Here is a 288,358-nt window from a genome sequence, read left to right as displayed (position 1 = left end):
ATTGTGGAGTTCTGTCAGCTTTGACTGTGCAGCAAATCAAGTCATGTTCCTTAAGATAGTTTTTTAGATTGGCCAAACCACACCCAGGAACAGTGATTGGGTTGTATGAATATAAGTGACAGTACCCACATGTATACAAGTGTTCTGTAATTTACTCTGAATAAAGTCTAGTATGTGGGTGTCATGTAATGTAATCATAGAAACACCCATGCATGAAACGAACTGTTTTCTATACAAAGGCAAACAGTATTAGCCAAATAAATTATCTGTCTAAGAAAGAATGAAATCCTAGTGTTGATCTGTAGTTATGGATAATTGGTTATTCAGTTTCACACAGGAATGGTAGCTGGCATATAGTAAAAGTGGAAATAACGATTGGTAGCAGTATTGCTAGCATTGTATCCATCATGCTGCATCTGAAAGCAAATACACAGTAACCATCACACCTAATAATGCTAACTGAGAATTGTGCAAACAATCTAAACTCAATGATTTGCTGGCTGAATATACAGATATATTTATTGGATCACTTAGCAAATTGGTTTTAACAATAACTACATCGCATTGCATAGATGCAGGTGTTACAAATTCAATTAAATAAATATTGTGCATGTTTTCCTGGAGTACTAGGGATATAATCAGTGCTGAGGCATAGCAGTTGTTGGATCGTACAGCCTTCAGAGCATGATAAGTAATCTTCATTAGTGATTGTCAGGAACAAAGGAAGGTACACTCTGGTTCTAAACTTATTTTATATGAATGGCTGTACTAACTTGTGTTAATGGAATTTCACTACTGTGAACAGATGAATGTCTCGATGCACTGGAAGGGGCCTAATGATTCAATACGTTAAAATTAGCATCAATATAATGAGATGTTCAACTGGCTTAGGAGAGTAGCCTAACGTGCCTTTTACTTTCGAGAAGTAAAAATACTTACACTGAAGGGCTGAAAGGAGAACTTCCCGGTATGTATCAGTGATGTCTTAGTATTCAGTAACACATTTGTATTTGTGACAAGAAGCTGAAGATGGTATCCTTGCAGGTAATAAAGGTAGGCTTTGAACCAAACTCGGGAAGATGTATAATCATACAAATGAAAATGGAGTGTCACTGTCTTGTTGTAGTTAAGATATAATTTTCATAGACATTGCTAAAATAACATTGACATAAGATTGGCCTTAACCTGCAATCAAACAAGATGTTCCTAGTTTCATAGGTTTTGCACCATATTATCAAAGGTTTGTGGTCAACCTTTCCGATATCACCACACATTCTCAGCTCTTACTAAAGTTGAGCTGCACTTTTGCTAGAGTGAGGAACGTGAGCAAGCATTCAAGTGACTGTAATATGCTTTAGAAGAAGCCAGAGTGTTGGGTTATACATGATAGAACTGCGAGTTCTTCTTGAATACTGACACTGATGGTGGAATTAGAATAATGTTATCACAGCTGCAGAATAGAGTAGCACATGTAATTTCTTATGTTAGTTAAGGAAGAACTATTTGTAGTTATGTTCTTTGTGAAACACTAATGACACCACGTTTCTTTTTTGGTATAAGTTCACTATTTGAGCAGATCACGCATCATTGAAATGATTTTTTAACCCTAAAAACCCAGAAGGTAAGACAGTATCTTTGTTGGATATAGAAGACTGTTTAGTTTTAAAAGTTATATTTAATTTATTTAGTGATCTGGTATTTCATGATAATTTAGTTTTCATAACAAGAATGTTAAAAGTTAATTGTTTTAAAACTGAGAGTTATTACAAGATTTGTTATGTAACTCTATACAAGTTGCACATTGTGTGTGGAATTTAATTGTTGTGCTAGTCATTTGAAATATTTTCGACATAATTTTACTAAAAAATTCTTAGTTTTTCTTCTATTTAATATTGTTGTTACTAGAGGGCTAGATATTTCTAAAAAAGTTAGACTGGGCGATCGCGACTTTAGTAAAGAATAACAATTCTCCTTGTCATTTGGGTTTTAAAGTAACTGAACCAGCCTAGGTCCAAGAGTACATCCAACTCGAGGTGAAGTACAAGAACGAATAAACTCCATACAAAATTGTATATTTAGACCAAAGACAGGACCATCTTGTGAAGTAGCAACTGGAAGACAATCTGGGTGTAAATTATTTCTAGCAACACCACATCACTTGATTCTGTGACCCTGAAACCCTGAAATAAGATTTTCAGTGGGATGTCATGAAAATTATTTCACGAGCAGGTCCTAAAAAAGAAGTTATATCTGCTGGACTTGGTTTATGCACAAATAGATACAGAGCGATAACAGTCAAAATTAAGTAATTTTGATTGTTCTCAATTATGAAATATTTTCACACAGAAACAATTTCTTAACGTTTATTAACAAATATAGTTTATGAACGTTGTTGCTCGAAATGTTATTGATGTTCAATAATCTATTTTCTAATGTCTTCATCCATACTCAAATAAAAAAAAGACAGTGTGAGGTTTGTTATATATTCGTTTCTTACCAGCAGTGTGTGCAATATCGTGAAAAATTAGTTCTCCAAAGACAGCTATCACTGTTGTTAAATACGAATGAGATCGCTCAATATCCTTATGGACAGTCGAACTGACCTCACGCGCGCTTGGAAGGAATTCAGCGGTGACAAACTCACGAGGATTGTTTTGTTTGTTTTTTTAGAATTTCGCACAAAGCTACTCGAGGGCTATCTGTGCTAGCCGTCCCTAATTTAGCAGTGTAAGACTAGAGGGAAGGCAGCTAGTCATCACCACTCACCGCCAACTCTTGGGTTACTCTTTTACCAACGAATAGTGGGATTGACCGTCACATTATATTGGGAGGGCGAGCATGTTTAGCGCGACGCGGGCGCGAACCCGCGACCCTCGGATTACGAGTCACACGCCTTACGCGCTTGGCCATGCCAGGCCCGACTTACGAGGAATGCTGATGCCTGATCACAAGGAAACAAAAAGAAAAATATGAAACAATATTTCAGTTAAAGCCTTAATACAACATTTTTAAACGCTCGAGCAGAATTCTAAAAGAATATAATTCTTTAGACAGTCTTCTGTATTTAATTATTAAGAATCACTTTTGTTAAACAGCTAATGTTTATTGTAATTAATAAGTTTTATCACGTCTGTGTGTGTGTTTTTCTTATAACAAAACCACATCTGACTATTTGCTGAGCCCACCGAGGGAATCGAACGCCTGATTTTAGCGTTTTAAATCCGTAGACTTACTGCTGTACTAACGGAGGTATTAAATCTGAACTGAAGTAGTTTTACCTTCCTTGTCGTCATGTTTGTCGTTAGGTAACTTAACACAAAACAAAATGGAATTATATTATTATTTTCATGTTTTACTTATTTTTTATTATTATTTCAGTTTCTATCACGAATTTAAACTTTCATAATATTTTTAACATGCTAAAAAGAACTTCTAATTCTTCGCCTCCCCCAGTGGTATAGTGGTATGTCTGTGGTCTCCCACCACTAGAAACTGGGTTTCGATACCCGTGATGGACAAAGCTCCAGTGTAGCTTTGTGCTTCATTCCAAACAAACAATCTAAATCTTTTCGACAAATAAAAAAATGGTTGCTTTTGTTTGTTTATAGTTAAGCACAAGTGACTCTCTGTGCTCTGTCCACCACGGGTATCAAAACCCGATTTCTAGCAATAAAACTTCACAGACATATGTTGTTTTTCTCTGGATAATTCTGCCCTATATCAATGTATGTATACTAAAGAACTATTGTAAGACAACTTATAAATGAACACATATATGTGGTTCCGTATAAATACTTAAAATAATTTCAGGCTGAAACTAATAGCTGAGAAAAATTGGTACACCATTCTCAAACTCTATATTAAGCATGTGGTTTTGTATGTGTTTTTTTCTTTATTGTTATTTTACCAAATTACCTAGACTTATCTTGAAATTATGCATTTCCTTAAACACACTTGGATTTTGTTCTAAAATTTATTTTAAGAAAGGGATCATTTAGGTTGTTGCCACTTTGCAACAGTAATAAAGGTGTAAGTTGATTTTGTGGTATCACTCTGGATTTCGGAGCTGGTGGTCCGGGTTTATATTCATACGACAGAATAAAATATTACCCACATCTTGTAGGTGTGTTATAAAAGTGATGTTCATTCCGTTGGAATCAAAGGTGGGTGAAAAGAGCTGTTAACTGCTTGACTTCCCTCTGGTAAGTTTAAAATTGGGGACAGAGGCCATAGTAAATCATGTGGACTGAGACGTTTATACCCTCTGTAGCAGCTAGTTAGAGAACTTTGTGGTGTTGAATACAGTTTGGTCATTATAACGATTCCTGTGTTAGCATTGGTCAATCAGTCAAGGGTTTCTTTCTGATGATGCGAATTTGTTTAATAGAGTGGAAAATATAATGATGTTTTCCTGTCATAGGGAAAGTGCTATGATATTGTACTAACTTACCATCCATATAGTCAGGGAGAAGAAAGCGTACGTAATGAGTGTTGGCATTTCCCCACAGAGGATGCACTACATTGTTACAATAACCACTCAGAGCACGATATTTAGTCGGTTGGCAAATGGAGTCCGCCTGTAAAGGGCATGTTCGACCTAGCTCAATGTCTCGGATGACAACTGTTGGTAGAACGAAAATAATTTGATCACGGCTTAAATTATACATGTTAAAAAGACAGCAGCATACAATTTAACCCGCAACTAATAGACGATGTCTACGTGATTTGAAGAGATTTTCTTTTGTTAATAATTTGTTTTGTATTTGCAATAACATTTGATTTTATTGTAATTTAATCGGTTAGTCGCTATTTTAAATAAAACGAAATACGTTTTAAACATTGATATTGGTATTTTGAATCTGAACAAAGTTTTATATGTAGCGAGGTTAAACAACTAGGCTAGAGACTCCTGGGTTTCAGATAAAGGCTTCTTGATTTTGAACTACTTTCTAGAGGAAAAGCAGCAGCACGTCAGGAAACTGTGGTTGCAAAAACTTTTGACATTAAACCGACTGACTAGCATTCTTATAATGCTTCCGCAGGTAAATGTTCATGGCATGTTCAGCAGCAGCGTCAACCATAGACATGTAGATATGCAGCCTAACTAACTCGTCAACGATTTGTCCCTTGATCTCTTTTTTTTAATTATTTTAATTTTTTCAAAATATGGTTTGAGGCATGTGTGACGCTACTTAAAATTATTATAGTAGTCATCAGGTTGTTTATTTGTGTAATTGTTTATGGCAAAGCTACTGCCACTAATTTTGAACTGCAAACCAGATATAAAAGGTAACTAGCTGTTAACACCCATTATTAACTCTTGAGCTAATCTATGCCATAGAAAAAAGGGTATTAGCCGTTACATTATCACGTCCCATGACTGAAAGGACGAACATTTAGCTCTGAATTCCGACCTTATGGTGTACAAATTGGAAATCTAGCGTTCCTAAACCATGGAACACTGCCTGAAATTGTTCCTGCATGCTCCTGACGAATATCAGAATGTTGATCTGTATCAGATGCTCTCATTCCTCTATATAAGAGCCATTCTAAAACATGGGGAGGCTATTTGTTACTAAAGTTGATATATCACTTTATTAATATCACTCTAGAATGTGATAAACACATTACCTTCACGACTATATTCTAATATATTGGTTATGTGGTAGCATTCCCAAATCAATACAAAACTTGAACTTACCTATGAAGAGAACTGGTGAATATTTTGGATAGTTCAAGTCAGATGACAATGAACCCAATTCTGACAGTTTTGCAGATGCACAGAGGCAAGGCAATCCTAATGCAGACTGCCTGCCCATTACTATCAACCAACCTCCTTGACAATTTTATGGGGTTCTAATTCTTTACAGTAGGTATCTGTGACTTATTGGTAATAAACTTCTACAGTAAACAAACAGCACAAAGTCCACCTATTTAAGATTAATCTACTCAAAACAAACTTTAACGTATGTACAAAAACTTGTTTCCATTATGGGTAATCACAGTTAAATCCAGATCTTTAAATTATTCACATTTTTGTCAAAAGTCCACTCAGTCTAGTCCAATTACTTCAGAACTCAAATGTCATGATGAATTATTCTTCTCTATCTGTGTTTTTACAATACAAACTGTAAAGCTTTCACTTTAGAAATCGTCCGCTGGAGCTAAACTGATAATCACGAAGTCTAACCTCACTTTTACTTTTGCCAACATAACTTTTTCTCTGTATTTGCATGTATTTGTAACATGTGGCAATAAAACCTAGAAATATCTAGCACTCTAGTAGCAACAATATTACACATAACAAGAAAAACTTAGAAGCTTCAAGTAAGACGACATCAACAACGTTGCAAAAGCGTAGTACAGTAATTAAACTGCACACACAACGTACGACTTGTACAGAGTTAGATATCAAAATTTGTCATAAGTATCGCTTTTAAAATAACTGACTTTTAACACTTATGATGAAGACTAAATAATCATCAAATATTAAATTACTAAATAAACCATATAATACACTTAAACTAACACTCTAAATAAGAACTAGTCAAGGTGACGACTTTTGAATAGCAAATCAGGTTGTCAAGCGGTGCCAAAAAAGACTCTCCAAGTAGTCGCTAAAATCGATGACTACCTAATATGACCATGAAACATTAGTCATTTTTACTATTGTGTAGTCGGAAAATAGTCAGGTGATGGTGGCATGAATACCTGGCAGGTACTAAATTTGACAGCTCTATGATAGTCGTTATGACTTTCGTTAGGTGGTTATTCTGACCAATGCTGACTACCTGACAATATTCTCATTGCCTACCTGCAAACCACTACAGAGTAGTCATGACATAGTCAGTGTGACCCTATTCGTCCAAGGAGCGGTTGTCATTATGACCATCCATTAACAATGGACTTTGTCATTATGACTATCCAACGACCATGGAAAATATCTCATGTTGACCCGGTCAGGACCACCTCTGCAATATCACTGTTAGCCAAAGAGATCATCTTCAGTTAGTTGTGGTCAGCAGAACCATCACTGAGCAGTCAACCCCGCTGCCATCTGATGATTCAACCTAAGTCCCAGTAACCTGCCACCATCATGAAAAAATATAAAATGCATTTTAGCAGCACCATTTTTATTCCAAACTGAACACAAGTGTACATCAATATACATGTACTAAAATAAAATTCAAAATGCAGCAACAATTTGAAAATAACCAACTAAACTTTACACTTGGTTTTTGAAAATTCACCCTGGATCAAATACACATGACAAGTTACTATTACCAAATCTAATATAACCTTATGGCTTTGAACACTTTTCTCTTCCTTTACCTTTGGACGTTTTGACAGATTTCCCGCTGCTTTGTTTTTGACATTCAAGAGATCAAGCAACTGAAGAACACATCTGTCTGCATCTTTTTCAGATTTGGTAATTGTTCTGGACTCATCATAGAGCTTCAGAACAACTCTTTCAACAAAGTTGAAAGTTTACTTGAATTTTGTTGGAAATGCAAGGTTGAAGATAAAAACTCCCTACATACATAGCGAATGCTTCCACAAAATATTCAGTGGCACAAATATCAAAACCATCAACATATAGTTTGAATTCCTGATTACAAAACTGAGAAATTGAACCACATTGCATGTATATACCACTATCAACAGGTTCCCTAACTTCAGTACCCACCATGATACTTTCACTTTCTTTTAGAAGAAAAGGGATACTAAGAATGGCAATACTAGATGTAACATCAGGCATGTGTGAGGACTGTTTCATAAGAAATGCTAGCAATGGATTATTTTCTGGCGATGTTTCTGTCCTGCAGGTGAGAATTTACGGAGTCCTTATATTGAGAGAGAAAGTTGGACACCCCTTTTTCTGCATCATTTCCTAGCTGCTTAAATTTATTCAATAGCTGTGCTGGTGATGCCACAAGGAAAGGATAATGCTTTATAAGTTCATTGACGATCATGCAAAGTTTTGTCCATAAGCAAGTCCAGTTTACAAAGATCACCCTTTTTTCTGCAATGCAGACGAGTTTACATCCATTCCTTGTGTTTTTCGGCGGAAGTTTCATCCTCCCCAACCGGCTTTTCACACAAGTATTGCTTTAATCCATATAGCCTCTGTTCTGAGATGTGGTTTGGCGATGGGGTTTCATCTGTTGCAGTTTTCGTCTTTTTCTTTCTTTCTTGGACTATAAACAATGTTGAATCCTTCCGCTTTCTGTTATTCTGGAATTTCTGACGAAGCCTCATCCTTCACAGCTCCTGCACTTAGAATTGACAGAATTAGTTATTATTGAGAATGAATAACAAAACTGCCCTGGAATAAGTATAATTATTTTAAACAGTATTACTTTTAAACCACTTTTGGCATTTTTCAGATTTAATCTGAGAAACTGAAAGTCATACACATACTGGTTAATAAATCAGTTGTATCAGTTCATCTTGACAATGATGATTTTCAACAATTGTCTCTTTAGCGTCAAATTAGTTGAGTTTCATTAGTTGAGCCATGTTACATCGTATACAAACAAAACAAGTATTTCAAAGTATCAAAATAGTATTTTCCACATCCCCTCCTCGGTAGATATATGTTCTTGTGTGTATTTTAAAAAATATAACTTCCCACAAAATTTTCACTTGTTTCTTCACTAATATTATGCAACACAAAAATATTCCATTTAATTTACTTTGTAACTTATGAACATATTTCTTGCAGAATACATTTACACCCTTACAAGTGGTGATATGGTCATTCCTGTTATGCACCTCAGGACGAATTTTATTGGGCTCATTGGCTTTTGGGCTCATAAAGTCAAATATATAGATAAAAGAATATATACTTTTCAAAAAAAGAAACGCAAAAGGCAAAATATGAGACAAATTGTTAACAAGTTTATGCCGGGTATTTCTGTATGACATGTGTGAAACTTTGCACATTCACTGCTGAACATCCAAAGTCTGCAAAGGCGAAGTCCACGCTCACTAGGTGAAGTTTAACGTCACTTAACATCAATAACGAGTATGCTCCCCGTGAGCATCAATAACTGCTTGGCATCTCCTGCCCATGGAAGCGATGAGATGACGAATCACATCCTGTGGAATGGCTGTCCACTCAGCCTGCAAAGCTGCTGCAAGCTGAGGTAGAGTCTGCAGTTGAGGTTGTCGCCGTCGCAGACGTCGGTCCAACTCGACCCAAAGATGTTCGATGGGGTTTAAATCTGGTGATCTGGAGGGCCATGGAAAAATGTTGATGTTGTGGTGTCGCAAGAAGACAATGGTGAGTCGGGCTGTGTGAAGACGGGCGTTGTCATGTTGAAAAACGTCGTTGACGTTCACCATGATGGGTTGCACATCTCGTCGACGTATCGTTGAGCCGTAAGATTCCCTTGAATGTGCAAAAGGTCTGTTCTAGCATTGTAGGGGATGGCAGCCCACATCATGACGCTGCCACCACCAGTGGTTTGCTGCAAAACGTTCACCTCGGCGACGGTAAACACGGGTCCTTCCATCCTGCCTACGAAGCATAAAACGTGATTCATCGTTGAACCAAACATGCCTCCATCGTCGATGAGGCCATACCCGATGTGCCCGAGTCCACTGCAGCCGTGCTTGACGATGTTGCTGGGTGAAGATGACGCCTCTGACTAGACTTCGAGATCGGATTCCTGCATCTCGTAGACGGTTGCGTACAGTCTGCTCGGAAATCCTACGCAGCCCTGGTATGGTTGAGGCAGTAGACGTTGCAGTGGTGGTCCTATCCCGAAGGTGACGTAATCGGATGTTGCGATCTTGTGCGGGCGTGGTCACACGAGGTCTGCCAGATCGTGGACAGTCACGAGTTGATCCATGTTGTTGGTGACGATTCCATAGCCTTGTGATGGTGCTTGGGTGGACATTCACAGCTCTGGCAACATCTGATCGAGATTCGCATGCTTCGAAGCGACCAATGGCGTTGTTGCGTTGTGCTTCAGTCAGTCTTGGCGTAATTGTATTGCGTGTCGGTGGCTTAACACTGAGCTATGGAAACCGAAAACCCGTCACTTTTATAGGGATTTTGCACACGTTGCACTTGCAGAACATGCAAATTTATTTATCAAACAAATTTATTGGACACGCATGCGTTTTGGCGAAAAATCCGATGTTTTCCTCCGTTTTCAAAGTGCACAACTTTTATTGTCATTTTGGTCTGACAATCAGTGCCTTAACACGTGTAACATCACATACTCTGAGCTTGTAACGTTATTACATATATTTCTCTTTAAAATAACAAAAATATCCCTTTTGCGTTTCTTGTTTTGAAGAGTATATTTGTGATGAAAATATATTTCACAACAAACATAACATAATGCACATGTGAATAGTACTTACACGAACACCTTGGGGTGTTAGATTTGGGGCATCTGACAGCTGAAGGTAGCGCTTAAATATTTCATCCACTACTTAGTCATACTGCCTTGAAGTGGGATATCTGGAAAATAGGAGTTGGGCAGGCTATCAAATACAGATGAAGACATCTGAAGAGATATAATTATACGCTTGTAATCAGAAATAGTACACTGCACAGCACTTACAAGGTATAGTTCGAAAGGGCACTGGCCAAGATGCTGACCAAAGAAAATATCAAATAGTTCAAAACACTAACAAATTGGGGTTGACTAATTAGAATGAAATACTAACTAAGCCCAACTTGTCTCAAGTGAAAGATGAAACTATTTCTCCAACAAACTGAAAGATCTGTTTGACATTCATTAGGACATATCCTACCATGATGATATGGGCTGAATTTGTTCAGCACTGGAACCGGGTGAAGATGTACTCTGCTTGCTTGAAGACACTTCAGGATTCGGTGGATTCTGGTCAAATATAAATTTTTAACGGGTCTAAATTTGTAATAAAAAGTAACAACAGTAATTGTGCTATGTTTATTAATGTATATTGAACAATTTTACATCTTTTCTTCGGAACAAAGTTTCCACAGAGTGATTTCCAATGACTACATAAGTTATTATAATCACTCAAATTTAAATGGGTTGCGTATTCTTAGAAACGACTTACCACAACAGCTATCTCTCCATCAAAGGTCCCAGCATTAAAAACCAGAGAAACGCGCAACTTTGCTCGTGGTTTTGGAATGTCAAACCATTGAACATCCACCCAGTTCTGCCAGTCTTCCATGAACACTTGAGCTGACAAGTTGGTAGCATCTACATCCAGATTTAGGTTGTCAGAAATCTTACTGGGCAACAATCCCAGATCATCCACTGACACCACAATTTTTTTTTTATTGTAGGTAATGTGGTAGGATAAAGCTATCTCTCTGGAATCTAAAAGTATGGTACTGATCAAAAATGAGTTGTATGTATACACATGCAGAAAAGTTGTCATTGAAGAACAACTACAAAACACCAAAAAGATACATTAAATTTCCATAAATTTAACATCAGCAGGACTGGTATAAATCAGCTAAATAAATAATTTGGTTTTTCCCTAACAAATAGTAGCCTTTAAAAAGTGAAAGCAAATATAAGTAGTCTGACCTCAACAGATGGTGATGATAGTGGTGATCTTGGTGAGCATGCTACATATTAATGTGACACAAGTTCTCTCTGTTTGAAAAGTTTGACGAAATTTGTCACAAAAAGGCAGAAACAAATATACATAAAATATGTCAAATCTTTTGATGAATGTTTTCACTGGAAGGTACACACCAAGTTACATAAAATAGGTTAAAATATACCACTGATTACCGAGTTCTGTTTAGAATTTGTCATCATTCAGTCGCCACGAATGTAGTAATGTAGGATGATCATATTTTCACCTTTGTTCACATAATGATCATAAAGATCTGGAATGCTCAGGAGTTCATAACTTCTCATTGGCTCTACAATGTAAACATGAAGATAATCAATGTGATAATCAACAGTTTGGTATCTTTAACAATACAAAAAAGGTTTTCCCCAAAAAACAAAGCAACAGATCACTGAAGAAAATTAAAGACTTTTGAATTCATAGTTACTAACAACCATTGTCCCTGTGTTGTATGTGAGGCAGTGACAAAATCGCCTTCCCCAACAAATGCACTGAGAAGGTTTCGCTCTTCTCCAAGTGAATTCACAGACAATCTGACAGGATTAGTCAAGCCAAAGGCATCTATTCCAAGAAATCCATTGCTTTCCAAATGTGAACAGAGTTTATACTGGTGTCTCATTGCCATTGTTTTGGCTTGATTCCTCATGTTTTTGGTACGTCTTGCAACATTAACAAAAAAACATGTTTGGCCTCAAATCTCATGGTCCACACATTCCTCAGTGGACCAAATCTGTGGGTCATCTCTGGGTAATGCAAAGTAAAATGTCCCTTTGGCTTGAGAGTTCCATTTCAAAATTCTTTTTCATAAAGAGAATGGAACTGTTGTATCACATCATTTAAGAATTAAATGCTTGCATATTACATTGATGGACACATTATCAATTCTACCATATCCAGCAGAGCCAACAGAACTTCCCATTTGTTGTTGCCTTCTAGCACTGCATCACCCACCAGTAATGGAAATAACCTTAAGAGACACCAAACTTACACAGCTTTTTTGCTTAATGTATACAGACCCTCTCAAAATAACAAGCTCAGGCTTATTGATTTTATCAGTTCATTTGCAGTGGAACCCCTTCACTCTGCCTGCAAGCTACTGAAGGCTGAAGTATCAAGACAAGACACACTGATCTATGAGTAAAACTAAAATTTCTGACACGAAACCAGATTCAAAAAGGTCATGTAATATATCAGTTGGTAGAGCATTTGCCACATGAAATTGCTGCAGAACGTCCAGGGGCGATCTTTTTAACCCCACATGTACTTGACAAAGTCGGTTCAGTTGCATGACCATTGCAACTTGGTAATTATAGGATGCAATAGATCTCTCTGGACATTTTGAAATGTCAGTCAACTTTCTTAAATCATACTGAGTTACCATGCAGAATCTGCATGATCTGAGAACAGAAAATGATTCAAGAAACCCTTCAATAACATGACTTCCCAAATTATGTGCAACAACAAGAGATGCACCTCTCAATTTGAATGTTCCCTCTGGTTTGACAATGTCAATACCAATGTTTTCAAGAACAGATAGTTCTTCAATCAAAGGTCTCATCACTGTATTTAGCCCATGTTTTTTTACATTTTGGTTCTTCACCAAGATTGCTAAGAATATACAATGAAGCTTAGATCTCAAAGCAGATTCAATATTGCATAACTGATAGTAGAAAGCAGCATATTTGTAAGCAGGAGCTCGTATTCCAGCCTGGTTCACAGCTGTAAACTCATTAAAATAGAGAATGATTTGAAGAGCAAGGGAAGTTTCTTGCCAGAATGGGTGGTTTTTGAAATGTTCACCATCAACGACATCTCTAAGACAATCATCAGCTGACTGGCGAGGATAAACAACTTAGTTAAAAATATCATCAAGTTTAAGCAAACACTTCAGAGTATCTAATGAAGAAACTTACTGCGTTGTGTCATGTTTCCCATCACCAGCAATTCCAAGGTCAAACTCAATAGGTTTTACAAATGACAAATTATCTTCAATGTAAGACTGGAAATTATTGTGGTCAGTGAAATTTTCAATCATGGAATGAAAGTCAAGACTTTCTTTCTTGCAAGCTTCCATCACTGCAACTATACTATTTCTAGGAACCCCCTCACTGATGAATGTTCTTTTTATGGTTTGGAATAAATGTTCATCTTTGGCAGCCATAATAGAACAGGACAAATTTAAAAAAAAATACTTGCAGTTTTGTAAGTAATTTTTTTCATTTTCACGCAGCTGCAGATTTGTTTTAGCTAAGGTTCTTCGCTTGTCTGTGACAACCATCTCCTTATTACCATCAACTGCCTCATCAATGTCAGGGGTTTTATCCCTCTGTTCTATAAAGTACTCTCACCATTTCTCTCACCGGTATGGATGTGGTATGGATTATGGGAGGGACCCAAAGTCTGAGAAAGTTCCCCGGAGCAAAGAAGGGAGAGGGGTTAGGGGAATATTTTGCAGGATCACAGGCCTTCTATTCATAGTGTACGGTCTAGCACTGGCTCCTATCTCGCACCATTCAATTTCAAAGTATAGAGTTTAAATTTGAAATACATTTTGTACCTAAAGAGCTTTTTAGATAGTTTGTAATATTAAATTAAAGAAACACACATTAAATACAATATATGTTTCACTTTTTCGCTGTTTTCAAATGATTTGTCTTGCTGCCCCCATTTGTAACTCCATTGTTGGCTGTGTCAATGGATCCCACCATAATACACACGTCACATAAAGTGTGTACGCTTTAGCATTTGTAGCTCTGCTGATTTATTAAAACTAAGGATTTATTATTTAAGTATTATCGTATCTCATCTTTCATTATCAAAGGTCTATAAAATAACAACAGACGAGGTCCCTTTTAATGAGTATACAACTTTTATCTGTGAAGCGGTAGCCGTAACAAATCTTTTTAGCAGCGGTGTAGTTGGCGCTAAATTTAACAGAGCAGCAACATGGATCATTGCGGGCTTTCTACCACAGGATATGCATTCAAGATATCAAATATGTGCATTTGTGATGTCAAGACTGAGGAATGTTTTTGATTTCATACTTGCTTCATAGCATTACCTAAATATAAATATTCCTACTCTACTACTACCACTAGACAACAGTAGTACGTACCTACACAATGTAACGGGCACCATCCTTGTCTACACATAACGAGTTGTACAAAAAAATACGGATGGATTCACTTCAGCTAATCTAGAAAGTTAAACATTCGTATTCTTACATTGTTTTATTGAAAGATAGTATAGGAAAATAAGACATAAACGATTAATATTTACCTGGATTTCTTCTTTCCGTCATCTGCGCGGTTGCATGGCAATTGTGCAATGTCAGTACAAGTTTCGGTCATTATAAATTCTATAAACGTCATATGTAATTCTCCAATGTGCGACAATATATTGCTGTATGTGATTTCTCCCCCCACCCGCCCTTTCGGGTTTATAGTGTCATCCATACCTTCGGCTGCGGCTAAGGAGTGGACCGTGCCGTCTTCACTCCCCCCTTGTGTATGTATTGTTGTATGTGAGCCCCTAAATCCCCCCTCGACCACCTTGAGGAATGATCAACCTCTCTCCAAAAATAATACCTACAGCCCTTCTTGCACAAGGAGCTTCCGCCTTCATCAGATAAACTCGACCTGGTACACCCCTCTGAATAAGCGATAATCTGGCTCGCGCCTAATATAGGTGCTTTCCATTTGTACTCGATTTGCGCTACGGTTCACTAGACGAATCGAATACATTTCCCGTACGTGTAGTGTCAGCGCGAGTGTTAACTACGTGGGGAAAGCTTATTTCAGTTATAACTTAAATCGTTGTAGATTGTAATAATAAATGTATTGATTATTGGATTTCATATTCGAATATTCCAACACACGCACACAACAATATAAAAACACAATTGTCAAATAAAACAGTGAAGAAATAGTAGTGCTCGATTAATAAGATTTATTTAGGTAGGATTTATTTTGTGTGAAAGAAATGTATTCCCCCCACCCAAATAAAAGTAAAAAAATAAATTCTTGCAAGGTTTAGCCCTGGTCACGTTTCAATTGTTGCATTTATGGAACAAAATAGATGTATACAGTCATTTGTTTGAACTGCACTTTAATGCTATAAGAAACATCAAGGGTGTCAATTCATGAGTTAATGCTGACTATGGTGTTGGTTTTCCTGACCACAAAGTAGTCCTTAAGACTAGCATAACAGTGCTGCTATGAAGTAGTCAAGGTAACTGGGAAGTGGTCAAACAGACTGGGACATGGTGATTCTGACTGGGAAGTAGTCAAACTGACTAATTGCTTAAATTGACTAAGAGTCAGTCAAACTGACTAATTGCTTGAATTGACTAAGAGTCAGTCAAATTGACTAGTAATAGATCATCGTTACTACTTAATAGTCAATTTCATATCCACAAATACAAAATGATAGTCATCTTGCTTATTGATACATTTTAGATAGTCAATTTGACAGCGACCACGATATCTCTAAAGCAGAAAATAGACGTGACTATGCCCTGGTAGTCGAAATCAACAACTTTTATTTAGAGTGAAGTAGTCTTAATATCCAACGTTTCTTGAACCAAATATGGTATGTTTTGATCCATATAAGATCTTCAGATGCATTTTGAAGAACACAACAGATATCTTATGTTATATATAAAGTGTCTTAGTGAGTTAGGATGAGCAGCCTTCATTTTGACGCACTTACCTTCTTTTTACTCTTCACATTTCTATTGATTCTCTTTCGAATTTAAGTTTCAGAAATAACAATACAACTCACAATTAATAAAACACTAATACTATCACAAACTACTCTAGCTTTTACTTGAAATCAAGAAAGTAGTTTCAACATTAAGTGATATAGTGGTTCCTAGTTTTAAAACACACAGTTTGAAAACATCAAATAAGTTGTATCCTTAACTAATATAGAAGTTTCTGACTTTAACATGCGGTAGCATAAAATCATCAAATACTTACATGCTTAGCTGAGACAGAGGTTCCTACTTTTATCAAGCACAACATAAAGCTATCAAATTAATTGCATCTTTAAGTGATGCAGAAGTCTTTGTTTTCTAGGTATGCAAATATTCTAGATATTTGGAGATAAGTCTCCAAAATAGTTTCAGAACTTTCTTAAAGCCTTCAAATTAATTGAGTCGTTAATCCATGAAGAAGTTTCTGGCTTTCACATACATAGCTTAAACATACAGTTGCATTATGAATTGATATAGAAGTTTCTTTTTTTTTAAAGTGTACAGATATACAGTTTTCAGTGCAAAACTACACAACCAGCAATCTGTACTCTGTCCGTCACAAGGAATCGAAATCTGGATCTTAACTTAGTAAGTTCGTAAATTAAGATGTGCAGAGGGTTGAATGTTTTATGTTAAAACTATTTTCGAACCTCGCCACGCCGTTATAGTCAAAGTCTTCAAGTCCAGTTATGCATTATCTGATGACCATGAATAGACAATAGACTTGCAGCGTAGTTAGTTTCCTTTACAAAATACTTAGTCGTAAAGCTGTCATGTCAAAGCACACTACTCACTCCTTTCTGCATACTTTCTATAATCTATCTCGTACATAAAGACGACGGCTTCCTAACACTTGTTTCAACAGTCTCATCATTCAGAAATATTTGTAAATGCTGCATCTGGTGACTTGACTGGTATGTCTTCACATGTGAGAACATGAATATCTACTTCATTCTTCAGTTTATTGTGGTCTACGACAGTTGAACAAATATGTCGTGGAAGCAGCTTGCGCATATGTAACTTGTAACAGTTTTTCAGATGAAAATCCTTCTTTATTATGTTATATACCGTTTCCTAGGGCACCTAGAAGGCTTTTGCTACTGACTTTATATCTTCAAAGTTTCTCACTTGTTCAAAATGCCGTATTTTAACTACTGTAACTGAGTAGAGATTTCTTATTAAATATAAGGGATATCCCCGTCTTAAAAATTCTAAATCCCTGATATGAACACATTTTGACGATTTGAGTGTATAAATATATCTTGTCAGAAACAGCTGTTACACATCGTTTTCTAAAACGATGGTACAATACCTACAAAACATTAAAAAATGTGAAAATGTAGTTCCGATACATTATGTTCTACTATGACTATATCAGCCGCGGTTGTCAAGTGCCTTGATTCTTTAGATATTTCAAACCGTTTTAACACAGCTTGCAGCCATCAAATAATTACATTGTTAAGCGATACAAAAGTTCTTTATTTAAGATACACAATCTGAAGCCAAGAGATTATTTACTTTGTTAAGAGACAGAGACCATCTTATTTTTAAAAAGCACACCTAGCCATCACTTAGTTGCATCAGTAAGTAAAGTAATAATTCCTGTTTTTGTGACAGTCGACTTGAAACCATAAAAACCTCTTGCATCTTAAAATTATTTTTATAATTACTAATTTTAAAATTCATATCTTAAAGGCATCAAATTAAATGCCACTTCAAGTGTTAGAGAAGTTCCTATTTTTAAGATACATATTAAATCAGATGCATTGTCATAATTTGAAACTTTTAAAATTGCATTAAGTGATGTAGAAATTTCTGTTTATAAGATAAAAGATATCTAGTTTACAAACATACAATAACTGCATAATTCAGTAATGTGGGAAGTCATCAGGTGAACCGCACATAGCTTAAATTACAAGTTGATTTCATCATTCAATGACGGAGATCTTTTTTTTAAGATAAACAGTTTAAAGTCATCTAATGAAATAAAAGTTAAGCAATATCATACAAACAATGTAGTACGTAATGGTTTGCGCATTTTAAAGATTAAAATTATTAATTTTATGAATAGAAGAGGAGCAAGTAGAGGTATCTTGTTTTATAGAGTATGCCAACAAATACTGAGTAAAACGGAAAAACATTCATATGCTAACCAGTAAACCAGACTGTGAATCAGATGGTCCGTGAGTTGAGTACCTTTAGGGGTAACGGTCAAATTTTACTAGTTCATAAAAATAGCGCTACTGGGCACTATTTATTATTTATCTTCCTTCTAGTCTATTAATTAAAAGTTAGAAACTGTTAACGCAGAGACGTCGTGTAGCTGTGCGCGAATATCTGAAACAAATAAACAGATCTAAATATAATACAAACTATCAGTGACTTTACAGTGAGGATACCCTTTTAATAATAAAACTTAATCTTAATAAAGGAGGAATATGGTACACGGATACTTGAGTACTAAGTCAACCGAACAATAATTGAATCGTTACAAATCACATGTTTATTAATAAAAATATCTAGCTCACATATACAATATCGTGATGTTAAATTGATAGATTAAATATACCTAGAAATGTTGTTTTTTTTATAAGAAATTCGTTTGACATATACAAATTAAAGTAACTTCCTGCGAATAATGAAAACCATACTTATTAATTCTATTTTGATAGAAAAGATTAATAGACACGCATGGTACTAGGAAACCTAAGGAATAACCAACACCTTGCAAATTATAATAAAAAAAAAGAAAAACTACAAACTGACAACCATTAATTTACTTTCTGGTAAAATATAACATCATAACTCATAAAACCCTGATGCTTGTTTGCTTGAAGTTAAGTATTAAACAAACTACAGACAGCCCATTGTGTGCTCAGCCCACGACTCAGTTTCTAGTGTTGTAAGTCCGCAGACATACCACTGTTTCACTGGAGGATAACCCAGGTGCTTCGAGGGATTTCGCTTCCCTTGACTCCTTTGTGTATGATTTTAAAATGTTAGCATCTCTCCTGAATCACATCTTTCTTAATGGGCTAGTTCAGTAAACAAGTAGATTACAGAAAACAAATATTAGAGTGAAGAAGTATTAAGCAGTCAGGTTTTAAGTCTTTCTTTCCAAATATTCTCAATAATACATCGAAAACACATAATCGACAACAACAGAATTCTAAAGATAACATGAGCATGCACATTTTCTATATAGTTATGTTATAAATGTCTATAAGATCTTATATATATATATTTATATATTTATAAGATAATTATATAGAACTTTTCACTATGCTTCAAAATGCTAATGTCTGTTTAAGAACTTCTTCACTTTCACAAGTAATAATTTCTTATGTTATTAAATATTTTGTAAAAAATACGATCTCGTTTCAAATTAATGCTGAAATAAAAGAGGTTATATTAGATCACAAGTCTCCACTATGTATGCTGCTCCGCGTTCACTTAAAAATTCACACAAAATACGACTATTCGAATCCAATTTAAAAATTCAAAGCTCCCTGTCTGCAAGTAGCTTTGTGTTCACGAAAACAAACAAATAAAAAAAACATTTTTCCTGGTAATTTTGACTTGCTTTAAAGATGAAAGTCTGAAAATATGTGCATAAAGAAACAATAATGTGATATACATTGTGAAACAATGATGTAGTGTACAATGTGTAACAATAATGTGATATACATTGTGAAACAATAATGTAGTATACATTGTATATCAATAATGTGATATACATTGTGAAACAGTTATGTTGTATATATTGTGAAAAAATAATGTAGTATATATTGTTTAGGCCTGGCATGGTCAAGCGCGTAAGGCGTGCGACTCGTAATCCGAGGGTCGCGGGTTCGCGCCCGCGTCGCACCAAACATGCTCGCCCTCCCAGCCGTGGGGGCGTTATAATGTGACGGTCAATCCTACTATTCGTTGGTAAAAGAGTTGCCCAAGAGTTGGCGGTAGGTGGTGATAACTAGCTGCCTTCCCTCTAGTATATTAGGGACGGCTCGGTGTAGTGGGCTACCAACCTACTGACTTAAATACTTGTTGAAGAATCCGCAAGCGATTGCGGCCCTATGTTCCTAGATGGAATCTAATGGTGATAACTAAACTAACTAACTATATATTGTTTAACAATAATAAAGTATACATTGTGTAACAATAATGTTGTATATATTCTATGACTAGAGTATCCTTTCAGATGAACATGATAGGATCAAGTGTAGCCCAATGACTAGCATGCTGGACTGTGGTTCTATGGGTCAACTGTTCCTGTCCTGTTACCATAGAGAAAAAAAAATCGTTCGCTGCACTTCTGAGCTTTGGGTTCGTTATAAGAGTAACAATCAAATTCCGCCTGGAGATATGTACTGTTAATTAGTCTCTCAATTCAAAATTAAGAACGGCTATAACGCAGATAACTCAAGCTCTCAAACAGCTTTCCGCAAATCATCGAAATTAAGAAACAAAAGTTATAATGATTATTTGACGTTTTTAACTAGAAAACAAACTACGTATCTTACCTATTTATATTCATTTTGCGGTTTATGATTTTACAACTATTCTGTTGAGGATTCTTTCAGAAGTTCATATCATTCAGCAGTCTAATATCACACATCTAGCTATGACAAAAAGGACTAAGCTACAGTTTATTTGTTCAGGTAACAATACAGTTTAAATAATTATATATATAGTTGTCCGTGGATCTTTAGATTCGGAGTAACTACATTCGTTTACCCGTGTTACCTTCCAAAGAGATATGACTGTTTCAACGGTGGTTATGAACTTTAAGTACCTCACGAAAATGACCCTTGTCTGTTACTCTTTTCCAACACAAATCAATTACAGTGTGCTCATCAATTACGCTGGGCCTCAGGATATTAGCCGATAAATCGTTGTATGTGAATTTCTGTAAGTATTCTTACCGTAGAGTAGATTTAGAGTTGGATCTCATACTTGTATATTCACTTCTATATGGCCTACATACACATTTACCAAAGATTAGCCCAGATGAAGAAGAAAAGGAAAGTGAGTGTGATTACCGTATAAACTGGATTTTTCGCTAAACCAATGAATGATCTACATATGACCAATAAAACCAACGACCTACATATAGACAAAAGTATGAAAGTGGCCAGTGTTAAATTTTATCTTGCAGATTGCAGAATAATTAGTGCCAGCGTACTTACTGGTTTATTACTTTTAACTAGAACATATTTTATGAAATATGTGGCACTTAAGACACATATAAATTTACCCGCTGTAATTTTAATATCTTAAAAACAAAGAGCCAGATTACATCCTACAAGCATCGTAAAACGTGATTCATAGATACACATAAAAGCGTACTCTAGTTATGGTATTTTAGACAATATAGAGTCGGTTTCAGTTATGGAAATTCTGTATCTTCAACAAAATGCCTCAAGTTTTCAGTAATTATCGATAGAAATTTTTAACAGCATCTTATGTATTGAATTTCACCTAACAAAGCGAAGGTTTTATATGCTTAAATCACTTAGTGACGGAAACGTGTAGTGAAGTTATTACATAACTTTCTCAAGAAACAGACCTGGCATGGCATGGTAGTTAGAAAACCCCACTCACAATCTAAAGGTCGCATGTTCGAGCCCCTATCCCACTTAACATGTTCACCCTTTGAGCCATGTGGGCGATATATGTGACGGTCATTTCCCACTCTTTGTTGGTGAGAGGATAACCAAAGAAATTGGCGGTGGGTGATGATGACTAACTGTTTTCCCTCTAGTTTTTCACTGCTAAATTAAGGACTGCTAGCGCAGATAGCCCTTGTGTAGCTTTGCACGAAATTCAAACCAAAATAAAAATGAATTATTTTGCAAACAGGCAGACTTGGTCAATTTATGGAACTTATATTTTATAAGTTTGAAAGAATGAAATAGAAAATAGCTTTATATAATATTAATGCCATGAACGAACTTCGTGAAATGCTTGCATGAACTTAAACACATAAAACAGCTTCGCGAAATTACTACATTACTTGAACGTTTCAAAAAGTTTAATATATTATAACATAATCTTAGTGGCAGAAATCACGTTATATTAATGCCAGAAATTAGCTTTGTGAAATGTTGACGTAACCTTAACGCCACAAAAGGCTTAAGACATTATTAAATAAACTTAATATTACAAAATAACTTCGTGAAATTATTACATGACCTTATCCAAAAAATAGCTTTGCGAAGGCATTTAGAAAAGAGCTAATTTAATTACTACATAACATTAACGACATGAAACAGCTTCATTAAATTGCAATTTATGTCACAAAAACATCCTGTTGAAATTACATAACTAATGTCGTTATGAAACAAAGGAATTCATAAAATTAAATAACTTTATGCCAGAAAAAGTTTGATAAAATAAGGCAGTCGCTAGAAGTCCAAGAACTCTTCTCTTTGAATATGGTGCAATATAATGTAATACATAGATTGTTTGTTTGTTTTAATTTCGCGCAAAGCTACACGAGGGCTATCTACGCTAGCCATCCCTAATTTAGCAGTGTAAGACTAGATGGAAGGCAGCTAGTCATCACCACCCACCGTCAAATCTTGGGCTATGCAACCGTTCTTACAATAATTAGAAACCGCTGGTACGATGTTTTAAAGCTGTTAGAGTTGGCACAACGTTATTTTACACACATTTTTAGCACTACTAAACAAAGACTGCACAACCTTATTATGCATTTTTAGAACTACTAAATAACGCTGGTACGACATTATTATACAGCGTTCTTGTAAGAAGTAGAAAAAGTTGACATCACGTTATAGTATACAGCCATTTTTATAGCTATTAAATGAAGGTGGCACGATGTTGTTATCAGCCATTATTGCTAGAGTTACCCAAAGTTGTTATGACATTATTATACACCCGTTTACAGAAGTGTTAAATGAAGTTGGCACAGCATTACAATAAACGTTTTCGAAGACTTAGAGAAAGTTATCACGCTGTTATTCCTTTTAGTGATTCCTTCGAGGCACACAACTTAGAAACTGAAGGAATTGAAAAATTGTTTGTTCCATAGTACTTTAAAAATGACAATGGTTAGGTTCTGTACCAAATTTTTAAAAATTGAGAGATTATATTTTTATTCGTGTTCAATCGTAATTTTAGGAGAAAAAATGCATGTTACGCCTTTCCTAATCTGAATCATAACCGATAATGGACAAGTTGCGGTCAACTTATTCCAGGCATGCAAAAGATCTATGAATAAACAAATAATACAAATGTTTAACTATTGGAAGGGCTCTTTAACGATATAATCGCGACAGCGTGTCTTAGCAGGAAAGAACATCAGAGTAAACAGTTTTTAACTCTTCACAAAAACAGTTAATAAAATATAGTAAACTATACATGGCTATTGGTTAAAATGGATTTTTTTTTATATTATTGGGTTATGCTTTGTAAACCGCATGTAGGAAGGTTGTATGCCTGCGTTAATCCTCTAACTTAGACAAATGTTACATACAGTTGTTCAATAGGACTTATACAAGCTTGGTTTCTTTCCGCATCATTGATATTGACCCTGTCTTTGCCCTATGTCGATGTCTCTGGTTATCCTGCAGCCCACAATAGAACAGAAAAGCCAGTCAGTAGCCTGCCGTTTATCCTATACATGAATAAAATTATTGTTTATGTTTTCACTTGTATCTGTTTGTATTTTCTTTACAGACTGGGTTAAAAATCACTTTCCATACAATATTTTCGATACCTGCATTTTGCAACACATATACAGAGATATAGATGTAGCTCAGTAATCACGGATAATAAGGTTTTTAGACTCCAGTTAAATCTATGCCTCTTAAATGAAATTCCAAGAATGTAGACGACACTTGCTAGTTTTATTGTTAATTATTATCGGATGGTTGATTCAAAATAATTTGTTTATATAGCTAGAAAGAAGGCTCTGTCTTGAGCACGATTCTTTCATTCTTATTATTCGCTAAGGGCTCAAAACATTGAACAAAAGTGTAGTTTTCAATAATAAACAAAACCGAACTAAATCAAATTGTGAGGTAGTGTTAGTGGTATCCATATGACTCGTACATCTTGAAGTCAATGTTGTAGTATTTTCCTATGTTAACTGCATGTTTTGGCTTAAGCTTATATCATATTCAACCCAAGTTTTGTACGGTTACGCTTTTATTCAGAAATGAAAACAAATGTGTCATAAGCAAGCTCAGAACGACCTATTTATGTCAATGTACTATGTTAGCCTTAGTGTCAGAAATAAAAAGGATGATTTCAACTCACGAGTGGTCCAGAAATCTTTAATTGATGGAACGTTTTACTACAAAGTACAATATAATGTGTTATCCACACGAGAAGAATACGTTGTGCTTCCACTGATAATGAGAACAGATAATTTATTCATGACAACTGGATCATTACTTAAATGGTTCACCTTCATTGCAGCAGTGCCTTCGAAGAACGATTCTAGCTTTCTCATTTTTGGGCTTTCGACTTTCTAGAGTCTACCTAACATTTTTGTAATTATTCTGAATTAGGCCAAACTAGGCACAGCATCAGTTTTTATTCATTTAAAAATTATTCCTACACGCGGGCTTTTCTTTCTTTTATGTGTGATAAAAATAAAATTTGAGTATGCTAATCTTCATCTATCGTTCCTTTAGCCATAATCTATCTTTTTTATGTAAAGAAAAAAGTTAGAACAATAAAAGAAATATATGTCATATTTTTCTAATTTAAACATTTTCTCTTATAGTCAAAATTTCAACTTTTTAAACATACCTGGGATTGACAGTGACATAACCAATATTTTTAGTGAAAGTGGAGGTCCAAACATATTTGGAACTTTTAACATTTCTTCCACACAGAGAATACCGGCGATTTAGATGAGAGTCGAGCGTTTATTAAAATTGAATTTATTTGTTTATTCAAAATTAAATAAATAAAATAAGAAACTGTAGAACTTCTAAACTTTTTCGAATATCGAGGTGATCAAATGACACTCTCCCTCTACTATGACCATGAGAGTATAATGTGTTGCTTCTAGTACCATAATCTTAAAGTAAAGGTTTCAAGTTTTTAAATGTAATTGGAAGTATGACTGCTTGTTTGTTTGTTTGTTTGAAGTTAAGCACAAAGCTACACAATGGGCTATCTGTGCTCTGCCCACCACGTGTATCGAAACCTGGAGTTTAACGTTGTTAGTAATATTACTGCAAGCCTTCGCTAAATTATAAGGAAATTATCTTTGGAACAATTTGATTTTAAATTAAAGTTAAGGTATTCTGTTCATTACACAAGAACGAAATGCGTTATGTTTTACCTACATATCATGAAATTTAGAATTTCTTACTATACAATTGGACAATTTTTGAAAAATACAGTCTAGGAAAGTTTCGTTTGCTAGTAACTTGAAAGTATAATAGTTGGTACAATAAACATTCTAAGGCATTGTTGGTCAAAAGTCATATGATAAATTAGCATTATTGATTATGTGTAATTATAGTAAATGTAGTAATGGACAAACAAACAATATTAATAACCAAATGATTATTGTAATATAAGGCACTCGTAATAAAATGCAAGTAATACTCGTCTCTTATGCGTATACAGATTTAGATCGGAGATTATGAAACTATTATCTAACTTAAAATTTTATTAACAATACCTTTAAGTGAGGATTTAAAAATTAATAAATGTGCAAAACATGATTCTCGTGTGAAAACTCATTTTTGAAACAGGTATTTAATCCTAATTTATGCATTTATACTATAAGTTACATAAATAATTTAATCTCCACCAACAACGTGAATTTTATTCCAAACTTAATATACCCAAAGGATATTATAATAAAAAGAAGCAATAATGGTGATATTCATGTACACTACTTAGACTTGGAATTGATTTTGTAGAAGGCAGAATACACTTGGCTATTTATGATAATAGAAGAGGATTTTACTTTCCAATTTTTGGTATACACACTCCTAATAAGATTGTTCTGCTTATACTGTTAAAAAAGAATAGCTATATCTGAATTGCAACTGCAGTACTTCTTTTATAGATGACACTCTATTGTTCACAAATAAATTGCAAGTTAATTGTTATAAGGGTTTGTTCCTTTGTTTTTTAATTTCGTTCAAAGCTACACGAGGGCTATCTGCGTTAGACATCCCTAATTTTGAAGTGTAAGACTACAAAGAAGGCAGCTACTCATCACTACACACCGCCAACTCTTGGGCTACTCTTTTACCAACGAATAGTGGGATTGACCGTCACATTATAACGCCCCACGGCTGAAAGGGCGAACATGTTTGGTGTGACAGGGATTCGAACCCTCGACCCTAGGACTACGAGTCGAGTGCCTTAAGCATCTGGCCATGACGGGCCTACTATTATAAGGACTGGCAAATAAAAACTTTTCATACTTTTTAAAAAAATAATAAGCATGAATTTATTTTAAAAAGTAAATTCTCGATTACGTTATTCAAGGCTATCTATGGCTTATAAGTAACTAATTTAAAAAGTAATTTTTGTTCAGTATACTTGAATAGAAAGATTAAGGTAAGCAATTGGGATTTTCTTTTCAAGAGAAAGAGAGGAAGTTGGGAGTTTAAGAACGTAAAGTAAGGTATTTAGTTCTGTTTAATATCATTTTGTAAGTAAAAGGATGGAGGTTGGTAGTTTTACCTTATAGAATTTTTAGGGTGGTTTTTGATTATACTTTAATATTGTAGCTAAGTATTATGAGTGACTGGTTGCATACTGGACTATAAATTCCTTGGGACTCATATTAAGTTAATTATCACTTTATAGTGCACGTTTATTTACCTAATGACAATTAACATAACTGATAGTATTATAATTGCATATAAATATATATATGTGTGTAATTTAGAACAAATGAAATCTCTAAGAAATGGCAATAATTGGTAAAAAAATTATGTGAGCAATGATTTGACCTTTGTTCATTACCACTACTTAAGAAACAATCAGTTCTCTGTCATTTAGAGAAAACAAGAACTAATATATTTCGTCTGATATATAACAACGCTGACTGTACCTGCAACAAATTGACTATTCTCACGTACGTATTGACAGCCTGTCAGAAAGTGTGTTAAATACCGTAATGTTGCATCACTCTATCATTGGAACACTGGCGTTTACGGTATGGTGATATGCTTTTAAGTTCTGTGGTTTCACAATAAAGATATGTGATCTACAAGAAAAGACATCACTATCCTTTTACATAAAATCAGTTTATGAAGAGGATTTATAGAAATTCACATAAAAAGCATGTAAAACATTTACCAACATGATTAGATTTATTCCAGTGACCACTATTCAAAGACTATGCTTTCAAAATTCAGATAGTATTATTCCTCTTATAGAACATGATAATAGAGTATTTGGTGTTATAAGATTCACAAAAAATTAGTAAAGCTCATTGTAATAATAGAAATAAGTTAAAGCCATAAATCTTTATCATACAGTTTTCTTCAAGTTACAGTCATTAAAAACCTATATTCATATGTTAAGAATCCAACAGCGTCCAGTAGAAATAACTGAATATTATAAACTTTATAATCGATAAAAACTCTTTTTTTTACGGCAAATAAGTGTACAACATGGAGCCTCTTCATATTCTGTTTATTTTGGCTAGTGAAAAGAAATATTTCAGTGACTTGTATTGGACAGCAGCTTCGAGCCACGGATTTGCAAAATGCAGACAAGCACCGTAATAAATCGAAAGTTTCTTTGAACACACTTGCAAATACTTCATGTTTAATTTATACTAAATGTATAATAGCTTTTTTGAGTTAATGGATTGTCCAAATGCATGGTAATAAAACTGATCGTATTTCTTTACAATCCTTTCTTTGCCAACTATTTACAAGTTGGAGAAACGTAAAAATATCTCGACTGTACACACCTTGCGAAGTATGACGTTGCTTATGAGACCTTTTGCCCAATATCAGATCTAGTTCTGTTGACTGGGAATGTAACAAAACAGGGTGCATACGCAACTAAAGCAATGATATTTTTAGACAGTTTTACACAACTGTTTTAGAATTAAAAGAGAACTAAAAGAAATCTAGTTTTTTTAAAAGTAGTACACAAACGAGAAAAAATGGCGTAAGATGCCACCTATATCACAAAATTAGATTAAGCAAGAGGCAAAGCACAGTTACATAACTAATTAGTTAATCGCGAGTTATGGAGATTAAAAAAAACAAAACCTCCTAGCATCTCGGAGGGGACGCTGAAAGAAAAGACGCTAGTCACAAACTGACACTGATAAGTTACTGACGCCAATTTGGTAGTACGAAGCAAATATCTTTCAAAAACGTGTGTGTGGAACTGGAAAAATCAGAATTTTTAAAATTCCCTAAGGAATTTTCCCAGTTATGTGAGACAACTTGAAGTTCCAGGGAAAACTCCATTTTTCCAGTTTCACTCTTGAATTTCAGAATTATAAAGGTATCCAACTTCTAATGATACATTTCTTCTACCTTGATATAAGTGGAATTGCGATTTTTCTGGTTCATTCAATGTATTTAAGAGTAGCATAGTAAAATAAGTGTATAAAATAAGTCGAAAACTATATTCTGGATAAATGTCGTGAATGTGAAGATTACTATCAGTAGCATTTTATTTAAAGTTAGAATGTTGAAGATTTAACTGAGTGTGATTGAAAATGTGTGTTTTTATAAGAAGTTAAATAAAATTGATGTATTTTGTTAAATATCTTCCTCATAATCAGTTTCTTTCGACTAACAGTAAATTTCCTCGAGCTAGTGATCTGTGAGCTCTACTCGCCACTGCGTTCCTTAATTAAATAAATTAGGCGTAATTTGTAATAAAGTTAAAGCTCCAATGACTAGCTCGTTACTTATCCTTGAAAGTCCTTGAAATTTCATTCCAAATTTCAAGGGTTGAAAATGTTATAAAAGGGGACTTATATTTCAAAAGTGCTTAGAAAAATTATAATAGAATAATATATCGACGTATCTAACTTTAATACATGTTATGCAGTTGAGTGCAATAAATAAACTCTTCCTTTATTTTTAGCTTACATTCATATGTTAAACAATTAACTAGGAATTTTATAAATTTTCAGTGGAATCCGATTGATTTTAATGTAGATTTTAGCTTCCAAAATGTGCTAGAAAAGTATTCCCAGAACACTTAGAAAGTCTTCAAAATTGATCTGAGCAATTCCATGTGAATCATGACGAAGTCTCGGTCAAAATCATATTATGTAATTTATTATGGTATTTTACTTTGTTTTATTTGGATTACTAGTTCAAACTTTAAAACAAAATCTCAATGAACTGTGACTCAAGATTCTTCCAACTAAAATTGTTTAATATATTTTACCACAAAAAATCAAAGGAGAAAAAAGTTTTTAATGGAGAAACAATATGTTACACAAAACCCCTCTTGTTGAAGCAGATAACAGCAATAAACACAAGTACTTCAGGTCGATCCAACAAAATCACTACCAGCTGATGAAATATGCTGCTTCGTTTTCAATATCGAAAGTAAAATAATTGGCTATCGCTGTGGTGGTATTTAACTGGTCTGTCGAAGTATAAGTAAACTTTCACTGAAATTGTTAAACATGATTAGATAAAACCATGAGAAAGTAGTTGTAAAAACTTTAGGAGACATTCTTACTAAGTTAGATCATATAAATTTATTTGGAGGCTCTGTATTTGTATACTGACTTGATTTTAATAGTGGTTTTATGTCACACCTTCATAGTAACAGTTTGTTTCTTTGTTTGTTTTTGAATTTCGCACAAAGCTATTCGAGGGCTATCTGTGCTAGACGTCCCTAATTTAGCAGTGTAAGACTAGAGGGAAGGCAGCTAGTCATCACCACCCACCGCCAACTCTTGGGCTACTCTTTTGCCAACGAATAGTGGGATTGACCGTCACATTATAACACCCACGGCTGAAAGGGCGAGCATGTTTGGCGCGATGGGGATGCGAACCCGCGACCCTCAGATTACGAGTCGCACGCCTTAACATGCTTGGCCATGCCAGGCCCCATGGTAACAGACAAACATATTTGAAAATGCCATGTATATGCACTCAACCATAACAACCATAAAAAGGGTGTGTGTGTCTGGGTTTAATAGCAAAGCCACATCAGGTTATCTGCTGTGTCCACGAAGGGTAATTGAAATCTTGATTTTAGCGTTGTAAATCCTTATACTTACCATTGTCCCACAAGAGGGATAAAAAGAAAGAAGAACAAAAAGAAAAATATAAAAAACTTGTTCCACAGCCAACTGCACAAGGTTGCATTAAAATAAAATAGCCACAAGTAAGAAATCACATTGAACTAAAGAAACAAATAGAAGAATTTAACATGATTACAATAGTGTCCCTGCAAGCTATAAAGAGAGAAGTTCAATAAGAAACTGCTTATGTTGTTATATTACTTTGTCTAATTTTAACATTATTTTTGGCACTGACGAATTAATTACAGAAGTTTTATTACATAAGTGAAATGATATATTGATTTTTAGTATGTTGTGGCATAATACTCTGTTTAAGATATTTTTATTTATGATTTTTGCTCTTTAAGAATATTAGATTTAAAGAAAATCTATTACTTCTGCTGCATTATTACTTTATGAAAAGAAACTAAACAGGCATATTTTTTTACATTTTTATTGATTTGTGGCCAACTTTGAAAATAATATATCCTCTCCTTGTCACAGACAATTAACAATGCTATAGCATTCTACAAATAGTAAAATTTTGGCTTTCTAAATACATAATCACAACTTTTGGATTCTGAAAATAAAAATGTGTATAGCTCTCTGTTTTCTAAGTTTAAAGTTAAGTGGAGCCCTACTTTTGTTGATTAATTTGATGTACAACTACAAAGATTCTCACAGCACAACACGTTTGCTTGACGACACGTTTAGAACATGGACTGCACTCTTTTACAACAAGAATTAGAAAAACTGTGCAGAAACTTCCATCAGTGTTTTGAAATGAGTGAAACGTAGAAGAAATTAAGATTGAAGGATCTAGTATTTACTGTTTATCTCCTGTCAGTGTATTACTATTCTGAAATTTGCGAATAATGTGTGTTACCAGTAGTTTACGCCTAAAAAAGGCTGAACATCAGTTGAATGTAGATGAAGTTGTGTTTCCTGGTGATATTGTTAATTCTGATAATACTGTTGCTGTTATTCAAATAGCTTTTTTATTTTAACGCAAAAGAAAAAATAACACATGTACCATAAAAGTCCGTAAAAAACCAGCCAAATGGATTGTAAAAAAATGGACTTATTGCTTCCCAGATATAAATGAATTCAGGAAATTTGCAATAAGATTCATACTGTAAAATTATTCTGTGAAAAAGTGGACATGTCCATTAACAAGATGATGTTATGACATACTAGTAATTTAAATGTCTTTAGGAAAATATGAAACAACTTCACTTGAATATTGTGATTTAAGTTAACTCAAAAGTGCATAAGAGAAACAATGCTGGAAGAAAGACGCCATGTAAGAAGGACAATATACATATGAGTGTGGCACCAGGTTCAATGTTAGCTAATCTCATAACTCAATCCTCAGGTCATAAATAAAACGTAGACGATCCTAAGTCACATACATCCATACAAGTAAAATACAAAAAAAAATCACACTCAGTATTCCATGCCCTTGAATTTGATGCGCTTTTCGGTAATTCCGGGAAGAACATTAAGGAAGTTTGCTAAGGAATAATCCAACCATGGTTAGCTTCTACCCACAAAACTCTTGAAGCTCCAAGAGATCTTGAATTCTCAATCATAAATTGTAGCCGTTGTCAGTCAATTACATGAATCCATCAAACTTGCGTTTTAATTAAAGATTTAGGTTCATTGTGACCATAAAGGGGGCAAATGATGTGGCGATTCATGCATGTAATTAATCTTTTGTAAATATTTTACCTGTTTCGTGACAATATTTTGTTTGTGGTGGTTAAAAAATGAAAACAATATTTTGCTTAAATTCAATGCAGTGGGAGCACATGCACCCTTTTACAACATTATTACATTTTTCGCGTCCTTTCACCAGTCCCATTAAACTTTTTGATTGTGTAAGATTGGTAGTTTTTGCTTCAATTGACGTTTCTCATCAAAATATTTCTTTTGACTGTGGAACTTTTGTTTGTGTCTATATATGAATGCTAGGTTTATGCAGGTACTCTTCTTTTGATATATAACAGTTACAATCCATTTAAGGCTGTATAGCTTACAAAATACTTTATCATCCGGAACTTTACTCTGAAGTTAAACTAGCAAACTTGTTTGAAATGACTTTAACCAGAGAGATAAAGTCTATGAGAATTCTATCAAGGAAATTAAGAATCTCAAGGAGTTTTCTAGGTAAAATTGAATAAACATTTTCCTTTGTTGCATGTATTTTTGAAAAACTTCTTAAATAAACTTTCAAACAATGAAATCAATCTCTGAAAATGTAAGAAAGACAGAAATGTTTTTTTTTTTTATGTGTGTGAAAGAAACAGTCTGGAATGGCTTCAAACAGTATATCCCAGAGTGTGCCTAAAAGCCACATTTTCCCAATGTGTACAAGTATCTAATTTTGTTCTTCTCTCATTAAAACATTAATATTCTAAGATATATAACTTCAAAAGGGAGGTTCTAACCTGGAGATATCATTATATTTATCATAATTCATGTTTGATGTCTAATAAGGTTTATACAAAATTCAGAGTTGAATTTTAACATGACAGTGTTCACTTCAAGTTTGATTTTTTTATATTAACAGTATAAATTTTCATTGTATTTGAGATTATTATATGTAATACTCTAAAAAGAGTATGAAATTAAATGTCCTCTGTAGGCTGTGTGAGATTACGTATGAGCCCTTACTATTTTATTGTCATTTTATATCTACTGTTTAATTCTTTTTTGTATACCAAGTTTCATTCTGTGATAATTTTCACAGAGGTAGTAGTAGTGCATTTAAAGGTATCGTACATAGAAGATGGAAGGCGTGGCATCTTGTATTGCAATAAAAGTAACTCTACTCATTATCAGTAACATTTTGAAGCTTTCTTGACTATAATATAATTATTTTAAAATCTTTTTAAGTGAAATTTGGATTATATCCTTTGAGAAATCTGATTTTTTTCGCGTCTTACCTTAGTTAATCTTGAAAGGTTACGCCATCGTAAATGTAGCTCAAAGAATCTTAAGATAAATAAGAATATTTTAAAATATTAATGAGAAAAACATTTTTATATAGTATCCTAGATTTTCAGTTAGTAAAGTATTATATGATGTTCTTAACTTCATGGTAAATACTATTTTTAGCAGATAAATATTCCATTTTTTTTACTTATTTTACGGAACGTAAGTAAGCGCATTTAACCTGGTTCTTAACGCCTTTCTACCAGTTAGTAAAATTAAGATTTTTAAGTTTGCTTTAAGTTTGTATCAATAAATTACTTCTACAACATACCCACGACATGTGGGTTTTGTATCTCAAGTGGAAAGTGCATAAGCATTTCTGCTTATCATATCATAGAGTGCGCAAAATAAGTCAATATCAATGACAAAACGAAAATAGGTGCAACAGAAGTAATAAATACAACAACTGATACAACACCATTTTGTATTGGAATAATCTTTAATTAATTATCATTCAATTTATGTTGAAACCAAACTGAATTTTTTTTTTTTAAATTAATGTAAGCGAATGTAATGTTAACTTAAATATTGCTATAGTTGTACAAAGTAATAACTGAGGGCCTATTTGGTAACGACGGATGCATATAACAAGGACAAAAAGGAATTTTGTGTTTTCTTTACAGATTTTCTGTGTCAAAAGCTAAACATGCTTCACATGAAGAGAAATTTTAAAAATCGTACCTGTTAATTAAGTGGATGGGAAATACATGATTTGTCTGTTTATTACACCAGCTCAAATACTAGTGTTGATGGCTGCTTAAGACAGTGAATCTATTCTACTGCGGAATATTGTACTTAGCTTACGATTGTCAGTGTGTATCAATATATATTAAGATGACAGCACAAATATTAATTCTTGTCATAAGATTTTTTGGTTATAAGTCTTTTTTTTTTTTAAATTATGCTACGATTTTGTGATGTTGGAAGAACGTTGAATGTAAAGGCTCAGACATGGTAGCGTATTATAGCACTGCTGCTAGAGGGCGTAAGATATATGTTGCTGTGGTAACAAGAGCGAGCCAGATGCAGTCTGCTTAGTTATTAGTATGTACGAGACCGTGTAATGTTGAAATATGTGTATATGGTAATATAAATGTATGAATAAATATATAATATTACACAAGTACCTGGACATCACAAAAAGCCATTGTTGATGGTTATATAACGCAAATTAATTAATTACACTGAGAACATAACCGTCAAGTAATGTGAATGAAAATAGCAGATTTGATAAACTGTGATAACTGGCCTGTAGAACAATTATCAAACGTACAGCGCATCTAAAGAAAGTTTTATTATTAATTTAGCAAAAGAATATTAAAATTTCAACACTGAACTATCCAGCAAGTATTAATTTCTTGTAAGAAGAGATAAGAATAATGGCAAGGCTAACACTATGTTTAAAACAACAACAAAAACGTTAAATATACCAAAGAGTAGCTTATATCAAGCCAAATTTAAATTTAGTGTACCAAGTGTTTCATTTGGTTGTTATAGAATATTTTCAGCTGTACAAGTTGAGATATTCGAATGTTTTCTTAACATTGCTGTGGTACTGAGTACAGCTGAAATGTATGAAAATGTAGACTTTATACAATGCCCTTTGACTTTGTCTCATCTTAAACTTGTATCTGAAAGCAAACTTATAAGAACCGTAATGTCAGTGTTAATAGATTCCCATTATCATAAAGGTTGATATTTGTACAACAACTAGCCTGTTTTAGTTGTCATGTATAAGTATCCAGTGTCTGTAGTGTCTCTTTCCTACTGTTTTGTTTGTTTTTGATTTTCGCACAAAGGTACACGAGGACTATCTGCGCTAACCGTCCCTAATTTAGCAGTGTAAGACTAGAGAGAAAGCAGCTAGTCATCACCATCCACCGCCAACTCCTGGACTACTCTTTTACCAACGAATAGTGGGATTGAACATCACATTATAACGCCCCCCAACCGAAATGTTGAGCATGTTTGGGGTGGCGGGAATTTGAACCCGTGACACTTAGATTACGAGTCCAGCGTCCTAACCACCTGGCCATGCCGGGTCGTTCTGAGAATAATATTCGAGTTTTTTCTGTGTATATTGCTTCTCTTTTTTCGGTTTGTACAAAAGATTATGACAATATACTCGAGATATATATAAGTTTACCTCACTTAGAACTCTTTCCAGTAAAGACATCTTAAAACACTCTCGTAATAAGTGATTATTTTAATGGATATGGCTTCAAGACTCATTTCTTTGAACTCAATCCAACTCGGACAATTCACATTTAATCCATGACACATTTACTGTAAATCCTCTTGTAATTTTGTGGAGCTTCTGGGTAATGAACACACCCGTGAATACCATAAACATATTTGTAATTCTAGTTGTTTTCCCAAATTACTATATTGTTTTGTAATTTAGCTAATACATCTCTCAGTGTATTAGGAAACGATTATCAAAATTCAGCGTTACTTACAATACACCATCACTTAAAACATAATACTGTCATTTGTCAATCACTTCTGCAGCTACTGTGGCGTTAATGGATAAGTTTACGTTTCTTGATGGTTCTGCAGCCAATTCTTGTCAATCTCTAATGCTAGCATGGCTTGAAGCTTAGGAGATCAATAAGGTATTGTAATAAAAGTAACAGGTACTTCTGATCTGGTCCTTCCTTATGGATCATTTACCGGTCAAAATTTGCAGTTCCCGAAACCAATGCAATATGTCCCTCACAGACCACTGATGAACAGTAATTAACAGTTTTATCCTTTGTTCGTTGTGCTGACATAATATTTCATTCCAAAGATCTTCAAATAGTAACAATATATGTTGCATTTACTTTGGACGTGTTTCTCTGATATATATATTATAATCAGATGTGTTTATCTCATCATAGTAGTCCATATCATCCGTGTATAGACACAAAAGTGTTATCAGCACATAGTCTAATATCTCGAAAGAAGCACGAGCATTATGAAACTTGATTGGTGCTACATTTGCTTCATGTTACTGTGTAACTCGAAAATTTTTATGGGGTGAAAGTTTAAAAACGTAGTTCCAAAGGCAATAAAACAATAAAATTCAACTAAAAATACATGTATAATATTAAGAGCTACAGTTTGAAATAATTCTAGAAATTAAAAAAGGTATTTTTTATTTATTTTATATTTCTTATGATTATTATGAGGCTGGTCAAAATGACTTGACATACAAACATAAAATTATGGTACCGAATGTAACAGACAAAATACTAAGGTTGATCTGGAAAACAGTTGAAAATGTATCTCGAAAATTTTATAGATAAAAAATGTGTTAATTTTTAAATGGAGACAAGTATTTTTAATCTTATCATAATCTCTTTACGCTCTAAGCAGTGACTATTTTGATTACATATATTAAAACATTATTTTTACTAAATATACTTTATTACAATTTCTAATTCATTTTGTTCGAAAGGCTTATAATGTTTACTAAAAGCTAGCCATATTTTATGCTGATACAACGGTAAGTCTACGGATTTACAATACTAAAATCAGGGGTTCGATTCCTCTCGATGGACTCAGCAGGTAGCCCGGTGGGGCTTTGCTATAAGAAAACATAAACACACACACACAAGATACATAAACCATATCAATACGATCATATCATGACCCCACGATATGATACGAGTATCGTATCGCTTTATCGTACACAACTGATAATAGTACACATATTCTGTGTTAATTATAACATTAAATATATATGGATAGAAAGATTTGCACATTTTAAACTGAAATTTGTATATATTTTTCTTATAAGTGTAAATAAATATTAAAATATCAACCTCAACCAACCCTTACTGAAAGATAAAGACTGATTCCACTGTTTTTTGCTTTGAAGGAGCAAGATATTTTAATTATTGTAAGGATTAATAATGAATTGTTATGAGTATAATACACAAATAACAGCTGAATGGCAAATTCCAGCTGAACTGAAGTCAGTAATTCTACTTTTATAATTGTTGAAAATAAAAACAAACACACCAAAAAACAAATATATCAACTAAACAAGGAAACTGGTCTAGGTCTAAGAATAATAGAGTATTGTTTTGCCACTCTGTGCACCTTAGATGGTGGGTGGCCTGGTATGGCTAGTGGGTAGGGTGCTCGACTCGTAATCTGAGGGTCGCAGGTTTGAATCCCTATCACACCAAACACGCTCGCCTTTTCAGCTGTGAGGGCTTTATAAAGTGACAGTCAATTCAACTATTCTTTGGCAAAAGAGTAGCCCAAGAGCTGGCGGTAGATGGTGATTACTAGATGCCTTCCTCCTAGTCTTACACTGCTAAGTTAGGGACGGCTAGCGCAAATAGCCTTCGAGCACCTTTGCGCAAAATTAAAAAAACAAACAAACCTGAAGATAGCATCATAAAACACGTAAATGTGCGTAATATTTTTCAGAGTATGTCTTTTTTTAACAACTATTTATTATTTAATGATTTTAAAGTTGTATTCCTTTTAATTGCAAATATTAATTGGATATTAATCATTTAATTAATTAATATATGATTAATACATTAATTATATACTTATTTAATTCGCATAGTGCATAATGACTTGTAATTACAGGACGTTACATAATTTGTTGACAATAATTGTAGAAAATTATAGTTTAAAATGCCAGATATTTATATAATAACTATAGGTCCACAGGGAACAATCATATCTAATTATAGCATGTAATGACAGTTTCTTATGGATTGATGCCATTTATTAACAATAACTGAAAGTTAATAATAGTTCTAAAAGGCTGTGGTAATAAAGCATCATAATAGTGTAATAACCAACAGTTCTGTATTTACGGATATCAGTGGATGATAGTTATAGAGGTGGTTGTATGACGCACCATATCTAAGTATATAGTAAAGAAACAACAGATACGCTGAGACTGTCAATAAGTCCTTCACTTTATGTAAGTACAAGCTAAATAAAAATTTTATGTTTTTAAAGTATATCTTTAGGTAATTAAACACTATAAAAAAACTTTAAAATTAGCTTACATTTATTCTGTTTACCGAGGAACAGAGAATAAACACACAATGTGGAAAACAACAAGAGTTCTTGAGGAATAAAACGTTTATCTAATGAAGAGAAACTGGTTTGAGTTTTTCTAATAGTGCTACACAATTATATTAATTTTGATGTGTTTTTAATAGTGCTACACAATTATATTAATTTTGATGTGTTTGATTCAGTAATTCTGTTGTTTTCTTTTTCTTAATAGACATCTAGAAAACATTCCTAAGGAGACGTATTTAATATCACTAAGGGCATGTCAAAAAGTACAATGAAATATCTACAATCTTGAACATAGCTTTCAAAGAAGCCTCTCACGAATATTCTATGTTCATTTAATGAGAACATACAGAATATATTGGACGAGACCACACGTCATTTAAAATCCAAACCTAAAGTCACGGTCAGTATATTCTTTACAAGGTTATATAAACATATTAGCACATCTTTAAATACAAGGTCGTATTTTCACCAAATCATGATCCTGACAAATGTTGAAAAAGTTGATAAGAGTAAAAATGTTTAACATCAGAATTGTTTAAAATTGAGATCATAACTTAACAAACGCCTATAGATAGAAGTCAGTGCAAGATCACTAATGTGGATTTCGATTTTTGGAAAAAAAACACAACAAAAAGTCAGTGCAAACAATAAACAATAATGTCTGCTGTACCAAGGACATTATTCTTGGTTTGATATATCTCTGAAAACCATCTAATTATAAATATGTTAATGATAAGCAATTATTATCACTTACATGTGTAAATAATGATCCACGTAATATTTCCATTTCTCTTTGTGGAACAGAAAAGATTACATTTGAGTAGCACTTCTGTCTTTTGATAACTTGAATAGTTAGCTACAAAGAATTCTCTTATCCCGAAAAATATTTTCTTCTGATTTCGTTATTACTTTTGACGTTATTGCATATATGAAGGGTTTCCTTGGTGTTTTATTTTAATATTCTAATTGTGATATTTGATTTTATAATTTAAATATGCATTACTATGTGAGTTATTGTAATGGCTGCATAAATGATCAACTTCTTGTTTATGCCAATTGTAACAAATTTTGTATAACAATAATGTAATACAAGAAACAAAACTAAAATCAGTAAACAGTTACACCATGTGACAAATTTTTCAATGTAAAACGCGCTTTGTTATTATCCATATGATAAAACATTGTCAGGATTTTCACAGAAGTACGTTGCGTAGATTGTAAAAATGTTTTCATGCCTCCTATCAACTATGATTCTTTCAGAATAAAAAGTATTTATATTTTAAGGCTGAATACGAAACAGGAACTCTCAGAGTTAATTACTGTGTGTGTGCCACGACTTTTTAAGGAAAGGAAACTGTTTTTAAAGGCTTCAATTCATGTAATGGGTTCTTATTTGCCAAGTAACACAAGAATTACACGTGAAGAGATTGAACAGACATTTTGTTTTAAATTATCTGTCAAGCAGTAATACCTAATATTATTGTTAATGGCTATAATTTTAAAAAACCTTAACATTAGAGTTATCAGCAGATTTAATTTCATTCCTGAGATGTTATCATCACTCCCTAAAGCTTTTGGTTTGGTTTATTTTGAAGGTCGTAATTTGAGGATCATAGGTTCGAATCCCAATCACATCAAACATGCTTGCCCTTTCAACCATGGATGCATTATAATTTTACAGTCAATTCCACTACTCATTGTTAAAAGAGTAGTCCAGAGCCTTACACTGCTAAATAGGGATCACCAGTGCAGATAATCCTCATGTAGCTTTGCACAAAATTAAAAAATCAAGCAAAGAAACAGTGAGAAAATTATTTAGTTTACAATGCAAAGAAAATGTTACATTCTAAATATTTTTGGATAATGTTGCCTCTTCTTGTTGATAAACCTTGAATATATGATAAACAAATCTTTATGTTATTAACTTTATCCTTTCCCTTTAACTTTGTAGATGACAGTATTTTAAATTTATTGCTATGTTTTTCATATAATTTATCAATAATTTTGAGATTATTCTTTCTATCTCAAACTACAAGTTTCAGGAAAATTAACTCTGGTCTTCAAGCACAATTATAAGAGCAGATTGTTAAAACTAAATACAATTGTAGAAATGGTAGGTAACTTTTGTGTCCGTGAGTGACACTATCAGTTGTGTGGTGACAGCACACCTAGACATTTCAGAGCAAGTTACACAATATATAACGTAAACAAATTGCTAATACACATGAAATGCTCATTTCTGTTAACCAAATGGTCATTCAGGAAGCAGCTTGCATTTACGTGAAAAGACCATATAATGTCAATTAACAATATAAAGGGTGTCCCAGGAGTCTGGACCAAAAGGAAAAACAAACATTAATTCTTAATGTCAAACATACAATTTCACTAAAGAAAATACTCTGATGGCACAATAAACCAAGAACTAATTTGTCTATGACTGTTAATGGCATGCAATTTGAATAAAGAAATAAAAAAATACATTGCAGAGTATAATGTAAACTTTTCCCTAGGGATACAGACTTCTTTGATATCCTGTATATAAATTCCTCTTCTCAAGCAAATCTTTATATATTTCATGTGTAGAACTAAATATACATTTATTATGGGCCTTATTTGTATTAAAACTTTAATTCGTTAAACAGTGAACTGTTCAAATACTATTCTAAACACCATGCTACTCATGTTTATATATAATTTTATATAACAAGCTATTAGGCAATTTATAATAGTATCAGTAGTTATTATTTACAGAGTTTAAAGTATCTATTAAACAGTTAAGAACTAAGCCAAATAAGCTGTTTGCTACATCAGTATTTTATGCTGTGGGTCTGGAAGAAACACCAATAAGAAATAGAGAAGATTTAATCATCACAAAAGCCTTGTTGAATTCAGAAAGGTTATTTGGTGATGCATCAATAAACATAAGAAATTTTTACTCATATAGTGTAACAACAACAATACAAGTCAGATACTCTAAGTCATAAATTAGGTAACTTGGAAATTACAGGTAAGAGTAATGAGTACTTCCCAGACAAAAATTATAAGAAGACTGTACCAGTAACTGAAGCTTTTTAAAATTACTAATTATAGTGACGGTGGTACTGGTACAAAAAATGAAAAAATGTGCTTTTACAGTTATGGATACAAATAACAATATTAAACTTTTGCTAAAGATGTCCTCTTTCTTCTATCTTGTTGAAGGGATTGTTCCATCTGCAGCTTATGTTGATGTAAACTTTCCCAGATTGCAATTTGTTCCTCTGAAGAAATAGTGGATCGATATTCTTTCATCAGATCATACTTTTCCCATGGCTTTGCTAGCTCTTTAGCTCGCTTGTAAAATCTCTCTGGGAGACCTACATTTTCTACTCCTTTCAGGTTAAACCTTTCCCATCGAGCATACCATGGACGAGGTTTCAATTTCACCTACAAAAAATTTAATCTTATAACAGGTTTCTGCACCCCCATTTTTTTCTTGGAAGTTAAAATAATGAATATTTTAACTAATAAGATTGTTAAATAAATACTGAAAGAAAATTCATACTTTACATTTTAAAAGACAATAAATTCTCTGGATATATATTATGTTACAGTTCCTTGTACCATGTAACAACAAGCAAAACTGAGTTTATATGTTGATACATGCCATCTCAAGAAGAAAATAATGAAAACTATTATTACTTTGATGGGGTTAACAGGTACAGGACTACCCTCCAAGTGGACCTGGGGTTCCATGTCAAATGGAAAAGTTGAATATTCAGGTAGAGCATCACGCAAGTAGATAAGGTGATCATCTAATCTTTTTTCCAGCTGTAGGACTTCAATCTTTTGAATAGTTGGGTTGTACAGGTCATATATGATTTCAGTTCCTACACAAACATTTCTCATTGTATATAAAAATATTTTTGTTGCATACTTTTGGATTTTATTAATAATAATTAAGTTATTTTTGATTTAGTGGCATAACACACCACAAACATAAAAATGAGTTTTCTTTGAAGTGTATTCAGTAAAATCACCTATACAAATATGACTGAAGATGGTTCATACTAACACTTAGTTTTATACACCAATAGTAAAGGACATGTAATTTGTTTGAAGTTTGTGTAACAAAAATAATACTACAAACATGATTTTAAAAGTTCTCAGCAATACCATCTTATTAACAGCACAGAATGTAGACATGGTTTGAAAAACTGAAGACAGATTACAGTAACTCAGTTTTATTATTATTAATCATGAGAATGAATGTGTATTGTTTCTAGTATGTGTGGTAAGAATTTGATTTTATATAATGACTGAAAAAAACAATTTTTATCTGCATACAAAAATATTTTGATTGGCCTTAAGAACAAGTTTTTAAAATAGCCATAATGACAGTAATTAAAAAAAAGCACAAAATCTCTTGCTTCATAAAAATATTCTCTTCTATAACACATTGTTTGTACATCTATGGATTGTTATTGTTGAGTAGCCAGATTGTAACTATTACAAAGAGGGAAGATAAATGATGAATGAAACACCCAAAGGTGTTTGGAAGCTGATACATAGTTAAAACAGTATGGAAACGTACCAAATTTAAAACATACTGTTTCAAATAAAGATTTTTCTTTTGCCTTGTAAAATAAAATAATCTATCATTCTTGTTTATTTCAATTTCTAAATTAAAACACAAAATAAACTAAAATACTGAAAAGAAAAGTCTCACCTTGATTATTAACAACATTGCGAATTGTAAAGAAAGAACGAAGACCATGTCCTTCCCTTATGATGCAGATTCCAACAAATCTGTTTTGTTTCCTTGGTGCACAAGGATCTGAGACTGTCACTGCCATAATACTTCCTGAGTGATCAAAATATATTTCTTAAATCCATATTTTTAAAACACTAAAAATAGAACACTTTTTTTTTTAATCAGATATAATGTAATGTCTAAACAGGAAAACTTATTTTCATGGTAAAACAGCATTGATTTAACTGAAAGGAAAATATCCAACTGTTTAGAAAAAGGTCCTCCTACTCTGAATTGGTGGCTATGCTATTGCAAACACTTATAAAAAGTACAATTTAATGAATAGAGATGCCACATTTATAAAAAAGTGGCATTCCACAAACAAAAAAGTAAATAAATACAACAATCATATATGACTGTACAAAGTTACATTTTTTTCAGTTTAAACATATGGAAAAATACTTTTTCTTTAGTATTTGTACAAGAGCTCCTTCTAACCATTTGAACATCTGTAACATGCTCTAGAAATTTAATTATAAATTAAATGTTAGTCTCCTCAAGTTCTTATAAAAATGACTAGTGGTAACTTATGTTCTTTCAACTCTGAGTTACTGCTAAATATTGTCAGAAAGTGTCACATACACATTTTATGTTTTATAATGGTTAAAACATCAAATCTCAAAAATGTTATACAGTACAAATATTGATGTCATAATCAAACTTCAAGAGCATATTTCATGACTTCTATTTTCTTGGAATACGTACTTGTTGGCAATGTAATGGTGTAGCTTTTAATGAAAAGTGAGTCCAGTTGTGAATGTTTTATAGTTTAAACTAATTGTCATCCTACCAAATCCTACGAATGCTTTATCTTTTACCTTCAAAGTATTATTTCTAAACAGAAAAAAAATTACTGTATGTTAATTAGATGTTTTACATATATGCTTAGGATATTTATAATGTATGCATATAAAGAGAAACACATACTATGCTAAAGTATTTAATGTTCCATCCACATTCCATTTCATATACTGTTTTTGAGTACATTAAAATACCTAAAATACCATGGTTCAAAGGCTCCCATCCTATGATTTACAAGAACCTAACATATTGATCAAGCTCCTCAATCATCCTCAAAACAATCAAACATTCCCCTTTGGTACCTAAGTATATGTGCAATATTTGGTCCCACCACTTTGTTAGTGAGGGTATGAACACAGTTTCAAACTTGGCTCTCCTAGGGTTTCAGGAAGGACTAGGAAATCAAAATCTGATGTTGCATTCAGGTTCAGTAACCCTATAAACCTACTTCTAGATCTGCCTTTCATACCTGGGTAATCGTTTGGGCATATTTTATATCCAAATAATAGGTGAGGCTATGCCATATAGATAAGGAACACCCCAAGTCTATCTCTCAAGTTCAGTCCTACTAGCTCCAAAGCAGTGGTAGAAAATTGTAGAAAAATGTACAAAATGTGAATTATTATATGATTTTGGTTACTTCTGAGCACACAGCAACACAAAGTGCACTTTTACTGTACACACCACAGATATATAATACAGATATAATTTAGAAAAATAACTAAGAGCCCTATTTTCGATTAGTCCAATGATAAAATAATTGAAAAAAGATTATAGCTGGAACAACTAACTTCTATTAATTGATTATTTTTCACAACAATCAATAAAACTGTAACTTCTCTTTTCTTTTTATTAAAGCTTCAGATTGTTCAACTAGATAGAAACACATAGTGGAATGTTATAAATTGAAACACATTTGTAACAAACTGATTTGACTATACAGATTTCCAAAGCATCTGGGTAGTCAAATCATTCACTTTAAGTACAATGGATATTATCAGTAAACATCAGGGGTTACTAACTAACAAATTTATATGCAACTGGTTAAGAAAAAGCAAGAGTATGTAAAATATATTTATCAAATTGTTATTCAGTACATATTGACAGTAATTATACAAAATGCATCAGAGGCATTTCATTATTTTAATTTTTCTTTTTAAACAAATGAATTACTTTATAAAATAAATAGCATACAGTATTTGTCAAATAAACAGCAAATAATTTTTCAAAGAACTTAATCAGTTTGATTACAAACTTTTTTTTTAATTTGGAATATTTGAAGTGGCTTTAAACAAAACACATTAAGTCATTATCCTCACATGTATCACAGGTTTGTCAAAACCATATGGTCATGTTTTTAAGACTAGATCACATTTTTTTTAGCAATAGTATTATAGAAACTCACACATGTAAGTACAATGAGCCTGAAGACTCACTCATGAAATCCAAAGGTCTTCAAACAGATGTAACTCTGGGTAAGATAAAGAAAGGCATCCAGGGTCGTGTGGTGTTAAATCACCCACCTCGAGAAGGGAAATGAAGACAGTGGATCTCTGGATATACCAACACTGTCAGGCTAGAAATAATTGATAAAAGACATGTAAAGGCACATCCAAGATTAACAAGAGACTCAAGAGAAGAGAATCCCCAAAAGTGACAAATCCACCTATGCAGAAAATGAAGGTAATGCAAGAGTCTGGATGTTAAAAGCTCTGTATCTCAGACAGAAAGGAGGTCAAGCCAGCTCCAAATGTATAGTAAAACAGGACATTAAGTGACTTAGATACAGGAGGGGAGTGAAGACTGAACTGTAAAGTTAAATGAGTCACCTCAAAGAAGAAAGAAAGTCACAACAGAAGTTACACTGGACTGTCTCGCACACACCACAACTATATGGCACCCCAAAACTTATTCTTGTGGCACGTCAACATACTACTCTATATAATAACACAAGCGCTAAATGATTTTATTCATGACTTCTTTTTATCAAAGCAGCATGTGAAACTTAGCTCTTGTTTACAGCAGTGGAATATATTAGTTTCAGGAAAAAAAAAAGGGGGTTCCAATTTACAAAAATTGTCAATAAAGTCTTGCTTCTCACTATAGCATGCAGGATACTTCGTGTTTCTGTAAAAATGTTGATGCACTAATGGAAGAATTAGGTACTGAACATCATGTTCAGGAATGGAAACTTTTTACTGTCTCATTTAAGGTTCATTTAAAAGCTGCAGTCTTCCACTGTAGGAACATTTAGCTATTGATTCCTGTTGCATATAGACTATACTTGAGGCCATCAAATATAATCCTGTGATAAACTAAATGTTACTGCACTCCTGCCAGACCTGCAGAGTGGATATATCAAACATTCTATTGCTGGGGCAGCCAAGATGATAAAAAATCACTTTAAAATGACATAAAGTCCAGTGAGAGAGAATTAAATAACAGAGAAATAGAATATTGTTTATCAACCTTCAGTGATTTCAAAATTTATTTTTCCTTTGAAGTTTTGTAGTAGCTTTAAGCAAATAACACATCATCTTCACATAAATGACTGTCTTGTTTGACCCATGCAATGATGTCTTTTAAGGCTACATTGTATTATGCTCAATCTACCTGGCTCAACTGGTTGATCACTTCTGATGTCAAATGCACTGTCGCCACATGCTTGAAGAGACACGATGGAAATGATGTCTGCAGCAGACAACACTTGAACACTTACTTCAATCTGCTGAGACAACAAAGAGCCACTAATCAACTAATATAGCATCATTATTACTTTTAGTATGCTTCACCTCCCAACTTTATCTCTTTGTTCTAAAGCAAGGATGAAATGTGTCAGTCATCCTAAAGAATATACATACTCTGTTGTTGAAGTTGATTATTAACACATACATTTCTTGAAAATAACATCGCACATCCAAAAATACAGATTGCTCCATGTTTGTAAGTTTTGAATATTTTGTCATTGTTTATTTAAATGATGTATGATGTTTTTACCCACTTCTTTACTGTACATAATTTTAGATATTAGCAGTGTTACTTGAGTTGACTGTGCTTTAGAAAAAAAAACTGTTTCACAGTTCTATATTTCAATAAGTGAAAAATATGTTACATATTTACAAAAAAACAAAACCACCTTAAGTTAAATTTTTTGAAAATAAGCTATGGACCTATTTTAGATTAGGGCTTTTAAATGAAAGTGACTTTTTTTTTTTTTCACTGGCAAGGAAAAATAAGATCTTACAAAGAATATTTAGATTATCTTATACATATATCAATACCCGTTAGGATAAACTTAGCCCTAATTCCCCTCATTCCACCTTAAATATTAAAATTTCAAATGTAAATTGAATATTTATATAACATTATGTTGAATTTTCTTCAATGTAAACTGAATATATTTTTATTAATATGATATGTATTCACATTATAACATTGATGTATGAAATACACTGCAAACAAAGTGCAATATTGTACTTTATAATGTATCAAAAGAAAAAACCTCTTCCAGTTATTGAACTATTAGAAAGAAGATAAGCAGAATAAAATACATTCAATGAGTTGAGTTTAATCTCATTTTACACAATAAATACTATAATAATATTATAATGTGAGCCTCACTCTTTTCATGTAGTCTATCTTATGGCAGATGGCACAATTTTATTTTATAGGCTAGGCCTTTGTTTACTTTTTCACACAATATTCTAATTCTGCTTCCATTTCTTTTGTGTGTGAGGTTAAATATATGAAGCATAGTGAATGATCTACAAATAAATAGGCTTATAATGCTATATACAAAATTAAATGTTAAATCAAACATACCAAAAAATGTCAAGTAGAATTTATTCATGTAATGTATACATGTTAACAATAAAATTACCAATATGGATAGCAGATGATAATGCATATATCATTGAAAAATTGTCATTTTCACACCTTCACCTCAAGGAAGTGTGACCTGTACAGTGAATGCAGTAGACATGCACACAAGCAAAGAAAAAAAAGAGATTCTGAGTTTTTTATATATAAATAACCAACTTATCCATAAGAACATTTCTTTCCGCAGTGAAATGCCAACTCAGTAGCAAAGGTTGCACTTTAATTTACATTCCTGTACAAATAAATATCACATTTTAATTATGTTGACATTTCTATAAATTTCTGTTTTTGGAACATTGTAATATAACGTAACTGTAGAATAAATCACTCTAACGACCTCCAGATATATATTATTGTTAAAAATACATCTCTACTGCAAAGATCATCTTCAGAATAACTATTATAAACTGGTACTCCCTAGTTAGTTCAAGTTTTTATGATTGAACCTTAATCAATTCTTGTTGAATCATGTAGGCTAGCATTTGAATTTATATAATAGTTATAGGTCACTGTTTCTTTTTTGCATTTTATTATTCTGTGTTCTTAGGTGCAGTACTTAATTAAATAAAAACTATTTAGTGGGGTAAAAATAATAGTACAATACATAGCAGACTTGTGTATTGACAGTTGAGAGAGAAAAAAAAAAGACCCAATTAAGTACTATATTTCTTATTTTTCACACTTATTCTTTATTTATTATTATAAAAGTAGCTTAAGTTTTAAAATTAGAAACTTATCAGGTTAATACAGCTAGATTAGGTAAGATAACTAAAAATAATAATTTTTCATGAGGTATGCTCACTAGTAGCTCATATGATACATTTTTCAATGCAGCAACATGAGCTGCATGATCAGAGTGATTATTAGTTACACAGTTCAGAAGACAATAAAACAACAACATTAAGTACAAATATATGTATAATGTTACAAGTTTTAATCTACTCACAATAAATAATAGCTGTTTCATATGATAATCTGTTGTAAATATAGGAAGAGAAAAGGATAATTCAGATTCATTTCATGCTTTTTTATGGTGGTTACAAGTTCAGTCAAATTGACTGAATGAGTACAGAGTTAGGGTTCAGAAAATAACACAATGTTTTACTGATAAAACAAAAGCAAAGAAAAGCTGTTTATTTATTTAGGAAGTTGTTGAGATAATGCAAGTGATGTTTGACAATTTTAAATATAGAATTGTATTTTTTAATCTTACATGAAATTCAATTTGCACTTGATTCCATATATTCCTGGAAATGTTTCAGAAAATGCTTCAATAAAAAATCAAAGTTTTTATCTAAGAAAGACTTGCAATGTTTACTAAAGGCTTGAAAAATTTTTGAAGCTACACCAAACATCAATGTCATACTATAAAAACTCTGATGATTGTTTTGAGACCACACAATCAGTGTAATCCACCTAATTGGCACTGAAAGAGTTAAGAGCCTGAAACTGTTTAAGATAGATAATTAGAATTGTTTGTTGCAATATGCAGTCATTCTAGAAATACAAGTATATTTTGTATTTCATATTTTTCAACTTTTGCTGTAGACTGTTTCATTCGTCAGCATTAAGATAAAGGAAATAATATACAGAAAAAAGTTTTGCTCAATAAAACTCTGTTAATCATTCAGAAGTATCTAAAGGTTATCCAAATGGCATATAAAAACTGTAAGATGAACAGAAATGTTTTTATTTTTAGTGTCTTTCACTTGGACTGAATCAGTAAAAGTTTCATGAATTCACAACCAAACCTTCATTAAAAAAATATTAAAAAATCTAGTTAACTGTGTATAACAACATTATTATATTTATTAAAGTTTGACAAACTTTATGAAAATACATTCAGTATATTCACAGTTAAATTTTAGTTTCATGGCTGCTTAGTGGTAATATGATCAATCAAACTGACTCCACCTGTATGCAAAGGGTTAATTGATTAAATCACTCAACTCTATTAGTAACACTTTGGAAACAATACTCTCAATTTTTACACAATTAATAATAACTCTGCTGAATAAAGTTATGTAAGTATTTTTCTGAAATAGAGTTTACACAGTAGCTATGGTGGTAGTTTATATCTTCAAAATGTTTAGTAATGTTACGGTACTGTCATTAATTTGCATAATTATCAAAACTTTAATTTTTCATTCTATGTTGTCTAGCATCAGTTTGAATTTTCCAACTAAATAAAAAATTTTCAAAAATACATATACTTAACAGCACTAACTTACTTTCTGTTTTTTTGTATAATTCTGTATTACATAACCAACTAAACTCCATTTCTTAATTTCACTGAAAAATGTAATATCTCTGTTTCTCTATCTATCAAATCATTCCATGCTTTTCCTTTTCATTAATTTTGTTGACTAGAACATTTAAATTTTCCATCGCAATCTTCAATCACTAATAATAAAAGGTTTATTCCCTTTATCACTGTTGAGAATGCTTTCAAATTCCTTTTTAGCAATGCTCAACAATATACATTGTTGCTTAGCAATACACTATCATCTGATTATTCTTAAGTCAACTGTGGTATTATGCTAAAAGCTCAATATTCACACTGACTTGTTGAAAATGTCTGTTTTCCATTTTTTATAACTTCAGTGACATAGCAGCAAAGTAACTGAATTTATAAGACTGATGATAGTGAGTTGTAGCCAAAAGCAAAATGAAATTTATACAGAGTAAAACCTATCTAAGCCAGAAAGCGAATACAAGCCGGAAAAATTTTGCAACATTATCTTAAGATTTCTCTTATAAAAGGCCCTCTATATGGCAGAACCTGCATAACATGGACAGAAAAATATCTTTTACCTACCTCATCTATCAACAAGTAGGATTAGAACCTGAATAAGATCCTTACAGAATCACTGTTTTTTCATTGTTGAAACATCTGACTGTGTTCCCCATCCTGATCATTTCAGGAAAATTCACCCATCCAACATTAGACAATTTCAATAACAAAGTTAATAGGATCAGGAACAGACACAAGTCATGATAAAATGAGTGTAATTTTTTTAAAAATATAATCTCTAGAAAAAACAAGCCAAAAGTGTCAGAAACAGTGGTTGAATATAGTTTGAAGATATTTCTTGTAGAATTTTGCTACCAGGAATTGTGGAAATGTTTTATCTCTTTCACCCCTTTAGGTTAAAGTGCATGTATCACAACATTTGGACCATTATCTTCATAATTTTTATTAAATAACATTTTTACTACTTGTCAATGGTACTGGCATCAAAACGTAGTTGAAAATTTAAATTTTAAAATTATATTTGTTTTAATTTCTTAATTTTAAAAGGAGATGAAAAAGATGTCAAGTATCAGTTTTTGTATATCTCATAACACGTCCAGTTGTATTATTACTCAGTTTCTATTTTATTACACCCACCATACGACATGTAAAAATATCTAATGAACTAGAAACTCAAATTTGAGATATAAACAAGTTAAAAAAATTAAGAAACTCCCACCTCTAAAATTTGCAGAGATATCAATAAATTTAGGGAACCTACTAAAGTGGTTCTGCCCTTTAAATCAATCATTTGAAAATTCTTAACTAGCACCACTACTACTAAGTAGCTCAAGTTTATAACCAATAGAAAGAGAATTTTATCTCCTTCTATGTAATTCTGACAGTTTTTTATAAGTAACTTGAAGACAAAAGAAAGACTTTTACCGAAAATGTAGATGTGTGATCAATAAGTCATTGCTCTGAATAGGAATAGAATTTTGTTCAACCTACATGTACTTGATAAAACTTTGTGGAATGGATGGCAACTGCCTGTTGTGGAGAGACAAGTGTAAAAGATGGCATTTCAAAAGTCTTCCGTCTTTTGTCTTCAGGTCAGGCGAAAGACTTTCGAAATGCCATCCTCTACACTTCTGACTCCACAACAGGCAGTTGCTGTCCATTCTACAAAGTTTCATCATGAATACTCTGCCTAAACAATCTATCAAAGAATACCACATATACTTTACTTAGAGATCCTACTAAATTACAGGGATTTTGAAGATACTAATACTTTAATTTGATATTTTTCTATTTTTCAAAAGTTAATGTTTGAAGCCTATAAAAATTATTATTTCTACACACCCCACCTACAAGTCTAAACAAGGCTTGGGAGAGTACATATGCACAAGTGCAGAATTTTGTTACACAAATACATACCCAAAATCAGTGTTTTTCAATGTATTTCTCATTTACTTTATATGTTTTAAGAAATATAACTAAAATTTAAACATTTATATGTAAATTGTAATAGGTATACATATATTTATACACATTTAATGTACAGCAGTCAAAAAAAAGGATACTTTTGTAGGCCAATACATAATTATGCCTACTGCACTTGTGTTATTTTAAGTCTAACCTGAGGTAAATTTAAAATCACATTTTAACACATTCGAAACTTGACAACTGTAAAACAAGATGGTGGTAAATTTTATAAGTACGTGCCCAAATAACATCATACACATAATAAGCTGCGAAATTTGACAGACATCAAATACACCTGTAACGTAAATGGATCAGTGAGGCTCAGAACCTATAATGTTTATTCGACCAGTGCAACTTTGAGCCATATAATAAATGTTTTCACACATTCTAATTGCAATTTCATTACTCTTGGAAATTCCTTTTGTAAGTGTTGTAGGAAACATAAGCTGCTTAGTCCAATACTGTGTTTTCTTGGAGCAAGGGCACGTATTAATGACATTTTCTGTTTTGCGCATGCATTCTTGCTTTTGAGGGTGTCATATTACAGCATGTGCAAAAACAGGATAAAGTGTGTGCCTGAGACAGTTAGTGATTTCAGCTTTACTTACAATAGGTTTAACTCTAGATGTTGAAAGTAAAATAAACATAGGAAATGTATGGCATATGTTTAGTAGCTAAAACTCTCAGGATACATACTTTGAAACTTCATGATTAATAATGAAGAGAAATTGACACAGCTGCTCATTTTATTTCTGATTTTACAATTCTGCTTTTCATTATATTTGATGAGTTTTCTGCAGGCTGAAGAATCAAGTGATAAACATAATAACATATACAATATAAAGTTTTATTGAAAAAAAGTAATATATTCATTTAACAGGTTCTAGGGGTTATACAAGTGGAATATGAAATTTTTGAGATGAATAAAAGTATTTTTAATATCAAAATGAAAATTACTTTGCTCTCATACTAGTTAAAAAAGAATCAACTTAAAATCTGATTTTTGTGTGCAAAAGCCTTGTAATGTTTACTAAAAGTCTACAAAATTTTGTGAAGATACACTTACTATATAAGAAGTTACTAGTATGTAAACTATAACAAGTACAAATGGTTAGAGTCTGGTCTGATGGGCCTAGGCAATGTTGGTATATTTAATACAGCACAAAAGCTTAGCTTACCAAATGAGTACAGAATAATGGAAAATGCTCATGTAAACCAGCATTTGCTGTATGATATGAAGTAAAAGAATGTTATTTGGTCTTTTTCCATGTTTAGAAGATTGTACTCACAAGGGTAGTTTTCACCAGTGAAAACCATTCCTGTCATTGAGTGCACAAATATGTGCATTGCCATGAATAGCCTAAATCAATCACATGTGAGGAAGGTGTATACAAAAATCATTAATTAAATACATCTCATTCAACCTCAGGTATTCAAAATAATCATATTATACATGACAAAGTAGTAGTGTCAGGTTGTCTTGGTAAATATTTTAGAGACAGTTAATGCTTAGAGCATACTTGTGGAGATTTCTTTTTTGAATTCAATACTGCAAAATCTTTCTTGATTGGCGAAAAGTATATAAGGGCTTTGAAAAAGATGCAGATGTTCAAGAAAGTCTTATGCAGGTTGCAATTTGTAGAATTATTTTTTTCAAAATGCAGTGGAAAATATGAAAAAGTCAATATTCTTATAAACTGCAAATTAGTGTTAAAAGCAAGAATGAATTGGAAAGCCGACAACTAGTCAAAACTTTTTAAAAGAGTAACAACAGTCTTACTAGAGACCTGTATAACTTTATTCTCAATTGAATGAAGTGTTGTATGAGACTTGCAGGTATTGGGGCACATTCATGCAACTGGTACTCATTTCTAAAAATTTTCATCCAGAGTGATTACAAAGGAAACTGATAGCTCTACATACACTATTTGAGCACAGCTGCAACTCTTTGGTGCCTCAGACTCTATGAACTACTTCTGTTTACTGTACTTGAAGGATAGGAGAAAGCTATATGACATTGTATTAGAAATCTATCAAAGCTTTATATAAGGGCATTTTGTCATAAAACACATGCCAGGACACTTTAAAGCTGTAGATATGGCCTTAGAATAAACTCTTAACAAGACACAGAAAGACTGCAGGATAGAAAATTATATATTTTTCATGACTATGGTTGAGTTTATTGTTCATTTATTACTTCCTTCTATCATTTAGTCTATCTGTAAATTTTTTTATCATGTGAAAATGCTAACTCACCTTCTACAAAAATCACTTGTATTTTGAGTAAATATTAATATATATGTGTGTTTCATAAAACTGATACCCCTATTGATGATATACAGATGCTATTAATGTGGCAGAAGGGTATGTACATTTATGATCAGGAGGTTGCACTCTCATGACAAATTACTCTTTGAATAAATACCCCACCAGAAGTTTTACTAAGAGAAACAGAGAGCCACAAGATAGTTATTGAAGGGTATAGTTATTGCTGTTTATCACTCAGTGTTGTTATTGATACTGAATGGTATTGTTTAAATATTATATTTTGTCTATTTTGTTTTTGAAATTAGGTTTCTATTTTAGGTTCTATTTTGTGATTCTATTATTATTGATTTATTAACATTTATGATAAATTATATATAAATATTTGTGTGGAGTCTTTCTGGCTAGGCATTTGTTTATTAACTGTGTTGAATTTATTTCTAAATTATGTTATTGTAAATAAATTGTTTTTGTTGTTAAAACCCAGATTGCAGTGTTGTGTTTGTTTTAGATTATTATAAAGTAGCTAAAGGATAATGTAAAGCACAAAAAAAAGTAATATATAGCTAAATAGGAACTGATATATCACAAGATGTTGGCAATTGGTAAACTATATATAGTTGGTTGACTGGTCGATTTAGTGTTTTATGGCACAAAGCAGCTAGGCTATCTGCGCCAAACGTCTGGTAAAAAGGTAAGAATAAAGTAAATGTAGTAAAATTCATAAAAGGAAATGAAGGTAAAACAAAACAGCATTGTAAAACATAAATAGCATAAAACCAATGTTGACATCTAGTCCACAATGTTAAGAGAGAAACCAGAGTAAAAGAAGTTGTAAAAGACTTTCTGTAGCATAATGGTAATTATCATAACCCACCAGGAAGACTAACAGGTGAGTACAAGAACCACTGTCAATCACCTGAAGTTGGCCTTTCCAGTCTTGGTTCCGGGTTATGTGTCATTACAGCCATTATCAAAAGGTAAAGTAATAAAAGTTTTAAAAGACATGTAGCAAAATTGTAATAAGAACTTGCCAAACGTCTGGTAAAAAGGTAAAAGTAAAATAAATGTAGTAAACTTCATAAAAGGAAATTAAGGTACAACAAAACAGTATTTAAAAACATAAATAGCATAAAACCAATGTTGACATCCAGTCTACAATGTTAAGAGAGAAACTAAAGTAAGAGAAATTGTAAATTACTTTCTATAGCATACCCACCTAGCATGAGCACGGGCCTGCTAGAAAGCGATGCAGTTTGAAAGTGTGGGATATCTGTGGAAAGTATTCCAGGCCCATTTTTGAGCCTGCCATGTCATGTACGAGGCAGGATACCACCACGGACAAGGATAGAGTGGAAAATGTGTCAAGGTTTCAGGAACACATTGAGCAGCTGCTTGTATAGTACAGTCAGTTACTGCTGCCATACAGTTGTCTACTGATGACTGACAGACAATGGCAGGATCAAGTTCTGCGAGAGCAGTGAAAGTGGACCAGTCTGCCTGATCCAGTTTCCACCAGAACACGCGGGTAGGGTGGCATTGTCCACGGCCAGTATCTCTCAAAAGTATTGGAAAATGATCACTGCTTCGTGATCATTATTGTCAACCCTCCATGAAAAATGGGAGAATAATGAAGGGGAGCAAACCAAGACATCAATAGCAGTAAAGGACTGACTAGGTGTGTGAAAATAAGTGGAAGAAACAGTATTGAAAAGAGAAAGGTTCTGATCAAAGCGACCCCTCCTATCAATAACAGCATTTCCCCAGAGTGGATGATGTCCATTAAAGTCCCCCAGGATTAGAAAGGGAGACGGCAACTGTTCAACGAGAGCATCAAGGTCTGATTGATCATATGTCTCTCCAGGTGACAGGTAGAGAGAATAAACAGTGATGGTATGACCCAAGGAAACACGGATGGCTACGGCCTCCGAGGGTGTGTTGAGTGACAAAGACAGGGTGGGCACATGCTGATCAACCAACAGTGCCATCCCTCCATGTACTCATCCATCACACAGCCTGTCATTTCTGTGCAGAGAAAACTGCCAAAAGGTAGCTGTATCAGCAGGTTTCAGAAATTTTTCTTGTAAGGAAAGACATAAAATGGAAGCAATCAGTGTTTTGATGTCATCCAGATTATAATGTAAACCTCAACAGTTCCATTGTATCAAGGTGGTTATTTTTAATGACATCCAGGTGAAGTGGCTGGAGAACCCTTCTGTTTACAACCAATGTCTTTTTTCCTTACTGTCCTTATTCGGGGGACGTCTATCGACCTCCATGGATCCTGCCTTGGGTCGATTGGGCAGGTCTTTGTTGTTGGAAGAGGATTCCAGTGACTGAGGATACGAATGAATGATTATTTTGCATCTTGGGGTGGGAGAAAAAAATGTATCTGAAGAAATGCCTGTACCTGGAACCAAAGGATGTGGATCTTGGGGTTTGTTGGAATGTATGGGAGGAACAGAGATGGGTGTAGAAGTTGATTCATCAACTTTTTTAACCATGGAGATCAAAAGGCTTTTCATTTGTTTTGAGAACAATTCTCTTGGAGGCACAGAGAGATATGTCTGCACTCCCACTGTAGTTGTGAAAAGAAATGCAGCAGAATATGTCCGAGATGAAGTGGTGGACAGAAATTTTCGAGCCTCAGAATAAGTAATGTTATGAAACGTTTTCAAATGCTGCACCTCTTTTTCTTCCAACAATTTAGGGCAAGAATAAAAGTAGGAAGGGTGAGAACCATTGCAGTTGAAACAATGTGGGTCCGTTTCACACCCATAGGTATCGTGGTCCTTGCCACCACAACGAGCACATGTCTTTGAGTGACCGAACCTCTGACATCGGAAACATCAGAGAGGGTTTGGAATGTACGGCCATACCCTGCAATTTAGATAACCTGCCTTGATAGTGGCAGGTGCACGTGGTGATGTAAATGTCAAAACAAGGATATCTGTTGGCAGTGTTACTCCATCCTTGCGAGTGGAGATGCTCCTCACTGCAGAAACTCGAGTGGAGAAACCAGTGTGAATCTCTGACTCGGGGACGTTCTTCAAGTACCTCTCAACAATAACTCCTCGTGATGAATTCAAGGTAGCATAATGGGTAACCTCAATAGGTACATCCCCAATTGTCTTTGAATGTAAGAGGAGTTCAATGGATTGAGATGTGGATGTTTCCACCAGTATGTCACCAGAGTGAAGCTTCTTTACTGACTTTGGAGAGCCAGGAAGTCCCTCCAGCCCCTTCTGAATAAAAAAGGGGGACATTTGCCCGAAAGGTTTTTCTGAAAGAGAACGTAGGATGAGAAAATGAGGTACAACTGGTGGTACAGATGTTTAAAATTGTTGATCAGAGTCTTCAAGATGTGGTCGTTTACCTATTGACTGTTTTTTCACTATTTTATTTAAATTTTTATTAGGAGGACCCATTGGAAAAAAAGAAAATTTCGGTGCCCACTGACCCCACCCACCATGGAGCCCTACGAGGGGACACACTACAATGTCAAGCAAGGACACCGCAGCAACGCCAGGATTTCGTGAGCACTATACCCAAACACCAGCATCAGACACAATGTCCACAACACCCGTTGAAAACTTCCAACACTGGTACTTGGTTGACTCTAGCTCACGTAAACCAGCCGACTGACCCAAGGGGGGGCCACCCAAAGGCCACCCATCTACAGGAATTCAAGGCCAAAGTGGTGTGTTAGGGTTGGACCCCTCAACCACCAGGATTCTCTTCTCCCATTCATGGGTCGCCATGCATGGCAAACACGTGGGTAGATGTTTAGATCCTAGAGGAGGTAACTTGAAAGAACAGAACCCCTCACCACGTACAGGAATCCACACTGAAGGGAAACTATATATAGAGCTATAGTTGAGTAGAGAAAATGTTTATGTTCTTACTATCCACCATGGCTTCAACAAAGCTGAAACATCTTCAGGCAAAAGAAATACGTAAGCTGTAACAGATTTTATAGTAAAATATGACAAATCATCTCAAGTTACTGTTACAGAAGCAAAGCTTTACAATGTTTTTACAAAAGAGGTTATGAGCAAGGATATTTGCAAATAGCTACTATACGAGTAGCATACAAAATGTTAGAATAAATACCCCTCACAACAAAATAGCAAAGTTTTCAGATATGAACCACAAGGTCAACCTCAAGATGGTGTCATGTATATGTGACAAAAATACTGCCAGGAGACAAGTATAAAAAAGAAGAATACAGAATCTCATTACCCAACATCTGATAGATATCAATTATTCAAGAGGAATGCTAATGGAAAATATTTTATACTATAATATGACAATAAGTCCCATGGCCATTTGATGATGAAGGATGTATGAAAAAAGCCAAGAGTGTACTTGTACAAGATGTGTATATTCAAGCCATGTTTATATGCATCTCATTCAGTTGTGATGCAAACCTTATAATACTTCCATTAAGCTTTTCATCAATAAGAAGGTGACAGAACCTCCATGTATATGATGTGAAAAGAAAAGGTAAGTGGTGGTGTATCTGAAATACACTTTCAAGTAAGATAAATACCAACTTACATAATGTTAATTACCTCACAATACTAAAATGAGCTAGAATCCCACATTGAAAATGATAGAGGCCAGTGTAAATCAATTACAAAATTGAGGTTATTTCTGAAATAATGACAAAAAAAGATAATAGGACGTGATTTTCACAAGATCAGTGGGCACCTAAGCAGTACCAGTTAGAAGAGCACATCTATCTCTAGCAGAATTATTTAAGGACATATTTTACCTTCTTGCTATGGGTAAGTCAAAGTGCACACATTACAACTTTTTTAGTATTACACTAAAAACAAAATTCATTCAATTACTTTACTATGGTTGTATACGAGCAAACTTGGTATCAGAACAGTTAATTAATCAACTTGCAATAGGTAATACCTCTTAATGCTTTGAATTTATTTTTTCACAGAGTGATCAGCTCCATGGAATCAGTTACAATTAGCAGTAGTACAGACTAGCACCTTATAAGATTTAAAAGAGGAATAATGATTAGCCTAAAATTAAAGGGGGAATTACAACTTTTAATTCATTTGAGTAGTAAATGTACAGGAACAAAATTGTTCCTTGTTGATATTAAGTGCCTAAAAGCTAATAAAACATAAAAGTAATCAAGAACCTAAGTTTCCCAACTGAAGTCACTGTGTCTCACTTTCATCAATAATTAACCAAGTCAACCCAATGGTGCTAAATTGACATTTTGTAATGTACTGTGAGCTATGACAGAGCTGCTATGATAAAATAAAAAAAAAACACCAAGTAAGTACATGTATGCACAAGTCCCTGCTGCTCCAAAGTTTAGCTTATTAACTACACCTTGAAAATGTATCAAAGCTGATTCATAGTGGAAATTAAAAATTAAATGTTTTTTTCACATTTTAAGAGACTAAACCACTTTCCCAAACCAATGTTTTTTTTTAAAAAAAAAGCCTACAACTTACCGACATAAAACTCTGGTATGGCAATTATGCTTCTCCTAGCAAGCATATCATTTCTTTCCAATATTTCTCGAACTTTGTGACGTTTATTCATTTGAGCCATTGGTAAAAACTCTGGAAAAAGAAACCTGAAAAAGAATCCAATGTGAAACTTACATCATAAAATACTTTTATATGCTTAAAAGCCCAGGTTTGTTAGTTATTTCTTTTCTTATGGTAAAACACAGCATCTCAGAACAAACCTTTAACTAATAGAGATATGCCTAATCACATAAAGATACAAGTATGCAGTGTTACTTGGTGTTTTATGGCACAAAGCAACAAGGCTGTGTACCAAACATCCAGTAAAAATTTAAAATTAAAGTAAAATTGGTAAAATTCATGAAACAAAATTAAGGTAAAGCAAAACAAAGTTTAAAAAATATATAAATAGCATTAAAACAAATTTTTACATCTAGTCTACAGCAATACAAGACAAACTACAGTAATAAAAGTTTTAAAAGACTTGTAGCAAAATTTTAATTATAACTTGCCAGGATGACTAACAGGTAGCTCAAACAGCAGCGTTAGTCACCTGAAGTTTCCAGTCGACGTTACACCCATTTTTTAATTTAAAATTGAACTAGATGTACTTTGATTCTTAAAAGGGAATCACATTGAAAAAGGTCTAATGTATAAATTAAATAGCATTAAAAAAATAAATGGTCTTTAAAAAACTAAAAACATTTCCAAGGTGGACAGTGTCACCATCACCAATAACACTGTCTAACGTTACAGATAAACCTTGGGACAGAACATGTTTAAAATGGTGCTGTTGTTGAGAGTCATACCAACAGCAAGACAGTAAAATGTGACTTATTGTGACCTGAGTGTTACACATACAAAACATTGGTGCATCAGTCCCAGATAAAAGAAAACGATGAGTTAAAAAACTTTAACCAATGCATTGTCCAGTTAGAACAACTTCCTCTTTCCGATTTTTATGGTAGCAAGACGGCCAAAATCCAATAGAGAGTTTTATTTAGAAAAGCTTGTTTTCACACTGCTCACTCCAAGTCGACTGCCAACTGCCACAGAGTCAAGCCTTGAATACAGGACCATAGTCCATGTATGGAACAGGCACTGTAGTGATAGTGCCAGAACAGATAGATTTAGCTGCAGTGTTGGCGAGCTCATTCCCACCAATACCAACATGGCTCGGCATCCAGAAAAACTGGATAGAAGTAGATGTTACACAGAACTGGGCCAGTCGGTTTTGAATATTGGTGAGAACAGGCTGTGAACTAAAGTGAAGCAATTCCAGGACCAGCAGAGAACTAAGCAAGTCAGTATAAATAATGCAGTTTGAGTACTGCTTAGCTTCTATGTGATCCACGGCAAGAGAAATAATGTACATTTTAGCAGTGAACACAAACGTTTTAGAGAGGACTCTGCACACAACCACCAAACCACAACAAACTACGGCAGAGCCCACACAGTCATCTGATTTTGAACCATCTGTATAAATGGGAATGGAAGGTTGGTTCAAAAGATGTAAAGACAGTTACAAAGAAGGTTCATGAGACAATGTGTATAAGCTCTGAACTGGGGAAGTGCAGAATGCCCCAGTGCAGAGTCGAAGTCCTTGGTGATGAACGGGATCCAGCATCTTTAAATCCAAGGTCTATAGCTCCACCAGACCCATAGTCGAGTTTTGATCAAATAAGAGCATGATATATCTTTATCACAGAACATCGATCCACTCCCCAAGTGGTGGAAGAACGGACATGGAGGATGTTCAGTGCTCTTGCACATTTCATCCATAGCTGCTTGATGTGTGGTATAAAGGTCAGCTCACGGTCAAAGATAAGCCCCAAGAACTTTGTCTCAGGAACCACAGGCAGCACAACTTCACAGATACAGAGGTCAGGATCAGGGTGAATTCCCTGTTGGCAGCAAAAGTGCATGCAAACTGTTTTGTTTGAGAGAGAGAGAGTAGTCTGTAGCTACCACTCAATATACCTCATGTTCGACAACTGACATGAAATGTGAATGTCGTCGACATAGAGCCCGTTTGCAACAGTAAGAGGGTTGTGAGTGTTTTCTTATAGAAACGCCACATCACGCTATCTGCTAAGTCCACCAAGGAGAATTCAAACCCCTTATTTTATCATTGTAAATATGTAGACTTACTGCTGTACCAGCAGGGCACCAGTAAGAGGGAGTTGTTCAGTGATGGCATTAATCTTTATACTGAAAAGTGTGCACACACAACCCAGCCCTGAGGGACTCCAAGTTCCTGTAGAAAAGAATGGGAAGGTGTCAAACCCACATGAACTTGGAATCACCTATCCATTAAAAAATTTTCAATAAAAATGGGCAAATGGCCACATAACCCATATATACGGAGATCTTGCAAAATTCCATACCTCCAAGTTGTATCATAAGCCTTCTCAATGTCAAAGAACATTGATACAAGATGTTGTCATTTGAGAAAGGCTTATCTGATTGATGTTTCAAGGCAAATCAGGTGGTCCATGGTAAAATGTTGTCATAGGAACCCACACTGGGTGGGGGAGAGGAGGTTGTTTGATTTGAGGAAACAAACAAGACAAGCATTAACCATCCTCTCTAAGGTCTTACAGAGACAGCTCTTCAAAGTAATTGGACAGTAGTTTGTAGGAATCTTGAAATCCTTCCCAAGTTTAGAGAAAGGAAGGAAAATAGCCTGGCACCAGGTATCAGGGAAACCCTTCTGCAAGATCCAGTTAAAAACAATCAGAAAAACAGCAAGAGAAACAGGAGATAGATGGTGTAGCATTTCAAAGTATACATCCTCAGATCTGTCCACTGTACTACCAGACCGATGAAGGGCCAGTTTGAGTTCCACCAGTGTAAAGGGACAATCATAGTCACATAAACAATCACCTCAAAAGGAAAGAGGTGACTGCTTTGCCCGAGTCTTGATGGCTAAGAAGGCAGAGGAAGAAGCAGAAGTGCTAGATAATTGGCAAAAGCTTTCACCTAAAGTCAGTGATGATGAGAAAACCCACTTGTAGAGAAAAATATATATGTAAAAACGGCTGGTTTGGGTTGAGAAGAAGGTCGAAACGTTGTTTGCTCCTCTACGTAAAAAAAAGTTTCTCAACCCAAACCAGCCGTTTTTACACGTATATTTTTCACCAAGAGTATCAGTGATGCTCCATGTGTCATCTACTTCCTGGCCATCAGAGAGCAAGATTGAGAGGGTGACAGAATAATATTGCCAAATGACCTTTCTAATCTTGTCCCATATGACTTTGGAACTGGTGGTAGAAGATATGCTGATTATGAACTTAATCCAAGATTCCTTCCGACTTTGACATCTTACCCACCAAGAACGTGCATGGGCCTGCTGGAAAGAGATGCGATGCAAGAGTGTGGGATACCTACGAAGATACCCAAGCCTATTTTTGAGCCCTCAGTGCCATGTTGCAAGCACTATTCCACCATGAACGAGAATATCGTGGAAAACGTGTCAAGGTTTTAGGAAGATATTGAGCAGCTGCCTGTATAATACAGTCAGTTATTGCTACCACACAGTCATCTGTTGATGGCTTACAAACAATGGCAGGATCAAGTTCTGAGAAAGCAGTGAAAAAGGGCAAGTTTGCTTGATCCAGCTTCCACCAGGGCACATGGATCGGATGGCATCGACCATGACCAGTTTCTCAAAATTGCAGGAAAATGATCACTGCCTCGTGGATTATTGTTAACCCTCCATGAAAAGTGGGAGAATAGTAAAGGGGAGCAAATTGAAAGATTAATGGCAGTACAGGACTGACTAGGTGCATGAAAATAAGTGGAAGAACCAGTATTGAAAAGAGAAAGGTTGTGATCAGAAAGCATATGTTCTATGGAGCAACCCCTCCCATCAATATCAGCACTTCCCCTGAGGGGATTAAAAAGGATTAAAAGGGAGATGGCAATTATTTAATGAGAGCATCAAGGTCTGATTGATCACAGGTCTCTCCAGGCAACAGGTAGAGAGAACAAACAGTGATGGTACGACTAAAGGAAACACAGATGTCGGCCTCTAAGGGCGTGTCAAGTGGCAAAGACAATGTGAGCATATGCTGATCAATCAACAGTGCTACCCCTCCATCACACAGCCTGTCATTTCTGTACAAAGAAAACTGACTGTATTGGTAGGTGACTGTATTGGCAGGTTTGAGAAATATTTCTTGTAAGGAAAGACATACAGGTTGGTAGAAAGCAATCAGTGTTTTGATGTCATTCAGATTAGAACATAAACCTTGACAGTTCCATTGTGTCAAGGTGGCCATTTTTATTTATGTGTAGGCAAATTGGGTGAAGAGCCCTTTTGTTTATGATCACGTCTTTTTTCTTTGTCTTTAATCGAGGGAGATCTGTTCACCTCCATGGATCCTGCCCTGGGTCAATTGGGCAAGTCTTTGCTGTTGGAAGAGGATTCCAGCACCTGAGAACATGAACGAATGATTGTTTTGCATCTTGGGGTGAGAGAAGATGTACCAGAGAAAATGCCCATATCCGGAACCAAAGAAGTGGATCTTGGGATTTGCTGGAATATATGTTAGGGACAGAGATGGGTGTTAAAGTTGATTTCATCAACTTTTATAACCATGGAGGTCAAAAGGCTTTTCATTTAGTTTGAGAATGATTCTTTTGGAGGCACAGGGAGACCTCTCTGCACTCCTACTGTAGTTGTGGAAAGAAGTGCAGCAACATACATCAGAGATTAAGTGATGAACAGCAGCTTTTGAGTCTCAAGGGAAAGTAATGTTATGAAACATTTTCAAATGCTGCACCTCTTTTTCTTCCAACAATTTAGGGCAAGAACAAAAGAAGGACGGGTGAGAACCATTGCAATTGATGCAACAAGGGTCTGTTTCACACTCATAAGCATTGTGGTCCTTGCCACCACAACAAATACATCAAGGAACCACAACATGATGTCTTCAAGTGACTGAACCACTGACACCAAAAACATCTGAGAGGATTTGGAATGTATGGCAGTACCCTGCAATTAAGATAACCTGCCTTGATGGTGGCAGGTGGATGTGGTGATGTAAATCTCAGAATAAAAACATTGGTCAGCATCATAATTCCATCTTTGCAAGTGGAAATATGCCTTACTGCAGAAACTCCTTGGGTGGAGGAACCAGCGAAAATCTCAGACTCTGGGATGTTCTTCAAAGCCCTCTCAACAACAGCTCCTTGTGAAAATTTCAAAGTAGTATGAGGTATAACCTCAAAAAGTATATCCCCAATTGGTTCTGAATGCAAGAGGAGTTCACTGGGTTGAGATGAGGATGTTTCCACCAATATGTCACCAGAGCAAAGCTTCTTTACTGACTTTTGAGAGGCAGCAAGCCCCTCTAGTCCCTTCTGAATGAAAAAGGGAGACATCTGCCCTGAATATTTGCCTGAAAGAGAATGTAGTATAAGAAATTGAGGTAGAACAGGTGTTACAGATGCTGAAGATTGCTGCTTGGAATCTTCAAGACACCATGTGGTCGTTTACCTGTGGAACATTTTTTTCACAGTTTTATTTAAGCTTTTATTTGGAGAATCCATAATAAAAAAGGAATATTTCAGTGCCCATTAACCCCACCCACCATGGAGCCCTACAACAGGATGCACTACAATGCCAAAGGAGGACACTGCAGGGTTTCATGAGCACTATACCCAAACACCAGCATCAGATACAATGTCCATAATACCTGTTGGCCACATCCAACACTGGTACTTGGCTCACCCTAGCCCAAGTGGACCAACCGATTGACCCAAGGGGGGCCACCCCAAGGCTACCTGTCTAAAGGAATTCAAGGCTAAAGTGGTGTGTTGGGGTTGGACCCCTCAACCACCAGAATCCTCTCCTCCCATTCATGGATCACCACCAAGAGGAAGCAAACTGAAAGAACAGAACCTTCCCTGGAAGGTCCCCTCACCACGTACAGGAATCCAATTGTGCATGAAATAAACATCAAGCACCACACTAACCAAATAAAACCTGCAGTTAAAAACACTGATATTCGACATACCAAGGTCTCTGTTTAGAAGACAAAACATTGTCTCTCCCTAGAAACATGAGGAGAAATCTGTGAAAGCCAAAGTTTTACCATATCTACACTGGAAACAAAACAGTATAACTAGACAATGAAAAACACCTATCATAAAAAGTAACCCTGTGATGGTTTTAATGTTTTACTCATTTGTTTTTGTTACTTGTACATAACATTAGATAATAAATAAATGAGAGTCGATTTTTTTTTTTTTTCAGTTATAAGGGTACTGCAATAATAGATTCTTAAACCAACCTTCAAAAAATTATTTCTATTTTAGCAACTCTGCTTTATTGGATGTGGACATGTAAGTAGACATAAAAACATTTTTGGGAACAGACAAAGTAATTTCCACAAAGTGAATTAAACTAACTAGTGTTAGGACAATTTATCCATTACTGAATTCAGCATTGATACTGTAGTGACAGACAGATATAATCAATGTAAATAACAAGTTATATATCAGTCTTTATAAGTCTTTTTCAATTTAATATCTTGTTGCAAAAACTGAGGAATCAATTGTTAGTAATGACTCTTTTATTTAATAAGCATAACATCTGTGAACTTCTCAAATCAGTTGGTTGGGTTTCATTTTGGAAATGTCTTCTCACTTGATGAACACCAAGCACATTATGAAAGAACAACTCTGAATTTCCTTCAAGTAAAGTTATAAAATGAAATTTACAGAAAAAGATATAACATTTTATTATGAAAAAATAAAAGGTAGTTTTTAGGTTTTCTCTTGAAATGCTATATTATTTTCTTGAGATATGCCTATATTTTAAAACTTTGTTTTATTTCCATTAATGTTACTGGCAGTCTTGATCACATCTTTATATTCTTGGTGGAAAAAGTCACTTAAGATTTTGAGAAAACTGAGACATTGGTTACTTTATCTAAAGTACAATCTTCCTCTTCTGTAAATGAAGACTCAGGTATGAGGGCTGAAAGCCCACAACAACAGTATTTTAACATAAAAAAGTAGTTGTATATAATTTTACATATTAGTTTACCCACTTTACATGCTTTAAACAACAAATCCCTCTTCTGTTAGTGTTTTCTCAAACAATACATCCTTACATGTCTTCCCAAATTATGCTTTCCTCTAACATATTTGCAAACAACATTTTTTCTACTTTCTTCCTTCTCAACAGAAATAAATCATAAATATGTCAATCAGACATTTGGAATAGCACTTACTAAATGACACAAGCAAAGCATTCATTATGAAATAGCTCCAAAATTTAAATGGACAGCAAAATTGGGATTTTAAAATAGGCTTGATAAAAAAAAAGAAAATAATTACTTGACATGCATATACAACAATTATTAGTCAGTAAGGGAAGACAACCAATATTTTGTTTTAAACATATGGGTCCTAAATTATTTGGCAAACATCTGTGTATACAACTAATAATCTTCTGGTATTGATTTTCACCAAACCTAGCATATACCTTTACAGTCCTCCAGAGAATCACAAAGGGGGTTAGCATTTAGATCAGACACTCCACCTCTACACCATGCAGTGAATAGGTACTTTAGCTATTACACATAAAAATATAATAGAAGGTGAATAATTTTTTCATCTTGAATTATAAACTATGTTTTGATGCCAAGTTTACTGACAAACATTGCTAATAAAGTTTTAATTATATATTGAATGTAATTGTGTAAAAGTTAATGATGTACACATTTTTCTTACCACCACATCTCTGCACATAAGGTTAAACTAATATTCTTAACTGAATAAAATCATTACATTTTTTGTAATTTTGAAAATTGTCACTTAAACCTGTGTACAAAAATATTCAAACGAATATCAGTGTATTTATATTTCAACACAGCAGTAAGCATGTCTTCTATTTATCTTTCAAAATTTTAAAAAATAAATCTGTACCTCCCACTCTCACCTACTTAATAGATGGTCTCAAAACAGGAAAATTATTTTTCACACCTGTATTCTGCCAAAGACTTGAATTTTGAAGAATTTTCTACAGCACTAATGGTTTTTTCTGCTTTAAACACATCTGGTGGTTTTACAATAGAACTTCTAGCTACTGGTTCCAACGAAGCACCATCAGAAAGTGAACTTTTGGAAAAAACTGAAATTTAAGTATAAAAAGGTAATATATTCACCCTTAAAATTACAATAATTTTATTACCAAATAAGAAATTTCACAGTAAAATTTTATCTATAAGGAAGAACAAGAATCAAGTTAGGTAAATAAATTGAGAAATGGTTGGGCACTAGACATGGCAAATGTAATGTGGTTGATATGTAAAATATATTGATATACTGAATCTACAAAAATTACAACCAAGGGCAGAAGGGTATTAAGCTGTATTTACTGGAGGTGATTTTATTAGTCAGAAAATGAAAAAGTTGTTTGTTTCAGAGCAAAGCCACATTGAGCTATCTGCTGTATCCACAACAAGAAATCAAATCCCAGATTTTAGTGTTATCAGTAAACTTACCGCTACTCCATCTCGGGACAAAATAAGTAAGAGTATTGTTGTAATCAGACAAAGATTATTCTTATGCTATGAGTATGAAAAAGTTTAACTTTGGAAAACTAATCAGGAATGTATAGAACGAAGAACAAAAAAAGCCAACCAAAGGGAAGCCAATTTAGATTTACTGTTAATTACTAATGTGTATGAGGTTACAAAAGATCATTGAATAAACAAGTTTGAGGAGTTGCTAAATACTGAAATTAAACAGAAAATGAAATTCTAGCTTTAAATTTTCAGAAAGTATTATGGCCTTGAGACAAGAGATTTATCATTAGTGTATTATAGTAAGGAGTTAAAATGTAATCTAGGACAGTTTTAGAAATACATTGCTTTCAATTCAAGACAGGCATATTTCTTAAAGGAGAAACATGATAAAAGAGAAAATCAAATCTAACTGACATAATACAGACATAAAGAACATTGGAGATAAATACTGTAAGACTAAACTGACAGAAAGATTTATGTTATAAAACTAGAGATTTGGTTAAAAAGGAATTAGGATATCAAACAGGGCTTACAATAAACATTTTGCTAGTAACATTAAACAGCAAGGGTTTACACAAGCATTTTAAAGGTAGGGAAAATGTTAAATTGGGGACTGAACCCTTGAAAGATAAGCACTAAAAGCAAGATTTTTGTGAAAGACTATTGAGATAACCAAGTAGTTAACTGCTTTTCTCCATTTGTTGAAATAATCACAGCATGTACAAACAAGACCAGTATAATAAATAAACAACCATTTCAGCTGTTCTTAGAAGAACACTGTTGAGTGACAAATGGTGCAGAGCTATAGCTGTGGAATTATGAATGCAATTAAGTCAAGATCCTTCTTTGCCACTACAATGATACTATTTGTGCCTCCTTGTATGACAGTGATGCTAAATGAAGGATAAGTTCTCCTCACAGAATTCAACCCTCCTGAAAAAGGTATTTCACAAATGTCACCTGATGCATGAAAAGGCAGATGATATGCATTACTTTTTTATCTTAACTATTATTTAAATCAGCATAGTTGAACTGGAGGGTAATCTTACCTTTCTAATATTTCGATGTTGTTTGAAGATGCTACTGGTCATGTGGATGAAAAGTATGGATGTGAGTTTTATTTTTCAGAAATCATTTCACAAGATGCCACATAAAAGGCTTTTTTAAAAAATGACCTCTATAGGTGTGTGTGTGTGTAGGAGGGATGAATTAGCTCATTGGGTAGAAGTATGACTGAATAGTAAAAAAGCACAGGTTACTATGAAGTTCACTCAAACTGGATTATGTCAGAAACTCAGTTATAATACCTTTGCTCTTTTAACTGTAATTTCATTGTATAGGTCACCATTTATGCCACATTTAACTTATGAATAATACCAAATTGTTGGACAGTGTTTAAAGGCAATGCACTAAGATAATATGTGGGAAAAAAAGGCTGTCATTTGTGAACAGGTTAAGATATCTGAAATTAAATTTTTTTGATGAAAGAAAAATTAGTGAGAGATATGACTTAAGTGATTCAAAGTGTTACAGTAATTAATATTGTTGTTGCATTATCTTCTTCCTATTAAATGATAAGAATGGTAAAGCTGTGGGATAAAAGTAGAAATTTTTGCAGGGTAGAATAATAATTAAAATATGACAGTTTTATTTCACTAACAGTGTTTGGTCCATGGAATGAGTTGCCTTCAGATGTGATGGTTACAATAAATTTAAGGGACTTCATGTGAAGGTGTGATAAATATTCAAGTAATAAGGGCTGGTTTTAAATTGTTAATTAAAAAAAAAAAAAAGGGAATGAGACAGGTCCCTCATCCTCAAATTTTCTTTCTTTCTATAAGACAAGTTATTGATATTTCATACCTTAAAAATTTGTTTGAAAATATTAGCATGTACCTGAACCAAGTATATGTTAATTATATAGTGGGAATCAAACAGATTAAGTAAAGAATATGCAACAGGACCAAGCAATATCAGTATTTTCCCAAGGGCTTTAAAGTCAAATATAAATATATGAGCCTCTCAAACATGATAGGTCAAAACAAAGGGAATAAGGAACTACACAATAATAAAGTTGATCATTTACTTCTGCTTTTATGGGGAGGGATAAGAGCTTTTCTGGAAACTATTAGAACTGGCACTAAATTCAGCCTACTAATACATCAACTGATTATTTTCAAAATCCATAAAAAAAATCATTATTTACAAATGATATAAACAAATAATTGGTTTACAGCATTGATGGTAGGTAAAGCACACACAAGCATATTATCAATATTTTGACTACTCAATAGTTTGAAAAATTAAAAATACTAATAATTGAAAACCCTAATTTCAGTTAGTTGATTATTTTCTTCCATCGTAACATTGATCAATTAAGCTTAACAAACATAAATTAATTGAAAATAACACGGGAAAATCATGATGCCAGTACTTCAGTTACAGACAGTAATAATCTGAAATACAAATTTCAGTTAGTTGACAATTTTCATAACATTCTTTGTAAATTATTTAACAGATAGTCGAAACCACTGAAAGCTGTAATAATTTTCTTTCCTTTATTGTGGAATTTTGCACAAACATACTTAAAGGTGACCTGCACTGGTAAATCACTAATTTTGTGATAGACAAAAGGGGAGAAGGCAGCTAGTCAACTGCCAACTCAAATAAAAGGATGGGAATCTTAAAATTATAGAAATATATGGTGGTTTACTTTTATTACAAGGTTTGTTTTTTTTCCCTGGAGATTGAGATTGACTGCCTTCCCACAACTGGCTGTGGACTGCAAAAGGCAGTAGGCATTATGTATTTAAGCACTCAATTACTAACCTATAATTGGTTCTCCCTGTCTGCTAAGTAGTTCAAAATCTTCATTTAGATTATGTCTGATAGATATTCTTGATGCTTTTGGAAATACTCCTACAGACATTTTCTATTATGGTTTAATGGTAATGACAAGGACTGACAATGAAGTCTCATTTTTAACATCTTTAATATATACATGACATAGTCATGTCATGTGAGAATAACCAACTAACCAGCCTGAAAATCACTCATCACTATGTAATGAAATGCAAGTCCATCCTGATCTATTAAAAAAAGTCAGATTCCTACATTATCAACTGGTTTTAAGATGGTTGGTTAACTTGATTCAAATACTACAGATTTGATTGCAATTTTGACATAGATAGAGCATTGTTTGGCACAGATAATAAGGAGAGTTTCTGCTTTCTAACATCATTTGTTTATACATTTATGTACATTATTCTGCATTAAATTTCAGACCATGATACCACATGAATCTCAACTGTTACTATCTCTGGCAACAGAGATCAAGTTTTCTGGGTCAAAGAACGTTGACAAGAATTAGGCAGTTAGTGATATTTGCTAATCTGTTAATAAAAGGGCTCATAAATAAATTAATACATGCAACCTACAATCTTTACAAGCAAAAGAAATAGAAAAAAGTGTGTGAGCTACCTTAATAACTTTATTCAAACATGGAATTAATCTTCCTAATTTTATTCATGCCATTTAATCATATTTTTAAACTACCTTCAATTTCATATGATAAATGTCTTCTGAAGGTTTCTATTAACACATCTAAAACAAATTTATGTCTGAACAATATTTTCACAACTCTTATGAACATTTTCTATTTGGCAAATGAATTAATAATGTCAACTAAATACCACATCATCATTATTATCTTTGTTTTTAAAATGTGCCATACTGTCACATTTATCTTCTGTAAATCAAATAAATTGATAATTAAACTGGAAGGGCACTCAGTAGAGCACATATACCTGTAGCATGCAGAACAGATCCATTTCTTTAGCTCTCAAAAAGCATGAAAATGTGTCTGAATGTCCCTCATTAAAAACAGACATGGAACACTTTAGGCAGAACAAAGAGGAACAGAATTCTACGTATGTTCACCAAGTTTCATCAGAATCCAATCTTTTTTACTTTGTTGTAGAGTAAATGTAGCATGCAAAATAAGTCCTTATGTTAAAAGACAGGGATTTGAATTTTTTGTGACCATGCTGTTACTTTGACCATCCAAAAACTAATCACTTGTAATCTGGGTCACATTTCACATGTACACCAGCTTTCACCTAAGTACACTCTATTGTTTTTAAAGAAAGCTTGCTAACAAACACAAGCACTCATACACATAGGGATGAAAGCACAACCTTCATCCACCTTTGGTGGTGGAGGTAATAATGAAAGTGTGTTTTACTATCAGTTGCAATTGGATATACTCAAGTAGTAAACTAGCATACTTATTTATACAACTTGTTTCAAGAGGATAAAAATGATATTCAATAAACATTAGAGTCATCAGACTATTTTAAAATCACCTACCATATTCACTAAAGAAGAAACTTGTAAAATTTAGTAATTTCATTTTAACCGGTGAAAAAAAATCATGTTTATAAACAATTCAATACAATAAGGCCATAATATATATATTAAAAAGTAAAAACTTTTTTTTTTTAAACAACAACCCAAATATCAGGAAAGTGCCTTTTATTAAGCCTTAAAAATTCCCTCTGTTAAGCAAAATGTATGTTCTTTTTTATGACCTGCACTCAAAATCTATATAATAATAAATTAACCAGTAAGCATGGGAAAATAAAAGAACACTGTGTAACACAAATTTTGTTCCTGAGTAGTATGTGTTATTTCTTAATTGCTTATGTTGCAAAAATAAAGAAAATGGCCATTATTCCCTTCAAATGTTGCTTTTGTCACCTGGATAATGAAATTTAGAAATTAACCTATTTTCTATGTAAAAATGGGCAAATTTGCACATTTTCATTTACCTAAGGTCTGAATAAAACAACATATGAATTAAGATTTGCATATATTTATATTAAAGTTATACAAAAATGTTTAGAAGTGAGTAGTTTTTCGAGATTTGCAACTGTAATGTAAATCACTTTCACATATCAACCCCCAATATATAGTCTCCCATCATGTTTTCATCATACTCTCCTTGGTAGCTGCATTCAATGTCCAGTATATCTCGGTGGAAGTGCTCGCCTTGCTTCTCTGGGTATGCTCCCATGTCCTCCTTGATTTATCAAGATGAGCGTCAATGATATGGACTTTCAGGGACATCCTACAGCACATTTTGCCACAGTTCTTCACCAGAGCCTTAACCTGTTCCACATAATTTTTGGCCCTGTGATTGCCCAAGAAGCCCCAAACCACCATAATAAAGATGCCCCATGCTTTTGTTTTCTTCCTACTGAGCTTCTTAGGAAATTCTGTGCAGTTCAGGATCTTCTTTACTTGTGGTCCAACAGAGACACCAGCTTTGACCTATGCCTCAGACAGCTTAGGGAAGAAGTCTCAAAGGTACTTGAAGGCTGCACACTCCTTATCAAAAGCTGTGACAAATTGTTTCATAAGACCCAATTTTTTTATGTGCAATGGTAGGAACAACACCTTCTAGAGGTCCACTAGTGGCTCACACTTGACATTGTGCCTCCCCACAGAGAACTCAGTCCGTTGTGGCTAGTGCTTCCTGTTGTAGTGCACTGCAGTGTCCCTGCTGTCCCAAAGGCAAAAATAACAGGGAAACTTGGTAAAGCCTCCTTGGAGACCCATCAAGATTGCCACCATTTTGAAGTATCCGCTAAACTCCTAGCCATACTCATCATACTTCAAGATTTCTAGCAAGGTCTTGATGCTGTTGCATTAGTCTTTAAGGTGCACCAAATGAGCCAGGGAAAGAGATGGATACTTATTCCCATAATGGAGCAGCACAGCCTTGAGGCTTCTGGATGAGATATCAATGAAGAGACGCCACTCGTTCTGGTTACAGGCAGTTCCAATTACCTTGCACAGACCTGATACATTGTGGAAGAAGCAGAGCCCATCTTGATGAGTGAAGAAGCTTGAAAAATGTTGGTGACACTTCTTCTAACTTGCAACTTGAACACTTTCATCTAACAAATCCCCCTCCTTGAGCCAAGATGTCAAAAGCTCTGTATTCAATTTTGGTAGACCAAGATCTCTGATGAAGTCATTGAGGTCTCTTTAGTTGGGATAGTATGGGTTTCTCTGACTAGCTGCACCTTTGAAACAGTTATCTGGATTTTGAATGTCTACCTCCTCATCTGATTTGCTGCTCTCTTCTGAGGATAGCTGCTATCTCTCTGGTGGAGTGGGTACAGGGAGCTCACAGCAGTGTGGCACTAGGGTGATGGATGATGGAAGGTCCAGATACATGATAGCAGATGCACTCTTAACAACCCGACGTTTGGAAGGGTCCACCATGCAGAAGCAACAATTGCTTGAGTGGTCAGTGGGTTCATGCCAAATTCTTAGAATAGCAAACTTCATAGCTCTCTTTTCCCCTCTGTACCATCCTGCAAAAGAGCAAAATAAAATTGTTATTATGAAGAATAAATTTACTTCATCCACAACTAATGTGTAAGAGGTTCATGCAAAATATTTTATATATTTTATTGATACTATTGGAAATTTTAAAAAATAAATTTTTAAAGGTTTTAAATTTGTATAATATACAATCTTACTATTCAAACAAGCAAAAATTGTCCATCTTACCTTCTAGAGTTTTCTTGCAGTGCTCACAGGTAAAATAAATGCCCAGGGTTTGTTTTCATCCCCAACAGGCATGCTGAAATATGCCTTGTAGGCTTCACACATTTTACCAGATGCTGTCACAGAGTGCACTTTTGCTCTCATCTTGGTAAATTGGCCACATACATAGCAGAATGCATCTGGAAAATGCTTGCAGCTTCTTGATGCCACCTTTGATATAATCACTTAGACAGCTAGAACTAAACTCAAGTGGTGAGTGGTGAGCCCCTGTATACATATTACCATGGAAAGTTCTTGAAAATTCTTGTAAGTTCTAGAAAATTCTAGAAAGTTTAAGAAAATTCTCTATCAGCTACTCAGCACTGAATCTACCTGGAATGATCTGGAAAATGGGTAAATTTGAAAATTTCATTATCCAGGTCACAAAAACAAAGTTTGAAGAGAAAAATAGGTCTTTTCCATTTACTTTAGGCATAAACAATTGGGAAATAACACTTTCTGCCCACGAATACGAAAAAATAAAACTTTTGTTACATAGTGTAAACTACCTCTCCACACGTAGCTCAGAAGCAAACATTCAAAACTATCACTATTACATATGTTGTTAATTGTGGAATGCTATTGCTCTAGACTTGATGAAAGCCAATAAATTGTCAGAACTTGAAAATGACATCACCATGCTTAGCTGCGATAACAAAATAGGCATACATCAGCTGATATACATAAGTTGTCTTTTACTTGTATCAGTTTGATAATTAAAATGAATAATAAAGCAAAACAACAAGGGTACAATTTCAACCCATAGTTCAGAGATGATAAACTGTCTGTTCTTAAAGAAAATATCAAGATTCAAACAGAAAATAGCAGTGACAGTGACCATGAATTGAATGATGTAAGATAAGACCAGCTAGGAAACAATAACTGGTGTACTTAGATGGAATGTTTGCCAATGGCAATTGACTATTTTTGTTATAAAGAGTTCCCAAAGATCAGAAAAAAACTTACATAACTGGGTGTATCCCATAATATAAATGATTCAGTACTCTGTTTGAATTGTGATGTTCTGTGACTGACACTATTTATGATACATGCTTCACTGAGAAAAGGTCCACTGCCAGATCCAGTCCCAAGAAGGTGATATTAATTTCACAATTGTTTATGACAACAACAGCTTTACTAACATTACTAATAATAATTATGAGCAAATCTTGATTTCAGATGTTTGTTTAGTTGTTTATAGATATTATACTTACTGGGTGCATGGTAAATTACAAAAGAGACACAGAAAGCCAATCCCTTCTTGTGTAGTGAAAGCTATCAGAAAAACATATACAGAAATAAATGGCACACATCAAAGATTCCACAACATTCTTCATCAGTTTTTTTTAAATGATGACCATGGTAATGAAGTATCTGTGTATGTGCATGTATTTATATATCTACTTGATAATATACATATGAAACAACCTTTGCATACCTAGTTTATGAATTGAAAGGAAGATTTTTATTAACCATTACCATTTAAAAAAAAATTAAAACAATATCAGAAGACACCCAATTTTAATTTGTTATTTAGAAAATTTTGTGACAGATTGTTGGGCAATACATCATGCTACCCTCTTCTATCCTGTAATCATTAAAGTAATCAAAAGTAACTATCTACAAATTTTGATAATATACACGTATCTTCACAAAATTTTACAGATTATTAATAAAAATTGCAAGGCTCTTGTAAAGAAAACATTATTAAGTATTATGAATTTTTAAATTGAAGTTTTTCTCAATAATTGTTTTCTTTCAGAAAGTTGACTATCCAACATGCAAATTAATTTTGATGTTAAGAATAAAAATAGTTTTACCTGAATATCATCAAATTTCATTTGCGTAATCTTTATATCCTTTCAGATAATAATCAAATGTTTTGTTGAATAAAACTTTATACATTATTTGTTATTTTATTAATCTTAACTCTATATAGTGTTGATCAATTTCACTAAACTCATAAAGTTTAAGAAATAAATCTTAATTAATTTATATTTTAGAATAACTGGAAATTGAAAAGAAAATGACAAATGTTTATTCCAAGTACCTTAAATCTCATAACAGTATACATCTACTTATATTTATTAATTTTCTTTTGTCATTGACCTATGAATTATGTCTGACAAATTGAAAATCACACAGTGTATATGCAGGTTACATTAACATAATGTGCAAGCTGCTAGCAAGGTATCCAGAACAATGTCTCACCAGACAATATATCACCTCCATGATTACCGACTCTCACTTGCAAACAAATTAATTTTTAATATTGCATTCCTATTCATAAATATAATTTTTTTGCAAAATTTGGCATCATTTTGATAAAGCATAAGATTTATACTCTGTGAAAATTTATAAGACTTGAATACAGCAATCAAATGAAGTCGACAACAAAAACATCTCTAATTTATATAAATACTCAAGAAGTTTTTTTTTTGAATGATGATTCAATTGTGAGCAATTTCTCTAAGTTTTCTTTGCATGAATTGAATTGCAATAGTTTTTGGTTTCAAACAAAATTGTTTTTTGTATAAGTGTCTTTTGTATTTTCTAATAATTTTTTGAAAATTTTTTTTTTATCTCTTGCATTTGACTGAAAAATGTGTTTGAAAATTGTTTTATTGAAATAGAATCATTTCTTTCTAATGAGATGTCAATTTTATGTAACAATGTACCATTTTTTTTTCACCAATGTGTAATTTCTCATGTTGAAAAATACAAGCTACAATTACCAAATTAACCACCTAATTATATTCTCACTTGGAAACAAACACTGTTTTGACGTAATTTACCTGATATTACTAAGTTCTTATTTTGAAACAAACAATCTTTCAGGATGCCTTAAAAAAGTGATAAAAAATAAATAAAAAGGCAGAATATATAAAAAAATATTTGGGTGATACATTGTCCTTTTTTCTTTTTTTTCACAAAACCTGGTGATTTATTGTCCATATCCCCATTTGGTCTGTAAATTACATTCTCTATCCCTGCCCCTGAACAGCATAATATAATTCTTTCCTCTCCATTCACTTTGCAGACTGTTATGTATGTGATATACTAAAGAATAGCCTATGTTTTTCATTCTCATTCCTATCTGTTCCTTTAGTTATCATTTCCCTCCCTAGTTTCTCATCTAAAGGTTGAAAACTATTATTCATTAAAACCTGATCATTATAGATAAATTTTCTACTATAAACTAGCACAAATTTTAACTTCCTCTTTTAATCCTACTGCCATTCCCAACAATTTATTCTTATCTTTATCCACTGCCTCTTTAATATTTTTAACTAACAAACCTCACATACAAATTGTACATCTCACTGCTAGCTTCCTTAAATATGTATGCTAGTCCCAAGTCAACAAATAAAATTCACCTGTCACACCTGATGAACTGTAAACACTTTACATCAACACTACTATTAACCACTGTAGCCCAACCATTGAACAATCAACACTAAAATACCTTACAACAGGTGACAAATATCCAGTCTTTACATTATATTTATGTAATTATACAATTTATTTAATTTATAACCTACCAGCTTATGTTATAGCTAAAGTTGTTACACTCACTAAGCCAAGCTGTAGAACAAGCATTATTTAACTGTAGATAAATTAATAATATCTCTATTACCAATACTTATACTTTTAAACATCAACATCTGTAATACAGCAATGATGTACACCATGTTTCTAGTTACACACACCTAAATGCTAATTTAAATAATCTAGTATAACGTATTAAATTCTCAGCAGCTATAAAGTAATAATAAAAGCAGTAACTTAAACTTAAACATGTTTTTCTTCTTACTTAATTCACACCAGTTTTTTCAATCTATTTCAATCTAGTATTTTGTAGCTTTATCCTATTTCCCAGTATTAGTACAGTAGTAGTTTCTTAAAATTAAAATGTCTAACAATCTAATATTAAGTTATAACTGTATGCTTAGCTGCACATACAGATACAAATTATATTTATAAGTTCCTTAATTTGTAACACTAGTAATACAATGTTGCTACCAGTAACTAATTTGTCATCGTCGTTCAAGACACAAAATAAAATATAGTTTCAAGTAAGATTGCTTCTTATCTTTCATTTCTCAAATTCAAAACATCCTAGTCTTTCTTGGAATAGAAATTATAATTTTATAAGGCCAGAATTTTCCAAAACTGTAGACACAAATATAATACTGCATAAGAATGGTTGATTAGGCTTCAGCTGAAGTATTACCTTTATTAAAGTTATGCCTTATGCCACTTTGTATGAATTGCGTAACTAGATGTTATTAATACTACTAAAAATAGTATTTTATACTTATTCTATCCTTGTATCTTATGTGTACAGAAAAGTTTTAAACTATTTCCCCATTCTTTACTTTAATATTCCGACTTCATTCTTTTCCACAAATATATGGTGCCGCGCAACACACATTTCCAAAAAGTTTCCAGCAAACTTAACCATTTGTATAAAAAACGAACAGTAATTTCAAATGATCCTTAGCATCCTGGATTAGGCTTAACCTAAGAAAATACGTGGTATTTGAGTACAAAAACGTAAGTGATAAATTGTTCATTAAAGTCTGTAAGTAAGCAACTTACTTCTTGAAATCTCAACATGCTTTCCAAATATACAACCTAACATTAATCTAACCCTATTTCTACCCAATATTAACTGAACAGCCATATTGCTCATAGAACGTTGAAGTTTAACAAACACGAACAAGCTTATCAGCTCGATGAAAACTAAGAAAATAATATGCGTATAAAGAGAACACAATTACATCTCCTAAATTACACCTATCTATGTATTAAATTATCTAAAAGGTGTAAAAACAGCACCAGATTTCAGGTACTATTTTATTTCTATTAAAATGCAACATTTATTGTGAAAATGAGGTACAAGCTCCAACCCCACCCCTATGGCTTCGACACTCATTCCCTTTGTGCTTCTGAATATATCAGATATATAACATTGTCCTATGAACTTTGTATCATACACGAATTATATGTGATACACTTTTATCTCCAGTAATAATATAACAGTAGTGAAAATTTGACTGCAACTTAACATTCTGGAACAAGCAAGTTATTACTTGAAAATCTAAGAAGACTTCCTAGACGCAAAAATATGTTAAGCAATGTTTAATTTAATGTCAGAATCGAGATGTCTGTTAATGTTAGCGAAAGATGAAAAAAGGAAAAAAAAAATGTATGGGTATGTATGTGTGTGTGTTTTGTTATAGCAAAGCCACATCGGACTATTTGCTGTGTCCACCGAGAAGAATCGAACCCCTGATTTTAGCGTTGTAAATCTGAAGATTTACCGCTGTCCTGGCGGGGGACAGAAAAGAGTGAGACATAATTAATGTGAACTGCGTCAGATTTCGGAAATAAATTCAGTTTTTTTCTTATTAATCAGAAAAAAATTACAGATATCTGACTAGCAACATTTATAGATTTTGAACGTTATAAACCGTTTTACTTCAGAGAATTAACTCCCGAAGACATTATATATCTTCCTCAGTGAAAATTCAGCTTCTAAACGCCGTGAGACCAACCAAGAATAGAGAGCTATTTGGGTTCACGTTAAGTGAACTGTACTAATATAAACTCGAAACTATTTTGCTCCTCGTGAACCGTAGATAAAATATTTAGTTCTATACCTAATAGAAGACTCGATATTATTTGTAAAACCTTTATATAAAAATCATTATTTGTAATAATTATATATGTAAAAATGGCTCGTTTGGGTTGAGAATATTTTAGGTAGAGGGGCGAACAACGTTTCGACCTTCTTCGGTCATCGTGAATCTGACGTTCAAACATAACAAAATCAGTGATGACGAGAAACCCACTTGTTGAGATATTTTTGCATATAAACATAACAAAATCTTTACCATAATATTAATACAAGAACTACTATCTTCTATCAAACCAGCTAGGTGAACGATACATCATGTCACCCAACGAAAATTGTTGGTGTAGAAATCAGCTTGGAGTAAATGTTGTTTTTGCCCTTACTTGTAGAATTTAGAAAGGGGAAGGCAGCTCTCACTTCGTACCCCTATAAACGTCGACAGGTTTACGATTGACCAAACTTAGATGAGTTTTGAACTAAAATATATGGCTCAGTGTAGACAAATAAACATTACACAATTACATTGTGAGCTGGTAATTAAGTTTAAAATGTCAGACATAGATTTAAAGGTATGAAAATAAAATAAAAATATTTGTGTTTTTTTCTTGATTTTCATCTTACCTTGGCTCCCACTGTATTAACACAAGCCAAGGTTGATATTTTTATTGTAAATTTTGCTCGTTCCTATTTTTTCAAACACTATTTCTATCAGATTTCGCTGGGAACGTGCTTGATTCACTTCCAACCATTCCCAAATTTCACATTTTGCTTCTGACGTCCAAGAGACTTGTACTTCTGCATTCTCAAAAATGATATTTGGAGAATTTTCCCATTAGCTGCAGTAATAATTATTTATTAACCTTGCAGTTATAGGTGTCGTATAATAGTTCATACTGAATAAATAAAAAAAATGTTTTCTTAGTTTTGTCAATCGCCTAGTTACTAAAGAAACGAAAACTTACATTGGGATAGGTCACAAACCGCAAGAGTTATCGGGCTTGAATGACCATTTTATTTAAGTAGTTACCCCTAAAACGTGTTATCCATCATATCTTTCATTACATGAGTTGAACACAAACACAAATAATTACAAATCGCAGTAAACATTTGTTGATTTTTCAGAACATTAACTGTTTGAAAGAGAGAGAAAAAAAGTTTATATGATAGTCGATGTGTCTAGTAAGTTATTTGTCACGGGTTTCAGACTAAATCAAACAGAGCAGTTATTTATCAAACAGCTAATTTACGCAAGATGTTACATAACTCAACAGCTGGAAGTTCTAAAAATAAAAACTATGCAGCACATAAAGTGTTGTCATTTGTTTACTACCAGTTTCTATTTCCATTCTCTCATATGCTGTTAGTATTACTCATCTGAAAACAAAGTGAAATGACTAAATTAAGTAATTATTTGTTACGTTGCTCCCCCCCCCCTCAACATCATCTGAAAGTTAGGTGTTTGCAGATTCTAGTAAGCCTGGGTGTCAACCTATATTTGTGTCAGTAAAACACTTTATGAGAGTTTTCCTAACACCAAATAGAGTAAACAGAAAAAAACAAAGAAAAACTGAAATTTGTTGCTTTCAGATATTTAGCCTGTAGAATTCATATTTAAACATAAAGTATTAAAACTTTTAGGTTCAGTCAAACTAACAACAACAAATACTGCTAATAAAGGGTAAAATAAGCTAAAATTGGTAAATTTCTGAAGTAAAAGTAACCAACAGAACAACTCATACTTACAGCATTGCTGTTAATTACATGTGGTTTTATACATCTACATAAACACTTGCAAAAGTGTATTTAAAATAGAACTAGCCTGTTATATCATGTTTAAATAACTATTATTAGTATCACAAGGTGTTTGGTTTGAGTATTTTTAAATGCTTAAAACAAATTGCAAACATATAGATAGTGTTAATGTACTCTTTGATACACCAATTTTCTGCACATAACAGGAAATACTTATATTATCAAACCAGAACATAGTTTGCAGTTATCAGCTGTGTCATTAGTCTGACTTCAGATACAGTTCTAACACCAAACTGTAAACTTGCAAGGTACCAGTTTCAGGAATTCAATGAAAACCTTCCATCAAAGATGACAGAATGATAAACTTCTTACCTCAAACCATGCAAGAAAAACTTTTTAGGTCTTCCACTTTTGTTTTGTTTTTTCTGCAATGCTGATACATATTAGTTTATGCAGCTTTCTCTTAGTTACACAAACATTTTTAAGCCATCTGTAAATACAACACCTACATGGGAAGATACTGGAACCTGTAACTGATGTAAAGTCTATCCACCTAGCTGGAGGATCATTGAATAGCCAGTAACAGCTCTGGAATAATTTGTCCAGATGTCAAAGTGATTCTGCCATCCTGTCTTGAATGCACCATGAAGAATATGTAGCCCACAACTGCCCACATGGAGGAAGGATGTTCCATCAGTGTCCAAAAGGTGGTTATGTAGCTGATCAAGGAACAATTCACATTAGGACCATCCATTGAAATCTCAAATGGTAAAATGATGAATTAATGATTCATCATTATGTTGTAAATGATGCAAGTATATGAATTAATTACTTGCATCATGACAAAAACTTACCAACCTGAAAAGGCTTGTGTCTACTCAGATTATTGGTGCCTTTCAGAAAGCTATACAGTAGATGATTAGCAGTAGCATGTCCAGTGAACTGTGATGTTAGGTATCTTGTAATTACACAACCCAAAGGGAATCTACAAATGTTAAAATCCTATCCAAATTCACCCTATAAAATCATATTAGCCCATTTTAATTTTTAAAAAAATGTTTAGTGTTTCACTTTCTTTTAACAAAAATACAGAAATGATCTTAAAAGATTGTATTACCACTGACCATGTGTGAAAACTTACCTTCATATTTTAACATGGAACTTTTAACAAGTTCATATATTACATAAAGACAATAAAATTTACCGTTATCAATATTATGTTGAGAACAGTTAAATAATTACTTTGAATGCTTGTTTGTTTGGTCTTAGTCATCTTGTTAAGGCTTTCATCAAACAACAATACATGCCAGTTTTTCTTTATTCACTTGTTTTCTCAACAGGGTTGAAAAGTAAAGAGTCAATCCACAACAGGAAAAATATGCCTTTTTTTTTGCCACATGAAAACATTTCTGTGACTTCATCATTAGAGCAGTAAGAATAGTAGTTCTAAAAAGCATTTAATGTCCACAATATTTCATTTTTAATGGATTTTTTTATGGATTTTTCTGGTATCTCAGTTATAGTATCCACTGATACTGACTGTTTGCAACTGAAGTTTGTTACTTTTAATGTCACGTTTTTTTTCTTTGCGTGGTTAATGTGTTTACTGCCTTTCACATGATTTTTAACATTTGCTTCTCTCATGTTAGAAATCTCAAATGATCATTGACAATCAAAATATTTTGCTTTTTCCCAAGTAATCCACATCTTGTAAGATTGTTTGGACATCCAATTTTCTTTGAAACTGCACTTTCCAGGCAGCTTTTTTTTTCCTACAACACTTCAGCATAACATTCATTTTTATATATTGAAATGCAAATTGATTCAGCTTCAACAATGTGTGTGCATGTCAGATTGATAAATAATGTGATTACCTGAACAAAACATGTACTTAATAAGTTGGTCAGGTCATCACAGACAACCAATCAAGTTTAAGCATATTCATGTCACGGACAGATCACGAGGTGTAAGGCTGACATCACTTGACCAATATCTAATAAAGAAATAATTTTGTTTTTAGTCATACTTAGCATTGTAGGATACTTTTTACTGGCTACACACAAATCCCATGACTTCTCCAGGATTTTAATGACTGTTCAAACCTTGTGTCAAATATTTTCCTGCATTTCTCTGGACTTTTTATTAGATGAAAATGTGAGTTCTTTGTGTCAAATACATGTAAAAAATACTGTCAAGAACACAAACATTCAACAGTAGTTATGGAAAACTTTATTTCATGTTGAAATGCTCAAAATAAAAACAACAACAATGAAAGATATATGACTTATATACAAGGAGGTTGGAAATGTTTCCAAAGAATATGAATCTTTTCTAGTCACTTTGTTTCACTTGTTCTCTAATAAAAAAAAATTGATAGTCACAAATTCACATACATGCATAAGACTTAAAAAGCAATTAACTTCAAGCATTAAATAACAGAAGTATAACAGAATTATTTTAAAATTAAAATTGACAATAATATCTATACAGGACAGACTATACAGCATTACATGTATACAAAAAAAAATTAAATAAAGTTGCAAAATGATCAACCTAAAACATATGATATTTTCTAAAAAAAATCTTTAGTCAGTTTGGGGTTTAATGGAAGAACTATAACCAAACATTGTGGGTCCAGTATATTCTTAACTGCACTTTGTGCACTCCTAATTTTATGACAGTTAACAAGAAAACATACTTTTAATTTGCAGTTTCACTACTATTAATTAAATGATTGCAAATTTTAATGCCCAACCTACAGGAAAATTATAATGAAAATGATAAGATCACTGTAACTACTATCTAATTGTGAGAGACAAATGTTTGTTTATTATAAATGCTTAAAAATGTACAATTATCATATCAACAATAATGAACAGAAAACAATCTTTGTTCAAGGATGTTAATCTAATAAATTTTCTCTACAGAACAGTCATTTATCAAATACTGGGTTCTTACAACACATTTTTCAATAACTTATATTTTTGGGAGAGATTTGTATTCCACAATAACTTAGAACAGCTTTAACTGCCTATAAGTAAATGTTAAAATATAACTATATTCTTCCCTACTTTCAGTAGATTGTTACAGCATAACAGTTACTACTAAATAATAAACTATGCATTTTTAGCAACTGCCAAAACAAGTACTTCATAATTCTTCCTGAAATACTGTTGCCTGTACCCATCAAAAGTGACTTGTTTATTGCCACAACATTACAAAGCCATTAATATTAGTTTCTTCCAAGATTTTCTTCTAATGTACCTCAAGCAATCTGATCATCTTTACTTAGCTACTAAATACTCCTTGAAACTAATCCAAAGTCATCTTATCATTACTGTCACTTTACTCAGCTACAGATTATTTTGAGAAACTAATTCCACAATAATTCAAAACCAATTTGAGTTTCACACCCAGAAGCCATCATTTATTTCCCAGAATTGCTTCAGGGACCCATTCAAAATGATTTGGTAACTGTTACTTTGTTACCCAGTAATATAACCTAAAGACAAATGCAACTGGTAACTGTCAAAATGCTAACCAATCAGACGAGTTCCAAACACTACTAGCATAAATTTGCTATCTATCATCATCTATACACTTAAGTTAACCCAGCAATGTTAGTAATCATATAGTACTATTTGATAACTGAGAGTGTCTAAAAACAAAACAAAAGGGAAGCATATTAAGGCTGACTTAAAAAATACAATTTAATAAGGAAACAAAGTTTTCTAAGTAAAATATGAGAAAAATAACAATTTTAAAGTCCAATAAATAGCCTTGGCTATTCTAATAAACAATTAATTCAATTTCAGCATAGAAATAACAGAAACTTTTGTAAAAAAATATTGTTCCACTAAAAATACAATATTTCATAATCTTCTTGAAAATGATCTACAAATTATAATTAATATTATTACAATGTTAAATTTTTAATTTAACACAGCAGTTTAATTTAAAGTGATAGTAACAATGTGAAAAACACAAGATTTTTCACTTAAGTGTAGTTTTAGTTTTGATAGTGAATAACTTGAAAGTCTTAAAATGAAGTCCTACTTCAGTTTAGGTTAATCCAGAAATATGAAATAAAAAAGACCATTTCTTCCTATGATTTGCATACTGTCAAAAACAGGATATAATAGCAGCAAATTTTGAAATTATAAATGTTTAACAAAATGTTTGAAGTTTCAATTTAACAACTAGAAAGAGATGCTAGTATTTTTTAGCTATTATAAAACAAATATTAAAAACAATCTTCATAAACTATTCCATGTATTTACATAGCTCATTTAAGAGTCAAAATAAAACAGTTTAAACTCACAATCAATTATTTTTTCAATCTTCTTTAGCTTGTACTTTTTTTCATGAAAAAATTATAGGTAAAAATGTGAAAGCCTGATATGGTTACAGAGCAACATCATCCATAAAAGACAGTCTTCTGGTAGTAATAGTCATTCCACCATCACTGTTCATACTCTGAATGCTATTGTGATCATCAGTGTCACTTGGATTACTATTGTAGCCCATGATGTCAACTTCATCTACAATATTAGTATAATATTTGAAATTACAAAGTATTATAAAGCAAAAATTATAAATGAAATTAATAGCTTAATCATAAAGTACACAGAAAACAAAGCAGGAAATATAATGCTTCTTTACTATCAAGAAAGAACAAAATAGTAGTGAAAGCTCATTCCTAAGAAATATATATAAATATATTTTTACAATAACAGTGAAAGTCTCCATTAAACATTTAAACTTATGTTTATAATACATCCTAATATTGCAGGTCAAACTGGTGCCTATCTACAAAGTTTCTGTGATCAAGACACTTGTTTTAAGAACAGACTAAAGCATAATGTTACAAACATGACACCAAATGCACCATGAATGCAAGAGCCTTTAAGACACATATATAATGCTCATTAAATTCTGTTAACAGATATTGCTTTTCACTTGTATAATAGAAACAACTATTACCCTTTTCACTGACATACTAAACATTTTGATCTTAGAAAAGACAGTAATCTTACAGATCACACCTGATACAAGATGCTAATTTTGGTTATATATCTCCATAATTATCCAAATTAAAATAATTATAATTGCAAATGCAAGGTCATACTACAATACACTTTAAAGACTGACAGTTTTTTTATTCTAGTTAGTGATTATTGAACCCCTCAATTTTTACACCAGTCTAATATCACCATCCCATACAGTTTCATTATATTAATTTTGTTATTACTGGATAACTTTACACTTGTTTAACAGTAATAAATACATATTTCATTTTTCTAGCCTGTCTCTTAAAAATAAGAAATACATAATACCCCTGATAAACACTGATTTGTTAAATTTTTATGCTTGTTATACAATCATTTACTGAAAGTGGATCTGAACACTACTCTTTCTACTTAGAAAAAATGTAGTGGTTATCCTAACCTGATTCTGATGGAGAACTGGAGAAGGATGTCAGTGAGCTACTCTCACTGAAACTTCTTTTTTGACTTACAATAGCTGCTCCCAACTGGTTTAGTCTCCTTCTCAAGTACCTTTGATCCCATAAAAGTTGTTCTTTCTGAAACTCTTGTTTCTTTTCCTTCTCCTCAAGGTTCTAATTCATTCAGCAAAAAGTTTTAATAACATGCAACAGAGGTCATGCAAAATCATATACTGTCTGTTAAACTCAAATTTGCAATGGCATCCAATAGTTTGTTTTTAAATGCATTGTTAAACTCCTACCGACAAGTTAAGTAAGAACCTATTTAACTGATCTGATAAATCTGCATACTATTCATTAGGAATCAGTTTAGGTAAAAATCTATTAACTAACTTTGTTATCAGTTAAATATCAATCAAGTTTTACTACCTCAAAAAAATAATTTTACTGATCTGAAATAAGCATGAATTATCTAATACAGTTTAAATATTTTACTAAACTAACAGTCTCATTACTTGTTACTACAAAGTTGTTTAAGTCAGCTCATGTACACAAATTTAGTTTCAATAATACATTACATTTAATATTTAACAACAGTTCTACACATTATAAAATGTAAATATTATCATATTAATCTTATGCATCAAATTCCATTAAAATGAGAGAGTCAAGTTAAAATCTTAATTAAAACTTTCCTTAGTTGTTCCCCATGTAAAACATAATTAATTTAAAACATTTTATGCATGATATTGACCATAAAGATGAAATATCAATTTTTAAGAAGAATCTATAAAATAAAGGAAAATAACTCCCCATCATACAATAATATAATCATTAATCTAATGAATAAGTATAAAACCATCTTTATGCTAATTATCAAATGCAAAAGCCTATGGACATACTTTAATAAATAATTTGGCTTTATTCAGCAACCCTAAGGTTGTGTGTCGACTAGACTCAGGTCCTAGAGGAACCATTTCTTTCAGCTTTTCTAGACAATTCCGGAGATGAGCACGTCTAATAATAAAAATATTTAAGAATACATTAGTTTACATAACCTGTAGAAAAAGAAAATCCAAGGTTTCAATCTCCACATGGAAATACTTCCTACAAATTTCTCATGTAAACATGACTGATAATAAATCTTACATAATGCTATATGAAAAGTCTATTTTGTATGTCAGTCAGTTTATAAAAAACAAATAAAATAATTGTTGAATTATTGTAGCCAAACAACTTTAGATTACAGTTCAGTGTCTGAATAAAAATCTTATATATTTCTACCAGTTGAATTTGCATTATAATTATACAAAATACTTCTTTTGGATATTCTTATTGTGTAAAATATAAAGATTTCTACATTTTGAGAAGGATAAGAATTTGTTTATTGTAGTTAAATATTTGAAGCCCAGGTTTTGAATAAATGAAACCACATCTGGATAGATAGAAAGCTAAGTTTCCATATCAAAAAGGTCAGGAAATAAGTAGCCTCTTTCTTGACATGGGAAGGAAAATGCAAAATACAGAAGACTAGATTAAAGTTAATTAAAAGTCAATATTCTTCTTACCTGAAAATGTGTTTCAGATAGATACATACCTCTCTGCACTACTGCCTTATATGCAACTATTTTGGAATTTTCTGTGCATCACATAAGCCTTGAAAATTTCCCACCTCTCCATGCGTCTATATGTATTGCAACAAACTCTGATATAATTGCTGTATTATTGTAACTCTTTACTAATTGAAGGGCAACATAACCTTCATGCACAGAAATTCTTGTGAGCACTATCATGTGAACATAGGTTCATTCTTGAAATGGCATAAGTAAATTCATCAAAAGCAAGGAAGAAGAGTGGGAAAGTGGTGTACGTAGTCATCTATCTAAAATACATTTTTATGTAAAGAAAATGTGGAGGGGCCATTGTTGATCAGTTACAAAGATGAACTCCTTTTAGAAATAGTGACTGAAAGGGAAAACCTATGGGGTATAACTGAAATGATATCAGGGATCATCTAATAAAGCACTATTTGGTGGGAGACCTCATTCTTCTCTAGTTGAAATATATTCTTAGAAAAACTTGTTATTTATTCATTCATATATTACATTCACATCACAGAGAGATTTAAAGTGAAGAATATCAGGTAAATCCAGTGCAAATGGTAACATGTTGTATAGGTGTGTAGAACAAGACAATCATGAAAGTGAGCAGGGTAGTTAAGGAACTTGGATGTTACATCTTAGTGAAATACTTGTGATATAAAAATTGTAATGACAGGTGGAAAGAGAAGGAGCTTGTACCAACATCAAGGCAAAACTAAGTCCCATCCAGCTGGATATACATAACATAAGAAATCTGACATAATTTATGATATATAACAAAAGGAAATGTCCTAACCCTTTTGCAGTGGAGTTATGTAAAATACAAAAGTCTGTTTGGGGAAAGACATGTGTGCAACAATAAACAATTCTGAGCTTTTTTAATATGTTCTCACAAAACCGGGTAAGGATCTTGTATACAAAGAATGACATTATTTTACTTAAGTCTTTCTACTAAAAATATGTTATTTATATATTATAGTTATTTGCACTCAAACTCTGAATAGTTGAAGTGGAAGGTGATTTTCATTTTAAATATAAAAATACTTTTCTTCATCTTACAGTTCCAGTTTCATTTGCTTAACCTCTAAAATATCCTAAATAAGTATCAACAGTTTTTAAGGTAAAATGTTCAAATTTCATTTTCTCTACCAAATCACTCATTGTATATATTATCAATATAAAGTGCAATGAAATGTGCAAAACAGAAAAATGTACATACTTTTTATTTTTTCATAAATATCTTAAAATATATTTTTGCTAAATTCACAATTTGAAGTCTAACTTTTCACTTATAGTTTTTTTAATAATTTTGTTTCCCTTTCCTGTTCTTTATCATATATTACACTATGTAACAAAATTTTTACTTTTTCTTGTTCCTGGGCAGAAAGTGTTATTTCCCAATTGCTTTTGCCTAAAGTAAATGGAAAAGACCTATTTTTCTCTTCAAAACTTTGCTTCTGTGACCTGGGTAATGAAATTTTCAAATTCACCCATTTTCCAGAACATTCCAGGTAGATTCAGTGCTGAGTAGCTGATATAGGACTTTATCTAACTTACGATAATTTTCAAGAACTATCTAGAATGTTGTAGAACATTTTAGAATTTTGTAGAACTTTCCATATTAATATATATACAGGAGCTCACCACTCACCATTTCAGTTTAGTTCTATCTGCCTAAGTGATTTTATCAGAGACAGCATTAAGAAGCTGCAAGCATTCTCTAGATGCATTCTGCTATGTATGTGGCCAATTTATCAAGACAAGAGCAAAACAGTACTCTGTGATAGCATCACTAAAGTGTGTGAAGTCTACAAGGCATATTTTGGCATGCATGTCAGGGATCAAGACAAACCCTGGGCATTTCATTTTACCTGCAAGTACTGCAAAAAAACTCTAGAAGATAAGATGGACAATTTTTGCTTGTTTGAATAGTAAGATTCTATATTATACAAATTTTAGACATTTTAAAATTTAAACATCGTTCGGTGCACCTCAACGAGGAATACAACAGTGTCAAGACCTTGCTAGAAGCCTTGAAGTATGAGGAGTATGGCCGGGAAGTTATCGGATACTTCAAAATTGTGACATTCCTGATAGGTCTCCAAGGAGGCTTTACCACGCTTCCCTGTTATCTTTCCCTTTGGGACAGCAGGCACACTGCAGTGCACTACAACAGGAAGCACTGACAGCAACGGACCTAGTTCTCTGTGGGGAAGCACAATGTCAAGTGTGAGCCACTGGTGGACCTCTAGAAGGTGTTGTTCCCACCATTGCACATAAAAATATTGGGTCTTATGACACAATTTGTCACAGCTTTTGATAAGGAGTCTGCAGCCTTCAAGTACCTATGAGAATTCTTTCCTCAGCTGTCTGAGGCAATGGTTAAAGCTGGTGTCTTCGTTAGACCACAAATAAAGATCCTGGAGTGCACAGAATTCCTCAAGAAGCTCAGTAAAAAGGAAAAAAGGGCTTGGGGAAGCTTTGTTGCAGTGGTTCTGGGCTTCTTGGGCAATGACAAGGCTGAAAATTATAAAACTGGTTGTGGCTCTGGTGAATAACTATGGCAAAATGGGCTGCAGGATGTCCCTGAAAGTCCATATCCTTGACATTCATCTTGATAAATTCAAGGAGAACATAAGAGCATACTCAGAGGAGCAAGGCGAGCGCTTCCACTAAGATATACTGAACTTTGAACGCAGCTACCAAGGAGCTTATAACAAAAACATAATGGGAGACTATATATGGAGGCTCACATGTGAAAGTACTTTACATGACTGTTGCAAGTCTTGACAAACTACTCACTTCTAAACATATTTGTATAACTTCAGTATAAATACATGTAAATTTTAATTCATATGATGTTTTATTCAGACCTCAGGAAAATGAAAATGTACAAATTTGCCCATTTTTATATAGAATTTTTCTAAATTTCATTATCCAGGTCATAAAAGCAACTTTTGAAGGGAATAATGGCCCTTTTCTGTACTTTTACAACATAAGCAATTAAGAAATAACACATACAATCCAGGAACAAAGTCTGTGTTACATAGTGTTATTTATCTTAAATCAACATATTTCAGTATCTTTTACAAAGATGCTCAAACCTTCAAGAAAATGTTCTTGCACTCACAGAATATTATAATCCTTGAGAACTAAAGTAAAGTTGGAGATACATTTTTAAAGTGTTTAAACCTTTCAATATGCATTTTAAAAAATAAATAATACATTATTCACTAAAATATAACAATAAAACCTAAATACAAACTAAATGTCTCTTTAACTAACCAGCAGTTAGATTAACCTATTGACAACAACTATATGCTAATTTTGAAATACATATTGTTGGATTATGACATAAAATGAACTCTTTCTAATGGTTGTAAATGTGTGCATGTGTCAAGTAAGTACAAGTGGCTTGTAAATCTCAAGGTTAATTGTAGAAAGCATATATTCCTTGTTTTAATTAAACTCAGCCAAATAACTTTGTGATACATGTGTAAATAGTGGTAGAAGTTAACATTTTCCTAAACTGAAAATGTATTTCCAATAATTCTTACCTCTGCTGACATCATAGCTATTTCTCAGTCTCCAGGGTTTCCATTTTTTGCCTATCTATGCATTGAGAATGCTTGTTCCTGTCTTTTATACCTCACTAAAATGCCTTAGGCAAAATCTAACTTCAGTGCACTCTCTGTCCAGGCACTGTATATGAGCACTTCACCCTAATATTGTAATAACTTTTTCTAGACATAAACTGGCTTTTAGTGGGGAGGTAGAGTGAGAGAGTGTTAGCAAAGGTAAGTGTTATTGGAAAATGCTAACTTCCAAAACATACCATCTCCTGACACAAAAGCTAGAATCCCATACTGAAGAGGAGGAGAGGCCAATGCAGACATGATCCATACAGAAAGTATCAAGAGAAAAACTGGTACAATAGTTGGGGAGCTGTACTACATCCAGAACAGGTATGCTCTTCAACTGGAACCTAATTCTTATGTCAAAAAGGAGAATAGAATATGAGTAACCATTGGTATAGGCCAACCTCAACCAAATAGCCAAGATTCCACAACTCAGGGATGGAATTAAGGGGTTGTGGTACCTATATCCCACATTGGTTCCTTGAGCTATTGGGCCTCAATGTTACATACAGATATATACTGTGTTTGGATCCCAACCTGTAACTGTACAGTGATGTGTTTCACACCACCAGAATCACAATGAAAAAAAAGCAACACCTAAGTAAACAAACATTTTCCCTCATCTGAAGAAGTCTAAAAGGTAACACTCTTGGCTCAAAGAGATGGGATCATACATGCCATACTCAACCAAAGAAATGGAACTCATCCAGTCTGGAATTATTAACATTCCTCCTCACTCCCCAACCAAGAGGATAAGGAGTATTCACTTTGCCCCTGGAAATACGGAGAGGATATGGAACCTGTGCTCAACCAAGGGCCTAGAATGGGGCCAAATTTTGTTTGGAACTTTGAGGAAATAGTGGACTACCTTTAATGACCAATAGAGTAAAACAACATTAATCAAGGAGAAGAGCCATGCATTTATCGACCAGATAGTCTTTTGTCAAACATAAACCAGAATTATAAGTAAGTTCCTGCAGAGATTGGTGCTTAAACGAGGACCTAGGATGGGATCACTCCTCATTTGGAAATACAAAGCAATAGTGGATCTTCTTCCTAAATTGATTTTGATCAATGTCACATCTAAACCAGTATTACAAGCAGGCTCCCATGGAGGGTGGAGCTGCTCCTGCTGAGATCTTGGAAAAATATCCAGAAACCCTAGAAGAAGGGCCTCCAACTTTACCCTGTTCTCCAAGAGTGGAGGAACACACTCAAACACACTGGAGGAAAAGCTTCTGTCTGCCACCTCTGCAACTAGAGGCTAGAGGGCAGTAAGGATTACAGAGCTCCACTAGTAGAATATGAGGTGTAGTAAAATGGTTAATTCTGAGGAAGAGTGCTCTGGAAATTCTGCAATAAATGAACCAAGTTCCTTATATTTTTAAAAGCAAACCAATTATGATTTATTCAACCTGAAGATCAGTAGGGACAGGCAAAATTTCCTTTAGTTTGTAGAATGATCTCAATGAATGAACAATTAGTTCCTAATAACCTCAAAAGAAGTTAGTATGAGCCACAACACTTGACAGCCCTAACAGAACATAAACAATTGGGATTGGAGAAGTAATAAGAGAGAAAAAAGGCTGGCAAGTGAATTGTTCAGAAGGATCTTTCCCATTCCCTGGCTGCCAGTCTTGGGAAGAAATAACCCATTAGAGTAGAGCAGGACAAATGTGGAATGATGAAGAGTTTTTTGCACATGGATTGCAAACAACTACAACTGACAACATCCTCAAGATAACAATAACAAAAAATACAATTTAAGAGAGAGATGAAACAAGGAACAGAAGCCTAAGAGCTCAAAACAATGATGAATCAATGCATGTAAAACAATTGTAAAATTCCAATTCAGCACTTGAAAAGGTCATATGGGCCAAATAATATGAAAGGATTTGACTAACCTGATAGAACTGCAAATTCAAAATCTTCCAATATTTAGAATACATAAAAATAGTGGATAAGGCTGACTTACATAAAGCCATAGTAGATAAAGCAAGCCCCTTCTCAAATACCAAAATCAGAAAATGGGATATGATACATACTTTTTGATAAGGAGTGTTTAAACTACTTGAAATACACAACTGATTATAAATATTTCATTTGCATTGACAGACAATTACACCCTTATGCCAGGCAAAGGACCACATAACAAATATAAAGATTGAGTTTCCAAACATCTGGGTGGAGAATATCTGATCAAGGTTACTACAATAGAGACATCCAGTGTGGAAGAAGCAGATAATGAAGAATCAGAAACCATGTTTGAGCTGGTCAATAAAGTTCATCTGAGAGAACTTAAAATGGAGTAGAACTAACCATAGTGAGAATCTTAAGTAACAGTCAAATAATGGGATAGGCATACAGATGTACACCTGTATAATCTTGACTTAAAGCTTCTAATATCAAAGCTCAATGATAAGGTATTGGAGACCAAAACAAATGCAGCTACGAATTCTAATAAGTTGCAGACCTAAACTGCAAGAAATCCACCAAAAACCTCATAATATAGCATCCATTCTGTTGGAGAAATAGTATTAGTTGAGACATGTAATCTGTCATTAAATTCATCATTCCTGAAACTTGACCAGCTAAAAGACTGATACAAATGGGAATGAGCTCAGTAGGGAAGATCCAAAGTAGGTAAACAAAGGTCTCAAGAATGTGAGCCTCCTTGATAAGAAATCTAACATGGAACTGTGAAATTGTTGGAATGTATTGTGAGAACATTTTACCTTCAATAGAGACAAACCTTGACCCATAGCCTGCTGTGAAGCAGGAAGTCCAAGAACATTGACACAAAAGGTAGATTCATCTTCTGTCCAAGCACCATGGAACTCCTAATCTTGAAGATAAACTTTCTAGCCCTAATGAGATACATTTGTGAACAGAGGAATCTTGGGATGAGTTGGTGGAATGGTTACCACAAAAGTGGTGGTGTTTTGATCCATCTACCACTTGCAATCAATGGTTTTTGCTTCAGAATAACAAGACAGGATGACAAATGATGGGAATGCATGATCCATTGGTTGTGCAGTGACCAATGATGGAACCTCATATGAAATGAGAGATGCAAGGGAAGTCTTCATTCCCAAAAGAGAGAGAACCATCTGTGCATTACAAGGAGATTGAAATAAAAGACTGATAGCTCTTTTCATTGCTTGAAGTCTTAGAAGGGTTGGTTGAGAGTGACTTAAGTGAGTATTGAAAAACACACCCACATGTGCTAGATGTTGTGCTGGTGACAAAACAGATTTCTCCCAAGTGATAAGAAAGTTCACTTTTGTGGCTTCTGAAAGAAAAATCTGAGAGTGTTGTTCTGTTAACTGATAGGATGGAGCCAGTTATCCATACAATGATATGTGCACAAACCCAAGAAATGTAAGTGATGAGAAAAGGCTCAAACACTTCTGCAAAAAACATAAGGTGCTGATGCAAGGCCAAAAGGAAGAGCCCAGAAATGTATTACCTGACCCTTGTGCACAAACCTGAGAAACCTTCAAGACAATTCTGCTGTGGGAATATGGATATAAGCATCAGTAACATCAAACTTGGTTATCCAAATCCCTGGTGCAAAGTGCAGAGTGAGTAAAGATACTATAACATAGTGAAGCAAGTAGACTCTAAACATTGGTCAAGATAGATAAATGTTGGATGCCAATCTTCTGTCTTTTTTGTACCATTAATAAATGGGAATAAAGTCCTGTAAGAATAGGATCAACTCTCTCTACTGTCTTTTTGACTAACAATTTTCTTATGACCTGGGAATGGAACTTCACTCACGGAGGATCTGTTGGAGGTGAAAAGTCAACAGGTTGAGCAGAAAATGATGAAGATGATGTAAGCTGAATAACCAACCCTGAATCCAAAACCTAGAGTATCCATGGATCCATGGTGAAATAGCTCCAAATATCCAGAAATGGATGTAATTATGCACCTACTACTTCCCTGCTCCAAAGATATTCACCAATGCAGTTGTCATTGGTCCACCCAAGCTGAAGACCCCTTAAAAATAGGGAAGGACCCTTTTATGGAAATTTACAGATCTGGGAACTGAAGAAGAAGATCAAGAAAACACTACAGACTGATATTCCTAAATTAGAACCAGAAAGGTGAGAAGCCAAGGTTGATAAAGATGAATGTGAGTAGACAGTATCTATTCAGGATTCTAACATCTTTATAGCTCCAGCAAATAACATAGAATAGAGTAAAAGGAGCTTCCCATAACTCTCTGAGGGCAGATGGTAAAACAAACCCTCTCTAACAGAGCATCTCTACCCAATAAATCCCAACAACAGACCAGCATACAGACCAAAGAAAGAACAGAAGAAAACAATCTGACTAAGGTAAAAGTCAGGAAAACTCCAACTCATCCTCAACTTGCTGAGGAGAACATTGATATGCTTCAAACGAAAGTAGGATTGAAGATAAATACCTCAAAACCGTTATCAGTGAGAGACAAATAAGAGAGACCCTGGGAAAAAATATGTTCAAAATATTGCCGTTGTTGAGAATTGTAAAGAGGGCAAGAAAGTAAAACGTGGCTGATAGTGATTTGAGTGTTACACAAACTACACATTGGTGCATCAGTTCCAGATAAAAGAAAATGATGAGTTAAAAAACTGTGACCAATGCGTAGCCTAGCGAGAACAACTTCCTCCTTCCGAACTTTACGGAAGCTAGATGGCCAAAGTCCAATTTTGGGTTTGATTTGAAAAAGTTTGTTGTCACGTTGCTCGTTCCAAGTGGACTGCCAGCTGGCACAGAGCCGAGCCTTGAAGACAACACCATAGTCCATGTACGGAATAGGCATAGGAGTGATGGTGCTGAAGCAGATATATTTAGCTGCCATGTCTGCAAGCTCGTTCCCGCGAATACCAACATGGCCTGGTATCCAGAAAAACTGGATTGAAGTAGCTGCTAATGAGAAATGGGCCAGTCGGTTTCGAATATCAGCGAGAATAGGATGTGAGCTAACGTATAGTGATTCCAAGGCAAGTATAGAACTAAGCGAATCAGTATAAATAGTGCAGTTGGAGTACTGCTCAGCTGCAATATGATCCAGGGCAAGAGATATGGCATACAGTTCAGCAGTGAATACAGAAGCTGTAGAAGGGATTCTGCGCGCTACTACTGACCCATAGCAAACCATAGCAGAGCCCACTGAATTACCTGATTTGGAACCATCTGTATAAATGGGAATTGAATGATTGTTTGAAAGATATTCATTGAATAAAAGACGGTACTTCCAATCTGAGTATCTGCCTTTTAGGTGACTGAAAGAAAGGTCACATTTGGGGGCTGTAATAAGCCATGGTGGGATGGGCCGACCTGTGGAATCTGCAATGTTATCCAAGGACAGACCCAATTCATCCAATTGCTCCCGGATGCGAAGGCCAAATGGAGCAATGACAGATCGTCTGTTCTGAAAAAGTACTGCCCACCGAGGAAGGAAAACACATTTCCAGGTGGGATGCTTTGGTAAGGAATGAAGTTTCAAAGTATATTGTAAAGATACTTGCAAACGGTGAAGGTGTAGAGAAGGTTCATGAGATTGAATGTATATACTTTGAACTGGAGAGGTACGGAAAGCCCCAGTGCAGAGTCAAGTCCTTGGTGATGAACGGGTCCAGCATCTTTAAGGCGAGGGTCTGGCAGAGCCATAGACCATTGATCCATAATCGAGTTTCGATCTAATAAGAGCACGATATACCTTTAACATTGAACAGCGATCTGCCCCCCAACTGGTAGAAGAGAGAACACGAAGGATGTTCAGTGCTCTTGTGCATTTGACCAAGCTGCTTTAAGTGTGGTATAAAGGTCAGTTTACGATCAAAGATAAGCCCCAAGAACTTGGTCTCCGGGACCACTGGCAGCAAAACTTCACCGATATGAAGTTCAGGATCAGGGTGAATACCCCGTCGACGGCAAGAGTGCAGGCATACAGTTTTGGAGAGAGAGAAATTAAAGCCGTTCGTTAGAGTCCAATTCCGTACACAATTGAGGGCGGTTTGTAGTTGCCGCTCAATATATCTCATGTTTGATGACTGACATGAGATGTGAAAGTCGTCGACATACAGCCCATTCGCAACAGTGAGAGGGAGTTGTTCAGTGATGGCATTTATCTTTATACTGAAGAGTGTAACACTCAATACACAGCCTTGAGGGACTCCAAGTTCCTGTACAAAAGAACGGGAAAGTGTCGAACCCACACGAACTTGGAATCTCCTGTCCATTAAAAACTTTTTTAATAAATATGGGTAGATGGCCACGTAACCCATATGTATGGAGGTCTCGCAAAATGCCATACCTCCATGTTGTGTCGTAAGCCTTCTCTATGTCAAAGAATATTGGTACAAGATGTTGGCGGTTGAGAAAGGCTTCTCTGATAGATGTTTCAAGACGAATTAGGTGGCCTGTGGTGGAGTGCTGTCGACGGAACCCACACTGGGTGGGCGAGAGGAGGTTGTTTGATTCAAGGAACCAAACAAGACGAGCATTAACCATCCTTCTAATGTCTTACAGAGACAGCTCGTCAAAGCAATTGGACGGTAGTTTGAAGGAATCTTGGGATCTTTCCCTGGCTTAGAGAAAGGTAAAATAATAGCCTGGCGCCAGGCATCAGGAAAAACATTCTCCTGCCAGATCCGGTTGAAAACAATCAGAAGGACATCAAGAGAAGCAGGAGATAGATGGTGCAGCATGTCATAATGAATATCATCAGGTCCAACAGACGTACTGGCAGACCGATGAAGGGCCATTTTTAGTTCCACCAGGGTAAAGGGACAATTATAGTCAAAGAAACAGTCAGTTCGAAAGGAAAGAGGTGATCGCTCTGCTCGAGTCTTGATGGCTAGGAAGGTGGAGGAACAAGCAGAAGTGCTAGATACCCGGCAAAAGCTTTCACCTAGAGTGTTAGCGATGTTCCGAACATCAGTCACCTCCTGACCATCAGAGAGTAAGATCGAGAGATGGATAGAATTGTAGTGTCCATTAACCTTTCGAATCCTGTCCCATATGATCTTGGAACTGGTGGTAGAAGATATACTGGTTGTGAACTTAATCCAAGATTCCTTCTGGCTGTGACGTCTTACCCACCTAGCATGTGCACGGGCCCGTTGGAAAGCAACCCGGTTTGAAAGTGTGGGATATCTACGAAAAGTATCCCAGGCCCGCTTTTGAGCCTTCCGTGCTAAGTGGCAAGCAGGATTCCGCCACGGACGAGGATATTGTGGAAAACGTGTCGAGGTTTTAGGAATACACTGAGCAGCTGCATGTGTAATACAGTCAGTTACCGCTGCTACACAGTCGTCTATTGATGGCTGATTTACGATGGCAGGATCAAGTTCTGCGAGAGCAGTGAAAGTGGACCAGTCTGCCTGATCCAGCTTCCACCGGGCACGCGCGGGTAGGGTGGAATCGACCACGCCAGTCTCTCTCAAAAGGATCGGAAAATGATCACTGCCTAGTGGATTACTGTCAACCCTCCATGAAAAATGGGAGAATAATGAAGGGGAGCAAACTGAGAGATCAATAGGGGTAAAGGACTGACTAGGTGCATGAAAGTAAGTGGAAGAACCAGTATTGAAAAGAGAAATATTGTGATCAGAGAGCATCCGCTCTACAGATCGGCCTCTCCCATCAATAATAGCACTTCCCCAGAGGGGATGATGTCCATTAAAATCCCCTAAGATGAGAAATGGAGATGGCAAATGTTCAACGAGAGCATCAAGATCTGATTGATCATATGTCTTTCCATGGGACAGGTACAGAGAACAAACAGTGATGGTATGACCCAAGGAAATACGGATGGCTACAGCCTCCAAGGGTGTGTTGAGTGACAAAGACAGGGTGGGCATGTGTTGATCAACCAACAGTGCTAGCCCTCCATGTACTCGACCATCACACAACCTGTCATTTCTGTACAGAGAAAACTGCCGAATGGAGACAGTATCAGCAGTTTTGAGAAATGTTTCTTGTAAAGAAAGACAAACAGGATGGTAGGAAGCAATCAGCGTTTTGATATCATCCAGATTAGAACGTAAACCTCGACAGTTCCATTGTATCAAGGTGGCCATTTTTATGAACGGGTAGGTGAAGTGGCTGGAGAACCCTTCGGTTTACGACCACGTCTTTTTTCTTTACTGTCTTTAGTCGGAGGAGGTCTATCAACCTCCATGGATCCTGCTCTGGCTCGGGTGGGCTGGTTTATGTTATTGGAAGGGGAATCCAGTGACTGAGGACGCGAACGAATAATTGTTTTGTCTCTTGTGGTGGGAGAAAAAGATGTATCAGAAGAAATGCCTGTATTTGAAACTGAAGGACGTGGATCTTGAGGTTTGTTGGAAGGTATGGGAGGGACAGAGATAGGTGTGGAAGTCGATTCATCAACCTTTTTAACCACGGAGGTCAAAAGGCTTTTCATTTGTTTTGAAAACGATTTTCTTGGAGGCACAGAGAGATCTGTCTGCTCTCCCACTGTAGTTGGGGAATGAAGTGCAGCAGCATATGTCCGAGATGGAGTTGTGGACAGCAATTTCTGAGCCTCAGGATAACTAATGTTATGTGTCGTTTTCAAACGCTGCACCTGTTTTTCCTCCAACCATATTGGGCAAGAACGAAAGTAAGAGGGGTGAGAATCATTGCAGTTTACGCAATGTGGGTTCATGTCACAGTCATAGGCATCGTGGTCCTTGCCTCCACAACGAGCACATGTCAGGAAACCACGACAGGATGTCTTTGAGTGGCCGAATCTCTGACATTGGAAACATCGAAGAGGATTTGGTATGTATGGCCGAACCCTGCAAATGAGATAACCTGCCTTGATGGTGGCAGGAGCACGTGGTGAAGTAAATGTTAAAACGAGAGTATTTGTTGGCAGTGTAATTCCATCTTTGCAGTGGAGATGCCTCACTGCAGAAACTCCTTGAGTGGAGAGACCAGCGAGAATCTCTGACTGGGAACGTTCTTCAAATCCCTTTCAACAATAAATCCTCGTGAAGAATTCAAGGTAGCATGGGGTATAACCTCAATAGGTATATCCCCAATTGCCTTTGAATTCAAGAGGAGTTCACTATGTTGGGATGTGGATGTTTCAACCAATATGTCACCAGATCGAAGTTTCTTTACTGATTTTGGAGAGCCAGCAAGTCCCTCTAGTCCCTTTTGAATAAAAAAGGGGACATTTGCCCTAAAGGTTTTTCGAAGAGAATATAATATAAGGAAATGAGGTACGTGTGTTACTGATGTTGAAGATTGCTGTTCTGAGTATTCAAGACATGGTCGCTTACCCATTGATTGTTTTTTTACAATTTTATTTAAATTTTTAGAGGATCCATAGGAAAAAGAAAAAAATTTCGGTACCCACTGACCCCACCCACCATGGAGCCCTACAAGGGGACGCACTACAAAGTCACGCAAGGACAATGCAGCAATGCCAGGGTTTCGTGAGCACTATACCCAAACACCAGCATCAGGCACAATGTCCACAACACCCGTTGAGAACTTCCAACACTGGTACTTTGTTGACTCTAGCCCAAGTGGACCAGCCGATTGACCCAAGGGGGGCCACCCAAAGGCCGCCCGTCTACAGGAATTTGAGGCAAAAGTGGTGTGTTAGGGTTGGACCCCTCAACCACCAGGATCCTCTCCTCCCCTTCACGGGTCGCCACGCATGGCAAACACGTGGGTGGATATTTAGATCCCAGAGAAGGTAACCAGATAGAACAGAACCTTCCCTGGGAGGTCCCCTCACCACGTACAGGAATCCACACCGAGGGAACTGTGTAGGGAAAAGGATAGACTACTCCACTTTAATTAGCAAACCCATGTGAACTGCTTCCTCCAGGAACAATGGCTGGTCAAAATACAACAAACAGAAAAGTGTCAGAAGTAGTTAATTGTCCATATAATGATGAGACCAGAGTCCCAAATGTAAATGTCAAGGAAATGTCATGAATAGCCAACAAAACATGCAAGAATCTTAGATAAATTCAAGTGAAAGAGCCCAGAAATGGAAAACATGCCTCTTATGGACAAATTGAAGAAAATAATGTGAAGATGTAGGGATGGGAACATGAAGTTATTCATCTATTATGTCCAACGTATGGACAGATACAAGTCTTGATGAAACAAGGAGAATCCAGAAACTGATTTAGACAGTACAGGTTGATGGTAGGCCTCCATCTCCAGTTTTCTCAGGAACAATGAAAAGCCAAGCTATATAGCTTCCTTAAGAAAAATGTATCTTACTACCTTGAACTGGTGACTACTTGAGATGGAATTCCTTGGAAGAGAGAAAGCAAAAACAAAGAGAAAAAAAGGAGGTGGTAGCAAGAACTGAAAGGAGAGATCCACTGATAAAATCCACAGAGCCAACAGTTCGGTAATGAAGGCCTCCAAATGTTAACAAATTGGTGAAACCTTTCCCCCTCATGACCTTACCCAACTGCATTGAGAACTATACCAATATTGACATTCTTAATAGACACAGAAAAAATGAAAATAAGGATGAGAACATCAAGATGTGGATAAAGAATGAAATATGAAAGTAGGTAAGTGATGATAGGGATGTATGTAACCTCATCACATCAACATGGGACTCCAAAGAATTATGATGACCTCCAAAAATGGTGTCAAACAAAAATGCAGTCATTCTTAACTTCCTGAAGGAATATGGGGAAGGGGAGATAAACCCCTGCAAGTGGCATATCCCTCCCCTTCCAACAGCAAAGCAGTCAGGTAAATGGGGAAAAGGGCAAAGAAGAAAGCCTCAAAGTTGACCACAGGAAAGATTCAAGAAACTCTGAAAAATGGTCAGAAGAATGATGAAAGGCTGCAGAGAGAAGGTGTAAGAAGAAAAGGTAACACAAAATGTAAGTGTAAAACAAAACCTGTGCCTATAAAAATGATACAGAAGCCTCAGGATTAGAACCCCAGAAGGATAACAGATCTAACAGTTGGTAATCCAAATATGGATTTGGAAAAATGAGGAAATGCTAAAGAGTGTTGGTCAAAAACTTGAGAGATTCAAAGTATACTAATGTCGAGACTTAGCTGTGATAAAAACCACTCTGCATGAACCTCAAGGACCAGTGAAGTGGGAACACCAAATAGTTCATGTTTAGGATCTCACACAAAATGAAAGGAGAGGTGTCATAGAAAACATTCAAAAATGAGACAAAAAGGTGTAATTAATGTGAGGAAAGGAGTAGAAGATCAAATCTCCTCCAAAAGGGACAGAACCTGGTCATAGAGCAAAAGAAGCAAGAAAAAAGCAGTTTAAATCACCCACCCTGAACATTTTCATCAGCCTGAAGAAGTAATGACCATTGTAGAGAAAAATGCCAAGGCCCCATGTGAGAAACTAATTCCTGATGAACCAAGGATTGGATCTCCTCAGCAGACAACATTGATCTCCAGGCCTGGGTAACAGAAATGTGTATATCCCTAGTAACTTCAGGAGCTGTGGTGATAATCACAGTAAATCACAAATTCATAATTCTCAGTATTTTGTGTGAAAATGGTAAATGAAGCCAGTAACACAATAGAATGCCAGAATTAGCAGAACTTATTCAAAATAAAATGAACAAATATTAAGAAAGTTCAAAATATCAAAGAAAAAATTATTGAAAACTGAAAGCAAGTAAAATGCATCTCAGAATGGGTATTAACACTTTTACTGATGAGCAAAGGACAATGTTTTGATGCTTCTAGGTCATCTTCAGCAAGCAAGTTTCATGCCTGGTAGTACAGATGGAGCCAACTGCTCTAAGAGGAAGATGTACAAGGGAATGACTAGCTGTTAAAACACAAGAAAGTCGGTGGAAAGTTGTCACATGCTCTATGCACATGAAATGGGCAGCCCCAACTTAAGGGGTATAAAGGCCAGCATGTCAAATGAGAAAATTTCTTTTCAAAGAATCAGAGGCCAGTGGAAGATTAAGAAACATTGTGTGAGTAGGGGCATATACCACACTGAAACATAAATTGTGCCATTAACTAGTGAAAGTAGAGTCTATAATGTTCATAATAAGTAAATCTAGTAACATCATTCTGCATCATAAATCTTAAAATTCCACTTTCTGTAGGCTCCACATGTACTCAAGTATCAGAATACAAAATAAACAGTTATACTGTATAGACACATTTAAGTTGCATAATATTTTTCATGATGAGCATAATATATTCATGCCTAAATATGCTATGAATGATTAAAAAGAAGTGTTACACTGCAATGTTCAATTTTTACTACTAGCAACCCATGTAAATCTCTCTCATGATTGGTAATACAAATATTAATGTGAATATATATAGAGCTGCTAGAACCAGGTGATTCACTCAATTGCCTAAGAGCATCAGTTATATCAGCTAGTGTTATGTAGAATACTCACTCAAAATTAGGATTAAATCAACTGGTCATGAAATTAATTAATTAACCAAAATTAGTGTTTCCAATAATTACTGTTTATGATTATTCCAACCATCCAAGTAATTGATATATTATCATTATGACTTCTCATTAATAGTTTTGATTAATTCAAGAATATTCAGTTTAACTGATTAGTGTCATGACTAAAAAAAACAACAAAAAAAAACATCTAATTACTACTGTTTAGCAGAGGAAGAATCAACCTTCACCTAATATATTTTTATTTTGCTAAAAGAGCAGAGGTATCCTTTGGAATGGGTTGCCTACTGTTTTGGTGGATCCAGTAAATTTAAAGGAGTGTAAGGGAAGACTCGATAAATATCTGAATGAAAAGAGCTGATTTGAGTTTTCTTTTTTTGTTTTCCAACCAATAAGATAGCTCAAATGTACCAAAAGGTTCCTTTTTGTCTTTAAACCTTATGTTTGATTATTCCAACTATCCAAGACTTGTATGAAAATAATTGATTAATTGAATGTAATCAATTAATGAGCCTGACAATTAATCAATTAACAAATTCCACTAACTGCCCCATCCTAATACTTGCTAAAAACAATCCACTAGTTTCTCTTGTAAGTTTCTTTACACAAACCACAAGAGAAAGATCTGCAAGTCTTCTTTACAAAAATTGATTTCCTGATGGTTTAATATGCTTTGTTTAATTGTGAAAACTCTCCTTAAAGATAATTGGTGCAAGAAACAATTCTGAGCAAATGTAACTTTTATAAATAAACCTTCATGTCCACATACATGAAGACCTCAGAGTAACCAAGCCTGCCCACCCCATAAGCTAATAGTATAAACACAACAATTCACTTAGATATACCTGATCTTCATTCACGATGATGAGCCATGCCAAAATATATATTATTTAACTCTTCCAGACATTAATGAACATAAAGTTTCTACTCAACAGATATCTTCATTACATATACAGGGAAAAGTGCACAATTAACAGGTTACCTAGCCTATTCTACAATTATAACTATCTTTTAACAAAAGCTCAAATTTTCCTTTGTTTCTTTACAAATACATATCCTTACACTGTGGTGAATGTCCACAAGCAAGTCAAATGATTAGAAACACTTTGTATTATATTGACTTAAACATACAAGTACGTGTACAACCTTAATACTCTGTTTTAACAAAAGTAAGTTTACAGCTATTCAGTTTTACATAAATGTGTTCAATAATACAAAAGTTAGTCAAAATATTTCAAAAGAACACACACAAGAATTTAAATATATAAATGCTAAACCTAAAGATTCATATAATACTGAACTACTTTGTTTCATTTTTAAATTTTCTTTTACAATATAACATAATGTATAATTTACAACTACATAAGGTCATACTACTGCATATATTTCGAATGAATAAGTGGATAATACACAAATTCTTCAACTGTAAGCAACTGAGCAACAGTTCTTAATACTGTTTGGCAATATGCCACGACCTTCATATTTCCACTTTCACACTAACTGTCACACCAAGTCAGTTAACCAGAACCATAAGGCAGACATTAAGCTTTCCCCAAATAACTTCTACCTACCATGTTTTTAACAGTAAGCATCTTACTAAGCTTACAATCATTTGTGTACATGTAATTCTCCTATTTGCACAAAATATCTACATGCACTTGACTAGTAGGACCTGATAAGTGCTTTTAACACAGTTGGGAACTTAAGAGTTCTCATACAACCTAATGCTATGACATCATGTTAGTCTCAACAATGCATATAATCACTTGAGCTTGAGAATTCTTTTTGCTTAAAAAAAACTAAAAACTTCTGGAGGAAAGAATAAAAATATCCAAATAACAAGTGCTTTAAACATTTTGTTGCCAGATTATTCACCATGAACTATCAACATATGGTATATCAAAATAATAAAGTTCCACCAAAACATGTCTTAAAATGTATAATTTTCTTAGCAAAACAATATTTTAGTAAAGAAATATTTGAAAAGTTTTCTTAGTAACCTACTGTGATGGATACTAAAACTACTAATTAAACAATAAAATAAAACCACATTTGCATTGCTAATTACTCTAGAATCATGTTTCTCAATTTGCAGTGTGCAGACTTCAAGAGGTATATGAATATTCTGAAGTGGCCCATGATGTTAGGATCACTATATTATAATTTAACATAAAATATTATGTTTTATTAATTAAAAATAATATATTTGAATATTTCATGCATAGAGAGAACTATCTGGGAAGAGGCACATGATTGTCACTGGTTTGAAGAAGACCATGAGAAAAAAAGGAAAAAAAAGGTGGGAACCACTGCTTTAAAGAAACTTGTATCTATTATAAACTTCAATAAATAATAACAAGCAATGTGGAAGTACAAAAAAACATAACTCTGATTTATAGGAAATGTATTTGCATCTTAGAATGCTGTCTTATAATTACAGCATCAAATCCATAAATTATAAGGAAAGACAAAAGTACAAAAATAAATACCTATATCAACACATCTTTAATACAAGTCTTATCCCTGTTTACCAAGCTTCATTCTAACAATATCGAACATAAATATAAAATAGGGTTACGAAAGCAAGTGTCAATGGAGAGACTGACATCATCCTATTACATAAAAATACTCTGATGCTGAAATATAAATCAAGTAGCATTACATAGTAATTATTATTTTTTCAGCTATTCCAAATTCTAATTTCTTTGGCAATCAATCACAATTAATCAATGCTGCAATTTCACTATTCTCATTTCCTGCTACTTGACGTAAGTATGCCATGACACTTGTAAATGAAACAATCTTGTTAATCACAATTACAGTAACTTTCTTTATTCAGAATTTCTCAGAATGTGATTGAAATGCATGTGTCATGGATGCCAAGGTATTTCACAGATATTCTGAGATTTGTTCTAGAATATTTTTTTCTAATAACTTCCAAGTTTTACTAGCAAACCTATAACATTAATTAGCAATATGCTGGTTTGTGATCATTAATTTAGAACTGTGTTAGCATTGTTTTTAATTTACAGTTAATAATTAGTTATGATTATTAAGTACTGTTTCTGCCTAAATATTTTTAGAGAATTTTAATACTAATAAAGTTAGAAAATCAAAAGGGAAGAACTGCCTTAAAAACAGCAAATCCAAACCTCTGACTAAATATTAGTTTGTTATAATCAAAAACAAGCTGAACTAAGGAAAAAATAAAAAACAAAAAATGATGCACTAACTAAAAAGATACCAGGGTACAAGCTATTATGTGAGATTTAAAATGTACCCTATGTTTTGGAGGTGATTGAAGAAGTAGGACCCACAATGTGGTAGGGATACATCATATATCAGTCTTAATCTCCATTCGTCACATTGATTTCACACTACACACAACTCCATTAAAAAAATTAATCTTTGTTTAAATTCATTAATAGAACAATTTTGTTATTCTTTCATAGAACTGTAATAGAGAAAATTTAGCTCCAAAAATATTAAAGATACAAGTTTCTGTAGTTACAATCATTATATATTTTTCAATAACCTGGTTTTAAACAAGTGATAAGAGTTCCAATGGAAGCTAACAATTCTACTTCTATAAGAAATTTATATCTTTACTTCTATGAGAAAAGATTTAATTTATTGAAAACTATGCAAATCCAAATATTTTTACCTTATACAATATTTTGCCTCTCCAATTTATGGTTTACCCTCTTTTAATATTAATGTAACATACCCTTCTGTTATAACTTCACAGTAATTCAGATATCGTAAAATTTGTAATAAATTACAATATTTTATCAGTAATGTTAAAATACTGACACAAAAGTTAATAGTTAATAGATTTAATACAGAAACTTTAAAAAAAATTATTAAACTGTTCTGTAAAATGTAAGAATGTTTCAAATAGATATAAAGAAATTTTTAGTAAAATTTCTAAACTATTTTCAGTTGTGAATTACATGATTTAACTTGGCACTTCTTTATGTGGGTATACACTTTACTGCATATAAAGGCTTGTTTAGAGCATGATAGTTATAGTAGATTTAATGGGTGGTAGTTAGGAGTTATACTAGCTAATTTAGATAACTGGACATGACCCTTCACACTAGTATAATATGTTTCCTGGGCTACCAATTAGTACCTAACATAATGGAGACTGGAATGCTAACTTGAAAAGGCAAGTTTATTTCACTTACTTTCCCCCAGATGGTAGTACTTTATTTTTATTTTTCAATTAATTTTTCTTCTTCTTTAGTTTTGAGAGCAGCCACCTTCCTATAACTCTCTGAAAACAGCAAATGGCGATATAGATGTGGGACGTTGTGGAATCAATTGAGAACCCACATCTCTCTCTCTCCTAATTTCTATACCTATTATTTTTATTTTTATTTCTATTGCTATTCCTTTACTCTATTTTATTTCTTTATGTGAAACTGGTGAATGGAGGTTAAAACTGATAGATTGTGTATCCCCACTGTAATGTGGGTCCTACTTCCACAGTCACCTCCAAAACCCAGGATACATTTTATGGTATCCCAACATTTCGAAGCCGCAATTTCGCACCCGACTGTTGGCAGTGGACAATTTTGCACCCATGAAAATTGGCAGCAGATGATTACCCAGCTGAGTATTTATATCAACTATGATACTAATAACATTATCTAATGATGTAAACTATGATATTAGTAATGTTATTCGTATCATAGTTTTCATCGTTCGATAATGTTATTCGTATCATAGTTTTCATCGCTCGATAATGTTATTCGTATCATAGTTTTCATCCCTCAATAATGTTATTCATATTATAGTTTTCATCGCCTCATAATGTTACTAACATCACAGTCTTCATTCTACATAATTTATAATCAATCCATTGTTTCTATGATTTGTTGTTAACATACTGTTTAAAACAATTATGTTTATGAGAATGTCGATGAATGTTTGTATTTTTGTTTGTGGTTGAATGGGTTGTGATAGCTACACCGCTAATGTCGAACCTCAATATATAAGCTCGGTCGTTTTGTTTGTTTATTTAGCACAAAGCTACTGAATGGGCTATCTATGGTGTGTCCACTGCCATTGTTGAACCCAATTATTAGTAGCATAAGCACTAAGATTTACCAGTGAACCACTTAGGGCAGGTTAGATGATGTCTTGAGATCATGTTATGTTTGGAGGATAATTACCAGCACGTGAGCTAGTCTCTCTGTTTCTTTCTCATCAACTCGAGTATTCTGATAAACTCAGTATTACTCTAACATGTATCTTGTTGCTTAAACATTTGTGAAAATACATAATGATAGACATGAAATTAAAATATATTGTTAAAAGTTAAAAATTTTAAACATGTAAAAGTGAAGGAAATGAACAACTAAGTTCTATTGTGATGCTGGCTACCAAGAGTCAGGTGCAAAATTGTGGCTGTGAAATGTCATAGAACCATATTACACCTTGCACCTTAGGATTCTTTCAATTAGTACATCATTTTTTATTTTTATTTTAGTTTATTTTTGTTTGAACTTGTTTTAGGTTATAACAAATTAATATACTTTGTGACTGAAACAAAATTTTAAATTTCTAAATGGTTTATTCAAAGACTGAACTTAGTTCTGAGGAAATGCATCAAAGCAATTTCCTTTTTATTACCTGCACAAAGCAATTTTTATTATTCATTTAAGACAACAACAAAAGTACTGTTTGCATAGCTTTTAAATCATTATGGCATTATAAAAAAATGTGCATTTTAAACTAAGAAAATAGTAAAATAAATACTTGCCTTACAGAAAAAGTTACCTGAAAATGTTATCATCAATCCAGACTTTTGTGTTTATATTGTATCATTCCATCAGGTTTCACTGAAAGTTAACATGTTCTTACACTGAAAATGTATTCCTGATAGACACATACCTCCAGGTGCCCAAAGCTATCTTGATCCTTGTTTACCTAAAAATCATTTTTGATCAAGCAGAGATCAAACTTTTGTAGATTCATAGAGAATGAGTTAAAACACGTCTACACACTAGTATGCCAATTGAGAAAGTATAGACTTTGGAATATCATTGATGGAGGTTAGTCACACACTCAGCAAATGTTCTGAAATGGCATGAAAATGAAGGGGTATAAAAAAAAAACTAGTGCACTGTTAGAAAAAAAATTTGAATTAATGCCTAGAGGACAATCCAAGATCAAGATAGCTTTGGGTGAAAAGAGGGTAGTACCATTTCAGAACCTTTATTTGAATTTTGTAATTATTTGCCAAAACTACTATCCCTAACGCTATCCCTAACTTTGAACAACTGACCAAAGAGAAAGTTACCAGTCAGCCTCACTTTAACATCCATGCTAAGGAATTAGCTGTCAACTTTATAATACACCCAAAGCATCAAGTGTGAGGAATATTTTGTAATATAACACAGAATTGAACCCAGCTTGCATCTTTGAAATTCAGAGGCCTCCCATAGGGACTACCTGCACTTCTACTGAAACTAGTTATATTCCAACATAAACAAATATTTTAATTACAAATTTGTTCCTTTAATGTGTACTTATTTTCAAATATTGCAACAGAGCATGGTAAGCTATACACATTTATAATAATTTTATATACATAATGATATACTGTACAAATTTTAGTTGTCAAAAAATCTGAAAAAATAATTATGATAGATTTCTACAAAAACAACCAAAAAAAAAACAAACTGAAAGTTGCAAATCCAAAGCCTAAACTATAAATTCACTTCCAAAGTTTGGCATTATTGCTCTCACTATGAAAGGGTCAAGGACTCAGTGTATAGTGATCTGTTTACTTGTAGGTTTAAGTGTATTTTACATATTTTCATGTTTCCTTAAAATTCTTTTTCAGCTCTGAATATGGTTATATATTTCATGTCTTTGTTTGCAAGTACTAGTAAACTATAAAACTGGTTAATTCAAGTTACCAAGAATACATGTACATGAAATTTGACAATTACGTTTCAACATGTTATTTTCAAAAACATTAAAGTGTGTATATACAGTTACAACAGAAAGTGTTCGTACCCCTGTGTCCCAAGTAGTTTTTTGCTCATAACTTAAAAAGTATCACGATTAGGCTAATGGACGTATAATATATTATAAATATTATACTAACACACATCCACATAATATTTTATGTAAATTAAATGACAAATAAACTGTTTATAAACAAATAACCAAAAATAGGAGGAGCAGAAAGTGTTCGTATATTTCACAACATGTGAAAACACTGATATTCCTGTAAAAATTTTGTTTAGTTTGGCAAATAAACTACATTATGCCATTCCAGAACTAGACACTGGGTTCATAATTATTGGAACTTAGCCAACAAAAATTTTACTTCTGGCAATTTAGCGCCATCTCCATCATTATCTGTTTGGTCATCATGGCAAACAGGAAACAACTGTCCAGTGATTTAAAAAAACGAATTATTGTAAACTACAAGCCTCATGTGTCTCTTTCCGGTATTGCTACACAACTTATTGTGCCGAAATCTACTGTTTAAGGCATAATTGCCAAGTTTAAGCTTTTTGGATCAACTGCTAACCTCCCTTGTTCTGGACGCCCCCCCCCAAATTCCAGAGAGAACCAAGAAGAAGGTTCTCAGAGAAGTTAGTAGGAATCCCTGTTTAACACGTAATGACATACAGAAACTGGTAAGGGAAACTGGGGTTGAAGTAAGCACCTCTACAGTTACGAACATGTTACGCTCTTCTGGATTCAAAGCATGCCATCCTCGTAGAACTCCATATTTAAAGCCTGTTCATTTAGAAGCACAATTGAGGTATGCAAGAAAGCATATAGATAAACCCTTTAATTACTGGAAGAGTATTCTTTTGTCAGATGAGACTAAAATCAAGCATTTCGGGCCACAATGATGTTTGCTATATTTTCCGTAAGAATGGGGAACGAAATCTTCCCAAGAACACCATCCCTACAGTTAAACACGGAGGCGACTCGATCATTCTGGTGTAGGCAGCCTTCACCGTGTGAATGGAATCATGAAAAAAGAAGAGTACGTTGATATATTAGGCACTTATATCAAGAATGATGCTCGGAACTTGCGGCTTGGGCGTCGTAGGATCTTCCAGCATGATAATGACCCTAAGCACACATTGAAATATGCGCAATCCTGGTTGCAGTGGAACCATATAAGTATTCTGGAGTGGCCATCATAGTTACCCAATCTCAACCCAATTGAAAACGTTTGGCATGAGTTGAAGACCAGGGTTCATCAGCGTCATCTGAAAAACTTTCAAGAATTGGAGGCCTTCTGTAAAGAAGAATGGAAGAAATACCAGTCGAGTACTGTCAAATGATCATGGAGGGCTATGAGGAGAGATTGTGCCAAGTAATTCACCTGAAAGGCTACACAACTGACCATTAAAGTAGACGCACGAACACTTTCTGCTCCTCCTATGTTTGGTTATTTGTTTATAAACAGTTTATTTGTAATTTAATATATATAAACTTTTATGTAGATGTGTGTTAGTATAATATTTATAATATACTCTACTTTCATTATCCTAATCGTGATACTTTTTAAGTTATGAGGAAACACTACTCATGACACAGGGGTACAAACACTTTCAGTCATAACTGTGTGTATATATATATATATATAGACACACACACACACAAAACAATAATCCATTATTTTTAGTCATTTGTTCTGGTTGGCACAATTCAAGTACATGCATCTAATTTTCTGGAAATACCTTCTCATATACTTTACTTGGATTTATTTTTACTAATACATTGTTTACAAACTTACTCCTGTGATCAGATAGAGTCCACTGAAGTCAATGCCTGTGGGCATATACAACAGAAACAAAGAGCTCAAAAGAAGTTAGTCTTTAAAAGAGAATGAACCCATCATATAATAAGAGAAAGAGACATGAAAGCTTTGATAACGTGAAGCTCCAGGTTTCAAACACATAAAGGAAAAGGCTGAGCTTGCCCTGCAGGCAAGTTGAAAAGTCTCCCTTTTATTTACATTGATGTATGGTGATGCAAGATAGAACATAACATGATGGTTTGTTGTAGCACAAATGCACAACTAGTTTTAATTTCTCTGACACAAGAAAGCAAACCCTGGGCTGCACCACTGTAAGCCCATAAACTGATTTAATAGAACCTTTTAAAAGTGGATCAGATACTGGTTGGAAGTAAGATGGACTAAAACAGCTTGACCAGCTAACTCAAATAAGATAACCCTAGAAAAAGAAGGTAGAGTACAGCCAAATTTCTCTCTTTAGACCAGGCAAAAAAGGATATAAACATCTATACTCTAATGGAAACGTAGGCCCAAGAAATCTTTCTTCTGTGCAACTGCCCTCAAAATGTGATTAAAACATACAGAGCCATAGCAAAAAGGGAAAGGCCTGAAACTGAAAAAGTCTAACTATAGTAAATAAACCAAAGGAAGAAAGGATGGTTGACAAATTAGATGATGAACAAAATGGATTTGAGAAATCAAACCTGATTATCTACAGTCTGGCAGGGAAAACCCACCTCAGATTGATAAAACTGTAATCTTCAACTGATGGATGATAATAATTTGGTTAAAAAACAATACAATGACAGATCACTAAAAAGATGGAAATAAAACTCCAAACTATGGCTGATGACCCGAGATGCACAATTCATAACCTTGAAAAAAGATAAAATTTCCTCCAAGTGCCAATGAAGCACAGGAGCTGATAATGAAAGAGGGGTTGAGTTTAGAAAGACAAAGAAAGTCCATATGAAAACATCTGTGTAAACTCTGAAGGTTTTCTGCAAACAAAGCCCATGTATACACAGAGTTGGAGAATAGAGCTCCCAGAAAATTGAAGCCAAGAATTGCCCCTGAAACAAATCACCTCTGTGATCTGCAATACCTAGCTCTCCTATATGAGGAACATTAGAGAGTATCACGAGAAAAAGGAGAAAGGTTGACTCTATAATACTGAGTGGATGAGAAACATGTATGGAATCCTGAATCAAACAAAGCAGAAACCCAAAGTGAGCAGATAATATAGCTAACTGCCTGAAATGAAGTTTATAACAGACAATAAACTCCACCCAAAACCTCATAATACCAGGAAAATATAAGGGGAAAGTCCTTAAGATAAAAGTAAAGGAGTCAACCTCAAAAAGTATGGCATTCTGGTCAAACAAATCCCCAAAATAAAAGAAGTTATATTAGTAAGTGTGAAAGAGTTTGGAAAAATTTGCCAAGGTGGAAGAGGTGATGGTTTGTATGTAATTAAGCACAAAGCTACACAATAGGCTATCTGTGCTCTGACCACTAAAGATATTGAAACCCTCTTTCTGGTATTGCAAGTCTACAAACATATTGCTGTGCCACTGAAGGGGAGGTAATGGCAATTTTACTTAAGTGAAGTTGTAAAGATTGAGAAGAAGAGACAAAGAACAAGGAGGAGGAGATCCTCAAGCAAGAAAAATAGATTCAAGAGACAGAAAAATATCTAGAGATACAGAAAAATTATTACATTCATGTGAATAAATGCATCTAAAAACAAAAATGTGGTTACCATTTCATTGTCAAGAAGCAGGTGAAAATCATCAAAAGATGAGATGGGCACAGATGATGCAAAAGATAATGTATTTTAGATGCATTTTTCAAAATGGTTTGTTTGATTACTGTCAAGCACAAATCTGCACAACAGGTTATCTTGGGTGTTAAACCCCAATTTTTTATTTATATTTTTAGCAAAAAATACTTATTGCCAACCTGCTGGGGATGATTACAATGGAACCAAACATCTGTCACACAATAACATCAGCAAAATGCTGATTAGCAAAGTGCCTCTTTAACATGAATCTTGTTGCAGAATATCAGAAATATGGATACATAAATTTATAGTCAAGATGATCTAAAAAACCTAATTTTTTTATATTTGCTTTCAAGTTAAGCTACTATATTCAAAGTATGTAGTCCTTTATCACTGTGTCACTGCCATAATGATATAACTAGAGATTAATTATCACAGTCCCAACATAGAAGTGGCAGTTTTGTTCTAAGCTTGGCACATGTGCAAAAATTTTGGCAATGCCATGAGGTAATAGTTTTCAGTTCTGTTGAGAGATGAGTAGCATTTCTGAAGAATAAATTATTAAAAGATGGAAGAATATAAGATTTTTTTATTCATTTATGTCTGCTTTAACGAGTACTATTATATTGTACATTATTTTATTTTTATTTAATATTCTATCTTGATTTAACTTGGAAATTAAATGTACATTTGAATGTGATTTATATTGCAAATCTTAATTTCTAATATACACTTTACATTTAAACTTTTATATCTAATTTTTAAAATATCGTAATGTTCTACACTTTCAAATATTCTGCAATTTTAACCAAAATACCACTAAGATTGACCTATGAATACAAATAAAAAAAACTGAAATATTAGAATAGTCTATTTTTTCACTCCTTTATTAATTTCTTCAACCCATTTCATAACTTCAAAGGTCACTCTCTCTCTTCAGGATATAATTTTACTGTGAAGCTACAATACAAGCATACAAATACTAGAATAATAAATATTAAATACAAATTTACCAAATATACAAAACATATAATACACTCCATGAATATATTATCTAAGGCTTATAGAAACGGCAAAAGTAAGAATATTAAATTACAAAATAAATAAATTGCACAGTCATAAAACTAGTGGCAAGCCAAAATATAGGCTTCCATATTATGTGAAGGTTGAAGCATACTGACCCCAGAATGCAACTGGTCCATACGAACTCCAATAACCAGTTAGGGAGGGAGAGAGAGAGGAGAGAACAAGATATTGGCTCAAAGGCCAAATATGGTTGATCAATGCCAGGAAGGGAGGAGAAGGGCTAGGCACATCAACTGGAGCTAAATGTGACTGTGTTGATTAGGTTGTCAAATCATCATCCTCTTGTTCAGTATTAAGAATAGTGAGGAGTGAAAATTTGCACATAGAGGGCACTCCAAATCAAGAAAAGCTATTATGCAAGCAGAGGTAAGATTATCTTATTGGAATTATCATGTTTACAATAATGAAACTAATTAGTTTACCTAAAATGTCAGTCATTATTATCAAACATTATAAATTAAGCTAGTCATTGTAAAAAATCTTAATGTATTATCACATCTCATCTCCAAACCAACATATTTAAGATACACACATAAACTTACCTGTTTTTTTCAAGCTCATTGTGCATTGTCCTAAAAAAAAAAAAAAACAATTACTCTTAATTATTAATTATAATATTTTAAATTGCTTCTTACAAAAAGCATTGAAAATATCTTATACAAAGAAAGTATTCAAAATGGAAAAAACAAAGCATAACTTAAAAGTAGACAACCAAAGAGAAATGTCAGCATTTAGAACACACTATCAGAACAAACAAGATTTAAAGAACTTTAATAAAAGGAAAGGTGGAAGGTTGTAGAAAGGGAGGTCAATCATGAAGAAAGTGGATCAAAAAAGTAACGGAATCACTGTGGTCCAGCTATAGCGATTATGTAAAGAAAGCACAGGATAGATATATTTGGTGAGCATTGACAGCTAATCTCCCTGGGTGTAGCAAAGACAAGCAAATGATGACAACAAGATGTGCAATTTATTTTAAAAAATTCATATAACAAATCATATACAAGAAGATTTGAAAGTCACAAGATAAGACTTGCATTTTCAAATTCCAAACCTATGTTAAAAATATACCTTTAATCTACAAAAAAAGTTTCAAAATGTGTTTAAAGCAATAAAAATTGCACAATAACTGACATATGAATGATACAAGACCGAAATATATCTACTTACACTTATTATTTGTACACTTTGATTTACTGTAGTTCATCCATTTATAATTATTACCTTGAGAAAAAATGAAGAAAACATCATACAAACACTTGAGTAATATCATCATTGCTAAATGTACATTTTTTTTTGCAAAATTTGCAAATTAAGTTAGATGATTAGTGAATTTATTAATCAATTAACTGCTGAAGCCATGAACTGATTACACTCAATTTACATGAGATAGCTAGAAAAACAACAATTTACATGCTAAAAAATCTGGTTTTGATACCTGCAATGGAAAGAGCACAAGCAGCCCCTTATGTATTATTCATTTAACAAAAACAAATAAAATAGCATTGTTTCAATTACTTGGATAGTTGGAAAACCTGGAAATAGTAATAATCAGAAACCCTTTTTTTGATAAGTTTATTATTTTAATGAGTTATAAGATTAATTAATTAATTAAGCTGAATAAACTTGAATTAATCAGTAATAATGAAAAATTGTAACAACAATATTTTATTTACAAGATAGTTGGAACAGTCAGAAACACTACCTGATAACTGATGTGACATTAAATCTATAAAATATATGATTACATTATGTAAAACAAATTTTGTTCCTGCATAGTATGTGTTATTTCTTAACTGCTTACATTGTAAAAGTACAGAAAATGGCCATTATTCCCTTCAAACTTTGCTTTTGTGACCTGGATAATGAAAGTTAGAAATTAACCTATTTTTTTTTATGTGAAAAACAGGCACATTTGCACATTTTCATTTACATAAGGTCTGAATAAAACAACATATAAATCATGATTTACATGTATTTATATTAAAGTTATACAAAAATGAGCAAAATGTTTACAAATGAGTAGGTTTTTGAGATTTGCGACTGTAACGTAAACCACTTTCACATATCATCCCCAAATATAGTCTCCCATCATGTTTTCATCATACACCCCTTGGTAGCGGTGTTCGAAGTCCAGTATATCTTTGTGGAAGCACTCGCCTTGCTCCTCTGAGAATGCTCCCATGTTTTCCTTGAATTTATCAAGATGAGCATCAAGTATAGGGACTTCCAAGGACATCCTGCAGCCCCTTTTGCCATAGTTCCTCACCAGAGCTTCAACCAGTTCCACATAATTTTTGGCCTTGTGACTACCCAAGAAGCCTTGAACCACAATTAAAGAAGATCCTGGAGTGCACAGAATTCCCCAAGAAGCTCAGTAGAAAGGAAAAAATGCTTGAGGCAGCTTTTTTGCAGTTATCTTTGCCTTTGGGACAGCATGGACACTGCAGCGGGACAACAGGGAAACTTGGTAAAGCCTCCTTGGAGACCCATCAGGAATGCCACCATTTTGCAGTATCTGATAACCTCCCAGCCATGCTCCTCATACTTCAAGGTTCTAGCAAGGTTTTGACACTGTTGTATTCCTCTTTGAGGTGCATCGAAAGATGTTTAAATTTTAAAATGTCTAAAATTTGTATAATATAAAATCTTACTATTCAAGCAAACAAAAATTGTCCATCTTACCTTCTAGTTTTTTTTTGCAGTGCTCGCAGGTAAAAATGAGGTGCCTGACAGGCATGTCACAGAGTACGTTTTTGCTCTTGTCTTAATAAATTGGCCACATGTATAACAGAATGCATCTGGAGATTGCTTGCAGCTTCTTGATGTTATCTATGATAAAATCAGATAGGTCTACGTGTTCACTTAGGCAGCTAGAACTAAACTGAAATGGTGAGTGGAAAGTTCTAGAAAATTCTAAAAGATTTTTGAAAATTTTTGTAAGCTCTACAACATTCTAGAAAATTCTTGAAAATCCTTGTAAGTTCGAGAAAATTCTCAATCAGCTACTCAGCACTGAATTTACCTGGAATGTTCTAGAAAATGGATAAATTTGAAAATTTAATTACGTAGGTCACAAAAGCAAAGTTTGAAAAGAAAAACAGGTCTTTTCCATTTACTTTAGGTGTAAGCAATTGTGAAATAACACATTCTGCCCAGGAACAAGAAAAAGTAAAAATACTGTTACATAGTATTATAGGTATTTTATTATTATTATACTGATGAATTTATCTTAAATCACTCAGCTCTACAAGTTGGAACATACCTCAAAATTATATAAAAACTTTGGTTAATTACTTTTTTTATTCAAAAATTACTTAAGGACATTTTAACAACCAAAATGTGGGCATTCTATTTGGCAGTAATAATATTAAAATCTTACTAATAATTTGTGTTAGATAATGTTTATAATTAGCATAGATAAACAATAACAAAAATGAAGGTTTCTAAAATTATGTTTACCTATCTCTTTCTCATTCTTTCAACTTACAACTATGTACTCCACAAAATAAAAAATCAAATATTAAAAGCAGGTACAACAAATATTTAAACTTCTGAATGTAACCAACACATTTTGGAAATAAATACAGTATAATACAGATAAAAATGATGTATATATAAAAATACACAGACAGTGGCACCTAGTCGGGTTCACTCTGTTGGACTGTCCACATGTATGTACACATTTTCTTTATGTTCCCTTTTCATGTCTTATATCTTAGATATGATAATAAATTAGTTGTTTTTTTTTTTTTTTTTGGGGGTCTTTTTTACATATTTCACCTTTCCTTGACAGTAGATCTGGATTATGTAACACAAAGAGAAACTGTTTAACACTATCATGACCTTAGGCATTGCAGTATGTATAACCTGATTCCCCAAACAAAATATAAAGGAAAATATATAAAACTACAAGGCAAGACTACCGTGCCATTTAGTTTGCTAGGTAATATAAGTATTTCCCTAAGAAACAGAAGATAAGGAATGATTAACTCTGGTAAAGTGTGAAACAGGTCAGAAAAGCTATATCCTGAGCAAAGATTGATGATGAGACCACTAGATCATATCAGTGTTTTAAGATTGATACTCTACTAATTAAATTAAGGTAAAGTGAAGTTCTCCCCTTCCTCCAAAGAAGTTTTTCAATTGGACCACAGTATATTTTCATCCAATATCAAATGACACACTTGTTTAAATAATTGCAGTAACCTTTAACTTGGGCAACATAATACACTAGCTTTTACAATCATGCCAAGCTGGCTTACTTTTAAGGTGGATGGGGATTTTACGACATATCCTTAATGGTGAAAGTTCCATACTTCAACAAAATAATTTTTAGACTTTGTTTCAGGACATAAAATACACCAGTGAAATATAATTCTGGGCATTTCTGGTTGTGATAATTGCTGATATTTGTGCAAGAAATATTCATAATCTATAGTTGACACTAAATACTCTTCATATGAATGGGCAAGTATTACAGTAGTGTTTACAAGAATACGGAGTTTAATTCTATTCATTAAAACAATACCAATTTGAAAAATGTTACAATTTGGTTGCATACTTGAGCTTGTAGTTTCTTTTTAAATCATTTACCCATTCAAAACAACACCAGTTCCTAGAGGTAATGCATAAACTGTTGGAACATACAAAAATTGCCATATCGAAATATTATCTAATGGTAATGCATTTCTGTCAGGAGTGTTGAGCAATTAAATAAACAAACATGGGTTTTTGAAGTGGCTGCACCAAATTCTCAGCAACAGTCACACATACACTAAATTATCATCTCTTTTTTGATTCTCAATTAAAACAATGAGATATTTCTTCATTATCTGTTTCAGTTCAAAAATATTGTTGATCTTCTGATCTGACAGAAAGCTATTAGTACTGTCAGTAATTTCCCTGTTAGTACCAAACATATTTTTAAACACTGTTAACCCTGTTAACAGCATTTACTGTTTTACAATAAGACTGTTTCAAGGTCAAGTATTTTTCAACATGTTATTTGAAATTCAAACTAGGAAGAATGGTAGTGAAGAAAATGAAGATAATTTAATGAATTAAATAATATGTAGCTGTACATCATTTATTGGCTATTCCATAATGTCAGCATTTGTTTTTTTTAACATGCATTAATCTCTACTGAATGCAAATTGTGTATCACAGCAACATTGCTCAGAAAAGCTTGGTATCAGACTAAATTCACTATCATTTGTGACATCTTACTGTGCTGCTTCTTCCAACTTTTTACATGTCAAGTATGAATAAATATTTGCATTACCTAGAGGAGTAAGGGTGAGCATGCAGAATACTTGGTTTATAAATCCATGCTGAAAACAAATCTCCTCATACTTACAATTTATATCATATTTTACTAAATATTTTTGTCATGCTTCTTTCTTAACATTCTCTAAAACTTTTCCTACTATATAATTAAGAATAACTAGTCTATAATTACAGAGGTAACTCCTATCATTCTTTTTAAAAATAAGGCAATTTTCCATGATTTCCAGGACTCATAAACAACCTTAATTTATACCGTACAAAACAATTGAACAATAAATGAACATTTTAATATTTTAGCTTGGATAAAGCAAAAACCAATGCTACAAAACTAATGTCATAACCCTCCTCAATTCACTTATAAATCATGCATCTGATAATTCATTATACAAACTAAAATACCTTTTACATATGTTTGTAAGTAAACAATTAGCAACAGTGGCATTGAATCTTTACAGATAATGACATTTCACTTCAGCATTAAGTAGGAATATGATCATCACAAACAATGCCACTGATGTTACTGAAAACCAAAGAGTTCTTAAAATCCTGAAGTACCTATGCCACTCATCTAAAAGCATTACCAGTATTTGGAGTCACTCGACTTGATGTAGCATCTTCCTACACAAATTTAAAAGGGCCAGAAATCAAGTAAGTATGCTGGCAATACCATTAAGTCAGTCCTCCCTTTCTCAATAAATGCACTGACAAGTTTGGCAGAACATGATTAGGTTATTATTAACCACTGTGTTGGTGTTAGAACTAATTGCTCTAGCACTTTACAGTGAATAGGGTCACAGGATGTGAGCTATATAATATATATTAAGTATGTTAAAAGATACTGGTGACAAATATTTTGTTGAGTACAATGAGATGGCTGAGCTTTTAGAAGTTTCCTCTCTTATTATAGACATTATTAGCAATATTTATGAAACTGAAAATTCTAAATCAAATATTGAAATTGGACTGTATCAAGTAAATATTAATTTATTGGTGGTAAATACAAAGATTAAAAATAAATAAAGTATCAGGGCCAATAAAGATTTTTCTAACAGCTTTAAAGGAAGTCAATGATAAGGCCAACAGATAGTCAATAGGTAAATGAGGACTAGATAGTTGCTGATGTGACTCCTATTTTTAAAGAGTGATAAGAGTTACCTTGGAAATTACAAACCAGTTAGTCTTAATTCTACAGTGGGAAAAATTCTAGAGTATGATGAAAGAACTACAAAATAATTTAAAAACATATGGTATCTTAAACAAAAGTCAGCATAGATTCAATCGTGGTTTAAAATTAGTTGATATCTGGTAGTTTTACTTGTATTATTAATGAGGGTACCAGCTACAAACAAGGAAATTACAAAAATCTCAAAATTCCTTTTCAGTTTCCTTATAAAAAGTGTTTCAATTTATAAAAAAAGTAATGAGTTATTCATAGCACTCTCAACATCAGATTCAATTGAGCATTTATTAGTTCCTATAGAGTAGTGTACACCTTATTTTGATAGTGATTAGAAATATGGAAAGAGTAAAAAATGTTTGTTGCAGTAATATATATATATTACTAATAAACTATTATCATAAATTTATGTTGTAGTGTTCTACTGAATCCACGTCTCAAAAATATGAAACATTCTCATATAAACTAGGCCAATTCAGCAATCTACCGTGTTCTTATCTATTCATTATTGTTCTTCCAAAACAGGATTGAGGTAGGAATGACACATTTTTATGACATTTTATTTAACCTATTCTTGCAATACAATTATATATTCTGTAAAATAATAATGAATATTTGAAGTGTTTAATTGCATGTAGATGTTGATCTATGGTCAAAATTACTGTAAAATTTCAAACTTACACAAAGACAAAGATACTTTTGTAAACACTAACAGTAACAGACAATGTTTTTGGCAGTGTCTTGAACAAAACTTAGATTTCATAGGAAAGTTTTATGTGAAACTACTGCAGACCAAGAACAAACATTACAAACAGTTGTTCTTTATGAAAATTCAAGATATAGGCAGTGCAAAAACCACAAACATGTTTGTCATGTCCTTTCAGCCTGATAAACCCCAGTAATGAGCAAAATGCCACATTGGCATTGAATATGACAGATGTAGTAGTTAACATTCTATAACATATTCTCCTCTGTCTGCTTTCACTTATGGGCTCCTGGAATCATCCTTGTATACACAGAAAGACAAACATTAATTTTGATAACACAAATACAGCAAATAAAAAGTACTGAGTGTTAACTATTAATTTTGCACAAAATTTTAAAAATTAAAAATCATTTAATGTGTGACAAGATCTAAGTATTACCCTTGTGAAATACAAAAAAATTCACTGATTACAAAATACTGGCACAGAAATATGTCTTTATATTATATATGTAAAAACGGCTGGTTTGGATTGAGAACATTTTTTATGTAGAGTAGCGAACGTTACAACCTTCTACAGTAATCATCAGGTTCACAAAGAAAGAAAAAGGTAACTGACCAATAGCTGACCACATGTTTGAAGGGGATTGTGTAAGTGAATGTTGGAATGTAGAGGGCATGCTTAGATGTTTGATTATATTTATTAATATAGGTATAAAGGTGTTCCTTTTCAGTGGTTTATTTCGGGCTTGAGTTGTTGTATAAGTAAGGCTTCTTTAATTTTGTGTTTGTTCCTTTATTTAGTGTTTGGGTGTTTTCTATGGTTATGTTGTGTTTATTTTCTCAACCCAAACCAGTCGTTTTTACATATATATTTTTCTCTACAAGTGGGTTTTCTCGTCATCACTGATTGTCTTTATACAGGGTGTTCGGAAAGTCACACTGTACACTTATATATTTATTAACAGATAAAACTGCACAGTGACTTTCCGAACACCCTGTATTACTCTTCTATGCTAAGCAAATCTTTTAGAAAGTGGTGAAGGATAAAATTACCCAGTTTAGTTTAATAATAATAATAATAATATATATATATATACACACACACACACATAGTATTAGAAGTTGATAAAGCATAAATAAAATGTATAGGTAATGTTGCGCTAGTTACTACCTGTTAAGATTTCCCAGGGATTTCTTCAATTTTGGTTGTCTGCGACTGAAATGACGAGAGCATGGCAATGTTGATGCATACCCATGTTCAGCTTCTGGAAATATAATTTTAAAAATTATATTTAAAAATCACGTATCAATATATGTGTGTGTGTCTGTGTATATATATATATCTGTCAATTAAATTTACACCATAAGCCTAGCAAGTAATGCAACCAACGTGCTTTTCACGTCAAAATCAGCTGATCAATTGCCGCCCCACAACTCACAGTAAACTTGGTTAAGTCGCACTCGTATAGCACCATGTTGATTTTCCTTTAATTTTGAACTAAAGGTTTTAGTTTAATTTAATAACAAAACAAATACCGATCACATATTTTTCAACAACCCATACCTCTTTCTCTTCGATCTAAATATTCAGCAGCTAGTAAAAGCGCGGCAATACTCATTTCACTCAAGTTCAAAAACACTGGATAAATTTATATACACAATAATATGGCGATCCTTTCTTCCGAACAATTTTATTACACACAACATCCTCTGACGTTTGCCTTGTTTAGTGTTACGAATAAAAATCGTAAGGAAGCAAGAGACTTCGAATGTATTCGTACTCGGTATTTTTTAAAATTTTTATTTTCAGTTTCCAAAGTAAGTCACAGTTCATTGGTCAATTCGAGCAAGTCTATTTTTCCGGAAACTTTTCGGAGGAATTTCGGCATGACTGACCAATCAATGAAAACGTTTATGAGACGTTCTCTTACGAGTAATCCACGTGCTTGTCATGCCATTTGAGATAGTTTCTTGAAAACTGGAAAGCCAAACTTCGGAAACGATAATTCGTAAAATAACTGCGTGAGCTTAATTTATAAAATATCCAGAAATTTTATAGCACTGAATGAAAATTAAATTTATCGTTTCATCATAAAGTCGTATTAGATGAACGTTCTTTTCATGGCAAACAAATGTCAATGTTCATTTCCAAGAGATAACAAGGCATCTCGTCTACTCAATTTTCTAATCCTATTCTACTAGTGCACTCTGAACTATGCATAATAACTGATTTGCTAATCTCCAGCCTTGGTTTCTAAAATAATCATCTAATTCTAAATTAGATTTGATGTAATGCAACTGCTCTAAATTACTGGTGTGATAATTAAATTCCTTCAAAAAAATAAAACCAGCATATATAGGCCACCTTAGCTACCACACAGGTTTAACTGATGACAAAATGGGATTGTGATAGTTTCTGCTCTTAGATGGATTGGATAACCAGGTTTCGACATTATCGTTAGTTTTGTTCATTAGAAACCATGTCGGTTTTTTTTAGTTACAGTTGGCTTGGAAGCTATAATATTGTAGTTGCATATACATTAAAAGTATACACGCCTACTGTTAAAACAATGTATATGTTCGGTTCTAAACAGGCCTGGCATGGCCAAGCGCGTAAGGCCTGCGACTCGTAATCCGAGGGTCGCGGGTTCGCGCCCGCGTCGCGCTAAACATGGTCGCCCTCCCAGCTGTGGGTGTGTATAATGTGACAGTCAATCCCACTATTCGTTGGTAAAAGAGTAGCCCAAGAGTTGGCGGTGGGTGGTGATGACTAGACTAGCTGCCTTCCCTCTAGTCTTACACTGCTAAATTAGAGACGGCTAGCACAGATAGCCCTCGGGTATCTTTGTGCAAAATTCCAAAACAAACGGTTCTAAATACTCTATGTAGTTAAGATTTGATATTTTAAGTTATACTGCAGAGCACAAAGAAGAAAAGAAACTGATAGAGCTAGATGGACACGCGCCACCTAAAGCATTCGTAAAAATATTTATCGACTCTCTTCGCTATCTCGTTCTTCCTTACCTTTCCCCCCACTTTTAAACAAAGTTAGACACCTATCAAACTTGTCTACCTTACTGATACTAATATTAAATGTGAAATTCACTTTTATCAGATGACTCTTTCAGTTGTAATTGCATAATAACTCCATCGACTTCGGGCTTCCATGTGATAACATCATCCACACCACCCAAATGCCACCCCTAACAAGGGTTTATAAAATAAGAGTTTTATCTTCAACTTATAAATAAGGGCAAAAAATATATAAATAAATATTTACTTCTGAGTTTTTCACTGTAGTTAACCTGCCTGTCACCATATCGTTATTAATCTTACATAATCCTACTTGTACTTAATATGGTATAAAAGAATAATATGTTTTACACCTCTTTGTACCAATATAAAATTTTTCAGAACTTGTTACTTGTGCACATACCTGTAGTTTCCATATGTCTAACAAAGTCGTTAAATTATTATTGATCCAGACCTAAAGTAGCATTTCTTATCTTCCTGTGGTAAAAATACCTGCAAGTATATGGTGAATGTTTTCTTATACCAAAGCCACATTCGGCTATCTGCTGAGTACACCAAGCAAGTTTATGAAATTATCTTTTCTGTTGACATTCAGGTGGTTTCTTGAGATAATAACTGATAGGTAGAGGGGATAGAGCGAGTTACATAAGTAATGTGATATTATTCAGTGTGGACAAAAATCTTGAAAGAGTTAGCTTTGCATATAACCTCGTCTGAAAAACCTAAAGATAACGTCGGGCCTAACTCTCAAGTTAAGGCGTCTGTTTGTTGTGTCAAGTAAAATACATGTTTCCTGTGTATGTTTTTTTTTAAAAAAGATTGTTTATTTTGATCTTACATTTGTGTTTACTCTCTCTTTATTTCTCGCAAGTTAAGTGAGTAAGATAATACATAACCAGTATTGATCACATACTTTTCAAGGCTTTACATTAGTCAGTTTATTAGTTGGGATTGTTTTCCTTGAATAACACATTTTTTCATCTCAATTTGGCGAGATAGAATATTATCTTCTTTTAAATATCGTATTCTTGTTCATCATCAATGATTGATTCATTACAGTTTTGGATATAACATTATTATTATTATTCACAATTATAGCACTTTCCTTTTCCTGTTACTTTGAAAATAGTATTAATCTGCTCAAGGTTTTGTTTGCAGTTCCTGACAATATGTTTGTTTTTTAAGTTATGGTGCAAACATCTTCTGTTTGGTAATTTGCTTGTTTCTTTCTGAATAAACAATTGTCTAATTACTCTGAGTTTTTCGAGGCCTCTGCTAGAGTTAGCTAACGTTTCTTTGATCTAATAGCACCATAAGTCACCGGCGCTGGTTTTTCTTTGATGGACAGCTTTAACTGATTCTAGTTCCATAAGAGTAGGCCCGGCATAGTCAGGTGGTTAAGGCGCTTAACTCGTAATCCGAAGGTCGCGGGCTCGAATCTCCGTCACACCAAACATGAGCACGTGGGGGCGTTATAATGTTCAGTCAATCCCACTATTCGTTGGTAAAAGAGTAACCCAAGAGCTGGCAGTGGATGGTGATGACTAGCTACCTTCCCTCTAGTCTAAATTAGGGACGGCTAGCGCAGATAGCCCTCTTGTATCTTTGCGCGAAATTCAAAATCAAACAAACCATGAAAGTGAATAGCTTTCCTAAAAGATATACATCTACTTTACTTTGGTCTGATTCGTACATCTATCTATATACATGTGTGTGTGTACGTCTGTTTCTTGAATTTCGCACAAAGCTACACGAGGGCTATCTGCGCTAACCGTTCTTAATTTAGCAGTGTAAGACTACCTTTGGACTACTCTTTTACCAATGAATAGTAGGATTGACCGTCACATAATGCCCCCTCGGCAGAAAGGTTGACCATGTTTGATGTTACGGGGATTCGAATTCGCGACCTTCAGATTACAAGTAGAATGCCTCAGCCACCTGGCCATGCCGGGCAGAACAAAAATAAATAAATAAAAGAGGTTAAAACGCCCATAAAACTGAAGAGCATAAATTGTGCAGCCTGAAGTCTGTAAGTATTTTCGCATGGGCCCAATGAACCTCCATATCAAATTTAATGAAGATTCACCCACAGGAAGTAAGGTAGTGATAAAAAATTCAAAACGCCTGTAAAACCGCAAAATGCAAAACATTTGGACTTTATAAACTTCCATGGAAATTTTGGTGTAGGTTTATCCACAGCCTGCAAATTACTTACAAGGGCACACAATAGACAGTACTATTATATTTACGCCGGTATGACGCAGCTCTATAATTATAAAAGATAATAACTAAATGATAATCTTATATACATCCTATACATTTGCCGACGAAATCGTAATTCATTTAGTAGAAACCATAATACTTTTTATATGTTAACCAACAGCACTGAAATACTTTTAAATTTATGAAATCAACTTTATTTTGAATTATTTTCCATAAAGTGATTTATGAAACTCACTCTGAAGTTGTTAGTGAGAAGCCATTCAGAAATGCTGAAAGAATGCAGATGTGTTATATTACAAATGTATTCTGGATCTAAACTATTCTAAATGGTATTTAAAATATTAATGAATCAACTATTTCGTAAAGAGTAATTTTCAACTTGTTCTGGGGAGAGTATTCTCGAATAAAAATCGTAAGCTATATTTTATAACCTTAATGCTTTTTTTTTAAGAATTAAGGTTCATCAAAGGGTTTTTTGACATATCAAAAATGCTCTGACCTTCAACCCCGACAACCAACAAACAGAAACTTGGTAGTAAATCACTAAACAACGATCTCTACGCACAATGTGTTGGTATAAAGTAGTTTCCTAAACAAGTAAAGAGAAAAATATGTGTAGGTTCTGTTTTTAGGTGCTCTACCGACCGCCAGCCCCTCTTGGAGGTTCAAAGATGCCTTTATTTTTTTGAGGTCATTGGCTATAATAATAATAAAATATTTTGACACATGAAAACAAATAAGACAATCATTAGCTCAAAAGAATGGTGAAACATAATTTGAAGATTTAATTTGTATATACAGCTTTTAGCTCCAAGCTAAGTTTTTCTGTGTATCACATCTTGGACTGATTAGAAGATACATAAAAACAAGTCAGGAAACTTATAAAATGTTAAAAATAACAAGTGTCTAAATTTGAGTCTCTCTTTAAACTTGAGGTTCGGGCCAAATACTCTTCGTGGCTTCCCTCTAGTTGGCGCTATTTAATACCAGTACCAAATATTGTAGATATTTGAATATGTAATTATAACGTCAGAATTATTGTCCTCTATTATTTAGTTGACTAGCTGGTTATTTATTCGTGATATTTTTCTTCAACAAAAGATTTAATTTTACTAAATTTCCGGATTTCTTTTCTTTTTTTCGAAATTATATATTTGTGGTTACAAAAACAAATTGCAAATAAATAAATAGAAAATTGATAACTAAATCACAAAATAACACTTGTTTTCATTGTAACTATTCAGTGTCATAATTTATTAATTTGAATATTATAGTAATAAGATGAAATATCAATCTTCACTTTTCTAACATATTATCTTAAATATCATCATGTTAAAAATAAATTATTAAAATATTGAATTCCAAATCAAGCTTTTGGCGCTACCTAAAAATCGTGTGACGGCTAATATTTGGTTAATCACTACAGAGGGTGTAAAGAAAAGGATAGAATATCGTACATTCTGAGATAAAAGTTAGTTAGTAAGGGTTAGAGTAGAAGTAGAATTTGCATATAAGTAATATAAATCAGGGTGAATCTAATACTGAATATAACTGGTTTTATATTGTACTTTTCATGAAAACTTGAAGTTGAATTGAATCATGTATGAGCCAGAGGATGGTAAATGTTACTTTTTATTGAAGCTATTTTCTGTTTCCTATGCGTGCTTATTAGTACCAGTACTAGTAATATCCAAAGGAAACAAATACTGAAAATAGGATTGATATTCATAAATTATATACTTTTTAACTTGTCAGTGTCATTAGTTAGTTGGAAATTCTACAAGAAATAGAACAACTCCTTTAATTATATATTTATTTTTCCATCGATGTTAGCGTTATTTCCAATTCAGTTTATAAAGTTCAGCTTAACAATTTAAGAAAAATACTAATTGCTGTTGTTATCATACTAGTAGTTGGTTAAAATTTAAAGTTACACATTGTACTGTATACTTATGCAGGCTGAGTTATTCAAGCAGTATATTTATTAGTCTTATTAGTAATACTAAAGTAATGAGTACTGTGAGTAATAACAGTGTGATGCTGTAGTATAAAAGGAAAATAAAATATACAACTTTAAATTTGACAGTTAAATGATCCAAACCATTTTATGTGTTAATAATATTACTAAACATTGAAAATATGTTTCTCCATTTTATTTCTCAGGTTTGTCATTATCAAAGTCAAGATGATCCAGAGTTAGAATATTGTGTTACCAGTGTTATAATAGTTTATATGGTTTACTAGGATAAAGTACATATCACAGAGCATGTAATGGTCTGTTTTTTTGTTTGTTTTTTCACACAGCATCTATTCTGTTGGGTAGTACAGAGCAAGCTTAATGATAGATTGTTAGTGTTATGTCCACGACATGCATTAAAACTCAATTTTTAGTGTCAGAAGCTTTAAGACTTACTACTGTGCCATTGGGGAGCATTTATGTATTTCAAAATTTTAATTGCAGAGTTTTTGTATTAGGTTCATTTGTGTATTTTAGTAAAGGTATATTTTTTTGTAAATTTATGTTGCATAACTTATTCCATGGTTTTTTCATTCATGTTTGAACAGTATCTATGAGAATGTGCAATTGGAACTGTACTATATTTAAATGGGAAGAACAAATGTTCAAAACAATACCATGTTCAATAACTTGTAGACTTTTTTGATAAAATGGTAGGCCAATTTTCACAATACGTATATCACAAAATACCAGAAATGACAAATTAAGTAGTAAAATTGGTATGTAACAGCAGATGGTGCAAATTTAGTAAAAATTATTGATGGTTGTTTTCATTGAAAATTTATAGATGAAGTATGCTAGCATTTGACTAATGACGATGTTGTATGGAGTAAACTTATAAAAAGTAAGAAATATTGATAATTGTTTACACTGCAAATATAAGATAATGCTAAGACTAGTAAGTCTAGACCATTCCAAGTTGGACAAATGTTAATATAATACTTGACTTCTAGGTCTTAACAAACTTTTAGATACTTTCTGAGGTAGTTAAAAGTCAAGCTGTTATGCAAGACCTTAGTCTTAAGTGATAAACTATCTCGGTGGTTATGTATTAAACTAAAGATGAGAACATAGCTTACTTAAACTCTTTTGGTACCTGTAAGTAGCATAAATAACATTCATGCCTAGTGTTTTTCATAATTTACATCTCAACAGATGTTGGGTGTGGATACTGAAGTATTGATGATTGTGATGCAAGAAATGTTATTTCCCACACTATCCAAGAAGTTGGAAGAATAGATTTCTGTTTTTCTGTTGAATTCTAAAAACAAGATGAAGGGACTTGTGCTTTATTACAGAATGATTAGGTTATGGCATGAAATTATATATGCAAAAACGGCTCGTTTGGGTTGAGAAAATATTTTACACAGAAGAGCGAACAACGTTTCGACTTTCTTCGGTCATCGTCAGGTTCACAAAGAAAGAGGTAACTGACCGGAAGCTGACCACATGTTTGAAAGGGGTTGTGTAACTGAGTGTCAGAATGTAGAGGGCGGTGTTAGATGTTTGAATATATAATTTTATATTATTTATTTTATTATTATTATTTATTATATTATTTTTAATATAGGTATAAAGCGTTCCTTTATATTGGTTTATTTTGGGTTTAAGTTGTTGTATAAGTAAGGCTTCTTTAAATTTTGCGTTTGTTTATGTTTGATTCTTTATTTAGTATTTGAGTGTTTTCTTTGGTTATGTTGTGTTTATTTGACTTGCAGTGTTCGAAAACGTGTGAAGGTGACTTGTTATGTTCTTTGAATCTGGTTTCCATTTTTCTACTTGTTTCTCCAATATAGAAGTCATGGCAGTTATCACACTGTATTTTATAAATAATGTTGGTGTGGTGTTTGTCAGTTACCTCTTTGTTTGTGAACCTGACGATGACCGAAGAAGGTCGAAACGTTGTTTGCTCTTCTATGTAAAATATTATCTCGACCCAAACAAGCCATTTTTGCATATATATGTTCCTTACTTTGCAGAAATTTTCAAATCCTATGGAGCACTTAAAAAACATACTAATTGCCCCTTCTTTTCATGCATTTCTCCTATATCCAATAAAAAAAATTGTAGGAGAGACTAGTGAAATAATTACCACATAGGCTACATTACAAATATCAGGAATTTCTCCAACTTAAAGTTCTTAAAATTTTAGGTAATTTTAAGAACTTATCAATTAAGACTTTAAAGCCTTACTTAAATTTTTAAGGAAAACAAAGGTCCTGTTGGTCCAATTACTGTCTCATCCATTAAATTGTTAGTAATAATAAGGAAAGACCCTATTTAAATGTATCTTACAATTTATTTTATCATATTTAGTTAAAACAATAGTAAAAGAGCTGTGTGTTGCCTTTGCCACATATTTTGTAATACTAATGTTTCCATTTAAATCTCCAAAAGATCTAATATTTTGACTTTTTTCATTGTTAACAAAAGCACAAGTTTTCTATTAACCTGTATAATAAACTTTGATTTTTAACTAAATACCTTTAATTGTTTATGGATCCTAATTCCCAATTAATTTATATCTTACATTTTTATTGCTCCCTTCTGCTGTTCCCTAGTGGAGTCCTTAGAAAGACTAGTGGCAGGAACCAAGAGTTGATCTTGGACATGTTTATTAGAAAGGTTGATGTGATGTACCCTTGTCTTGTTTTATCTAATTTGGTCTTGAGTAAACTATTTGGATAGTTTTAAAAGGAAGATCCAAGTATTTCTGAGTTTTATGTTAGTTTGACAGAATATATTATCATTTGGTTGATTTAAAGTTTTTTGTTTTGTTTTTTATATGTCCTTTGTATCTAATAGGCTCTATGACATTTGAAAGTGCTTGTCAGATAAGTTTTGTTAGGGGTAGTTAGAGCTCTTCAGGTTTGTCATGATGCCCACTGTTTTGGGCCCTCTACCGACTTTTATTCTTATTGAGAAATAAGTATTTTTGAAATCTGATCCTCTTATCATTTTCTGTGGTATTGGCTATGTGAATAGCTGTTGTTTATGTATTTGGACAATCTCACATAACTTCATGGAACACTTAGTTGCTGTGACTCTACTTTAATTCTGATTGGACTTTCAAGCAGTGTAACTAGCATAGTAAGGTCAGGGAAGTCAGTTTCATTGAGGACATTTATAATGAGGAAATCATTGCATGATTTGTCATTTTTATCTCAATATATTTATTGAAACTATCAAAACTAAAAATTGCATCTAAAATCTATGAAAAATTCTTTCTCATGATACCAAATTCAATTTGTTTTCATTGCATAACAGTTTTCTATCAACGTTGGAATAAGCATTAATGGGTTATGTGTTTCTTTATTGGATGTGCCATGGCACCATTTTTTTTTGGCTGATACAGTGCACAAGAAATGCTTGTGCCTCAAGAAGTTTTCTTATCTAGTTGAAATAAACTTTGCCAGATAGAAAATTTTCTTAGCCTCGAAATGGTGTGTGCAAAATCAGAATCCATTCACTAGAACTTCCTGTGTCTGGCCATTGAAATGTGTGTGAAAATTTTTGACTTTTCCAAATTGAGGTCTTGGCTGACTTTGAACATTGATTAAACAATAAATTACTGTAATTGATCATTATTTCACACAAAACAAGAAGTTATGGCGTGAAAAGCCAAAAAAAAGTTTAAATATATTTAACGATAAAAATAATTGATTAAAAACATGCAGATTCATTCAATGGGATGAAAAGAGATCTCCATTATAATTGTCCTGTCAAAAAAAAAACGCCTAATTTTTGACATTCAAATGCTCATAACTTTTGATATACCCAAATATTTTGAAAAATTAAGTATCATATTCTTCCTCTCACTGAGCTCTAACTAGATAGATATCAGGTATGAATGAGAAAGTTTGAAAAAGTGTGACTATTTCAGCCATGTTATTTTCAAACTGTATTTCTGCATATAGACATCAAATATTTGTAACTATAGGTGGCAAGTTATATGGGCCTGTAGTGTCTCTGCTTCACAAGTAGTTAGAACTTGGTCCAGCTTTACCCATATCTGAACTTTGTATATATTTTTAAAATTGTATTGATTAAACAGCCCATTTGAGGGGAAATCATAACAATCTAATTTTTTAAGGAAGTTAGTTTAAAAAATAAAACCAGGATATTTTTGTAATGTAATAGTCCCATAAACAATCTGTATATCTTGCAAATACCTGCTGTGGAAAATATTAGTATGCATATAATGCTCTTTTGCTGCTGTTTAGGTTATTTTAAAAGTTTGCTCTACTATCTGTGTGATAGTAGGGAAAAACAAACATGCAAATTTCAGTTCAGAGAGCAATTTGCAAGTAATGGTTTTCATGTGTAATTGTTTAACACTCCAGACAACATTGGATTAAAGGTTTTAACACTTAAAGGTATATTATTGAATGTAAATGTGTACAAACATTTGAATTAAATATAATTAAAAATACAGTTGCTGCTTTACACTTTCTCTTTTGCCAGTTGAGTTGATGTGAAAGACACTATGGGCTGATCTCCCTTATATCCCTACACTTTTTGGCTTGTTAAACATTTCTGTGCTGGTATTCATTTGGTCATGCTAAAATCCTGTGTGTTACAGTGATGCTTGGGGCTCTTTTGTCTTTTCTTCCATTCTTTGACTTTGTGTAGTCTCTGCCATCATGTGTCATTTTATTGGATCTCCTTTTGGGTGCTTTCTATGGGAAGCTCATCTAGGTTTAATATTTGCACCAGTCCATCAAACATTTTAGTATGAGATTCTAGGTGTTTGGAGATGAGATATTGTCTTGGAATTTAACATTTTATTTACTTGACATATTTCTGATAGATATTCATATCTTCCTACCTATCCTAACCACTTCTTGTAAACTTTCTTCTTGCCTCTTTTTCAGAACAGTTATTTTGAGTGCAAGTACTTAAGAGTCACTGTATGAGTAGTTGGTGTTGCACTCCTACTGGTGGCAGGCTATCATTGCACAATAATGTCATCATGTTTTAACCCTTTATTAACAGATCAGGGCTCAAAGGCCAAGTTCATCTTGTTTCTTGACTTTCATTCAAAATTTTATGGAACAACTGTTTTATGAAAATGTCAAGTTTGGAATCAAGTTGTAGATTATAATTGAAACTTTATTATATGAGTTACTTTCTCAATTTAAAAGTAAATATTAAATGAACATATTCAAGTATAGATTTTATTGAGTCACATAGTTTGTTGAATGCAGCACTGTTTAAAATTAATGTTTGAGGTGTCAAAATATAATTTGGTACAAATTAGGAACTCAAATTACTAATATTGGCAAGCGAAAATATAAAATATCTTTTTATTTTGCTGAAATATGGCTTATGCATTTAATCAAACACAGTGGGCCAAATCACCTCATTCCGTTTTTAGAAACAATCCCTTATATATACTTTAATGTGATATGTGAATAAACAATTGACAGCATAGTATGTCACCTTAGTGGTTTTCTCGGGCATTTTAATCTGTGAGAAGGCTACTACATTCTTTTCAACAAAAAATTCATGAAAGTAGGTTGTCGTTAGTCTGCTTGAAGTTTCATATTTTTTTAAAATCTAAAATTTTAGTTGCTAGCTAAATAAATTATGGAGGAATTCTGTGGTTTCATTGTAGTTTATGATTTTTGGTTACTCAACTTTATACATCATGTTTGATATCCATGTGCAAAATTAAGGCTTAGCAACTGAGTACAAAGGTCAAAGTGAGAATAGATAATTGTTTGCCTTACTTCTTGATTTATTTTTCTGTATTTTAAGAAAAATGTTTAATTTATCTCTAAATAGTAAGAAGCAATATACATATAATGGATAATAATTGAAATGTGACTTAATACTACAAAATACTACTCCATTAAAATACAGCCAATACAGGGAAGACTAAAAGTCAAGTTTTATATTAATGTATACATAACATAAGTGCACAAACAAGTTATGTTGATGAGGCATGACTGGAAGGTCAATATAATAAAAATAAAGTTTGTTCATACATTGCATTATGGGACTTAGTCTACATAGACTAAACATTTGTATTTTCATGTTGTGTTTATTCTAGCATGAAGAAATGCATAATTTATGTTTATTTCCTAAAGTTTTTATGATGGTTATTGGGTTTAAGTGACAGATCTTGCATAATTAGAGTTTAGAAAATAACATTAAATATAAAGCCTAATTGTTTTAGATATTATGCAAATATTTGAGGTTTTGGGGACAACGAATAGTTCTTAATCATAACATGAAATCACTCGGACTAGTAACAAAAGACTTTACACAAAAATTTTAGTAAAAAATATTTTGTTAAAATCTCATATTTTGTATACAAAATACCTGTTATCTTTACTAAGAGTTTACCAAATTTTGTAAAAATACACATGCTGTATCAAAAATTATAGTGCAAATACTTCACGTGTAGATGAACTTGTATATACCGTTGCCATTGTGAAAGGATTAATGCAGTTCACATCAAACAGTTGATTTTTAGTTGCGAGGTTTTTCAAATTTAGTGGGATAAAGCTATTCTTTGTAAAGAGGTATCTGGTAGAAATAGTTTCAGGTAAGTAAAATGTTAACTTTAGGCATTACTTATGCTGAACAATTGTAAAATGGAAAAAATATGGAACAAGATGATCATATTCCACAGTTCTGAACATGTTAAGAAAAATTTGGAAAATATATAATATTTCAGTAAGTGTTTTGGAGGAGGATGAGGTATGTGAGTTAGTTGCTATGATATTTTTCCAATTTCTTCAATAATGGGGAGGTGCCAGAAGACTGAAAGTTGGCTAATGTTACTTTTTACAAGAGGGGATAAAATTTGCTGGTTGTTACAGGCGTAATTAGACTTGCATCAGTGGTGGTAAAATTCTTTTGAAATATTTATAAAAGAATAAAGTTTAACATTTTTTTTGGATGGTCATCATGGTTTTACCAGGATAAAATCTTGCCTTACTAATTTTGATCATGTTTTAGATATTACTGCTTACTTAGATGTGGATTTGATATATTTTGATTTTCAGAAAGCGTTTGACAAGATGCCACATCAAAGGATTGCTAAAAAAAGAAAAAAAGTAGTGGATAAACTAGCTCATTGGGAAGAGAAATGGCTGGATGGAAGTGGTGAACTTCAGGGTTCATTGTTAAGACTTCTGCTCATTTTGATTTAAATCAGTGATATAAAAAATGAATGTTTAATGAACTGCTTAAATTTGTAAACTATATTAATGCCTTTGATGTTGCTGGTTGTTTGAATGCTTCTGTTACATTACAAAAAGATTGAGTATTTGGCAAGTTGGGCACATAAATGGTAGATGGTTTTTAATAATAATAAATGAAAGGTAATTTATTAAGATATCACAATTTCAATTATGAGTATAACAGTGTTGTGAAAGAAAAATGTTTTGGTTCATCAGTCTTTATTCTTCCAAGCAGTGGTAGGGCAAATAGGAGCTCAGGTTCAACATACAGAAATATTGAAAGTCAAAAGAGACTTAATTTCATTGTATAGGTCATTCTTATAGAGTATTGTTTTTGTTCTTGGGCTTCTTAACTGAGGGAGGAGATTGAATTGTTCAGATGGGCTGCAAGGATTAGAGTTGTGATTAGTGGTTTTTGTTAATTGATAAATAGGGGGTCATTAATTAGTTATTCTTGAATAATTGATTACTATACATCCTCTATAACCAGTGCAAGCAAGAACAGGGTGTTTATTATTTTCATAATGTTTTTAACCACTGGTTTGTTGTAAGATTTTAATTAACTTTTTATTTTAACAGTAATTTTCAAGTAACCCTTGATTTTGTATAATGAATATTTAAAAAGTTTTATTTAAACAGAGTTCTAAAAAAGTTACTTGTAATGTGTTAACCTTTTCTCTTACAAGTTTTCCTGTAGTCATGAGTCATAGGCCATGTCAGTACATTTGTAGTCTTGCATTCAAAATTGTATTGAACTACTTTATGAATGTAAAAGAATAAGTTTGTTATCAAATTGTAGATTATAATTTAAATTGTCTATGATCAATTAGTTAATTTCTTAATATAAAAAAGTTGATTTTTATGTCATATGGTATATTGAATGTAGCATTAATTCAGATTAATTGTGATGTTCAAATACAAAGTTTATAGTTTCTTAAGAATTAGGAGCTCAAATTACTGATATTGAGAAGTTAGAATATCAAATAAGAAACTTGTATTTTTTGCTGGCTGAGATATCACTATGTCTTGAAAAAAGTGTTCCTGCACATCTCTTTTTCAGTTTTGGAAAGACATTCTTACAAATGCAATTATTTCTTTCTAAGACCTGTAAATAACCGGTCGAAAGCTCAGAATGTTCCCTAGTGTTGTTTTAGTGTAATTGAAGTATTTAGCATCAAACTCATTCTTTTTAAAGTTTGCATTCAGAAAGCTAAGGTAAAACTTTAGTGAGGCCAATTTTACACTTTTTTTTGTTTTCCATTATTTACACCCAAATACAGGCTAGTTACAAAGTTTGATAAAGTGAAATTCTATGGTGTTGATATAGTTATTTGATTTTTGGTTATTTACCTTGGTTTTTTTACCTTTAAAAGAATTTTTCATATACTCCATGTGCAAACTTTCTTAGGGTTTAGCAACCTACAGGAAGCAGAAAACAAGTATAAAGTTCATAGCTAGAATAGATATTTTCCATAATTCTTTATTTGTTGCTCTGTCTTAAGAAAAATTGCTGAAATTTAAGAACATATTTTAAATAGTAATAACCCCTCAGTGTGGATTTCTGTACATGCTGAGGGGACCTCCCAGGGAAGGTTGTTTTTTTCAGTTTACCCTCCTCTAGGATCTAAACATCCACCCACATGTTTGCTGTACATGGTGACCTGTGAAGGGGAGGAGAGGATCCTGGTGGTTGAGGGGTCCAACCCTAACATACCACCTTAGACTTGAATTCCTATAGATGGGTGGCCTCTTCCTGGGTCAGTCAGCTGGTCTACTTGGGCTATGCTCAACCAAGTACCAGTGTTGGATGTTCTCAACAGTTGTTGTGGACATTGTATCTGATGCTGGTGTTTGGGTATAGTGCTCATGAAACCCTGACATTGCTGCAGTGTTCTTGTTTGACATTGTATTGCTTCCCTTCACAGGGCTCCATGGTGGATGGGGTCAGTGAGCACCGAAATACTCCTTTTTTATTATGGATAGTTAAAAAACAACTTAAATAAAATAGTGAAAAACAGTCCATAGGTAAATGGTAAACGACCACATCTTGAAGATTCTGAGCAGCAATCTACAAGATCTGTAACCCCTGTTATACCTCATTTTCTTATACTACATTCTCTTTCAGATAAATCTTTAGGGCAGTTGTCTTCCTTGTTCATTCAGAAGAGACTAGAGGAACTTTGTGGCTCTCCAAAGTCAGTAAAGAAGCTTCACTCTGGTGACATACTGGTGGAAACATCCACATCTCAACCCAGTAAACTCCTCTTACATTCAAAGGCAATTGGGGATATACCTCATGCTACTTTGAATTTGTCATGAGGAGTTATTGTTGAGAGGGATCTGAAGAACATCCCTGAGTTGGAGATTCTCGCTGGTTTCTCCACTCAAGGAGGTTCTGCAGTGAGGAGCATCTCCACTCAAAGAAGAAATTATGATGTTGATCAATGTTCTCATTTTAACATTTACACCATAACATCTACCTGCCACCATCAAGGCAGGTTATCTTAATTGCAGGGTACATCCATACATTCCCAACCTTCTTGGATGTTTCCAGTGTCAGCAGTTCAGCCACTTGAAGATGTCATGTCATGTTTCCTTGACGTGTGCTTGTTGCAGTGGCAAGGACCACAATGCCTATGAGTGTGAAACTGACCCTCATTGCATCATTTGCAATGGCTCTAGCCCATCCTACTTTCATTCTTGCCCTAAATGGTTGGAAGAAAAAGACATGCAGCATTTGAAAACAATTCAAAACATTACTTACCCTGAGGTTTGAAAGTTGCTGTCCACCACTTCATCTTGGATGTATGCTGCTGCACTTCATTCCACTACTACAGTGTGAGTGCAGATGGATCTCTTTGTGCCTCCAAAAGAATCATTCTCAAATCAAGTGAAAAGTCTTTTGACCTCCGTGGTTAAAAAAGTTGATGAATCAGTGTCAACACCCATCTCTGTTCCTAATATACATTTCAGCAAATCCCAAGATCCACTTCCTTTGGTTTTAGATACAGGCATTTCCTCTGGAACATCATCTTCTCCCACCCCAAGATGTAAAACGATCGTTTGCTTCACGTTAGTTCACACCCTATTCTTGCTGATATTCAAAACTGACTGACCCGCTTCTCTTTAACATCTACTTCTATCTAGTTTTTCTAGATATGAGGTCACATTGGTATTTGTGGGAATGAGCTTGCTGACACTGCAGGTAAGTCTGTGTGCTCTGGCAGTATCAATGCTTTGCCTGTTTCATACATTGCCCCCTCGGTGTGGATTCCTGTATGTGGTGAGGGGACCTCCCAGGGAAGGTTCTGTTCTATCTGGTTACCTTTTCTGGGATCTAAACATCCACCCACGTGTTTGCCGTGCGGGGCGACCCATGAAGGGGAGGAGAGGATCCTGGTGGTTGAGGGGTCCAACCCTAACACACCACTTTGGCCTCGAATTCCTGTAGACGGGCGGCCCTTGGGTCAATCGGCTGGTCCACTCGGGCTAGAGTCAACCAAGTACCAGTGTTGGAAGTTCTCAACAGGTGTTGTGGACATTGTGCCTGATGCTGGTGTTTGGGTATAGTGCTCAAGAAACCCTGGCGTTGCTGCATTGTCCTTGCATGACTTTGTAGTGCGTCCCCTTGTAGGGCTCCATGGTGGGTGGGGTCAGTGGGTACCAAAATTTTTTCTTTTTCCTATGGATCCTCCAAAAAATTTAAATAAAATTGTAAAAAACAGTCAATGGGTAAGCGACCACGTCTTGAATACTCAGAACAGCAATCTTCAACATCAGTAACACATGTACCTCATTTTCTTATATTACATTGTCTTTCGGAAAAACCTTTAGGGCAAATGTCCCCTTTTTTTATTCAAAAGGGACTAGAAGGACTTGCTGGCTCTCCAAAGTCAGTAAAGAAACTTCGATCTGGTGACATATTGGTTGAAACATCCACATCCCAACACAGTGAACTCCTCTTGAATTCAAAGGCAATTGGGGATACACCTATTGAGGTTACACCCAATGCTACCTTGAATTCTTCACGAGGAGTTATTGTTGAAAGGGATTTGAAGAACGTTCCCGAGTCAGAGATTCTCGCTGGTCTCTCCACTCAAGGAGTTTCTGCAGTGAGGTGCATCTCCACTCGGAAGGATGGAGTAACACTGCCAACAGATATCCTAGTTTTGACATTTACATCACCACGTGCACCTGCCACTATCAAGGCAGGTTATCTAGATTGCAGGGTATGGCCGTAAATTCCATACCCTTTCCGATGTTTTCAATGTCAGAGGTTCGGTTCGGTCGTGGTTCCTTGACATGTTCTCATTGTGGTGGCAAGGACCACGATGCCTATGAGTGTGACACGGACCCACATTGTGTCAACAACAATGGTTCTCACCCCTTCCTACTTTCGTTCTTGCCCAATATGGTTGGAGGAAAAAGAGGTGCAGCATTTGAAAACGACACATAACATTAGTTATCCTGAGGCTCGGAAATTGCTGTCCACAACTCCATCTCGGACATATGCTGCTGCACTTCATTCCACAACTACAATGGGAGTGCAGACAGATCTCTCTGTGCCTCCAAGAGAATCGTTTTAAAAACAAATGAAAAGCCTTTTGACCTCCGTGGTTAAAAAGGTTGATGAATCGACTTCCACACCCATCTCTGTTCTTCCCATACCTTCCAACAAACCTCAAGATCCGCGTCCTTCAGTTTCAAATACAGGCATTTCTTCTGATACATCTTTTTCTCCCACCACAAGAGACAAAACAATTATTCGGTTGCGTCCTCAGTCACTGGATTCCCCTTCCAATAACATAAACCAGCCCACCCGAGCCAGAGCAGGATCCATGGAGGTTGATAGACCTCCTCCGACTAAAGACAGTAAAGAAAAAAGACGTGGTCGTAAACCGAAGGGTTCTCCAGCCACTTCACCTACCCGTTCATAAAAATGGCCACCTTGATACAATGGAACTGTCGAGGTTTACGTTCTAATCTGGATGATATCAAAACGCTGATTGCTTTTTACCATCCTGTTTGTCTTTCTTTACAAGAAACATTTCTCAAAACTGCTGATACTGTCTCCATTCGGCAGTTTTCTCTGTACAGAAATGACAGGTTGTGTGATGGTCGAGTACATGGCGAGGTGGCACTGTTGGTTGATCAACACGTGCCCACCCTGTCTTTGTCACTCAACACACCCTTGGAGGCTGTAGCCATCCGTGTTTCCTTGGGTCATACCATCACTTTTTGTTCTCTGTACCTGTCCCCTGAGAGACATATGATCAATCAGATCTTGATGCTCTCGTTGAACAGTTGCCATCTCCATTTCTAATCCTAGGGATTTTAATGGATATCATCCCTCTGGGAAGTGCTATTATTGATGGGAGGGGCGATCTGTAGAGCGGATGCTCTCTGATCACAATCTTTCTCTTTCAATACTGGTTCTTCCACTTACTTTCATGCACCTAGTCAGTCCTTTACTGCTATTGATCTCTCAGTTTGCTCCCCTTCATTATTCTCCCATTTTTCATGGAGGGTTGACAGTAATCCACTAGGCAGTGATCATTTTCCGATTTTTTTGAGAGAGACTGGCCGTGGTCGATGCCACCCTACCCACGTGCCCCTGTGGAAGCTGGATCAGGCAGACTGGTCCACTTTCACTGCTCTCGCAAAACTTGATCCTGCCATCGTAAATCAGCCATCAATAGACGACTGTGTAGCAGCGGTAACTGACTGTATTACACATGCAGCTGCTCAGTGTATTCCTAAAACCTCGACACGTTTTCCACGATATCCTCGTCCGTGGTGGAATCCTGCTTGCCACCTAGCACAGAAGGCTCAAAAGTGGGCCTGGGATACTTTTCTTAGATATCCCACACTTTCAAACCGGGTTGCTTTCCAACGGGCCCGTGCACATGCTAGGTGGGTAAGACGTCACAGCCAGAAGGAATCTTGGATTAAGTTCACAACCAGTATATCTTCTACTGCCAGTTCCAAGATCATATGGGACAGGATTCGAAAGGTTAATGGACACTACAATTCTATCCATCTCTCGATCTTACTCTCTGATGGTCAGGAGGTGACTGATGTTCGGAACATCGCTAACACTCTAGGTGAAAGCTTTTGCCGGGTATCTAGCACTTCTGCTTGTTCCTCCACCTTCCTGGCCATCAAGACTCGGGCAGAGGGATCACCTCTTTCCTTTCGAACTGACTGTTTCTTTGACTATAATTGTCCCTTTACCCTGGTGGAACTAAAAATGGCCCTTCATCGGTCTACCAGTACGTCTGTTGGACCTGATGATATTCGTTATGACATGCTGCACCATCTATCTCCTGCTTCTCTTGATGTCCTTCTGATTGTTTTCAACCGGATCTGGCAGGAGAATGTTTTTCCTGATGCCTGGCGCCAGGCTATTATTTTACCTTTCTCTAAGCCAGGGAAAGATCCCAAGATTCCTTCAAACTACCGTCCAATTGCTTTGACGAGTTGTCTCTGTAAGACATTAGAAGGATGGTTAATGCTCGTCTTGTTTGGTTCCTTGAATCAAACAACCTCCTCTCGCCCACCCAGTGTGGGTTCTGTCGACAGCACTCCATCACAGACCACCTAATTCGTCTTGAAACATATATCAGAGAAGCCTTTCTCAACTTCCAACATCTTGTATCAATATTCTTTGACATGGAGAAGGCTTGCAACACAACATGGAGGTATGGCGTTTTGCGAGACCTCCATACATATGGGTTACGTGGCCATCTACCCATGTTTATTAAAAATTTTTTAATGGACAGGAGATTCCAAGTTCGTGTGGGTTCGACACTTTCCTGTTCTTTTGTACAGGAACTTGGAGTCCTTCAAGGCTGTGTATTGAGTGTTACACTCTTCAGTTTCAAGATAAATGCCATCACTGAACAACTCCCTCTCACTGTTGCGAATGGGCTGTATGTCGACGACTTTCACATCTCATGTCAGTCATCAAACATGAGATATATTGAGCGGCAACTACAAACTGCCCTCAATTGTGTACAGAAGTGGACTCTGGTGAACGGCTTTAATTTCTCTCTCTCTAAAACTGTATGCATGCACTTTTGCCGTCGACGGGGTATTCACCCTGATCCTGAACTTCAAATCGGTGAAGTTTTGCTGCCAGTGTTCCCGGAGACCAAGTTCTTGGGGCTTATCTTTGATCGTAAACTGACCTTTATACCACACTTAAAGCAGCATCGGGTCAACTGCACAAGAGCACTGAACATCCTCCGTGTTCTCTCTTCTACCAGTTGGGGGGCAGATCGCTGTTCAATGTTAAAGGTATATCGTGCTCTTATTAGATCGAAACTCGATTATGGATCAGTGGTCTATGGCTCTGCCAGACCCTTGGCCTTAAAGATGCTGGACCCCATTCATCACCAAGGACTTCGACTCTGCACTGGGGCTTTCCGTACCTCTCCAGTTCAAAGCATATACATTGAATCTCATGAACCTTCTCTACACCTTTGCCGTTTGCAAATATCTTTACAATATACTTCGAAACTTCATTCCTTACCAAAGCATCCCACCTGGAAATGTGTTTTCCTTCCTCGGTGGGCAGTACTTTTTCAGAACAGACGATCTGTCATTGCTCCATTTGGCTTTCGCATCTGGGCGCAATTGGATGAATTGGGTCTGTCCTTGGATAACATTGCAGATTCCACAGGTCGGCCCATCCCACCATGGCTTATTACAGCCCCCAAATGTGACCTTTCTTTCAGTCACCTAAAAAAGGCAGATACTTCAGATTGGAAGTACCATTTTTATTCAATGAATATCTTTCAATCATTCAATTCCCATTTATACAGATGGTTCCAAATCAGGTAATTCAGTGGGCTCTGCTATGGTTTGCTATGGGTCAGTAGTTGCGTGCAGAATCCCTTCTACAGCTTCTGTGTTCACTGCTGAACTGTATGCCATATCTCTTGCCCTGGATCATATTGCAGCTGAGCAGTACTCCAACTGCACTATTTATACTGATTTGCTTAGTTCTATACTTGCCTTGGAATCGCTACACGTTAGCTCACATCCTATTCTTACTGATATTACAAACCAACTGGCCCATTTCTCATTAGCAGCTACTTCAATCCAGTTTTTCTGGATACCAGGCCATGTTGGTATTCGCGGGAACGAGCTTGCAGACATGGCAGCTAAATATGTCTGCTTCAGCACCATTACTCCTATGCCTATTCCGTACATGTACTATGGTGTTGTCTTCAAGGCTCGGCTCCATGCCAGCTGGCAGTCCACTTGGAGTGAGCAACTCCAAGTTTTTTTACTGGTTGCTATGACACATAACCTGGAACCAGGACTGGAAAGACCAACTTCAGGTGACTGACGGTGGTTCTTGAACTTACCTGTTAGTCTTCCTGGCGGGTTATGATCATTACCTTTTTGCTAGAGTAAATACCTTACAACTTCTTATACTCTGCCTTCTATCTTAACAATGTAGACTAGGTGTCAACATTGGTTTCATACTTTTTTGTTTTACCTTCATTTCCATTTATGTCTATTACTACATTTATTTATTTTTTTTATTTTTATTTTTTACATTTTTACCGAATGTCTGGCGCAGATAGCCTCGCTGCTTTGTGCCATAAAACACTAAATCAATCAATCAATCAATTCATACATTGACTGTGGTCCTGTATTCAAGGCTTGGCTCCATGCCATTTGGCAGTTGACTTGAAGTAAACAATGTGAAAACAAGCTTTTCCAAATAAAACCCTCTATTAGACTTTGGCCATCTTGCTACCATAAGGATTGGAAAGTGGAAGTTATTCTAACTAGACTACTCATTGGTCACAGTTTTTTAACTCACCATTTTCTTTTATCTGGGACTGATGCACCAATGTGTTGTTTAAGTAACGCTCGGATCACAATGAGCCACATTTTACTGTCTTTCCATCATTATGATTTCAATGACAGCACTATTTTAAACATGTTCTGTCCTAAGGTTTATCCATAACGTTCACTAGTGTTATTGGCGATGGTGAGACTGTCCACCTTAAATGTTTTTAGTTTTTTGAAGGGCCATTAATCATTTTAATGCTATTTAAGTTTTCTAATTTATACATTAGAACTTTTTCAATTTGATTCCCTTTTAAGAATCAGTCCATCTAATTCAATTTAAATTAGAAAATGGCCGTAACATCAAATAACTCGAAACCAGGACTGGAAAGGCCAACTTCAAGTGACTAACTGTGGTTTTTGAACTTGCCTATATGTCTTCTTGGCAAGTTATGATAATTACAGTTATGCTACAGAAAGTCCTTTAAAACTTGTATTACTAGTTTTTCTCATACCGCTGTTGACTAGATGTAAAAATTGGTTTTAATATTATTTATGTTTAGAAAAATAACTTTTGTTTTACCTTAATTTCCTTTTATGAATTTTACTAATTTAACTTCAATTTTAACTTTTTACTGGAGATTTGGCACAGATAGCCTAGTTGCTTTGTGTCATAAAATACCAAACCAATCAACTAACCAAATAGTAATAATAATAATAATATATATACACACACACACACACACACACACACACACACACACACACACGCATGTATTAACACTGAAATGTGACTGTATTTTACAAAAGTGTTAGTCAACTGAAATACAGCTAAGACAGGTCACTTTAAGGCCAACTCTATATTTTTAGATACAGTAACATAAGTGCACGTGTGCCGTATTATTGGTGCTTTAACAATGTTAGCCACATAAAACAGAAAGGTCAATATAATAAAAATAATATATACATATATATATATATAAATGTATCATGACATGAAATAGCTTAAATTTCAACATTTTTCATTTTGTGTAATAATTTGTATTCATTCTAAAACTAGAAAAGCATAATTTATATTTCTTAATTTCCTTTTGAGATTATGAAGTGAGTAAAACTTGACCAACCCATATAGAGAATAGTTTGAATTAAAAACATCTTATTACTCAATTTAAAAACCTGTTTGTTTTTCCATACAAGATCCTTTTATTGTTTACCAATAACCTGCAAAAGTTTGTAAAGATGAATATACATTATGAAAAAGTATAGCATAATTGCTCTTATATAATTTTATGATTATGAGCTGAGTGGAATCCACCCAGCCCATTATGCAAAGGTTAAAAACAGTGAATGTAAATATGATGATCAAATTATATTTTACTTTTCAAAGAAAGCTATGGAAGCAATTATTATTTACAAACTGAAACTATACAAAGGTAATGAGGACATTTGGTGATTTTAGTTTCTTTTCTCAGAGATATTTGAAGTGTTGGTTTTATGTTAAAATGAGGTATAAAATATATGCAAACAAATTTCTTTTTAAAGCCTTATAGGAGTAGTACCAGTGTATGGGTAGACATAACTTGTATATTTGATCTATTTGAGTAAGTTATAAAGCAAAGATTCACCATAAAACAGTATGACCTGCTGTCACAATTAACAGGCTACTATGAGAAGAAAACACAAATTTCTATTCTTTATGCACATTATTTATGCTGCATCAGTTTCTTAAAATGTTTTATTTATAAAATTCAAATTTTTTGCAGCCAGGTTATGCATGTTTTGAATATTTCTTAGTAATGCATTCATTTATCACTTTTGTCTGTATTGCTTAGTATAAACTGACTTTGGGATTCTGATATTGTAATTGTGGATGGAATGCTTGGGTCTAGTTGTGAAGAACTTGAAAGATATAGCCAAAGAGGTATACTGTTAGAGAAATATTTGCTTGAAAGCAACATAAGGTGTGTTTTATGCTCACAACTATTCATTTAAATTGATCATAGCAATTTTTAATGTGTTAGCTGCTACTAAAGTTCAAGACCTGTTGTGGGTAGCAGAAAGTATTAGATTAGATATTTATAAAATTGTGAGTGTATGATTTTATAATTGTCAATGGTGTTATTTCGAAGGTGAAGACTTCATAGCTAAGTTTATTTTTCTGTACTACAGGTTTTCAAAATGTAAATTATATGTGCAATTGTACATGAACTTGATTAAATTAAAACCAGCAAGAAGTTAACATACAAGAATCTGTATTATTGTCACAGTGCTTTTAAATGGTAATTGGACATTGCTTTGTATGAGATGACATCTCCCACTGACGTCTCCTGTGTTACATTGGGTAAAAACATGGCAAAGGCTAAAAAGTTGATAGAGTTTGAATGTGGCAGAATTTTTGAGCTGCAAAAGTAAGGTCTTTCTCAACGTGCCATCACTTGTGAGATTGGGCATAGTAAAACTGCTGTTGCAAATTTCTTAAAAGACCCTGAGGGATACAGAACGAGAATTTTAAGTGGTTGACCCAAGAAAATTTCGCCGGCGTTTAGCAGGAGGATTCGACGGGTTGTCTGGCAAGACACCAGCCGATTGTCAAACCAGATTAAGGCCCTTATGAATGCAGAATACAGCTTAAGAAGAATAAGACGACATCTACAAGAGAAAGGCTGAGCCTCCTTCCACATCACGAAACAGCTTGGTTAAACTTTGCTGAGAAGCACCAAACATGGGACTTAGAAAAGTGGAAGATTTTGTTCTTAGATGAGAAAAAAATTTAACCTGGATGGTCCAGATGGCTTTCAACGTTACTGGCACGATAAGGATATCCCACTGGAGACATTTTCTACACGACACAGTGAAGGAGGTTCCATCATCATCTGGGGTGCTTTCTTCTTCCATGGAACAATGGAGCTTCAGGTTATACAGGAGCATCAAACAGCAGCTGGCTACACTGGCATGTTGGAGAGAGCATCCTTATTGACTGAAGGCCCTTGTTTGTGGAAATGACTGGATCTTTCAGCAGGACAACACTGCAATTCACAATGCCAGCAGGACAAAGGACTTTTTCCTGGCAAATAACGCAATTCTTTTGGATCATCCAGCGTATTGGCCTGAACTGAACCCCATCGAAAATGTTTGGGGATGGATGGCTAGGGAAGTCTATAGAAATGGACATCAATTCCAAACAGTGCATGATCTTTGTGAAGCCATCTTCACCACTTGAATAACATTCCAGTCAACCTACTGCAAAAGTTTATATCAATCATGTCAAAGTGAATGTTTGAAGTTATTTATAATGACAGCCATGCAACTCACTACTGAAACCTTTTGTTGGGCATTCCTTATCCTGTTTATGACTTCTTTTTGGTATGGTCTTAAACTTTTGACCAGCTAGTATTTAGGCTAATTTCATAGTGTTCACATTTTTCCCTATTAAATGTTAAAAGGTCCCCCCCCCATTTCTTATTTTCATCTTTCAAATCTCACTCAAACAAGTGGTTGAGTATTACAATACAAAATGCACATTTTTTTCTTCATATTCACTAGCCTTAAGATTTTGGCCAGCAGTGTATATATGATACAATATGTAGACCCCCACCTGAAGTGAATGTAAAAAATAAAGTTTACACTGTACTAGGGTTTATATAAGCTGTATCATATGGCTTTATAGGCTGATTGGAATAGGCTTAGAATTAAGGAAATGTAGTTTTGAAAAAAATAAAACATTATTGAAGATGAATTATAAGGATAATTTTTGGACATTATTTACTAATAGAATATTCTCTTCTTCTGTAATCAGATCCTATGCTTGATGAAGATGATTCTGAAGAAATTTCTCCAGAACTTTGGCAAGAAGCTTGTTGGATTGTTATTAGTGCATATTTTGATGAGAAAGGTTTAGTTCGACAGCAGCTAGACTCATTTGACGAATTTATTCAAATGTCAGTACAGCGAATTGTAGAAGACACACCCCAGATTGACTTACAGGCTGAAGCACAGCATGTTAGTGGTGAAATAGAAACACCTGTAAGTAAATAACACATATTGAGAAATTGCATAACTATATTTTTGTTAACAAAATATTTTTAATTTGGCCTTTATCAATTCTTTTTTATTGATGTAGTCATATAGGAATTAATATATTTTTATCTCCTCGGAAATAAGTGGTTAATTAGTTGACTGTTTTTTCTAAATTTTCAATCTACATATTTTTTGAAAAAAGTAAAGCAATAAAAATATTTTTTGTGTGTTATTAACAAACGTGTGCAAATATATAACTGGAGAAAAAAATGGGCATTCTATTTTTTTCAATAAATTATTGAATCTTTATACAATAATTTTGAGAATATATAGTGGTATCATATCAGAAAAGTAGTAAATAGTAAAACCAAAGCATTTCACAAATTTCAAAGTATTGGGCAACAGATCCATATTTATGTAGCCAAAATTTTAATCAGCAGATACTGTTCTGCTTTCCACAAAATAAAAGATGATCTGTCTGCATTTAATTTGCTTGTATGTTTAAGTTTTGTACGTATTAGTATTACAGATGCATTTAATCATCTATTTGCAAATTTTGGTCGAATGGCTCAAATCTGTAAAGTGACACACACTGCTTATTGTATTTCTGAAATTATGTATCTTCACAAAATTTGGCAAGCTGTTAGTAAACATTACTAATATGCTGCACACAAAAGTCTAATTTTACTGAAGATTAATCTCTTAATATCCAAAGCTCTTACTAACTTGAATGAATAGTTTTCTTTAAGAAAATTTTATATCTTATCAGTCATTTTCTCTTCCATAACATGAACTGTAGGGATGTTGTCAATGTACAGTGGAATAAATATTTAAAAATGTGAAATAAGTCTAACACTATTTTTTTCTTTTGCACTTACTGTATTATTGAATAGAAAGTTTCCAAATTCTTATATTAACAGTTTCAACTGTTACCTTTTCACATCTTAAGTGTATAGTTTACTGTTGTACTTTTGTAACACTTGAGGAATAATCCATGTCAGAAGCAATAAATCACAGCAAAAACCCATTAATTTCTTCCTGTAGAGTTAAAATAAACAGCACCAGTTTGAGATATCACATTATACACATGCTTGTGGTCATGAAATTTTGTTTAATTTATGGAAGTTCTGTTAGACTAAATTGAGAGGTTTGTAATTTTTTACATTTTAGTCATTTTTGCTCAAAGGTGGTTTCAGAAGTTCAGATCAGGTAACCTCAGTTTAAGTGATGTGCCACGTTCAGGTCATCCTGTTGAGTTGAATGATGACTTGCTGCTGCCTGCACTTGATGAAGATTGTGCTGTAATGGTTGAAGAACTAGCACGTAAGCTTAATTCAATTTATTCAACAGTTCATTGTCATCTTCTTCAGCTTGGAAGGGTGTTAAAACTTGTAAAATGAATCCCTCATGATTAGACACAAGCCAATCTTAAAACAAGAGTGGACATTTGCACTTTCCTGCACTCTCTTGAACGTAACTCACTTTTTTTTTTGACAGGTTAGTGACTGGAGATGAAAAATAGATACGTTATAAAAATGTTAAGTGCTGCATACAATGGCTCAGTGCAGGAAAACTGGCTAAAGCACAGCCCAAAATGGACCTCCACCCAAGGAAATTCTTAAGTGTTTGATGGCATATTGTTGGTATGATCCACTGAGTTGCTGCCACCCATTGTAACGATTACATTATAATTCTATTGTCAACAGTTAGTGCTTGAATATTGCACTGAAACAAAAGAGACCTGCTTTTTTGATCTCACATAGGTGTTGTACTACACCAGGATAATGCACAGCCCCATGCAGCAAGAATCACATCTGCAAAGATTGAAGAGCTAGACTGGGAAAAACTTCCACATTCTCCTTATTCTCCAGACTTTGACCCATCTGATTATTTTCTATTCCAAAATTTGCAGAACTATCTTGAGGGAAAATAGCTTGGAACACATGGTGTCAAAACTACCCTCTCTACATTCTTTTCCTCCAAACCCCAAGAATTTTATAGAAGTGGCATTTCGAAGCTTGTGAACCATTGGCAGGAAGTAATTAATAATAATGGAACATGCATTATTGATTAAATAATATTAAAAGCATTTGAAATCCTTTCTTTTTTCCAAACCTAAAATTGGACATTACTTAAGGGATGATCTGATACTATAGTAAAATTGTAAGTTTGTCAGAATATAGTATGTTGTGTGGTTTATTTCAAGCTTTATTTTATTTCTTATTTCAGAAAGTAAATCATTTATATTGATTTTTTATCATCATGGATAAAATTTATGTTTTGGTAATTTTCTTGTACAAGTCCAAGCTTAGTTGGAATGTGGCAATGGTAGTTCATAGTATCAGTCATGCATCTTGTGATAGCACAGCTAATGAGTGTGCAGCACAGTGTTGATTTAGGAGACTAGAAAACACATTGACTTTGAATATAATTACTCTCAATATTTGTTCTATAAAGGGAATTAAAGAAATTTCAAATTATTTTGCAAAATGCACTTTCTGGTCAATATTGACCTCAATTGATGAAGTTGAATTGACTGTTGCTGACACCTTTACTGTTTGTTCAGTTTCATCTCATTCTTTAAGTAAATCTACAAGTACTTCCTTCCATGTGGAAAAGTTTCTATTCAGAATTAATATATTCTTCATATTACCTCATTTACCAAATAAATTTACAATTATATTCTTCCACATGGGTAAGTTTCCAGTCAGAATTAATGTTTTTTTTTGCTAATTCTCAATCCATAAGAACAATTTTTATAAAAATAGATACACTGAACAGACTGGTGTTCACTATATTGTTGATGTATGCTTGTGAAAAGTAAATTTTTCCCTGCTAGATTGAGTATTTACTAGATTCATAATCTATATAGTCAAACTTCAGTGCACTAGCCAATCAGCAAAAAAGAGGCAGATATTGTTAGATGGGTTTGTATGTCAGCAGAGATTTGTGAAAATAAACTTCCCAGGTCATAATATCAAAACAAATCTTAGTTGGTACCAATTTCATGTGGTTGATCTGGTTACAAAAGCCTGGCCTAGAAAGCTTGCACATAAGAATTGCTAATCCAAATTCTATTTTGTAATTTTCAAAACATTTTATTTCAGCTCTTCTAATTGGCTCCATCTTTAGTTCTTCTGTTCTTTGTCAGTCTCGTTCATGCCAGTTTCATTCATCCATATCTGTACTCTGGCTTCACTTGTGTCTTTTCTCTGGTTCTTCCAGTTAGCTCCATCTTTTGCTTTTCATTTCAATATCACATACAGCACTACTATTAAATGATTAAACAATAAACACAATTTTAGGAGGACATTCTATTGAAATGCTGAATTTTAAATTGCATGTGTGTGTCCACTATAAAATGCATATTTGAAACAAACATGAATTTTGTGGACAATAACAGTTTTACAATAAGACAGGTTTAAAGTCTGATCTGTGATGGCAAAAGGCCTGTGTGTATGTGTTTGTGTCTATATATACACTTAGTTGTTTTAAAAAGTAATGTGAAAATTAGTAACTTAGAAGGATGGGTAAGAAGACTTGAAGGAAAATTTCTTGTCTTATATGGTATCCTACATCAAGACAATCTCTTGAATATAATGTAGTGGGATTGTAATTCAAAGTTCTACCATGATAAACAGTTCTTGTGCTGTTATAAATAGTTTTAGCATACTATGAGATATGAGCACAGTAGTAATGCAATAAAATTAAATTCAGCCATAATAAGTGAAGTTTTACTAAGAAAAAAAGTTTTGTTTAGGAGGTTCTATAGTTCATTCAAATTAAATATGGAAACTGTAGAAATATTTTCATATTTAGCATGAAAATTACCTTTCATTCAGCTTAAAACATTAAGGTTTGGAAATTTCCAGATAAATATTTTGTAGAAATACTTTAATAATTTTTTATTTTTTTTGCAAGAAATGTATTTAGTTAAATCTTTACAAATGTAATTTTGATACAAGTAATAAGTTTTTGAAGTTGTAGTAAACATTACTTCTCCAATGGGGTGTTGGTCAATTGGGTTGACCAATGGATTCACATAATTTTAACTTCAGAAAAATTACTTAATTTCAATAGTATGTTTAAAAGATCTGTTTGAAAGCTTTACAAGAGTAGTTTAAGAATTAATCTGTAAATAAGTTGCTGGATAACTGAAGTTTGAATGTTTTACATATCACATTTCAAGATGACTTGATTTAACTTTTAATAGTTATGTAATTTATGTTCAAAAGTTGGTGGTTTGGAAGAGTTTTGTCAAAGATTGATATTAATAAGTGTTTCTTCCCAAATTTTGCAAATGCAGATAGATCCCTGAAATGTTTCTGTAGTGAACATATTCTGGGAGAACATGCAAAAATATTTGAACAAAAAAAAAAAGCTAACCTACTTCTCGATCCACTGACTTAGTAATTTGATACTGAAAGATATAAGCTGTGAACTATTGATTGTGGCAAAAACACTTCTCTGTATCAAATTAGCTAGCTACCTGTCTTAACCAAATAGTATATTAATCATCTGCTTATTCCTTTTGTGAAAAATGATTCCAATATGATACTTTACCTCCTATCACGTGAGCTTTTCTCAATTATTACTGCTCTCTAAATGCTTAATTATTTTTTTATTGTTCATCAATAGCTTTGATACTCCTGCCTACCCTCTTGTTGATCTGTAAAATAAAGAATTAGGTGGCATCTCTTCTCCAATAAGAGTGTGACACTTGTTATGCATCTAGCTCCTCCTGGCACTCAAGTACTTAGAAAGCTTTCAGTTCTTTTTTAAATTTATTCTTTATTTTGAAATTAGTTTTTGTATTTAATTTTCAACTTTGGTAGTTTAAAAATACTTGTACTTCTATACAGGTTAAAATTATTTTAAGTTTTTACTAAACCATTTATTCTTGGGCTGTTTATACATTTCAAATTCAGTTATGAATTAAATTGCTGCTACTACTACTTTGGATCAACTACCTGTTGCTGTGACCACAAATGTGATGTTATTGATATTCTCTGTTTTGGCTCTCATTTGACTTGGAGTCATTCGTGCAGATTGATTCACCCGATCCTCAACTTGTTCTCCTTTACCTAAGGGATGCAGGATGGAAGGATGAATTAGACTGTTTTTCTTTCCCCCTTTCTTTGTTTCTTTGCTCTACAGTTCCATCCAGGTGTGATGCATGTAGTCCTTCATTACATGACATACCTGCTTTTGAATATTTTTTTTCCATTGCATGATATCTAGATTCTTGCTGAAGGTTTTGCAGTGTAATTACATTGGCAGATTAGTATGTCTCATCTGCTCATGCTTCAGACACTTGTTTTAGCCTATCATTGGGTTTTGAATCTTTTTTGGATTTTCAAAAATTGGGTTCTTCAATTTCAGTTTGGGGTTTGGACCTGGGTACTTCAGTTCTTTTTTCACATAGTTAATATTCCTAGGCTTCTGCTAGCCATTAGCCACATCACCATTGGCAAAAAGAAACAGCCTGTGGCTAAAAAATCTAGTGTTGGTTTCACCACAGTGGCTAAAGATAATAATTTTTTGGTCTTGGATGGTTTTTCTTTATTTATTCTGCTCAAGTTTCAGTCTTGAACAGCTTTTGTGGTTTTTATCACCATCCATGCCATCAATGATAACAAATGACCAGAGGTGCCCCCAACCAGTGAGTTGAAGAAACAAGAAACGTCTTTAAAAGCTACCACTGAGTGTAATCTATATTTTCTTTATATGTGTATTTTTATACTTTCAGGGATATGACAACTAACAAATTAAATTTAAAAAAAATTATTACTCAGCTGTGCTAATGATTTCTTTTATTTTCATTTCTTATGCTACCTGTTTGATTCTGCCTGTGGTACACAAACAGTAATCAGTAAAAACCTGACTTTCATCAAACCAACATATGGTTTGTATCAAAGTGGAAATCCCAAGTTTCGTTTGAATTGAGATCATGACAACTCCTAGATCAGATAAAAAGACATTTTAAACAGTTAGATATATCAAGTTTTTTTCAAAAGAAGGTCAAAGCAACAACATCAACTGATGGTGGGAAATCCACTTCTAAAAGAAATGACAGCTCTGAAGAAACTGAAGCTTGCAGCAGTAATCAGACTGTCAGTGTGAAAAAAAATATACCCGCAATTTTTACAAAATATGTACCATACCAAGTATGGTCCAATTGGACTCTTTTGCCACTAATCAGAGTACAAGTTTGCTTCTTTTTGGGTTTCCTGTTCTGTATCCTTAAGCTTTAATAGCAGGTACATCCAGCCAAGTCTGGAAGATACTGTATATTTTTGTTTATCCTTCTGCCCAAATTCTTTATAGTGTACTGTCCTTCATTTAATCCACTTGATTACAAGTGCTTCTGATAGCTCTGTTCTGGCTGACTCAGACTTCATCACCCTTATTTCAGTTCCTCCAGTTAGCCTCACCTTTATCCCTTCCTCCTTCCCAGTTTCTCCTTTGTCAACCTCATGCATGCCAGTTTCATTGATCCTTATCTACACTTGGGCTTTACACATGGCTTTTGTCTGGTTCCTTGCCAGAAGGAATGGTCTTTCCACTTGGATAGCTTCCCTTATTTCGTATTCTGTCCATCTTTTCTCTGTGTACCAGTGTAAATACTGTTTTTTTTTTTTTTCATTGGTTGCTGTCATAGCCTCCTTCATTTCTGCCATGCTCTCCATCATAGTTCAAGCTTCTTCTATTAGTTGTTTGACAATGGTTTTTCTGTATCAACCATTGCAAGGTTTTGGGCTATTTAATTCTCAACCTTTTTCTTTTTGAGCTCCACCATATTTTTCTCTCTGGTCACATTTTTTTCCTTCTGATCCTTCCCTATTGGAATCTTAATGTTGTTATACATTCCCTGTCCATTTTGTCTTCTGACCTTTTGGCATCTTATTCTCTCTACCACCTAACCTTAAAATTTTAACCTATTTCCTCCTCCTTTAGAACTTCAGGATGTTTTTCAGATGTCAGTTGTCTCACATATCTTTTACCTGAATAGAGCCTTTATTCCCAAACTTCTGCTGTTTGTGAGGGTATTTTACCTTCAATCCCATTTCCCTACTTTCCATTTTACACTCATATTCCTGTACCAATCCAAATCACTTTTGTCCAGTTCTTGTTTTATGATGCCATTAGTTGTGCAAAGCCCCCTTTCCAGTTTACATTTTTTTACGCTATCCATCAAAATTCTTCCTTATGTGGAAACCTTTTCTTTTTGCCCTTATTGGATGGATTTACTAAATTAGTTTGGCATATTTTGTTCTTTATTCACCCATCACCATCTCCTCTCCAATGTTTCCTCTAACTAAAACCATTATCTCACCATTATTTTTATCACCATTTGGAGGAAATAATCTGGCTGGCATGAATATATTATACATGTTCTTGGAACAATATCTTTTTCATTTAGTTGTATCCTTCTCGAGTGAATTTGGTCTGCCTCTTGTTCTTGTCACACACGATAAAGTACAACTATGAGTAAGTTAACTTTATATTTTTCTCTTTCAAAAACTTTGTTTTTTGTTTCTTACTATATCCTACTCTAAAGCAAGCAATGCTGTAGCTTGCACTGCACAACATTTTAAGGTTTATAACACTGCTGAGATGGAGTGATATGCAAGACTGTTTATAGGTGTTTTGTATCATTAGTGGTCATCCTTAATCATACAGCCATGGACAAGTATGAGTAAAGCAAAAGAGGACTGCTGCTTTCAGACTGACTTACCCTGTTCTCTTTATCTTTGAAGCAATTTCTGAAATTTTTGTGCATTTTGCTACCCATTTAGTGACACAGTTTTTCATCTAGGGCAAAAAGTATACCTGGTTCAGCTGTGATGGAGTTTCTCGTGAGCATGTTTCCTATTCATTTGCTATCATGTTCCATGATTCTTTCTGCAGTGGGCTCATATAGGTAAAAATTACAACTGTTCCTTCCATTAGTTCAATATGGGATTCTAGCTGTTATGTAGGAGGAGGCAAGACATATCAGAAGCTATAATTTTCCTGCACAGAAAATACATTTCCAATACATATTTGTCTCCTCTAACACTTCTCACCTTTCTTCCCCAGTTTCACTATTTTTATTATTGGTGCTTAATTTCATAGTGAGTGTAGATTATAATTCAGGGAGAGCTTACTGTGCAAGGAATACATGTCACTTTCCTATTGGTGGAGGGTTATTACATGATTATTTACATGCTACAATGCAGCTGAACCATGTAAACATGTTGAAGTTGATATCAAGGCTAATGGCAAGTAAAATATTTGAGTATATAGAGGTGAGTATCTATCAGAAATGCATTTTCTCTGTAGAAAAATTGTTACTTTATACATGCTTTTAAGGAGATTAAGTGTATTTGATAAATAAAGTTAGGATATAAGAATTACTAATCATTGATGCTTGTGATAAAGGTTATTACTTTGAAAATAAACACATTGGCATTGGATTTGCTAATTAGAGGGAAGTTGGTCTTCTGTTTGTGAGGAAAATTGGTGATTGAGAGCTATTACATTAGGAATGAAAGAACTTCAGTCAAAATTTCCACAGAAGTGCATATGACGTTCACTTTGGAGTTCCTAAAATGAATATTAATTCCTTGTACGTATAAATGATAAGCAACTGTGGGAAAATAATTATGCTGATATCAAAAGGGTTTGAATTTGTTAATAAAAAAAAAAAAAAATAAAAGAGCAAAATGAAGCTAGATTTAAAGTATTATCCAAGCAAAGATTTATGATCTATTAGCAAACATGTATGGTATACCTTAAGCCATGAATATTGGTAATGACATTTACTGGCATTTGATCAGAGCTTGGTTTAAGCATGATTTTGTTGATTATTTGCAGCTTATAGTAGTATAATTAACAATATAGTTAGTAGGTGTGATTCTTATGGTTAGAATATCTAAAGCACTGACACTGTCAATTGTTCCTGCTAAACCAAATATGGTATATCTACCAGGATGCTATTTAACATTCTGAGGAAAAAACTAGGAAGTGGTATAAAAGAAAGGGGTTGAATATGGATATAGACAAGAGATCATTTGGCTTATGAAGCAGAATAAAAGGTCATGCAACTTTAAATGCAAAATGAAGTAGTTTTCAGAAAACTGCAAATTATAAAGAAATTAAACTTAAGTATCAATGAAAATGTTTATGAACATCCTTAGACTAAAGTATTTATGATTTCTAAATAACTTGTATCAGAACAACTTTAATATTCTTAGTCTTTCTGATTAATGAACATTACTATAATGATACATTGTAAAATGTAAAATTATATGGATTCTCTTGCTATAGACAGGTCAAAAACTTGTGTTAATGTTTGTTATTTTCAAGATTTAGTTAACTTTTATCAATTTGTCAACAAAATTTGCATCAAAGCATATTTTATAATTCAAATATTTATGTATTTTAATTTCAGAATTAGTAATAAAATATTAAAAAAAAGCAACAAACTAAACATCTTTTTCTGTCATATGACACATCATTTTTTCATTGGCCACTTTGTACTGCATTACACTTGCCATACAGTGTATGTTTGTAGTGGTCAATAAATTAGAAGCTCAAATTTCAGACATTGACAAAATAAAATATGAAGTAAGAACTTCTCACCATTTTACTCGGTAAACCTACCACACTAGCAGCTCTCTGAGTTCTACATTGTTTTCAAACCTTTGGTCTACTCACCCTTCTCATAAGTCAGATTTCGACAAATATTTTCAGATCTATGAGCCAGTGCAAAAGGTGAAGTGTGCCTAACCTAACTTCATAATTTTTTGTACTGTGAAGTGAAATCTATACTAGTATCTTAGTTATGTGTTTTTTTTCCTCAGTTTTTTTTTTCAAAATATGCATTACAATTCTTAGCAATAATTTACACATTTTAGAGAAGTTATTGCTCAGAGGTGAATTTTAATTGCAAAAGTTCAGGCATTGTATGACATCTAGGTTTATTTTACTGCAGGATCTGACATGCTTTCAAATCATAAACTGGCCAGTTCAAGTCTAGCCCTGCTTCTTTATTTTTAGCTGTTAAGGTAGTAATACAAAATATTTGTAGCTTGGTTAAGTTTGTTTAATTAGCAGTTAAAAAAATATTGTACAGAATTACATAATAAGATTTTGTGAATATTTCACTGAACTTCTGTACAGTGCAGCAGGCATCCTTTAACCACAGCTTGTGGTGGGGTGTTGCCCAATCATCCTGTTTCCTACAAATAATTGGTATCTTCAGTTAGTTTTAGCAAAGGCTTTTTTGCAGTAATTCCAAGTATAGATTTGTGCTAATTTTTTATTTATTTTTCCCATGCATTGACAGGGTGTGAATTTACTTCTTTCCCTCTAGCAGAAAAAGTAAAGTTTAGAAGCTGTTTAGTCCTATACTAGCAGTGAAACCTAACTAAACTGGTAATGGGTGTTTAGAACAGGAAGTATTACAGGAAAAAAAGTAAATTGGACTTATAACTCATGAACTTAAGAGAAACCAAGTATGATTAACTGATACTGGACTTTTATCATTCATTGTAATTACTTTTACAGTTCTTAGTGGTATGATTAAATGACAGTAAAAAGATTATAAATGAAAATAAGAAACTGAAATTTATCAATTTTTTCATTTTGATCAAACAGTGGGCTAACAAGTGAGATATGCTAGTACATTGATTATCTGTTTGTCATCTGCAGGTTTTTGCTTTACCTAGACTACTGTGTAATCAAGGCATCAGTCTGTATTTATTTTCACAGTAATGAGTGCATGCTAACTATTACAATATCAATAACAACTTGATAGTGTTAAATCTAACAGTTCTTTGTAATTGGCTTAAATGGAAAAACTGGAATTTTATTGGAAATGAAGTCTGTTGACTAAGTTATTGTTCTGAACAGAAAATTTTTTTAAACCTCCATATAATTTAGATAGAAAGCTAGATACATTAGTAATTTTGTGTACCAATATGGTAATTTCATTTTTTTTTTTTTAATAATGCATCTTTGAAATGTACAAAAATTTTTATCCTCTACTTGGAGAATAAACGAGGCACAGCAAGTACAATGTGCAATTACTTGTGAATTTTGTAACACAAATGCAAATATTCATTGTCTTTCTGTGTTTTTTTACTTACTGTTTTACAATTTATTTTTATTTTTCCAAAAATTTAATAATACACATTCATTAGAACTTGGATGGTATTGTACTGTACATTTATACTACTAAATTCCAACCACCCTGAGAGAATAACATGCAAATACCTACCAAATTTATTTTTTCAGCCTGGACTTTACATATTTATACCCTAATCCAGGCTAAGAAACACTGGGAATAGTTGGCTTATTGCACCACACATGATGTCATTAGCAATCAGTAGTATTATATTATGGTGTCATGTAAACATTCTAATGGTATTACTTAAATGTTGAAATTTGCTCATCAGATGATATATTGTATGCAGCACTGGTTCAAATTAGATTTTGGTTACGTCAAAATACTGAGTCAATAATTTTGTATGTGGTTTGGGATTATGAGAAACTATGGGAATAGTTGGCTTATTGCACCACCTGCTTATTTAATCTCAATAGTGTTTTATTATGCTGTTGTGTAAACATTCTAATGCAAGAACAGTGATTTATTACTTTGTTTAGCAGGTTCCTACTTCAGCTGCTTACAGTTAAGTAAACATAGGAAATAGATGTAAAATGATTAGAAGTAGAAACTTTCAGAAGTAATTTTGAACTTCTTGGTCAATATAAGAAAGGATAGAACAGTACTACTCATTTAAATTTTTTTTATGATAGTTACAAGTTCAGTCAAGTTGACCAAATGCACATAGTTATGGTAGATAAAATAACAAAATATAAGGTTAGATGAAAAAAATCCTTTGTTTAACTAGAAGGTTTGAAATTGTACAAATGAAATTGTGTAATTTTCAGGTGGAGAGCATTTTTAATCCTAAACTGAAAATCAATTTGCACTCAGCATTTAACATTCTTAACTCCACATATTCAAGGACAGAAAGTTTTAGTAAAATCACTTAATTGATCTGTTGTCTACTTACTTAATACTTGGAATGTTTACTATAAGCTAGAAAAATATGAAGGTACACAAAACATTAAAATTTATAATATGGAAACTGATAGTTTGAGGTCATATGGTCTGTGTAATCCACTGAGGCAGTAGCAAAAGGGTTAAAGGTAAAGTATCTAAAATGTTCAATGTTTGTCAATTATAATTGGTGTTATACAATTTCATTTTATCTTGGAAGTTTTCAGGCAAATGTATGAAGTCATGGGTATTTACTGAACCCTGCATGTTTATTGAAAATGTTTGCTAATTACAGGCTTCTTATTTGTGACCATAAACAAATGTACTTAGGCTACACCTACAATAATCTGAAGAGACTCTGATGACTGTTTGACAGAATATGTTAATGATGATATGCAAAACATTTACATTTATTTTATAATTAGTTACAAAATTTTTTCCATTAAAATCAGTATATTTTAAAATCTAAAGTTAGGGCAGTAAATTTAGAAATCATTATTCTACATTTTAGTTTTCAATAACTCCAGTGTTCTTTATAACTAGGTGGCAATACCTTTTTATAGTTCTATAACTAGATATTGAAATGTGACAAAATTACACCATCTAACAGATAAAATAAGCCATTATTTTCTCGTACAATATAGTATGCCTTGTTTGTAAAGTAATATTTTAATATTTGGTGTAATTACAGTTTGAACTTTTATTTTATAAAGTTGTAACTAGAATTTTGAATTAGATTCTACAGACAGGTATAGCACAGATAACACACTGTATGTTGACTTGGATTTAAAGTTTTACTGAACTAATATTTCATGAATTTATATCAACAACTTTGGTATCAAACTGTGGAACAGAATTAAAGTTTAGGTGTTATGTAACAAAACTTGGTCTTTTTTTTTGTCTCTGGGCAGAAAGTGTTATTTCCCAATTGCTTATGCCTAAAATAAATGGAAAAGACCTATTTTTCTCTTCAAACTTTGCTTTTGTGGCCCAGGTAATGAAATTTTCAAATGTACTCATTTTCCACAACATTCCAGGTAGATTCAGTGCTGAGTAGCTGATAGAGAATCTTCTTGAACTTACAAGAATTTTTAAGAATGAAAGTGTGCAAGTTGCAAGTCAGAGAAAGCATCTCTGACATTTTCAAATTTCTTCACTCGTCACGATGGGGTCTGCTTCTGCCACAATGTATCCGGTCTGTGCAAGGCAATTGGAATTGACTGTAACCCGAACGAGTGGTGCCTCTTCATTGATAACTCATCCAGAAGCCTCAAAGCTGTGCTTCTCCACAACAGGAATAAGTATCCATCTCTTTCCCTGGCTCATTTGGTGCACCTCAAAGATGAATACAACAGCATCAAGACCTTGCTAGAAGCCTTGAAGTATGATGCGTATGGCTGGGAGGTTATCGGATACTTTAAAATGGTGGAATTCCTGATGGGTCTTCAAGGAGGCTTTACCAAGTTTCCCTGTTATCTTTGCCTTTGGGACAGTATGCACACAGCAGTGCACTACAACAGGAAGCACTGACAGCAACGGACCTAGTTCTCTGTGGGGAGGCACAATGTCAAGTGTGAGTCATTAGTGGACCCCAAGAAGGTGTTGTTTCCACCATTGCACATAAAATTGGGTCTTATGAAGTAATTTGTCACAGCTTTTGGTAAGAAGTCTGCAGCCTTCAAGTACCTATGAGAATTCTTTCCTAAGCTGTCAGAGGCAATGGTTAAAGCTGGTGTCTTCGTTAGATCACAAATAAAGATAGTGGAGTGCACAAAATTCCTCAAGAAGCTCAATAGAAAGGAAAAAAGGGCTTGGGGCAGCTTTGTTGTGGTGGTTCTGGGCTTCTTGGGCAATCACAAGGCTGAAAATTATGAAACTATTGTGGCTCTGGTGAAGAACTATGGCAAAATGGGCTGCAGGATGTCCCTGAAAGTCCATATCCTTGACATTCATCTTGATAACTTCAAGGAGAACATAAGAGCATACTCAGAGGAGCAAAGCAAGTGCTTCCACCAAGATATACTGAACTTTGAATGCCACTACCAAGGAGTGTATAACGAAAACATGATGGGAGTCTATATTTGGGGCTGATATATGAAAGTGATTTACATTACAGTTGCAAATCTCAAAAAAACTACTCACTTCTAAATATTTTTGTTCACTTTTGCATAACTATAGTATAAATGCATGTAAATCTTGATTCATATGTTGTTCAAACCTTATATAAGTGAAAATGTGCAAATTTGCCTGTTTTTACATAGAAAATATATTAATTTCTAAATTTTATTATCCAGGTCACAAAAGCAAAGTTTGAAGGGAATAATGGCCATTTTCTGTACGTTTACAACATAAGCAATTAAGAACTAACACATACTATCCAGGAACAAAATTTGTGTTACATGGTGTTATTCAATTTCTTAATTTAAAAGTAAATACTAAAATAATATAATGAAATGTTTTTTGTCACATGGCATGTTGAATGCATCAGTAGTTCATTGTTTTCATGATGTTAAAATACTAAGTCTAATTTGGTATGAATTATAAATGCAAATTACCAGTGTTAACAAGAAAGAATATAAGATACAAATCTTGTATCTTTTCATTTTGCTGAAGTGTGTGTGATGTACTAAATGTACCCATTCACCTATTTCCATTGTTGGAAGTGGTCCCTTGTATACTTTTACTTATGATGTGAATAACCAATCAACAACTCTGAATGTCTCTGTAATGGTATTCTCAGGAATTTTAATCTGTTAGAAGACCACCTCATTCTCTCATTTTCATATTTCAAGGAAGTAGATTTAATTGTTGTATTTAGGTCTTAAAAAAATTAAAGTTATAGTGGAATTCCATGATGTCGATACAGTAATTTGATTGTTTGGTTACTCAACTGTGTGTGTGTGTTTTGATATATAAACCTAAAAAAAGTTTTGTATCCTCCATGTGAAATTTTGAAAGGCTTAGCATTTCATGTCAAACAGCAACTGCATACAATAAAGTAAGTTTATTATTATTATTTAGATACAGGAAAACCTATAATGTATAATAATTGAAATGTGAGTGTGCATTACAAAATACAGTCAAGATAGTGTCACTTTATGAGGACCAAAGGGCAGTTTTGAAATATTAGATACAGTACTATGCCATTCTAACTTCTCAGTGATGTCGAGAAACCCACTTATTGAGAAATTTATATGCAAAAATGGCTCGTTTGGGTTGAGAAAATATTTTACATAGAAGAGCGAACAACGTTTCGACCTTCTTCAGTCATCGTCAGGTTCACAAAGAAAGAGGTAACTGACCGGAAGCTGACCACATGTTTGAAAGGGGTTGTGTAACTGTGTGTCGAAATGTAGAGGGCGGTATTAGATGTTTGAATAATAATTTTATTTATTTTATTATATTAATATAGGTATAAAGGCGTTCCTTTATATTGGTTTATTTTGGGTTTAAGTTGTTGTATAAGTAAGGCTTCTTTAATTTTGTGTTTGTTTATGTTTGTTTCTTTATTTAGTATTTGAGTGTTTTCTGTGGTTATGTTGTGTTTATTTGACTTGCAGTGTTCGAAAACGTGTGAAGGTGACTTTTTATGTTCTTTGAATCTGGTTTCCATTTTTCTACTTGTTTCTCCAATATAGAAGTCGTGGCAGTTATCACATTGTATTTTATAAATAATGTTGGTGTGGTGTTTGTCAGTGTAGTTTTACATAGTATAGACCTCAGTTTTGTGCCGGGTTTTTGAATAAATTTGGTATTAACTGGAATGTCATATTTTATTACTAATTTTTGCCAAATGTTGGTTATTTGTTTGCTGATGTCAGGAATATATGGTATACAGCATAATTTTGTAAAGGTAAAACTTTCAAAAAATTTTAATACATACACAAACATTATCTAAAATTTACAGAAAAAACTACTTAAAGCCATGTTGAACACAAAATACAAAGAACTACATGACTTACAAAAACAAAAAATGAACCTAGACCATCAACTGGCATGCTGCATTAAACCAGAGATTTACGGACTTATACAACGAAACATAAACCAAATCAATACTAAGAACGACAGAGACAAAAAGATCTGCCACAACAAAAAACTAGAAAAACTAAGATGCAAACAACAGAAAAGACACCAAAACGACAAACCGTTGACTAACCTCATAATTAACAGATCCGACCGTCAATTAAACACAGACAAGAAACAACTACTTAACAAAGGACTAAACTTCGCAATAGCACCTAGGTACATTCCAACCATAGAAATCAAAACATGTTTAGAAGACCTAGCCAGGAGACTTGTGATACTTTCTACAGAGAAGAAAAACAAGGAAACAACCAAGCACAACCAACAGAAAGAAGACAACTTAGATAATTTTATTGACATCCAACAGCTAAACTTCCCAGGTAAAATTACAAATTTATATTTTCCAGAAACACCTAAAATCAACATCTTAAACGATTTTTTCAAAGAATTTTCTCACAAAACCATCAACATAATTTCACAAAACAGAAAACTAAAAAACAACCTTACAAAAAGAGACATTAATTCCAATAAAAACCTAAAACAAGACAAAAACATAAAAATTCTAAAAGCAGATAAAGGTAACGCTATAGTCATAATGAACACGAATGAATACATCCAAAAAATGAATAACATCCTATCAGACACGAACAAATTTAAACAAATAAACACAAATCCAACAAAGACACACGAGACACAACTGAACAAATTACTACTACAAATGAAAAAAGCCAACACAATTTCACAAACACTTTATTCCTACCTCATTAAAACCGACTCACGCACACTGCAAATATACGGTATCCCCAAACCTCATAAACCAGATTGTCCATTACGACCAATAATGTCCACATATGAATCGTTTAATTACAATCTTGGTAAATACATAGCATGGGCATTCTCCAAATATGTAACATCAGCCAGCTCATTCATCAAAGACTCTTTTAATTTCAAGTCTAATCTAAATCAACTTAATCATAAAGCCTTAATGGCCAGTTTCGATGTTATATCCCTCTTTACAGAAGTTCCAACCACTGAAGCCTGCAAGATAGCCTTAGAACTCTATATCCGAGACCCTAACCCAACTATAGAAATTCCCAGTAACCAGTTAGCAACCCTCATAGAATTCACCACGATAAAGACAAACTTCATGTTCAACAACCAAAACTATATACAAACAAATGGCTTAAGCATGGGCAACCCAGTATCACCAGTTCTAGCCAATATTTTTATGACACAAGTTGAAACACAAGCAATTAACACAGCATTACATCCACCACTATACTGGTACAGATATGTAGATGACACGGTTCTTGGGATTCAAATCTACAGAACACACACTTAATTTTTCAATCACATTAACTCTATACATCCCAACATTAACTTCACATGTGAACAGGAAGAAAGCAATCAAATATCATTTCTTAACCTCAAAATTACAAGAACTGACACACAATTCAAAACAGAAATCCACCGAAAAATCACCCATACTGGACTATACATTCCTTGGGACTTAGCACATGAAACGAAACAAAAACTCAACATACTAAGAAACCAAATAAACACAGCCATAAAACTATGCTCACCAGATAAAATTAACGATGAATTAGACAAAATAAAACAATACTTCATCAACATCAATAAGTTTCCTCCACAAACCGTAGAAAACATTATAAGCACACACCTACACAGAAAGCAAAATCAACCAACTAAAGTAAATACAGCTCATGAATCAAAAAACCACGAAACCATATACTGCTGTATACCATATATTCTTGACATCAGCAAACAAATAACCAACATTTGGCAAAAATTAGTAATAAAATATGACATTCCAGTTAATACCAAATTTATTCAAAACCCGCACAAAACTGAGGTCTATACTATGTAAAACTACACTGACAAACACCACACCAACATTATTTATAAAATACAATGTGATAACTGCCACGACTTCTATATTGGAGAAACAAGTAGAAAAATGGAAACCAGATTCAAAGAACATAAAAAGTCACCTTCACACGTTTTCGAACACTGTAAGTCAAATAAACACAACATAACCATAGAAAACACTCAAATACTAAATAAAGAAACAAACATAAACAAACGCAAAATTAAAGAAGCCTTACTTATACAACAACTTAAACCCAAAATAAACCAATATAAAGGAACGCCTTTATACCTATATTAATAAAATAAATAGAATTATATATTCAAACATCTAATACCGCCCTCTACATTTCGACACACAGTTACACAACCCCTTTCAAACATGTGGTCAGCTTCCGGTCAGTTACCTCTTTCTTTGTGAACCTGACGATGACCGAAGAAGGTCGAAACGTTGTTCGCTCTTCTATGTAAAATATTTTCTCAACCCAAACGAGCCGTTTTTGCATATAAAATTCTAACTTCTGTATTGTTAGTCAAGCATAGCTGAAAGGTCAATAATAATAAATGTGTAATGTTATGAGATTTAACCTGTTTAGTCTAAACATTTGTTTTTGTTATAATCTGTTGTGATTCTAGAATAAAAGAAGCATAATTTATATTTCATATTTTTTTTTATGGTTGTTACTAGATCGATAAATTCTACTAAATTTGTACAGCAAAAATAACACTAAAGTTTTTTTAAAGAAACATTTAACTATCAGAGTATTATAAAGATTTTGCTTTAGAAATTTGAAAATTTTATGATTCAAAAAAGTATTTTTAAATTTAGAAGGAAAATTATTTTGCATGTTTGATAGGAAATATGCAAAAAGAAAAGGCATGAGAAAAACATTGCTTGTATCAGTCCTACAATACTCACCATAAATTAAACTTTTATCAGTCCTACAATATTCACTATTAATCAAATTTGTATCAGCTTTACAATACTCACTGTTAAAAATATGAGAAAAACATTGCTTAACAAATTTAAAAAAAGAAAAATATTTTGCCTATGAAAACATTGTAATTTTACAGATAATCTGCCAAATTTTATTAACATACACTTACTAATTTGAAAGTTATAGCATGAAAACTATAACAAGCACAAAATGGGACTGAGCTCATGATGAAAGAGTTTATCCTTAAGGTTTGATGTTTTTACTGTTCATATAGATCATTTATTTTCCTTCCAGTATACTGTCTATCTAGAATATTAAACCTTGTGCAACTTTTCTTTTACAGCCTCGTTATTTATTAAAGTTTGAACAGATTTATCTGTCAAAACCAACTCACTGGGAAAAAGATGGTGCCCCAAGTCCTATGATGCCAAATGAAGCCAGGCTTCGAAATTTAACGTAAGTTTATAACGCTTATGCCATCAGTGATGTTACCTGCATAATCTTACACTAGACCATAAACATTAGGCTAAGTTATCAGATTGTGGTAGAATTACTTTAATGATCTGGATTTTTAAAATAACTATTTTAAAGAAAGAATGAAGAGTTTGTGCAGAAAGTTTTATACAGTGAGCTTTCAAGACCTGTTAAAGTATCTTAATGTTTCATATTTACGTAGTTTTCATATGGAATACACTGAGATAATCACTGGTCAGAAATTTCGGTACAAAAAATTTTTAAAGCACTCTTTAACATAGCATTTTAGCTAATTGTTTTCATTATCTGTAGTAGTTTTTCTGTAGTTGTCTGTGGAATGTTTTATGGTATGTTGTGAAGTTCCTCTTATTTTGACTGTTTATTTTTCACTTGCAGATGAAAGTGTATACAGCAAAGGATAAAAGTTAGCAATGCATTATCTTTATTCATAAAATATTTTGGAGTTCAGAGAAAGTCGGATTCAGTTTCATAACATGAAATTAAATAAAATCTAAGAATTGAAAAAAGCTATTTGGAAGATTAAACACAGGAAGTTTTTATATAGTGTCTCAAAGTGAATATACCAAACAAAAATGTCAACTTTTTTATCTGAGATAAAATTCCAAACAAAATATCTTCTGAAGACTTAAGTTTTATTGAAGTTAATTATTATTGTTATTACGTACGTTATTTGCCATTTTTTTAAATTTATGAATGTGTTTTATTGCAGATTTAATAACTGACCTTATTTTTTGAGTAAAACTGCAACTTCCAAAAGAGTTTCCCAAATTCACGTCTTTGGACTTTTTATCTTTGGGGCATTTGAGAACAAAAGACTACCATAACAAACCCAGGAATCTTGAGGAAATGAAACTTAATATGCATGTTGCTTTTATGTTTTTACCATTCCTACAGCTGTACTGGAAAATGTGTTCTTAGAATTTGATTTATAGTTCATGATAAAATACATAGAAGTATATGTTAAATTAAACTTGCAAGCCTTCAGAAGACTTTTTGTAATTTTATCTCAAATAAGCCATATTTATCAATATTTTTTTTTGGTATATTCATTTTGGGACATTCTGTATATGATTCTTGAAATGCTAACAGGTGAAATGTCATATAGATGAAAGTACATTTAAGTGACTGAAATACTTTTTGTTTTTTTCTAATAATCCTTTCTTCAGATACTCGGCACCCTTATATGTGGACATCACCAAAACTGTGATAAGAGAGGGTGAAGACCCAGTAGAAACTCAACATCAGAAGACTTTTATTGGAAAAATTCCTATAATGCTGAGGTCTGCTTATTGCTTGTTGAGTGGTTTAACTGACAGAGATTTAACAGAGTTTAAAGAATGTCCTTTAGATCCTGGAGGTTATTTCATTATTAATGGATCTGAAAAGGTAAAGTGAAATATCTGTTACATTTGTGACAGTACTTCTGATTTTTGTTGCATCATTTACCAATAAATAGAAATCCTTGGTTTCCAAAATTTGTTCAGTTTAAGCAAAAGCAATATAAATTGTTTTGGTTACCAGCAATTATATAATTGATTTATTTTTCTCATTATTGTGATAAATAACAGTTTTTAAATATGAGGACTTTGACAAGACCTTGTGTAAATAAAAGAAACTTTTCTCACTAATAAATTTAGTAACAATTTGTTACATGCTGATAAAAAGTTGACAAGATGATAGTTAAAGAAGAGCAGCTTTTCTCATGAATATATTTAGTAAATTAGATGTAAGTAAAATGTTGACAAGATTCAGTGATGTCGAGAAACCCACTTGTTGAGAAATTTATATGCAAAAACGGCTCGTTTGGGTTGAGAACAACGTTTCGACCTTCTTCGGTCATCGTCAGGTTCACCCAAACGAGCCGTTTTTGCATATAAATGTTGACAAGATTGTACAGATAAATCAATAGCTTTATTCAAATATTTGTTTTTTCTGGAAAGCAGGGCACTCATCCTTTATAAGTATTATCAGGTTTATAAAAATATGTATAAACTTTATATCTGTGAGTCAAAGTGATGTAAACTGAGCTGCAGAGTTTGTTAAATGAAGTTGTAAAATGTTAAAATGTATTAACTTGTGCTATTGGTTTCATAAATTATCTTCATATTCATTTATTTTATGTCTTGTTTTTAATTTTCATTAGTGCATTTTGTTCTCACTGGCCTATTGCTTGCAGTCGTAAAACTTGCAGTACATCTCTTCAAAGTTACTTCTGTGACTATCTTACATATACATAACTACAAGCCAAATTCCATTCCATGTGTTTCTAGTTTACATTACATCTTCTAAATTGGCTTTTGTGTATAAATTATCACCCTCACAAAGGCATTGAGTTATGGACCCTTCCACATCGAAAACTGTACAAACTGTGAAAGTTCTTAAGTCATATGTGATGTATGATTGACTTATGAATTTCTATAGTCATCAAAAAGACTGTACCATTTTTGAATCCAGTAGCTTTTTCAGTAGCTAAAATGTACATCTTTAATGTAGGCGTGCTTCTAAGCTTTTAGATCTAAGCAACAGTTCGTAAGTATCAGTCAGTAGGCCTAAGTATACATGCAAGTATTGTGGCAACAAGATTACTCTGTGACTGCATGTTTACAGGTTTCAGGTTCACATAATCAGAGATTACCAATTTGCAAATTGAACAGTCCACATAAGTGGTTGCAAAAATCATTCCCCCCCATTGGGTGTAAAAAATCTATGCCCCTGACCATAAGCCTCAGAAACTATAATTCTAATTAACCCTTATTAATTGGAAAACTATAGAATTGAACCAGAAATGTTTATAGATTTCAGACTTTATAAAACCATTCAACTTCTGCAAAATTAACTTCGGATGTTAGTATTTTCACGAGGACATTAAATATCTTCATCTGTAAAAAAGTCTGCGGTGTGAAGCCAAACAAGCTAGCTAGCTTGTAATGATATAAACTTGGAATTAATTTTCTCATCGTGGATGTGGATAATAGATAAAACATTGGGTTCCAGACCAGATGTAAGATTCAGTATTGTTTGTGTTTGTAAAACTGTTGTATGTAAACCATTATTTGTAATAACCATTATTTTAAATTATAATGTTTGTATGTTAAAATATATTGGAATTATGAAAAAAAATTGTGTATCAATATTTTTGGCAAATATCATAAAGTTGCTTTGTAATTGCATTCAATTAACTTCTAATTTAAAATTTCTGCCTATCTAAAGTTTTAATACATAGCGTGTTTATCATAATAAATCAGAGACTCATCTGAAACAAGACACACACAGAAACATTGGGAAATAAAGTTGAGCACTGTAAATGGAATGTAATGTCTAGCAAAGGGATAACGTTTCTGAGCTTGGGTGTGTGCAGAATTCTTAACATACTAAATTAATCTGAGTTTGAGTCAAGGGAAAGGAAGTAAGAAAATGTGATGATCAAGCATGTTTACTAATAACTTATCTTGGCATGGACAAAGCCACATAGATTCCTTTGCTTTTGGTCCTAAAGGGTCTGCCTTTTGCCTTTATGAAAGATTAATGTTTGATTGAGGAGCAAGGGTTTAACTTTGAAACAAGCATAGATAATCTATTATGCTACACAATACTTTCCCAATTTAAGATGCATGACTTCTTTAGTGGCTTTGTTGAAAGGTTTCTCTTTGAGTTTACTATTTTAAAGGTTAATGATCTTTTCTTTAAATAACTTCTTTAATGAATTGTTTGTAAAAAAAGGAATTTAGTGATAGCTATGATATAGGTTATTGTCTGGAATCATTCTTCTTTCCCTGATGCATATTTTAGAGGTCACTTTTATGGGTAGAACTTATTACTTAGAGTGGATGCAATTAATGGTCAGGAGATGGAGCCAGAAAAGGTATTTGCAAGAAGATTTATTGCAGTGATTAATATTTAATTAATGACAAGATGTTGAAACTACAAAAAGTAATATATCATTCTGATATATACTAATACTGAATGGGAGTATTTGCATGAAATTTCCATTGAACACTTTGATGTTACTCTCTAGGCTTTTTACTTGATATTAACCAAAAAAATTCATATCCAAATTCTTTGTTGCTTTCTTTAACTTCAAATTATGCATTTTGTTTTTAGCATTTTAAGTCTCTTGTTGCATATCAAATGGCTTTTAAGAAGTGGAAATATTTTAAATTGATCCAAGACATGAGTTCTGGCAAAAGCGAAACAAAATGCTTCACCTGTTCAATGTCCCTTGTGTTTTATGGTGGCAGGACTTCATCTTTGTTAAAACTTTTAACTGCTAAATATTCTGAAATTCAGGAAGACGATGCTGAACGTTCAGGTTTAAAACAAACCGATGTAGGAGATTTATCAGGACTTGAGACCTTTATCAGTGCTCATTCCTTTTGACAGTTTTTGAACTTTGGAATCAGATTGTTGCATACCAAACAATGTGATAACTTGCAAAAATATTGTTGCTTCTTTTGGAATAAATTATGTAGCCTTCTGATACTTTCCTCTATGACTGATCATTGGACATCAGCAACAAACAATGCATGACTTGCAATCACAGCACATGTTATGAATACAGAATAGCAGATCAACTATTTTAACTTGAGAATGAAAGTGAGATCCAAATGTAACATTGCAGAAAATACTTCCAGAGATTTGCAAGATGTTGTGGATGATTAAGGCATTTTAGGAGATATTCACAGTTGTAAATGATAATGCTGCCAATGTAACATATATAAAAAATGTCTTATAATGTCCACAGCATACCATGTTTTGCACATAAAATTGCATTCACAAGTAATGCAGGACTAAAAACTAGAACAATGTCTATTATGCTAGTTAATACACATTCCTTGACTGTTTTTGTGAATCCACTACTGAAGCCAGTACAGGATGTGATAACACAATGCAGCTCAAAGTACCTGATGTTGAAGAGGTTTATTCAGTTGAAAAGTACCATTTTCTAGACTGTCAAGGACCCTGGTTAGGAACTGGTTGAAGACACTACAGGCCAAAAATCTTCATCATGATGAATAGTATTGGGAAAGAGAATTTACAGAAATTTTGAAGCCCTTGACAAAGTAACAGAAATGTTGTCTGAGGAAAGTCATGTCAGTATTTCCAACCTATCCCATTCTTAACAGATTGATGGAAAAGCCAGTTCCATCAAGGAATAATTTACTGGCTCTTAACAGTTTTAAAACAATTGCTTTATGCCAACTCAAGCAGCAATTTGGCTTTGAGGATGTCACCTTGGGGGAAAAAGGCTCTCATAATTGTCTTTGATCCCAGGTTTAAGGAATTGGTGCTTGTTTCTGCCAGAATAAGAGAAAAGGGCTTTTGGAGAAAGTAGAATGAGTCATGGAGAAGTACTCTCCTGCAGTGGAAGACCAGGAGGATAAAGAAGACAAAGAAAGTCAATGCAAAAGACTGTTTTTGAAAATTTCCTTGGACGATATTTCAAAGAAACTAGCAACATAAATGTACTCTTGACCAAATTTGAAGTTAGTACTGTAAACAAAGGCAACAGGACCCCCAATATAAATCTCCTTGCATGATGAAAGGGAAGACAAATTTCCTAAATTGGCTGTGCTCACTTGTATTTGTTTTTGCCTTTCCAACCACAGGTGTTCCTTCAGAAGGACATTTATCTTCACCTGCTTAACTTCTGCCCAAGAAAAGACTTGAAATGAAATCCCAGTTGGCAGACACTCTTATTTGAAAGAAAACAGTAAGCAAAAATTGGAAACAAGCAAAGAAAGTCATAACTTAGAGGATGAAGAAGAAAGTGGTATTGATTAGTAAATCATTAATCTTTAAGTTTAACAGTGCATAGAAATCCTCGACTGCTTTATACATTACTCTATTATTCATTATACTCTCAAAACATATGCCATACTTGTATTTCTTCCAATTACAGTAATGAGTATAGAAGACAAAGAACTAATTAAGTAAGAATTTTGAGTAGTTATTTTTAAATTTTTCATAGTTAAATGATTATTGGCTGACTCACTATATTCAGTTGGTTCTTGGTTACTCCATTTAGGTCAGAAATGAGGTCTGTCACTCATAGAAAATGTCCAAACCTGATGATGCATGCTTTGTAATAGTAAATACTGTATATTATTGCATCATTACAAATATCTTTTTAAAGTGTCTACATTTTTGTATAACTAGTTTAGCTTGTTTCCAGTGTAACTGGCTGCTGCTCATTGTAATTTGAGATATTAGGATTCATTAACAGTTGCTATAGAGCTATTGTTTTTCACTTTATTTTAAATGAAAAACTTTCATACTGATCTAGATTTGGAATTATCAAAGTTTGTCGTTGAGATATGAGATAAGCTCCGTTCATTGATTGCACTAACGTTTCTGATAACAGTTTGTTATAATGACAGATGACTGTAGATGCCATAATGTCATTATATATGTAAATGTATGTATGCACAAAGTAAGTATCATTGTTACACACAGATATTGCCTACGCAGTGTGGATATTGTGTAATGACAGCCAGCTAAGATGAACAATTAAAGATTACTTTTTTTTTTCTTTGATTAAATACTATTAACTTATTGATAATGGTAAAGTAACAGTTGGAAGCTTTATATTTTCCAATTATTTTCATGACTACTAAATTGGTGTTTGTTACTGTTTGGTGAAAGCTAGAAATAAAAAGTAGAAAAATGTTTGTTTGAATGTGTTTCATTACTTTATATGGTTTAGACTATTGTATGTATTCTCACTTTGCAGGCATATATTATACATCATGGGTAGGTACAAAAAGTTGTGGCATTAATATAATTTTCATCTTTTATTTATAATTATATCATTTACTATTTTCTTTCCCATCTAAAAATTAACATTTTATTGACAGTTTTAGACATGTCTTTGCTAAAATAAAAATAAAGATGACATTGCACATGAAGTAAATTGTGTGTGGTATTATGGTTCATGTTGTTAGAAATGTGTTGATAATTGTCAGACATTTATGGGCATCTGGGTAACTGCCCAAATTACTCATCTGGGAATCTGGGTAGGATTTTTGGTACACATTTAGACACTAATAAATATATTTAAGTTGCTATATATTGGTAGGAAATTAATAAGACCACACTTAAATAAAAGCAGGTTGACAAGGTCATACTCAAGTAAAGACAGGTTTTCTCATAAATGTATTTAATGAGTTGTTGCATATGAATAGAAAATTGAACAGAAAATACTTGTTGAATAAGTTGTTTTATTGATAATTAACTAAATTGTTACATACCATTAGCAAATTGACAATATAGTGCTTAAATGAAAGTAACTTTTCTCAAATATTTTCAATAACTGAATTGGTCTTGCCACCTTCCTACCAATATGTAACAAACATAAATAAAAGCAGCTTTTCCCATAAGCATACTCAGTAATTGAGTTGTTACATATCAGCAGAAAGTTTAACGTGTAACAATCAAGTATGATCTTAACAGGAAGTTGATAACACCATAATTAAATACAAACCGCCTTTTTCATAAATATATTTGGTAAACAAATTGTTATATATCAGTTGATAGTTCAGAATTCCATACCTAGAGAAGCAGCTTTTATAAATATATTATCTAACTAAGTTGTTAAGTATCAGTAAACATTTCTAAATATTACATAAATAAAATCAGTTCTTCTCATATTCAGTAACAGTAGTTACATGTCATTAGAAAATTGAAAAGGTCATGTTTAAATAACGTTTCTCGGAAATATGATCAGTAAAGTTCCTATTGGTAGGAAGTTTGTACGACCATGTTTAAATGGAAGTGCTTGTAATAAACATATTCAGTAACAAAGTTGTTGCATATCAGAAGAAAGTTGGTCAGACTATACTTAAACAACTTTTTTTTTTTTTAATATATTCAGTCACTGATTTGTTCCAAACCAGTAGGAAATTAAAACCATACTTAAAAGTTGTTCAATATCAATAGGAAATTGACAAGACCAAACTTGATGACAAAAGTAGCATTTTCCTTCTAGGTTCTCATTGCCCAAGAAAAAATGGCAACCAACACTGTTTATGTATTTTCTATGAAAGATTCAAAGTATGCTTATAAGACAGAGTGTAGATCATGCCTTGAGCATTCTTCAAGACCAACTAGCACCTTGTGGGTTAATATGTTGGCCAGAGGAGGGCAGGTAAAGATTAACCTGTATGTTTAAATTAAAATTATCAAGTATATCTTATAGATTTTTTAAACACTGCTTGCATTCAGTAGTATTTAAAACAATTCACATTCTAAAACTTTAGATTTGTACAATCAAGTTATTTTTATCTTTTATTCTAACAAATCAATTTATTTTTGTTTAAAAATCACAGGTATTTTTAAGAAACAAATTATTATTATTATTATTATTTTGAAGTTTTAATTATGTGGTGTCTTTATGCAAAAAGGGGCATCAGATTTTGTCGCTGCAACTATTATTAAGTTGTTGGGTAACATACCACAAGGTAAAGTCCAGTTTCCATACTATAATTTGACCCAGTGGAGATGATTACCCTTTTCTGCATGTCATGAGGTTTCACTTAATTATATTCAAAACTTAGTTAAGCAATTATATAGGATGTTTGGAAAGTCAGTGTGCAGTTTTTTAATCATATTTTATTCAGTCTATTTCAAGCCAGCAACTGATAGCAGTGTTTAGAAACAAAATAAGAAGGATCCAGGCCTGTATTGATGCCAACAGGGGTCACTTTCAACTTTGTTTATAATTGTCATTCATATTTACCTCCTGTATTCTATATTGAAACATGTATGTTAATAAATATACACGTGCACAGTGACTTTCCGAACACCCTGTACAACAAGTTATGGCAACGAAATTAGATTAAAATTTACATTATAGTTCAAAGTTTTATATTATCTAAATTTTATTTTATTTTTTTTTTACTTCAAAAGAAACCTTAACTCTCTTGCCACAGGTAGCTTTTACTGCACATGGTACAAGGTTTTAGTATTTTGCTTTCTAAATTTTATTAACTATTTGTTTATATTGTACAAATAAGTATAGAACAAAATCTTAGCTAATAATCAATATATGTTGTTTTTATCTTAAATTTATAAGACAATATTTTTAAAAATTTTAATTTCCACTGTTACTTATGTGACACATTTTCTCTAGGTATCTTTTCATCTCTCTTTTATCTATTATCCCCCAAGAAACTGAAATTAAACATAAATTACACACTATAAAATTGTTATGTGTTAGATAAACCATACTTTTTATAGCCTTATATTCTGTTCAGTTACAGAACTATTCAATAGAAAATAAGATACCTCCTGCAGCATCCATCTTTCACATCTTTTTCAAGATTTATTAATAGCTTTATCTTACAGTTAATTATACATTACCTATAACCAGTAGGAAGTCAAGGTTTTCATCTGTCTAATGATATTTTACTTTATGTTCTGAATAGATAAGTGTCAATTTCCATGGGAGTCACAATGGTTTACTTGGATGAATATCTAACAGCTCTTGTTGCATAGTTAGAAAGCCAGACAAATTGTAATTGTTAAAAGAACTGGTCTACTTTTTTGCATGTTAGTTGTCTGTTCCTTGGTACATTATATAATTAAGTAAAAATTTAATGTACTGTTACTATTAGTATAAAAAAAAGTAGGGTTAACTGTCTTTAACAAGCAACAATAACAAAAAATACTTGGTTGAGTACTTTAGTTCTTGTTTTTCATGTTTATTCTTTATTTGTTATTATAAACTAATTATATAACTAATGTAAAAACAGAAACCTCTATGTTAGATTAGGTAAAATAATGTAATAAAAATATTTCAAAGGGTACATATGCAAGCAGCTCTTGAGTAATGTAATTCAATTGTTATGCGAGTTGCATGTTCCCCAAGTAATTTATATATTGTATGGTGCAAACAGTAGTTACACATGGTTTAAATGGCAATCAAAAGGCCAATTAAAAAATAAAATTTAATTATAAATATATAAGTAGTATTATGAATTTAAAGGTACTTAGGATAAACAAATGTAGTTTCATGCTGGGTTTGGAGCCATTCTAGAAAGAAAAGGAAGGTAATTTAGATTCATTTTAATTTATTTGGGGGTGGTCACAACAACAATCAAACTGACCAATCTTGTATGGAGCTAGGGTAGAGTAAAGAACAGATAAAATGAGAAGTTGTATTGCAGGAACATTTGAAATGTATTTAGGTTTTAGAGATTACACAATTGAAATTTGGAATTTTGAAGTGAAGAAAAGTATTTTTAATTTTGATGCGAAAATCACTTTGCACACAGACTATTCAAAAGAAATACTTGGTATATTCAAGGGCAAATCTTTTTAGTTTATTAAAAATACTTAATGTTTTTTGCACGTGAATTTTATGAAGATGTGTACACTATATTAAAATGTAATAGTATTAGATGTATAAAGACTATGAGTACAAAAAGGTCATGTGGTTGATCAGATCGATTAAGCTCATTATTTATCTTGTCTGTTTTGTCTCTGTAACTTGAATTCTTCTACATGTACTCTTTACTTTATATTATAAATAAAAAGTAGGTAAATATTTCTGTTTACACATTCTTAGGATATTTTCAGAGAAAGGAGATAAGGTTTTTTAATCTGTTGATAAAAGCCATTACCACTTTCTACACAAAAAGTCTTGATTTCTTGGCTAATTATATTTGTTAAAGCTAGATGTTTGACCAATAGAACAGTTCGACACACCATGTCCTAACAGGTATTTTAAAATGGGTGTGAACAATTCCATACAGAACTGGTTAAACTGCTCTCAACATTGTTTCAACTTTTGTCTCAGCTACCACTTTAGTGTTCTTTTTTACATAAATGTTTTAGTTACAGTTGAATTGTATTTAGGTTTAATTTTATATTTTATTTAATTATGTGTTACTAAAATATTAACTATCTCATTGGTTCATAAGGGCAGCAAATGTGCAATTCTTCTAGTGGCTAAAATTTTTCAACTCATGATACTGTAATATTGGCTGCAGATGCCTGTAGATATGTGTCATGATGGAAAAATAAAGATGCTAACAGACAGAAGGGAAATAAAACATTAAAAATGAATTATGTGAAAAGGTAAAAATATGCAATTAAAAAATCTAAAAATGTTTTTCAAGATTTAACTAAAATTAAAGATTTACTTGTTTCTTTTTCAAACATTTTGTTACATTACATGCAGCAACTTTAATATTTGCTATTGAAGTTGGAATTACTATGGCTGATGGCACCAGACTTGCCCTTCAATAAGCCCTTGTTAAAGGATTTAGTGTACTCATTCCAGTTATGGGGCCTCGATAGTGGGTGATGTGTTAGAGAAAATATAATATAAACATTTACCTAAAAACAACTTATGTTACTCATTTAGAAGGTTCTAGAAATTGTGCAAATGAAATCCGAAAGTAGGATAGACAAATGTACTTTTACATTTAACGGGTAAATTGCTTTACATTTGAACAATTCAGAGTCTAATTGTAGATAACTACTATAAATTTTTATTAAAAATAGTTGTTAAAAATAACCTCGGTTATGGTATACAAAATATTGTCATGTTTAACAAAATCTTACTAATTTTTTATAAAGATGCATTAAGATAGCTTAGAGTTAACATAAATATTGTTGTAATGTGTATCATTCTCCATTCAATCCATGCTCATTGGGTACTGTTCTGTCTTCATAGGGTTAATGTTTTGTGTGTCTTCACAAAATTTAACAGGCTTTCAGTAAATGTACACAAAACATCAGGTTTTTTTTATTGAACTACTTGTGCTGAATATTTATCCATGAATGTGTGAGTGATTATCACTGAGTGTAAAGTGTTTTTCATGCCATGATTAAAAATACTTTTCATCTATCAAATTATATTTTAATTTGTGTAATCTCTTGAAACCTCCTAAATAAATATCGAGCATTATTTTTCATGGAAATTTTATATTGAATATGTTATTTCCTTTATCCCTATTCTATACAGACTTGGTTGACCAACCTTGCAACAATCATAAATTTTAAGTTATGGTCTTTCTAAAATGACTAACAGAAAAGTAGTTATTTATCCTAAATAGCTTTAAACAGCTTAAGGCTCATATCAGTTTACATCTGTTTCTACTTAATTTAAATTTTTAGTGATCTTTGATCTGTGTATCAATAAATCCCCACTATACAAGGCATAAATTGCACAGTGAACATGCAGTTTGTATTACTGTATTGAGTTACACAATGCATAAGCTGGTCGCGAGCATATGCAGTGTCCAATAACTAATTTTTGTTTTAGTTACTTGTATAATAATTAAAAAAGAATATAAATGAAAAACAAGGAATGAAATTTAATCCAACTACATTTTTTTCATAATGACCGTACTAGTGCACTGAATTTTTTATTTAAATAATGCATCTAAGAACATGAAATAATAACATGCACGTAGCAAACAATTTCCCATAATTCTTCAAATTTAAATGGCATCCTAACTAGGACAATAGAGACTTTTTGCTTGATATCAACCCCATGAGATGAATTTTCAAAGTGGAGATAAAATCAATCAAACTCTACACTGAAAATAATCTAACATCATATGTCATTTGATAGATAAAAACTTTGCCTTCTTTGTTGATTATGACATTTCCACATGGTTAGGGAACTCAGTTTGAGATTTGAGGGTCATGGGTTCAAATTCCTGTTCCACAAAACATGCTGGGCAGTAAGTGGTGATGACTAGCTCCCTTCCCTCTAGTATTTCATTGCTAAACTAAGGATGGCTAGGACAAATAATTCTTATGTAGCTTTGTGTGAAATACTAAAATAAACAATTATTGGCTATAAATGATACAGTATAAAATGTTGCAGTTTGTTCAAAAGAGGATGTGGCATGTGGGCATGGCAGACGGGTGTGATGCTCTGTTTTATGATTTAGTAAACAAATAGGATTGAAGGCTTTTAAATTATTTTGTTTTAGTAATTTTTATATTATAATGAATAATTTATATTAAATTCTGTATTTCAATGAGGAGCTGTAAATTAGATAAAGGGGGTGGGAGACCTAGAGAACAAATGTAACAAATCTTATGCTACAGGATTTTGAAGATATTTTTGAATGTCTCCAAATAAGATTGAGAAATTAAAACCTGTATTAAGATGTTATTTATTAACTGTTTTGATTCCAAGTTTATTCATGTATGTTGATAATAAAGTAGTTTAATTAAATTTTTAATGTAAATCTTGGAATGGTCTTGATGTTGCAAGGGGATTAAGCTGCATTTACTGATTGTAACTTATGCATCATGTTAAAGTATGACATTAGATGAAGTGGTTAGTGATATGCATGTATACTTGAACAACCAAAAGCTACAAATATAGATTTTAAATATTGCAATAATAGGATTTACTAAAGGAGATTGTTGAATTAGAATTTATAATAATGAGGTTCATTAAGAATTTTGGTAAAATGTATTTTATATTTTCAAAATTCCTTTGTGGATAAAAATAAGTGGAAACTTTAATACAGAAGAAAGTAAAACTAAATGTATCATACTTTTGCTGATCAAGTGTGAATATTAATGACTAATTTTGTATTTTTCTTTACCTCCACAGGGTGTACGAAAGAGTGCTATTGGCCAAAGAATTATAGCAATTCTTCCATATATTAAACAGGAAATTCCAATCATGATTGTGTTCAGAGCTTTGGGTTTTGTGGCAGACCGAGACATTCTTGAACACATCATCTATGATTTTGATGATCCAGAAATGATGGAAATGGTACTTTTCATTTGCAGTTATTTAGGTGTTTTGAATTGTTGAATAACTGTCATACTATTAGTAAATAGTGTTTTCACCTCGACAAAATAGAACAGAGATTTTAGGGGTATCTAGTTTGTGAACAACAGTAATCCATTTGCTAAGAAATAGTTCAAATGAAATTTGAGTGAGACATATGATGAATATGAAGATGGAACCTCTGTTATATCATTCAGAAAGAGGTGGATAAAGGGGTGGGATTGTGAGTTGGAGAGTGTTTGTAAAGAAAGAAGTATGGATGTTGATAGATTGTTCCACCTTCAGTATTTTAGATTCATTCTTATTTATGGATATGCACTACTACTGATTAAATTTGCATTAAATTGATCCAGTTTTAGTAGCATTTTGTCACTGCATCTGTGATTAAACAAATTTGCATATGAATAAACATAGTAAGTTCAGCTTTATCTACACTTATTGAGACTCGCATGTACCATGAGGTCAGTAAGATATTTTTTCATTACAAAACAGTTTTATTATTGTCCTGGTAGGATATGTACTTCACAAAAAGAATTACTCTAGTAACTGGGTTGTAGACATACCTGTTTATAGTGTTCTAGTTAATAAGTATGCCATTTTGTCTGTTACGAGTATTTAATGTACCAGAAAAGTGTGTACAAGATACATAATAGTCTTTGTATCAATTTGAAAATTACAATTAATGTTATATGGGCCTACTAGTCTACCAAATTTCATCAAAATCAGAAGGTGTCAAGCTGAAAGTGTTGATTGAAATGATGTCTCATTGTTCAGAAGATGAAGTACAGTTGCATTAGATTGTGGAAGTACGAGGTCTGTTCAAAAAATATGTGGACTGTTTGAATTGCGCAGCTCCAGTTGGTTCCAGGGGAATCCACTTGGTGTCACTAGGTTCGCACAGATCAGCTGATTACGATGCTATTTCCCGATTGCAGATATCTTCATTTGTGTATTAGCTACGCGGTTTTAAGTGAAGTGTGATTTTTTTCGTTTGGCGGATTTCAGAATGAATGACCTGAAGGAGCAATGACTTGCTGTGAAATTTTGTGTTAAACTTGGAAAATCTGCGACTGAAAAATTTGTTATGCTTAACGCGACTTACAGTGATGTTGCTATGAAGCGTACAGCATGTTTCAAGTGGCATGAACGTTTTAAGGATGGTCGACAGTTTATTGAAGATGATGAGCGTCCTGGACGTCCTTCCACGTCAACTGACGACCCACACGTCGACAAAATCAACACACCTGGTGCGGGCAAATCGACGTCTGACTGTCAGGTAGCTTGCTGAAGAGTGTGGGATATCAGTTGGATCTTGTTACAAGATTTCGACCGAAAAATTGAAGATGCACCTCGTTGTTGCGAAATTCAGCCCTCAGAACTCGTGAGTTTTTGGCCAAACACTTGATCACTGTTCTTCCCCACCCCCCTACTCACCTGACCTTGCTCCTTGCAATTTTTTCTTGTTCCCCAAACTCAAAAGACCCTTGAAAGGAAGAAGATTTGAGATGATTCCCGAGATTAAGGCAAATGCAACGAAGGAGCTGGAGGACATTACAAAAGAAGCATACCAGGACTGTTTCAACAAGTGGAAACACCGTTGGGATAAATGTGTGCATTGGGGAGGAGAGTACTTTGAAGGGGTCCCAGACCTGTAACTTCTAAATAAAGTACATTTTGTTTTATGACGTCAGTCCGCATATTTTTTGAACAGCCCTTGTACAAATAGTTGTATGGTGAGTGGAGTTAAATAGAATAAATAAAAAGCACATTTTTTGAAGAATTCACAATATGTGTATACAAATATTTATACACAAAGAAAGAAAAATCTAATACACATAATAGCAACAAAACATTTTATAAGATTTTTAAACTTTTAACACAAAGTTTGGCAGTGTGGTAAATATGATCACTGTTTCTTTTTTTAATAAATCTCACCCAATATTTTTGTTTTTCCTATGGCAACAGGTGAAACCATCTCTGGATGAAGCTTTTGTAATTCAGGAGCAGAATGTAGCTCTAAATTTCATTGGATCTAGAGGTGCTAGACCAGGTGTCACTAAAGAGAAACGGATTAAGTATGCCCGAGAAATTCTTCAGAAGGAAATGTTACCTCATGTTGGAGTCAGCGATTTTTGTGAAACTAAGAAAGCTTATTTTTTGGGGTACGAAAATATTCTTAATGATCATCTCAAAATGTGTAATCACTTTTTGCACTTAATAGGAAAAAAATAAATTTGGAATACTTTATATACATTACATTTTTGTGATCTTGAGCATTTTGTTTCATATTTTGTCCATGGGTAACCCTCATGCTATAGCAGTGGTTCTTAACCTGGGTTCAATCGAACACCAGGGATTCGGTGAGTCGGTCTCAGGGGTTCGGCAGAGGTCCAGACACACTATGTGTGTGTGTCCGTTCCATTCACCACGCTCATATGATTCCTGACGTCATGCTCCACTTGGTAATCATTGGCTGAGGCTGATCACATCACATCAATTGGCCTTAATATCTGTGCTGCAGGGAACTTCGTGCACTCAGCAGTCAACTTGTGAGTGTAATAATCATGCATCATTTGTGATTTTTTTCCTAATCATTCAATCCCTTCAAACTAACTATGTCGAGCAAAAACAGAAAGTGGTCGGATGAATACGTACAATATGGATTCATGGGTATAACGGAACATGATGGGAGTCAGCATCCTCAATGTGTGATTAAGTTGCGTACTTGATCGCAAAGCAGGGTAAACCACACACCACTGGTGAAGCACTTGCAAAACCAGCTGCATTGAAGATGGCGAATATCATGCTGGGAAAAGCTGCTGAAAATAAGTTATCCCAAATTCCTCTTTCAAATGACACCATCAGCAGCAGAATAGATGACGTGAGCGATGACATCTTGGCTTAAGTAGTTGCAGATCTGATTTCAAGCCCAGCAAAATTCAGCCTTCAACTCGATGAGACCATCGATGTTTCTCATTTTGGTGTATATGGCCAATATCTTCAATGCTCTCAATCATCTCAATCAACAGATGCAGGGCAGTGGAGTCAACATCATCAAAGTGGAAGAAATCCATGAAGGCTTTTCAAAAAAAGCTACCGTTATGGAAACGACGAACAGAGAATAACTTTGCAAACTTTCCCTTGCTGGACGACTGTGTAAGTAAGATCGAAGATGTGTCTAAAACCAGAGACATTTCTGTACCTGGGGAACTGAAGCAAGTAATTGTTGTGCACTTAGATGAGCTCACAAAGTCTCTCGACAGATACTTCCCCACCAGAGAGTCATATCCAGCATGGGTGAGACAGCTGTTCACGTTTAGTGTTGCGACAGCAGATGTCAATGATGAATATCTTGATGAAATCATTGAACTTCAGCAGAGCCAGGTTTAACAGCAACTTTTCAGAACAACAACACTCTCAATGTTTTGGTGTCACCAAATCGTAGCGTACCCTCTTATTGCTAAGAAAGCCCTTGAGATACTCATACAATTTGTCACAATGTATCTTTGCGAGCAATCCTTTTTGAGGATGATAGACATAAAAACGAAAAGTAAAAGACTTTGTTGCGAAAATGACATGAGAGTGGCACTTGCCAAGGTGAAGCCATGCATTTCTGAACTTGTCTCTGAAAGCTGAAAGGCAACAGCAAAAGTCGCATTGAGTTGCTCCTCGGTGTGGATTCCTGTAGTGGTGAGGGGACCTCCCAGGGAAGGTTCTGTTCTTTCTGGTTACCTCCTCTGGGATCTAAACATCCACCCACATGTTTGCCGTGTGTGGCAACCGGTGAAGGGAAGGAGAGGATCCTGGTGGTTGAGGGGTCCAACCCTAACACACCACTTTGGCCTTGAATTCCTGTAGATGGGCAGCCTTTGGGTGGCCCCCGTTTGGTCGATTGGCTGGTCCACTTGGGCAAGAGACAACCAAGTACTAGTGTTGGAAGTTCTCAACGAGTGTTGTGGACATTGTGTCTAATGCTGGTGTTTGGGTATAGTGCTCACGAAACCCTTGCGTTGCTGCCATGTGCTTGCATGACATTGTAATGTATCCCCTCGTAGGGCTCCATGGTGAGTGGGGTCAGTGGGCACTGAAATTTTCTTTTTTTCCTATGGATCCTCCTACAAAAATGTAAATAAAATAGTGAAAAAACAGTCAATAGGTAAATGACCACGTCTTGAAGACTCTGAACAGCAGTCTTCAACATCTGTAACACACGTACCTCATTTTCTTATATTACATTCTCTTTCAGAAAAACCTTTAGGGCAAATGTCCCCCTTTTTTATTCAGAAGGGACTAGAGGAACTTCCTGGCTCTCCAAAGTCAGTAAAGAAGCTTCGTTCTGGAGACATATTGGTTGAAACATCCACATCCCAACACAGTGAACTCCACTTGAATTCAAAGGCAATTGGGGATATACCTATTGAGGTTACCCCTCATGCTACCTTGAATTCATCACGAGGAGTTATTGTTGAGAGGGATTTGAAGAACGTAACCAAGTCAAAGATTCTCGCTGGTTTCTCCACTTAAGGAGTTTCTGCAGTGAGATGCATCTCCACTTGCAAGGACGGAGTAACACTGCTGACAAATATCCTTTTAGATCACCACATTCACCTGCCACCATCAAAGCAGGTTATCTAAATTGCAGGGTATGGCCGTGTAATCCAACCCTTTCTCTTGCTCAGCCACTCAAAGACGTCATGTTGTGGTTCCTTGGCTTGTGCTCATTGTAGTGGCAAGGACCACGATGCCTATGATTGTGACACGGACCCACATTGTGTCAACTGCAATGGTTCTCACCCTTCCTTCTTTCGTTCTTGCCCTAAATGGTTGGAGGAAAATGAGGTGCAGCGTTTAAAAATGACTCATAACATTACTTATCCTGAGGCTCGGAAATTACTGTCTGCCACTTGATCTCGGACATATGCTGCTGCGCTTCATTCCCCCACTACAATGGGAGTGCAGACAGATCTCACTTTGCCTCCAAGAGAATTGTTTTCAAAACAAATGAAAAGCCTTTTGACCTCCATGGTTAAAAAGGTTGATGAATCAACTTCTACACCCATCTTTGTTCCTCCCATACATTCCAACAAACCCCAAGATCCACATCCTTTGGTTTCAAATTCAGGCATTTCTTCAGATACATCTTTTTCTCCGACCCCAAGATGCACAACAATCATTCATTCTCGTCCTCAATCACTGGAATCCTCTTCCAACAACAAAGACCTGCCCAATCGATCCAGGGCAGGATTCATGGAGGTCGATAGACCTACTCCGAATAAGGACAATAAAGAAAAAAGACGTGGTTGTAAACAGAAAGGTTCTCCAGCCACTTCGCCTACGCATCATTAAAAATGGCCACCTTGATACAATGGAACTGTCGAGGTTTACATTCTAATACGGATGACATCAAAACACTGATTGCTTCCTACCATCTTGTATGTCTTTCCTTACAAGAAACATTTTTGAAACCTGCCAATATAGTCAGCTTTTAGCCGTTTTCTCAGTACAGAAATGAGAGGCTGAGTGATGAATGAGTACATGGAGGGGTGGGACTGTTGGTTGATCAGCATGTGCCCAACCTGTCTTTGCCACTCGACACACCCTTGGAGGCCGTAGCCATCCGTGTTTCCTTGGGTCATACTATCACTGTTTGTTCTTTCTAACTGTCACTTGGAGAGACATATGATCAATCAGACCTTGATGCTCTCGTTGAACAGTTGCCGTCTCCCTTTCTAATCCTGGGGAACTTTAATGGGCATTATCCCCTCTGGGGGTTGATTTGCAGAGCATATGCTCTCTGATCACAACCTTTCTCTTTTCAATACTGGTTCTTTCACTTATTTTCACACACCTAGTCAGTCCTTTACTGCTATTAATCTCTCGGTTTGCTCCCCTTTATTATTCTCCCATTTTACATGGAGGGTTGACATTAATCCACTAGGCAGTGATCATTTCCTTATACTTTTGAGAGAGACTGGCCATGGTCAATGCCACTTTACCTGCATGCCCCGGTGGAAACTGGATCAGGCAGACTGGTCCACTTTCACTGCTCTCGCAGAACTTGATCCTGCCATTGTCTGTCAGCCATCAATAGACGACTGTGTGGCAGCAGTAACTGATTGTATTATACAAGCAGCTGTTCAGTGTATTTGTAAAACCTCGACACGTTTTTCTTTTTATCCTCGTCCATGGTGAAATCCTGCCTACCACATGGCATGGAAGGCTCAAAAATGGGCTTGGGATTCTTTCCATAGATATCCCACACTTTCAAACCGCATCGCTTTCCAACGGGGCAGTGCACATGCTAGGTGGATAAGATGTCAAAGCCAGAAGGAATCTTGGATTAAGTTCACAACTGGCATATCTTTTACCACCAGTTCCTAGGTCATGTGGGACAGGGTTCGAAATGCCAGTGGGCACTACAATTCTCTCTCTCTCAATCTTACTCTCTGATGACCAAGAGGTAGCTGATGTTCGGAGCATCATCGATACTCTAGGTGAAAGCATTTGCAGGGTATCTTGTACTTCTGCTTGTTCCTCCACCTTCTTGGCCATCAAGACTCGGGTGGAGCGTTCTGATCTTTCCTTTCGAACTGACTGTCTATCTGACTATAATTGTCCCTTTACACTGGTGGAACTGAAAATGGCCCTTCATCGGTCTGGCAGTACATCTGTTGGACCTGATGATGTACACTATCACATGCTACCCTATCTCTCTCCTGCTTCTCTTGATGTTCTTTTAATTGTTTTTAACTGGATCTGGCAGGAGAATGTTCTTCCTACTGCCTGGCACCAGGCTATTATCGTACCTTTTTCTAAGCCTGGGAAAGATCCCAAGTTTTTTTCAAACTACCGTCCAATTGCTTTGACGAGCTGTCTCTGTAAGACCAAAGAGAGGATGGTTAATGATCGTCTTGTTTGGTTCCTCGAATCAACCTCCTCTCGCCCACCCAGTGTGGGTTCCTATGACAGAACTCCACCACGGACCACCTGATTTGCCTTAAAACGTCAATCAGAGAAGCCTTTGTCAAACGACATCTTGTATCAATATTCTTTGACATTGAGAAGGCTTATGACACAACATGGAGGTATGGCATTTTGTGAGACCTCCAAGTATATGGGTTACATGGCCATTTACCCATGTTTATTAAAAAATTTTTAATGGACAGGAGATTCCAAGTTTGTGTGGGTTTGACACATTCCCATTATTTTCTACAGGAACTTGAGGTCCTTCAGGGCTGTGTTTTGAGTGTCACATTTTTCAGTATAAAGATTAATGCCATCACTGAACAACTCCCTTTCACTGTTGCAAACGGGCTCTATGTCGACGACTTTCACATCTCGTGTCAGTTGTCGAACATGAGATATATTGAGCGGCAACTACAAACTGCCCTTGATCGTGTACTGAAGTGGACTACAGTGGATGGCTTTAATTTCTCTCTCTCCAAAACCATTTGCATGCACTTTTGCAACCAACGGGGTATTCACCCTGATTCTGAATTCCGTATTGGTAAAGTTTCACTGCCAATGGTCCATGAGACCAAGTTCTTAGGACTTATCTTTGACTGTAAGCTGACCTTTATACTACACATTAGCTACAGGTCAAATGTACAAGAGCACTGAACATCCTCCGTGCCCTTTATACCACTACTTGGGGAGCGGATCGATGTTCTATGTTAGATATATTGTGCTGTTATTTGATCGAAACTCAACTATGGATTAATGGTCTATGGCTCTGCCAGACCCTCGGCCTTAAAGATACTGGACCCCATTCATCATCAAGGACTTCGACTCTGCACTGGGGCTTTCTGCACTTCCCTAGTTCAGAGCTTGTATGTAGAATCTCATGAACCTTTGCTATTTGCAATTGTCTTTACTCTGTCCTTTAAACTTCGTTCCTTACCAAAGCATCCCACCTGGGGTTGTGTTTCCCTTCCTTGGTGGACCATAATTTTTCAGAACAGACGATCTGCCATTGCTCTTTTTGGCCTTCACGTCCAGGTGCAATTGGATGAATTGGGTCTGTCCTTGGATAACATTGCAGAATCCACTGGTCAGCCCATCCCACCATGGCTTATTACAGTCCCCAAATGTGACCTTTCTTTAAGTCATCTGAGAAAAGCAGATACTCCCGATTGGAAGTATCATCTTTTATATACTGAACATCTTTCAAACAATCTTTCCATTCCAATTTATACGGATGGTTCCAAATCAGGTGACTCTGTGGGCTCTGCCATGGTTTGTTGCTGTTTGGTGGTTGCTTGCAGAATCCCCTCTACAGTTTCTGTGTTCACTGCTGAACTGTATGCCATTTCTCTTGCTCTGGATCATATTGAAGCTAAGCAGTACTCCAACTGCACTATTTATACTGACTCGCATAGATCTCTACTGGCCCTGGAATTGCTTCACGTTGGTTCACACCCTGTTCTTGCTGATATTCAAAACTGACTAGCCCATTTCTCATTAACATCTACTTCTATCCAGTTTTTCTGGATACCAGGCCACGTTAGTATTCGTGGGAACGAGCTTGCAGACATGGCAGCTAAATCTATCTGCTCTGGCACTATCACCACCGTGCCTATTCCATACATGGGCTATGGTCCTGTATTTAAGGCTTGCTTCCATAAAGATTGGAAGGAAGAAGTTGTTCTGCCTAGACTACACATTGGTTAGTTTTTTAACTCATCGTTTTCTTTTATCTGTAACTGATGCACCAATCTGTAGTTTGTGTGACACTCAGATCACTATAAGCCACATTTTACTTTCGTTACGATTCCCAACAACGGCACTGTTTTAAACATGTTCTGTCCCAAGGTTTGTCCATAACATTAGACAGTGTTATTAGTGAGAGTAACACTGTCCACCTTGATAAAATTTTTAGTTTTTTAACAGCCATTAATCTTTTTGTCATTTACGTGTTTTATATTTCTTCATTAAACCTTTTTCATTGTGGTTCCATTTTAAGAGTCACAATCTCTAGTTTGATTTGAAATTAGAAATTGGCTGTAATATTAAATAACTCGACAGCAGGACTAGAAAGGCCAACTTCAAGTGACTAACGCTGCTGTTTGAACTACTCGTTAGTTTTCCTGGCGAGTTATTATTACAATTTTGCTACATGTCTTAAAATTTTATTACTTTACCTTTTGATAATGGCTATAATGACACACAACCAGGACTGGAAAGGCTAACTTCAGGTGACTTTCATTGGTTCTTGTACTTACCTGTTAGTCTTCCTGGCAGGTTATGATAATTAGCATTATGCTACAGAAAGTCTTCTACAAATTCTTTTACTCTAGTTTCTATCTTAACATTGTAGAATAGATGTCAACATTGGTTTTATTCTCTGTTTTTCAATGCCGTTTTGTTTTACCTTCATTTCCTTCTATGTATTTTACTATATTTACTTTTACCTTTTTACCAAACATTTGGCGCAGATGGCCCAGTTGCTTTGTGCCATAAAACACTAAATCAACCGACCAATCAACCACTTTGATTTGCAGTAAATATTCATTGAGTTTTGTTTTTGTGTGAAAGTCATGTTTTGTTGGTTTTGTTCTTTGAACACAGTGATATTGTGTGCAACTGATGCATGGTTCATTTTGTGCACTAATAATATATCTACTCATGTTTTGAATTTGAAAAAATCATATTTTATTTTCCAATTACGAAGAGTTCAGTGAATGCAAGTACGAAAGTTCCGGGGTTCAGTACCTCCAACAAGGTTAAGAACCACTGTGCTATAGGCTCGATTTTGACAAATTCTTTACCCCGAAGTGACCATCAGAGGCTCCATGCATAAACTTTTGGTGTGTTTTGTGTATCTTCACAATATTTTGAAGCTTTTATTAAGCATTACAAGCCTTTTGTAGACAAAAAGTAATGACATATTTTTATTAAAAATTTGTCTGAATGTTCATTTAGTCAATTTGACCTTGTAACCACCATAAAACAAAATATGAAATATATCTAAATTATTCTTTTTTTCCTTCTTTTAGGATAACAGAAAATTGTAACATGAAACTACAATTGTTTATCAAAAAAAGCTTGAATTTTGTAATAATATACATATGTTTATGCGTAGTTTTATTTACTATTAGACCATGGCCTACCTGCCACACAAGCACTAAATCATTTGATGAACGTGCAGTCATGTAACTGTATTGAATTATATAATGCATGAGCTGTGAAGCATTTTCATTTCATTATCTTATCTAATAAGTTTCTGATCTTTATATTTTAGTTTTTTTTCTAATAAAGAATACTTATGAAATGTAATATAGTAATTATCGAGGTTTCTTGTTTTTATGCTCTCAACTGTCAATGAAACTTAAGTCTTTTTTTAATACTAAAGATAATACTACTATAAATTATTTAAGTAAATAATGTATATAAGAACACAGAATAATAACACATAAAAAGCAAACAGTATTTTATAACTCTCGTAACTTCTCTGGCTTTCTAACTAGTAGTAAAAGCAATTAAAAATTCAGCTAATTTCATTTACGTTTCCCAGTGAAGTGAAATAGACAATTTTTAGTACAGAAAACAATGTAGTATAATGTCATTCAATAGATAAATAGCTTTCTTTTGGATATAAGTGATTTTGTATGAGATGCAAGAGAACTTGGCAGTTTCCGAAAGAAAAAGAGATGTGACAGTTTAGTGTGGCAAATGGGTGTGATTTTCTAGGTTATGACTCCATGAACAAAAATCGTTCAAATCTATAAAAATTGTTTTGCCAGAGTAATATCTATGTTATAAAAAGTAATTTGTTAAATTTTGTACTTATTTAGGGGGTGGTAAATTAGTTTGACAAGATGGAAGATGTAGAGAGCAAATGTCACAATTGTCATAGTAAGGAAGATTGAAGACTTTTTAAAAAAATGCATTTCCTCATAAACTTAACAAAACAAATCATACTAGGATTTGATGTATTATCTATGTTGACACGGCATGACCATGTAGGTTAAGTTATTTGATTCGTAACCTGAGGGTCACAGGTTCAAATCCCCGTTGCACCAAACATGCTTGCCCTTTCAGCCGTGGGGGTGTTATAATGTTACAGTCAATCCCACTATTTGATGGTAAAAGAGTCACCCAAGAGTTGGCAGTGGATGGTGATGACTAGCTATTTTCCCTCTAGTCTTACACTGCTAAATTAGGGATGGCTAGTGCAGATAGCACTTGAGTAATTTTTTGTAAAATTTAAAAACAATTATCTATGTTGTGAATGCTAATGAAATAATTTGGAGCATATATAGCTCATGTTACTCTATCAAATTACATTACTTATGTACTGTTCACATGCATGCCTTGTGAAACATTTTTGTTATATTAATATTTATTTTACTTAACTAACTTATCTTAACTAACCTAAAAGATCCCTATTGTCATATTTTAGTTACTTTTATAATAATAAAAATATATACATGAAAAACAACAGTGTACTACATAATTTTTGTTTTCCTATCAGTTTTTAAGGAGACGGAAGCCTACTATTTTATTGTAATGGTATTGATGCACTAAATTTTTAATTAACCCTTTTTACACGGTATCCTTCATTGTGCATGACACTGTTTTAGTGTCTTTCATGCAAAATTTTATTAAACTTTGTTTATTATACCAACTAAAATAGAGTACGATTTTAGCTAATAATTCGTATTTTAATAGTGTAAAAGTTCAAAATTTTTAATTCTATGGGGCTAAATTTTGAACTTCCTCCAGTGTGACTCACTTTCTTTTGCATGTAATCTTCCTTAATTTATTTACCACCCGTCAAAAAAGTATGAAATTAAATGTAAATTACTATCTATAAAATGGCCATCACTCAGATAAAAACCACATTTATTCTTGTCTTGAACGTTGTTTAGTTACAGAGCTGTTAAATTGAAAATTGGTCCTCTCCTGTCACATCCTCTTTCATAATTCTGTGGTACTTCTTTCTTCCATTTATTACATATTACCTATAACCAATAGACAATAAAGGTTTTTATATATCAAGTGTCATGTAATGTTATATTGTGAACACTTAAATTGATAAGTATCAACATTGTTCCCATGTTAAAGTTAATGATTAGCTTGAATTTCTAACTTTTGTTGCAAAGTTAAAAAGCCAGAAATATTTTGAGTGGAAGAGGAATTTGCAAACTCTTTGCATGTTATTAGTCTGTATTGTTTGGAATGTTAATTAAATAAAAATAATTTATTACAATACTATGAGTAGTACAGAAAATAGGGTTACCTCTGACAGTTAAGAGCAAGAAACAAGAAGATTGAATAAGAATTTTAATTATTGTTTTTCGTGTTTATTCTTTGTGTAATTATAAAAGGAACTAAAATGTAAAAATAGATTTTTTTTTTTTTAGGTTAGTTAAAATTAGAGTAAATGATAATATAATTAAAATGTTTCATGGGGCTTGCATATGAGCTGCTTGTACTAGTTGTAGTAGTTTCTGGGTAACGTAATTCAATAGCATAATGCAAGATACACATGTTCTGAATGATTTTCAGCTTATGGCAAGAACAGTACAAAGTCTAGGTTCAAAGAGCGGTAAAACGGCATTTAATTATAGATTTGTATACTGTTATAAACGAAGAGTTATTTAAGGATAAATGAATGTAATTTTGTATCACTATAAAATTCTAGAAAGAGAAAAAGGGTAATTTAGATTTGTTAATTATTTTTGTAGTTATGAGGGTAGTCAAATTGACTATGAAGTTTTGCTGAAAAAAGTTTTAAATGTATTCAGAAAGTCTTAGGAATAACAAAAGAAATTTGAGAGTTTTGAAGTAAGGAAAAGTATTTGATTTTAACATGAAAATTACTTTTCACATGGACTTTTCAAAACAAATATTCAGTATATTCATGGACAAATCTTTATTTTATTAGAAATACTTCAATAAAAAATGATTTTTTGTATGTTAAAGACTTGTAATGTTAACTGAAATACCATCTAATTTTGTGAAAATATACATTTTATTGAAAGTTACAAGTATTAATCTAAAAAGACAAAACAAGTACAAAGAGGTCACATTGTCATATAGAGTGGCCCTATGTTGTGAAACTTAATTTTATAATGCACTAAAGAAGATAGAATAATATGCAAAAAAATAGTTTCTTCTAATGAAAAAGTTCTCTGTTTTGCTAGCTGTGCAAAAAGAGCCATTACAAATGTATCTAAGCTAGTCATTAAGTTTCTAAGAATGTTGCTTGTACTCTTGAGTGAAGTTGATACTTATTTGTTCCAAACACTGTTATACAACAGAGCATTTGATAGATAAAAACCTTAGCTTCCTTATTGTTACAGGTAATATATAATTAAACAGAGAACTATTAATAAATCATGAAAGAGAGGATGTGACAAGTAGGAGTGGTCTGATTTTCTATTCCATAGCTCTGTAACAAAAGAAAAAAAAGGCTATAAATGTTATGGTTTATCTGAGCAGTGAAGGTTCTATATTTAAGTTACATTTTGTAGTTTTTTAAAAGGTTGCAGATAAAATAGGGAAGACTATTCCTGGAGAAGACATGTCATGGTTGTCACGTAAGGGGAAATTCAGGATATTTTTTGTTAGAATATTGTCGTGTAGAATTAGAAACTTGTATACTATTAAAATGTGCATTAATAGCCAAGATTTTATGCTACACTAATTGGCACAACACAAAGTAATATAATAAAATTCAGATGCTAAAACTTTGTTATGCCTGGGGCAGTAGGGTTTACTTAATTTTGAAAGTAACTGGCTAAAACTTTATTTCATGCTCAGGAAAGGTAACATACAGGGAAGTATAAGAGAAGAATATTAACATACTGCTGAATTTTTTTAAGTGTAACAATTTGTATTTGGAGCTGAAAAAGACATCAGTGTAGAAACTGAAATGTCATACTTTGTCATTCAGTTTTTTTCTCAGTTTTTGAATTTTTTCCCTCTTTCTTTAACAGATATATGGTTCATAGGCTACTTCTAGCAGCTCTTGGAAGAAGAGAACTTGATGATAGAGACCACTATGGAAATAAGAGGCTTGATTTGGCTGGTCCTTTGCTTGCTTTCCTTTTTCGTGGGTAGATAAACATATAGTGTATATGTAGCACAAAAATCTATGTACATCTGTTATCTAACTACTTTATTGCTGGGTCAATCTCAATCAGACTTTGAGATGGTAATCTGAACTAGGGGCATGTTTTATGGGGTTCATAATCTACACTCTAAATTATTACTGTCATTTAGCTTTTAATATCGTTCATATAAGTTGATAAATTTCATTCATAGGTGGTATCACATCCTTACACAAAACCAGAAAATATTCAACACAGTAGTAGAAAGCTGTAGAGGAAAGGGCAAAATAAGCATTTTGTATATTTCAAATTGTTATAGCACTCTCTATGGAGGAATGCAATGAAAAAGAAAGACCTCTACAATTGTAGTAATTTTACAGGAGAATATCTGTGTAATAATGTGGTAGTCTCCTCTGAGACTTCCACTAAAATGGAAATTTAAACACAGGTCCCATAAATGATCTAGCTAAGAAGAAATAAATAATATGAAACCCATGTCTCAAGGTTTCTCCTGGTGATGATGATGTAAACATTCTAACATGTAGAGTCCACATGTTAGAAGTGTTTTAAATTGTGTAACAGTTTTAATGTTGTATGTTAGTTATTTATTGTTTAAAATTTTATATTGTATTTTCATTTTCTCTGCCCTAACTCTATGCATTTGGCCAATTTGACTAATCTGGTAAGTGCTACAAAAAATACAAATTCTGGATAATTTTTTTTTTCATTCTGAAATGTGTGAACCATTCTAACAGGCAGTTACACAATACTTGATTTTACAGTTAATAGATTTTTTTCATTCAGTGTTTTGTATTTACAGTTGAACTTTGGACCTATCAGACTAGACACTCTTTATCATGCTGGAAAACTTTTTAAATTGTGGATCAAATTATCAGCACACTTCTATTGAATTATACATACATGATCAAACTGTTATTGATTGCAAGGATTTTGTTTATTTATTCCCAGAGATGCCAACCATTACGAATATAAGCTCATACAGACAAATATTACGACTTGTTGCAACTCCCAAATTATTGTATATTATATAAGCCTATACAATAAAGTGATAAATTGTTCCCCCAGGGCTTGAAAGGGGTGAAAAGAAAATTTCTAGTGAAATACAAATAAATTTTGATAATAAATAAGACATAGTCCAAATGGCTACTTGCAATAATCATGTTTGTGCTTGAAATACTAAAAAATATTTGTATCTCTGATGTCTACCAATAGTTTGAGTGTGCTGCTTCTCCATACTGGGTACGTGGGGGAATTCATAGTTACATCATCAGTGCTTGTCAGCCAATCAGCACTCGCATAGATGGGTATTTCTCGTTTTCTAAGCAGCATAGAAACACCAATGCAATCGTTCACAAGATGGGGAAAAAAAGAGGCCTTGTTCACCAGATTGTCTTGTTTCTGGCAAATCTAAAAGGACTAAAACTGTGAATCGAAAATTTAGGAAAGAGTATAGTGCAAAATATTTGGTCATTGCATCAAAAGTCAGTGACAGTCATGCGTTTTGTGCAGTTTGTCATATCGATTTTTCTGTGGCACGTGGCAGGATAAACGATTGTTCCAGACATACAAAATCGGCATCTCACCAACAAAAGGCTGAGGCAAAGACTAAAACGATGCAGATAATGACATTTATGAGTAAGAATTCAGAATATGAAAAAGAATTTCAAATGAATTTTTTAAAATTTATTTATTAAATATACAAAACAGTCGTAAATGAGCAAACTATAGCAGTAATAAATAAGTTATAATAATAAACAGCTTAGAGACATTGGTCAGGCCTAGTAGCCACAAATGATAAAGGGTTCTGTCTACAATCATTATGCTCAGTCATTTGAAACAGTTGGCATCTCTGTATTCCATTTAAAATTTCTTATGATTAACTTGTATTTTACATTTTAGTTAATTTTGTAACAGTAAATAAGAAACAGATTAAAAAATGAGAAATTTGGTTCTTGCTTCTGAAATCTTTTCTTCAAGATTTTGTTCTTGTATAATCAAAGTTGACAAAATATAACCATAATTAAACATGAAAATGCCTCAATTCTTTTAATTCATTTATCCAGTTTAAAATATGAAATACTCCTATACTTACAAAATAGAATGGTGTAAAATAATTTTTATACATGGTAAAGCAGCATATGAAGAAAATGACACCAAGTTGTTAAAATCTTCTTAGACCAAAGCTTTTAGATCTTGTAAGTGTCAGTTAAGTGAAATCTCAGCTTTCTACTTGTTAGAAATAATACAATAGCAAAAGAAAATTTATGATAATGTTTGAAAGCAGGGTGCTTTGCAGGAGTCTTTACGTCATTGCTTATATTTCTATAAAGCAAAATGTGAGAAATTTCACAAAAAGTTATCAGACCAGATATGGGTAGCAGAAAATGTGGAAATGGGCAGTTTGAACTGAATAAATGACATGTGATATAGAAAGTGAACCTTCATAATTTGTTGACATGTATCATTTTAATATTAGAAAGTTAAGTTATATTAAACTTTGAACTATAAACTAGTTGATAATTAAATAATTTAACTTCTTTAACATGCAAATTTTGACCTATAAGGTAACAGTATTAATGTTTTATCTTCCAAACTTTTTTTAATTTTACACACACACACACATATATACAATGTCAGGTTATTCAAGAACCTCACTAAAGAAGTCCGAATGTATGCTCAAAAGTTCATTGATAGAGGAAAAGACTTCAACTTAGAACTGGCCATAAAAACCAGGATTATCACTGATGGTTTACGATATTCTCTTGCCACTGGAAATTGGGGAGACCAGAAGAAAGCCCACCAAGCCCGTGCTGGTGTGTCTCAGGTAACAAATTAGTTATCCTTTGTATTTCTTCAGAAGTAAAAACAAGTTGGTTGACCTGGTCTTTCAAACTAGAGTGGTGATGTGTTTTTGAAGTTTAACTTTTTCTGTCCAAACCATAAAAGTAGAGTGAAAGGCAAGAATTTGCCTAAATTGCAATTAATAAAATATATTTTGTTGTTTTTTTGGTAAAAGCATACTAAATTGTAATTTGTGGTCTTTGATTCTTTTACACTTGACCACAAAATTACAAAAATATGCTAGTTACTGAAATTGACTTCTTTAATCAGAATAAGCATTTGATATTCATTAGATATGACAAAAATGATTAAGAATTTTAGTTATATGTGTTAATAGAAAAATGAAGAATCTCGAATTTAATGAGTGGATCACTTTTTTACATTTTTGTCCTCTTTTAAGCATTAATTTCTTTAAAGATAATGGTTGCAAGCCTAATGAATTGATTGAATAATTCTTGTATTTTACATATAGCTCTATAATGGCCATTTAACCACGAAAGGCACATGAAATGACAAAGTTGCATCTCAGAATGTTTCTTATCAAGCCTGAGATGAGCTGTATATTTCTGATTTTCATAGCCTAACCAGTTTCCTTTTCTAGTCATATCTGAATCATCTCTTAAAATTGCAATTTAGGTTTACATAATCCTTAAAATTTCTGTCAGTTTTTCTTTTTTATAAAAAATATCTAGTTAGTTACTACTTAAAGTCACTTTCATAAGTTATATTTTTTCACTCATTCATCTTTAACTGTCCCAGTGAGTTGGAAAAAAATCTTTTTCAGTTTGCCTTTACAAAAAAATCTGGGGTAATTTCCTACTTGAACATATCAAGTTTATACTATAGAATGACATTGGTCTAAGTTGCACTTAAAAGACTGGCTAATCAACTAATATATATATTTGTTATCTTGGACACACATACACACAAAAAAAACCTACATACAGTCCAGATTTCACACCTCAACTGCCAAATGTCACTCTTGGAATAAAGACAAACCTACACAGTTTAAATTTCACACTTTAGTTGTCAAACAGTATTCTTGAGGTAATTGATATGTATTTTGAATAGTCTGAAACTGTTAAATTTAGAAGTTAAATATTTATGTATTTAATTTGATACTTGCTTAAAAGATTGATACACACAGATTTCTTTCATAATAGAAATATATTTTAATACACAAACAATGACAAAATATACAATAAGTTATTACAAATAATGATCTTTATAAAAGTTTTAAAAACTTGTAAAAAGTATTGAGTCTTGTATCTGCTCTAGAATTTTTTTATCTCGTCGAGGATTCATAATGAGCAGATTAATGTAGATCCAGTTCACTTAATTTGGAACTAGCTAGCTCTTCACTAATCACTGATGAATTTGTTTTCATAAAAATAGTTGTGATTGATGTGAATCCAGTGAAGTTAAATTGTTTGTTATGTTCAAAATCTATAAATGTGCCTGGTCAGATACCTGAAATTGCTGATTAATAAGTGTTAATCACAGTTAAAGCTTCCAAGGGTTTTAGTATACCAACTATAGCAAACTAGTACTGTCTCTCAGCACATTGTTTTGGTTACACTTATAGGTGTTAACAGAGTTTTTAAAAATTTCAGCCTGCATGACCATACTGATGATACACTAGTGTTTCCACACACACAGCTGATATTTACACTCTGGAATCTTTTACAATTTTAATAAATAGGTGGGAATACTGCAATACATATTTAATAGTATATGTTATGAATATTTTGAAATATAAATTTAACTTGAGTGTCAGTATTAAAATAGATACATAATAGTAATTTAATCACAATACAAATCTACATAATGTAAATTTCACACTGTAGTTGTTAAATGTTACTCTCAACATAAAGGCAAACTCAAGTGTAATTTTAAATTTTTATTTAGAGCTTACACTTTTATGAGGATTGATGTTGCTGTATCCTGTTGATTTTGTTCAGAATCAAGAGTTGGAAATATCAGATTCTCTGAAATTTGTACTTGCTCCTCATTATCACCCCTACTCAGTACCATATAGTTCTCAATGATGATAGCTGGTATTGCTCTTTAAGAAATATTGTGCAAAATTTGAGTTCTGAACTTTCCCAGGAAAGTTTTTTTTGTACATGTTGAGAACTACCAAATAATAGAACCAACTGTTATATTGATTTGGTTTTGTCTGGTTGCATCTACAGCTTGGTAAAGAAATATTAAAGCTGAAGTAGAATATGAAAGTTTTGTTAAACTTGGAAAATGTACTGAGTTATTTAAAACAAGAACAGATAAAGAAATGCAGAAATTTTAACTAAATTACATTGAAAAAGCAATGGTATATGAAAAGTTAATATAAAATTTTTGAAGTTGACCAGAGATCTAATATTTACAAAGGAAACTAAATTGCAACATTATCTTTAGGAGTTAAAGCAGGCAGAAGTATAAAAAATGTATATGGAGAAATTGGACCAATTCATTCTCTTACTGAAATGTAGAAAAATTTTAACCGTCTTGCCACTGGCATCTTCTATGCATGTGATGAAATTTTAATGAGTTACCTTTAAATTTTAAATTACTTTGTTATAATGATATATGAATAAATCAGACATAAAAGTGCAACTAATAAAACAAGTTTTAATAGTATACAGTTTTATATTTTTATAAGACAATATTTTTAAAAAATCCTGAATTTCCCCCAGTGGGAGAATTGTTGCATTTTATCTCTATGTTTCCTCTTCTCTAATTTATTTCAATCTCTCTAAGAAATATGAAATTTAACATAATTTGATCATTAAAATGAGCATTGGTCAAGCAAAGAATAAGTTTCATATTCTTCAATGTTATTTGGTTGCAGAGCCCTAAGATAGAAAAACACTCCTTGTCATTCCATGCTCTCATTGTTTTGATCAGAAATTCTAAATAGTTCTTTCTTGTGCTCAACACTATATTATATATAAGTAATGTAGTACATGCAAGTACTTCATGCATGATGTAATTTGATACCATTTATGTGACTACAACTTGTACAGCGTAATTATTAGTGAGACACATCTTAGAGGGCAGTGAAACGATAAATGGTAAGGCTACAAAAATTGAAATTCCTATCTGTTAACACACGGACCAAATTTTCCACTATTTTTGCTCTATAATCTAATCAAAAATGAGATTTTGAAACTAGATGGACATGTGTAGAATGCATAAAAATTCTGTGTCTGCTGATAACAACAGAAATAGTCACATTTTTCAATTTTTCCCCTAGGATCAGTCGACTGGTCCACTTGGGCTGGGGTCAACCAAGTACCAGTGTTGGATGTTCTCAATAGGTGTTGTGAACATTGTATCTGATGCTGGTATTTGGGTATAGTGCTCAAGAAACCCTGACATTGCTACAGTGTTCTTGTTTGGCATTGCAGGGCTCCATGGTGGGTGGGGTCAGTGGGTACAGAATTTTTTTCTTTATTATGGATCCTCCAAATAAAAACTGAAACAAAATAGTGAAAACAAAGTCCATAGGTAAATTACCTCATCTTGATTCTGAGCAGCAATCTTCAACAACTGTATACCCTGTTGTACTTCATTTTCTTATACTACATACTCTTTCAGACAAACCTTTAGGACAGATGTCTCTTTTTTTTTTTTATTTAGAAGGGATGAGAAGGACTTGCTGGCTCTCCAAAGTCAGTAAAGAATCTTTGCTCTTTTGACATATTGGTGGAAACATCCACGTCCCAACACAGTGAACTCCTCTTGCATTCAAATGTGATTGGAGATATACCTATTGAGGTTACACCTCATGCTACTTTGAATTCGTCACAAGTAGTTATTGTTGAGAGTGATTTGAGGAACATCTCAGAGTCAGAGATTCTCGCTGGTTTCTCCACCCAAGGAGTTTCTGCAGTGAGGTGTATCTCCACTTGCAAAGAAGAAATTATGATGCTGATTGATGTTCTCATTTTAACATTTACATCACTGCATCCACCTGCCACCACCAAGGCAGGTTATCATAATTGCAAGGCACAACCATACGTTCCAAACCCTCTCAGATGTTTCCAGTGTCAGCAGTTCAGGAACTCGAAGACATCATGTCGTGGTTCCTTGATGTGTGCTTGTTATGGTGGCAAGGACCACAATGCTTTTGAGTGTGAAATGGACCCTCTTTGCATCAGTTGCAATGGCTCTAGCCCATCCTATTTTCGTTCTTGCAATGGCTCTAGCCCATCCTATTTTCGTTCTTGCCCTAAATGGTTGAAAGAAAAAGAGTGCAGTGTTTGAAGACAATTCAAAACATTATGTACCCTGAGGCTCAAAAGTTGTTGTCTACCACTTCATCTAGGATGCATGATGCTGCACGTAATTCCACTTTTATAGTGGAAGTGCAGATGGATCTCTTTGTTCCTCCAAAAGAATTGTTCTCAAACCAAATCAAGAGTCTTTTGACCTCCATGGTTAAAAATGTTCATGAATCTCTGTCCCTAACATACATTCCAGCAAACCCCAAAATCCAACTCCTTTGGTTCTGGGTATGAGCATTTCCTTGGGTGCATCATCATCTTTTGCTCCAAGATGCAAAACAATCATTTGTTTGTTCTCAGTCACTGGAATCCTTTTCCAACAACAAAGACTTGCCCAATCAACCCAGGGCAGGATCCATGGAGGTGAACAGACCTCCATTGATAAAAGACAAAGAAAAAAAGATGTGGTCATAAACAAAAGGGCTCTCCACCAATTTGCTACACATAAATAAAAGTGGCTGCCTTGATACAATGGAACTTGTCAAGGTTTCCGTTCTAATCTGATTGACATCAAAGCAGTGATTGTTTCCTACCATCCTGTGTGTCTTTTCTTACAGGAAACATTTCTGAAACCTAGCATTACAGTCACCTTTTGGTAGTTTTCTTTGTACAGAAATGATAGGTTGTATGATGGATGAGTGCATGGAGGGTGGCATTGTTGGTTTATCAGCATGTGCCCACCATGTCTTTGCCACTTGACACACCCTTGGAGGCCATAGCCATTCGTTTTCCTTGGGTTGTACCATCACTGTTTGTTTCCTCTACCTATTGCCTGGAGAGATCTATGATCAATCAGCCCTTTATGCTCTCATTGAACGGCTGCTGTCTTCCTTTTTAATCCTGGGGGACTTTAATGGACATCATCCCCTTCAGGGAAATGCTGTTATTGATGGGAGAGGTCACTCCATAGAGCATATGATCTCTGATCACAATCTTTCTCCTTTCAGTACTATTTCTTATACTTATTTTCATGCACCTTATCAGTCCTTTACTGCTATTGACCTCTCAATTTGCTCCACTTCACTATTCTCACACTTTTCATGAAGGGTTGACAATAACCCACGAGGCAGTGATCATTTTTGTATCGTTTTGAGAGACTGGTCTTGGTAAATACCACCCAACCCATGTGCCTGAATGGAAACTGGCTCTCTTTCACTGCTCTCACACAACTTGTTCCTTTCATCATCTGTAAGTCATCAGTAGACAACTGTGTGGCAGCAGTAAGTGACTGTATTATACAGGCAGTTGCTAAGTGTATTCCTAAAACCTTGATACATTTTTCATGATATCATTGTCCATGGTGGAATCTTACTTACCACATGGCACAGAGAAGGCTCAAAAATGGGCCTGGGTTACTTTTTGTAGGTATCCTACTCTCAAACCTCGTCACTTTCCAGCAGGCCCATGCACATAATCATTGGATAAGACGTCAAAGCCAGAAGAACTCTTGGATTGAGTTCACAACTGGCATATCTTCTATCACCAGTTCCAAAGCCACATGGGAGAAGATTCAAAAGGTGATTGGGCAATATAAATGTCTCCCTCTTGATCTTGCTCTTTGATGGCCAGGAAGTAGCTGATACCTGGAGCATCACCGATACTCTAGATAAAAGATTTTGCCTGGTATCTAGCACTTCTGCTTCACCCACCATCTTTTTAGTTATCAAGACTTGGGTAGAGCAATGACCTTTTTCCTTTCAAGCTGATTGTCTCTATGACTATAATTGTTTCTTTACACTGGTGGAACTCAAACTGACCCTTCATTGGTCTGGCAGTATATCAGCCATACCTGATGATGTACACTATGAAATGCTGTGCCACCTATCTTCTGCTTCTCTTGCTATTCTTCTGATTTTTTTTAACCAGATCCAGCAGGAGAATGTTTTTTCTGATGCCTGATGCTGGGCAATTGTACTACCTTTTTCTAAACCTGGGAAGGATCCAAAGATTCCTTCAAACTACTGTCCAATTGCTTTGACAAGCTGCTTCTGTAAGACCTTAGAGAGGATGGTTAATGCTCGTCTCGTTTGGTTCCTCGAATAAAATAACTTCCTCTCACCCACCAAGTGTGGGTTTCGACAACAGTGCTCCACCATGGACCACCTGATTTGCCTTAAAACGTCAATCAGAGAAGCCTTTCTCAAATGACAACATCTTGTATCAATATTCCTTGACATTGAGAAGGCTTATGATACAACATGGAGGTATGGTATTTTGCGAGACCTCCATTTATATGGGTTATGTGGCCATTTGTCCATTTTGTTCATTTTTTAATAGACAAGAGATTCCAAGTTCATGTGGGTTTGACACTTTCCCATTCTTTTCTACGGGAATTTGGAGTCTCTCAGGGCTGTGTTTTGAGTGTTACACCTTTCAGTATAAAGATTAATGTCATGACTGAACAACTCCCTCTTACTGTTGCGAACGAGCTCTGTGTCGATAACTTTCACATCTCATGTCAATCGTGGAACATGAGGTATATTGAGCGGCAGCTACAGACTGCACTCAGTTGTTTACTGAAGTGGACCACAGCAAACAGTTTTAACTTCTCTCTCTCTCTAAAATAGTTTGTATCACCTTTTGCTGTCAACAGGGTATTCACCCTGATCCTGAACTCTGTATCAGTGAAGTTATGCTGCCTGAGGTTCCTGAGACAAAGTTCTTGGGGCTTATTTTTGACCATAAACTGACCTTCATATCACACATCAAGCACCTACAAGTGCACTAAACATCTTTCATGCCCTCTCTTTCACCACTTGGAAAGCAGATTGATATTCTATGCTAAAGATATATCGTGCTCTTATTTGATCATAACTAGACTATGGATCACTGGTCTTGTGGCTCTGCCATGAAATCAGCCTTAAAGATGCTGGACTCTGTTCATCATCAGGGACTTCAGCTCTGCACTGGGGCTTTCCTCAGTTCAGAGCTTGTACACAATCTCATGAACCTTCTCTACACATCTGCCATTTGCAATTGTCTTTACTGTATGCTTTGAAACTTAGATCCTTTCTGCAGCATCCCACCTGGGGTTGTGTTTTCCTTCCTCGGTGGGCCATGCTTTTTCAGAACAGATGATCTGCTATTTATCCTTTTGGTCTTCATATCCAGAAGCAGTTGGATGAATTGGGTCTGTCTTTGGATGACTGTATGCTTTTTCTCTTGCCCTGGATCACTTAGATGCTGAGTAGTACTCAAATTGCACTATTTATACTGACTTGCTTAGTTCTCTACTGACCCAGGAATCACTTCATGCTAGTTCTTGCCCTGTTCTCACTGATATTTAAAACCGACTGGCCCATTTCTTTTTAACATCTACTTCTATCCAGTTTTTCTGGATACCACATTGGTATTCACAGGAATGGGCTTGCCGACACCCCAGCTAAATCTGTCTGCTCTGGCACTATCACTGCTGTTCCTGTTCCGTGCATGGACTATGGTCCTGTATTCAAGGCTCAGTTTCGTGCCAGTTGGCAGATGACTTTGAGTGAGCAATGTGAAAACAAGCTTTATGAAATAAAACTTTCCATTGGACTTTGGAAAGAGGAAATAGTCTTAACTAGACTACGCATTGGTCACAGTTTTTTAACTCATCATTTTCTTTTATTTGGGATTGATGCCCATGTGTTAAGCCACATTTTACAGTCTTGCTGTCATTGAGAGTCATAAACATGTTCTGTCCCAAGGTTTATCCATAATGTTAGTGTTATTGGTGATGGTGACACTGTTTGCCCTCCAAATGTTTTTAGTTTTATAAAGGCCATTAATATTTTTAATGCCATTTAAGTTTTTTAATTTATAAATCAGACTGTTTTTAATGTGATTCCCTTTTAAGAATCAAAGTACATCAACTTCGATTTGAAATTAGAAAATGGCTGCAACATCAAATAACTCAACCAGGACTGGAAAGGCCAACTTCAGGTGTCTAATACCGATGTTTGAACTACCTGTTAGCCATTCTGGCAAGTTATAATAATTAAAATTTTGCTACAAGTCTTTTAAAACTTGTATTACTTTACTCTCTGAAATGGACATAATGTCAAATAACTCGAAATTGGGGTGGAAAAACCAACTTCTGGTAACTGACACTGATTTTTGAACTTACCTGTTATTCTTCCTGATGAGTTATGATAATTACAATTATGCTTCAGAAAGTCCTTTACAACTTGTATTACTGTAGTTCTTCTCTTAATGTTGTAGACTAGATGTCAAAATTGGATTTGATTCTATTTATGTTTTTAATTCAAAACGTAAACTTTCTTTTGTTTTACTTTAATTTCCTTTTATGAATTTTAATAATTTTACTTTAATTTTAACTTTTTACTGGACGTTTGGTGCAGATAGCCTAGTTGCTTTGTGCAATAAAACACCAAACCAACCAACCACTTTATGGATATTCCTGGTGTCTAAAGGTGATTCTTATTCCTTTAAGTTTTATAACTTGATTTTTTTTAATTGTTTGTTTTAGCTACTCTTTTAGGAAGATGTAACAATGAAAAATAATACACAAAAAATAAAAATATCTGCCTTAATCGTAAGCTTATTTGCACTTTGGTGTATGCTTTTATAAGTTTTAACTGTGCATTGTTCAAAAATTAATTTGTATAGCTTCCAAACATGCATTTTATAACACAAAATATGTTGGGCACTAAAGTAGAATAACTTAAAACTATTATTATTTATCTAGGTTTATAATTAATTTTTCAATGGGTTTAAAATTTCCATAAATTTTGAAATACTGAACTCAGTCTGTATGTATTAATACCTGCTTGCAAAGTAGCAGCTTCCAACAGGAAAGCAAAATACTTATCAGAATCAGCCAGTACACAAACTGGCCTTTCTCTTGGTTATAAGCATGTACTGATGATAAACAGGCATGAACAGTTAAGTGATTTCAAAAACATGAAAAATTAGGAGGATGTGATAAATTTACCAGCGTATCAGCAAATAAAGAAGATAAGAGTTTATTTTATGTTCTGGTTTATTGGTATCTATAATTTGTGTATCTAATTGGTGGAGACTAAAAACCCATATATAGGAAGAAAGTCTGAAAAGGAGAACTCAAATTGCAGAGGGTTACATGACACTGAGAAGAATGAAAATTTGAATATTTCCTTTTAAAATTAAGAAATCTAAACATGTGATACAGAAATTGTAAAGTACGTTTTCATGCCATTTTTCTTAATGTATGTTGCTAATAACATAATTAAATTTTGAATTTAACAAAAGTCACATGCACTCTTTGGTAACACCCTACACTTGTGCACATGCACACAGGTATTCAAGCATTATTGTACCTTAGTTTTTCATGAACTAATGTATCTAGTAAAATAAACTGTACAAAGATTATTTCTCTTTCAGGTATTAAACAGATTAACCTATGCTTCTACCCTCTCGCATCTCAGACGAGTAAATTCTCCCATTGGTAGAGATGGCAAGCTAGCTAAGCCTCGACAGTTACACAACAGCCTTTGGGGAATGATATGTCCAGCAGAAACACCTGAGGTTAGTTTGATGAATTATTTAATAGTTGTAATTGGAAATGTTCAAATAGTTTAAGAATTGAAATTGTATACATATTTCAAAATTAATTTCATTTTATTACACTTAGTGTTCATCCATCATCAGTTGGAAATTACTGCACAACTTGTACTGTAATGCTTGACCTAACACCAACATGAATGGTTATATCACACACTATGTAATTTTAAAGTGGCAGAATGAAAGTTATGTGCTAAACATCAGTTAACAGTTTTTGATTTTGTGAAAATAAATCTTGGGGTACTTAAAATGTCATTTTGGTGTAATGAGCCTTAAATAACTTAAACCACTCAACACTTTTTAATGGTTATTGAAATTTGAAACCTTGTTTATAAATATTTATATGACAAACTGATTCACAATATTTACTTCAGAATAGTTGTACAGATTCATGTTTATTTCATTTTTCATCATGATACTGCATAATGAAACAGTTTTCTTTAAAATAAATGTTGGCCTTTTTCCAGTTAGTTCTAGATTCTACAGACTAATTAGTTTTTCTAACATTACCAATGTTTTTTACAGCAAAACTTAAGGCTAACTTGATTATGTAGATAACTTCTTACAGATTACTAAAACTGGTACAAATCCAAAAACTACTCTTTGAACAACAGTTTCACAGACTGTACAGGAACTAAGTCACAGTTTATATTAAGCACCACTTTAGGCAGCATTTCCAAAAATAATTTATTAGATTTCAATACAGAAAAGACAGATTTCTTGAATTAATAACCCAGCCAATAAAAAAAAAAATATATATATATATATATATTTCTGGTTGTGCATCATCAGTTTGATTTGTTTTTAGAAGTATGATAGAAAAATGTTAAAATATTTCCCTGCAAAAAAAAATATCTTTCTGCTTGAACAATGCAAGAAGCTATGTATTCCAAAAAACTTTCATTTGGCATTTCAAGGTGTTGTTTATCTGCCAGTCCTTCAAAAAGGTATCAGTTTCTTTTGTGACAAATTTATGTAACTGGAAAATTTTGATGAACTTAAGAATTGATTAGATGTATATCAGTGACAAATTTAAAGCATCTTACATATTTTAACTTGCTGCTGGATCAAGAACTAGTCTCATCTTTTCAATCCCAAGCTTGTCTTTTAGGTGCTGCTTTCAGCTGGCTTTCAAATCCTATGATTAGTATAACTATTTGAAAAGGATTTTACAAGCAAAGCCAACTGTTTGAATAGTCTCATGATTGAGCTAAGCATGTGATCTGAATTATCTTTACAAAAGCTGAGGAAGTATTGAAGTTTCTTCCGATAGAGTATTAACTGTATCAACAATAAATATATTTTTGAATTATACTTTAATGGTATTTGCATAAATTTGAATAACTTGTGACAAGTGTTGAAGTTTAGTGTATCAACAAAATGTTTAATTAGACCATACTGTTTTTGAGGATTGTTGTTCTGATGTCAGATTGGGACTTGTGACTGTGTTTTACATGTTAACTGTATGTCTTTGAAAGAATTCTTACAATTTTCATAATATTATGTGTAATGTTACTTTATTCAAAAGTTTCAGCAGAGAAAGTTTTTATTGCAAAGTGTTTTATACATGTTGAAGTAAAGGTAAATAGTGAAATGAATTTTGTTATATATTCTTAGATGTTCTTTGACTTGAATCATTAGGTGGTGTGCTGTGGAATCAATATTAGAGGTATATGTACATTTGTAAACAACATATAACCATGTGCTTTGGTGTCACAATTGTGCCTATTTTGTATATAGTCCTGTATTGAAGGCTTAGCTAAGTGTCAGTTGGCAGTCAAACCTTTTGTTGTTCTGTACAGAAACAAGATCTGAAGGAAGAAGTTGTCCTAACTAGGTTTTGCACTGGACAGTTTAACTCTTTTTTATTTTCTTTTATATGGGACTGATCCACCAATATGTGGCCCTTGTGACACTCCAGTCACAATAGCCTACACTTTACTTTTGTGCCATCATTACAACCATGAGCAACAGTACAATTTCAACATGTCTCTTCTCTGGATTGAAGAGTATTGTTAACAATGGCGAATACTGTTCAACTTCCTCATGTTTTTAACTTTTTACAGACTGTTTGGCTATTTGATTTTATCTCGATTTTTCATCAGAATTTTGGACGTTGATTTGTTTTAACTTGATTTATTTTTATATTTACACTTTTAACTGGTTGTATGGTGCAGCTAGCCTCATTGCTTTATTCCAAGAAAAGTCAATCAACCAACCAACCAACAAGAAACAATAGTAACTTTGATTTCTATCCATACCATCATGTGAAGTCTGGTTGATGATGAACTTCAGTTTGTGCTTATTTATTTTCTGTTTGCATTTTCAACATCAGTTGAACTTATTTCTTGCTGTTGTTAATCGTTTATGAGACAAAGATATGCATTTAAAGCCACATGGTTTACTCTCTGTTAACACATAGACTTGGGTAAAAAGGCTCCTTGGAAGTGAATGATAGTAGTAATAGACAGACATTAAGATTGTAGACCATGAGAAGATTTATGTATCCATCTTAAGTTCAGAAATTTGTAAGTTGGGGCTAGTTAAGTGAGGTATATAAAAACATGCATATTTGGATTTAATGGAAGATTTAACACAATATACAAGTAAATAAATATGCATGCTACTAACTGGTCTTGCAAATTTAAAAAAAAAAATTTGCACTGGTATAAGGATTATTGTATAGCAGGTAATTCAGCATAATCTTAAGTGGTCTTGCATTACAGGACCACTGTTAATTAATTTTTGTGCATTGTTATTGATGTAGTAAAAAAAAATTAGTTTGTGCTCTTTGTTATTGAAAATTGAATAGAATATAGAACATTATTGCAGAGTGGCAAGTATGGAGTGCAAAATATGTTAATTTTAGTAATATAAATCTTTCTGTGTAATGAAACTCTATTCTAAAACAGAAGGACGTGTTAATGTTATATCATAAGTTCTTTTGTTGGTAGGGAGCTGCTGTTGGCCTAGTGAAAAACCTGGCATTGATGTCCTATATTTCTGTGGGGTCACAGCCTTCACCAATTCTTGAGTTTTTAGAAGAATGGAGCATGGAAAACCTAGAAGAAATAGCTCCATCTGCTATAGCAGAGTAAGAGTTCATACAGCAAACTCTTCTGTCTTTTGTTGTTGTTTTTTTTAATAAAGGAAAATGTCTTAAAGACATAAGATAATAAGGTTAATGTTTTTGCACACATTTTTCTTTTTTTCTTACAGCTCTGAAATGTGTGTAAAATATCAGTGAAATAAACTTGTTTAAAAAAAATAAGAGCTTTTGCAGTGTTTGAAGATAATGTGGGGATATAAAACAATATAAAAGCAATAAAATGTTAGAATTTTCAAATGCTGTTTTGTTTAGTACACAAGTTTAAGAGAAATAGAAAGTAATTGGACCAAGAAAGAGAAACTATGTTGTTATATAGTTACTAAGATATTGAATTTACCAGTTTTAATTAAGTTTGAAAATCTGCATATCAAATTTTAAGTAGGTTTTTACTGAATAAACATTTAATCCTATCTGCCTGACATCATTTACTGTACGGTGTGAGGTTTCAATGGTTTGCATTCAAACTACTGCATTAAAGTTTTTGTTTACATTATAAGACTTATTACAACATGAAATTGTAGCTAATAATCTGTATTTTAATAATATACAAGTTTGAAGTTCTTAATTTTATAAAACAATATTTTTAAAAGGCCTGAGGTTTTCCCTAGTGTAAAAAACGTCTTTTCTGTTTTATTCACCACCTCTGCAATAAGTATGAAATTCAACATAAATTACTTTAAAATCTTCATTGTTCATACAAAACAATTTTTATAGCTTACAGCAAAAACTTGTTTCTTGTTTTTGTTATTTATTTATTTATTGTTATGAAAGTAACTAAAATGTGAAAATAGGGATTCCTTTAGGTAAATAAGTAATTATAATGAAATTATTTCATTAGATATGCATTCGAGCAGCTCAGAATAACTCATAGGTAATTTAATTTGATAGTGTAATGTGAGTTGCACATTCCCCAAGTAATGTACAACTTACAATGGTTGAAGTAGTCATTACACAGTTCAAAGAGCAATAAAAAATAAAATCTAATTATAAATAGATGTTACAAATTTAAAATTGCTTAGGATAAACAAACGTAGTTTCATGCTACACATGAAATCATTCTAGAAAGAAAAGATGGTAATTGAGATTTATTTTGATTTTTTTTTTTCTTTAGTGGTTATGAGGTCAGTTAAATTTCTTTCTTGTATATGGTTAAGGTAGAGAAAATAACAAAATATGCCTAAAAACAAACATTTGAAATGTATTTAGGAGAATTGAGATTATGTAATTGAAATTTGAAATTTTTGAGAGGAAGAAAAGTATTTTTAATCTTAACCTGAAAATACTTTGCACATGGAGTATTTAAAACAAATACATATTTTTCTTATTTAGTTTATTAAAAATACTTCAGTAAAAAATTTAATTCTTTTGTATGTGAAAGACTTGGCATTTACTAAAAGAGTGCCAAATTTCATGATGATATACACACTATATTAAGCTAGTAATATCAAATCTGTAAAGACTTTGAGCCAATACTAAGGGGTTATGTAATCTGTCAGAATGACTGAGCCCATATTGAGAGACTTAAGTAACTAAATCAGAGAAAGGTAGTCATTAACTGAATAATTCTTGTAATATTTGTGTTAAGTCTATTAGTAGATATTTTAATATTCATCTACATAACATTCATCTATTAAGTATCTACAGAACTGAAATTCCTGCTGATGAGCTCATTCATGTCAAACTAATTTTAACATTCATTTAGCATAGGAGCCTTAAAGCTGGGGCCCAAAATAAGAATGCCATAGACATTTATTTTATTCCATTATCATTTGGTGCTTCTTTGTTTCTTTAATAGAGCAACAAAAATTTTCGTCAATGGTTGTTGGGTAGGAATTCATAGAGATCCAGATCAGTTAATGAACACCTTAAGAAAGTTGAGAAGACAAATGGATATCATTGTATCAGAGGTAGATTTTTTTTCTGGTTGTGTTCTAGATATCACATGAACACTGGTATGTTTTAAAAAATCAAATCAAATTATAACAGAGTAGTTTTATCCTTTAATGGAAAAAATCTGGTTCTTTTGTTGGGTATATTTTAGATGGTTTGTGTTTAAAATTTACTGTTTAGAAAGTCTAACAAAATGTTATTGTATAGCAGAAATTTTTAGTAGTTAACTTTAGTAATATATCTTCTATGAGGTAGTAACATTTAAAAGTTTTCATAGTGAAGTTTAATACTTTAGAGATTTTTACCCATGTCTTATAGGTGTCTATGGTACGTGATATTCGAGACCGAGAAATTAGAATCTTTACAGAGGCTGGGAGAATTTGTCGTCCATTGTTGATTGTAGAGAACCAGAAACTGCTACTGAAAAAGCATCATATAGATATGTTAAAGAAGAGAGAGTTCAACAACTATAGGTTTGCTATTTTTCATTAAAATAAAAGGTATTTGATATCATCTGAAGATCCAAAAGAAGCAAAGGTTGATACATAGAAATAACAAATGAATTTATGGTGGTATTGGAATAGTTCTGTATGTAATTATTACACAGACAAAACGAAATTTTAAAGTTTCTAATAGCTGCAGCACTTAATTATTTTAGGCAGGATTAAATTAGACCTTTATTTACTTTAAACTATTTTTGTGCTCATCAGAATCTGTTGGCCTATCCCCAAATCAAACTTCTTCCAGGTAGGACTAGAGTAATTATTATGTGAGACCTTGTTTATGCTCATATACATCAATCAAAATCGTTTGACCTCCTGAGTCCAAAACTGCAATTAGATCTCAGTATGTGATAGATCTATGATATAAAAGTTTAGACTGTTCTATGATCTGCTATGCTACAGCTAAAAATAAATCTTAAATATTATGTGATACAGTATAGATGTATTGGCTCACAACTAGCAGGACTTGATTTTGAAAGAAATAATATATGTTATATAACTGTTGAGATTTCCCTCACTAGTATCTGACAAAACTTAGGTATGTAGAGTTGACGTTTTTTCCTTACTGATAGTTGGCAAGACTTGGTATCTAGTGGTGTGGTGGAATATATTGACACTTTAGAAGAAGAAACAATCATGTTGACTATGAACCCTGATGAGCTACAAGATAAGAGGTTGTCGTACTGTTCGTCATATACCCACTGTGAGATCCACCCATCCATGATACTTGGTGTTTGTGCTTCTATTATTCCTTTTCCTGATCACAATCAGGTATGTCCCATAGCTAAATAACCTAATTCCTATATATTGTATATCAAGTATATAATTATTTCACTAATTTGTATTATCAAAATGAACCAGGTAGTAATCTCATTAACTTGGACCTGGTCACACTTAAGTGGCGTAAATAGATAAAATAATTTCCTGTCTTAATCACCCACACCACAATACAGTAGTGTTGTATATCAGTCAGTCAGTAGATGTGAAAATGACTTCATATTAGGGGCACAACGTTGCAGCTTGGTCTGTTGTGATGTTTGTACAACATGCATATGGTATGAATCACAGAAAGAATTATGCACTCTGTAGGCTAAAACACTGCATGGTATATGAACTTCAAGAGCAAAAAATAGACATTTGTTACTCATAATTTTAGTTTTATTTATTCTTGAAACAGGGCACTTTTGGGGATCCTTCAGAAGTACATTTAGTAACCAAAGACACATGATTTGTATTTCAAAATTGTTTAATTTGTATCCAAAACGAACTAGATGGTGAAATTTGATAATTTCACTTTAACCACAATTGTTTAGGTGGTACTAGGTTTAACCCTTTTCATTAATATATCCTGTTCTGTTTTGTTTTTACACTAAATTGTATAGTTTTGCTTTAAAAGATTGTATAATTTTCTTTTTCCAAAAGTTATCAAAATTCCAAAATTTTGATGAGATATTGTTTTGAAAAAACGTTAAAATGCATCCTTTTGTCTTTGAATATTAATTTTTAAATTGATCAGAAAGTTCTATTTTATATACAGTTACTGTTTCCAATTATTGATTTTTATTATATACTTTGATACTTTATCTTGCTGATTGCAATAGTCACTGCTTCTGGCCATAAATGAAACAGTAAAAATTATAAGATTTGTCAGTGACCTATGACTTAACATGTTAAAGTGTCATTAGGTCATACTAAGCCCAAGTATTTCTGTTTAGAGTATTTTTAGTTAATGATTTTATTTCTGGTTAATGTAATTTATTTTCAATAAAGCCATTTTACTTGTTTAACTTGGTACACCCCCATCGGTGTGGATTCCTGTACGTGGTGAGGGGCCTCCCAGGGAAGGTTCTGTTCTTTCAGGCTACTTTTTCTGGGATCTAAACATCCATTAAAGTGTTTGCCGTGCATGGCGACCCATGAAGGGGAGGAGAGGATCCAGTTGGTTGAGGGGTCCAACCCTAACACACCACTTTGGCCTTGAATTCCTTTAGATGGGTGGCCCTCCTTGGATCGGTCGGCTGGTCCATTTGGGCTAGGGTCAATCAAGTACCAGTGTTGGTAGTTCTCAACGGGTGTTGTGGACATTGTGTCTGCTGGTGTTTGGGTAATAGTGCTCACGAAACCCTCACATTGCTGCAGCATCTTTGCTTGCATTGTCCCCTCATAGGGCTCCATGGTGGGTGGGGTCAGTGTGCACTGAAATTTTCTTTTTTTCTCTGAATCCTCCTGCGAAGAATTTAAATAAAATAGTCTTCTTGAAGACTCTCAGCAATCTTCAACATCTGTACCACCAGTTGAACCTCATTTTTCATTCTACATTCTCTTTCAGAGAAACCTTCAGGGCAAATGTCCCCCTTTTTTTTTATTCAGAAGGGACTAGAGGGACTTCCTGGCTCTCCAAAGTCAATAAAGAATCTTTGTTCTGGAGACATATTGGTTGAAACATCCACATCCCAACACAGTGAACTCCTCTTGAATTCAAAGGCAATTGGGGATATACCTATTGAGGTTACACCCCATGCTACCTTGAATTCTTCACGAGGAGTTATTGTTGAAAGGGATTTGAAGAACGTTCCAGAGTCAGAGATTCTCGCTGGTCTCTCCACTCAAGGAGTTTTTGCAGTGAGGTGCATCTCCACTCGGAAGGATGGAGTAACACTGCCAACAGATATCCTTGTTTTGACATTTACATCACCACGTGCACTTGCCACTATCAAGGCAGGTTATCTAAATTGCAGGGTACGGCCGTAAATTCCATACCCTCCTCGATGTTTCCAATGTCAGAGATTCGGCCACTCAAAGACATCCTGTCGTGGTTCCCTGACATGTGCTCGTTGTGGAGGCAAGGACCACGATGCCTATGACTGTGACATGGACCTACATTGTGTCAACAACAATGGTTCTCACCCCTTCCTACTTTCGTTCTTGCCCTAAATGGTTGGAGGAAAAAGAGGTGCAGCATTTAAAAACGACTCGTAACGTTACTTATCCTGAGGCTCAGAAATTGCTGTCCACCATTTCATCTTGGACATATGCTGCTGCACTTCATTCCACAACTACAGTGTGAGTGCAGACAGATCTCTGTGCCTCCAGGAGAATTGTTCTCAAAACAAATGAAAAGCCTTTTGACCTCCATGGTTAAAAAAGTTGATGAATCAACTTCTACACCCATCTCTGTTCCTCCCATACATTCTCACAAACCCCAAGATCGACATCCTTTGGTTCCAGATACAGGCATTTCTTCAGATACATCCTTTTCTCAAACCCCAAGATGCAAAACAATCATTCGTTTGCATTCTCAGTCACTGGAATCCCCTTCCACTAACAAATCCAGCCAGGGCAGGATCCATGGATGTCGACAGACTTCCCCCGAATAAGGACAGTAAGGAAAAAAAGACGTGGTCATAAACAGAAGGGTTCTTCAGCCAATTCGCCTATGCGTCATTAAAAAATGGCCACCTTGATACAATGTAACTGTCAAGGGATACATTCCAATCTGGATGACATTAAAACTGATTGCTTCATGTAATCCTGTATGTCTTTTCTTACAAGAAACATTTCTGAAACCATCCGATACAATCACCTTTCGACAGTTTTCTCTGTACAGAAATGACAGGCTGTGTGATGGACGAGTACATGGAGGGGTGGCACTGTTGGTTGATCAGCATGTGCCCAACCTGTCTTTGCCACTCGACACACCCTTGGAGGCCGTAGCCATACGTGTTTCCTTGGGTCATACCATCACTGTTTGTTCTCTCTACCTGTCACCTGGAGAGACATATGATCAATGAGACCTTGATGCTCTTGTTGAACAGTTGCCATCTCCCTTTCTAATCCTGGGGAACTTTAATGGACTTCATCCCCTCTCTGATCACAACCTTTGTTTTCAATACTGGTTCTTCCACTTATTTTCATGCACCTAGTCAGTCCTTTACTGCTATTGATCTCTCGGTTTGCTCCTCTTCATTATTCTCCCATTTTTCATAGAGGGTTGACAATAATCCATGAGGCAGTGATCATTTTCCTATACTTTTGAGAGAGACTGGCTGTGGTCGATGCCACCCTTCCCCCTTGCCCTGGTGGAAGGTGGATCAGTCAGACTGGTCCACTTTCACTTCTCTCACAGAACTTGATCCTGCCATCATCTGTCAGCCATCAATAGATGACTGTGTGGCAGCGGTAACTGACTGTTATTATACAATCAGTTTGCTCAATGTATTCGATACTTTCCCGTACTTTTCTATAGGAACTTGGAGTCCCTCAGGGCTGTGTTTTGGGGGGTACACTTTTCAGTATAAAGATTAATGCCATCACTGAACAACTCCCACTCACTGTTGGAAATGGGCTCTATGTTGACGACTTTTACATCTCATATCAGTCGTCAAACATGACATATATTGAGTGGCAACTACAAACTGCTTTCGATCATGTACTGAAGTGGACCACAGCAAACAGCTTTAATTTCTCTCTCTCTCTAAAACCGTTTGCATGCACTTTTGCCACCAACAGGGTGTTCACTCTGATCCTAAACTCCGTATCGGTGTAGTTTTGCTTCTTGTGGTTCGTGAGACTAAGTTCTTGGGGCTTATCTTTGACTTTAAGCTGACCTTTATACCACACATTCAGCAGCTACGGGTCAAATGTACAAGAGTACTGAACATCAGCCATGTCCTCTCTACCACCAGTTGGGAAGCAGATCGTTGTTCTATGTTAAAAATATATCGTGCTCTTATTCGATCGAAACTCGACTATGGATCACTGATCTATGGCTCTGCCAGACCCTTGGCTTTAAAGATGCTGGACCCCATTCATCATCAATGACTTCGACTCTGCACTGGGGCTTTCCACACCTCCCTAATTCAGAGCTTATATATAGAATCTCATGAACCTTCTTTGCATCTCTGCTGTTTGCAACTGTCTTTACTATATTTTTAGAAACGTCGTTCCTTACCAAAGCATGCCACCTAGGGTTGTGTTGTCCTTCCTCGGTGGGCCATATTTTTTCAGAACAGACAGTCTGCCATTGCTCTTTTTGGCCTTCGCGTCCAGGCGCAATTGGATGAATTGGGTCTGTCCTTGGATAACATTGCAGAATCCACTGGTCAGCCCATCCCACCATGGCTTATTACAGTCCCCAAATGTGACCTTTAAGTCATTTGAGAATAGCAGATACTCCCGATTTGAAATACCATCTTTTATTTGTTGAGCATCTTTCGAACAATCTTTCCATTCCAATTTATACAGATGGTTCCAAATCAGGTGACTCTGTGGGGTCTGCCATGGCTTGTTGTGGTTTGGTGGTTATGCACAGAATCCTCTCTACAGCTTCTGTGTTCACTGCTGAACTGTACACCATTTCTCTTGCCCTGGATTATATTGAAGCTAAGCAGTACTCCAACTGCACTATTTATACTAACTTGCTTAGTTCTATACTGGCCCTGGAATTGCTTCACGTTGGTTCACACCCTGCTCTTGCTGATATTCAAAACTGACTAGCCCATTTCTCATTAACATCTACTTCTATCCAGTTTCTTCTGGATACCAGGCCACATTGGTATTTGTGGGAATGAGCTTGCAGACATGGTAGCTAAATCTATCTGCTCTGGCACCATCACCACTGTGCCTGTTCCATACATGGACTATGGTCCTGTATTCAAGGCTCGGCTCTGTGCCAGCTGGCAGTTGACTTGGAGTGAGCAACATGAAAACAAGCTTTTCCAAATAAAACCCTATATTGGACTTTGGCTATCTTGCTTCCATAAGGATCGGAAGGAGGAAGTTGTTCTAACTAGACAACACATTGGTCACAGTTTTTTAACTCATCGTTTTCTTTTATCTGGAACTGATGCACCAGTGTGTAGTTTGTGTAACACTTAGATCACTATAAGCCACATTTTACTTTCTTGTCTTCGTTACTACTCTCAACAACGGCACCATTTTAACACTGTTTGGAACCAAGGTTTGTTCGTAACATTGGACAGTGTCGTTGGTGAAGGTGATACTGTCCACCTTGATAAAGTTTTTAGTTTTTTGAAGGCCATGAATCTTTTCAATGTCATTTAAGTGTTTTAAAATAATACATTAAACCTTTTTTAATATGGTTCTCTTTTAAGAATCACAATCTATAGTTCGATTTGAAAAGCAGAAAATGACCGTAACATTAAATAACTCAACACCAGGACTGGAAAGGCTAACTTCAGGTGACTAACGCTGCTGTTTGAAATATCTATTTGAACAACCCTTTTGTCATCCTGGCAAGTTATTATTACAATTTTGCTACATGTCTTTTAAAATTTTTATTACTTTACTTTTGATAATGGCTGTAATGGCACGTAACCCGGAACCAGGACTAGAAAGGCCAACTTCAGGTGACTGACGGTGGTTCTTGTACTTACCTGTTAGTCTTTTTGGCAGGTTATGATAATTACCATTATGCTACAGAAAGTCCTTTACAACTTCTGTTAGTGTAGTTTCTCTCTTAACATTCTAGACTGGATGTCAACATTGGTTTTATGCTATTTATGTTTTTAAATGCTGTTTTGTTTTACCTTCATTTCCTTTTATGAAGTTTACTACATTTACTCTTTTTTTACCTTTTTACCGGACGTTTGCCATAGATAGCCTAGCTGCTTTGTGCCATAAAACACTAAATCAACCAACCAACTAACTTGGTACAATAAAAAATATTTGGGTAGGGAAGTAAGTTGCATTTGAGTTGCTAAATGTTGTGTAGTTCCCTTCAATGTTCATTAAATCTAATGAGGTTTATCTAATGTTTTGTGGTAGAATAAAGTTTTCTGTAGTTTCCACACAAATATTATTTAACACAGGAATGAAAAACATTAAGAAAATTATAACAGGTTTTGTATGCCTCTTGGAATTTCTGAAATTTCACCCTACTCCTTGGAAAAATTCCAATTTTTTTTTCATTTACTTTACCCCTAGAAAAATAAGTCCTGCTACATTAGATACTTTATAATCAAATGTTTATTGATATCTAATCTCAACACGAAAGCTTAGATATATTTTATTTTTTTACCATGTGCATATTTTCAGGTCAGGTTCAGTGAATTTGTGAACAGTGTTGTGTTACCATAATGAATATTATGCATGCCACAATCCTCATTTTTGATTTCCTAAACAAAAGGAAATATGTGCATTCTTTTCAACTCTTCATAGAAATCCACACGATTTCACATCTTTGTCTTTTCACTTAGTTTATCTTAAATTTTCTTCTTAAATTTGTCTCTTTTTTTGTCCATATTTTGATTGATAGCCATGGGGCTTTACAGAGATGCACTGCTGAAACAGTTTTTTAAACAAAGCAGCTGCAGAATTTAAATAAGTGAAACACACTTACTTTTGTGATTGCATGTTCATACTGTTTCAGTTCTAGTTTTCTAACAAAAACTATATTCATTAGCTTTATAGGATTTCTAAGAGCTATTGTTTCATGTTTAGAAAGAAAAATTTTGGTAGTTATGGGACATTTTATTGTTTTAGTGCATTATTCTGCATTCTTTTGAGCATTATTCAAGGAAATAAATTTTTAAAAGTTACTAAAATGTAAAAGTATGTAACTTTTTAAGTTTGAAATAGGTAAAACAAGTAGTAATATAAGAGAACTTTATGATGAGATATGTTCACAAATACCTTGTGCATAATGTAATTTTATGGTGTAACATGAGTAGCAAGTAATCTAAAGCATAATGTCATGAATAATTGTCATGTATTATTTACAGTGACACTTGTAAAACTAATTATTTAAGTTAGGTCATGCTCCATATGTGTGCCAAATTTTGTCCAAATCCATCCAGCAATTTTTAGAAATCTTGCTGACAAACACACAGGAGTAAAAACATAACTTCTATAATAATTAAACCAATGAGAATAAATTACCATTCAATGATTATTTCTTAGCTTGTATATGAACACCAATTAATAACCAGTCTTTTAATATTTTTTTAATGTTTGACCAAATTAATGCTGTTGGTGGTGCCCTTAATGTTAACATCAACAGCTCTCTTATAGCATCTGTAAAGCAAAGGTGTAGGAATTTTATTGAGGAACAAAGGAAACAAAATGAACAGGCAGAAATGTTTCAGTCTGATAGATGAAACAGACAAAAAGAAACTACATTTTCAGAATATTTGTGCTTTGCATGAGTTAGCAGATGAGTTTGTTACAAGAAAAGGCAGAAGTACCAAGAAAATTTGCTTTTATCACCAAATCCAACATCATCAGGCACGTTACTAAAGAAAAAAAGGAACTTACCGTGTTAAAAGGCTAATTATATGAAACATTAAAGTAACTGAAATAAACGTATATACATATATCACACTGTGTACATAGGTAATTTTTTAATTAAAATTTATAATTATCCATGCATTTGCCATTTTCTACCATGCTCTCCAGAGATATTGAATCAGGATCTGTACATGTGTCTGTCTTGTTTTGTTTTTTCTGTTTGATAATGTAATTTATTGATCTATAAATATAAATTACCTAAATTAATGGAAAAAGCTCATCACTTTGTTGATTGATTAGTGTAGACCATATCACATTCACATAGTGCATGTCAAACAGTGCTTGAGCTGTTCTTGAATCTAGGATTAGAGTTTTAACACTTTTTGAAATGGGTATGCACAAAAAATATACACAGTTTGTCTACATTTTTACACACGTTAAGGGTATAACTTTTGATACAACTTTTGTATCTTTACAAAATTTGGTTTACTTTTAGTAAAGATTACAAGTATTTTATCCACAAAAAAAAAAAAGAAACGATTTTTAAGGAAATATTTTTCCTAAAGAGATGTTTGTGAAAATACCAGTCTGAGTGCAAAGTGATTTTGTGTTAAGATAAAAAAACAAACAAACTTCACACCAGACATCTCGAATATTGCTTGCATACTCTCTTAAACCTCATAAATACATTTAAAATGTTTGTTTTGAGTAAGACTTTGTATTTTGTTATTTTCTATACTCTGTATGGGATCTGTCACTTGACCAACCTTGTAACCATCATAGAGATTAGGAAATATAAATTATGCTTTTTTCATGCTAGAATAACTACATATTATAACAGGAAAATACAGTTGTTTAATCTATGTAGTGCAAGTCTCATAATGCTATATATATATATATATATATTATTTTTTATTATATTGAAATTCCAGTCATGCTAGACTAACGTTGCAAAACTTGCATTGATGCAGTGCATGTGCACTCATATATCCAATAATATAAAACTGACCTTTAGTCTTCCCCTTCTGGGCTGTTTTAGTGGAGTAGTATTTTATAACAGTCACATTTCATTTATTATATATTGTATATGTTTATAGATTATTACTATTTAGAAATATATTACCAAAATCGTTTTTTTTTTTTTTTTAAATATGGAACAATAAATTAAGAGGTAAAACAAAAACAATTTCTTTTTGCTGTGACCATTGAACTTGATTGCTGCTGGACATAGGTTGCTAACAGTTTTAATTTTGCATGCAGAAGATATCAAACAAAATTTTTGTTTAGGTTTTTTTATATATAAAGTTAAATAACCACAATAAATACCATAAATAACTATACTGATACCATAGAATTTCACTATAATTTATTAAGTTTAGTAACTAAAATGTGTTTAAATTAAAAAAAAATATTAAACTACAAGCAGACTAAAGGTACAAGTTACCTTCTTGAAATCTTTGTTCGAAAGAATGTGGTGGCCTTCTCACAAATTAAAATAGCTCAGAAAATCACTAGAGGGACATTCTCAGCTGGTTATTCACATATCATATATTGAAGTAAGTGTATGTAAGGGACTATTTCCAGAAATGGAAAGAGATGAATGGAACCACTATATATGATTCAGTACATAAGCCATATTTCAGTAAAGTATAATGATATGAGGTTCTTATTTTATATTCTAGCTTGTTAATATTAGTAATATGAGTTCCTGATTTGTACAAAACTATAAACTTGGTATTTTGAAATCACAAATATCTAATTTTAAACAATGCTACTTCAACATACCACGCGATTCACTAAATTCTATGTTTAAGTGTATTCTTTTATATTTACTCTTTAATTAAAAATTAAATTAAGTTTGAATTGTAATCTACAATTTGATTCCAAACTTATTGACATAAATTCATAAAAAAGCAGTTCAGTAAACTTTTGAATGCAAGCTAACAAATGAGATGACATGGCCTTTGACCCATGACCTTTCACAAAAGGGTTAAGTGATCTCCCAGCCTTCTGCTCATTGATTCAATGTAAGCTGCCTTACACATAGAGCAATAGAATTTATAGATAGCATGACTTTTGAGAGAACTGTATTTCATCTTTAAATTTGAAAAATTTTGAATTCTCAATAGTGGTCTAAACATATTTGAGGTCAACTTGTTGGTAGAACCTGTTGTATTTTTTTAGATGATTGAAGCACTGTCTTTTACATTTGTTATTGTGGAAATACTCAACAAAATAATTCAAATAAATAAAATATACTATACTTACAATACTTTATGTATTGCGTTTTAAAGCAAAGAAATCTTTAACTATAGCTTTTTCAACTTGTACCTTAGGTCTGATTTAAATGTCCAGAAATTTGCATTGAGTATTTAAATATTTTTTGTCCTTCTTGAGAATTACATTGGCAGTTTTGAAACTGAGAAACCTTGAAATTAAGTCAAGAGGTTTTGCACTCATAGAAAAGAAAGATTCTATATTTGTATAGTTTATCAAACATTCTCTTAAACTTATGAGACTCCAAAAAAAGTATGCAATACTCATGTTTTAAGACAGTCAGTGCCAATTTATGTTCAGGAAATCTAAATAGAATTAAGGCCTTAAAAACAAGAAACATGATCATCCACATCTGAATCATGTGTTGTTCTAGTAATAAAACAAAATTAGTGGTTAAGAACACAAACGTTTTCATTTTATGTTAGTGAATGCACAGTTTAAAAGTTATAGGCATGAGGAATAAACCAGAATATGTTAACCCACTAATAAACAATATTGTATGCAATATGAATTTGAATCAATAAGAAAGTATTAAAAACAAGTTAAAGTTACAAATGTAAAGAGGCTATAAAAATAGACATCATATTATATATCAAATGTACTATCAGTGAAAGAAGTACTGCTGAAACATTATTGATTGGAAACAATACACAAGTATCTGCTCTACAACTTCCAAACTCATTAAAAAGTCAACACAAGCTTTGGATGACTTCACTGACCATCCTTAAGTCTAGAGGAGAAAAATTCCAAAGTATAACATAAACATTGAAATAAAATTCACCTAAATTAAAAGTTAAGTAACTTTGATTTAATCTCATCTTATTTTGAAGAATCAACAGTTTCATTCACCCATAGCATATTCTCATTTTCAGCAATGCCAGTTACTTTTAATGTGCAAGTAAATCTAGTTTTCATGTTATAATCCTAGCTAACCAACTAATTACTTCATGAAAATGATGCAAATTGTCCTGTAAAAATATTTTGAAATGAAATATCCTGGAAAAAATCTGAAAGAATATGAATGCTGTATTTAAAAATAATCCTAGATCTGTGTTTTGTTTCTTGGTCCTCTAAACTTCCCTTAAGATTCATTATTCTTATCTATATGAGCTAGGTCTTACCACTCTTTCACTAATCCATAAATTGCTTTTAATATCACTATATTTGCTCTACACTGACATCACTTGTTTACAACATGATCTTAATTTTAAACCTGATTTTCAATAGTAATTGTCCATTTATCTGATGTGAAGTCGTAAAAGGTTGGGAAGTAAGGGGCTGCAATGATAAAATTCAGAGGAAGATAAGGAAAATCATTTTGGAAATGAAACATTGATAGTTATATTCTCAAGCACTGATACTTTTTGTAAAGCTGTGATTTGGGGTGGGTAGAAATATTTTATAAAAGTGACACGTTTTTACAAGTCTCCTCAGAGCCATACAGAAATATAATTTTAAAATTTATACTTTTTTTTTTTTTTTTTTTTAAGCAAATTGTGTTAAATAATTGTTAAAAGTGATGAAATATGAATTGTGAAGTGTATGAGAAAAAACATTGTTCATTGTTGAAGTAAAGTTACTTGTTATTTTTACTTAAATGTTGAGTTTTGAGAAACGGGTGTCTACTCAACTTTTAAAAAGTGCTCAGTAATCTGAAAATGTTATTGTTGGCTAGAAAAAAATGAACCAAGTTATAAAAATTTGATCTGGTTTGATTAATTTTCAACTGTAATCAGTAACATAGTGTTAGATTTAGTCAGCATTTAATATAATTTAAGGTGTAACTGATTCATAATTTCAAATAGTAGTTGATAGTGATTTTCCTTAATGTAATCATAAACATTTCTGACATCATAAGAAATTAGTTGAAAGAAAACTGATAAAGATCAAAAACTAATTAAAAATACCAGTATCACTTACTTTTGTGAGGTAATGAATCAGTTAAATTTCTTAAGTAAGGTGTTGAGTTATATGCATAATGCATTTGGCTCTTTGCTAGTAGTAAATTGACTTACTGATATATCTGTTTGGCTATAGTCCCCAAGAAACACATACCAATCTGCCATGGGTAAACAAGCTATGGGAATCTATATCACAAACTTTCATGTAAGGATGGACACCTTGGCCCATGTGCTTTACTATCCACAGAAGCCCTTGGTAACAACTCGATCTATGGAGTATTTAAGGTTCAGAGAACTTCCTGCTGGAATCAATGCTATTGTTGCAATCATGTCCTATACAGGCTACAACCAAGAAGATTCTGTCATTCTAAATGCTTCAGCCATTGATCGTGGGTTTTTCAGGTACAAACTCTTTCAAATTATTTATGGTATCATTAATGGTTATTTTAACTTGCTTACAAGGTTTTTCATCACAAAATTAAAAATACATTTGTTGTTAGTGCACAGTCCATTGTTATATTTGTTATATCAGAGTGCTTAGAAACCCTTTCATAAATGTTATTCATATTGTTTTAGGTCTGTTTTCTACCGATCTTACAAAGATGCAGAAAGTAAAAGAATAGGAGATCAAGAGGAACAGTTTGAGAAGCCTACCAGAGAAACTTGTCAAGGTACGTGGTATTAAGAGTTTTCTTGGTATTAAAATTATCTTGCTTGTTTCTACTTAATGAAAAATTTCTGCAATACTCTTATTTAGTTTTGTGGTGAACTGTTAAAATCCATTAATGATTGGAATATTAAAAACACTCACGTCTTTTATATTTTTATAGTGAATTGAATTGCATGGATCTTAGTACAAACTTTCTAGGTAATGTCTAGTTTCTACATAAAACTTTTTATAATTTAATATTCCTATCAGTTTTAAACCATGAATTTTTAGAATTTTTGTTCTAAAGCTGTATAAAAATATTTATCATTTTAACCTTCTGTTTTGTGTTATTGATTTGGTAAAACAAATGAGCTTTAGAAGCCAACTAAAAATAATTTTAAGAATTTAATTTTGTGAGTTGAGGAAGTTGCAAATTATACAAACAGTGTGACTGACAAGATATACTGATGAATAACAAACTTGTTTTAATTTTATATCTAATAACTATAACTTCAAAAAAATGTGCAGATATGTGATTTATTGGTTTTGTTTGAATAATATGTATATACAGTAATGGATTTGTAACATTTAAGTATTTTGCCATCGCAGGCCAACTTACTGTACTCACTAAACCTAAATATACTTGTTTGATGTATCATTATCAGGCATAAAAATATTATCAGAAACATTTAGTTACAGGATTCTGTCTTGTTGGAAGGTAGTTAAAAGCATTGTCTTCTGAGTGACTTAAATGACACAACTGATTTTTACACAGCACAACTGAAATAATGTTTATTCCATCTCAATAAGCTCTTGTGTTTTACACGATTTTCTAACCACCATGTAACCATAGTGGTATACATACTATAACTTTGAAAGTACTTATCTCAAGTCTTTTGTAAACAAAAATAGTATTTTCACTAAAACTTTGTGTATAATTATATGAAGTCAATGTTCACTGCTCTGAGAGCAAAGTGATTTTTTATGTTAAGATTAAAATTACTTTTTTATATCTGAACATGTGATAAAATTCATTTGCATAATCTCTTAAATGAATCTCAAATTTTTCTTTGAAAAAACAACAAACTTTGTTATTTTCTCTACTTCAATTCTACACAGGGTTGATTTATTTGATCGTTCTTGTAACCTTGATGAAACAATTAGGAAACAAATCTAAATTAGTCTTTCTTTTTAGACTGATTTTAAGTTATAGCAAAAGGAAATCGCAATTGCTTATGTTGTAAATAACGTAAAGTTCGTAACATATGCATTTGTTTATACTTTGTTTTATTGACATTTGAACCATCTTATGTACAGAGGTTTCAAAGTGAAAGCTTTTTTTTTCTTGAAATATTTGATAACTCTGATGCATAAAAGTAATTTTAATCTTAAAATTAAAATTACATTTATAAAATAGGCAACATGTAAAAAACAAAAATGAGTCATAAGGAAAACATTGCTTAACATACCTTAAGACTTAATAATTTGATATTTTGCATATGAAAGCATAGTAATATTTATTGAAAATGTGCAAAAATTTGTTTACATAAGCTTGCTAATTTAAAATTTATATCATGAAAGCTGTAACAAACACAAAATGGTTACAAAGTTGGTCCCAGGAACTAAGTCCATGGTGAGAGAATAATATGAAAATCATTTTGCATGAGGAGAAGTAAATACTCCAACTCTTTATATTCACAAACAAATTTTTTTATAAAAGTATCTAATTAAAAATTGAGATTGTGTCTTGTAATGTTTATGGACACCTTGCCAGATTTTGTGAAAACGATTTTAAAAGTTATAGTATGGGAAGTATGGTTTCTGTGGGATCACAAGTTTGGTGTAATCCACTGACCCTGTAGTGAGAGGGATAAAGAGAAGGAACATGCAGGAATTTAAATGTGTGAATTTTAAGCATCAAGTTTAAAATTTACTTTTGAAGAACAGAAAAATTCTGAGTTGATATTTCCATTTTTAGAAGTTATTGATTTAGATAAATTATTTGTTTTTTGTGATCTATATTTTATTAATGTTGAAGGTTGTAATTCACTTAATTTTAACAAATTTTATTAAAAGTTTAATTCATAGTTTTATAGAGAACTCCCAGTATACTCAAGTTTACACATTACTGAACTTTAGTATGTGAAAACTTCTGATAACTGTTTTATATTGTGCTGGAAAAAAAATTAATTTGTTAAAGAGAAAATGAAGGTCCTAATGACTGTTATCCTATTTTTTCCACTCTTTTTCAAGAAAAAGAATGTGTAAGAAATGTGTTTTCTTTGAGAGACCTAATTTCCCAATTGAAGTTTTTGTTTCTTTCTGTGCAAGTGTACATGCAGCTGTTGTAAACAATTTAGTATTTAGTCTATAATATATTTCCTTAAAGTACATAAATATTTTAAACTGTGTGTTATGAATCATACCTAGAGTTGGCATCATGAGAACCAAGAGTGTAATAATGTTCTTCAGGTAATTTTTGTCATTTAGAATTTTGCGTAAGATGGATTAGTTGTAAAAATATCATTTCTCTTTCTGTAACAGGATTTGAATATGTCTGCATCTTTCATTAAAAATGTGTGAAAAATTGCAAAACTTTTACTATTACAAGTTTATATTAAACGTGTATTTTTTTTTCAGTTTTAATATAAACTGGTTAAGTCATTTTGTGGTATATTAATATTTGAATGTACTCACTTCAGTTATTTTTGTCTATTAATTATTTATGCTTTATCTCAATTATAACAAAGAGTTAGTATTTACTTTATAATTTCAGCTTTGTATAAGTTATAATTCTTTAGAATATTAGAAAAGTAACAGCAAAAGATGTAACTGTTTTAATTTCTGTAGGAATGAGAAATGCCATATATGACAAGTTAGATGATGATGGGATCATTGCTCCTGGGACTAGGGTATCTGGGGATGATGTGATTATTGGGAAGACCATTACTTTGCCAGAAAATGATGATGAAGTAAAACATGTTATTATTTAATTTTCTCTCTGTTAACATTATTAAATCACACATTTTAAAGTTATTTTTGTGTGAATTTGAATTTATGTTTCCAGAAAGGTTTGGCTGGTTTTGATTCCTGAAGTATGATATTTTTCTGTTGTAAAACAAGTACTTGTCTCTATTAACCCTATTCACACAGCTTGGTCAAAGTATGCATGTCACAACCACTTGCAAATTTATGTTCAAAATTTAATTAAAAAACTTTAATGTTAATGTATTTAAGTATACCAGGCATCAAAACATTAATAATTCATGTTTTTGATTTATTTAAAATTTTAATTTCTTGACTATAAAAGAATATTTGTCATGTACAAGAAGCTTATTATCATTATTTTTTTGGTTGGCATATGTAGACAGTTGCCCTCATTCTTTGTTTATGATTGCTACTGTAGAGCTCCACACAGATAACATATTTTCAGCTTAGTTAGCTAGTCAGTAAAATTACAATTGTTTAGGGAGATCTTGTTTTAGTATCTGATATTTTTTTTGTTCTAAAATTCATATAGAAAGATACATGTATTTTTATTTGAACAACTAACCTAATGAAAAAAATTGAGCTAGCATAGTTATGACTATATGCAAAAGTCATGTTGATCATGTATGTTACTTGTGGCTCATGAGTTTTTACTGTGATTTATTATTTTTGATGGTGGACGACAGTCTGTAATACAAGCAATAAAACAATAATATTAAAAGGAGCAGATGTAAAAAGTTAACTGTTGAAACTATTACAGTCTAACATTCAAAGAAGATAGTATTGTTTATTTTATATTTTCAAATTTTTGATTTCATTATACATTTATAATTTTGTTACAGTTAGAAATATGGAAGGGAAATAACAGGTAAAATATAGTTTGATCAGAAAATGGTATTTGTTTAGGAAGGTCTAGAGACTATGGAAACTGATTTGTAGAGTTTTACTAGAAGTTCATGAAGATAGAAGTAGTAAATTAAGAATTATAATAAACATTGCTGTCTACAGTTTCACAAGTTCAGCTAATGGTTTGGTTAATAATGTGTAAACTGGTACATTTTAAGGTGTCTGAAGGCAGTCAGAAACACCATGACCAAAAGTATTTTCTTAATACTATTTTCAGGACCTTGGTTGTAGAGTGAGCTGAAATAGTAATGTACTTAACAATTTTCTGTCTCTTCAAATTGTTGGAAAATGTAGTGAAGAAAATATTTTTCTTATTATAAAAATTAGATACTAGAGGAAGCTATGTTATATATTGTACAGTAGGATTGAAATTCATTTTTTTGTTTCAGTATTATAAGAGTGGAGAAGTTCATCTCCATTAACATCCCATTTAGTGGTTAGGAATGGTTCCAACTAACAAAGCTCTACATGAATTGGCTCTGAATATGATCTTTTTATTATTACATATATGGAGAATATGTAATTTAAGGCAGTGTTTCTTACCTGTAAAATGATGTATAAGTAATTTATTTAGATAGTGGAGAATTTAATGTAATTTACTCATTGCTGGAAAAAGCATCTTTTTATTAGCCTTCAATGTTGTTTCTTTACAGAGCTAATCTAATAGGAAATTAGACCCTTCCTGTCATATCCATCTGTCACATCTTCTCTTTCAGAATTTGTTGATACACGTAGTTCTGTTACTTTAATGATTATATTAGTTACAAGCAATAGACAGCCAAGTTTTAATCTATCAAATGACGTATTGTTTTCTGTAGAGAGATTTGTAGATTGCTTCTTAAGAAAATGTTTTTCTCCCACGCTAACAATATTGTATAGATGGATAACATTTTAACAGTTTGTATTGTATTGCTAGAAATACCAGAAATCTTGTGATGGCTATGGGATGTTGTCTGCTTCTTGCATGTTATTATTCTATGTTCTTTGTTGTATTATTTTATTAAATAAAAATTTAGTGCACTTCTACCATTAATATGAAAAAATAGTATTAAAAAAGTTATGGATTTTTGTAATTTTTTTCTCTTATGAAAAAACAAGGATACGACAGCTCTATAATGAATCATCTTAAAATAGGGTCTTTACAATTAGCATTATTTAAAATTAAAAGTAAAATAGTGAGTTGGATGTTAACATGTTTTATGTTTTAGTAGTTGCATCTACTTTCAAGTAAAAGTAATCATAGTGAAAAGGTTTTTACACTACTGTTTGTGTGTTGACAATATTGTATTGCTTTATAGCAGTAGTAGTTAGCAGTAAAGTTTTATTTATGTAAATTAAGAAAATACAAGATATCTGTAACATGGCAAAAAAATTCCAAGATTAACTGTAAGGTAATTATATATTTTTTGAGTAATTTGCATTATAAGAAGCTTTGTGAAGATAGTGTAAAATGGAAAGTTAGGAAGAGTTTACTGTTATTTCTCCATGCATGAGTTGCATGGTGTTCTATAACATTTTACACTGTTTTTATATTGTTCTAGCTGGAAGGAACTACTCGAAGGTTTACTAAACGAGATGCTAGTACCTTTCTGAGAAACAGCGAGACTGGGATAGTTGACCAGGTCATGTTAACACTAAATGCTGAAGGATACAAGTTTTGTAAAATAAGGGTTCGGTCTGTACGTATACCTCAGATTGGTGACAAGTTTGCTAGCCGTCACGGGCAGAAAGGAACATGTGGTATTCCTTACAGACAAGAAGTGAGTAATATCTATGCTCTGATATATTAAAATAGGAAACTTAGCTGTCATATTTCAACTGTATTTACAATGCAAGGGAATATTTCATGTTCATGATAAACAATGTTTACATATTTTGATACATCACAAAGAGAACCTCCATAAACATGTTAATTATTCTTTGGTTTTATTATAATTTTATTCTTTCTATATCTGGATATAATGTATATACTCATTAATTTTTCTCTCCCAATAGGATATGCCTTTCACAGCTGAAGGACTTACCCCTGATATAATCATCAACCCTCATGCTATTCCTTCCCGTATGACTGTTGGACACTTGATTGAATGTTTGCAGGGAAAAGTTTCTGCTAACAAGGGAGAGATTGGTGATGCTACACCATTTAATGACACAGTGAATGTGCAGAAGATATCCTATCTTCTTCAAGAATATGGCTACCACTTAAGAGGAAATGAAGTTGGTTATTAATTAGTTTTGGAATGTTTGAAATTTTGTGTGAAAAATTAAAAAATAATGCATGATTTTGGTTTGTCTATATATAAAAAAAAACTTAAAATTCTATCAACATATGTAAGCTATTAGAATATTTTATTGAAAATCAAAATTATTTTATTACAAATTACACATTTTAAAGTAAGGAAGAATATTTTTTGAAACAGGTTCAACATTTCAATCTTTGGTGCATTCATTCTTAACAACACAAGTAGATATCAAATTATGAGTTCATTATTTCATAGGTTATGTACAATGGCCATACTGGACGAAAGGTTAATGCACAAATTTTCTTGGGACCAACTTACTATCAACGTCTTAAGCACATGGTGGATGATAAAATTCACTCCCGAGCTAGAGGTCCTGTGCAGATTCTTGTCCGACAGCCTATGGAGGGTAGAGCCAGGTATTGCTTTCTTATGTGTCTGAAATCATTCTGATAAGTTATTAAAAAAAATGACAATGCTATACCTATTCAACATTATATTGTTTATTTTATCTATCTGGTGTCTACATATTAAACAAGAAAGTTACCATTATTTAACTAAAAGGGAAGTAGTAGTACAATATTAATGAAAACAAATAAAAATTTCTGACATTTTATAATTAAACAAGGAATAACATAATGGAAGTTCTAAAAAGTGTGCATGTAGGTGGAATAAAACCCTTGTACAGTTATCTGATAAAATTCTTATGTTGCTGATGTCAAGTCATAGCATGTCACTGTTTTGGAACCATTTCTTCTAGAATTTGGAGTTGTGAACAGATTTTTACAGGTTTGCTATTGTTGTGTAAAATTTGTTTAGTGAGCTCTGAGAGTAATCATTAAAACAGGAAAATCAAGAAAATATTAGTACATCACATATATAGCAAACCAAATAAAGAAATTGATCATGTAAAATGACAAATACATTTAGTAAATATATGAATAATCACTTGTACGACACAGCAGAAGACTTGTTTTAAAGAAAATATAAAGGTAGTGGATACTTAAGATCTCGGAGAAAAACTGTATGGTATCATATTTATATTTTTATAAACAATTCTAGTCAGTAAATGTTTTGTTCTTATGATGATTTTGTAAAAAACAATATATAAAAGTATTAAGTGGGAAATTGTTTAAAGGGTTTAATGTGTTGAATGAAACTGGTTTTAGAATATAATAGATAAATCACGCTAACATTTATTTTTTTTCATTAAGGGATGGAGGCCTTCGTTTTGGTGAGATGGAACGAGACTGTCAAATCTCTCATGGTGCAGCCCAGTTTCTGCGAGAAAGATTATTTGAAGTTTCTGATCCATATCGTGTTCACGTTTGTAATCTCTGTGGCTTGATCTGTATCGCTAATCTGAGAAACAACACATTTGAATGTAAAGGCTGCAGAAATAAGACACAGGTAATACATGGACAATTTTTACTATATATTTCCATTAAAATTACTAAAAAATATTAGGTATCACTAACCTTTAGATTTATCATTGGATTTCAAAATTAGTTGTACCAAGAAGAAAGGTTATACTTCTTTACTGTCAGTGGCCATTTTCATTGTGGTATATATTTATGAAATATTTTGTAAAACTCCCTGGCAGATGTATGACACCTTAAAAGGTGATGATGTAAATTTGAATGTGACTTCTGCCAGTATAGCCTAGGAAATCATGATTTCCTCAATTAAGTACCACATTAATCTTTTTGAAAATAAAAATTTAGCATTTTAGGTTGTTATGTACAGGTCTGCAGTATGTTTATTAGTGTTTATTTTAACAGAATAATTTTACTTACTAATAAACACACTTAAGAGGGAAAAAATAAGTTACAGTAGTAATAGTTGCCTTATATTTTACTTGGTGCATTACTTTCTTTTAGTAAAATTATATATAAAGTATGTATTTTCATGGATCTTGTAGAATGAATAAATATTTCATTAAAATGCCAAATATCAAACTTCTATGTTATTTAAGAATTGACCTATACTCTTATTTGCTACTTTTAACCTACTATCCATGGGCATCTTTTTTGGGGTACGTGTTGCAAGGTTTTAGTGAGTTATATTCAAACTTTAATTAAACTGTGTTTTTATAGTATACCAATAAATATAGCATACAAACATAACTACTAATTCATTTTAATAGTATACAGGTTTTAAGCTCATAATTTTAGACATATAATTTCCCTTAGTGTGAGAATTGACAGTTGTTCTCTATGCATTCCCTATTCTCTAATTTATTTATCACCCCTCCAAGAAGTATGAAATTTAACATAAATTACTTATTGTAATATTGTCATTGCTCAGGCAAAACATAATTTTCATATCCTTCAATCTTATTTGGTTAGAGAGCCATGAAATGGACAACTAGATCCTCTTGCTGTCAGAAATTGCCAATAGTTCTCTCTGATGTTCAGAACTGTGTTTATAATCAATAAAAAGTCAAGGTTTTCATGTATGAAATGAAGTATGTATTATGTTGCTTTCTGTGAAGAGAATTGTCAACTTCACATTTAGTATAAGCTTGATTCCCACAGGAAATGCATTGAGGAGCTTAGATGAAGATTTAAACTCTTGTTGCATAGCTAGAAAGCTTAAAAAATTGTGATAATTATAAGATATTTTCTGCTTTTTGCATGCTATTATTCTGATTTCTTTGAGGCATTAATTAATAAAAAATCTGTTGGTTATTAGATGAAATAAATAATAACAAAGAATGAACATGAAATATGTTCACAAGCTGCTTGTGCATAATGTAATTCAATAGCTTTTGCAAAATGAATTACAACTTATAATGGCAGAAATAGTTTTTAGGGTTCAAAGAACAATAAAATAAATGTAAGTGTAAATAATGTATACTGTTGTAAGTGTGAAGCTATTTAGGATAAACAAATATATTTTAATATTATAAGTTCAAGTTGTTATATAACAAATTGAAAACCTTGTATAAAGTTAGGGTGGTGACAATAACAAGTAAAATATAAAGTTTTATGGAAAAAGTTTGAAATTTAAGAGGTTTTGGAGATTACACAAATTTAAGAGTTTTGAGATGGAGAAAGATATTTTTAATCTTAACATGTAAATCACTTAGCACTATGACTAGTATATAGAAATACTGTGTATATTCGTGGACAAATCTTTAGTAAAAATATTTCATTAAAAAGTCTGATTTTAATATACAAAAGAATTTCAATGTTCAATAAAAGTATGGCAAATGTGTTGAAGATACCTCAAGTGTATTAAAACGTATATTGTGGAAACTAATGAGTACATAATGGTTACGGAGTTGATTGTCTTTCTAGCAACAGACTAAAACATATGTAGTATTTCATGCTGTAATATTTTTTTAAATGCATTCTTATTTTTATAATTGAAGCTTAGCTACAAGTATATTGGCATGTACACAATTAATGTACTCAGTAATACGAAATAAGATACATTTTTACATCATACTAATTGGAAACAAATAAGAGTAGAACAGTAGTTTTATGGGGTATTTAAATAATTTATACAAGGTGAGAAAAAATTGGCATGTAGTCATACACTTATTTAATACAAAAACAGAGACAAGAACATATAAATAAGCATGGATATCTAAACCTGTTGCTAAAAGAATTACCGTAAATTCCGGGGTATAAGTCGACGTGGCGTATAAGTCGAGGTCTATAAGTTTGGCCTAAAAATCATGATTTTGACATGTACCTGCCGTATAAGTCGACCCCCTTCTCTGGCTCAAATCGCTTGGTCGGAATATTTCAGTCGGCATCAGCAGCGAGGTGTAGCTAAGGAAGTGATATTCAATAATCAACTGCGTCATCAGCAGACTTTGTCAGACGGCGCCATTTTCAAGAATTCTTATTATCCGCTGTGACTAGCTACGCCTCGCCTCTGGTCGGCATAAAAATGACAGATTTGCACTTTACAATAGAGAGCAAAAGTTCTGTCACTACGTGTTCTGAGAATTCATTTTTGCTGACTCGTTTGTGCGCGCTGCGCTTTCACTCCGCGGACGCTTCGTTTGCCAAAGTAAAGTGAGAAATCTGCGTTGATTGGCCAACATGACATGCTTGCTCGTCAAATAAGGCTTTCACTAAAAGAAGAAGTGTCACGTTTTATGCACCTTACGGTATTCCTGTCTAGACAGATTTATTGATTTTCTTTTATCTGGTGTGTCTAACCTTGCTACGCTTAGCTAGGAAATTAGCTGACCAATCGGCTCTGAATGAATTTTTAACTGTTTATCCAGTTTCAGTTTCCAGTTTCAAAATGTCAGTTACAAATTTTTAAATAATTATAAATCGTTAAACAAGCAAGATGTCCAGTCAACCACGAAGAAGGATGAAATATGATGCAGCATTCAAGATAAAAGTCGTTCAAGCAACCAAAGACAGTAGCAACAGCGCAGCAGCTCGGCACTATTGCATAAGTGAAAAATTGGTCAGAGATTGGAGGAAGGCAGAAAACACTATCAAAGAATTGCCCTTAACCAAATGTGCGAATCGTGGTCAAAATCAAGAAAAATGGCCAAGATTAGAGAAGGAAATAGCGACATGGGTGTTATCTGAGCGTCAATGTGGCAGAATCGTAACAAGAGCCCTTATCCGACTGAAAGCTTTACAATGGGCAGCTAAGAATAAAGAAGACAGCATGGATTTTAAGGCAACAGTCAGTTGGTGTTCTCGTTTTATGCATCGTCATGATCTTGTCATTCGTCAAAAGTCAAAAATTGCTCAACAGCTACCGAAAGATTTGGACTACAAGATCACGCAATTCCAGACCTTCGTCATCAATCAAAGAAAACGAAATGAATACGATATGGCTCACATTGGAAATATGGACGAAATGCCCATGTTTTTTGATGTCGTCGGCAACACTACAATTAACAAAAAAGGAGAAAAGACAGTTCTGGTGAAGACCACAGGGCCCGAAAAACAACACTTCACTGTCGTATTGGCCTGCCTCGCCGATGGAACGAAACTGCCGCCTATGATAATATTTAAAAGAAAAACGATGCCAAAAGACAAGTTTCCGCCAGGAGTCGTGGTTCATGTACAAGAAAAAGGATGGATGGACGATAGTGGATGTGTCAAATGGATTAACGAAGTGTGGGCCCGTCGGCCAGGCGCCATGCTTAAACCCAAATCATTGTTAGTGTGGGACATGTTCAAGTCACACTTAACGGATACTACGATAAATGCATTAAAATCGAAAAAAAAACAGATATGGCGGTGATTCCAGGTGGATTAACATCTGTACTGCAACCTCTGGATGTATCGTTAAATAAACCATTTAAGGATTCTATGCGCACCAAGTGGAATGAGTGGATGGCATCGGGTCAAAAAACTTACACTGCCGCCGGAAATATGCGTGCTGCATCTTTGCCTACAGTGTGTCAGTGGGTAAAAGATTCCTGGGACTCTATTGATCTAAAAATCGTTGTCAACTCATTCAAAAAATGCTCAGTTACCAATGCGATGGACGGTACGGAGGATGATATGTTATGGGAAGAGGATGACGATATTCCCTCATCATCAGTGGAGCATGACATTATTCCAGAAGAGGATCCTTACGATGACCATTTGAATGGTGAGGAATGGGACTTTGTTTGATCGATCTCATGTTGAGTAGGATTAGTAGTATTTTACTATTTTATAAATAAATACCTATATGTCATATCATATAATTTTGATTTGCGATGGTTTTCTCGAATCTGAATTTACTAGAATTCATGTCATGAAAAATGTCACCGTCGTATAAGTCGAGGATGGATTTTTAAACTTGAAATTTGGTGTTAAATTTTCGACTTATACGCCGGAATTTACGGTAATAATAATTCAGAAAGGACAACAAATGAAACACAGAATATTGAAACGTTTCTACACCAGTAAAGTTAGTTAACTAGGTATAACAGTATAGTGACTTACCATGTATATCAACAGAAATATATGAGAATGACAAATTATCTATTCAAAAATAAAATGTTTGAAGTTTTCATAGTAATAGTACTCATTCTATTCTCTTTTTAGCTTAGTCATTAATTAGTTAAAGGTTTTACTTTAGTTTGTAAATAGGTGAAGCTTTGTTTTCTCTGCAGTAGACATTAGTATAAGTGTCTGAGAAAATTGAATGTTAACTGCTTAAAGCTCAAAATGGTGTTTAAAACCACATTTATTTGTGAGGTTTTTAAGTTTATATGTTAGTATGTTATTCTTCAGTTCTAAAAATAAATTGAACATTTGCAGTTTAATAACAATTTAGAATTGCACTATTTCTTGTTTCTGGTTAAAATGGATGTGATTACAGTAGTTACAGGTTTACTGGCACTTGATTAAGTAATTAATGACCATGATTTTCTGGCTTTCTAAAAAAAAAATTTTATTGTTTTGATTTCTGTAATTTTCAGTCTCTCAAATGCACTTAAAAGGAAATAAACTGGTAATGTCATTTGCAGTTAACATCCAGTCAAAAGTTAAACAATCTTAGCTATTGTTGTTCAAGATTAGTTTTAATAAGAAATATTCAGATAGTGAGATGTAAATTTGAAATTAAGTAGAGTTTATGCATGAACAAAGGAAATTAAACACATTGAAATGGGTAACTTCTCAAACTTGAAAGTTTTGAAGAGAGAAAGTTCACTGGTGTGAATTGATGCTCTTTTAAGAAGTTTAGTGCATTAGTACAGATCTGTGCTTCAGCATATTTTTAATTAAATTATTTTAATACTTTGTTATTGTCTGTTTAGATAACACAAGTGAGGATTCCTTATGCATGCAAGCTTCTGTTTCAAGAGCTAATGGCTATGTCAATAGCCCCAAGGATGATGGTTACATGAAATTTGAATGAAACTGATGAGAATAATAGTGTAAAATACTGTTAGGAAGTTTTCACTAACATTTATTTGTGAAGAATGGATATTAAAGTTTTTTTGTTTTTATTTATATATGATGTGATTTTGTAATATGCTCATTGGAATAGAAACATTACCATACATACCTTATTAATAGCTCTGTGTAAAACCAATTAGCTTTGTACAGTGGTAGCTCATTGGAGAAGGAAAATGAAATCACGCCTTTTCAAGGATTTGGAACAATAATATTTTCTACGTTTATATTAATACCTATATTTTCTTTATTTTGATGATAAGATTCTTAATTAATTTTTTTAATAGCAAAATGTCCCAAAATAATTTTATCATGTTTTATGCCAGACTTTGAAGTGGTGTCTTATGGCCTTACAAGGTCACAGTGATGAAGGGCTGATACAAATTTAATGTTCTTGTGATTATTATTCATTTTCTTTTAAGGATGTAAACAAATAAGATTAAGCTTCATTAACAATTTGTTGCTGAGCAACCAATGTATCAGTTCATTCGTTTTCATACTTGGATGAACTGTCAGCGTATTGGCTTGTAAATCATGTTCCATTTCACAATAAATCTCACACTTTGAATGTCTTATGTATTCACTATAAAACTACACCATTTTGATAGAAGAAATATTTTTATAGCTATTTAAATGAGTGTTTTGAACTCGTATTTAAAAAAAAAATTAAAAAAAAAGGTCACATCCACTATTTATAGTAGGCCTTGTTTCTCTATCCCTAACTGAGCTAGGAAGTTATGTGAGGAATTTCTGAGCCAGGAAGATAACTTTATTCCGAGTGATCTCAATAATAATGATTTTGAAAGTGTGAAAGAGTTCTGTAGCAGGTCCTTCAGGTGTGAGCAGGTAAAGGCAAGGGAAAAACCAGTGGTGCTACCATGAGGGAAAAGAAAAGCTTTTTCTGGATTTAGACCTAACAAGAGAAAGTAGACTTGTAGAAGCAACAGAAGACTGAGAATGATGAAGTATCTGGAACAGCAGTTGAAGGAAGGGTGTGTGTTTTTGTTTTTCTTATAGCAAAGCCACATAAGGCTGTCTGCTGAGCCCACTGAGGGGAATAATACTCCTGATTTTATAGTTGTAATTCCATATACCTACTGCTGACATGAACTTTTTCATTTCATGAGCCATGACAAAACATGAAGCTGGATTCAGATGAAAACCATTCACCACTGGATTTCTTCAAAGCTTTCCATATAAATAAATTGTTGCCACTTTGATTTATAGCTTTGCATATGCAGCAAAGATTTTGGAGAAAACAATCCTTCAACAAAATGATCACTACTTGCTGTATGGATGCTAATTGGTTATTACAAATGATTGAAGTTTACAGAAGTTTTGATTGCAGTGTGTTTGAACCTTCAACTCAAGATCAGTGACTACTGGTCCACTACTAGTACTAAAATTACCATCAGTTGCTCTTGTAGGCTATCTGCACACAGCTTCAATTACATTGGTACACTCAACATCACCCATGTCAGCTTTTTGCAAAAGTGAAAGGTCTGCAGAGGTGACACACAGACACCATAAAATGTCCACCAAACAAGAAAAAACTCAATGTGAGAAGGGAATGAAAGAAAGGGTGGTTGCAACCAGACATCTTATGGACTGTGAAGAAAAAGATTGATACTTTGTCCATGGAAAACATAGTTGCTCCAGTCATGTTTGTGCAGAATGCATGGACAGCCCATATCTGTGGCCAAAGTAATGCTTTGTGCCTTATAACAAGCAAAACAATGATGAGTAGCACTAGTCTGTACATGATGATTCTGTACATGAACTGTGTATATATAAAATATTTGTTAATTCTGTTCGTGGTTTCTCATTTATTACTTCCTCTTGATGTAATGCATATTGACGTATTAGTCTTCAAAGAAATGCATTTTACTGATTTTCATTAACCTATCATTTCAGATATTTTGCATTAAATTCTTTCACAGTCTAAAATTAATTTATCTTTCTCAAAAAAAATTCATATATTTAGTAGAATATCAATCTACATCAATTTCTCTTTAAAAGTTACATCAAAGATAAATATATACTATTTCAATGAGAAACTAGTTTTGATGAAAAAATGTAAATATTCATCGTTTGTCTATTAAATAAAAAGGTTAATAATATACCAATCACCCTTTGTCAGCCCAGACAGTTTGTACACTTGTGCTAGGAGTATCAGTTTTGTGCGTGCAGCAGCATAATAGTTTTATTTATGTTTAGCAGTTCCCAAACTCCAGTTTAATTTTCCTCAAATTTGTCTGTGGTCTTTCACATACTGACCCGGCATGGCCAAGTGGGTTGAAGCGTTCGACTCGTAATTTGAGGGTCGCGGATTCGAATTCCCGTCGCACCAAACATGCTCGCCCTTTCAGCCGTGGGGGCGTTATAACGTAACGGTTAATCCTACTATTCGTTGGTAAAAGAGTAGCCCAAGAGTTGGCGGTGAGTGGTGATGACTAGCTGCCTTCCCTCTAGTCTTCCACTACTAAATTAGGGACGGCTAGCACAGATAGCCCTCGAGTAGCTTTGTGCGAAATTCAAAAACAAAAACAAACTCTCCAATAATACTTGCTTAACTTTAAATTTTGTTGTTGTTTTTTGTTGCTTTTTGTTTTTTTGCTACAAGATTGTAGGGCCATATCAAGTCACTTTTATGAAATCAAATATTACAGAGCAGCGACTTTTCAATTTACTAATAGCTAATAGAGGTTATTTCTAGACAGTCACATATGACATCATTTATGTTTCTTAGTCTCTGCACATTTCATGTGTGACTTTGCTAAGTGAATATCATTCAGATACAAGTACAGAAGGTCCAGTGAAATTTTTTTTCGCAAACATTAATGACGATGGTATGTGGCATTTTGCTTCTGATATTGTCATATGATAATTCATAAGTAGCAGTGGAATATGTATCTCGTGCTTCCCGATGTTCATCCACATACCTGTCTCACCGATTTGAAAGTATACAGTTGCATCTTTCCTCAGTTATGCCATTAGAAGATGGATAAATTAGTTATCCTGGTCTTTTTTTAATTTTTTTTTATTTCGAGGATGAGACACTTCTGCACATGAGGTTGATTCAATGTTTTGTCCCTGATCCGAGTTAATTTTTTTTTTACTTCAAAACTTATAGTAATCCCTCTGTACATCCCAATAGTGTAGTGAATTTTATATTCATTTTTTTTTCTTAATTCTACTTTAAATATTACATCTCTTTCTTCTAACTCATCTCTCGATCTTTTACTTTTCTATAAATTTCTTTGTCTCATTCCTTTAATTTCTTGTTTCCTCCTCCCGGTTATTTATAACGCCCCCACGGCTGAAAGGGCGAGCATGTTTGGAGCGACGGGGATGCAAACCCCGTGACCCTAAGATTACGAGTCGCACGCCTTAACGCGCTTGGGTATGCCGGGCCATTATTGGAAAGACATACAGTATGTTGTAATCTAAACAATTGGTGGTTGACAGGATCCAAAAGTACAGGCAATTCAAACTAAAGATCATTCACCATGATTACCGTTTGAAGTGTGTTAGTAAGTGAAAAATGTCAGTGGAAAGATTTTTGTTTTTTTATCGCGCAAAGCTACACGAGGGCTATCTGCGCTAGCCGTTCCTAATTTAGCAGTTGTAAGACTAGAGAGAAGGGAGCTAGTCATCACCGCCAACTCTTGGGCTACTCTTTTACCAACGAATAGTTGGATTGACCGTGACATTATAATACCCCCACGGCTGAAAGAGTGAGCATGTTTGGTGCGACGGGGATGCGAACCCGCGACCCTCAGATTATGAGTCGCACGCCTTAACCCACCTGGCAATGCCGGGCTATCAGTGGAAAGTTAACAGGCTGAATGGTTAGAAATCCAGTTACAGCTCAAACAAGCCCGTATTGAAGCAGAATGAGAAAGTAAACGTCTCGAGGCCGAAAAAACTCGTATTGAAACCTAAAAGAAAATGAGGCTGAAAGAAATAGAATTTAGACTCCACTCCATTCGAACAAGGCAAAATAATTTTGAACTCAGTCAGTATATCAAAGTTCCACCATTCGTTGAAAATGAAGTTGATAAATATTTCCAACATTTTGAGAAAGTTGTCTAAACCACATAATGGGCAGAAAAATGATCATTATTAATACAGTGTGTTTTGATTGGTAAAGCCAAAGGGTCTTGTGTTGCTCTTTCTCTAGATGACTGCACCAGTTATGAAAAGATTAAAGCATACGAGTTAGTACCACAGGCTTATCGCCAAATGTTTAGAGGTTATCACAAGCAAGGTAGTCAAACTTATGTGGAACTTGCCTGCAAAAAAAGAGGTTATTTTGATCGATGGTGTAATTTTATGCATATTGGCAATAGTTTCAACAAATTAAGACAAATATGTCTAATTGAGGAATGTAAATGCTGTACAAATTACGGCCTCAAAATTTATTAGGGTGAAAAGAAAGTTGAAACACTACAGGAAGCAGCTTCTTTTTCCGATGATGACACGTTAACACATAAAACCAGTTTTCATAAAAAGAAATTCTTGCCATCTCAGCAAAAACCAATATCTATCCAGTTCACTAAATTTTAGATTCTTATACAACATCCAGCTACTCTGGTTCGACATCTTCAGACAGTCATAATAAAACTTCAAAACCATCAAAGCCTGTGTATGTTATGTTCGATTGTTGGAGTTTGAAAAGAAAAGAGGCAACACCCAATGCCTTTGTGTTCACACATGGACGTAATTTTATCAGATCACCCATTGTTGTTGATTTGGCCTCTGATGTAGTTAAGGAGAAATTTATACCTTTTGTGTCCGTTGATTCTGTGTCTTTGACAAATGACACAGCTAATCCCATATAGGTACATATTCTATGTGATACTGGGGCAGCTCAATCATTGTTGTTCGAAAGTGTATTGCCTTTATCTTTGAGTTCTGCTACTGGTGAGTTTATTAATGCTCCTCTTCATAACATTTATTTAACATCATACCTGGTTTCGGGACCGGTTATGGTTGGAGTAAGATCTACTCTACCACTTCAGGGCGTATCACTATTGTTGCAAAACAAAATGGTTGGGGAAAGATTGTTGCCAAAATGGGTAGCAAGCTGATCATTGTTTCATCTAAGGATGATACTGTTGCTCAGGAAAATCACCGAGTGTTTCGTGTATTGTGATTCGAGCTCGGACTAAGAAGTTAAGTAAAAAAGAAATAGTAGACGTGTTCAGAGGATGATATTCTAGATTTGTCCAGTCATGTTTAGGGTCCGATATAGATCTTGTGAATGATTGTCCTACTGACAAGGCTTTGATGAGTGGCAATGATGGCCGTGAGGGATTTGGTTCAGCTAGGGAACTTCCATTTGCTAAAAGCAAACTGATCACTGAGCAAGAAAAGGATCTGCAAATCTCACCATTATTTAAACATTCACTCTCAAAGGATGAATTAGAGAAAGTTCCAAATGGTTGTTACTTCAAAAATGGTGTGCTCATGAGAAAATGGAGACCACCAAAGATGCTAGCATCAGAAGATGGGACTGTAATTTGTCAAATTGTTGTTCCAGAAGCATATCATTCGTAAATATTGAAAATTGCCCATGAACACCCCATGGGAGGTCATCTAGGTTTTAAGAAGACATAACAAAATTGTGACGCATTTTTTTGGACCAACAGTTAGGCAAGATGATTCTCAATTTTGTAAAACTTGTAATATCTCTCAATTGGCTAAAAAACATAACCATAAAATTACCGTTACTCCTTTAAACACCTATCCCAATGTTCGAAGACTATCTCAGTCATGTAATAATTGATTGTGTTAAACCAAAAAAAATAACATTTATGTTTAAGCACTTTAATGTGTTATATACTTTTGCAAGCATAAGGTTATTTGTATTATGTTATATATTGCCATGATTTTTCAAATTGTAAATTTTTTTACAATGACAATTTAATAAATTACTATCAGTGTGTGTGTGTATAATTTGAAAATTGTCTAATGTCAATTTTTGATTCTATATATGTTTATTTTAATGTCAACGTTTGCTTCATTATAGTTTTCTCTTTTGGATGTGACGTATATTCTTAAACATGTATTGTGCAAATACCACCTGTGCTCGAAACTTGTAGAGAATTCTTGTCAGTGGCAATCAACAACATTTGTTTACAAAAGCGCGCTAGAACATTCTTGAAAATCCTAGAGTCTCGTGTGATTGGTATGTACAACAAAGACGCGCCAAAAGAGAGAAACAATATTCTTGTACAGCTACAACTGAAATAGAAACCCTTATAACCCAAGCGCTTTCGAAAGGTGTACCTTTCTTCTTCCAGTGCAACCTGGGAATGCTCGGTATAATTAAACGAGTGACATATAAAAATTTAGTTTCGTAATGCCATCGGACTTTCCGGGAATTATTTTTCTGTGTAGTGTTGTAAGCGTCTCATTTCCAGTGCAATGTAGCCGATGGCAATAATGTATACGAAAAGGTGTTGGTGGTAGTTTAACTTTGGAATGGATAAAATATGTGTGTTTTTAAGATCTGTGCTTAGGTATTTAAGTAAAAAAAGTAAAGATAACACCTGGAGAGTGATTGAGAAAGATGTGTTATATAAATCAATTTAAAAACAGGAAAAAAATTTCAAGAAAACGTAAGTGAAGAATGAAGTTATTTTTCTGACAGAGATAAAACTAATGTCTGGAGATCACTGATTCCTGGATCTGTAAATTCTTTAAGTGATTGAGGATCGGCTGTCCAAATGAAAAGTGTGTCCTCTATGTAATGTCTCCATGTATGAGGTTTTCAATATGATACCTAAAGATATTTTAATAATTGGGAGCCATTTTGGTACCCATTGCAGTACCGTTAACTTGAATGTAGTGCTCGTTATTAAATTTGAAGTTGTTCAGAGTTAGAGCTAGGCTGGCAAGATTGGTTATTGTTTGAGATTCAGATGGGCTAGAAACGTTTCATGCGGACTTTAGAATTTCTAACCCTTCATCATGTGGGATGTTGGTGAAAAGGGAAAAACATCCATTACATCCGTCAGTGTTAATATTTTCTATGATTTTGAAAAAAGTGGGTAGTATCCTTTATGTAAGATACTTTTTATGTGTTGGTCAACAGAAGCAGACAGTTTTTCATAAGCCATGTTTATATTAGAATTTATGGGTCACCAGGATTGTTTGGTTTGTGTATTTTGGGTAAGGGATAAAATTTATCCGGAGAAGCTTGTCTGGGTATCAAATACTGAAAGGTTTCTTTGTTGCTTTTATTGTCTTTGAGGAATTCTTTAAGTTTATCAGTTATGGTTTTAATAAACTGAGTTGTATGATCATGTGAAAGTTTTTATAGAAATTAACCATATCCTCTAGTTGCCGGTTAGCTTTTACAACTCAGCCCTATAAAACCTCATACATAGAGACGTTACACAGACGACATATTTTTCATTTGTACAAGCGACTTTCAATCACTTCAAGAATTTATCACACTTGTATCATTTTAAACTCAAAAACGTTTAACGAATTCTGAATAAACATTTTCATCTACTATAGCTTGGCAGTCGTCTTAAACAGATATTTCCTGAAGGTCCCGTTGTTTCCTTCCGAGGGCCGGCATGGCCAAGCGTGTTAAGGCGTGCGACAACACAAACAAGTTTCCTTCCGAAAAAACAGAACTCTAAAATATTATTTGTTATTGTGTTATTTTTTGAATTTCGCGCAAAGCTACTCAATGACTATCTGTGCTAGCCGTCCCTAATTTAGCAGTGTAAGACTAAAGGGTGGCAGCTAGTTATCACCACCCACCGCCAACTATTGAGCTACTCTTTTACCAACGAATAGTAAGATTGACCGTTACATTAAAACGCCCCCACGGCTGGAAGGGCGAGCATATTTAGTGCGACCGGGATTCGAACCCGCGACCTTCGGATTAGGAGTCCAACGCCTTAACCCACCTGGCCATGCTAGGCCTCTCTAAATAAAATAAATTAAACCCCAACTCATAATGGTTGTCGTCCATGCAATAAATCCCGTTGTCAAACCTGCAAATGCATAAAAACTACTGATTCATTTTCGGACAAGCACAAATCAACGAAATTTCCAAATATCCAAATAAACCACTGTGAAACAAAAAACACTATTTATCTTACACAGTGTAAAAATGCAAGTATCAGTACATAGGACATATATAAACAACTCTCAGATAACGTTTCCACAATCACAAATCCTCTATTAACACCGAAAAAGTCGCTCAACACTTCAATCAACACGATCATGCCATTAACGATGTTACTCTCACTGGCATAGAAACAGGATTCGAAACTAAAGCAGACAGAGAAATAAAAGAAGCATATTGGATTGCCAAGCTGAACATTGTTCAACCTTTTGGAATTAATCTAGGTCCAGGAATCAGTGATCTCTGTCCATTAGTTTCGTCTGTCAGAAAAATAACTTTATTCTTCACTTACTTTTTCATGTGGCCCAGCATAGTCAAGCGTGTTAAGGCGTGCGACTCGTAATCTGAGGGTCGAGGGTTCGCATCACCGTCGCGCCAAACATGCTCGTCTTTTCAGTCATGGGGGCGTTATAATGTGATGGTCAATCCCACTATTCGTTGGTAAAAGAGTAGCCCAAGAGTTGGCGGTGGGTGGTGATGACTAGCTGCCTTCCCTCTAGTCTTACACTGCTAAATTAGGGACATCTAGCACAGATAGCCCTCGAGTAGCTTTGTGCGAAATTCAAAAACAAACAAATTTTTTCGTGAAATAATTATTTTTTTCCTGTTTTTAAATTGATTTATATAACACATCTTTCTCAATTACTCTCCGGGTGTTATCTATACTTTTTTTCACTTAAACACCTTAGCACAGTTCTTAAAAACACACGCACATTTTATCCACTCCAAAGTTAAGATACCATCAACACCTTTTCATTTACATTATCGCCATCGGATACATAGCACCGAAATGAAACACTTACAACACTGCTCAGAAAAATAAACAATTCCTGGAAAGTCCGAGGATCTCTATGACGTTACTAAACTAAATCTTTATATGCCATTCGTTCAATTATTCTGAGCATTACCAGATTGCTCCTTAAGAAGAAACCTCTGGAGTTACAAGAGTTTCTGTTTCAGTTTTTCAATACTTCTTGGACCTAAATGTTTTTAGCAAATAATGAATTGGTGAGCTACAGTCAGTACGCTATGGGCCTAGGAAGATTAACTTGTGATTAGCGTCTATTAATCAGAAAAACTACAGAATTTGACTATAGATTTCGAACATTACAAATCGTTCGACTTCAGTAAATTACTTCAGACGTTGTTATTTCTAGAAGGATATTAAATTTGCTTGCTGAAAGGAGTGAACTTCTAACTGGTGTGAGGTTAACCAAGAAAGACGTTATTTCACTGGAGATGCAACAATACCAACTCAGAATTGATTTGTTCGGCGTGGACTTGGATAAAATAGTCAGTTCTAAACCGAATATAAGAATCAGTGTTGTCTGTAGGTTTCTTAAACTATTGTATCTAAACCATCATTTATAATAACTATTAGTAATAACCGTTATTATAAATTTTATTATTTTTATGTTTGTATATTAAAATATATTTGTGTTAAAAAAGAAAATTGTGTGTATTAATTTTGTTGGCAAATAATATAAATTTAATGTTATTAACATTTAATAAAATATTAAATTCAAATCCAAATTTCCGGTTATTTGAAATAGTAGCAAGTAACGTACTTAACATAATAAGTCGGAGAGTCATCCGAAATAAATAATAATATGTTACAACATGTTTATGGATTTTGTATTTAAACTGTGAAATATTTAAATTACAAGATAATAAAAACGTAATATTTTGATTTTTATTATTGTGTTTAAAAATGTTTCTTATCAGAGAATAGATTTAAGAAGCATAAAACTATCTAACAGGCAATTCATTTGCATTTGATATCTCTGCAAAATTGGTGTTTGTAGTCATACATTTTCATTACTATATAAACGCGGTTTACAAATTCTGTTATAATTTACGTTTATTAATTTAAAAAAGTGTAAAATTAGTATTTATATTCAGCTATCAAACAATATCTGAAGACATTCTGAAACCAATAAATTGTTTTGATGTTATTTTTACTACTGACATAAAAAAATTAAAAGGGACATGAAGATCTTTTGTTTGGATAGCAATGAAAATAAACGTTCTTGTGGTCCTGCAGCGCCAAATGATATGCTTGATTTAAATGTTTAAATAAGCCATTTTGGAATCTTGCTTTGTAAGGTTCAATTTTTTTGTACAGTTGTTCGGAATTGCAAAGTCCACGAGTTAAAGATCGAGTGAGGATAATTTTTGGAAAACTTCCGTAAGTCCCAAGTAAAACACTCATCAACGGAGGAAGGTATGGATGGTGATTTTTGGCTGAAGAAAACACTCGTAGGTTTGAATCTGAAATCTGAAACAGATACAAATTTGAAATTAGGAATTAGTGTCATCCCTTTTGATAACCTCAGGTACACTTGCACTCAAATACTTTCTATTATTATTTTTGATATTCTATTTAATAATTTTACCATTTCGATGATTCTATTTTATTGTAACGGAAATAAACTAGTATTTTTTCTAAAACCATATAAAAGGCTTAAACTTAAATTTCGCATTGTAAATGATGCTGTATGGATTATTTCTTTAATCGTTTAATTTTGCTCATATTTTCAAATTTTAGTTAACACAGATCACAACGTTATTAATACTATTGGTGAAAACTATAAATTGTTTCTTTAGAAATAATTTTTAAATGAAAAAGATTGTTGTTGTTTTGAATGAAGCTCAAAGCTACACAATGGGCTCTCTGTGCTCTGCCCACCACGGGTATCGAAACCCCGTTTCTAATGTCGTAAGTCTGCAGACGTACCGCTGAATCACTGAGGGGCAATAAAAAATGAAGCAACCTGAATCTGCAAGTGCATAAGAGAAAATACATGAAATATTCGTATTGGTATTGTACTTCATTCAGACACGAAATACTTTAGCTGACATTGATTAAAAATAGAAATAACATTATATTAGAATTTGATGCTTTATTTCTTATAGTCTATAGTATAGAGATTTCGCTTTGGCTATTTCAGTATAATTTAATATCGTTATTACAACGGTAATTCTAAAATTTACAGCCCGCATTACAACTCATCATTTCTTAATATTGAAATTAGTGTAGCAATAGGGCAGTAAAGCCATACTTTTTTATTATTACAGGAAAGAACTTTAAAAATTTCATAAACTCGAAATATTTTTATGACTTATTAAATGTTCCTAAATGTTATGGTTTTTAACTTTTTCGAAGAAGCTGCTTTTTTGGAGATATACATACAGATTTTCAGTTTTGCGTTCTGCAGTTTTATGGGAGTTTTTGCCTTTTTTTACAATTACATATAAGGGAAGCAAATTTTCACGTCCTAATATAACTGTCATTAATAATAAATTTACATAACTACGTTCACAAGACGGGTACTCCAGCTAGTTTTGTAATATTTACTTAAGCTCAGGGCTTTTAGATTTCAAAAGAAGTTGGAGATAAATGAACTTTTAAACAATTAGAATTATTCTCTTTCTTTCAAGATCTGTGAAAATAAAAATGATGCAGCAAAATAACAAAGAACACGAAAATATTCTTGTATTATTAAATAATAAAAATAATAATACTCGATATAAATTTTTTAAAATGTAATTTATGATCATACATACACCTTTTAGTCATTTTTACATAGTTTATAACTATGTTCAGTATTTACTCTATAGGTTGAGGACGTTATATTAAAACTATTTTGAAGCTACAGTTTATTTCAAAATGTTCAGCCATATTCTCTTTGACAATCCTACACATTTGTGATAGACCTACAAAGTGATTTCCATTGTAAAAGGCTCAGGCTTAAGGCTGTCATACACAGAACACACCACAACATCCCTGCTTGATTTCCGTAATCTACACGAGGTATATTATTTCCCAGCGTTCATTTCAAGAATCTGATCGAAGAGAAATCCATGGGCTTTGAATTCAACGAGACATTTGAATGTCTTGGAAGCAACATGATTTATGTCACTTTTCCAAACACAGATTCTTCTTAATTATGTTGCTTACTGTTGCCTGAGACACGTGAGCTGCTTTTACCTCTAAACTTGCTGTTCGTGGATTTTTACCTTTTATAAAATGGCACACTTTCCTTACCCCGGCTGGGGTACAGTTTGTTGCAAGTTTCTTCTTGGATGGTCCTCGGGTCTTAACTTGATCTATATTCTTTTATTTTACAATGATATTACGTACAAGGGGTATCTTTGTCTCGAAAATTCTAAAACCCAGTTTAATACGTTTTTATGACCTAAGGGTATGATTTTGCATTGAAAAGGGTTGTTCCATATTAATCAGTGGTGTCGAGAAAACCTACTTGTAGAGAAATATATATGTAAAACCGGCTCGTTTGGGTTGAGAAAATATTTTACGTAGAGTCACATAATAGTGACTACATAGAGTCTACGTAAAATATTTTCTTAACTCAAACGAGCCGTTTTTACATATATGTTGTTACATATTCTTCCTAAACGTCATGAATTTGTGGTTACGTAACACTACCTACAACACACCAAGTGATGTCAAAGCGTAGTTTTATACGGCTTTATATCGTTCATGTTTATCATGTGACTTGTTGGTTTGCAAGTAAATGTTTGTTAAGGTTGCTATTTTCTATAAACTGTTAATATTATGTTATAAGAAAGTATATTACTGGAATAATAATCGGAACGTGTAATATTATTGTTATGAAAAGAAACAAAGAACTTATAAACAGTGAGCCCTTTCCTCAATTCATTGCTATGGATATCGGACATCTCATAATTAGTCATTTGGTTTAATATGCAGATGGTTGACCATTCAGCCTATTTCTATATATTAGTTTCATACACTATTGTTTTATTGATCAGTTTCTAGTGTAATCACAGAATTAAAAATGATTAATGTTTTCATAAACCATGACTAGACCTAAGGAAGACCCTTACTCATGTGGAAAAATTCAAGCTTGCTGATTACAACAGTCTTTTCGAATTGACTCCAAATGGTATTTGTAGACAACAAAACTGTTTTCAACTGAGCAAAATAGTTCATTATCCAAAACAAAAATATGATCGTTATGCATTGGTTCCGGCTCAATGCTCTGAGACAGAATCATATGTTCTGAGCCACATCTGTTTGGTGTGTCAGTGTACTAGATGGTTAGATACAGATTTAAAAAGTAAAACTTGTATGTAAGACACCAATGAAATACATATAGCACATAACAAGCCCAAAAACAACTCTCCTACTATGTTACCAAATACGTCTAGTGGACCAACAACATGAGAATCAATATTATTTCATTTACAAATGAGTTATACTTTACACTGAAGTTAAGTACCAGCCTTATATGTATTTGTAAAACATATGGAACTATTTCCATTCCATTTTATATAAGAATATGTGAAGTATATGGAGGTGAAAGTACAGTGTAAGTAGAAATAAACAAATGTGAACGTAACGATATGTACATCTTACGGTTGACACTATTATCCTGTCATACTTAGACCATTTGTTCCAATATATGCTCTTACATTAGTCTCAACTTCGGCCGAATGAGCGATAACAGTTACTCCATCATTTTAAACTAAGTTACACATTCCTTTATGAAGATGAGATTGATTAAATGGAATGTTCTTTAAGGTAAATATACTTTAATTTCCATGTTCAGTTAAATGATCCCAGATATTAAAGATGCTCTAAAAACAGTTCCATTAGTATCAGAAGAGTAGTTGATGATAACTTATAGCTTTATTAACGCTTTCATTTTCGGCATACAGGTTGGCGTCAAGCAGCACTTATTATTCATGTTGTTTCGTATTCCATATTTAACCGAAGTATGAACTGAGTTTCCAGTCATTTGCGTTTCAAATCATTAGATTCCAAATTTACACAAAAATTTACTGAAGGTGGCAGTATCTTTTAGTAATGTTATTTTTTTGTATTTCCCCGAAACCCTTTAAGCCGAACAGGCTGATACAAAATTTATGGGTATTGCAGTACGTAAAGTTGATAACTATTTTAAACGCTCCTTTTTTGTTCTGATTACTCTTTGTCACTTCTTGATGTTTTTACTTACTTACAAAAAGAGGGCGGCTATCTACCCTATTTCCTTTCCCAGGAATCAGTTCCATTAGTCCATCTATATATATGTATATATCATTTTCCTTACCGGAATCCGATAAAAAGCTGTCTGAGAACGTGTCACACGTCGAAATTCACTATAAGAGGACTGGCGTCGAGGTAAACTTGTTTTCACAACCATTCTCAAGTATTTATTGAGAAACTCTAATAAGAAATTAACAGATTACCAAAATGGATACAACTAAATAGTTAACTCACGACAACTGAAATACCTCAATGACAAACTGCTAATTGGAAATTTATCTACATTATTTAGATACCCATAGCTAGCTTTGAAAATCTTAAATGCACGTTTAATATGCAGAATAACGCATTCTAAATATTATTTGAAATAATTTAAATTTATAATATTTTAAACAAAATCTGTTTAGAAATATGCAGACCTAGTATTATCAAAAATAACATAAACCTTTTATTAATATTTTGCGTGTTTAACAAAATCGATCAGCGTCAGGAGTTTAAAGTTAATTTTAAAACACCACAGTCATCAAGTAATGTGTACCATTGTTGGGAAGTATCTCAGAATCACCACATAGTTATAATAATACTGATTGTTCAATTTTACTCAATAATACTTCTATTTCATTTTCAATTTATATATTGTTTAAAGGATAAAAGGCGGTATTGTTTTCTATAAGTTATAACCTGAATGCAACATATTTTTTGGAAGAAAATAGAAAAACTAATATTTTGATAAAAGTTACGAAAAAATGGCCTTTGCACTCCAGGTAAATATAAAAGAATGTATTGTTTAAACCATCGTTTCACCATATCTTAATATCAAAGTTACGTATACTAACCATGAAGAAGCCCGCAAAGGCGAAACGTTGGTTTAAATAGAAATATATTATTTTGTATTTATCTGGAGCGTAAAGATAGTTTTTCTTAACTTTTATCGAAAGGTGTAAATTCCTTCAGTATGCAATACAAAATTTGATAGAAAACTAATAACTTACTTTTTAAAATCTTCTCTGCCAATACTGCTGAAGTCAACTTCGAGAGGACACCAAGTGGAAATCATCCTAAACTGTAGTTTAGTGTTTTTCATTTCAACAATTAGTCATTATACATCCTACAAAGTTTTAAACCTTTGCAAGTTAAAATCATTATTTGTATGAGGCATGCCAAGTATCATACCTTTTAACAAATAATTTACAGTTTTTTACTTACCTTTCCTCAGTAATCGCATTTCCCATCAATTGCTAGTTATTTTACACCATACTTAAGTCCTTCTTTTCGCTTATTTACTGAGCTATGTTTAATCAGACTGTGTAATTAGACATATTTCCTCGACTAAACTGTTTTACGAAGAAATGAATATCTTGTATCTTCAATGACCAGTGACCACTCTGGCTTGTACAGGCCCCAGACTTTTTTTTTGGCATCAGTGCCTTAGTGAAGTAAGTTTTTGTTATTCCTTTCAATCATGAGTTTTCAATTCCATTCCATAGGAAATGGGAACACTTTCTTTATAACTTGAGGGTGAAATTAAGCTATTTTCGTTTTCATATACCCGAGTTTGTGTACATTGTAACGGATTTATTGTTATACGTTTATTATAATGTGTACGCTTCTTTCTGTACAGTTTTCTTTTTCACATGTGATGTATGCTGTTGTTTATGTATTGTACAAGTCCCGACTGTTCTCGAAACATGTAGAGAATTCTTGGATAATGATCAACAATGTACTATGTGTATACAAGTATATAATATTAGTGATTGATAGTATTCCGAGCGAGAATATTGGTGAAGATTCTGCAGACTCGAGTTATTTGTATAAAAGTAAATGCGCCAAGACAAGAAGAGATATTATTGTTGGAGAGCTACAGTCAGTATTCTATTGGCCTAAGAAGTTATAACTGTGATTGACATCCATAGATCGGAAAAATACAGAATTGTTTATTGAGTTCGAACGTTACAAGCCGTTCAACTTCGGTGAATAACTTCGGACGTTATTATTCACTCACTCACTCTCTCTGGTATTTGGGTATTTTATGTGTATACCCAGGAGAGTCAGGTACACTCGACCTCTTCCTCCTTCCATAACTTTGTTGGAGTGGCCAGATTAATATATATTTCGATTTAAATACAGAATGGCTGGAGTGATATCATAAATTTAGTCTGGTCCTTTTCAGGACGTTGTCCATTTATATTCTCGATTTATTATTATTATTATTACTATTATTATTATTTAATAAGTCTAGAACGTAGGTGGCCTGTTTTATTATATCTATATTCTAATACTACTACTATTATTATTATTTTAAATGATTTTGTCTTAATGATCTAATGTATAGATTTAATGGGGAAAGGTGTTTAGGTCGCTCTTCATCATATATGCAATACCTGTCTAGTTCGCATAGCAACTAATTTTTTCGCCAATTTTTATCCAAGTATTTTATTGTACTCTGTAGAAGTCTATCTGGTATTGTTTGTGTGTTTGAGTAGTTATGTATGAACTTTGATGAAGTGGTTTTAGGTACTCTGCATGCTGATGTAATTAGTGTATTCTGTAATGTTTGGAGTTTGGTTTGTATTTGTTTTACACTTACGTTGATCCATGCAGGAGCTGCATAGAGTATTACAAGTCTAATATATGTTTTGTATATTTTAATGATGTTTTCTGGTGTTGTTCCGTAGTTTTTACCAGTTTGCCATAGATTGGTGTCCTAGCATAGTTTATTCTTCGCCAAATATTAGTTTTTATGTTACTTACATGTTTTATCCATGTAAGCTTCGAATCATATTGCAGATGTAGCAGTTCCACATATTATTTCTATGTTTGTTTGTTTGTTTTTGAATTTCGCGCAAAGCTACACGAGGGCTATCTGCACTAGCTGTCCCTAATTTAGCAGTGTAAGAATAGAGGGAAAGCAGCTAGTCATCACCACCCACCGCCAACTCTTGGGCTACTCTTTTGCCAACGAATAGTGAGATTGGCTGTCACATTACAACGCCCCTACTGCTGAAAGGGCGAACACGTTTGGTTCGACCGGGATTCGAATCCGCGACCCTCAGATTACGAGTCGAACGCGTTAGCCCACCTGGCCATGTCGGGCCTTATTTCTATGAACATGTTAGATATCTTTGCTGGAAGGAGTGAACTTTTAACTGGAGTGAGGTCAATCAAGCCTAGCAGGTAATTAAAGCGAGGTGCAACAATATCAACTCAGAATTAATTTGCTCGGCAAAGACTTAAATATTCGATAAAATATGTAGTTCTAAACCGAATATAAGACTCAGTATTGTCTATAAATTTGTAAAGCTGTTGTATATACACTCTCATTTGTAATAAGTAATAGTAATAAGCGTTATTTCAAATTGTATTGCTTTTATGTTTATATATTAAAACATATTTGTGTTAAAAAAGAAAATTGTGTGTGTCAATCTTGTTGGTAACTAACATAAATTTTAAAACATATCAAGAACATTAACGTTTGATTAACTATAATACTAAGCTCAAATTAAAATTCCGGTTATTTAAAATTGTAATACGGTAACATATATGATATAATAAATCGGAGACCCGTCCTAAGTAAAATAATGATATGTAACAACTTATATATCATATTGTATAATTTCCAGAATTTTTTTTTCAATATCATGCACATTTATAATTATATATTTTAAGAATTGATATATTTCTCACCCTGTCACGTATCCAAAGTTTACTATAAAAATGCAGCCAGCCCTCCAGTGGCACAGCGGTATATCTTTTAATACCCGTGGTGGACAGAGCATCGATAGTTCGTTATATAGCTTAGTATTTAATTGCAAACAAATAAAATACAACCGAAACAACATAGGTTAAATATACCACCAAGAGATCTCGATATATATTATAGGAATCATCTAGCTTATGCCAAATTCTCAGTTTACTGTCGAAATGGTAAGTTCTGTTTGTTTATGATTTTAGTCATTTGTTGGAAGATCTCTTATATGTATATCATATAGCTTAAATAATTTAGAGAAACAGATTGCTGATGTATTGTATTGAGAACAGTGGCATGCTGGTTTAGTCGATCTATCTAACTCGAGTCTCTATAACAATTAGTTTAAGTACTTGCTGACGTGTATTGACGTGTTTCCTAAACATCTTTAGGTTGTTCCACTCATAGATAAGAAAAAAGTGACACTTATGAAAAGCCCTCAAGCAAGTCACAAAACAAGGTCGAAAACATTGTAAACTTCAAACCAGTGTTGGAACAGAACTTACTAATTGATTGTTTCAACATTATCTTAAAAATCAAGACATTTACTTCTTTACTACAAGTAACGAAACAAAAGATCTATAATTGAGCATTTAAATCATGCACTAAAAAGTAGAATATCGCTATTTTACTCAGCGTGAAACATACAAATGGATTTCAGTGTTGAAAAATTTAGTCAGTGCCTATAATAACTCATACCAGTGTAGTATTAAAATAAGACCTATGAAACCCGAGACGAACAATTAAACTTATAAAAATCGTTAACCTTTTAAATATGAATTTTAAAACATAACTAATACAAAATTAACTAAAATATAAAAGTAAAACCCAAATGCAACTTCACCATCTACATAAGGTGAGAAAACATTACCATGTGCTACAAACACCAGTCTTAATAACCTAATTGACTCATTCTATTCTGTTTAATGAACATATACACAAGAAAAAGTTTCTAGTTACAATAACGACCTTCAGTAAAGAAATGTGCTCTTTCTATTGGCTACAAGCATCCAAATCAACTTATTACTGTTGCTGAGCGACCAGGCCTCGACTCTGCAAGTGGGCGTGGCTTATTTTAAACTAACGAAATACTTAATATGGTTTCTTGGGGTCAGAACGGATGGTAACTTACGTAATTAATTTCTACGTGTCACAGTTTCCATAGTATAATTTTTAATAGCGTGAATGTATCTTCATAAAATTTGACAGTTTCAATAAACATTACAAAACTTTTGTACACAAGAAACTACAGTGCTTAACTAAGTATTTTTAACAAAGATTTAACTGTGAATATATCAAATAGTTTTGTTTACTAGTCCGAGTAAAAAGTGATTTTCATAATAAGCTTAAAAATACTTTTTTTCTTTCAAGAATGCTTTCAAATTATCACCTGAAACTACTTTGTTTATCCCAAATAGTTTTAAACTGGTAAGTTATACGTCTGTTTATCTTTAAATGTTATTGTTTTATTGCCTTTGAATTGTGTTTAATTTTATATTTCTGATATAAAATTTGAAAATGAATTGACGAATATGGAGATCATGTGATATTTTTACTTGCCAAACTACATACAGGGGGTGGATAAAAAGTGGCTCTCCTCTGCAAATGTTGTTAATTTGTTGTCTTTTTAATAAATAACAGAAAATTATGCAAACATCATATACTGGACGAGATCTGTTCATATATGATCTCAAATCCTAATTTTAACATTGGCTTTCGTAAATACTTGAACTCTTCATGATTTTCATTGCATTTTGTCATAAAAAGTGTTGTGCACCTGTTGTAGTTTCTTAGATCTTATTCCAGTTAGCTTACAGAATAATCAAACACGTTTCTCTGCAGTTGTGAAGTCGTTGAAAGATATTTTATAAACAAGAGAACTGATGTTATGGAATGGCCAGCTCAATCATCTGATATCAATACGATTGAAAATTTATGGGCTATGTTGAACAAACATGAAAGATGAACTTTTTAAAGGAATATCTGCACAAACTCATTGAAAGCATGCCACCTCGATGTGAAGCATTACTAAAATTCAAGGAAATGCTAACTAAATATTAACTTGTGAAACTGGTTTGTGATATTTTGAGTTTCATTTTGCTTTCGATTATTGAATTTTTGTCGAAACCACACAGGATGATTCGAATACTTTACAGTCCAATTGACAAGATAAATTATTTTTCTCTACTTTCATCACAACAATTCACTTCAATTACAATAGTTGTATCTTGAAATTGTCTCATTTTCGTCAAATTTCTCGCAGATAGTTTCAGTTACTTTAGAACACCTTTTGACAAGACAAATTATTCTCCTTAAGTCTGTTAAACTGTGAAACACTCTTTGAATACCACCCGTTGTGGTTAAACTAACAACTATGCAATCTAGCTTCACTTTCAGAAACTTAACTTTTTCTAACTTAACTTGCATTAAGTTGATCACCTAAATAAATATACACGTTGCCCAGCTGAGGCCTGAAACTTTCTAAAAACTACGAGATGTTATGATGTAACAATACTTACTTAGAGCAACAAGAAAAATACACAATACTTGAGTAATGTGATGCCAATTTACAACAGTTCAATTACACACACAATGTACAGGTCTTAACGAGATAGATAACGAAATTTGTTGTGATTATTACCATTAAAATAATGTTTTAACACTCTTGTTATGAAAATTAAATAATAAGTAATCATTAAATTACTAAATCAACTAAATAATAGCCCTTGCACTAAAAGTCTTTATATCCAACAATTATCAAAATACGGTTCCTATTCATCTTTTTCCGTTTACCCATTTTATTTTCTTCTCCGTATTCTAAATGAGTTCTTTGAACTTGTAATTTCAAGTTCTGTGTGCTAAAAATATAACTTCCATATTGCTGTTGATGGTCCGACAATGAGTTGTTTCCAAGAAAATAATATTTACAACATTTTTACACTATATACAAAGACTGTTCTCAATTCACATATGAAGTTTCCTCATATAGTCTGCATCAGCATTTACAGTTCCTTCATTAATCTCTTATTATGTAAGGCCTTCAGAAGCTTCACGTTGACAAAATCCTTAGTCTTCATCTTAATCTTGTGTTGTTTGAGTTCTGTCCTTCTTAATCTTTCTGTGTAGTGACACAGTATATCTTGATGTGTTTAACTTGACCAGTAAAAGTGCTTTGATAGGTCTCATTCAATAGTACTTTGGTCCTCTGTTTTGTAGGTCTTTTTCTATTTTGTATTGTGTTTGAACTTCTCTCAAGTGTTGTCCTGAAGTTTTGCAAAGAAGAGATTTTCTTTTGAGCTTTCTTCTGTTTCCATAAGCCTATATTCGGGATGTCACCCTTTGGTACTTGTTAGGGCTTGATGTCTTGCTTCATCTTCTTCTCTTGAACTCTAATGGTGAATGCAGATACCACATCAATCTTATTTCTGTCTAGTTCCTCCAAATTTCTGCAACCCGGTATGTTTCCAATCACCAAGTCTTGGTGTCTTGATACACATTCCTTTATTTTTGCTGTAGAAAACTTTCTCACTGTCCATAGTCATACTTTGCCCATCATCTGGTTATCAGGTACTAGATAAGTTCTCATTGCTGCATTACTACACTCAGAGTTTCATAAGACCTTCACTTTTTTTTGTCCCCGACATAGCCATTGCTTATTTGTATGTTGTGATTTGTTGGCATCTCTTGATATTTGTAACATGCTATAATCACTAATGACGCTGTTAATCCATTTGCTAACTGCAGATAACCATTAGTCATACCTTAGTCAATCATGGAAATGGCACTTTATTCTTATGTTAATTCTAACGTGTTATATTTTTATTCTTCTGGCAGCCACATCTATAATAACAGTCACCATTTTCTTGTTTCCTGCCAAAACCTTTTTTGTACGTAGCTCCAGCTACATTGTGTTGATAGTTCTACTGTTGCTTGTTGGTGATGAACTTAAACTCCTTTGCAATGTGCTCTATTTTATAACAAATATGGCATTTGCTCTCCCAATTTATCTGTTATTCTCCTGTTACCTTTAGTGGACTCCTACTCCAGGCTAGATATTCTTGGAACTCTTCTGCCAACTTGATCATCTCATCCACATCTTGTGGTATTCTCTTTTCTTTAGGAGCAGTAGCATGTCATTTGAGCACATGGTTGTGAACTGTTCATATTTTAATAGATCTGATAATCCTTCAAAGCTATCTTGGCATGGCCATATGGCTAGGGCGCTTGACTCGCGATCTGCTGGTCACGAGTTAGAATCCCTCCCATCAAATATGTTCGCTTTTTCAGCCGTGAAGGCATTATTATATCATGGTCATTCTCACTTTTTTTTAGTAAAAGAGTAGCTTAAAAGTTGGTGGTCATGACTAACTGGCTTCTCTAGTCTTTCATTGCTAAATTAGAGAGGGCTAGTGCAGATTTGAGCAAATTTACAAACAAACCAAACCTTTACTTGGTCATGCCAGTTCAGGTTGTGAAGTATCACCATACATGTGCCACTAACTGAAATACAATTTCTCAAACGTCACGTTTAACTTATCTAAACTTTCATTGAAATTTTCCACAGTCAGTGTGTTATAGGTGTTAATTACTTTGGGTGTTAGAATTTCTACGAGGACATTAAATATCATCAACGGTAAGAGTCAGCTCTGTGAGGCCAATCAATCTAGCTGGGCTTAAACGTAATTTAATAATTTAAGAAAAATAAGTGTTGTGTCATTTTTGCCCTTCAGCAAGATACCGAGCAAAGACGTACACAATGCACTTAAGAATGGATATAGCCATCATTTGTTTAATAAGTGGCAGCTGTTTGTAAATATTGTACCTTCACATCTGAAATACATATCTGGCAGTTTTCTATAAATACGCATATGCACCATTTAAAACTAGAAATCCACCTTGTTGGTGGATGTCACAATACAAGGTGGAGAGGCAGAACATCATTTACCAAATCAGAATGACCCAAATGTATTGTTCTCTTAACAGTAAATACATTCAGAATATAGTGAACATAGCCTCAAATAGGTTTGTATAGATTTTTATCTAGTATTTTGCAAAGATAGAATCTTAGAAGGTAACTTATCAAATTGAGACTTGGCCAATCTAGTACAAATTTAGTTACAAAAACGTATTTTTTCAGACTCTTTCTATTTTCATTTCCAAAAATGACAAATACTGCATAACTAAATTACACGTCCTTATTTCTTTAGATATTGGTTTTTGTTTTATTTAATTAGCCTCAAATGCAAAGCATTTGATATCCTAGTATTGGTAATTAATTTAACTTCAAAACGGGACTTTTGTCTTGGTAGATGGATTTATATAAAACCAATTTCTTGATGATGGTATAACAAGGTTCATCACTGTGGACCATTTTAGGTTTTAAAGTGAAAAGAGAACTTTAATAATAACAAACCATTTTATTTGTGTACGATATGGGTGTATAAAATACTATTGACTGCTAACTGAATTTTCGAGAATCTCGCCTAGTGAGTATAAAAGGTAATCACTTTAACGTGTGGGGAGACTTACAATGTTTAGCCTCTCGCGGATCACCAACGGACCTTTGCCATCAGATTACAGCATAATCTCGTTAACTTTAAATCTTGTCGGTTTAACCATTAATCACTAGACCAGTTAAATTTCACTTCACGAATAGGACGAAGAGAAGATCTCTTCTGAACGCCCTCGATTGCTCTGCATATCTTCTTGAAATGCTAACTGTTAAATCAGAATACCTGCCACGATTTTTGTTTATTATTTGTGGGAAGACTATATTGTTGGGTTGTTACAGCCATTATGCTATAAACCTCGAAGCTATAATTGTGATAAACACTTATTAATCGTAAAACTACAGATATTTTAAAGATTTCTAAAATTACAAACAGCTTAACTTAAGTGAATTAACTTCACAAGTGAGTATTTCTACGAGGACATTAGATATCTCGGTCGAAGAAAAATCAGCTTAAAAACGGCGTGAGGTTAACCATTACCTGAAGTATATATGTAAAAACGGCTGGTTTGGGTTGAGAAAAGTTTTATGTAAAGGAGCGAACAACGTTTCGACATTCTTCGGTCATGTGGTCAGCTATCGGTCAGTTACCTCTTTCATTCTTTGCGAACCTGACGATGATCGAAGAAGGTCGAAACGTTGTTCGCTCCTCGTAAACCGTCGAAAAAATACTCAGTTCCAGACCATATAAAAGACTCAGTACTGTTTGTAAAACTTTCGTATATAAATTATTAGTAATAACCATTATTATAAATTGTATTGCTGTTTTTATTATTAAAATATGTTTGTGTTAAGAAAGAAAATGGTGGAACAATCTTGGTGGCAAATATCATAAATTTGATACATATTGGCATTTAATTAACTTCTAAATTAAAATCATGGGCTATTTTAAATACTAACATGTAATATAATAAACTGGAGACTAGTCCGAGATAAATCATAATACGTAACAAAACCTATTCTCTTTTATCAGCTACACGTGTACGTCTGCTAAATACAGTTATGAATAATGTAAGTACAAAATGAACATTTATATATATCCACTTTTTTGTCATTTTATTGGATCAAAATAAATACACATAAGTTGGGAGAATTTCCCTAGCAACGGGGGGCAAGAGGTGGTGGAAATTACCCTAGCATCGAAGGCAAGAAGTGGAATAAATTTTTTAGCAACGGTGGGTAAGAAGTGTGGAAAATTTCCCTAGCAATGGAGCAAGCAGTGGAAGAAATTTCTTTAGCAACGGGAGGCAAGAAGTGGGGAAAATTTCCCAAGCAATGGTGGTTAAGGTGTGTGGGGGAAATTTCCCTAGCAACAGGGGGCAAGGAGTAGAAGAAATTGCCCTGAAACGTGGGGCAAGAAGTGGAAGAAACGTACCTAGCAACGGGGACAAGGAGTGGAATAAATTTCCCTAGCAACGGGGAAGAAGCAGTGAAGAAATTTCCCTAGCAACGGAAGGCAAGAAGTGTGGGAAATTACCCTAGCAATGGTGAAAGTTGTGGAAGAAATTTCTCTAGAAACGGGAGGAAGAAGTGGAGAAAATTTCTCTAGCAACGGGGGTTAAGTTGTGGGGGAAATTTCTTTATCAACAGGGGCACCCAGTAGGGGAAATTTTCCTAGGAACGGGGGCAAGCAATAGGGAAATTTCCCTGGTAACGAGGGGCAAGCAGTGGTGAAATTTCCCTAGCAAAGGAAGCAAGCAATAAAGAAATTTCCCTAGCAACGGAAAACAAGAAGTGGGGGAAACTTCCATAGCAACGGGGGCAAGCAGTTAAAGAAATTTCCCTAGCACAGGGGGCAAGCAGTGAAGTAATTTCCCTAGCAACGGAAGGCAAGAAGTGTGGGAAATTACCCTAGCAATGGTGAAAGTTGTGGAAGAAATTTCTCTAGAAACGGGAGGAAGAAGAGTGGGAAATTTCTCTAGCAACAAGGGTTAAGTTGTGGGGGAAATTTCTTTATCAACAGGGGCACCCAGTAAGGGAAATTTTCCTAGGAACGGGGGCAAGCAATAGGGAAATTTCCCTAGCAACAGGTGTCAAGGAGTGGAAGAAATTTCCCTAGCAACGGAAGGAAAGAAGTGTGTGAAATTTCCCTAGCAACAAGTGCAAGCAGTGAAAGAAATTTACCTAGCAACGAAGGGCAAGGAGTGGAAGAAATTTTCCTAGCAATAGGGGGCAAGAAGTGTGGAAAATTTTTCTAGCAACGGGAGCAAGGTGAGGGGAAAATTTCTCTATCATAGGGGGCACCCAATAGGAAAAATTTCCCTAGCAACGGGGGGCAAGCAATAGGGAAATTTCCCTAGCAACGGGAGGGAAGCAGTGGAAGAAATTTCCCTAGCAACGGGGGTCAAGCAGTGGGGAAATTTCCCTAGCAACAGAAGAAAAGAAGTGGGGATTATATCCTTAGTAACGGGAGGCAAGGAGTTGAAGAAATTTCCCTAGCAATGGGGGCATTCTGTGGAAGAAATTTCCGTAGCAACGGGGGGCAATAAGTGTTGAAAATTTCCCTAGCAGCGGGGGCAAGGTGTGGGGGAAATTTTCCTATCAACAGCGGAACCCAGTAAGGGAAATTTTCATAGCAATGGGGGCAAGTAATACGGAAATTTCCCTAGCAATGAAGGGCAAGGAGTGAAAGAAATTTCCCTAGGAACGGTGGGCAGGAAGTGGTGGAAACTTCCTTTCCAAAGGGGCAAGCAGTGGAAGAAATTTCCCTTGCAAAAGGGTGCAAGCAGTGGAGAAATTTCCCTAGCAATTCGGGGTAAGAAGTGGAAGAAGTTTCACTAGCAACGTGGGGTAAGAAGCGTGAAAATTTCCCAAACAACAGTGCGCAAGGTGTGGGGGAAATTTCCCTGGCAACGGAGGGCAAGCAGCATTGGAAATTTCCCTATCAACGGGGGCACCAAGTAAGGGAAATTTCTATAGCATTGAGGGCAAGCAATAGGGAAATTTCCATAGCAACGGGTAGCAAGGAGTTGAAGAAATTTCACTACCAACGTGGGACAAGAAGTTGGGGAAACTTCAATAGCAATGGTGGTAAGCAGTGGAAGAAATTTCCTAGCAACAAAGGGCAATCAGCGTTGGAAATTTCCCTATCAACGGGGGCACCAAGTAAGGGAAATATCACTAGCATCGGGAGCAAGCAATAGGGAAATTTCCCTTGTAACGAAAGGCAAGCAGTGGTGAAATTTCTCTAGCAATGGGAGCAAGCAGAGGAAAAAATTTCCATAGCAACGGAAGGCAAGAAGTGGAAGAAATTTCCCTAGGAACGGGGTGCAAGCAGCATTGGAAATTTCCCTATTAACGGGAGCACTAAGTAAGGGAAATTTCCCTAGCAACGAGGGACAAGCAATAACGAAATTTCCTTAGCAACGGGGGCAAGGAGTAAAAGAAATTTCACTGGCAACGGGGTCAAGAAGTGTGGAAAATTTCCATAGCAACGGGGCCAAGCAGCAGTGGAAATTTCCCTATGAAAGGGGTCACCCAGTAAGAGAAATTTCACTAGCAACGGGGAGAAAGAAGTGGAAGAACTTTCACTAGCAACGGGGGCAAGAAGTGGAAGAAACTTCCCTAGCAACAGGGGCAAGCAGTGGAAAAATTTCTATTGCCATGGAAGGCATTAAGTGAGAGAAATTTCCCTAGCAACTGAGAGCAAATAGTTGGGAAATTTCCCTACCAACTGAGGGCAAGGAGTGAGGAAAATTTCCCTAGCAATGGGGGCAAGAAGTGTGGAAAATTTTCCTAGCAACCGGGGTAAGATGTGGGGGAAATTTCCCTATCAAAGGGGGCACAAAATAAGGAAAATTTCCTTAGGAACGGGGGCAAGCAGTGGAAGAAATTTCCTTTGCAACGGGGAAGAAGCAGTGGGGAAATTTCCCTAGCAACGAGAGGCAAGAAATTGGTGAAATTTTCCTAGTAACAGGAGGCAAGGAGTGGGAGAAAATTTCACTAGCATTGGGGGGCTAGAAGTGGAAGAAACTTACCTAGCAACGGAGGCAAGCAGTTGAAGAAATTTCTCGAGCAACGGTGTCAAGTAGTGTAGATATTTCTCTAGCCATGGAAGGCAAGAAGTGAGGGAAATTTCCCTAGCAATTGAGGGCAAGGAGTGGGGGAAATTTTCCTAGCAAATGAGGGCAAGGAGTGGGGGAAATTTCCCTAGTAACTGGGGGCAAGCAGTGGGGAAACTTTCAGAGCAACAAAAGGCAAGAAGTAATGAGAATTTCCCTAGTAACGGGGGGCAAGAGGTGGGGAGAATTTCCCTAGCAACGGGGGGCAAGAGGTGGGGTAAATTTCCCTAGCAACGAAGGGTAAGTGGTGGGAGAAATTTCCCTAGCAAGGAAGGCAAGAAGAGGAAGATATTTCCCTAAAAACGGGGAAGAAGCAGCATTGGAAATTTCCCTAGTAACGGAAGGCAAGCAGTGTGGAAAATATCCCTTGACAGGGGGTTAAGTTGTGTGGGAAATTTCTCTATCAACGGTGGCACCCAGTAAGGGAAATTTCCCTAGGAACGGGGGCAAGCAATAAAGATATTTCCCTAGCAACAAGTGGCAAGGAGTGGAAGAAATTTCTCTAGCAACGGAATGCGAGAAGTATTGGAATTTTCCCTTGTAACGGGGGGTAAATGCTGTGGAAATTTCCCTAGCAACAAGGGTAAGCAGTGAAATAAATTTACCTAGCAACGTGGGCAAAAAGTGTGGAAAATTTCCCTAGAAACGGGGGTTAAATTGTGGGAAAATTTCCTATCAACAGGGGCACCCAGTAACGGAAATTTCCCTAGGAACAGGGGCAAGCAATAAGGAAATTTCCCTAGCAACAGGGAGCAAAAAGTGGAAAATTTTTTTTTAGCAATGAAGTGGAGGACATTTCCCTAGCAACGGGGTATGGAGTGGAGGAAATTTCCATGGCAATTGGGTCAAGAAGTGTGTAAAATTTTTCTAGTAACGGGAGGAAAGTGTGGGGAAAATTTCCCTAACATTGAGGGCACCCAGTAGGAAAAATATCCCTAGCAACTGGGGACAAGTAGTGGGGACATTTCCCTAGCAACAGAAAAAAAGTTCCCTAGCAAAAGGGGGCATTCAGAGGAAGAAATTTCCGTAGGAACGAGGGGCAAGGTGTGGGGGAAATTTCCCTAGGAACGGTGGGGAAACTTCCTTTGCAATTCGGGCAAGCAGTGGAAGAAATTTCCCCAGGAAAAAAGTGCAAGCACTGGGATAATTTCCCTAGCAACGGAAGGCAAGAAGTGTGGAAACTTTCCCTAGCAACGAGGGGCAAGGTATGGGGGAAATTTCCCAAGAAAAGTAGGGCAAGAGGCATTGGAAATTTCCCTACGAACGGGGGCACCAAGTAAAAGAAATTTTTCTAGCATCGGGGGCAAGCAATAGGGAATTTCCCTAGCAACGGGTGGCGTGGAGTGGAAGAAATTTCCTTAGCAACGTGGGACAAAAAGTGGGGGAAACTTCAATAGCAATGGTGGTAAGCAGTGGAAGAAATTTCCTAGCAACAAAGAGCAAGCAGCGTTGGAAATTTCCCTATCAACGAGGCTTCCAGTAAAGGAAGTTTTCTTAGCAATGGGGGACAAGCAATGGTGAAATTTCCATAGCAATGGAAGGCAAGAAGTGAGGAGAATTTCCCTAGCAATGGGGTCAAAAGAAGAAAATTCCCTTAGCAACGAAGGCAAGAAGTGGAAGAAATTTCCCTAGGAACGGGGGGCAAGCAGCATTGGAAATTTCCCTATCAACGGAAGCACCAAGTAAAGGAAATTTCTCTAGCATCGGGGGCAAGCAATAGGGAAATTTCCTTAGCAACAGGTGGCAAGGAGTGAAAGAAATTTCCCTAACAATGGGGGACAAGAAGTGGGGGAAACTTCAATAGCAACGGGGGTAAGCAGTGGAAGAAATTTCCCTAGCAACAGTGGGCATTAAGTGTGGAAAATTTTCCTAGAAACGGGGGGCAAAGTGTGGGGGAAATTTCCCTATCAACGGTGACACCCAGTAAGGGAAATTTCCCTAGCAATGGTGTGCAAGGAATGGGAAATTTCCAAAGTAACGAAGGCAAGAAGTGGAAGAAATTTCCCTAGGAAAGGGGGGAAAGCAGCATTGGAAATTTCCCTATCAACGGGGTCTCCAAGTAAGGGAAATTTCCCTATCAACGGAGGCAAGGAGTGAAAGAAATTTCCCAAGAAACGGGGGACAAGAAGTGGGGGAAACTTCCCTAGCAACGGGGGCAAGCAGTGGAAGAAATTTACCTAGCAACTAAGGGCAAGCAATGTTGAAACTTTTTCTAACAACGGAGGCAAGGTGATAGGGAAATTTCCCTATCATCGAGAGCACCCAGTAAGAGAAATTTCCCTAGAAACGATGGGCAAGCAATAGGAAAATTTCCCTTGTAACGGGGACAAGCAGTGGGGAAATTTCCATAGCAACAGAAGGCAAGAAGTGGGTGAAATTTCGCTAGCAACGGGGGGCAAAGTGTGGGGGAAATTTCCCTATCAACGGTGACACCCAGTAAGGGAAATTTCCTATCAACGGGGTCACCCAGTAAGGGAAATTTCACAAGCAAAGGGGTGCAAGGAGTGAAAGTAATATCCCTAGCAACGGGGGGCAAGAAGTGGGGAAATTTCTAAAACACCTGAGGTCAAGGAGTGGGGGAAACTTTCCTAGCAACGATGGCAAGCAATGGAAGAAATTTCCCTAGCAAAGGGGGCAAGAAGTGTTGAAAATTTCCCTATCAAGGGGTTTAAGTTGTGGGGGAAATTTATCCTATCAATAGGGGCACCCACTAAAAAAAATGTCCATAAGAAATTTGTCAAGCAATAGGGAAATTTCCGTAGCAAAAGTGGGAAAGGAGTAGAAGAAATTGACTTAGCAACGGGGGGCAAGAAGTGGGGGAACTTACCTAGCAACGGGGGCAAGCAGTGGAAGAAATTTCCCTAGCAACGGAAAGCAAGAAGTGTGGGAAATTTCCGTAGGAACGGGGCAAGCAGTGTAAGAAATTTCCTTAGAAACGGAGGGAAGAAGTGTGGAAAATTCCCCTAGCAACGGGGGTTAAGTTGTGGGGGAAATTTCCCTATCAACAGGAGCACCCATTAAAAGAAATATCCCTAGGAACGGGGCAAGCAACAGATAAATTTCTCTAGCAACAGGGGCAAGGAGTGGAAGAAATTTCCCTAGCAACGGGTGCAAGCAGTGGGAGAAATTTCCCTAGCAATGGGGGAAAGAAGAGTGGAAAATATTTATAGCAACGGGGTGTAAGGAGTGGGGGAAATTTCCCTATCATCGGGGGCACCTAGTAGAGGAAATTTCCCTAGCAACGAGGCGGAAGCAGTGGAAGAAATTTCGCTAGCAACGGGTGTCAAGCAGTGGGAAAATTTCCCTAGCAATGGAGGGCATGAAGTGGGGGAACTTCCCTAGCAACGGGGGCAAGGTGTGGTGGAAATTTCCCTATGAACAGAGGGAAGCAGCGTTGGAAATTTCCCTCGCAACGGAAGGCAAGAAGTGGGGGAAATTTTTCTAGCAACGGGGTGTAAGGAGTGGGGAAATTTCCCTATCAACAGAAGCACCAAATAAGTGAAACTTCCTTAGCAATGGGGAACAAGCAATAGGGAAATTTGTCTAGCAACGGGGAGCAAGCAATAGGGATATTTCCTTAGCAACGGGGGCAAGGAGTGGAAGAAATTTCCCTACCAACAGGGTGCAAAAAGTAAGCGAAACTTCCCTAACAACGGGTGGAAGCAGTGAGTAAATTTCCCTAGCAACGGGGGAAAGAAGTGTAATAAATTTTTCTAGATATGGGGGGCAAGGTGTGGGGGAAATTTCCCTAGCAATGGGGGTAAACAGTGGAAGGAATTTCCCTAGCAACAGAGGCACACAGTAAGGAAAATTTCCCTAGCAACGAGGGGCAAGAAGTAGGGGATACTACCCTAGCAACAAGGGCAAGCAGTAGAAAAAATTTCCCTAGGAGCTAGGGGCAAGCAGTGGAAAAATTTCCCTCTCAACGGGGTCACACAGTAAGGGCAATTTCCCTAGCAAGGGGGAACAAGCAATAGGGATATTTTTTTAGCAACAAGGTGCAAGGAGTGGAAGAAATTTCCCTACCAACAGGGAGCAAAAAGTAAGCGAAACTTCCCTAGCAATGGTAGAAAGAAGTGTAATAAATTTTTCTAGATATGGGGGGCAAGGTGTGGGGGAAATTAACCTAGCAATCGGGGCAAACAGTGGAAGAAATGTCCCTAACAACAGAGGCACACAGTGGGGAAAATTTCCCTAGGAACGGAAGGCAAGCAATAGTGAAATTTCACTTGCAACAGGGGGCAAGCAGTGGAAAAAATTTACAGAGCAACGGGGAACAAGAAGTTTGGAAAATTTCCCTAGCAACGGGGGCATCCAGTAAGGGAAATTTCCATAGCAATGGGGATCAATCAATGGGGAAATTTTCCTAGCAACGGAAGGCAAGAAATAAAGAAAATTTCCCTAGTAACGGGAGTCAAGAAGTGAGGGAAATTTCCCTAGCAGCGGTAGCAAGCAGTGGAAGAAATTTCTGTAGCAACGTGGGGCAAGAATTATTAAAAATTTCCCTGTCAGCGGGGGACAAAATATGGGGGAAATTTTCCTATGAACAAGGGCAGACAGTAAGGGAAATTTCCCTAGCAACGGGGTTAAGTAATAGGGAAATTGACCTAGTAATGGTAAGCAAGAAGTGGGGGAAACTTCCCTTGCAACGGGGACAAGCAGTGTTAGAAATTTCACTAGCAAAAAGGTGCAAGTAGTGTGGAAATTTCTCTAGCAACAAGGGTAAGGAGTGGGGAAATTTCCCTAGCAACGGGGGCACGCAGTGGAAGAAATTTCCATAGCAATGGAAAGCAAGAAGTGTGGAAACTTTTTCTAGCAACGGGAACAAGGTGTGTGGGAAATTTCCCTCTCATCAAGGACCTCCAGTAGGGGAAATTTACCTATCAATTCAGAACAAGCAATTGGGAAATTTCCCTAGCAACGGGGGGAAGCAGTGGAAGAAATTTAACTGGCAATGGGGTAAGAAGTGTGGAAAATTTCCCTAGCAACAAGGGTTAAGTTGTGGGGGAAATTTCCCTATCAATAAAGGCACCCAGTAAGTGAGATTTCCCTAGGAACGTGAGCAAGCAATAGGGAAATTTCCCTAGCAACGAGGGGCAAGAAGTAGGGGATACATCCCTAGCAACAAGGGCAATCAGTAGAAAAAATTTCCCTTGCAACTAGGGGAAGCAGTGGAAAAATTTCCCTATCAACGGGGTCACACAGTAAGGGAAATTTCCCTAGCAAGGGGGAACAAGCAATAGGGATATTTTTTAGCAACAAGGTGCAAGGAGTGGAAGAAATTTCCCTACCAACAGGGTGCAAAAAGTAAGCGAAACTTCCCTAGCAACGGGTGCAAGCAGTGGAAGAAATTTCCCTAGAAACGGAGGGAAGAAGTGTGGAAAATTTCCCTAGCAACGGGGGGAAGGTGAAGGGGAAATTTCCCTAGCAACAAGGGTAAGCAGAAGAAGAAAATTACCTAAAAACAGGGGCATGAAGTATGGAAAATTTCCCTAGCAACGAGGGTTTAGGTGTGGGGTAAATTTCTCTTTTAACAGGGCACCCAGTAAGGGAAATTTCCCTAGGAACGTGGACAAGCAATAGGGATATTTCCCTAGAAACAGGGAACAAAAGGAGGAAGAAATTTCCCTAGCAACGGAAGGAAAGAAGTGGGGGAAGTTTCCCTAGCAACGAAAGGTAAGGAGTGGGGAAAATTTCCACAGCAATGGGGGTTAAGTTGTGGGGGAAATTTCCCTATCAACGGGGTCACCCAGTAAGAAAAATTTCCATAGCAACGGTGGGCAACCAATGGGGATATTTCCTCAGCAACAGAGGCAAGGAGTGGAAGATATTTCCTTATCAACAGGGGGCAAGAAGTGGGGGAAACTTCCCTAGCAACGGGGGAAAGCAGTAAAAGAAATTTCCCTAGCATGGTGGCAAGCAGAGGGGAAATTTCCGTAGCAACTAGGGGCAAGGTGTGGGGAAATTTCCCTATCAACAGGGGTACCCAGTAATAAAAATCTCCTTAGGAATGGAAGGCAAGCTATAGGGAAATTTCCCTGGAAATAGGGGGCAAAAAGTGGAAAAAATTTCTCAAGCAACGGAAGGCAAGAAGTGAGGGTAATTTTCCAAGCAACGGAGGGTAAGGTTTGGGTGAAATTTTCCTAGCAACGGGGTCAAACAGTGGAAGAAATTTCTCTAGAAATGAAGGGAAAGAATTGTGGAAAATTTTCCTAGCAATGGGGGTTAAGGTGTGGGGGAAATTTCGCTAACAATGGGGGCACCCAGAAAAAGAAATTTCCCTTCTTATGGGAAGCAATCAATAGGGATATTTACTTAGCAACGAGGGGCAAGGAGTGGAAGAAATTTCCCTAGCAATGGGGCAAATAGTGGGAGAATTTCTTTAACAATGGAAAGCAAGAAGTGTAGGAAATTTCCCTATCAACGGGGGCAAGCAGTGGAAGAAATTTCTCTAGCAATGGGGGTCAAGCAGTGGGGAAATTTTCCTAGCAACTGAAGGCAAGAAGTGGGAAAAATTTCCCTATCAACGGGGTCACACAGTAAGGGAAATTTCCCTAGCAAGGGGGAACAAGCAATAGGGATATTTTTTTAGCAACAAGGTGCAAGGAGTGGAAGAAATTTCCCTACCAATAGGGTGCAAAAAGTAAGCGAAACTTCCCTAGCAACGGGGCAAGCAGTGGAAGAAATTTCCCTAGAAACGGAGGGAAGAAGTGTGGAAAATTTCCATAGCAACGGGGGGAAGGTGAAGGGGAAATTTCCCTCGGAACAAGGGTAAGCAGAGGAAGAATATTACCTAAAAACGGGGGGCATAAAGTATGGAAAATTGACATAAAAATTGGTGTTAAGGTGTCGGGGAAATTTCCCTATCAACGGAGGAACACAGTGAAGAAATTTCCCTAGGAACGGAAGGCAAGCAATAGGGAATTTTCTCTAGCAAGAGGGCAAAAAGTAGAAGAAATTGCCCTAGCAACTAGGAACAAGAAGTGCGGGAAACTTAACTAGCAACAGGGGCAAGCAGTGGAAGAAATATCCCTAGCAAAGGGGAAGAAGCAGTGGAAGAAATTTTCTTAGCAACGGAAGGCAAAAAGTGGGGGAAATTTCACTAGAAATGGGGGACAAGCATTGGGGATATTTCCGCAGCAACGGAGGGCAAGCAGTGGGGAAATTTCCCTAGCAATGGAAGGCAAGAAGTGTGGGAAATTTCCCTACCAACGGGGGCAACCAGTGGAAGAAATTTCCCTAGCAACCTAGGAAAGAAGTGTAATAATTTTCTGTAGCAACTGGGGACAAGGTGTGGGGGAAATTTCCCTAGCAATGGGGGCAAGCAGTAAAAGAAATTTCCCTAGCAATGGAGGTCAAGAAGTGTGGAAAATTTCCCTAGCAATGGGGGTTAAGGTGTGGGGGAATTTTCCCTATCAACGGGGGCACACAGTAAAAAAATTTCTCTATGAACGGAAGGCAAGCAATAGGGAAATTTCCCTGGTAACAGGGGCAAGTAGTGGAAGACATTTACCTAGCAACGGGGGTTAAGGAGTGGGGGAAATTTCCCTAGCAACATGGGCAAGCAGTGGAAGAAATTTCCATTGCAATGGGGGGCAAGAAGTGTGGAAAATTTTTCTAGCAACGTGAGCAAGGTGTGGGGGATTTCCCTATCAACAGGGTCACCCAGTAAGAGAAATTTCCCTAGGAACAAAAGGCAAGCAATAGGGAAATTTTCCAGGCAACAGGAAGCAAGCAGTGGAAGAAACTTCCCTAGGAATGGGGGCAAGCAGTGGAAGTAATTTCCTTAACAACGGGGAAGAAGCATTGGGGAAATGTCCCTAGCAACGGGGCAAGCATTGGAAGAAATTCCTCTAGAAACGAAGGGAAGAAGTGTGGAAAATTTCCCTAGCAACGGGGAAAGGTGCTGGGGAAATTTCCCTAGCAACAAGGGTAATCAGAGGAAGAAAATTACCTAAAAACCGGGGGCAAGAAGTGTGTAAAATTTCCCTAGCAACGGGTTTTAAGGTGTGGGGTAAATTTCCCTTTCAACAGGGGCACCCAGTAAGGGAAATTTCCCTTGGAATGTGGACAAGCAAAAGGGAAATTTCCCTTGGAATGTGGACAAGCAATAGGGAAATTTCTCTAGAAACAGGGGCACCAGTAGGGGAAATTTCCCTTGGAATGTGGACAAGCAAAAGGGAAATTTCCCTTGGAATGTGGACAAGCAATAGGGAAATTTCTCTAGAAACAGGGGCACCCAGTAAGAAAAATTTCCATAGCAACGGAGGGCAAGCAATGGGGATATTTCCTCAGCAACAGGGGCAAGGAGTGGAAGAAATTTCCTTACCAACAGGGGCAAGAGGTGGGGGAAACTTCCCTAGCAACGTGGAAAAGCAGTAGAAGAAATTTCCCTAGCAATGGTGGCAAGCAGAGGGGAAATTTCCCAAGCAATGGGGGCAAGAAACATTGGAAATTTCCTTATCAACGGGAGCATCAAGTAAGGGAAATTTCCTTATCAACGGGAGCATCAAGTAAGGGAAATTTCCATAACAACGAAGGGCAAGGAGTGGAAGAAATTTCACTGGCAACGGGAGGAAGAATTCTGGAAAATTTGCCTAGCAATGGGGTCACCTAGTAAAGGTAATTTCCCTAGCAACAGGGGTAAAGTAGAAGAAGAAATTTCCCTAGCAGCAACGGTGGCAAGCAGTGGGGAAATTTCCATAGCAACGGAAGGCACGAAGGTGGAAAATTTCCCTAGCAACTAGAAGCTAAAAGTGGGGGAAATTTCCCTAGCAACGGGGGCAAGCAATGGAAAAAATGTTCTTAGCAATGGGGGCAACAAGTGTCAAAAATTTCCCTAGCAACAGGGGCAAGGTGTGGAAGAAATTTCTCTAGCAACGGGGGCAAGCACTGAGGAAATTTCCATAGCAACGGAAGGCAAGAAGGGGGAAAATTACCCTAGCAACTAGAAGCAAAATGTAAGGGAAATTTCACTAGCAACGGTGGCAAGGTGTGGAAGAAATTTCTCTATCAACGGGGGGCAAGCACTGGGGAAATTTTCCTAGCAACGGTAGGGAAGAAGATAGGGAAATTACCTTAGCAACGGGGGGCAAGAAGTGGGGGAAAATTATTTTTACCAACAGGGGCAAGAAGTGGCTGAAATTTCCTGTTCAACGGGGGGCAACGAGTGAACGAAATTTCCCTAGCAACAAGGGCAAGTTCGGGCGAAATTTCCCTATCAATGGGATCACCCAGTAAGGGAAAGTTCCTAGCAACAAAAGACAAGCAATAGGGAAATTTCCATGGCAACAGGAAGCAAGGAGTGGAAGAAATTTACCTAGCAACAGGGGCAAGCAGTGGAAGAAATTTCTCTAGAAACGGAAGCCTAGAAGTTGGGAAAATTTCCCTAGCAACGGCGACTAAGGAGAGGTGGAAATTTCACTAGCAACCGGGGCAAGGTGTGGAAGAAATTTCTCTAGCAACGGGGGGAAAGCACTGGGGAAATTTCCATAGCAACGGAAGGAAAGAAGGGGGAAAATTTTCCTAGCAACTAGAAGCAAAAATTGGGGGAAATTTCCCTAGCATCGGGCGCAAGCAATGGAAGAAATGTTCTTAGCAATGAGGGCAAAAAGTGTCAAAAATTTCCCTAGCAACGGGGGCAAGGTGTGGAAGAAATTTCTCTATCAACGAGGGGCAAGCACTGGGGAAATTTTCCTACCAACGGTAGGCAAGAAGATGGGGAAATTACCTTAGCAACGGGGGGTAAGAAGAGGGGGAAATTTCAGTAGCAACGGGGGCAAGAATTGGGAAAATTTCCCTAGCAACGGAAGGTAAGAAGTGGGGGAACTTTCATTTACAACGAGGGGCAAGGAGTGGGAGAAATTTCCCTAGCAACGTGGGCAAGCAGTGGAAGAAATTTCCCTAGCAACGGAAGGCAAGAAGTGGGTGAAACTTCAATAGCAATGGGGCAAGCAGTTGAAGAAATTTCTCTAGCAACGGGCGTAAAATGGTAGAAATTCCCCTAACAAAGAGGGGTTAAGAAGTGGGGAAATTGCACTAGCAACGGAAGGCAAAAAGTGAGGGAAATTTCATTAGCAACGGGGTGCAATGAGTGGGGGAAATTTACCTGTCAACGGGGGTACCCAGTAAGGGAAATTTCTCTAGCAACGGTAGGAAAGCAATAAGGAAATTTCCCTAGCAACGGGTGTTAAGGAGTGCAAAAAATTTCACTAGCAATGGTGGGCAAAAATTGGGGAACTTTCCCTATTAACGATGGTAAGGAGTGGGGGAAATTTCAGTAGCAACGGGGGCAAGCAGTGGAAGAAATTTCAGTAGCAACGGGGGCAAGCAGTGGAAGAAATTTATTTAGCAACGGAAGGCAAGAAGTTGGGGAAATTTCACTAGGAACGGCGACTAAAAAGAGGGAGAAATTTCACTAGCAATTGGGCAAGCAGTAGAAGAAATTTCCCTAGCATTGGAAGGCAAGAAGTGGGGGAAATTTCCCAAGCAACTGGAAGCCAAAAGTGAGGAAAATTTCCATAGAAACGGGGGCAACAGTGAATGAAATTTCTCTAGCAACGGGGGGCAAGCAGAGGTGGAAATTTCCCTAGCAACGCGGGGCAAAGAGTGGAAGAAATTTCCCTAGCAACGTGGGGCAAGCAGTGGGGAAATTTCCTTAGCAACGGGGTCAAGGAGTAGGAGAAATTTCCCTAGCAAGGGGGGCAAGCAGTGGAATATATTTTCTTAGCATCTGAGGGTAAGCAGCATTAGAAATTTCCCTATCAATGTGGGCACCAAGGAAAGGACATTTCCGTAGCTATGGGGGCAAGGAGTGGAAGAAATTTCCCAAGCAACGGGGGGCAAAATGTTGGAAAATTTCCCTAGCAATGGAGGCAAAATCTAGGGAAAATTTTCCTTTAAACGGGAGCACCCAGTAAGGGAAATTTCCCTACCATAGGAGGAAAGCAATAGGGAAATTTCCATAGCAACGAAAGGCAAGGAGTGGAAGAAATTTCCCTAGCAACGGGGGCATGATGTGGAAGAAATTTCCCTAGGAATGGGGGCAAGAAGTAAGAGAAACATCTATTGCAACGGGGGCAGCAAGCAGTGGAAGAAATTTCCGTAGCAATAGGGGGCAAGAAGGGTGGAAAATTTTCCTAGCAACGGGGAGCAAGTAGTGGAAGAAATTTACCTAGCAACAGGGGCAAGCAGTGGAAGAAATTTCTCTAGTAACGGAAGCCTAGAAGTTGGGAAAATTTCCCTAGCAATGGCGACTAAGGAGAGGTGGAAATTTTACTAGCAACGAGGGCAAGTAGTGGAAGAAATTTCCCAAGCAACGGGGGGAAAGAAGTGTGGAAAATTTCCATAGTAACGGAAGGCAAGAAGTAGGGAAATTTCACTTTCAACAGATGGCAAAAAGTGGGGTAAATTCCCTTGCAACGGGTTCAGCAAGCAGTGGAAATAATTTCCGAAGGAATGGGGGCAATAAGGGTAAAACATTTCCTAGCCACGGAGGGAAAGGTTGGGGGAAATTTCCCTATCAACCCTACCCTAGAATTGTAGGCAAGCAATAGAGAAATTTCCCTATCAACGGAAGCAAAATGTGGGGAAATTTCATTAGGAACGGGGGCAAGGAATAGTTAATTTCAAAGAAGAGGGGGAATTATCCAAGTAATGGGGGCAATCAGTATAAGAAATTTTCCTAGCATCGGGGAGCAAGAAGTGTGGAAATTTCCCTAGCAATGGGAAACAAGACAGCACCTAGTTAGGGAGATTTCCCTTGCAACAGGGGACAAAAAGTGGAAGAAATTTCCCTAGCAGCGGGTCACCCAGTAAAGGTAATTTCCATAGCAACGGGGTTTAAGTAGAAGAAGAAATTTCCCTAGCAACGGGGGGCAAGAAGGGTGGAAAACTTCCATAGCAACAGGGGCAACAGTGGAAGAAATTTCCCTAGCAAAGGTGCAAGCAGTGGAAGAAATTTCGGTATCAACAGGTGCACCCAGTAAGAAAAATTTCACTAGCAACGGGATGCAAGCAATAAGGAAATTTCCCTACCAACGGGGGGTAAGGAGAGGAAGAAATTTCCCTAGAATGGTTGGGAAGAAGTGGGATAAACATCCCTAGCAAATAGGGCAAGCAGTGGAGAAATTTCCGTAGCAAGGGGGAGAAGCAGTGTTGGAAATTTCAGTAGCAATCGGGGCAAGCAGTGAGGAAATTTCCCTAGCAACAGAAGGCAAGAAGTGGAGGAAATTTCTTTTACAATAGGGGGCCAGGAGTTAGGGAACTTTCTCTAGCAACAGAGGCAAGCTGTGGAAGAAATTTCCCTAGGAACAGGGGCAAGAAGTGTGGAAAATTTCGATAGCAATGGGGGCAAGGTGTGGGGGAAATTTCCCTATCATCGGGAGCACACATGAATAGAAATTTCCTTAACAACGGATGGCAAGAAATGGAGGAAATTTCCTTAGCAACAAGGGGAAAGGAGTGAGAGATATTTCCCTAGCAACGGGGGCAAGGAGTGTAATACATTTCCCTATCAACGGGGGCACCAAATAAGTGAAATTACCCTAGAAACGGTGAGCAAGGAATAGAGAAATTTCCCTAGCAACGGGGGCACAGTGGAAGGAAATTTCCCTAGCAACGGTGGGCAAGGAATAGGGAAATCTCCCTAGCAACAAAGGCAAGTAGTGGAAGAACTTTCCCTAGTAACAAGGGGTAAGCAGCAGTGGAAATTTTCCTATCAACGGGGCATCAAGTAAAAGAAATTTCCGTAGCAACGGGGAGCAAGCAATAGGGAAATTTCCCTACCAACGGTGGCAAGCAATAGGGAAATTTACCTAGCAACGGTGGGCAAGCAATAGGGAAATTTCCCTAGCAACGGGGATCAAGGAGTAGAAGATATTTCGCTAGCCAGAAGGTGCAAGCAGTGGAAGAAATTTCTCTAAAAATGGAAGACAAGAAGAGGGGGAAATTTCCTTAGCAACAGGGTTCAAGAAGTTTAGAAAATTTCACTAGCAACGGGGCTCAATATGTGAAGGAAATTTCCCTATCAACGGGAACACCCAGTAAGGGAAATTTGTCTAGCAACAGGGGGAAAGGTGTTGAAGAAATTTTCCTATCAACGGAGGTCAAGTAGTAGGAGAAATATCCCTTGCAACGTGGGCAAGCAGTTGAAGAAATTTCCCAAGCAACGTGGGGCAAGCAGTGGGGAAATTTCCTTAGCAACGGGGGGCAAAGAGTGGAAGAAATTTCCTTAGCAACGTGGGTCAAGTAGTGGAGAAATTTCCTTACCAACGGGGCTAGGAGTGGGAGAAATTTCTCTAGCAACGAGGGCAAGCAGTGTAAGAAATTTCCCAAGCATTGGGGGCAAGCAGCATTGGAAATTTCTCTATCAATGAAGGCACCATGTAAGAAAAATTTTCCGAGCAACGGGAGGAAGCAATATGGAAATTTCCCTTGTAACGGGGTACAAGCAGTGGGGAATTTTCCTAGCAATGGAAGGCCATAAGTAGGGGAAATTTCCCTAGCATCGGGGGCATGGATTTAAGGAAAGTTGCCTAGCAACGGGGTCAAGCAGTGGAAGAAATTTCCCTATCAACAAATGCACCCAGTAAGAAAAATTTCTCTAGCAACGGGAAGCAAGCAATAAGAAAATTTCCCTAACAACTGGGTGTAAGGAGAGGAAGAAATTTCCCAAGCAACAGGGGCAAGAAGGGTGGAAAGTTTCCCTAGCAATGGTGGCAAGCAGCGTTAAAAATTTACTTATCAATGGAGGCTCCATGTAAGGGATATTTCCCTACCAACGGTGGGTAAGCAATATTTAAATTTCAGTAGCAACAGAGGCAAGCAGTGGGGAAATTTATCTAGCAACGGAAGACAAGAAGAGGGGGAAATTTCATTCACAATGGGGGCAAGGAGTGGGGGAAATTTCTCTAGCAACGGAAGGCTAGAATTTGGAGAAATTTCCCTAGCAACGGCGACTAAGAAGAGGAGGAAATTTCACTAGCAACGGGGGCAAGCAGTGGAAGAAATTTCCCAAGCAACGGGGTGCAAGAAGTGTGGAAATTTTCCTAGCAATGAGGGGCATGGAGTGGAAGAAATTTCCCTAGCAACGGGGTCACCCAGAAAAGGTAATTTCCATAGCAACGGGGTTTAAGTAGAAGAAAATTTTTTCCTAGCAACGGGGGACAAAAAGTGGGGAAAACTTCCATAGCAACAGGGGCAAGCAGTGGAAAAAATTTCCCTAGCAACGGAAAACAAGAGTTGGGTAAATTTATCTAGCAACTAGAAGCAAAAAGAGGGGGAAATTTCCTTAGCAACGGGTAAAGCAATGGAAAATTTTTTTTTAGCAATGGGGGTAACAAGTGTGAAAAATATCCCTAGCAACAGGGGCAAGGTGTGGGGGAAATTTCCCTAGAAACGAAGGGGCAAGCTGCGTTTGAAATTTCCCTATCAATGGAGGCACCAAGTAAGGAAAATTTCCCTAGCAACGGGAGGAAGAAATAGGGTTATTTCCATATAAACGAGGGCAAGCAATAGGAAATTTCCCTAGCAAAGGTGTTGAAGCAGTGGAGAAATTTCCCTAGGAATGGAAGGCCAGAAGTAGGGGAAATTTCCTAGCAACGGGGGTAAGGATTTGAGGAAATTTCCCTATCAACAGGTGCACCCAGTAAGAAAAATTTCACTAGCAACGAAATGCAAGGAATAAGGAAATTTCCCTAGCAACGGGAGGTAAGGAGAGGAAAAAATTTCCATAGAATGGTGGCAAGAAGTGAGGCAAACATCCCTAGCAAATAGGGCAAGCAGTGGAAGAAATTTCCGTAGCAACTTGGGACAAGCAATGGGTAAATTTCACTAGCAACGGTAGGCAAGATATGGGGGAAATTTCCTTAGCATCTGGGGGTAAGGAGTGGGAGAAATTTCCCTAGCTACAGAAGGCAAGAAGTGGGAGAAATTTTTTTAGCAACTGGGCAAGCAGCATTGAAAATTTCCCTATCAACGAGGGCACCAAGTAAAAGAAATTTCAACAGCAACGGGGGCAATCAATATGGAAATTTCCCTAAAAACGGGAGAAAGGAGTGGAAGTAATTTCTCTTGCAACGGGGGGCAAGAAGTCGGGGAAACTTTCTTAGCAAGGGAGAAATCAGTGGAAGAAATTTCATTAGAAATGTGGGCAAGCAGTGGGGAAATTTTCCTAGCAACAGAAGGCAAGAAGTGGAGAAAATTTCCTTTACAATGGGGGCAAGGAGTGGATGAAATTTTTCAAGCAACGTAGGCAAGCTGTGGAAGAAATTTCCCTTGCAACTGGGGCAAGAAGTGTGGAAAATTTCCATAGGAATGGAGGCAAGGTGTGGGGGAAATTTCTCTATCATCGTGAGCACCCAGAAAGGGAAATTTCCTTAGCAACGGGTGGCAAAGAGTGGAAGAAATTTCCTTAGCAACAGTCGACAAAGAGTGGAAGAAATTTCCATAGCAACGTGAGGCAAGCATTGGGGAAATTTACTTATGTACTGGGGCGAGGAGTGGGAGAAATTTCTCTAGCAACGGAAGACAAGAAGTGGAAGAAATTACCCTAGAAAGAGGGGTCAAGAAGTGTTGAAAATTGCCCTAGCAACAAGGGTCAATATGTGGGGAAAATTTCCCTATCAACGGGAACACCCAGTAAGGAAAATTTCCCTAGTAACTGGGGCAAGGTGTGGAAGAAATTTCCCTATCAACGGTGTCAAGTAGTAGGAGAAACATCCCTACCAACGTGGGCAAGCAGTTCAAGAAATTTCCCAAGCAACGTGGGGCAAGCATTGTTGAAATTTCCCTAGCAACGGGGGCAAGAGTAAAAGAAATTTCCTTGGTAACGTGGGCAAGCAGTGGGGAAATTTACTTAGCAACGGAGCCTAGGAGTGGGAGAAATTTCTCTAGCAACGGGGGCAAGCAGTAGAAGAAATTTTCCTAGCAACTGGGTCAAGCAGCGTTGGAAATTTCCCTATCAATGGGGCACCAAGGAAGGGAAATTTCCGTAGCAACGGGGGCAAGAAATCGGTAAATTTCCCTGTCAACGGGGGTAAGCAATAGGGAAATATCCCTAGCAATAGGGGAAAAGTGGAAGAAATTTCTCAAGCAACGGGAGGCAAGAAGTGTGGAAAATTTCCCTAGCAACGGCGTCTAAGGAGAGGAGGAAATTTCACTAGCAACGGGGGCAAGCAGTGGGAGATATTTCCCAAGCAACGAGGAGCAAGAGGTGTGGAAAATTTCCTTGAGCAATGGAAGCAAGGTGTAGGGAAAATTTCCTCATCAACAGGAGCACCCAGTAAGAGAAATTTCCCTTCCAACGGAAGCAAGAAATAGGAAAATTTCCCTAGCAACGGGGGGCAAAAAGTGGAGAAATTTCACTATCAACGGAAGGCAAAAAGTGGGGGAAATTTCATTAGCAACGGTGGCAGCAAGCAGTGGAAGAAATTTCCGCAGCAATGGGGGCAAGAAGGAAAAACATTTCCTAGCCACGGAGGGAAAGGTGTGGAAGATATTGCTCATCAACGGGGCACCCAGTAAGGAAAATTTCCCTAGCAATGGTAGGCAAGCAATAGGGAAATTTCCCTAGCAATTGGAGCACCCATTAAGGGAAATTCCCAGCAGTGAAGGGAAGCAGTAAAAGAAATGTCGCTAGCAACAAGGGGCAAGAAGCGGTGGAAATTTTCCTATCAACAAGGGCACCAAGTAAAAAAATTTCCGTAGCAACAGGGGGCAAGCAATAGGGATATTTTCTGTACCAACGTGGGCAGGCAATTGGGAGATTTTCCTAGCAACGGTGAGCAAGCAATAGGGAAATTTCCCTAGCAACGGGGATCAAGGAGTAGAAGAAATTTCCTTAGAAATAGGGGCAAGAAGTGGGAAAACTTCCATAGCAACGGTGTAGCAGTGGAAGAAATATATCTAGAAATGGAAGAAAAGAAGTGGGGTAAATCTCCTTAGCAATGAGGGTCAAGGAGTGGGGGAACTTCCCTTGCAACGGGGGCAAGAAGTGGGGGAAACTTCCCTAGCAATGGGAGCAAGCAGTGGAAGAAATTGGCCTAGCAACGGGAAGAAGCAGTTGAAGAAATTTCCCTAGGAACGGGGGCAAGACGTGGAGAAATTTCCTTAGCAACAAGAGGCAAGAAGTGAAGGAAATTTCCCTAGCAATTCGGGCAATCAGTATAAGAAATTTTCCTAGGAATCGTGGGGCAAGATGTGTGGAAATTTCCCTAGCAATGGGGGAAAGGAGTGGAAGAAATTTCCCTAGCAACGGGGTCACCCAGAAAAGGTAATTTCCATAGCAAGGGGGTTTAAGTAGAAGAAGAAATTTCCCTAGTAACGGGGTGAAAACTTCCATAGCAACAGGGGCAAGCAGTGGAAGAAATTTCCCTAGCAATGGAAGGCAAGAAGTAAAGGAAATTTCCATAGCAACTAGAAGCAAAAAGTGGTGGAAATTTTTCTAGCAACGTGTGCAAGCAATGGAAAAAATATTTTGAGCAATGGGGGCAACAAGTGTGAAAAATTTCC

General features: G+C 34.4%; 3 protein-coding genes across 12 annotated transcripts; 1 reads left to right on the top strand and 2 right to left on the bottom strand.

Moving 5' to 3' along the window:
• Window positions 1-39,981: 39,981 nt before the first annotated feature.
• mRpL19 (mitochondrial ribosomal protein L19) lies at window positions 39,982-80,164 on the bottom strand. Of its 5 annotated transcripts, none has more exons than XM_076460692.1 (7): window positions 79,848-80,164; window positions 76,460-76,520; window positions 68,083-68,230; window positions 60,067-60,191; window positions 43,333-43,467; window positions 42,306-42,493; window positions 39,982-42,050 (listed from the first exon to the last, which is right to left on the bottom strand). In XM_076460692.1, the coding sequence occupies exons 1-7, from the start codon at window positions 79,863-79,865 to the stop codon at window positions 41,781-41,783; spliced, it is 945 nt and encodes a 314-aa protein (XP_076316807.1). In that variant the 5' UTR covers window positions 79,866-80,164; the 3' UTR covers window positions 39,982-41,780. The 5 variants fall into 5 exon arrangements, with proteins under 5 accessions (XP_076316807.1, XP_076316803.1, XP_076316806.1 ...); XM_076460688.1 differs by having other exon boundaries at window positions 68,083-68,217; XM_076460691.1 differs by lacking the exon at window positions 79,848-80,164 and adding an exon at window positions 77,066-77,101.
• A 4,683-nt stretch (window positions 80,165-84,847) lies between these two features.
• Window positions 84,848-126,759, bottom strand: LOC143229033 (max dimerization protein 1-like). Its single transcript, XM_076460687.1, has 6 exons — window positions 126,123-126,759; window positions 125,730-125,823; window positions 117,929-117,958; window positions 88,987-89,101; window positions 88,087-88,258; window positions 84,848-87,179 (listed from the first exon to the last, which is right to left on the bottom strand). The coding sequence occupies exons 1-6, from the start codon at window positions 126,175-126,177 to the stop codon at window positions 87,043-87,045; spliced, it is 603 nt and encodes a 200-aa protein (XP_076316802.1). The 5' UTR covers window positions 126,178-126,759; the 3' UTR covers window positions 84,848-87,042.
• Window positions 126,760-131,196: 4,437 nt separating this feature from the next.
• On the top strand, window positions 131,197-243,914 carry Polr2B (RNA polymerase II subunit RpII140). 6 transcript variants are annotated; one of them, XM_076460682.1, is made up of 24 exons: window positions 131,256-131,432; window positions 138,848-138,947; window positions 151,629-151,855; window positions 171,093-171,205; window positions 172,411-172,630; window positions 179,229-179,387; window positions 184,827-184,991; window positions 186,975-187,171; window positions 198,953-199,072; window positions 201,725-201,911; window positions 211,576-211,719; window positions 214,710-214,849; window positions 216,660-216,771; window positions 217,073-217,227; window positions 217,830-218,028; window positions 229,819-230,084; window positions 230,259-230,353; window positions 233,182-233,303; window positions 235,767-235,985; window positions 236,221-236,442; window positions 236,724-236,884; window positions 237,680-237,875; window positions 238,814-238,932; window positions 243,208-243,403. In XM_076460682.1, exons 1-23 carry the CDS (start codon window positions 131,418-131,420, stop codon window positions 238,901-238,903), a joined length of 3,624 nt encoding a protein of 1,207 aa, XP_076316797.1. In that variant the 5' UTR covers window positions 131,256-131,417; the 3' UTR covers window positions 238,904-238,932; window positions 243,208-243,403. The 6 variants fall into 6 exon arrangements, with proteins under 6 accessions (XP_076316799.1, XP_076316798.1, XP_076316801.1 ...); XM_076460684.1 differs by lacking the exon at window positions 138,848-138,947 and having other exon boundaries at window positions 131,197-131,432; XM_076460681.1 differs by lacking the exon at window positions 238,814-238,932 and having other exon boundaries at window positions 131,255-131,432; window positions 243,208-243,914.
• The last annotated feature ends 44,444 nt before the right edge of the window (window positions 243,915-288,358 follow it).

The sequence above is a fragment of the Tachypleus tridentatus genome, chromosome 10 (assembly GCF_004210375.1).
Source record: "Tachypleus tridentatus isolate NWPU-2018 chromosome 10, ASM421037v1, whole genome shotgun sequence".
In the NCBI taxonomy this organism is placed as follows: Eukaryota; Metazoa; Arthropoda; class Merostomata; order Xiphosura; family Limulidae; genus Tachypleus; species Tachypleus tridentatus.
The sequence above is the reverse complement of the archived record's forward strand: the minus strand, read 5'-3'. Positions and strand labels throughout refer to the sequence as shown.

Coding starts and splice junctions, on each gene's coding strand:
- mRpL19 (XM_076460688.1), bottom strand. CDS start 79,941: ATGAGCAATATGGCTGTTCAGTTAATATTGGGTAGAAATAGGGTTAGA. Junction 60,192..68,082: donor AAGTCTTTGGCAGAATACAG/GTGTGAAAAATA, acceptor ATTCTTTTTCAG/GTTTCTTTTTCCAGAGTTTT. Junction 42,494..43,332: donor CAATGTTGTTAATAATCAAG/GTGAGACTTTTC, acceptor ATGTTTGTGTAG/GAACTGAAATCATATATGAC.
- LOC143229033 (XM_076460687.1), bottom strand. CDS start 126,177: ATGAGTATTGCCGCGCTTTTACTAGCTGCTGAATATTTAGATCGAAGA. Junction 117,959..125,729: donor TCCCTGGGAAATCTTAACAG/GTAGTAACTAGC, acceptor TTTTTTTTTTAG/GACAATGCACAATGAGCTTG. Junction 89,102..117,928: donor AATGAGCTTGAAAAAAACAG/GTAAGTTTATGT, acceptor TTTTATTATTAG/ACGTGCTCATCTCCGGAATT.
- Polr2B (XM_076460681.1), top strand. Junction 201,912..211,575: donor CCCGTGCTGGTGTGTCTCAG/GTAACAAATTAG, acceptor TTTCTCTTTCAG/GTATTAAACAGATTAACCTA. Junction 230,085..230,258: donor ATTGATCGTGGGTTTTTCAG/GTACAAACTCTT, acceptor ATATTGTTTTAG/GTCTGTTTTCTACCGATCTT.